At 42.1% G+C, this 211252-nt stretch overlaps 5 protein-coding genes, 1 long non-coding RNA gene and 1 other non-coding gene across 20 annotated transcripts; 3 read left to right on the plus strand and 4 right to left on the minus strand.

The window, feature by feature from the left end:
- Positions 1–6122: 6122 nt before the first annotated feature.
- trnah-gug (transfer RNA histidin (anticodon GUG)) lies at positions 6123–6194 on the minus strand. Its single transcript has one exon. It is a non-coding gene; the product is annotated as a tRNA-His (tRNA).
- Positions 6195–24073: 17879 nt separating this feature from the next.
- Positions 24074–137506, plus strand: gabbr1b (gamma-aminobutyric acid (GABA) B receptor, 1b). 3 transcript variants are annotated; one of them, XM_026155859.1, is made up of 19 exons: positions 24074–24164; positions 25391–25551; positions 44042–44176; positions 75278–75448; positions 76934–77035; positions 79601–79666; positions 85054–85245; positions 86962–87207; positions 87331–87394; positions 88963–89040; positions 98705–98855; positions 99459–99591; positions 102546–102662; positions 104877–104987; positions 105407–105500; positions 105729–105856; positions 135515–135643; positions 136205–136348; positions 136571–137506. In XM_026155859.1, exons 2-19 carry the CDS (start codon positions 25426–25428, stop codon positions 136856–136858), a joined length of 2475 nt encoding a protein of 824 aa, XP_026011644.1. In that variant the 5' UTR covers positions 24074–24164; positions 25391–25425; the 3' UTR covers positions 136859–137506. The 3 variants fall into 3 exon arrangements, with proteins under 3 accessions (XP_026011644.1, XP_026011642.1, XP_026011643.1); XM_026155857.1 differs by lacking the exon at positions 24074–24164 and having other exon boundaries at positions 24174–25551; XM_026155858.1 differs by lacking the exon at positions 24074–24164 and having other exon boundaries at positions 24174–25551; positions 104880–104987.
- Positions 67483–72732, minus strand: LOC113014379 (uncharacterized). 2 transcript variants are annotated; one of them, XM_026155861.1, is made up of 3 exons: positions 72005–72732; positions 71000–71917; positions 67483–69087 (listed from the first exon to the last, which is right to left on the minus strand). In XM_026155861.1, the coding sequence occupies exon 3, from the start codon at positions 68687–68689 to the stop codon at positions 67886–67888; it is 804 nt and encodes a 267-aa protein (XP_026011646.1). In that variant the 5' UTR covers positions 68690–69087; positions 71000–71917; positions 72005–72732; the 3' UTR covers positions 67483–67885. The 2 variants fall into 2 exon arrangements, with proteins under 2 accessions (XP_026011646.1, XP_026011645.1); XM_026155860.1 differs by having other exon boundaries at positions 71000–72732.
- Positions 137507–149368: 11862 nt separating the features above from the next.
- Positions 149369–151233, minus strand: LOC113014729 (tumor necrosis factor-like). The gene is made up of 4 exons (XM_026156443.1): positions 150936–151233; positions 150785–150812; positions 150586–150642; positions 149369–150153 (listed from the first exon to the last, which is right to left on the minus strand). The coding sequence occupies exons 1-4, from the start codon at positions 151104–151106 to the stop codon at positions 149696–149698; spliced, it is 714 nt and encodes a 237-aa protein (XP_026012228.1). The 5' UTR covers positions 151107–151233; the 3' UTR covers positions 149369–149695.
- Positions 151234–161725: 10492 nt separating this feature from the next.
- Positions 161726–183081, plus strand: atat1 (alpha tubulin acetyltransferase 1). 9 transcript variants are annotated; one of them, XM_026155725.1, is made up of 13 exons: positions 161726–162092; positions 163010–163070; positions 167963–168054; positions 168306–168363; positions 168482–168595; positions 168782–168883; positions 170347–170392; positions 173241–173286; positions 177016–177090; positions 177831–178044; positions 179811–179896; positions 181070–181151; positions 181808–181977. In XM_026155725.1, the coding sequence occupies exons 1-13, from the start codon at positions 162001–162003 to the stop codon at positions 181910–181912; spliced, it is 1173 nt and encodes a 390-aa protein (XP_026011510.1). In that variant the 5' UTR covers positions 161726–162000; the 3' UTR covers positions 181913–181977. The 9 variants fall into 9 exon arrangements, with proteins under 9 accessions (XP_026011510.1, XP_026011508.1, XP_026011505.1 ...); XM_026155723.1 differs by lacking the exon at positions 181070–181151 and having other exon boundaries at positions 181808–183081; XM_026155720.1 differs by lacking the exon at positions 173241–173286 and having other exon boundaries at positions 179808–179896; positions 181808–183081.
- Positions 183082–186260: 3179 nt separating this feature from the next.
- LOC113014298 (regulator of G-protein signaling 8) lies at positions 186261–199156 on the minus strand. Of its 3 annotated transcripts, XM_026155732.1 has the most exons (7): positions 198421–199156; positions 198153–198346; positions 196565–197120; positions 195205–195254; positions 194824–194957; positions 189852–190018; positions 186261–186696 (listed from the first exon to the last, which is right to left on the minus strand). In XM_026155732.1, the coding sequence occupies exons 3-7, from the start codon at positions 197048–197050 to the stop codon at positions 186526–186528; spliced, it is 1008 nt and encodes a 335-aa protein (XP_026011517.1). In that variant the 5' UTR covers positions 197051–197120; positions 198153–198346; positions 198421–199156; the 3' UTR covers positions 186261–186525. The 3 variants fall into 3 exon arrangements, with proteins under 3 accessions (XP_026011517.1, XP_026011516.1, XP_026011515.1); XM_026155731.1 differs by having other exon boundaries at positions 196565–197091; positions 198153–199156; XM_026155730.1 differs by having other exon boundaries at positions 198153–199156.
- Positions 199157–204951: 5795 nt separating this feature from the next.
- LOC113014078 (uncharacterized) lies at positions 204952–206759 on the plus strand. Its single transcript, XR_003270924.1, has 2 exons — positions 204952–206280; positions 206692–206759. It is a non-coding gene; the product is annotated as an uncharacterized LOC113014078 (long non-coding RNA).
- The last annotated feature ends 4493 nt before the right edge of the window (positions 206760–211252 follow it).

The following is a 211252-nucleotide window of genomic DNA, read 5'->3' on the forward strand; positions in this document are numbered from 1 at the left end:
AGTTTGAGAGAGGAAATCATAATACATTATTGCTTGGTGACAGTGGGTATCCTGTAAGGATTTTTTTGTTTACACCATACTTCCACCTAATTACACCTGTGTGCACTTTGGGTCTGGTGGAGCGCATGTTTGCGGCAGAGATAAAACTGGACGCACCTGCAAGTGCCAGCAGCCGGTGCGGAAACCTGTGGCGAGGAGAAGTCGCAGGCTGACTGACGATGTGGACGCTTCTTACTATGAAGACAGAAATAACAGAGGGTGCACTAAACTAAACGGTCATGTTTTACTAGTTTTACATGGGTTTGCTTTCATATTAGAGCCAGTTTTTATTCAATCTTTTCTGCACAGTATTTTAAAAATATGCATGTATATATCATAAGTAAGTCAATATAAAATATATTTTAAAACATTTTAGTAAAATCTAAATTTAATAAATCTGAATCTTTTTTACATTTTTTGTTTGCCACCTGTACACATGATTTCTGTTGTGCATATTGTGAAATGTCAAATGAACAACAAGACCCAAAGTGTAGCTTCTGTTTTCTTGTTCAATCTCGCATGCGACCACGCTGAGTGTTTACAAAAGTAAAGAAAAAAACTCTAGCTCTGGATTTTCATAGAAGAGATGTATCCAACAGTTTTTACACGAGCAGCCAACACGAATTTGAAATAAAGGCATAATTAAATAAAACCCTTGCTCACTACTGTTTAACAAACAAGTAAAAGTTGCTGGTTACCACAGCCGAAGAATCATAGCTTTTGCTGCTTTGACCGATATAACGATATATTTCGCACAGTTATGCTCGAGAATGTGACGCAGAAGCTTTTTAACTGGATGCCATGAGCTTATTTTACATTTATTTTGGTTTGACAGAAAGGAATCCAAAAGGGGGAAACAATATGAAGATATTGGACAAAATTACCAATTGTTTTTTTAAACATACCATAAAGAATCACAACCAAAGTCCCGCGTGTGCACTGCTCAGAAAAGACAACTTTAGTTCAGGTAAGTCCTGCTCTGTTTCATCAACATCATCAACAACACGGCTCAGCTCTCACCATGTGTCTCCCACTTTTCTTACAAATGTTAACATTTGTAAAAGTTAAAAATATGTGTTTGACCTCAATTGATATTCGCCACAAAGTTATAGAGGACACGAGCATCATTATTGTTGTTACAAATAGGTAATAGAAATCTGAAAGCAAAAATTTTGTGATCAAAATAATTATTTACTCAAGTTTATTAAATAAATAAAAGACAATAGTTACCACAACAGTAGAACTGTGGGCTTGGCAGTCATCTTGGAAAAGGATACCTAAGCCTGCTGTGCAGCTTTTATTCACTGCAGCCACTCCCAGTTAGACAACCTTCGTCAGTGTTTGTATATACAGAGCCAGTATAATAAATAAATATTTAGCACAATCAGTATAAAATCCTGAAAGCTACAAAACATGGGATGGTTCATTTACAAACACAAGTTTCACTCTTTTTTGTTGAAAAAATCAAATTGTTACACACTTAAATTTACAAAAAACCCCCAAAAATGTTAGAAATCTGTACTGTCATGAACAAAAATGTAAACCTGATTGAGGTCCAAAATATAATTGACTGTTTTGGACTACTTTTGATTTTACATTTGTATTTCACCTTCAAATAGTTTTATTTTAATATTTTCAGCTTGCCTTGCTTGGTATCATTCTTTTCAGCTCAACCTCATTACATAAAAACATAAAATCCTAGTAGTAGGGAAACTTTGTTACTGTAAAAACCACAGACATGTTTAGTAAATTATGCTCAACATGTAAATTGTAAATTCTGAAAACTTATGCACAAATTTTGTAAACAGACTTATATACAACTATTTATCTAAAAATGCAGCCAATGTATCTGGCTTTGTTTGTTTGTTTGTTTGTTTGTTTGTTTGTTTGTTTGTTTGTTTGTACACCCATTTAAAAATACTATGATAACTAAAATGAGAGAACAATCTATTGTCAAAAGGGAGAAAGGTTGGGTGAGCCCAGGCCTCAGGAGGGTAGCCAAGCTAGTGTAACACACCCAAAGAAAGATTCTAGGTCTACCATGTTACACTAGTGTTCAAGAAAGTGAGAAGGACAACCCAACCATTGGAGTGATCTGGAGGTGAGTGACGGGCAGGAGGGCAGGTAGATGTGGGCTCCGTGAATGTTTCCAGAGAAGATAGCCATCGAAGCCTTTTCAGGTGAGCAGTCTGGAAAAACCATTGTTGAAGTGACGGCAGGTGAAATGAGTAATGGTCCTGAATTTCGTAGTGGAGAGCACTAGAGTAAAATTCAAGTGTGCACCAAGTTCGGACTGGGCCTCAAATTACTGATTTAATGTATGTATAAAAGAAAATACAGAATGTCTCATTGTTAATGTTGGATTCTGTTGGATTCTGGATTGTTAAGACCAGTGTAAGCTAGTCACCCAACTTAAACATGGAACGTCTACTTAAATAAATGTTGGCCTATTCTTTGATTTTAAAAAAAGGCAGAAAGAACAGACTGCTGGGTGAGTTAAACTTGCTCACATCAGCAGAGAGAGAACAGCCTTGCACTGTAAAAACATCTTGATAAAAAAATAAAACCGCTCTAAATGTTTAAGAGTTTTGCGTAGCCTTGTTTTGGCCATCACAACCTTCAGGGAGCTTTGAAGGAATGTCCTTTCATGGTTCCCTGAAGGTTACAGATTGTTGGGTTATGTGAATAAAACAGAGAACTTAGATGTATTAGGAGCAGCTGGTTGTTAGGGAGCCTCTGCTCATGTTAGGCAGACAGAGTGCTGAAGTGTTGCTGCCCTCTGCTGGACTGTGTGTTGTATTCAAAAGTCTAAAATTAAGATACCCATGTAATCCCTACGTACTATTAAAGTGCGTCAAGATTGAAAAATGCTACTCATGATGCTGAAACAGTTTCCTCCTGTGAAAAGAACAACTCAGTCTCCAGATGAGAATACGTTTGACTCTCTCTGATCATGCCCACTCTCACTTTCCATCAGGGTCTTTATTAAATCAGTCACCTCGATCACTAATCCACAACCACCAAGTATCCACCTGGTTATAAAAAAACTATTTTGATTGTGGAGGGAAAGTTTATTATTCGTGGCTTTCATGGATGAAAGGTTTTCTGTTTCCCTTGTTTCCCACATATTTTTTGCACAATTCCTCAGTGGTTATGACCGATGTATATTCTGTTCTTTCCTCAAGAGCGACTCTTTTTGCCAACTGATCTTCATCTGCACTGCCATGAACAAATACATGCAAACATTGGAAGCCAAACAAAAACCACCTTATGAATAAACTGACCAAAACTATTTATCAAAATGAGGTCGGACATGAATGTAACTTCCTTTATTGTTGTCATTACTGTTGCTGAGTCACTGCATGTGTCCGAGTAGTCATGCTTATTGTTCTCCACCTAACACATCTCTGCTGTAAATACTGATATATTGTCAGAAATTCAGCATATGCCTTTTTAATTCATAAATAATTACCCCAAATTCCACGTTTCCATAAATCTATCAGTACTTCTCATTGTGATTGATTTCCATCTGTTATGTGTATCGCTACTGGCTTCTGGATCTGAGGGTAGCTGTTCAACAGACAGGAAGAGATTACAGTGCATTACAGTGAATAACAGTCATTTCATTTAGTTCGTTTAGTTTGGTTGTTGTGGTTCTCAAGGGTTTCCAGCACTGATCTTGCATAAAGTTAGCTCGAAATATTTTACTTTGACCTTTTTATTTCATGCACCATTTCAAACCAAGCTTATAACATTAAAGAATCAAAAACAGATTAACAAAGTAAAACTAAGCCCCTCTACTCTTGAACAATATCATTTTTTCCCCTCCCAAGTAGTGAGTGAGTTGCTGATCTGTATAAAGCCATACATCCACTGTCGGTAATATTTTAGGTCTTTGCTTGTTATATCATCATGATTCACTCTGTTTACCCTGAATGCAACATCTGCCTCACATCAAACAACACTTTTCCTTCTAGTTTGCACTTCTTGATGTTCTTTTTTCTAAACATATTCTGACATTTTCAAGATTTCTGTAAGGGAACATATGAAACGGTTAAAAACTATGCTGGTCTTTCAACTACAAGGTTTCTTACAACAACATCAGCCAAGACAGGAGTGTTGCAAGGATCTTAAAACATTGAGGGTTTAGCCCAGCCCCGAATTCTTTTGGATTTTCACTTTATTATTTTTACAGAGAAAATAATCTAAAATGTCATACATTATGCCTTACCTCAAGGTTGAAGTCAGAAAAGGATACTAAAAGAAACAATCAGTGCAATTTGATTAGCTCTTGTTGGTTCCTATTTTTTATTTTAAACAGAAGGAGTCAAATGAAGACTTCCCTTTGTGCAAGTGAGCTTTGACATTTGTAACTTTGAATCTAAACACTATATAGTACTGATAGATTACTACTCAAAATTTATTTACATGGATGAACTGAAACACCACCGTAGTCGTAGTGTCATTGAACGACTGAAAGCCCAGTTTAGTAGACATGGCATCCCGTGGACAGATGATCCAAAGTACACTGCAGAAGAGTTCAAAAGCTTTTGTGAGAAATATGGTATCTCACATCAAACTTCATCACCTCACACGATTCACGCTAATGGAGATGCTCAGACGGTGAAGAAACTGTGGAACAAAACAGTAGACAATCATTTAGCGTTGCTGGATTACCGTACCACCCCCCCTCAAATCAGTTGCTTTGTCACCTGCTCATCCACTGATGTGCCTGCAGCTAAAAAGCTTCTTGTTCCAAAAGCATACTGACAAGGTCAACCAGCTGCTACTACTAAAAGTTAGCATACTGTGGGTGCATGAATCAAAGCTCTGTTTCTGCTAGGGCTACACCTCCCTTTATTTAGCTACATTTGCACCAATCCAGAGTCCAGTGGCTGACACCACAACAGATACATGTATACTTTGGAAGCGTCTCTGTGCGATCACAGCATATTTAATAGCCCAACAGCCCAACGACTGTAACTGGCAGTGAAAAGCACAACATGTTTGTAGTTCCAATGTTGATAAAACCTCAACGTGTCAAACTTAAAATGTGCAATCCTGCTTAGTGGGTTTAAAATGGACTTGTATGGTTTGGAGGTAATTTACTACAGGGATGTTCAGCCTGCAGCTGACCAGCCCTGATCGTATAAATACAGCAGACAAAGTGGAACAAGTATCCATGAGGGTGAAATGGTGGTTTTCCTGTCTGAAATCTAAAAAAGTATGACCATAAAGTTTTCAAAAGGAAGGTACTATCATCAGAATAATGATGAGAGTTCGAATCATTATTTAAGGAGTTGGAGCAGGTGGACAATCAGTCAATCAGTGCCACCTAAAGGCATGAACTGACAAGTAATTCACCACAGTATTTACATGATCATATCTTACCACAAGAGGTCAGTAAAGGGATTAAAAAAAACCAACAACAGTCAAATTAGTTCCCAGAGCTTAAAAATGTTTTGGAAACTTGTTGCCTCAAAAAACAAACAAACAAACAAACAAAAAAACAGTACTGAGTACTCACTCTACATCCTGACTCAGGAGAGTGAGAATAGAACAAAAGATTAAAAAAGGAAAACAACACACAAACAAACAACTAGTCACCACTTAAGTTGTTAAGCTCCCCTATTTGAAACCACAACCTTTGGCTGTGTTATGTCTTTGTTGGAAATCTTCTGTTTAATCAAAAACATTTTTAATTCAGTGTCTTTTACTGTTGCATGTCATCCATACTCTGACGGATTTTGCCCCCTTTCAACAACTTTGTGAATAAAAATGTACAGGCACAAAGTCTGGTCAAAGTGTTCGTGCTTAACACGGTGCTGATCCTAACTCAGTAAGCTGTTGTGGAAATAACAAAAAAAAGTAAATAGTGCACAGCGTGCGGTGCCTTTTTGTTACCCACTGATCACCGGTTACAAGTTGACTTCTTAAATTAACCTGTTTTTATTAATATTTCAAACATCTTGTATCTGCTTTTGTCTCATCTCTCATGCAGATTTCAGACAGGAGAATCACCATTTTACCCTCATTCTTGCTCCACTTCATTTGCTGTATTTGCTTTAAAAGCTTCGCCTCAGTGCCGTGACCCGGATTCGAACCGGGGTTGCTGTGGCCACAACGCAGAGTACAAACCACTATACGATCACGGCCGGTCAGCTACAGGCTGAACGTTCATGTAGTTGATCACCAATCCACAGGAGTCAATTTTAAACCCACGAAGCAGGACTGTACATGTTAAGATTCACACGTTTAGGTCGTATCAACAATGGAACTACAAACATGTTGTGCTTTTCACTGCCAGTTACAGTCTGGATGTTGCGTTTTTTCTTATTCCACCATAAAAGCCTGGAATCTGCATGTAACAGCTGACCTGTACGATGTGCAGAAGAACACCAAAATGTATTTACAGTCAGACCACGAGACGTCCTAGTGTTAATGCAGATACTGTTACTGTGCCATGTGAGTAAATGAGTGCATCATTGACACAGATTTGAGGATCTATATGAAGAAGAAAAAGCACAATACAGACTGTAAGTGCAACAAAAAGTCCAGGTCCCTGTGTTCTGCAGGGCAGTTTCTGCTCTCTGTTCAGCAGCTTCTTCTTTGTGCAGATACTCCGGTCTGGAAAGTTGAGGAGATCTTTTGGAGAGAATCCTGCTGACAGAAGGGATTAGTGTACTCACCAGTGTCACCTGATCTCTGACATCACCACAAGGAGACCCCTGCATTGAGCATTTACACTGGTGTATGATAAATAAAGATGTGGACTTTTACACCAGAGATGTGTCTTTCAGTCCACCTGCTCCCACTGCTTATGAAACATATGTGTAATTTAAAAATGATTGAAACTGTAATCATTATTCTGATAGTACAAAGACAACAGACAGGGCTGGACTGGCCATCAGGCATACCGGGCATTTGCTCAGTGGGCCGCTCGTGATTTTTCGTTTTTATGGGCCGATGGGGGTTTGTTTCTTTTCTTTTTTTAACGGTGTAAATGAATGGTGGTGGATTGGCCAGTTGGTCATGAATGACTCTGGGCTGGACCAATTACAGCCGAGGAGGTTGGACTTTAAAGTTGAGGTGAAAAGGAACGTGATTTGTCCAGTACTACTTCACGTGCTAGAAAGTTGCTAATTCAATCATGAAACTGATCAATGATCAGCTGATCGGCTTTTCTCTCTGTGCCAGAAAGAGGAAACCGGCGGAGGTCGCGCTAAACAACAGCAGCACGTTTAAGGTGGATCAGCTGTTGTTAGGATTTATTTAATATTACTTTCAGGGGCGGATCTAGCAAAGTTTTGCCAGGGGGGGCCATGTAGGGCATTACCAGGGAAGGGGGGGGCACAAAGAAATACTTTTATTTCTTATTCTCATTTAAAAATGTCTAGCTTTTAATAAATAATTATCTGAATCTTACAACCAAAGTTTTCATCTAATGTAAAATGTATAGAAATCCATTATTGTATTCAGTAAATATTAAGTCTAGTATATACCCTAGTAAGTTATATTATTCTTTCCTTTGGGAAGGTACCATCTGTGCAGTCTGCAATTCTGTTGAAGAAAGATGTTGAATCTATTTAATTACTTGAGAATAATAATCGATTTCTATGCATTTGTTTTATATGTGCATTAAATTAAAATCGGTTTTGTCAATTAAGCATCTTGAGGCAGAGGGTACGGGAGTGGTTCCCTATTTTTCTTCTTTTCTTTTTGTGCTAGGAGTTGGCAACCCTATTAGTTAGGTATATGTAATTATAAATTAGGTTGTTTTATATTTTTGCTGAGAACTGTTTAGAATACCAGAATAGGGAGGATGGTGTAGGTTTAAGTTTATTATAAAGGCTTTATGGCTTTTCCTTTAATACCATGGTGGGCCAGTCACTAGTCAAAATGCCCGGGCTGATTTTTTGTCCCACTCCAGCCCTGGTTGGTAGTTATATACAGTCTGTATAAGTGTGGTTAATATAATATAATAAACATTTGTAAGGAGATGACAGTTACTGTGAATTTACAGCAGTCACACAGTGATTAGTAATAAACAGAGCCAGTGAGAGTGAGTGCATTTAAGAAAGTGAGTGATTCAGGTGTGTCAGTTGGTTTGTCATCTGTTTTTGAGTGTGGGGGAGAGTTAGAATTTCTTGGTTTTAAAGCTAAGTTAGAAATATTTATAATGTAATTTCCAAAACTTGCATATGATCTGTAATTTGTTGCAGATCTACTGACTGTCACGTAGCATCTGGAGCAGTCTCAAATGGAGGTCAGTCCACTACTGCCACCTGTGGCCAAGTGCCATAGCCTACTACTAGATTAACTCTTGACACATCTGCAGTAGAGGCTGAGTGGCTGCACTTACATCTGGATCATTCAAATCGACCCACAAACATGTTGAAAGATACGATGCCAGCAATGTGGATTGTCAGGACTAAAACCAGTCATTAAGCAAAGACAACAGGGATCATTTGTTTCTGTTTATTTAGCATGCACAACATTTGTAGTCGCCTTCCGTACAGGGGATGTCCACGCACAGTGTGTGGTACCACCTTCCGCAGAAGGTGCATTCAATCTGTAAGAAAAATTAGATTGTCACAGTCATGCATCTAAAGTCAGGCTGTTGAGTGAAGCAACTAAACATGTTTAAATGTGCAGATACTGCAGATTTCTGTCCAAAAGTCTATGGATCACTCAATGTTTCCATGCATCCCTTAGTTGCTTCAGTGTCTTTAAAGTGCAGAGGCACACAGGTTACCTCAACTATAATTTTTCTGTTGGTGCATCAAACTGACATGTCACCCAGCAATATTGAAGTAACCCATTCAGAGTGCTTCAGGCTCTGGTATTGATTTGGTTATTTTACACACTCATCGGTTTCTGCACCTGAACTTCTCTCACCACAGGCATGGCATAGCTGGGAAAGGTCTTTGAAAACATATGCCAGAATGAGGATATACATATAAATGCGGACTATACTGACAGAATGTGTTGTGAGAACACTGATCAAATATTAATGTATCATATATTTGTGAAATAGGTATTTATTTTGTTTTTGCTGTGAAATGATATACACAAAAGGAGTGGGGATTTGTAAAACTTCAAGTTTTAAGGTGAAAATACACAATTGCATGTCATGTAGTTGAAGGTTTTTTTTTTGTTTTTGAAAGAACGGAAAACACTTAAAGTTCCAGATGTATTGTGCATGAAATGAATTCAAACGTGGCAATAGAGCCAGGTGCAGATGTGTGTCAAAGTTAATCTGGCTGTAGGCTAGGCTATTTGCTGTTTTGTCGGTAGCGGCTCCTGAAAAGCAAGTCTACCACACATCTGTTTGACCAACGCCAGTTGATCTGCAATGCCAGTTAATCTGGAACACCGTTATCGTCACTCCCAAAACTCCGAACTTTCAACACGGGCTGAAAGACTCAGCGTGGCTGCAGCTTGTTGTTATGTCAGCTTAAATCAGTCATGTGATTTGGAGGTGCAGCGTGTCCGTGGACCCCAGAGGGTTAGTAACATATTAATTAACATATTAATTGCTTGGAAAATAAACTCATCCTGAAGATCAAGAATTCCCATCATGGAGAAGAAGAAAGCTGGATGCCAGAATCGCGGGTGCCTTGAAGGATGTTAGTCGTCTAACAGAGGCACAGAAGGGCATCATGAGATACGGGTCCTGGATGATGTAACAAAACAAAAACAAAAAAAGTCAACAGCAGAGGTTGAACGATTTAATGATTTAATTGATTGATTGATTGATTGATTGATTGATTGATTGATTGATTGATTGATTGATTGATTGATTGATTGATTGATTGATAATACTTTATTCATCCCGAGGGAAATTGGGTTAAGGCTGCCAGCCGTGCCAGCGCCATCTTACCCTCCGACCCGTGTTGTCCGACCATACATACATTACACAAAACATCACATGGGGAAGACAGGTCAGAGAGGTATAACAATGGAAAATGCACCACATGAGGAAAGATAAGGAGAAAAAAATAACTCCCCCCAGACTGAGCTCCAACAGGGAGATCAGTTTGAGAACAGAAAAAAAAACACCTCCATTTGGTCTCCAAAGTCCCATTCAGGGTTTATTCTTAGCTGCATGCAAGAGTGGAAGAACAAATTTTTCCCCCAGTGGCCCTAATCCTCTTCCATAGGACCGCCCTTCTTCATTCCACCAACCTTATTTAAACCCAGCAAAAACTGCAGTTAGACTCATATCTCCACGTAGTCCTTTGCTCCGTGTAAATCAGGTAGTCCTCTGGATTTGTCCTCGGTTTTGTGTGTGTATAGTTTTACTTTCCTTTGTCTTTGCGTCTTGCTTTGACTTTCTCGCACACAGCAAGTAAAGCGTTTTATGTGTGTATCACTTTTGAATAATGTGTTCTTGTGAATAAAGTAGGTTGTACTCTCATATAAGCGAGCAGAGAGTCGCTGTTGACAAGTTTCTGAAACGGGCTGCACCGTGTCCAGTGTCTTAGCTTCAGTGGGTGGGGCAGCTCCGGCTGTTGTTTCTGTATGTATGCACTCTCCTAAAAAAGTCACTTTTTCTTGATGCTTTAATCTAAAGTCTTTTGTTGTGTTTCCTGTATGTAACGCTGTAGCAGTTTAACGGTTGTTTGCATGTTACAGGAAAACACGATCAGCTATGTCCGCCGTCAGCAGCTCAAACACAGCCTTTGCCTTGGAGCGGTTCCACACTCTGAGCCAGACAAACCCTGCTGGGAACGTCTTGGTCTCTCCTCTGAGCATCAGCTCAACCCTGGCCATGGTCTACCTGGGAGCTAAAGGAGACACTGCAGCTCAGATGGCTCAGGGCAGCTCACTGTTACTTGTTACCTGCACCACCATCAGTTGATCAGCCAGCATGATCCCTGTGCAACTTCAAGCCCTCGTTGCGTTTTAAAAGCAGTTATGGAAGCGTTGAGCTGCCACCCAGGCAAAAGAAAAATCGAGCCATATCACATTATAATGTCAAAACTTCATTGTTCTAACAATATACCATCATGTAAGTACAATATACTTATTCTGAAGAATATGTGAGATTTGTTGGAGTTAATGCTACTCCAAAAGCACTCACAACAAGAGAGGTTGAAGAAGCCTCTGCTACAGACTCAGAATTAACAGAAGTGCGAAGAGCTATTGAAAACGGACACTTTGAAAAATGCAAAACATGTGCACCCATTGCAAATGAACTGTGTGTCATCGGCTACATAGTTTTGCGGGGAACTCGCATTGTATTGCCAGAAAACCTCAGAGCTCAAGCACTTTCACTAGCTCATGAAGGACATTTAGGAATTGTTGGAACCAAACAGCATCTCAGAAGAAAAGTTTGGTGGCCAGGGATGGACAAAGCTGCAGAAAAATTTTGTAAAGCTTGTCACGGGTGTCAAATAGTAGCCAGACCAGATCCACCTGAACCACTGAGAAACACACTTTTACCGGATGGACCATGGCGAGATGTGGCGGTAGACTTACTGGGACCGCTACCTTCAAACCACTCAATACTTGTACTGATAGATTACTACAGTCGGTACTATGAGTATGATGTAATGTCATCTACAACTGCTGAAAAAGTCATTGACTCCGTGTCTGCTAAATAGCAGACACGGGCTACCAGTTACCATCAAATCTGATAACGGCCCACAGTTCAAATCTGAGTTGTTCAGAGAATATTGTGAAACTAATGGAATCAAACATATAAGAACTACACCAAAATGGGCTCAAGCAAATGGAGAAGTGGAACGTCAAAATGCATCATTGATGAAAAGAATCAGGATTGCACCAGCCGAAGGACTTGTAACAGTGTATCGCAGCATTGAACATCCAACCACAGGCAAAAGTCCAGCAGAACTCCTGTTCAACTGCAAAATGAGAGGAAAGTTACAGAACATCAGTGAGGCAAAAACAACGGAATTGGACGTGCGTGACAGAGACGCTGAACAGAAAGGAAAATCTTTCTGCTGATGAACGAAGGGGAGCTGAGTATTCAAAGGTTGACACGAGAGACACAGTGCTGGTTCAACAAAACAAAGTGGACAAGTTTCCAACACCATTCAATGCAACACCACACAAAGTTGTAAGCAGAACTGGAAACCAAGTCATTATTGAATCACCAACAGGAGCTCGCTATCACTGGAATACGACATATGTGAAGAAATACGAGACAAATGAGACCAGAGAAAGACACTACGAACAAAACACAATACCTGAAAGGGAGGAAGATGAAACACCCACAAAGACTGACACCTTCACTCCAACACCACAAGAGGGCTCCCAGGGGCCAGAGAGACCAAGTAAATCACAGAGGGCTAAAAAGATGCCTGAGAGGTTTTGTGATTTTGTGGTGAAATGAACTATAATATGTTAAGGTGAAGAGGCAACTTAAAATTGGCAAGTTCCAAGTTCATATGTGTATGTCGACATGTATATATTGGAAAAAAAAAAAGGTACATGTGTGGTGAGACAGTTAGAAAATATAACTGTTAGAAAGTAAGACAAGAAAGAATGTTCAATGTTGGAACAAAAAAGACATCAAAGTTATTACGACTAAAGTTTGAGTCTAAGGAAAAGGGGGATGTCGTGTATTGATATATGGCTATGTCTTATTGTGGTGACTTTTGAACCGGATGTTGTTGTCAGAAGGAGGCCTCGTTAAGTGGCTAGTTGTCAGATCGACAGTATTCAATAAAGCAAGATAAAGACTGATAGGTTTGTAGCTTGAACCTATTCGCTGGAACGTTGAGGACAATATAATTACACAGCAAGCAAGACCCGAAGTAGGCAAAGTTCTTCATGTTACTCATGCATGAGGGAGACCTGCCTGGAGCCAAGTGTCGTTCCACCACTTGACCTCCGTCAGACTCTCAGCCAGGTTCCCCATAGCACTCCTTTTATTGTGGTTACATGAATATGCATAGGGTCATTAACATATAGCATCTTACATAGGTATACATGTGAACAAAGAATACTGTGTGTGTGTGTGTGTGTGTGTGTGTGTGTGTGTGTGTGTGTGTGGTACTGCTGATCAAAGGGTCATATAACATGAAAGCACAAAAGCAAACATCCTTGGTCAGGAAGAGGGTAGTCTCCCCCTCACCCTAGATGGTTCACCCTAGATAACATGGTGAGGAAGTCCAGCAGTTAAAGCACTTAGACTAAAACAGACGTAGCTACGTTAATCCTACCATAAAACAATAAGACAAGGTACGACCTCTCTCGTGCTCCCAAAGTGCTCTCTAATGCACACAAAGTTTGCAGACTATCACTACACAATTGATTATACACCTCTAAGCATATATGGTTAAATATCTCTAAGCATAAATGACAATCAACAATACAAAACCTAACAAAGACCGTGCTTTATGTCCTGATTTAATTCAGAGTGCTCTGCCTAATTCAGTAATAAGGTGGGCACACAACAAGTAGGAATCAAGCTCTTAGAATTTTGCGAGGCGTCTGACGACAAGGGGTGTTCGCATGAAAATGATAACAGCAGGTATTGGTGAAGGGGGACTTTTAGGGGCGTGAAAGAGGAGTGGTCCCGCTCCTGAAATTCAATACACTTATTTAGATTATTGCAATGATGTTGTGTGTATTGTGTTGCTCTCTTTTTGCTAGTTTTCTCTCTTTTTTTCTCGAAACAGGTGATTGTGGTGATTGTTTTCTTTTTTTAAGTCCCTTCTCTCACTGTCACTCTTCACCTCAAATAGACCAATACGGCTGTGATGATCCACTTGGTAAAGTAAATCCATTGGTCATCGTTCTTGGCCCTCAGACAACAATTCTGATGGCTAAAGAACCAAACAGGACCGGCAAAAAAAGAAAAGAAAAAAAGAATTGGGTATTGATATGGTTACATCCTGGAATTAATACTATATGTTATGTTAATTCTGACATAAATGAAATCCAATTAGAAACTTCTGAAATGCTGCATTTTCAAATTGTGAGCTAAGTAAAGGATGGCTACAACAGAAGATGAACAGTGAATGAGGCCTATAAGAAGGCGTAGAGTAGCTGAGACAGACGGTTAGACCAGCAGGTGTTTTGGAAAGCAGTGGCCATTCATATTTCACAGTTCATACACTCCAGTCCAGCATAACAGCTTGGGTGATGGGTAATGCAGTAGAGGGCTTAAAGCTATAGTTTTATTACTTCCTGTTTCAAAAGTGTGTTATAAGACCTCAAATACAGTTCTTATTGGTCTCACACTTTGTGTAAAATCTGCAGTAATGTTCTCGTCTCTGTCTGGGCAGGAGTCAGCCAAATCATGACATCATGGTCTGCCACTGTCCATCATGTCTGTTTGTTTGTTTGTTTTCCCCTCCACTGTAGCGCATTCTGTTAAATGCAATCTGATCTTGTAAGCTGGAAACCGGTGCTGATGTCATATGTATTTGAACAAATGCAATTTGGTGTCAAATTGTGCAAATGTGCCTGAAAACTAGAATCCATAGTGGAATGATAAAACAAATTACAGGACTGATAAAATGAGAAGCCTTTGTTATGCTAAGAAATTATGCCAAGGTAGTATTGGAGGTATAGGTTTCCTAGTCTCCTTATTATTTTATAAATAAACATGTTACTTCCTTAAGAGCATTGTAGGAAATGGATATTTGGAAAGTTAAATATTATAAAACAAGAATTGGAAATTATTTTGAAAAGTGACATTAAACAGTGTCTCTCCTGTTTTTTCCAAAGCAGATATTGGCAGTAGGGAATGTTCATGGGAAGAGTCTTCTATTGAGATCTTTAACCTTTTTTGTTTCCCATTGCAGTGAAAGAGTCATGATATGATAGTTTCATCCAACACATCAATTCTGAGGATCCAAAGCAACACCAAGGGTGGGAACCTACATGGTTGCTGTGCTCTAAAGAGGGCCTACACGAGTAATATTTACAGGAACATGTAGAAAGTTGCTGCATAATGAGGTTTGATACTCTCATGCTGAAGAGACACTACAGCCTCTGCTCACAGTGATGTACGATGTGATCCCTGCACAGCTCATATGCTGAACAAAAAACTGCTAGGACAGGTAATCAGTCCCCTGCTGGGGCAGATTGGGGAGTAAGCAGTTCATTCAGCTTCTTAAAATAAGGACGTCATGTTCTCTTCAATGATTTTGTGTGTTTCTCCGTTAGTACACAATTGGTCCAGTACAGATTCCAATTGTTCAGGCATTGTTCCTGGGTCTGAAATGCACTGAGATGTCGAGCTTGGAAAAAACTCTCCTGAGTTTCTCTGATACACCGGCTACATAGGGGACGATGTTCCCTCTAAGCTGCACGTGTGCACAATTGTGCACTGCTGGCACAGTCTCTACGCACAGAAAATCTGCGTTGCGTACAAAAAAAAAATCGAACTTGATTTGAAATTAAAACTAATACTTTAACATTTCTGTTTTGCAGTGTTAGTCAGTAAGTGACTGGCTGCTCCCGTATGGGATTACAACGATGCCACTTTATCCCATAGTCCAGCCAATGATGCGATTCGCATTCGTATATACATCGTTGACAGGATATGACAGCGTCCTTATGTACCGACACTGATGTTTTAGCTAGCAAAGTGGCATGGCTGATGTGGAGTGAAGCCACGTTAATGACAACGTGTACAACCATTGGAGATGTGAGCAGGACAGACGGAACAACTGACGGAAAAAGTGTGGACTTGATAGGCCATGTAAAACCAGAGCTATGATAAAAATATCTGCAATGTTTGGTTTTCTTCCTGAATACTGTCGTTGTTTATATTTACTGCAGGAAGAAACAGTAAAACCGGCGTTTTATAAGGAAAACGCTTCAAAGCTCCGCCTGTGAGCAAAAACAAAACCAAATATACCCCCACCCTTTCCTATTGGTCGAAAAATGTATCATGTCGACCAATCAAAAAATGATATGGCAACATGGCATTTAGTTGTTTAGGAAGGGGGAAGGTTTAGGAGTGACGGCGGTGTTTTGAGATGTGAGAGATTTTCAACATTTAGTGCAAATCTTGTGTAGTTAGTGTCATGGTCCTGGGCCATGTGGGCCCAGTATTCTTAGTTTTCATGTATTTTTGTATTTTGTTCTTTATTTAGGCCATGCTTCCTGGGTTGATCTGTTACGTTGTTCCTTATGTGTTTTCCCTTCGTGACTCTTACCCCCTGTGTGCCCCTCTGTGTATTTATGAGCCCTCGTCTCTCTTTGTGCTTGATTCTATGTTTTCCCCAGCCCGTTATGTCTGCGTTCTCCCCGTGCTCTCTCTCCTCCTGTTTGAACCTCTGTGTACTTCCTGCTTTACTTTGCCCATCTCCCATCAGTGTTACGTCCACTCCTGCCGTGTCTTGTTATGATTATCAGTGTCACCTGTGTTCCCCGTGTGCATCCACTTCCCCTGATCTTCCCTCATGTGTATTTAGTCTCTGTGTTTCGTACAGTCTGTGTCGCGTCGTCTGTGTTCCCACCCTCCATGTTTCCATGCCCGGTCTGTTGTATTCATAGTCTTACCTCAGTTCATTCCCAGTTTAGGTTTCTGTTTAGTTATTGCTTTTGAGCTGCCCTCATTCTTGTTTGTTTCTCTTGCGTTACCAGCCACAATAAAAGGCTCGCTTTTGTTTAAAGTTTACTCCCGTGTCACTCGTGTCTGCACCTGAGTCCTCCACGCACTCTCCACACGGTCTGTCACAGCGGACCGTGACAGTTAGTGTGTAGTTAGTGTGTAGTTAGTGTGTAATGTAGTCAATAGTTTTGTTGTGTGTGTCAGAACAATGAGGCGACTGCTGAGTGTTACAGGTGTTACAGCAGTGATACATCTCCTGTTGTCAGGCCTGCAGGTATCAGGCTGTTGTTCTCCTTCATCTCATAGTTGACAGAAATTATTTTTTGGAGTGGCACAAATAATTTGTGTGGCATCAGATTTGATGCAATTTGAACAGCTGATTGTTCTCTAAATAATTTAAAATGTTTATTTAAAAAAACGCCTTGGCTGCATTTTTAGGTAAACAGCTGCAAAAAACTTTGTTGTTTGCATAACTCAGTTACTTTTTTGAAGAAGTAACTATATAATTAATTACCCAACATTGGTCATTATTTACTGTATTTTGCAGACAGAGTTACAGGACTCTCTCCCAGACCACAGACTCAGACTCATAATGCAAGTCAGAGCTTTATAAAAAAAGAAAAAGAAAAAGAAATTCTTGTTTTCAAAATTGGAGTTCAAGTTATTTTTTACTTCCAATAGTGTTAACATACTACACAGGTCAGGAACAAGATTTTTTTTAAATTTTCATTGTAAGTGGGCTAAAGCAGTTAATTAAAAGTAGTCTAACATAAATGTAAATGCTGTAATTTGATTATTTTAATAAACCATGTAACTTGGATGGATTCAATGCTGGCGTGACCACAGTGCACACGTCTGCTGTTGCTCACAGTGGTAGTGATCATAAATTCGATTCTTTTTACTGAATCGGGTTTTAATGAGTCACTCACCAAAGTGAATCGCGTTTCTTGAGTCATTTGAGTCACTGAGTCAGTTGACCAGAGAGTGCAAAAATGTATATTTTTGCACTCTCTGGTCAACATTGATAGGGGACGACAATGTTGTTGCGTCCGTCTTTCTTATCCTCCCTAGCTGCTGTCTGATTGTCACCATTTGACCTTAGAACTGAAGAAGCTTCTCGGATGAGAGGTGAAATGTCTTCAAGCAACTTAAAGAAGTCCAGACGCTTTTCTTTCCAAGCTCCTTAAACTACAATGACCTGGATGACTGAGAACCTTCACAGACATACGAGATAAGGTAAACCAAAATGTGAATCAAAATGGCAGGAGACACTTTATTTTATCATTAAAATATAGGTATACAGGTCATTTCTTCACACAGAAGGAACTAGATTCCTGATTAAGGTTTTAAGGATAATTTATATCTTTTGATATTTATTTTGTGGGTTTTTGTGGATTTGTTGAATGAAAAAGAGATCTGTACCCACTTCTCAGACTTGTGATAATTATTAGCACTCTCCACTGGCACATCCTGTAGTGATCTTGGCAGCCTGTTGAGCCAATTGTGTAACCCTACAGTGATGCACACACTTATGTAGCCAAATGTGTTGCATTTTGTGACCTTGCACCATGTGCAGCCAATCACAGATGCCTGAATAATTGTCTGAGACTTTGCAGCCTGTGGTGAAATCCAGCCTGCTGAGATACCCACAGTTCCATTCAGAAGCAGAATCCTACTAGAAAGGAGGTCTCAAGACCAGATTTGGCCATTTCTGTCCTCATATGATGCACATGGTGTAAAATGTTGATGAGGCTTGCTGCATATGTTTGGCTTCGAATGGAAACATGCGCATGTCATGGTCCCTGTGTCTACCCAGCCTGCCCCGCAAGGCTACTTGTGTTTTGTGTTCTCTCTCTCTCTCGCTCTCTCTCCTTCACTGCTCTGCCTGGGCGGAGCTCACTGCGGGCTCCCGCCCTTGGCCCACACACCTGTTCGCGATTAGTTGTCCTGTTGTTGTTGTCCAGTTGTCCTGACCTGTCCACTACTTAAGGCCAGGGGTCCGTTCTTCGTACCTCGCTAAGTAAGTTAGCTGGATTTGATTGTTGACGATTTCGCGTGATCCTGGATCGTTCGGTTCCCCGAAGCTCATCCGGGACTTGCTGTCATAGCAACAGAGCCGTAAGCGTAAACCTGCTCGGGAGCAGGTTTACTTTATGTAAACAGGATTAGATCGCGGCCACACAGGTATGTCCACGTCATTTATACGAAAGCAACAGCGATATTCCACCACTGTTTCACCATAAATAAATATTATCAATGTAACTAAAGATAATGCAGCACTTGATCCTTTTATTGATGTCACACAGATACATACAGGTCATTTCCTAAAAAAGGGAAATGTACTATTAACATTCTATTTCATGTATGTGATTATTACAGATGTAATTCATATTTCAGAGTAGTAATTGTAAATTACTTCGTGTAATCAAGATGAGAGACCACTGCTATAAAAGCGAAAGTGGATTTGGGAAGCCTGTCGCAGCCATGTCCTGTCCGTTTACGCGAGCAGCCCATTGCGGAAGGTGCAAGATTGATAAGGAGAGTTTTCAGAATCCAGCGTATATTGCGGGATAGACAGGATCCTTTAGCTCAGCGCGACAGTGTGCTCATTGAGAGATATCGATTTTCCCGTGAGGGTATTATTTACTTAACCAACTTGTTGACGAGGGGGTGCAGGACCACCACCTGTCTTTTTTTGCTCTGCCCTTTTCTTGGTTGCTGTTATGAACAAACAAACAGATTGTTTCAGGGTCTCTTTCCAAGAGACGAAAAGCAATATAAGTGATAAATATTACCATTCTGTAGAATATTCTTATATTTCACTTTTACTTGTTCCCATGTTCTAGTGGGTCCTGTTGTGGCTCTAATGTGAAAGGGGATATAATATAACATAATATAATATAATGTAATATAATATTTGATAATATAGTGTGATATGAAATTACTTACAAGTTTAATTTGTCAGTAACTTTCTGCCAGCCCTCGCTCCTTGCTTTTGCAGCCTTTGCAGTGTTCCCTTGCGTTCTGATTAAACTCTGAAACTCCTGAAATCCCTCACTCAGGAGTTCTTGCTCTGCTGCCGAAAATTACCGAACGCGCTCCTTCGACATTTTCGCCGACCAATCAAAGGGTTGCCGATCAATGTTTCTACTATCGATGCGTAGCCCCTTTTACGACACCCAGTGATCTCACATTACTTCATCCAGCTGTACTAATCGTCAACAGCAGGTGTGTTCGGAGAACCGGATTAGCGAGCTCACGGTTAGCGCGATGATTCGGTCTTGGATGTGTCATTTGATCTTGGATGTAGTAAGCGACGTACGAAGAACGGGCCCCAGGACGCAGACCTTCTCATCTCTGGATGATTGTGCTAGACACGTTAGTGATCCTCTCAGCTCCCGTGAATCTATGCTTGTGTATTTTGTGACATTGAGTAATTCCCTTCTCCTATGTGATAGTTTTCCTCCCCGGACCTGCATCCGGACATTTCCAGACAGACGATGCTGCATAAAGTACTTAACATTATAAAAATGCCATTAAAAAGAAACAATGTAAAACAATAATAACAATATAATACGATGATAGGACAATAAAATAATTAAAACAATAACTAAGACTATTAAATAAGACCAAAATGCTTGGCTCATAGTGTGATAAAAGCCAGGGCATAAAAATGTGTTTTTAGTAGTGATTTGAATTGATCGAGTGTTTGTGCAGATCTAATATTTAGGGGAAGACTATTCCAAGGTCTGGGACCTGCCACAGAGAAGGCTCTTTCACCACAAAATTTGAGATTAGTCCATGTGAATAGCATTAATTTTGAGCTAGACCTCATGGTTTTTCCTGGAGCATAAACTGAAAGGAGCCCAGACAGGTAAGAAGGGGCGTTAAGTGACTTAAAAACAAAAAGTAAAAGTTTAAATTGGATCCTGTAGGAGACAGTGTAGAGAAGATAAAACTGGGGTTACATGCTGTCTCCGCTTGGTACCAGTTAGCAGGCGAGCAGCTGCATTTTGGACCATCTGAAGACGATGAATGGAGGCCTGGTCGAGACCAAAATACAATGAATTGCAGTAGTCCAGTCTGCAAGTAAGGAAAAGGTGAATGACGTGTTCGAAGTTTTCTGTCTTCATTTATGCTGGAAGTGATAACAGAGCTGTACGTTTTAATTTGTTTCCAAAACCCCGCAGTCAGGACATGCTATATTGTATTTAGATAGAAGCTAGCAAGCTAACTTCCTGCTAACTTCTAACTCCATTAAATGTCATAAATTCCGTTTTCATGGATGCCTGGATGTTAAACTCAATTGTTACACCTGGTAGAGCAGAACGCTGATCATTTTATTAAAGATGAAAGACTTTAGACAGTTTTTCAACTCTCAATAATGCCATCGTGATCGTTTGATATATGGACCTGCAGCAGAGTTTAGGTCCAGACACGGCTAGTGACGTCAGACTGAACAACTGGATTGGGAGCCATGGGTTTTTTTTCTTTCTCTCACCCTCTCTCTCACACTTTTTTCCCGCTTCACTCCGCACGCGAGCCTTGTGCTATGCGCTGAGCAGAGGGGGGAGGGGCGGTAGTTAGATGCAGTACAGGAACAGAGTGGGAGGGAGAGAGAGAGAGCCAGGGACAACAACGTCACATTAGAAAGGTATAGTAATCATCCACAACTATTTTCAGTTGCGGATGATAAAGGATACAGAAAGTTTATTCATGCAGGCCCATATGACAGAGAAGGTGCATCTGCTTTTTGTTTTCATATTTTAATTTATATTTAATTGTGTTGTGGTTTGCAGTGTTTTGTGTTGTTTCACTTTAAATGTGTTTCAAAGGAAAAAGCTGAAAATTTAAATAGTTAAAAGTTGAAATGTAAATAGTTGGTTTTTGTATTATATGATTTATTTATTACATTTTATGTGGAGTGAATAAATAAAAGTATATTTATGGTGGCCCCTAGAGACAAAGCACATACTAACTCCAAAACACGTACAAAACACAACAGAAGTGCTCCAGGATGCTAGGGCGCAGTGTTGAGCTTTTGTTACCTAGTGGCTACACAAGCCAGGAAGTACCAACGACTGGATTTGGTGTGTGGTAGTAACAGGTAAATGAACTTTTTTTTTAAAATTTGAATTATTATGAGTGCTTGTGTATAAACACACAAACAATACACATATGCTTTCAATTGTGTAATTTAAGCGATCTAGGTAGCTCTGTTTTGGAAGTTCAGTTCATGCTAGAAATGTGTTTTGGAGTTTGTACGTGCTTTGTTTCTAGGGGCCACTGTATATATTTATATATAAACATATATAAATAAAACCACATTTAAAAAAAAAAAATAGTAATTCCTTTTGTGCATAATTTTATATTGTTGTTAATAACAAATTAATTAAAGCAAGAAAACAACCTGAAGAGCCGGTTGGGAGCCGAAAGAGTCTGTTCTTTTTAGGAGCCGAGCCGAAAGAGCCGGTTCTCTAAAAAGAGCTGGAAATCCCATCACTAATCACCTCAAGGTGCTTTACATTGTAAAGAGCCAACAATAAGAGAGAGAGAGAAAACCCCATCAGATGACAGTGGGGGAAAAAAAATTCCCTTTAACAGGAAGCATTATCTAGCAGAGCCATCCTCAGGGACCGGCGGCTATCTGCCACGACCAGTTGGGGGTAAGAGGAAAAAGACAGGACAAGGACACACAAGTTCATCTTAGTTTCTTTCCAAAATGTTGTTTTCCAAAATCGTGCAAGCTTTTTTTTGGGTAAAATCTAGGCAAAGTGTAAAAAACCAAATATAAACTGTGTTGTTGTCCAAATACTTAGATACCAAATTGTATATTTAAAGAACCTCATTCACTACATTCAAAAGACATGCTGTGGAAGAGAGCCAGAGATGAATAATCATCAGAGATGATGATGATTAAATACAGAGTGGTGTATAAACACAGTGAGAAAAAGCTGAGTGAAGTAGAACTCACGTGTGTTTACTATGTGCATTGAAGGACATATGCTGGTCAAAAATGACCACGGTGTTATTGGAGGCAATGCTATCCAGAGTTGTCTCGTTAGATGCCATCTGGTCATGTTTCTGGGAGGAAACACTCAACGTTTTTGCAGGAAATAAAGCTTGAAATTATGAGAAAACCAGAATAAAGAAATCCGGAACCCATAGAAATAAAAACATCAAACATTGGAATAACAATAAAACCACAAACCCAAAATCACATTCACAAAGAATTCACGAACCCAAGACAACAAAAACCCTGTGGGTGCAGGACATACTGGGTCAAATCAAGTATCATCACAGTTGATGCTAAAGTATGTTTCAAAGCTACTTTGGGCTACTAACTTATTCAGATATGGTTGTCAACACCGGTAGTTATACGTTTGGTTTTTTTGTTTTGTTTTGTTTACACTGGATGCCCTAAATGATGTAACCCCAAAGGGATTTGTAGAATGAAACCGGGTTTGCTTTTCATGAAAATGTGTAAAACACTTCACTAAGGAACCACTATACTACAGTATGTATAAATATTGTATCTTCCTCAGTCAAACTGGTCACATTTTATGGAGAAAAATGGAATAACACTCATGTATCATCCCAACAACAGACTGTTCTCTCTGCTGAGGTCAGGAAAGCGATTCCGCTCCCTGAAGACCAACACAGAGAGACTGAGGAGGAGCTTCTTCCCGCAGGCGATACGGTCTCTCAATCACACCACCACACAGTACTGACCCACACATATGGTTCTTACACACACACTGGACTTTCTGGACTTTGGTTTTGCACAACACTGGTCACTATATTCTTCATTTCCGGTTAATACTTGTACAGCTGCTGTTATTGTGTATATATTTATTTATATTTAGATTTCTTCATACATTCTTATATAGTTCTATATTGTGTATTTTGTTGTACAGTTATTTTATTTTCAACTTTAATTTATATATTTTATCTTATTCTTCCCAGTTAAATTTACCCTTCATTCTAATTTGTGTTGTACAGTTATTTCATTTTTAACCTTAATTTATATTTTATTCCTTCCTAGTTAAATTTACCCTTTTTAATTTTTCATATTTATTTCCTATCTTATTCATAGCCTTTTCCTTTTTTGTTTTCTTTAGGTCACGAGCAGTTGTCCAAGCATTTCACTACATATCGTACTGTGTATGACTGTGTACGTGACAAATAAAAATTTGAATTTGAATTTGAAATGTATGTACGTGCATGGTACCTGAGATCAAGGTTATGTATTTGTTACCTCTTGTCATATTTAGCTTAAATACGAGAGAGTCATAAGACCAGTAGGGTCGGAGGTTTCCCTCAGCAGGGTGGGGGGCTAAAATGTACATGTACTGTGTAAATCCGGTCCTGCCCTTTTCATGACTGAACTGACATGACTGAATGAATTTCAGAGGACAGTTTTAGCCATTATAATCTTAATGATGTTTTTCCATGTTGGCGAGAATACAGTTGGTATTGTAATTGTGATCGGCAAACGCACGAGAGAGTAATAAGAGATTCTTTCGGGAAGGTGGAGTGTCGCTAAAAACCTACGGTCCACGCGGTGGCGTTCCTGTGACGGGTAATTAACGTTTATTCAGCAAGTCTGAGGTGTGGCAGGGAGTGTAAAGACTGGGGGGAGAGGTTCTTATCGGAGGAAAGATAAATGCTCGGGGCTGTGTAAAGGGATTGTAAAGTGGTTTGTGAAACGGAGGGACGAAGCATCCTCCTCCTCTCTCTCTCCGCTCTCGCACGCTGCTGCAGTCAGCCACAGCGGGCTCAGCAGCTCCCGTCATTTTTCTCGGCTCTCTCCCGAGCGGCCGACTGCATTCCAGCAACACCGAGGCCACTTTTTCATCTGAAGATCGACCTTGCTGTCTAGTCGACCGTTCTCCTATTGGATTACTGAAAGCCAGGCTTTTTCATTTGTATGGTGTGGTCTGTGTACAACATGTTTAAAACGTTCTAATAAGGCTTTGGACTGGAGATCCGTGAGTAGGCTATGGATGTAGGCGGATAAGATGGAGAAGGGCAGATAAATGACGGAGAGGACAAATTAAATCTCCGCGTGTCTTCGTGGGCTCGGTGTGGATGGTTCTCAATTTTTCATAAGCAGAAAAAGGAAAGCATCGTTACAGCAATCGGTTATCTCCTGGAAACAGAGAGAAGCTGAAATCCAGGCAGCCTCCGACACTTTCGGTACCTTAGACGGTGGAAAGAGCCTGAAGCCTGATTCAGTCACCAATCTCAACCTTCTATTCAACTCCAGCAACTTTAAAGCTGCTTTCTGCCAATGAATTGTCCCCGCGGTTTACCAGCTGCATTTAATAAGTTTGATGGAGATCGTTGTACCTGTGGACAGAGTACTTTATAAAAGCGTTGAAGCTGCGTGTTTACAAGTTCTGTTCCAAACACAAGCGATGATAGGTTTCCTAGTTTTAATGTAACGGGAGAAGAGCTTGATGACAGTCATCTGCGTTGATTTGAATTGTTTGTCGGTTGCAAAAAGCTTACGATCACATTAAAATTATGTAAATAACACAGAATTGCAAATGGGCTCTCTTCTCTCAGGAACACCAGCGTGTGCTCATTCATAGAATTTCATTCTTCACGAGCCACACGCAATACCACCTTGCTCCCTCCAAGCCGAAAAGTGTATAGAAGGAATACACTGACTCCAAGCTTCGCTCAACCTTCAGCATCCCCCAGCTATGAAAAGGCTTTGCCAAAACCTCCCCCGTAGGCCGGTCTCCCGCTACTCTCTGACCTTTATCCTTACTGTTCTATCCTGCTCCTGCCCGGCTCTAGGCAAGAAGAAGCTCTACATTGGAGCCCTGTTTCCCATGAGTGGAGGCTGGCCTGGTGGACAAGCCTGCCTCCCCGCTGCTCAGATGGCCCTGGACTTGGTGAATAATAGGACAGACATCCTGCCTGACTATGAGCTGGAGCTGATACATTATGACAGTATGGTAAGTACAGACGAAGGCTTACCCTAATTTCTTTCCAGCTTTAACTGCATGTGTGCAAATGTTGATCAGATCTAGTAGGACTTCTCATATAAGTCAGCACCTGCTGCAACACAACAAAGGCTACAAGGGCACAACACAAAAAAACGAAACAAAAAAACTAACACTAGAATTTCTGTTTCTTTTGAATGGTGTTAAGGAGCGTAGCCTGATATGGCTATATTAATATTTTTAAGGCAACTTTAATGAGACGTGTAGGTGTAAACTAATAGCTTTACTAAACATTGCTGAATTTGCATTCAATAATGTTTTACAAAGCAGTTATTAAAAATAATATTTGACTTTCTAGGTTAAAATACTCCCTTCACTGGTAAAAATGGCTGAACACATCTGGACAAAAATTAATTAATTGACACAGACCCGCAGAGCTGATGATTAAAATTCTTTAACAATGAGCCACAATCATTTATAACTAGAGGTGGAAGGCTAATCATATAGCATGGGACCCAAATTATTTATTATTGGCGAACCAACATTTCTAACGGCACTCTTTTTTCAACAACAAAAGTTTGTGTCAAAAGTTTTTACTTTTATCACTCTATTACTGTCTCTGTCGATCCAGAAAGAATAAATAATAAATCTATTAATCGACATTTAACAGTGGCAGTAGTCATGGGATGAAAGTGTGCAGAAAATGCTAAACTTATGACTTTTGTGGAAGGACCATTAATCACCAAATTAAAGGCATAGATTGTCTCCCCTCCACATATCAGATATCTCTGCACCCCTCAGACACATTTCCAGGATCATGTTATGCCATCAGAAGAATAAGTGGCAGTCTTTTCTGTATGTTTTTAAAATGCAGCATTCAGGCCATAAAATGGGTCGCAGCCCAAGAGATATGCTCTACCTACTGTATAGTGATGTGAAAACTGCATCTGTGTTTGTCTGCAAAAGAACAGCAGCTATACAGCCTGCACATGTTCAAACAGCACCACACTCTGTGCTAATGGCTCTGTGTGTGCTCACTGTGGAAACTCATCTATTTCTGTCTGCATTCAATCTGCAACTTGAATGTTACAAAAGCAACATGGTATCATGAATTCAAATGTTTTCCATGCAGTAAAATAGCAATAACATTTTTATACAAATTGGAGATGGTTCTGGAGATGGCTGACTTGAGACTGAACCCATATATATGGTCACATTTTTCATCAAAGTGAACAACAATATGAAAACATCTCAGGAGGCTCATAATCTAGAATTTTGTACTTGAATAAACCTGGAAAAGGTTACAGAGTCTCAGATTAGATGGTGACAGTCACATTTTCCACAACTGACAATACAAGTTTCTGTTCGCCATAGATGTGGCCGACAGCTAAGAGGATTCCAAAACCACAACACCGAATGCTCAGTGAGGCATAAGACAAGCCTAGAATAACTTCTAAGGGCTTAAAGAAATCACTGTCAGTGAAAGCTTGTGTTTGCCCTTGATCTTTTTAGGTGTTTGATTTCTTTTTATAGACAAATGGATAATAACAGCTTTGTGTTTCAGTTAAAGATTTGGTATACAGGCATTGACTCTAGCAATTTTTTTGTCAGCACCAGCTAAAACAGGCTGAAGTCTATGAGAACTGCTCTATGGATGATGACTTCCTTATATTACATGAATGGAATAACTGAAGACACAAGATCACCCATTAAAATAAAAGTTCATCTTGTTTTGGCAGTTGTCCTGCACAATGTGCTGCAGGCAAAACCAATAAGAAGCATTCATTTTGCGTCAAATGCACTGCATGAACAGTCTGCATACACCATGTGTTCAGTGCAGCTGGACTTTAGAGTTAGCGAAAGTGACTGTCACAAGACTATAAACATGGTTAACTGCAGACGGGCAGCTTTTTCCGACAGGAAAACAGGCAGTGCGTCTGCTTCTTCCGGCACATTTTTTCTGGCACAACTGATCGAGACTTGCAATTTAGCGTTATTATAATTTTGTATTTTATAGTTAATTTATATTTTAATTTTATTTGTTAGTTTCAGTTAGTTTCCAGAATGTAAACACACACACACACACACACACACACACACACACACACACACACACACACACACACACACACACACACACACACACACACACACATATAAACAGTTAAATTTAATGTGACAAGTGTATTCTTTTTTCCCCAAGAAGCATCACTGTGATTGGTTCAAGCTGCTCTGCATTGGATCTCTACTTCAAAATCCAGGAGTGGTGGTAGTGGGGGTGTAGGTTGGCGTGACAACAGTAACCACGACAACTGCAGTTCAAACAAACACAGATTTGGCTACAAGAATAAGGCAAGATCATGCACCTTGTATGATGACACAACAGGAGCAGATGGACGGATGCATGATGTAAACCTGTTGTGGTGAGAAAACCATATTTAGCACACTTAGCCAAATGTAACAAGCACTAGCTTGGTCACTCATCAATCACAGATGACTAAACCTATTCCACTGCTGTGCCAGGCCAACTGCACATTACACTAAGCATGCTCTGATGGATCTCCCACAGATCATAGTCCGGAACCACACAAAGAGATCTCTGAGAGATCAGAAAAAATGGCTGAATCATCTGTTGCAGTGGGTCTCTCATTTTACTGACCTCTTAAAGCACTTTGAAGCCACATTTAACCATCCATTCTATAAAATTAGGTCCATGAGAGAGAGGGATGGGGGCTGTTTCCAATTTTGCCTCTGTTTACCTGCACAGTGAATTTAATCTCAAATGAAAAGATGCAAATGAAGGGTAGATTTTGAGTTTCAACTGAACATTTGGCTGAATCTGAGCAGAAAGTATAGCTTTGTATAGTTTACAATTCATTCTACTGCTTTTATCAGCAATCACATCATCGATAAACACTACTGACCTTGTTCCAGTGGCTGCCACACACATACGATAACACTATGTTTCACAGATGATGCAGTATCCTTTGAGTCATGAACTATTCATTTCCTTTTCAATACTTTTGTCCCCTCATAATTCTTCTACAAGTTCATCTTAGTTTCTTTCCAAAATGTTGTTTTCCAAAATCGTGCAAGCTTTTTTTTGGGTAAAATCTAGGCAAAGTGTAAAAAACCAAATATAAACTGTGTTGTTGTCCAAATACTTAGATACCAAATTGTATATTTAAAGAACCTCATTCACTACATTCAAAAGACATGCTGTGGAAGAGAGCCAGAGATGAATAATCATCAGAGATGATGATGATTAAATACAGAGTGGTGTATAAACACAGTGAGAAAAAGCTGAGTGAAGTAGAACTCACGTGTGTTTACTATGTGCATTGAAGGACATATGCTGGTCAAAAATGACCACGGTGTTATTGGAGGCAATGCTATCCAGAGTTGTCTCGTTAGATGCCATCTGGTCATGTTTCTGGGAGGAAACACTCAACGTTTTTGCAGGAAATAAAGCTTGAAATTATGAGAAAACCAGAATAAAGAAATCCGGAACCCATAGAAATAAAAACATCAAACATTGGAATAACAATAAAACCACAAACCCAAAATCACATTCACAAAGAATTCACGAACCCAAGACAACAAAAACCCTGTGGGTGCAGGACATACTGGGTCAAATCAAGTATCATCACAGTTGATGCTAAAGTATGTTTCAAAGCTACTTTGGGCTACTAACTTATTCAGATATGGTTGTCAACACCGGTAGTTATACATGTTTGGTTTTTTTGTTTTGTTTTGTTTTGTTTACACTGGATGCCCTAAATGATGTAACCCCAAAGGGATTTGTAGAATGAAACCGGGTTTGCTTTTCATGAAAATGTGTAAAACACTTCACTAAGGAACCACTATACTACAGTATGTATAAATATTGTATCTTCCTCAGTCAAACTGGTCACATTTTATGGAGAAAAATGGAATAACACTCATGTATGTACTTGCATGGTACCTGAGATCAAGGTTATGTATTTGTTACCTCTTGCCATATTTAGCTTAAATACGAGAGAGTAATAAGAGATTCTTTTGGGAAGGTGAAGTGTCGCTAAAAACCTACGGTCCACGCGGTGGCGTTCTTGTGACGGGTAATTAACGTTTATTCAGCAAGTCTGAGGTGTGGCAGGGAGTGTAAAGACTGGGGGGAGAGGTTCTTATCGGAGGAAAGACAAATGCTCGGGGCTGTGTAAAGGGATCATTAGTTAGTAATAACTAATGATTAAATGCAGAGAAGTATATAGACGCATAGTGAGGGGAAAAGGTGAGTGAAGAAGAAATACTCAGCAGCCTACAACTACTGCAGCTTACGTAAGGGAGGATTCAGGGTCACCTGGTCCAGCCCTAACTATATGCTTTAGCAAAAAGGAAAGTTTTAAGCCTAATCTTAAAAGTAGAGATAGTGTCTGTCTCCTGAATCCAAACTGGAAGCTGGTTCCACAGAAGAGGGGCCTGAAAACTGAAGGCTCTGCCCTCCATTCTACCTTTAAATACTCTAAGAAACCACAAGTAAGCCTGCAGTGTGAGAGCGAAGTGCTCTAATGGGGTGATATGAGACTGATTATTCAAGACCTTGTACGTGAGGAGCAGAATTTTAAATTCAATTCTAGATTTAACAGGAAGCCAGTGAGCAGAAGCCAGTATAGGAGAACTCTGCTCTACAAATGTAGTGTGTTCGTGGACTTTTAAAAAATGCATTTAATGTCTTTTTCTTTTCCTTGACGTTCTCTGTCTTCCTGACTTTCAGATTTTACAAATTAAGCCCTGTTTTCAACAATACAACAAAACACACACTTTCATAGTGTGGACAAGCACTGTTCTTCCTCCGTGTAGGAGTAGAACTTGCAGTTTCCCAGGGAGATGGGAACAGGTTGTGGAAACAGTGGAGGGGTGAGATGGGGACTAATTAGTGTATTAATAGTTGTATATAATTTTTTCCCCATAAGTGACACTCAGTCTATGCTACTGAATACAAAGTAATTCTATAGTGAAACCTCAAAGGCCTTAGTTTAACTGACTTAACTTCTTTGAATAATAATGTCTTAAAGCATGCTCAATTGTCCAAGTAAGGAAATCCAAAAAAGTTGATTATGGTCATCGTAAACCCTACATCTGTGTGTAGGGTTTACGATGACTTCTTCACTCAGCTGACTGCAAGTTTTTCCAACCTTATAATCAGAACATTGCATAATGAATGAAACTAGAACCACTGATGAACAATCGACTGTGAAGTCAGTTCCTTGATCATTAATATGCAAATTGTCATGACAATCCATGGTCATGTTCGTGAGTTGTGCTAGTGTCAGTCATTATGCAAATGTACTGTTTATGTGGTTGGTGAAACGTGCATTCAGCTGAGACTGAAGAAGTAATGAATGAGTAATGAATTGTTTCTCACACTGAAAATGTTACTTCCAGATGAACAGAATCAACTTTTGGGGATTTTGAATTGAAGTTTTTTCCTCCTAAACTCATTTACTTACCCAAAGGAGTGATGAGCTCATGCCATGGTGACTCCTCTTAGAATATTAGACTGAATTTAATCAAAATTACACACACTGATCACCTAATGGATTTTTCGCCAAATTTTCCTCAAGGTCAAGGTCATATTTGTTGTTATTAGATTCTCATTAGTTTGTGCAATACAACCACATCACTTTCTTCACTACATGACACATTACAATAAACTGTGAATAATGATGGATTGTGAACTGGATGAGCTACTGATTAAGCTTAGTTCAAGGCTGTTAACTAACTATTTTTTTTGTGAGATTATATTTTCCCTTTGCTGTTTCTGAAATTATGACTGAAACTCTGCTTTCATTTTGCAGTTTAAGAAGCCTACCTAACTCGGTCTTAGGTAGTAACTCGTATAACTCGTTTGTCTTCATTATTTAAGACATTTAAACAAATTTCAAAAAATGGAAAAAAAATTTGAGGTAAGCAATCAAGTGGTTACAATGGGATCAGCAGCAAACCATCAGTCCTGTCTAACCGAAAGTAATAGAATGTCTATTTATGTCTTTTCAGTAAATAGACTTCATTGATGAAAACAAGAGTTTCACACTAACATGGATTAGTGTGCTACTTTAACTTTGGTGTTTTAACAAGTCTGGTTTAGTCTACTTCTAAACCAGTGAGCTAAAATCAGTCTTATTAAATTTGATAATTACCACACTGTGATACTACAACCCTTAGACAGCAATAGATTACATGTATGAATACCCCCTTTTTAAAACATCAAGATTAGGTTGACCCAAACAGTTAGTCAGGTCAAACAGTTTCAGTTACATACACATTAACTAATGATGGGTGATAACAAATCTGGTAATTATTATTAAATTTGATGAAAGCTTTTTATAACAGATACATTTAAATGTGGACCAATATGAAATACTGTAAATCTCCTCACAAGTTTTGCTAGCTTCCCTTGTCAGTGCCCTGCTTCAAACACAGCTCTCTGTTCATAAAGTGAGGAAATAATGTTTTTGATCCCTGATGAATCTGCGTGGAACTACTGTGGAGGTAAGCATGGACGACACAGAGCTCTCAGTTCTCACTCCTTCTTTATTCCTCTCCAACATCAACTGAACACATCGTGCCACAAAACACAGCAGCACACTTCCTCAACACTGGGTGTGAGTGGAGCCCTCTAGTGGTCCACCACACAAGGCCCCCCCCCCCCCCCCCCCCAAACACCCAGCAGAACTAGTCCAGGACCCGGGGTTTTAAGCAAATGGCCGGAACGGCTGAACGGTGACAAAGGGAAACCCAGCCCGGGAGCGAAGCTGGCACTGGCAGTCAGAAAAAGCTGCAGACAGCTCAGGCTCCGTTGGTTGTGGGGCGCTCCTGGGGGAAAAAAACAGAATCCATCAGCCCGGTGGCAGGTGGGTGGCCACGGCGAGGGGCCTGGGCCGGGACCACCTGATCATCTTGCAGAACATGTGCAGGCTTAAGTCTGTCAACAGAGACAACCTCCTGCCGAAAGTCCAAAATGAAATGTTTTTTTAAGAACCCTGTATGGCCCGTCATATGGTGGACGCAGCGGAGTCCTATGGGCATCATGCCTGACGAAAATGAAACGAGCAGAGTCCAATGACCTCGGAACAAAAGTGTCAGGCAGGCAGTGGTGCACAGGGCCAAGAACAGGAAATGAGTCCCTTGGGGGGCGAAAAGGCAGCACAGAGGTATCGAAACACGGGGGGCTCTCGGGTAAGAATTCCCCGGGACCCGGAGGAGCTGGCTGAGGACCAGTTCAGCCGGGGAAACCCCGAGGTCTTCTTTAACCGCGCTACGCAATCCCTTTTTTTTTTTTTTTTTGCCTGTCCCGTTTGGCTCTTTTGCCATCAGAATTGTTGTCTAAAGGCAAAGAAAGATGCCCAACGGATATACTTTACCAAATTGACCATCCCAGCCTTGCCGTAATGGTCCATTTGATTCACCTTTTATTGTTTATTTTATTTTCACTTACTGAATACAGGACAGACTTGACTGGAGGAAAGAAGGGGAGAAAGAAAGAGGGAAAGAGAAACAGCTGAGAAGAGGGACGGGGGAGAAGGGCAAAAAACAAAAACCAACAGAACGGGCAGCAAAAAAAAAGAAAGAAAGAAAAGAAAATGCATCTATCGATCACCTGGATCACCTGCTGAGAAAGAAAAAAGAAAACAAGCAGAAGAGAACAAGAGTAATAGAATAAACAACATCACAATGATATATGGGAATATGACAGTAAATACTAAATATTAAACATTATTGTGCAGCACATAAGATCAACAGAACACAGTGTGCTTTGAGGTAGAAGCCAAAAAGGGTGTAGTTTGTGGGTGTGATCACCCGTGTGTACACCTGTGAGCATGGACGCGCTTGTTTTTTTGAAAGGTTCCTTCATGTAATGATCTGCTAGAGGGTGTGGGGGGGCCACAGCCCCGTCCTCCAGGGCATGAAGCAGGTATGGAGGAGATCAAAACTCCAGACATCCAGAGGCCCCCAGAACACAAGAGACCAAGGAAGACCAACAGAGGGGCAGCCGCGCCACTGTCCCAGAAAGAGCTGAGGAGAGTCCCAGATGAGGGCTCACTCAGCAGCCGCGGAGCAGAAGCCAGGAGGAATTGCAGTGGCGCACCCGTGAGCTCCGCCGGCAGCCAGCCGTGCCTGAGTGACCGAGCCCCAGGCCGAGAGGCCAGGGGCACCCCACCTCCGAAGTGGACCGAGCAAGCCCCAGGCTCCAGGCCCCGATGAGCGGCCGCCAAGGAGTGAGCCGGTGTGTACCTGGACGCCCATCCCCGGACACAAAGAACCACCAACGCACCGATGTCTGAGGGAGTCCGCCACTGGCAGGGGAAGTGGTGGTAGGGGGAGATAGGCCTCCAAACCTTGGAGGGCCTGAGATGTCCCCAGAGAGGTGGCGCCTGACACCCAACCTGACATATAGACACAGACATACAGGCACACACATATACAAACATCCATTCCCACCCTCATGCTCTCATATGCACTTACTCCACACTTAACCAACGTGGAGACAGACATAAAGAGACGCTGTACACACGATCACACTCCCCAAGCGTACTCTACAAACCGGGTCTAGGTACCCTTGCCCCTGGAGGGGGAACTGCACCCAGACCCAGGTGGTGTTACCCTTTTCCCTGCGGTGGGGGGAGGCAGCAGCAGCAGGGAGGCCCCACACTCCAGAACGCAGTCGGACGGCCAACTCCTCCTCCTAGCCCCCCCGCTCCAGCAGGTCGCAGAGAACGGGGGTGAGAGAAGACTCCAAACCTCCCTCCACCCGCTCATTGTAGTGTTGATGCATGTGTGTTCTAAGGTGCATTTAAAACCCAGGAGGGCATGGAGCTACCTGCCAGAGAGCAGCAGGTAAGCACATGGTCCCTCCTGCTAGCCCTCAATGTCTACGTGTATTTAACCTTGAGAGGTGGGCAACGACGCCAGGGGTGGGGTGTACACCCTGATGGTACTTTGGATTCCGTGTATCGTGCCTACCCCCAAGATCCTATATGTATGTGTAATGAGAGTGTGAGTAATGTGAATGTCTAAGTTGTGGGATAAAATTGAGGCAGAGGCAGCCAGAAGGGGACAGGGGGGTCTCCTCTGCACCCTGGTGACATACCCCTACTCCAAGGTCCTGCATGTGTGGGTGGTTGTGGTGGAGCGGGAAGAGGGAGGCAGCTGGAGATGGGGAGGGAAGGAAGGGAGGGGCAGGTGACCCCTCCCTGGGGCCAGCTCCCCCGCTGACCCCAGTAGGCACCCCCATACTCCGCGACCCGCCAGGGAAAGGGGGCCCAGGCCCATCCAGACCGGGGCCCAGTGCAGCAGCGCCGCCCGGCCCCACAGAGCCCGGGACAGTCCACCCAACCCCACCACAGAGAAAACTGCACCCACCCCACCATCCACTCATCTTCCAGACTACATAAGACAATAAACACCCAGGCTGAGATCTTCCTCCACCTCTCCTGTATCTCCCCCTCCTGCAAAGAAGTCCCGAGGAGAGGAAAGCTCCTGCAAGATGTGACAATCTCCCCCACCAGTTGAAGAGCCCCCCAGGTGGCTCGATGCACCGGTGGCACCCTGCTCCAGGGGTGGGCCCCCATGCACCCACCCGCCCACAACCCCGGCAACACACCAACCAGGACCCAAGCCCCCGAGGCCCGGCCCGGGCCCCAGCCCAGAGACGGAGCGCCCCCAGAACCTCACGCCCATCCCGGACCCACCCAGGGGCAGCCAGGCTACCAGGTCAGTAACCCACGTCCGTCAGCACAGACCCTCCCCTAGCCCCGCTGCACGCAGCCGCGAGGAAACAGTCACCTGAGAGCCAACAGAGCCCCTAACCGGACATGACCGCTACCCCGGGTTGAGCCCCCCAAGGAAGATGCCTCCGGGAAACCCCCTGACGCCCTAAGCCTGTCCCTACCCCCACACCAATCACAACAGTGAAGGTGGGACCAAACTATGACCCCCCCACCCCCACTAGGTGATGGAGCTGATCAAAGGAGCCCAGAGCAATTGATCTGATGTGGTGGCAGAGGCTGTATCAAGACTAATGTAATCTAATAGATAATTTCTATATTGGTTAGAATTAAGATTATTTTTATTTTTCCAGTTCATGAGGACTGTTTTCTTGGCTATGCATAGGGCAGTGAAAACCATATGGGCGATATTCTTTTCTGAAGTGACATTATCTAAGCTGCCCAACAAACACACTAAGGGGGAAGTTGGAATGTTACATTTCAGACACTTCGATAAGTCTTCACATATCTCGCGCCAAAACTTCTGAACTGGTGGACAGAACCAAAGAGCGTGGATATAATTGTCCGGTGAATTGGTTTGGCAGTGTGAGCAGTTGTTGGTAGACGTAAAGCCCATCTTGAACATCCGATGACCTGTATAGTGCACTCTATGTAATATTTTGTATTGAATTAATTGAAGACTGGGATTTCTAATTAGATGAAAGGTTTTTAAGCAAATCTGAGACCAGAAGTTTAGGTCTAAGTTAACTGATAAATCCGCTTCCCATTTTGCAATAGGAAGTGATATTGATTCATCTGTTTTAGAAAGCATTCTGTATATTTTGGATAGTAATTTGGGGGTTTTAAGAGTAAGAAATTGAACCACACTTGGTGGTGTTTGTAGTTCAACTTGACCCGGTTTAAATTTCTTTTTTACTATGGATTTAATTTGTTGATATTCTAAAAATATTTTCTTGTTGATTCCATATTGTGTAACTAGTCCATCAAATGAGATAAATTCTGTTCCTTCTAGTATATGTTCTAAATATTTGATTCCTTTACCACTCCAATCTGAAAAGTTTATCATATTATTGTTTTGTAATATGTCAGGGTTGTTCCAGATAGGTGTACGTTTGCATGGGATTAATGAAGACGCCGTCAATTTTAGAAACTCTCACCATGCTGTCAGAGAAGAGCTGATGTTGATGCTTTTAAAGCATTCATGTCGTTGGATGTTTGAGCTGATAAATGGTAGGTCTGAGATCTCTAGATTATTGCAAAGTGCTTGTTCTACATCTAGCCAAGGTTCATCTAAGAGGGTATGTTTTAGCCATCCTGAGATAAACTGAAGCCTGTTGGCTAAGAAGTAGTGCTGAAAGTTAGGCAGTTCTAGTCCTCCTTTATCCTTGGTCTTTTGTAGTGTTTTTAAGCTTATACGTGGGGGTTTATTTTTCCAAAGGAATTTGGACATACATGAATCTAGAGATCTGAACCAATCTTGTGGCGGTTTAGTTGGGATCATTGAGAATAAATAATTTATTTTTGGTAAGACCATCATTTTTATAGCGGCAACCCTTCCCATGAGTGATATGGGTAGACAATTCCATCTAGCCAGATCATCTTCTACCTTCTTTAAAAGTGGGATATGGTTTAATTTAGTTAGATCTGCAAGCTTGGGAGAAACATTAATACCTAAATATTTTATATTTCCTGATTGCAGTGGTGTAGAAGAGGAATTATGGAGGGAGCAATTAATCGGTAGAACTGTAGATTTTGACCAGTTAATTGAGTAATCTGATATTCTTGCAAAAGAGTTTATCAATTCAATCACCCCAGAGATATTGGTTTGTGAATTTTGGAGAAAGAGTAACACATCATCCGCATAAAGGCTGATTTTATGTTCCACGTTCTTGCATTTTATGCCCTTAATTACTGAATTCTGTCTAATTGCTGCTGCTAGTGGTTCGATAAAAATTGCAAACAGTGAAGGGGAGAGTGGGCATCCCTGCCTGGTGCCCCTCAGCAGACAGAAGGTGGAGGATGTTTGGTCATTTGTTTTGACACAAGCTGTTGGGGAATTATATAATATTTTTAACCAGTTTATGAAAGAGGATCCAAAACCAAATTTGTGTAAAGTTGCAAATAGAAATTTCCAGTTAACTCTGTCAAATGCTTTTTCTGCATCTAAAGAGAATATTGTAGTTTCTAGGTTTTTACTGTATGAGTAGTCTATCAAATTAAGTAGTCTACGTGTATTTGTTGATGAGTGCCTACCTTTTATGAAACCAGTTTGGTCAGGATGAATTAAGAGGGGGGTTATTTTCTCCAGTCTCTTTGAGAGAGCTTTGCAGATTATTTTAAGGTCTACATTTATAAGGGATATTGGACGATAGCTTGAGGGATATACAGGGTCTTTGCCTGGTTTTAGCAGGAGATTAATGTTTGCAGAATTCATATTTGATGGAAGTCTGCCCTTTTCTTTGATTTCCAACAACGTTCTGTAGAAAACTGGTGCTAGAATCGACCAGAATTCTTTGTAGAATTCTGCAGGAAAGCCGTCTGGACCTGGAGCCTTATTATTGGGCATACTTATCAGGGCTTCCTGGAGTTCACCTGGTGTCAGTGGTGAATCCAGTGCCATTGCTTGAGTGTCCAATAATTTTGGAAGAGTTATGTTGTCCAAAAACTGATCAATTTCTTTTTTAGATGGGTTTATTTGTGGTGAATACAACGTTTTATAGAAATCCCTGAAAATGTTGTTTATTTGTATCGGATCATATATTGTGTTCCCAGATGAATCTTGAACAGCACCTGTAGTTGTTTTTTCTTTATTTATTTTTAGCTGGTTTGCTAGAAATTGACCGGATTTATTACCATGTTCATAATTTTGTAGGCGTAGTCTTTGTACTAAGAATTTTGTTTTCTTATCAATTATCTCATTTAATTCTAGTTTTGTTTAGCGTATTTTGTTCAATGTTTCCTGATCTTGGTGGGACGCGTAGGCTTCTTCTAGTGATTTGATGTTTTTTTCTAATTCCTGAATATTTTTGTTTTCTTTTTTCTTTTTATGTGATGAGAAAGAAATTATTTTACCTCTCATCACAGCTTTCCCTGCTTCCCATAGAACAGAAGCTGATGTTTCGGGAGTGTCATTATAGTCCAAATATGAAGTCCACTCTTTTTTAAAATATTTAATAAAGTCTTCATCTTTAAGTAGTGATATATTAAATCTCCAGTTTTTTCTTGGCGTAGTATTATTCTTGTGCATTAGTGTTAAAGATACAGGACCATGATCGCTGACAGCTATAGGGTGAATCTCAGTGTCTGAAATGTCGTTCAGCAGTGAGCTGCTGACCAAAAAATAATCCAGACGAGAGTAGGAGTGATGGACATGTGAGAAAAAAGTATATTCCTTACTGGTGGGGTGAAGGGAGCGCCATGCATCGCAAAGACCAAAGTCGCTCATATACTGTTTGATTATATTTGTGGACTGCCAATTACGCTGAGTTCCCGCTGTATTGAGCCTATCCATGTCTTCATTTAGTCCAAGGTTGAGGTCGCCTCCAAGAACAAGTGTGCCATCTAAGTGTTCAGAGAGTGCACTGAAAAAACCGTGAAAGAATGAGGGATCATCAACATTTGGACCATATACACTTGCAATACATAGCTTTTTATCAAGTATAGATAGTTTAATGATTAAGAATCTGCCCTCTGGATCTATAACTGTATCGAGTACTGTGAAATTAATATTTTTATGTATTAAAATTGCTACTCCCCTTTGTCTAGAATTATAACAAGCTGAGAACACATTAGGAAACTCAGGTGTTTTAAGTTCATTCGAACCTCTAAGAGGTCTGTGGGTCTCTTGTAAAAGGACAAGATCTGCCTGTAGTTTTTTGAGTTGGTTAAATATTTTTAACCTCTTTACTCTGGAGCCAGCTCCATTTATATTCCATGTAATGAACCTCACGTGTACCCATGGATGTTTGTGTATAACTAGGGATGTATGCTGTGTGCGTCGCTTAGACAGGTGGAGAGAATACGTCACTTGTTCATAAATAAAGAGAAGGAGAGAGAGAAAAAATGTGTGGCGAGATGCTCCCTGAGTCTGACTTTGTGTATGCATAGTTACTAATATGAGTAGGCTTGGCTTAAGTGTGTGTATCCTAAACGACTGTGTGCGCTGTCGGACTGAAGTAAATGTGCTGCCGTTGAGCGCATGGTGCGAATGTGTCGAAATAAAGGATGTTTGCGGATGAGTGTCGAAGCAGGTGATCGAGGCAGTGAAAGGAATAAAGAAAGAAACCAAGGACAGGGGTGAGCAGCATAAATCCAAGAGGGGGAAAAGAGAGGAGGAAAAAAAAAAAAAAAAAAACGAGAAGAAAAAAACAAAAAACAAACAAAACGTAAACATTCCAATTAAATCACTGACGGAGAGTGACGGTGTTAATTCTGCTATGAAATCACACTTTAAGATGCGATTTGATACTGGTAAGTTAAACAGATGTTAATGCAAGTTAGTGTGAGTGGATAGGGAAAGGGTGTAGCTGATTCTTATCTGGTGTGAGGTTAATACAGCCACGGAGTGATGTTGGGGTCGCGGTGGAGCTGTCCGTCCACGTACAGCCGGTCCACAGCGATGACAGCGCGGGAGCCCTTCTGGATGAAGCCGCGTCGGATTGGGAAGAGGACCCTGCGTCGTTCCAAGATCTCTTTGGGGAACTGGTCGTTCACGCTGAAGTCCGTTCCTTTTAATTCCCTGCCGCGGCTTTTCACATGTTGCTTTTGTTTGAAGTGGCCGAATTTGGCCACGATAGGACGTGGTCTCCCGGCCGTAGCCCGAATGGGGCCGAGGCGATGTACCCAATCGAAGACGATGTTCTTCACAGTGTCCTCCGGCAGCTTCAGGTGGGTTTTGATGAAGCTTTTTACCGTGGTCTCCGCGTCCTCTCCAGCGGCTTCTGGAATACCAGAAAATACCAGATTATCACGCATGCTACGAGCTTGTAGATCGATAACTGTTTCTTTTATTTTTTTATTTTCTCTATTGAGCTGGGTAACATTATCTGTGAGACATTTCACCGACTCCCTTAGCGTGGCATTTTCAGCAGCAAGCGTTTCCACCTGCTGCTGGCTCCAGGGATTCTCGCAAGCATTTAAATTCTCGGTGAAGAATCTCCACCAAGGACAGCCTTGCGTCGAAACTGGACAATGTCGATTGACTCCAGTATGTCAGCAATATCTTTGCCGGCTGGCGATGTTGAGCCGGGGGAATCTGCCGGGCGTTGTCTTTTCGACGACGGCGTCTCAGGTTTGGCCGGGGAAGATGCACACTGGGTCTTCTTCATCACGAGATCCTGAAAGCACTGATCAATATAATCTTGGAGAGTCTCTAAACTCTCCTCGTTGTTCTCCAGGGTGTTGGAGATTATTTAGACAAATAGTGTTAGTTATAAGACAATTGATAAGTGTATTTGGTAATACTGAAGCTTAAATGAATTTGTTCAAATCTAAACTACCATTTGTTTTAATTTTCCGCCAAAATCTCCGGCGTCTGACGTCAGTTACAACATGAGTCGCTTACCTTGTCCGTCACTTCCGAGAGATACATGATTTTCATGCAGGACAATGCTCCATCACACGCGTCCAAGTACTCCACAGCGTGGCTGGCAAGAAAGGGTATAAAAGAAGAAAAACTAATGACATGGCCACCTTGTTCACCTGATCTGAACCCCATTGAGAACCTGTGGTCCATCATCAAATGTGAGATTTACAAGGAGGGAAAACAGTACACCTCTCTGAACAGTGTCTGGGAGGCTGTGGTTGCTGCTGCACGCAATGTTGATGGTGAACAGATCAAAACACTGACAGAATCCATGGATGGCAGGCTTTTGAGTGGCCTTGCAAAGAAAGGTGGCTATATTGGTCGCTGATTTGTTTTTGTTTTGTTTTTGAATGTCAGAAATGTATATTTGTGAATGTGGAGATGTTATATTGGTGTCACTGGTAAAAATAAATAATTGAAATGGGTATATATTTGTTTTTTGTTAAGTTGCGTAATAATTATGCACAGTAATAGTCACCTGCACACACAGATATCCCCCTAAAATAGCTAAAACTAAAAACAAACTAAAAACTACTTCCAAAAACATTCAGCTTTGATATTAATGAGTTTTTTGGGTTCATTGAGAACATGGTTGTTGTTCAATAATAAAATTATTCCTCAAAAATACAACTTGCCTAATAATTCTGCACTCCCTGTATGAAGAGCAGCCTTTCTGTATTGCCAGCGGTCATGGCTGCTACAGCTCGCTGGCGGGTCCGTTTCCCTGGGCCGTAAAAGCGCAAGGCAGCAGGCAGCGACGCACTCTGGCGCCAAAACGCTGATGGTAGAAACTCTTTCTTCCATCCTTCTTTATTCCTCTCCAACATCAACTGAACACATCGCGCCAGCGTTGCCAAATCCTCAGTAAGGAAAATCGCTAGAAGTCGCTAAATGACGTCATCGTCTAATTTGCATACTTGGTCATGCTAATGTAATTGTAACCTGCGTTGTTGGAGAGAGAAATAACATCGTGGAAGAGACATACAGTGAGTAAAAAATGTCTTAAATGCATTTAGAATTTATTTAGAACTACAAATTAAATTTCTTTAAGCAATCATTATTTTTTTAATGTCACAATTCCAACCTTTGATATACAGTTCATGTTTAAGCTGGTATTGGTACATCACTTATGGTTATATCAGTATGCTTTCTTTTAAAAGATATGTCACTGAATCAACCTAAAAGTTTTGGGCACCAGGTCTTATTGATCAGTGTGTAAGAAAATGTCAGTTAGGCATGGCTATGCAAACCCCTTTTTATGGCTCAAACCTGTGTGATGATACACAGATTTGTATAAACATTAATTTCATTGTTTGTGAACGCTCTGTTAAATGTTTAATGATTACCACACTCATCATTATCATATAAATGGTTTATTGATTTCATTGACTATAGGCTATAAAGAGAAAGTCAGGCATCATTTGTAATATGACAGTCAAGATGATGGGATCTGACTGGTGGGTATATGCATTCTCCAGAAACACATAGGTAGATGCTCTGTCTGCTTCACCAGATGAGCCCGCCATGGCTCTGGTTGAGGTGACCTTGGAACGTGCCTCACATCGCCCCTTTGCAACCCTTTTTTTATTGGCTCTCTGTACATATACAGAAGAAAACACATTTTAAATTGGTTAATATATTTTAGTTCTACATTCAGCAAACCGTGTATCATATTTTTGATATATCCTATGCTTAGTGTCCTTCCACATTAATTTGTTCTGAGTTTTTTTCTGTTTTTTTTTTGTTTTGTTTTGTTTTGTTTTTTGTTTAGTGCTTGACTGCAATTATCCACCATCCTCCAACAACCCAGAAAGACAAAAAAGTTAACCTTACTTTTAAGCTGGGTGGATTAAAAATTTCTTTATGTCACTATCCCTCCGTGTTATGGTACAGGCATGTATGTCTGCTATTGGAACTGGGTCGCTTGTGTTTACTGATGATGTGACTGCTGATAGAAGTAGTGGGGATGAATTCTGAAGGCTATGCTACGACTCAGCCAAATGTTTTAAAGTAATCAGACAGCATCTCTCTCAGTGCAATTGAATAATGACCCAAAACAGTGAAAAGCAATTCAAGGGGGAAAAAAAGAGAGAGATTTTTGAGCGGACAAGACAATCATCTAATGTCTACCCCCTGCAGGCTTTTCAGTTACAGAAAACATAACTGAAGGCACAGAAACCCACAAACAAGCAGGAGCGTAAGACAGCTGCGGTAAAGACCTGCTAGAACATCTTAAGGGGGACGTACAGCATTTGGTGATATCCATGAGTTCTAGACGTGGTCAAAAAATTTTTCATCCTGTTAGGGTACCTGGGTTGTTGACCCAGTGTTTTGAGTTTTGCATTATTATTGCACTTTGATTTTGTCATTATTTAAAATTTCTAGTCTTTTGGTTTCTATGTTAGAGTTCTTAGTCTCCTGGTTTCTGTCTCTGTTTCATGGTTGCCCTGTCTCTCCTGTCAGCTGTGTCCCCTTCTCGTGTCTCTGTGTTATATTTCCTGTTTTACTTTGAAGGGCTTTGTCTCATGTCAGTGTTTCTAGTTTTGTTTTCCTTGTGTTGTTAGGTCTGATTTGTCCTACCTGTGTCCCCCTCTTGTCTCCCATTACCTGATGGCTCCCTGTATTTAAGCCGTGTGTTTTCCTTGGTCTGTGTAATGATCTTTATCATCTTGTACTATGTGTTCCGTCTGTCAGCCTGCCTACCTAGTTTATTTGTATTTTCAGTTTAGTTATTTTTTTTGGCATTCAGCAATAAAGCTGCATTGAGTTCACCTTTTTGCCTCTGTGAGTCTGCACTTTGGGTCCACCATTCTTGCCTGCCACGCGCAGTCATGACGCATCCAGATTTAATTCCTTACATTTAAAATTCTGTTTTTTTATGCCATTATTTTTTAGCCTTATTTTAATTCCCGAATAGTTACCTAAATACGTTTGTTAAACCCTTAACTAAAAAAATGTAAGTGCATCTTGATGTTTGATTTAAAGTTCAGTGGTGGTGAACAGAGGCAACATCACAAAAAAATTTCTTTGACCAAATACTTATGGACTTAATTGTACCTATGAACAGTTATTTATTTAGTGTTATCATATGTAAAGTTGTTTGGAACAATGTATGCTGACAAACATGTCTTGTGTGTTTGTGTCCCTATAGTGTGATCCTGGTGAGGCCACCAAGCTGCTGTATGACCTTCTGTACACAGAGCCTATCAAAATCGTGTTGATGCCAGGCTGCAGCTCTGTGTCCACACTGGTGGCCGAAGCTGCTCGCATGTGGAACCTCATAGTGGTAAAAGCCTTTACATTTTTAGAGCTTCAATATACAACTTCTAAACAGTAATTCAGTGATGTAATTACATTGTTTTAAGAAAAAAAAACAATGGCAGTAGTATTACTGAATAGTGCAAGTCACAATGAAACTGGAAAGAAGAACTGTGCATACAAAAATACTGATGCAAAAGAAAAGGAAACACAAAGGCTGCCCACAGCGTTTAGGTGATAAGTAATCTCTGGGTGCTGTTGTGTGAAAATACCACCAAGAACACTTAGCACTATAGGTGACAACAAAACACAAAAATATCACAGGAAGCAACTCTTTACACCAAGAATACAGAGCCAAAATATATACTTGAAGACAGTGAGCTAAAGAGATGTCACAGTGAGACAGTCAGATTAGGGCGTCAGCTGCAGAATACTCGGTTAAGGTTGTGATACGGATTCATCCAACCATTTATCTTTTCATGCGTAAAGATAAATAAAAATACTTAAGAAAAAATCCTGATTGAAGTTAAAGTAATTTATGCATCAAAGGGTGAAACAAATGATAAATAGTAAATGGACTTATAGGGCAATTTTCTGCTCTACCTGAGAACTGAAAGCACTTTATACAACATGCCACATTCATACCCATTCATACAAGCTCCTTTTTCTATGCTTTTTCTACATGAATGCTTTCTACCTAACATCCACACACATTCACGCATCGGAGAGCAAGTTGGAGGATATTTGCATGAAGACTGGAGCAGCCAGGGATCAAACAACGAAGCTACTCATTAGTAGATGACCTGTTGATGTTTTTGCATAGTTTTTTCATTTTTCTTTTGTTCTGTTCTTTGACTGTCCTGTCCAACACTATAGAAACAGGAATTATTGTCTGAAGGCCAAGAAAAACGTAAAACAGGTGGATAGTTATTCAGTCAACTATCAAGTGGATATCTCTCTCTCTATATATATATATATTATATATATACATGGCCAAGTTTGAAACCTGGATCCCCCGCAGCCGGTTACCGAGATTACGTGAAGTACCCTCAGAAGGTCTGCTAGATGATGTTAATGCAGCACTACGGACAATACCTACAACCACGATTACCGACACTAACAAGCTGATCTACAATACGGCAGCAGTGATCAGTGAGATGCTTGGGTACAAGTTGAACAGCCACAAGGGGCAGTACCCTCCATGGAGAAGGAGGCTAGAGGGCAAGATCAAAGTAACACGGAGGGAGGTTAGCCAACTAACGGAGTTGCAGAAAGGTGCGACAAAGAAGGTGCATAAGAAATACAACAAGCTGTCCATACCTGAGGCCTTGGAAACTGCCAAGCAAAGACTCACAGCCTTGGCCAGCCGCTTGAGGAGGTACACCAGAGAGATAGAAGGCAGGAGAATAAACCAGCTGTTCTCCACAGAACCAGCAAAGGTGTACTCTCAGTGGCAAGGGAACAATAAGAGAACAGCACCACCAAGGCTGGAGACCGAGCAATACTGGAAGAGCATATGGGAGAAGGACGCAACCCATAACGGCAATACTCAGTGGCTAGTGGATCTGAGGGCAGACCACAGCGACCTCCCTGAACAGGGTCCAGTAACCATCACAGTGGCAGATATCCAAGAAAGGGTCTCCAGTATGAAGAGTTGGACAGCACCAGGGCCCGACATGGTTCACGCCTACTGGCTAAAGAAGCTGACTGCACTCCACGAGCGTCTGGCAGCACAAATGAACCAGCTGCTAGTTAACGAGAGACACCCGGAATGGCTAACCGAAGGTCGGACGGTCCTGATCCCCAAGGACCCCAAGAAGGGACCGGTCCCCTCCAACTACCGACCAATAACCTGCCTCAGTACTACATGGAAGCTCCTGCCAGGCATCATATCGGCTAAGATGAACAGGCACATGGGTCAATACATGAGCGGGACACAGAAAGGAATTGGCAAGAATACCAGAGGCGCAAAACACCAGCTACTGGTAGACAGAACAGTCAGCCGAGACTGCAAGACCAGACTGACCAACCTGTGCACTGCCTGGATTGATTACAAGAAGGCCTATGACTCAATGCCCCACAGCTGGATACTGGAATGCCTAGAATTGTACAAGATCAATGGGACCCTAAGAGCCTTCATCAGGAACTCAATGGGGATGTGGCGCACAACAGAGGCCAACTCCAAGCCCATAGCACAAGTCACCATCAAGTGCGGGATCTACCAAGGAGATGCTCTGTCCCCACTGCTGTTCTGCATAGGCCTGAACCCCCTCAGTGAGAGCATTAACAAGACTGCTACGGATACCGACTACGGAACAGAGCAGTTGTCAGCCACCTCCTGTACATGGATGACATCAAGCTGTATGCCAAGAGTGAACGAGACATCGATTCACTGATCCACACTACCAGGCTATACAGCAATGACATTGGAATGTCGTTCGGACTGGAGAGGTGTAGTCGGATGGTAACAAAGAGAGGGAAGGTAGTCAGAACTGAGGGGATTAAACTACCAGAAGGCAACATTGCAGGCATAGAGGACAGTTACAAGTACCTGGGGATCCCGCAGGCGAATGGGAACCATGAAGAGGTCGCTAGAAAAGCTGCAACCACCAAGTACCTGCAGAGGGTCAGGCAAGTCCTGAGGAGTCAGCAGAATGGTAAGAACAAGATCCGGGCCATACACACGTACGCCCTGCCCATGATCAGGTACCCTGCTGGTAAGAACAAGATCCGGGCCATCAACACGTACGCCCTGCCCGTGATCAGGTACCCTGCTGGGGTAATAGGCTGGCCAAATGAGGAGATAGAAGCCACTGATATAAAGACAAGAAAGCTCCTTACCATGCATGGAGGGTTTCACCCCAAATCCAGCACCCTGAGGCTGTACGCTAAGCGGAAGGAAGGGGGCCGGGGACTGGTGAGTGTCAGCACCACAGTCCAGGATGAGACAACGAACATCCAAGAATACATTGGGAAGATGGCCCCAACTGACCGAGTGCTCAGTGAATACCTCAGGCAGCAGAAACCCAAGAAAGAGGAGGGAGACGAGGAACCATCATGGAAGGACAGGCCCCTGCACGGTATGTACCACCGGCAGATAGAGGAGGTGGCTGATATCCAGAAATCCTACCAGTGGCTGGACAAAGCTGGACTGAAAGACAGCACAGAGGCACTAATCATGGCAGCACAAGAACAAGCTCTGAGCACAAGATCCATAGAGGCTGGGGTCTATCACACCAGGCAAGACCCCAGGTGCAGGCTGTGTAAAGATGCCCCAGAGACAATCCAGCACATAACAGCAGGGTGCAAGATGCTAGCAGGCAAGGCATACATGGAACGCCATAACCAAGTGGCCGGCATAGTGTACAGGAACATCTGTGCCGAGTATAACCTGGAAGTCCCGAGGTCAAAATGGGAGATGCCCCCAAGGGTGGTGGAGAATGACCGAGCTAAGATCCTGTGGGACTTCCAGATACAGACGGACAAAATGGTCGTGGCTAACCAACCGGACATAGTGGTGGTAGACAAACAGAAGAAGATGGCCGTAGTGATCGATGTAGCGGTTCCGAATGACAGCAATATCAGGAAGAAGGAACACGAGAAGCTGGAGAAATACCAAGGGCTCAGAGAAGAGCTCGAGAGGATGTGGAGGGTGAAGGTAACGGTGGTCCCCGTGGTAATCGGAGCACTAGGTGCGGTGACTCCCAAGCTAGGCGAGTGGCTCCAGCAGATCCCAGGAACAACATCGGAGATCTCTGTCCAGAAGAGCGCAGTCCTGGGAACAGCTAAGATACTGCGCAGGACCCTCAAACTCCCAGGCCTCTGGTAGAGGACCCGAGCTTGAAGGATAAACCGCCCGCAGGGGCGTGCTGGGTGTTTTTTTTTTTATATATATATATATATATATATATATATATATAGATAGATAGATAGATAGATAGATAGATAGATAGATAGATAGATAGATAGATAGATAGATAGATAGATAGATAGATAGATAGATAGATAGATAGATAGATAGATAGATAGATAGATAGATAGATAGATAGATAGATAGATAGATAGATAGATAGATAGATAGATAGATAGATAGATAGATAGATAGATAGATAGATAGATAGATAGATCGATCGATCGATCGATCGATCGATAGATATTGAGTAGTGGCTAGTTATTCAGTCAACTATCTATCGATCGATCGATATACCGACACGACCAGGGAACGGGAAAGTGTAATCGAAGATGTCACTTTAAGAGAGACGGACTTGACCTCCTGACTATGAATGATGAAGATGATAAGGTGCTGACACTATGAATCCACAATTTCAGCAGGGTTGTCTGATAAGAACAGATGGCTTATCCACAAATCCACTTCCACTCGGGTATCTGTCGTTCACTCATTTATTGAACAAGAATCCAAGTTACACATCCATAATGTCAGTGAGGGGATTTAACGTGCCGTAGAATTCTATATGCCCTGTGTTGAAGTAATGGTGTGGTTTCTGTTGGAAGAGAACATAAAAGTCTTATATAATTATGTGAACAGAGTAAATTAAATGTGTAATACAACAATACAAACAATACTGGGTAGTACAACATTCAACCAAAATAAGGGAATATCAACAAGTGCTAATTTTACTATTTACATAAGTCCCAACTAGACACTTTACACAAGATCCAACATGAGCAATTACACTCATTGGCTAATCGTCATCTGTATGCTTATACAGGGAGTGCAGAATTATTAGGCAAATGAGTATTTTGTCCACATCATCCTCTTCATGCATGTTGTCTTACTCCAAGCTGTATAGGCTCGAAAGCCTACTACCAATTAAGCATATTAGGTGATGTGCATCTCTGTAATAAGAAGGGGTGTGGTCTAATGACATCAACACCCTATATCAGGTGTGCATAATTATTAGGCAACTTCCTTTCCTTTGGCAAAATGGGTCAAAAGAAGGACTTGACAGGCTCAGAAAAGTCAAAAATAGTGAGATATCTTGCAGAGGGATGCAGCAGTCTCAAAATTGCAAAGCTTCTGAAGCGTGATCATCGAACAATCAAGCGTTTCATTCAAAATAGTCAACAGGAAGCGTGTGGAAAAACCAAGGCGCAAAATAACTGCCCATGAACTGAGAAAAGTCAAGCGTGCAGCTGCCAAGATGCCACTTGCCACCAGTTTGGCCATATTTCAGAGCTGCAACATCACTGGAGTGCCCAAAAGCACAAGGTGTGCAATACTCAGAGACATGGCCAAGGTAAGAAAGGCTGAAAGACGACCACCACTGAACAAGACACACAAGCTGAAACGTCAAGACTTGGCCAAGAAATATCTCAAGACTGATTTTTCTAAGGTTTTATGGACTGATGAAATGAGAGTGAGTCTTGATGGGCCAGATGGATGGGCCCGTGGCTGGATTGGTAAAGGGCAGAGAGCTCCAGTCCGACTCAGACGCCAGCAAGGTGGAGGTGGAGTACTGGTTTGGGCTGGTATCATCAATAGGGATGGGTATTGATAAGATTTTAACGATTCCGATTCCATTTTCGATTCTGTTTAACGATTCGATTCCTTATCGATTCTCTTATCGATTCTTTTTAAAAAAGGAGAACACTAAAGTCGATTAGCTTAGAACTGTGTTTTATATCTTCTCTTTGAACAAGATAGAAATTTAGGAGTAACATGGCCTTACAAACCCAACAGTGAGATCTTAAGAGATCCAGCCTACGGCTCTTCAATGGGGTGTCACAGGGTCCCCAGGAAAAAAATGTATATGTAAAATAATAAAATAAATATTCTCCTGTAGCAATAACAAAGTTTAACATAAATTATTCTGTAGCAATTACACAAGAATATCCAGTAATGTCCCTGCCTACAATTAAACACATTCACTTACCAAAGTGAAATCGGGGGCATCTGCTGTGGCAAATGGGTGCAAGCCTTTGACCACAAACTTAGACACTGCTGGGTGACATTCGTCTATCCTGGACTGAAAGGAGACGCTACCGGTAGACTGCAGCGAGAACTGCCAGCATCTGAGCCAGCCAGACTCTGTCTCTCTCATCATGGTTATCTAAATGCAACGCACAGTAATAGCAGGTTTTGTAATAAGGTAAATCGCGCTAACATAATATGCAATGCTAATTGATTAGTTACCTGCAGTATTAACGGGAGAGGACGTGGAAACGCTACCGCTGCTGCTGGGTTGAGCTTCGCTAGTCCGGAGCGGATCAAAAACACGACATTCGTTGAAAGCAATCGCGTGTTTTTTGAGCAAATGCTTTTGCATATTCGTAGTGTTTCCTCCCTTTGATGAAATCTCTACTTTGCAAGTATTGCACGTTGCCCTGTTGTCATCCTTTCTCATAAAGTGTAACCAAACTTTTGAGCGTTTGTGCCGCTCAGGCGCCGTGTTTCCTACTGGGTAAAAGACGCTACTCAACGTGATGACGTCATTCGGGGCGACTGGAATCGATAAGGGAATCGTTTTTAAAAGTGGCAAACGATTCCAAGGAATTGAAACAGTGGGAACCAGTTCTCAACAAGAACTGGTTTTCGATACCCATCCCTAATCATCAAAGATGAGCTTGTGGGGCCTTTTCGGGTTGAGGATGGAGTCAAGCTCAACTCCCAGTCCTACTGCCAGTTTCTGGAAGACACCTTCAAGCAGTGGTACAGGAAGAAGTCTGCATCCTTCAAGAAAAACATGATTTTCTTTTTATTTTCTTTTTTTTTTGTTTATTTTCTTTTCACTTACTGAATACGGGACAGACTTGACTGGGGGAAAGAAGGGGAGAAAGAAAGAGGGAAAGAGAAACAGCTGAGAAGAGGGACGACGGAGAAGGGCAAAAGACAAAAACCAACAGAATGAGCAGAAAAAAAAGAAAAAAAAAAGCATATATCAATCACCTGGATCACCTGCTGAGAAAGAAAAAAGAAAACAAGCAGAAGAGAACAAGAGTAACAGAATAAACAACATCATTATGATATATGGAAATATGACAGTAAATACTAAATATTAAACATTATTGTGCAGCACATAAGATCAACAGAACACAGTCTGCTTTGAGGTAGGAGCCAAAAAGGGTGTAGTTTGTGGGTGTGATCACCCGTGTGTACACCTGTGAGCATGGACGCGCTTGTTTTTTGTTTGTTTTTAAAAGGTTCCTTCATGTAATAATCTGCTAGAGGGTGTGGGGGGGCCACAGCCCCGTCCTCCAGGGCATGAAGCAGGTATGGAGGAGATCAAAACTCCAGACATCTAGTCTAGTGGTGGTAGGGGGAGATAGGCCTCCAAACCTTGGAGGGCCTAAGATGTCCCCAGAGAGGTGGTGCCTGACACCCAACCTGACATATAGACACAGAAATACAGGCACACACATATACAAACATCCATTCCCACCCTCATGCTCTCATATGCACTTACTCCACACTCAACCAACGTGGAGACAGACATAAAGAGACGCTGTACACACGATCACACTCCCCAAGCGTACTCTACAAACCGGGTCTAGGTACCCTTGCCCCTGGAAGAGGGAACTGCACCCAGACCCAGGTGGTGTTACCCTTTTCCCTGCGGTGGGGGGAGGCAGACCGCCCCGACTCCGCAGCAGCAGGGAGGCCCCACACTCCAGACCGCAATCGGACGGCCAACTCCTCCTCCTAGCCAGGGAAAGGGGGCCCAGAGACGGAGTGCCCCCAGAACCTCACGCCCATCCCGGACCCACCCAGGGGCAGCCAGGCTACCAGGTCAGTAACCCACGTCCGTCAGCACAGACCCTCCCCTAGCCCCGCTGCACGCAGCCGCGAGGAAACAGTCACCTGAGAGCCAACAGAGCCCCTAACCGGACATGACCGCTACCCCGGGTTGAGCCCCCCAAGGAAGATGCCTCCGGGGAACCCCCCGACGCCCTAAGCCTGTCCCTACCCCCACACCAATCACAACAGTGAAGGCGGGACCAAACTATGACCCCCCACCCCCACTAGGTGATGGAGCTGATCAAAGGAGCCCAGAGCAATTGATCTGATGTGGTGGCAGAGGCTGTATCAAGACTAATGTAATCTAATAGATAATTTCTATATTGGTTAGAATTAAGATTATTTTTATTTTTCCAGTTCATGAGGACTGTTTTCTTGGCTATGCATAGGGCAGTGAAAACCATATGGGCGATATTCTTTTCTGAAGTGACATTATCTAAGCTGCCCAACAAACACACTAAGGGGGAAGTTGGAATGTTACATTTCAGACACTTCGATAAGTCTTCACATATCTCGCGCCAAAACTTCTGAACTGGTGGACAGAACCAAAGAGCGTGGATATAATTGTCCGGTGAATTGGTTTGGCAGTGTGAGCAGTTGTTGGTAGACGTAAAGCCCATCTTGAACATCCGATGACCTGTATAGTGCACTCTATGTAATATTTTGTATTGAATTAATTGAAGACTGGGATTTCTAATTAGATGAAAGGTTTTTAAGCAAATCTGAGACCAGAAGTTTAGGTCTAAGTTAACTGATAAATCCGCTTCCCATTTTGCAATAGGAAGTGATATTGATTCATCTGTTTTAGAAAGCATTCTGTATATTTTGGATAGTAATTTGGGGGTTTTAAGAGTAAGAAATTGAACCACACTTGGTGGTGTTTGTAGTTCAACTTGACCCGGTTTAAATTTCTTTTTTACTATGGATTTAATTTGTTGATATTCTAAAAATCTTTTCTTGTTGATCCCATATTGTGTAACTAGTCCGTCAAATGAAATAAATTCTGTTCCTTCTAGTATATGTTCTAAATATTTGATTCCTTTACCACTCCAATCTGAAAAGTTTATCATATTATTGTTTTGTAATATGTCAGGGTTGCTCCAGATAGGTGTACGTTTGCATGGGATTAATGAAAACTCCGTCAATTTTAGAAACTCTCACCATGCTGTCAGAGAAGAGCTGATGTTGACGCTTTTAAAGCATTCATGTCGTTGGATGTTTGAGCTGATAAATGGTAGGTCTCAGATCTCTAGATTATTGCAGAGTGCTTGTTCTACATCTAGCCAAGGTTCATCTAAGAGGGTATGTTTTAGCCATCCTGAGATAAACTGAAGCCTGTTGGCTAAGAAGTAGTGCTGAAAGTTAGGCAGTTCTAGTCCTCCTTTATCCTTGGTCTTTTGTAGTGTTTTTAAGCTTATACGTGGGGGTTTATTTTTCCAAAGGAATTTGGACATACATGAATCTAGAGATCTGAACCAATCTTGTGGCGGTTTAGTTGGGATCATTGAGAATAAATAATTTATTTTTGGTAAGACCATCATTTTTATAGCGGCAACCCTTCCCATGAGTGATATGGGTAGACAATTCCATCTAGCCAGATCATCTTCTACCTTCTTTAAAAGTGGGATATGGTTTAATTTAGTTAGATCTGCAAGCTTGGGAGAAACATTAATACCTAAATATTTTATATTTCCTGATTGCAGTGGTGTAGAAGAGGAATTATGGAGGGAGCAATTAATCGGTAGAACTGTAGATTTTGACCAGTTAATTGAGTAATCTGATATTCTTGCAAAAGAGTTTATCAATTCAATCACCCCAGAGATATTGGTTTGTGAATTTTGGAGAAAGAGTAACACATCATCCGCATAAAGGCTGATTTTATGTTCCACGTTCTTGCATTTTATGCCCTTAATTACTGAATTCTGTCTAATTGCTGCTGCTAGTGGTTCGATAAAAATTGCAAACAGTGAAGGGGAGAGTGGGCATCCCTGCCTGGTGCCCCTCAGCAGACAGAAGGTGGAGGATGTTTGGTCATTTGTTTTGACACAAGCTGTTGGGGAATTATATAATATTTTTAACCAGTTTATGAAAGAGGATCCAAAACCAAATTTGTGTAAAGTTGCAAATAGAAATTTCCAGTTAACTCTGTCAAATGCTTTTTCTGCATCTAAAGAGAATATTGTAGTTTCTAGGTTTTTACTGTATGAGTAGTCTATCAAATTAAGTAGTCTACGTGTATTTGTTGATGAGTGCCTACCTTTTATGAAACCAGTTTGGTCAGGATGAATTAAGAGGGGGGTTATTTTCTCCAGTCTCTTTGAGAGAGCTTTGCAGATTATTTTAAGGTCTACATTTATAAGGGATATTGGACGATAGCTTGAGGGATATACAGGGTCTTTGCCTGGTTTTAGCAGGAGATTAATGTTTGCAGAATTCATATTTGATGGAAGTCTGCCCTTTTCTTTAATTTCCAACAACGTTCTGTAGAAAACTGGTGCTAGAATCGACCAGAATTCTTTGTAGAATTCTGCAGGAAAGCCGTCTGGACCTGGAGCCTTATTATTGGGCATACTTATCAGGGCTTCCTGGAGTTCACCTGGTGTCAGTGGTGAATCCACTGCCATTGCTTGAGTGTCCAATAATTTTGGAAGAGTTATGTTGTCCAAAAACTGATCAATTTCTTTTTTAGATGGGTTTATTTGTGGTGAATACAACGTTTTATAGAAATCCCTGAAAATGTTGTTTATTTGTATTGGATCATATATTGTGTTCCCAGATGAATCTTGAACAGCACCTGTAGTTGTTTTTTCTTTATTTATTTTTAGCTGGTTTGCTAGAAATTGACCGGATTTATTACCATGTTCATAATTTTGTAGGCGTAGTCTTTGTACTAAGAATTTTGTTTTCTTATCAATTATCTCATTTAATTCTAGTTTTGTTTTGCGTATTTTGTTCAATGTTTCCTGATCTTGGTGGGACGCGTAGGCTTCTTCTAGTGATTTGATGTTTTTTTCTAATTCCTGAATATTTTTGTTTTCTTTTTTCTTTTTATGTGATGAGAAAGAAATTATTTTACCTCTCATCACAGCTTTCCCTGCTTCCCATAGAACAGAAGCTGATGTTTCGGGAGTGTCATTATAGTCCAAATATGATGTCCACTCTTTTTTAAAATATTTAATAAAGTCTTCATCTTTAAGTAGTGATATATTAAATCTCCAGTTTTTTCTTGGCGTAGTATTATTCTTGTGCATTAGTGTTAAAGATACAGGACCATGATCGCTGACAGCTATAGGGTGAATCTCAGTGTCTGAAATGTCGTTCAGCAGTGAGCTGCTGACCAAAAAATAATCCAGACGAGAGTAGGAGTGATGGACATGTGAGAAAAAAGTATATTCCTTACTGGTGGGGTGAAGGGAGCGCCATGCATCGCAAAGACCAAAGTCGCTCATATACTGTTTGATTATATTTGTGGACTGCCAATTACGCTGAGTTCCCGCTGTATTGAGCCTATCCATGTCTTCATTTAGTCCAAGGTTGAGGTCGCCTCCAAGAACAAGTGTGCCATCTAAGTGTTCAGAGAGTGCACTGAAAAAACCGTGAAAGAATGAGGGATCATCAACATTTGGACCATATACACTTGCAATACATAGCTTTTTATCAAGTATAGATAGTTTAATGATTAAGAATCTGCCCTCTGGATCTATAACTGTATCGAGTACTGTGAAATTAATATTTTTATGTATTAAAATTGCTACTCCCCTTTGTCTAGAATTATAACAAGCTGAGAACACATTAGGAAACTCAGGTGTTTTAAGTTCATTCGAACCTCTAAGAGGTCTGTGGGTCTCTTGTAAAAGGACAAGATCTGCCTGTAGTTTTTTGAGTTGGTTAAATATTTTTAACCTCTTTACTCTGGAGCCAGCTCCATTTATATTCCATGTAATGAACCTCACGTGTACCCATGGATTTTTGTGTATAACTAGGGATGTATGCTGTGTGCGTCGCTTAGACAGGTGGAGAGAATACGTCACTTGTTCATAAATAAAGAGAAGGAGAGAGAGAAAAAATGTGTGGCGAGATGCTCCCTGAGTCTGACTTTGTGTATGCATAGTTACTAATATGAGTAGGCTTGGCTTAAGTGTGTGTATCCTAAACGACTGTGTGCGCTGTCGGACTGAAGTAAACGTGCTGCCGTTGAGCGCATGGTGCGAATGTGTCGAAATAAAGGATGTTTGCGGATGAGTGTCGAAGCAGGTGATCGAGGCAGTGAAAGGAATAAAGAAAGAAACCAAGGACAGGGGTGAGCAGCATAAATCCAAGAGGGGGAAAAGAGAGGAGGAAAAAAAAAAAAAAAAAACGAGAAGAAAAAAACAAAAAACAAACAAAACGTAAACATTCCAATTAAATCACTGACGGAGAGTGACGGTGTTAATTCTGCTATGAAATCACACTTTAAGATGCGATTTGATACTGGTAAGTTAAACAGATGTTAATGCAAGTTAGTGTGAGTGGATAGGGAAATGGTGTAGCTGATTCTTATCTGGTGTGAGGTTAATACAGCCACGGAGTGATGTTGGGGTCGCAGTGGAGCTGTCCGTCCACGTACAGCCGGTCCACAGCGATGACAGCGCGGGAGCCCTTCTGGATAAAGCCGCGTCGGATTGGGAAGAGGACCCTGCGTCGTTCCAAGATCTCTTTGGGGAACTGGTCGTTCACGCTGAAGTCCGTTCCTTTTAATTCCCTGCCGCGGCTTTTCACATGTTGCTTTTGTTTGAAGTGGCCGAATTTGGCCACGATAGGACGTGGTCTCCCGGCCGTAGCCCGAATGGGGCCGAGGCGATGTACCCAATCGAAGACGATGTTCTTCACAGTGTCCTCCGGCAGCTTCAGGTGGGTTTTGATGAAGCTTTTTACCGTGGTCTCCGCGTCCTCTCCAGCGGCTTCTGGAATACCAGAAAATACCAGATTATCACGCATGCTACGAGCTTGTAGATCGATAACTGTTTCTTTTATTTTTTTATTTTCTCTATTGAGCTGGGTAACATTATCTGTGAGACATTTCACCGACTCCCTTAGCGTGGCATTTTCAGCCGCAAGCGTTTCCACCTGCTGCTGGCTCCAGGGATTCTCGCAAGCATTTAAATTCTCTAAACTCTCCTCGTTGTTCTCCAGGGTGTTGGAGATTATTTAGACAAATAGTGTTAGTTATAAGACAATTGATAAGTGTATTTGGTAATACTGAAGCTTAAATGAATTTGTTCAAATCTAAACTACCATTTGCTTTAATTTTCCGCCAAAATCTCCGGCGTCTGACGTCAGTTACAACATGAGTCGCTTACCTTGTCCGTCACTTCCGAGAGATACATGATTTTCATGCAGGACAATGCTCCATCACACGCGTCCAAGTACTCCACAGCGTGGCTGGCAAGAAAGGGTATAAAAGAAGAAAAACTAATGACATGGCCACCTTGTTCACCTGATCTGAACCCCATTGAGAACCTGTGGACCATCATCAAATGTGAGATTTACAAGGAGGGAAAACAGTACACCTCTGTGAACAGTGTCTGGGAGGCTGTGGTTGCTGCTGCACGCAATGTTGAAGGTGAACAGATCAAAACACTGACAGAATCCATGGATGGCAGGCTTTTGAGTGTCCTTGCAAAGAAAGGTGGCTATATTGGTCGCTGATTTGTTTTTGTTTTGTTTTTGAATGTCAGAAATATATATTTGTGAATGTGGAGATGTTATATTGGTGTCACTGGTAAAAATAAATAATTGAAATGGGTATATATTTGTTTTTTGTTAAGTTGCCTAATAATTATGCACAGTAATAGTCACCTGCGCACACTGATATCCCCCTAAAATAGCTAAAACTAAAAACAAACTAAAAACTACTTCCAAAAACATTTTTTTGGAAGTAGTTTTTTGGGTTCATTGAGAACATGGTTGTTGTTCAATAATAAAATTATTCCTCAAAAATACAACTTGCCTAATAATTCTGCACTCCCTGTATATTTACTCAGCAGAGTGGCTCTGTTTGTCAGCACAGCTGACTGACTGGCCTTTTGTACAGCCGCCCCCAACTTTGCGGAGCAAAGGTGCACTTCACTTAGGAAGGTCAGCCAGTAGACTCTGGTGGAAGAGCTGGAAGTCTGATGAGTTGAGCCACTGATCGTATATATGCCTTGTTTCCCACCTGTATCTGAGCAGTCCAAACCCTGCCATCTGCTCCAGGGATGACTTGGATGACCTTCCCAACGAGCCACAGGGCACGAGGGAGCTGCTGGTCCACAATGAGAACGATAGTGCCAACAGTCAACTGATCTCTTTCGTGTTGCCAGTTGTGCCACGTCTGGAGTGAAGGTAGATAATTCCAAATGTAGTGGATCCAGAATTGATCTGCCAAGGCTTGGCACTGCCTCCACCTACGACGGCTCAAGATTTCTGTTTCTGGGTAGACAACCTGTGGCATGGAGATATGAAGGGTGAGTTCCCTCTTGAGAACAGCAGCAAGCTGGGCTCCCACATGAGCAGCACAGAGCTCCAACCTAGGAATGGACTGTTGACGGACGGGAGCAACTCGATATCGGACGGCTAGGAAGGCTACCTGGATTCCCCCTATTTGATCTTCTGTCTGAGGGGATACCACAGCTCCATATGCCTTCTCAGATGCATCGGAAAAGATGTGGATGCTTTGCTTGCAAAGGGATAGGTCTGTCTCCGGCTGCACGTGACAATGTGACAGGGAGACATCAGGGAGCTGAATCAATTCACTTTCCCATGCATGCCACAGCTGCAACAGGTCAACTGGCAGATTCGGATCATCCCAGTCTCTCCTTTTTCTCCAGAGGTGCTGGACCGGGATTTTGGCCCGAGTGGTGTAAGGAATGATGGGCCAAGCGGATCATACTGCTTGGCCAGAACCCAATAGATGATTGTGGGCTCCACCAACTGCTCGGTGTGCCGTATCTGATATCTTAGCTTGTCAGACTGGCAATGCCATTTCAGGCCCAGAGTCTGCTCTGGTACATCAGTTCCATTGGGGGAAAACCACAGTTCACTGTTTTCCGAGACTGATCCAGGTGGCATATGACTGATGAGTTCTGGGTAGTTGGAAGCCCACTGTCGTAATTCAAAGCCACCAGTGAGTAGCAACTGCTGGATTTTGTTGACCAGTTGCTGGGCTTCGGGAAATGATGCAAAGCTCTGGAGGAGATTGTCAGAGCTAGTGGATCGCGATGCATTAACCTCATGGGTCTGGCACCCTTCCCACGATCCACACGTGGCTCTCAAGGTTGCTGAGGATGATGGAAATACACATCATGATCTTGAATGATTGTGTGGCAGTTTGGACAGCAGTCTGGTGACGTGTGACCCACATTTCAGTTCTGCTCTCCCCTCTTTCCCAAGATTTCCAACATTCCCACGAGAGCCCTTACTTTCAGGGCAAAAAGACGGAGTGCTCGGCTGTCACCACTCCGTACAGGAGACTCAGACAACACGTCAGTGATCTGCTGCAGGGCAAGTTTGAGGTTGACCATACAGCTCTATCAGAGACGACATGGTCTGTCTGTATGTGTAGCAGCTATTGCTGTAGGAATCTGCAATCAGGAGGACGTCTTCCAACTTGAGGTGATCGACTAGGATCTGGTACTTTAAACGTTCAGTCGCATCATGACGCAGGATATAGTCAAGGGCCATTCGCAAACAAGCGAACTGGCTGGGGTCATCAGACGTGAAGTATGAAATGTGTGGTGTTGATCCCCGGAACACGGTCTCTGTACTCAGTAGAGGTTCGTGCTGACCATATTTCCTCCAGTCTTTGGAATCAATTGGCGGCCAATGAGGTGGGTCCCCAGTCATCTCCTGGAAGCTTTCTGGTTGTTGGCGCTGAAAGGTGTATGGCTCTGCATATTCAGGGGTGACCTGTCTCTTCAAGCATGCTCCAGGGCCATACTCGTCCTTCACGTTAATTTTCCTGACCTGTTCAGTCACAGGAAGTTGGCTGTACTGATAAGGTGACGTACATCTGAAAGGAACTGAGGCTGCTGCACTAGCAGGAATCTCTGACATGGAGGTGGTAGGAGGGGGAATGGCTCATCACTCTGAGGATCAAGTGGAAGTGGTGCCTCTGGCCAAGGTAAATTCTGTATGTCATCCTCTGGTATGTGAAAGGAACGTACAGTGTGTAGGTAGGGCCTGGAGGCATGGTCAGGATGAGGAGACTGGTCCTGGGTACTTGAGCCTAGTGCTGAAGGTTGGGGAGCTGAAGACGACTGAGTGGCTGAGGACTGGAGAGAGAGAGAGATCACCAAGCAAAGTCTGAACCTCTCGTCTGAGCTGATTATTATCTTCCTGCTGACAATACCACATCTGAGGTGGGCCTTCTGATACTGCCCTTGTGTGGGCGTGGTGTTTTTCTCCGCTTCCTCCTCTCTTGCTCCACCCCTCTGTCTCTCTCTTATTCTTCTCTCTCCCCAGGACGCAGTACCTGCTCATTGGCCTCATTTACAACCTGGGCCCAGTCAGCAATCACCTCTCTGAGGTTATACAGTGGGGCAAAAAAGTATTTAGTCAGCCACCGATTGTGCAAGTTCCCCCACCTAAAATGATGACAGAGGTCAGTAATTTGCACCAGAGGTACACTTCAACTGTGAGAGACAGAATGTGAAAAAAAAATCCATGAATCCACATGGTAGGATTTGTAAAGGATGTATTTGTAAATCAGGGTGGAAAATAAGTATTTGGTCAATAACAAAAATACAACTCAATACTTTGTAACATAACCTTTGTTGGCAATAACAGAGGTCAAACGTTTACTATAGGTCTTTACCAGGTTTGCACACACAGTAGCTGGTATTTTGGCCCATTCCTCCATGCAGATCTTCTCGAGAGCAGTGATGTTTTGGGGCTGTCGCCGAGCAACACGGACTTTCAACTCCCGCCACAGATTTTCTATGGGGTTGAGGTCTGGAGACTGGCTAGGCCACTCCAGGACTTTCAAATGCTTCTTACGGAGCCACTCCTTTGTTGCCCGTGCGGTGTGTTTTGGATCATTGTCATGTTGGAAGACCCAGCCTCGTTTCATCTTCAAAGTTCTCACTGATGGAAGGAGGTTTTGGCTCAAAATCTCACGATACATGGCCCCATTCATTCTGTCCTTAACACGGATCAGTCGTCCTGTCCCCTTGGCAGAAAAACAGCCCCATAGCATGATGTTTCCACCCCCATGCTTCACAGTAGGTATGGTGTTCTTGGGATGCAACTCAGTATTCTTCTTCCTCCAAACACGACGAGTGGAGTTTATACCAAAAAGTTCTACTTTGGTTTCATCTGACCACATGACATTCTCCCAATCCTCTGCTGTATCATCCATGTGCTCTCTGGCAAACTTCAGACGGGCCTGGACATGCACTGGCTTCAGCAGCGGAACACGTCTGGCACTGCGGGATTTGATTCCCTGCCGTTGTAGTGTGTTACTGATGGTGACCTTTGTTACTTTGGTCCCAGCTCTCTGCAGGTCATTCACCAGGTCCCCCCGTGTGGTTCTGGGATCTTTGCTCACCGTTCTCATGATCATTTTGACCCCACGGGATGAGATCTTGCGTGGAGCCCCAGATCGAGGGAGATTATCAGTGGTCTTGTATGTCTTCCATTTTCTGATGATTGCTCCCACAGTTGATTTTTTCACACCAAGCTGCTTGCCTATTGTAGATTCAATCTTCCCAGTCTGGTGTAGGTCTACAATACTTTTCCTGGTGTCCTTCGAAAGCTCTTTGGTCTTGGCCATGGCGGAGTTTGGAGTCTGACTGTTTGAGGCTGTGGACAGGTGTCTTTTATACAGATGATGAGTTCAAACAGGTGCCATTCATACAGGTAACGAGTGGGGGACAGAAAAGCTTCTTACAGAAGACGTTACAGGTCTGTGAGAGCCAGAGATTTTCCATGTTTGAGGTGACCAAATACTTATTTTCCATCCTGATTTACGAATAAATTCTTTACAAATCCTACCATGTGGATTCATGGATTTTTTTTTCACATTCTGCCTCTCACAGTTGAAGTGTACCTCTGGTGCAAATTACTGACCTCTGTCATCATTTTAGGTGGGGGAACTTGCACAATCGGTGGCTGACTAAATACTTTTTTGCCCCACTGTATAAGCTGGGGATGGGCTGGATGTGGGAGGGTGGTTTTCTCTGGTGTCTCCGCTTTGAGTGCTAGGTGTGAGTTCTGGTGGTTTTCCTCTGTGCTGGTCAGTGTGTGATACTGGTCTAGGTGTGGAAAAGGCCTGCTGTGTGTGACCAGCCCCACTGTGCATGGCTCTTTGTGAGTAGCTCTTAACTGAGCAGTGGTTTTCCTTAAGTGACGGCGGCCTCCATTATTTGGTTTGGCCTGCCTGGTTACTTCTAGTAGCAGCGTTGCTGTCTTTTTCTGTTGAAGCCTTATAGTTGTTTTCTTTCTTGAAGTGGTCACCATCTCTTTGGGTTGACCTTGCTGTCTCTTTCTGTTGTTACTGTCTATATGATTATTGGGTTAATTATAATAAAGATTTATTTTGTGTTAAACACCTCTGCCTAGCGTCCTTTTCATTTCAACCTGGATCCAACTGTTACTGTCCCCCACCCTCTTCACCTAGCTTTCATGTGGGGACGTAACAAAGTGGGGGCTCGTCCGGGATAGGAATGAAAGGAATTGAGTTGAGTACGAGTTTGAACAGGTGTTTGTGTGTTGTGTGAGTGTCATTTGACTAGCTGCTGCTCTCCCCGGCTAGCACAGGGGAGTGTCTAGCTGAGCGTTTGCTCTTCCTTCGGACACTCGTTTTTTGTTTTGCCTTTGTTATTTTCGGAGCAAACCCGGGTGGGGATTAATTCTCTGTTGGGGTAGGCTTTTCGGTGCATTTGGCACTTGATGATTTGCCTTTAAAGTGGACTCGAGCCTGGCACACTCCAGAAGCTAGGTCAGGCTAAATTCTGAGTAGGTAGGACTGGGGGGAGTGTGGGTAGAATTTTAGTTAATGGTTAACTTGACACAACACATTTTATTTCATCTGTTTTTGGTTGTGTAGTGAAGGTGTTGTGTGGCCCTTTAGTGGTTCGTCTGTGTTTTGCGTTTCATGGACACGTTTGATATTGCTGGGTTTAAGGCAAAGCCGTCGCTTGCCCTGCTGGATGTTTGTAGGAAGAGAGATCTGCATGAGGTGGCAACATGTTACGGGATCAGTGTCTCCGCTGGTCTACGCAAAGCGAAGCTGAAGGCCGCTCTGGTGTCTGGGTTGTTGGAGAAGAGGGTGGTTGTAATGCAAGAACCCCCGAGCACACCCGGTCCGACTGGACCAAGTGCAGCACCTCATGTTCCAAGCCAGGTCGTAGAACCGTCAGTGTCTACACCTGTGGGCCAGGGGCTACCCGAGGGCGGGCCAATGACGCTGCCCCGTTTTGAGCCGCTCTCCACCCAGTCAACAGAGGGTTCTAAGCAGGATGCTAGGCTCAAAGTCTGTCTGGCTCGTCTCCAGCTGGAAAAGGAGGAGCGTGAGAGAGAGTTCCAGCTGAAAAGGGAGTTAGAGCTTAGGCGTTTGGACACGGAACTGGCTAGGGCTAGGGAGGTTGAGCTGAAGAAGGTGGAGGTGGAAACTAAGGTCAAGCTGCGACAGCTGGAACTCCAGCAGGCCTCCTCCCCTCCTGTGGCGGCTTTGCTGTCACAGACAGAGGTACAGTTTGATGTGGGAAGGAATAGTCGTCTGGTCCCTGTATTTTGTGACACTGAGGTGGAGACTTCTTTTGAATCATTTGAGCGGATAGCGACAGCCTTGCGTTGGCCGCGGGATGCATGGGCCATCCTGCTGCAGTGCAAGTTGGTGGGCAAGGCACAGGAAGTTTGTTCCTCGTTGTCCGCTGAGTGCAGTTTGGATTACGACAAACTGAAAAGTGCTATCCTGTTAGCCTACGAACTAGTCCCTGAGGCTTATAGGCAGCGATTTTGGGGGTTGAAAAGGGTGCAGGGTCAATCCTTCCTGGATTTTGCAAGGGAAAAGAGTGTCCTCTTTGACCGGTGGTGTATGTCCAGCAAAGCTACTGACCTGGCATCGATGCGTGAATTAATGCTGGTGGAGGAATTTAAGAACTGCATCTCCGAGAGGATTGCAGTATACCTCAGTGAACAGAAGGTTTCCTCATTACAGCAGACTGTAACACTGGCTGATGAGTTTGCCCTCATCCATAAAACCAGTGTCATTAAGCATGGCCGACGCGATGCCTCAGTGAAGGTTAGTGATATGCCAGCTGCACAATACCCAAAGAGTGAGGTACTTGTGTCCCATCCCAAGGCAAAACGAAAGTGTTTTTTCTGTTTCAAGTCTAGCCATTTAGTAGTAAATTGTAAGACCTACAAACAGAAACAGTCAGTCTTGAGGGCTAGGAGTGTGCCGCTAACAATGCTAATGCAGGCATGGTTTCAAGATCCAGAATAAAGCTCTGTTTCTTTTGCCACAAACCTGGCCACCTGATTGCTCACTGTTCAAAAGCCAACTCAAAGCAAAATCGATCTGCTTTCAAAAGAGTGAACTGTGGTTCACAAACGGACAAAGTTGCCAATCCTAGGCGACAACTGGAGCATAATTGCTCGGTGGTGTCATTTGGTCACTGTCAGAGATCGACTAATTGTAATCCGCCACCTGTTGACCGTCTTTCGGGTCCAGATGACCTACAGTGTGACACATTGTGTACGACACAAACATTCAAACCTGCACCTCTGGCTAACCAGCATACCTGTCACCATGACCTAGCGAAGAAGCGTCTGAAAAGTGTTTCGGAAAGGCCTTCTAGCTATTCGCTGGGTTCTCCATATGTGATGGCTCAAAAAACACCTGGCTGTCACTTTGGACACTATTTTGAGGGACTTGAGCCAACCCCATTCAGTGTTTTCGACCCATCAAAAAGGTCTTGGCAGTTTTGGCAGGCTATGCCTAACCAACTAGGCCCAGTCAGCAATCGCCTCTCTGAGGTTATATAAGCTGGGGATGGGCTGGATGTGGGAGGGTGGCTTTCTCTGGTGTCTCCGCTTTGAGTGCTAGGTGTGAGTTCTGGTGGTTTTCCTCTGTGCTGGTCAGTGTGTGATACTGGTCTAGGTGTGGAAAAGGCCTGCTGTGTGTGACCAGCCCCACTGTGCATGGCTCTTTGTGAGTAGCTCTTAACTGAGCAGTGGTTTTCCTTAAGTGACGGCGGCCTCCATTATTTGGTTTGGCCTGCCTGGTTACTTCTAGTAGCAGCGTTGCTGTCTTTTTCTGTTGAACCTTATAGTTGTTTTCTTTCTTGAAGTGGTCACCATCTCTTTGGCTGATTTATCATTAAAGCAGTGTTGCTGTCTCTTTCTGTTGTTATTGTTTATATGATTATTGGGTTAATTGATTATAATAAAGATTTATTTTGTGTTAAACACCTCTGCCTAGCGTCCTTTTCATTTCAACCCGGATCAAACTGTTACTGTCCCCCACCCTCTTCACCTAGCTTTCATGTGGGGACGTAACAGTCATCCTCTGGTATGTGAAAGGAACGTACAGTGTGTAGGTAGGGCCTGGAGGCATGGTCAGGATGAGGAGACTGGTCCTGGGTACTTGAGCCTAGTGCTGAAGGTTGGGGAGCTGAAGACGACTGAGGGGCTGAGGACTGGAGAGAGAGAGAGATCACCAAGCAAAGTCTGAACCTCTCGTCTGAGCTGATTATTATCTTCCTGCTGATAATACCACGTGCCATGCTGGGGAGTCTGGTCAGCTGGAGGGGCTGAGGTGTCAGGATGTGCCCATGGTCAACTGGGGAATAGTTGTGCGACACATGTGTCTGTGGTAGTGATCTCCTCGGCAACTGCACCAAGAAGTCATGAGGCTGCTCTGGAGCAGTAAGTTAATCATACTGATATTCCTCAGTAAAAAGTGACCCACCTTCATAGTAGCAAGTCATTTTAATTCTTAAGTTACCGGGATAAGATTAAATTCTTCTTCTAAGTACAAGCCCCAGAAAGGGTAACAAGAGACAATTGAACCAAATCTAGACAAGTTATGGGGCCCAGAAGTAAAATTACTGGACAATATAGGTAATTGTCCACCAAAATAAAATACAACTAAAACTGAACTTGACAGAGGGGACTGGCACTTAAGGATGAGATAAAGGGAAACATTGTGGGGACTAAGTGAATGTCATAAACACAGACTAGAACTAAAGTACAACAGGAACTAAAGACTCAAAATGTGAAGGACTGAATGATCAAAACCTAACAAAACTGAGGGCAAATAAACCATTAAGCAAATAAACAATAACACTAAACTCCAAAGTACAAGAAAAACACAAAAAATAAAAACTCCATAACATCTAAACTAGGAAATACTCATGGAAACTAACAGGAATCAAAATGTAGCCTAACAACAACAGAGAGATAAATTGGAATTCTAACCCTAAACTGAATACATTTTTTTAAATGTAATTTAATTTAATTTAATTATGAAATCCAAACAAAACCTGCAGGCCATAACACAAGGTGTGAATTATGGTGTCAAGTATGGCAGGTGGTGACTAAACACACTGGCACACACAGACTCAGGGTTTTTCAGTGAAGCCTTAAGACATTAAAGTAGGATTCCATGTGTGTACACTTATGTAGGTCTGCAAGTTTTTAGACATTTTTTTTAACTTTGCCTCTCTTAGCTTTGATTCTAGAAGTTTAACATTAAGTATTCATGTAACAGGTTAGAATCTCTGAAAATGGGGGACTATGTCTGTCATAGTCCCCCATTTTCAGAGATTCAAAGGTAACTGCAAAAACTAGCATGATTCTAAGTATAAGGACTTTTGTTTTTATAAATAGAAGAGCATTTTATTTGAGTCATTGCCAATGTGAAGTCCAGAACACAGGGATATCACCCTATGCTGGCTCTGCCAGTGTCATGGTTTGCTGTGTGGCAGGCAGGAGAAGGACCTAAGATGCAGACTCACAGACACGGGGATAAACTCAAAAAACACAGCTTTATTGCTGGCCACGAGAAGTAATACAAAATAACCTAAAACTGGGAAAACTAAAGCATGAGCTGTACAAGGAACCGAACCACGGGGAGAATTACACACAACATGAGGGAGAACGCGACGCCGAACAGAGGGAGACTCAGACAGAAATACACAGAGGGTAAACGAGGAAAGTGGGCACACACGGGGAACACAGGTGACACTGATAATCATAACGAGACAGGGCGGGGTGAACTGAACATGACATGTACAGGCACAGAGGTTCAGACAGGAGGAGAGAGAGCACGGGGAAAACACAGACATAACGGGCTGGGGAAACATGAAACAACCACAAAGGGAGACGAGGGCTCATAAATACATAGAGGGCACACAGGGGGGAGAGAGAGCACGGGGAGAACTTAGACATAATGGGCAGGGGAAACATGGAATAAAACATAAGGAGAGACGAGGGCTCACAGATACACAGAGGGGCACACAGGGGGTAAAAGCCATGAAGGGAAAACACTTAGGGAACAACACAACAGGGCAACTCAGAAAACATGGCCTAAATAAGGAACGAAATACAAAAATACAAGGAACTAAGAATACTGGGCCCACATGGCCCAGGACCATGACAGCCAGGCCTTTACAGCACCAGCATTCAGTCGCTGTCTTCAGTTTTTTTGGAGTTGCAGAAAAACATGTCCTCTTAGGTTGAGAGACAGTCACTAACAGTCATAACCATTTATGAAAACAAAGAGGCAACTATTTCTTTAATAGAATATTAGCAAGAATGTTACTTTTCAAAGTAAATCTAATTAAATTCAACAAATGATTTCAACACTCAAAGCCAAAATGCTTGTTTAAAGTTTGTAATTTTAGATGTGTTATACTAAAAATGCCAGGAAACAATCTAATATAGAAATGGTCAACATTTCCACTGCAAGGAAAAGTCATGTACAATAACCATTCCCCAAACTAAACAAAAACAACCTCAATCAGTCCAAAAGTTCAACCAGTCCGTAGGTCCAATTGCAATCCCTGCGATGGCCACATAACAGCCAACCACAGTCCAGGCGGTGGCGACAAAGCTATTCTGGTGACCGAACCAATGGACGGCAACAGTGGCAGAACAGTTCAGGCAGCCAACCACGGGTCTGGTGGAGGCAACATGGCAGCTCTGGTGGGCGGCCAGGGGTCTGATGACAGCCTCGAAGTAGCTCTGATGGCTGACCACGGATCCAGTGGCATCGAAACTGTTCAGGTAGGCAGCCGTGGACCTGGCGGAGGTGACGTTGCAATTCCGGCGGCCGACCACATAACAGCTCCAATGAGTAATGCCAAAGCACAGTAGGTGGTTTATGACGTGCAAGCTGTGCTGGACGTGGACGTGCAGGCCGTGCTGGACGTGCAGGCCAGTCAGGGCGCTGACCTCCAACTCCGATTGAGCGGGTCCCTCCGGCGCGCTGACCTCCTGCTCGGGCAGAGCGGGTCCCTCCGGCAGCGCCGCAGCTACAGATGGTCGAGCCGATGGTGATGATGTTGATACGGCAGCTGCAGGCAGTGGAGATGATGTTAGTGTAGCAGCCACTGGTGGTAGATTGGGCGGTGATACAGCAGCAATAGGCAGGTGAAGTGATGGTGGTGTGGTTACTGCAAACTGCTTAGCTACAGGCCGGGCGGCTGACTGAGCTACAGTAGGCTGTGCTAACAGCTGAACTGATGACGGAACAGAAGACTGCACTAGAGACTGAGCTCGTGGCAACACAGGAAACTGAGGTTCTGACTGTAGTGACATTTGTGGATGAAGTTGAGCAGGTGGTTGAGTGGCTGACTGAGCTACGGGCCGGGCGGCTGACTAAGCTGCGGGCCGGGCGGCTGACTGAGCTAATTGCTGAGTTTCATGCTGAGCTGGCGGCTCTGAGTGTTCTGGCCACAACTCAGAGTTCCCTAAATAAGAGTGCCCTAATTCAGCATGTGCAATTTCAAAGTCCACTAAAAAAGCTACACTGTCCACAGTCCGCTGAATCAGCTTACTTGATCTACCTGCCAAGGACGAAGGTGGAAGTGTGGGAAGTTCTGGTTGCAAACTCTCCAGAGGTCCAGGGGCAGTTCCAGAACCATGTTCAGCCTCAGAATCAACCCCGGCTGAGTTACTAACTTTAAAGCAGTCTGGTTAACAGCCACACGAACAGTCTGAAAATCCACAGCATTGTTATTAATGGGCTCTAGTTTAAACAGTCCAGGCTCAGAATGAGCACAAGAAAAATAGTTTCCACCACTCCCTGAACAACACTCCTCCCCAGAATGAATAGTCACTGTTTCAACAGGTAATGACAAAATGTCTTGGTTACTCACAACAGCTTCACAATTAGTAACTACAGGGCCAATTCGTTTGGCTCTCGGCGAAGGCAGTCGCACTTTTCTCCTCTCCTCCTCCTCCTTCCCCTTATCTTCCCTGCTTAGCCTCTTGTGTCCTTGTCTTGTCTCGTGTGTATTACTTTTCCCTGGAAAACTCTCTCACAGTCTGTTCTCTAAACCTAAAAGAATTATGGATTTGATCAACTGGTCTCTGAATGCTATTGACACCCTTTTCTCAACGAGAAGTCTGGGCTCGGGAGAGCTCGAGTGCCCTGGAGGGACTTTCCCTGACAGATACACGATGGATGGGTGGCATAAATGGAGGATCGTGTGCCTGGCGGGACTGTCCATCAAGGACGCTGAAGATATCTACCTATTCAGAAGCATGATAACAGGGTTCTTGCTGATCGGAGCTGGCTTGGCCCTGGTTTATCGGAGAATTAAGAAAGCGGAACCGGCTGTTCAAACCCCCCCAAGGCTGTCCGCTGGGATTGAAACGATGGGACGAGGCGCGACTTCTAAGAACGGGCTCATTGAAAGCAGCATAGTTAAGACCTTGGAGACGCTTACAACTGCCGTGAAGACTCAGAATAACACCTCCAAGCGTATACTGGGTTACATCAAGGAGAGGCCTGCTCAAAATGACACCTTTGAGCGAAAGTTGGATTACATCGCAGAACAGCTCACTGCAGTTGTGAGTTCTCAGAATCGGCTCTCTGAGCAAAAGAATGACAACACCACGGAACGGAAGTTTGATACCATCATGGGGAAGCTCGCGGTTCTCCAACGGGAGTTTGAGAGACCAGTGTCGGAGTGTTAAAGAACAGCTTTGAAATTCTCCTGAGCTGCTCGCATAAAAGAAAAATCAACAACATCAACATCATAATGCGGATACTTCCTCGGCGCCAGCTGTGGGCTGAAGGCTGGAGCCGAACAAAAACTCCCTGATAACGACTGTGTGTTGACTGTTCTTCCCACTCTGTGCAAGGCCACCTGGGTTGGCTGGTAGACTGTTTACTTAACCTGATAGAGCGAAGGACACTGTCTCAGCTGAACTATGGACACGCACATACATACACTTACACTGATAAGCACTCACACATCCCCCCTCCCCTTCCAATGCCTTCGATGCTTGTTACCTCCTGGCAACCGTCTGGGCCCGCGCTGGAGAGTCGGCGCAGTGGAAGGATGGCTGCTGTGTTGCCTGGGATTACTCCTCACCCCCTACCAAACCCTGTTGCTGGTCACGTGCTCTATAATGTTGTACTGTGGACATTTATGTGCTTTCTGTGCAGAGGAGTTTTTTTGTTTTTTGTTCTCATGCTGTCCTCCTATAGCCCAGCATGAGTAGAGATCTCTTTTTTTCCTCTTGTACTTTCCCATTGTAGTGTACATTTTAGTGTTTTTTTCTGTAATGCAACCGTTCTCTGACTTGTATCCCCATGTGATGTCTGTGTAGTGTGTGTAAGGTCGGGGGCGGGTTCATTCCACTGCAGGGCAACCTGCCACTGCATGTGGCGAATAAAATTTGAACTTGAAATTGAACTGACAGTGAGCTGACAGTCACTGAACTAATAGTCTCCAGGCCCACTGACCCAGAGAAACCCATGATGGACAGGTTAGCCAAAATCTCTCTCTCACCACTTTGAGCAGGCTTAGCATTGCTAGTGAGCGGGGAAGAAACATCCTTCATTTTCTTGTTCATAGCAAATGGAGTTACAACTATGGTGGAGTCTGAGTTACTCACTGCGGCGCCTTGCACTGCTGGTCCAGAATCAGCTGATTCTTCTGAAGCCACAGGAGTGAGGTGAGATTTGGTTTGATGATGGCATGGGCACCGTCTCCTCCGAGAAGGTGGGGCCGCGTGTATGGAAACTGTCCCCTCCTGATTATCTGTATTTTTATCCTCTGTGACAGAGTCCAGTCTACTCACTGTGGTGACTAGCACTGCCGGTCATTTGTTTGCTGACTCAACAAACGTTCAAGGAGGGAGAGGAGATGGGGTAGGTTGGCAATGGCAAGGGAGCCTTCTTCCCTTCAGTGGAGGGTCCAACAAGTGAGCAGCAAGCAATGGTAGGGAAACTGTCCGCCTATGAAGAAAAAAAACAGGCAGCAAGGGCTCCCAGGGAGGCAGCTGCATCCTCCTTGCCCGTACTGCCCAAACCAAACAGCTCAAAGCTGGAGCTTGCCTTCAGCATGGTTACAATTTGAATTAGTTTGTTAATGTCCAAAAAGCTCACAGAAAAGGTAGTGGATGACAGAAAAGTATCAAAAAAACACTACCAGTATGTGACTCTGATGCTGATTTGCAGCCTGGGTTACGCTCTAGCAGTAACTCCAGAGCTGGGCGAGCAACTTCTCCTCTGAGGCGACATTTGAGTCCGCTGGGCCCATTATAGCGGAATTATTATGTCATGGTCAGCGATGGCAGACCGTGGAGTTGAGGAAAGTTGGACCCAAACGCTCTTATAGTGAAGGACAGTGGATTTATTTATAGTGAGTGGAAAAAACAACTATGTACAAATAAAGCACTGTGGCTCCCGTGGCGATTCCTCTGTGAATCCTACACAGTGCACGTGTCCATAAACAGTGAGAATGTGACAACTCCAAAACCCGATTCCGCTCCGTGATTTCCCCTCATGACGACGCTTCTTGCTCCCGACTCCTGGTGACACAAAACACATACAGCTTAGCAGGAAACCCACAGTAGCGATGTCGTTCACATAAAAACTCATCAACTGAGGTACTTTACAGGTTTGCCATAGTATAATTCCACACTGACTGGAGCTCTGCCACCTTCTGAAATAGGACTCTCTTGATGAGGCCATCAGCTGCAGCTGGTGAAGGCTAACAAGCGGCAGGTGTGGCAGCCTCCAGTGTGAGAACACTTCTGGGTTGCAGTCCTCTCAGCGACCCAAAATATCCCGGAGCTCGTATGACCACACACAGGAAGAAAGAGGAAAAAAGCAGCGAAAACCACCAAAAACACAACATACGGAAAAATAAACATATACAAAAGATACATGAGCCCTGGGTCCTTAGACCCAGGCCATGACAGGTTTATTATTTTTATTGTTTTTGGAAAATGATGATTGTTATTATGACAGTGAGTCATCTTACACTTGTCTTACGCCATCCAATAGACAAATCACCTACACAGCTATGTGGCTGTCTGAGCTGAGAGCAAAGCACATGCTTTTGGAGATTTGGTTGTAAAGTGTACTGATTAAAAAAAAACATCTTTAAAAATTCCAGACGGTTTCCTTAATTTTTTATACACGTTGCTATTTTCATCTCGAGAGCTTTTGCTCCACTTCCTACACCAAAACTGGAAGAAGTGTTCACTTTGTGATATACTGCCTGAAAATATGTGTATTCAAAGGAAAATCTTAGATATCACATTTTGTGAACTAGAGGTTCATAAATTCTTTAGCTTATCTCTGCAGCAGAGGCGGAGGCAGACATTTGATACACCCAGGGCTTAGCCCTAAAGGGTAGTATGCATGTGGGATGGGGGCGGGGGGTTATAGGCTCTGTTTTGAGTTTTGTTCAAAAAAGCAGGACTTCATATAGGTTTTAAATTAAGCAGCAAGAACAAAGTCGGGGCTAAACCCCAATTCAACCAGACCCAGAACTGATTCGGAATTAAAACAGGACTACAACAGTTCAAAATCAGGACTACTGAGGACTTAACCAAGACAGAACCAGAATCAGAACTAGATGATAGTAGCACTAAAACCTGCACTACACTTATTTTTTAATTCTACCGAAGTCCACTATTTAGATTCAGAAAGGTTCATATAATTATTTAGCCTTGCTGTGAAAACAAGCCTGCATAACTTAATAAATGTAGAATTTGAAAAATAACAAACCTAAAAAGAAACATTAGGTACGAGATACATGAGGACCTATGATACGGTGATACTTTTGGTAAACAACCATTTGACTAACATGTGTGTCTCACCTGCTCTTGTTCCACCTCTGTTCTGTCCTCATTCTCCTCTCTCTCTCTCTGCTCCTCTCTCTCCCTCTTTGTGCTGACAATCAAGCCAAACACCAACATCATCAAATATACAGTTGAAACCAGATATTTACAGACTCTTCAGATAAAAACACTTTTTTAATTGTAACATCAAATCAGACTAAATGTTTATTTTTTTAGATTGATAAATATAAAAACATATTTGTTAACTTTAAGAGTAAAGAGAGAAACTTTCTGTATTTCTTAATTGCAAATGGCACCAAATTGTATTCAAACTGAGCCACACTTATGGAGCTCCACAATTCTTTTCCAGGTGTTTTGGTTGATATCTCTGGATTTTCCCATGTCAAAGAAACAGGCTCTGTGTTTTGCCTTATATCCACATCCACAGCTGTGCCACCAATTTACTCACATGGACTCTACTAACCTATCAGAAGCTTCTTCAGCTCAGAATGGAATCGTCTGGAGTTTTCTTATTAATTAACAATAAACTTAGTGTATATGTACTCCTAAATTTGATGAAAGAGATAAAAAAATAGAAAGCTCTGTCTCTCTTTATTCTGACATTTAACTAATTCAAAAGATATTTCAATATTTATTTATCCAAAACAAAACAAGTTTACTCTAAACTGATGTTGTGCAGTAAAAAGATGTTCTTGTGTTTTCCATAAAGTGTATGTAAATATCTGGTTTCAACTGTCAATATACTGCTGTGTGTTGAAATTTTTGTTTTGCATAGGAATATACTGAACAACATACAAAGTACAATATATAAAATAACATCTACCTGAGTTTTTTCTTTGAAAGAAGCTCCTTATGTCCATTCTTGTATATCAGTGCATTACTGAAACCGATTTATTTAGCCGTGGAGGGTAACAACTGAAAATATGAAATAAACACACATGTAAGCTAAGACTCTCTAAAAAAACAGCAGTGTTGTTGTTCAGCTTTTCATGTCGCCATTTGTTGATTCACTTGAAGAGCAAGTAACTTAACATGGGTCAAATGATCAGTTTGATATCAATCTTTTGTGATACACCGTCATATTTACATTATTGGTACAGTACGAATGATTTGCTTTGGTACCTGCTCAAACTTCAGCTCTCCTCTGTCTGCCTGGCTGCGCTTCTCCAACAGCGCACTTGCAGGCAGCAGCTGCCCCGCCCCCTCACTCAGTTGATTAGTGTCTGAGCTCGGATCATACCAATATTAGGGGAGATTTACGCACAGTCGTTAATTCCCACAGTGTGCACTATGTGCTTCGAATATTGTGTGTAGTTTTTGTTTTATACAGTTGTCAGCCAGGCATCTAACTATGAAAAAATTACACTCCAAAAGACCCCGGGCTTCTGAAAAAACAACCCGGGCTTAAGCCCAGTAAGCCACCCCCCCCGCTCCGCCACTGCTCTGCAGCCTCTCTTTGCTCTTTATTTTCTAGGATGTCAGTAGGCTCACAGTCCTAAATGCACTCATTTAAATTCTTGTCTCCAACATGATTTAAATAGAAATGGTGAACTGACTTTAAACCCCCCTTTAGAAATGCACTCCTTTCTTTTATTGCGATGACTTCTGACCATGTTCATGTCTTTACTGTGAAAACTATGACAGCAGCACGTAGTAATGTATCTCTTTTCAAGCTTAATTCGGATTGTATATGGTGACATTTCTGTCATCATTATGATAAGTGAGTTCACTAAAAGACACAATTGTTTTGAAAAATTAACTGCCATGTTTCAAGCATTTGACACATCTACATTCATTGTTATGCTGTCATGTATCCAAATTAATCTCACAAAGAGTAATCAGGAGGCCTAAAAGTGGTTCCTTTATTACAAAGAAGGTATACAGTAGGGGAAATAATTCCCCTGGTGAATTTGTAATTTTGCCCAATTGAAAAGAAATTAATAGTCTCTAGTTTTTACAGTAGTTTCCTTTTAATATATAGAGAGAACATTAAAAAAAATTATATAAGCATCATAAACTGATCTTTGGGGGTTTCATAATCAAACTAAATGCATTTCTTTGTGTCTTTACATCTCTTAGCTGTCATATGGCTCCAGCTCTCCTGCTCTGTCCAACCGACAGCGCTTCCCCACTTTCTTCCGTACTCATCCATCTGCTACACTGCACAACCCCACTCGGGTACAGCTCTTCCAGAAGTGGAAATGGACCAAGATTGCCACTATCCAGCAAACAACAGAAGTATTTACCTCAGTGAGTCATATATTACAATAATTCTATGAACTCATGTACAATGAGGGGTGTGGTGAAGACACTACACTGGCCCCACCTTTAAATAGGAGCTCGCTAGTCAAAGTTTAGCTAAATGTATATTTAAGGATTTTGTTAGCACACAAGCAAAATTGTGAACTAGATGCATAGTCTTATAATATGCTCCACTCAAACTGTGTACTAACACATCCAATTACTGCAAGGGCAGAAAACTTAACATGAAAAGCTTTCTCTCATTTTATAAAATAAATTACTCTGAATTCACTGAAGGATAAGACTATAATAATGTGAAATATTTTGCCATTTAAAACAAGAATAATGATCTTAAGCTTTTATTTTACTTTAAAAATACAACATGTTTTTTTGCGACAGCTCACTTTGACACTAAAATATTTCACTCGAAACTAAATTTTATGGTTGCACCATGTATTTTTCAATACTGTCCTGTGAAGTGGAAAGGACTTGTCCCCCAGGCTGCTTTCTAACATGTGTGTCACGGTACTGGGTCCGTGACCCAGTGTTTTATGTTTATTGATTAATCTGTATTTTTGGATTTAGTGTTATTCATGTTTTTGGTTCTCCTTATTGTTCTCCATGTGTGTATCCTTAAATTCTAGTCTTTAGGTTTCTGCTACTATGTGTTACACGTTTCATGTCTAGTCACACCTGTCTCTATGTTTGTGCATCTCCCAGTCAGTCATGTCTCCATGTCTCATGTGTCTCATTCCCTCATTTCCTGTCTCACGCCACACATCTGCCAGCGAAGACGTGACAATGTGATTGTGAAAGAGTTCTTTTTAACTCAAACCATGATCTGATCTACACAAGTAGTTTTGGGCCACAACATTTAGCAAATTGTGAGTGAAAACAAAGTACAGAGACCTTCCATGGTGTTTATTAAAACCTGAGGAAAATTCTGCTGCTCATGTCATCACCCTGCTGGCTAATGATGACTTTGTGGTTTTTATAAGCACTACAGTTTATGACTATTTATGCTCATAAAAACAAATTTAAAATAAAAATCAATAGATAAAATGTTATTTGAGACAAGACAAATATGGACAAGAGAAGATGAGTGTACTTGTTGATTTCTCCAACATTATATGTATCACTTCGTGATATGTATAAGATTTTGTTCTCATTTCCATCACCATTTGCCATCTTTTATCCTCAACATATGGTTTTATGTCTCTCCTGATTCATTTTTCTCCAGGCTTCTATCTGTGCTGTTTTATCTGATTGTTAGTAACATCACCTCCACCACTCACCATCATTTTTCAGAATGACCAGTTCATCTTCCCCCTCACTACTTTGCACTTATTTCAGTTGCTGTTAACTGTTCTTTGCATTTCTTCCTGCTGCCTACTATTCCATTATCGTTCTCTTTCCTTTTTTAGTTGCTGTTTCTGTTGCTCAGTCCTCTTCTGTGTGCTTATTATTGTGCTTGTCTCTTCTTGTGTGTCACAGACTCTGGATGATCTGGAGGAGAGGGTGAAGGAGGCAGGGATTGAAATCAGTGTTCGTCAGAGCTTCCTAACCGACCCAGCTGTGGCTGTCAAAAACCTCAAGGTGCGAGTTCCCCAATCATTCTTACACATACCAGCCAGCTGGACACTGATCAGTCAGGCCTTGTCTGGCCAGTTAACTGCCAGAGTGTTTGGATACTTGGCAAAAATAGGACAGAAATTTCAGAGGTAGCCTGCTGCTCAGAATGTCGAGTTAGTAACAGATGGAAGTTCTTCCCAATGGACGAAACTCTGGTGTAAAAAGTGTGATCATAATTGTATTGTAGTGTCCTTGGGATGTTTTCACACCTATTGTTTGTTTTTTCTGGTTGAAATCACTGGATGAGTTTGTAAGTGTGTAGATTTGGCCTGTACATAATGAGTAGATACAGTAAGAAGGTGCTATGTTCTGGACTACAGGAGAAGCCAAAGAATTTACATTTATTTCATGGTAAATGGACTGATTCTTATATAGCACTTTTCTACCTCTCCCGGAGGACTCAGAGAGCAACTTTGGGTTAGTATCTTGCCCAAGGATATTTGGCATGCAGATTGGGGGAAGCCAGGGATCGAACCTTCCAATCAGCAGATGACCTGCTCTACCTCCTGAGCTACAGCCACCCATTGGGGTGGCCTGTACAAACCTTTGCACGTCTATAGTATGTTCCTACATTGACAATACAGAGCACACGTGGCTACGGGACATTTTTTAGCCCAAACTTGTAACATACACATGGTTCAGATCAGGGTCAGATCTCATTCACACCATAAATAAAGTGCCCTGGAGTTTGTTTGGAACTCTACTGAGACCACCTCCTCCAAAGGGTCTCAATACAGTTGTTTTGATCCACACACCAATGAACTTCACTGAGGGAGCCTGACCAGAGTTTGATTTAACACAGCATTTGTGAAAATACCCTTACGATGTAATTAATGATGGTCAAAATTTGTCCAGCTCCTTGGAAAGCAATACAGTGACAATGTTTCAGTGTTGACAATGTTGATGAGTAACTGCAAATTTTGTAGTCAAAAACTCAAAATACTACTGTAACAAATGGCACATGGCATTGCAAGGTAAGTGAATGTTTATTTGCATTGATTTAGTTTGTGCAGCTTTCCAGCTGCCTTCTTCGGCTTAACACAGCACACAGCTCTGCCGTCATCTGTTCATGACCTCAAGCTGAAGCGCACTTGGGTCCTGCAGCAGGATAATGATCCAAAAAACATCAGCAAGTCTACCTCTGAATGGCTTAAGAAAAAACAAAGTAATGACTTTGTAGTGGCCTACCCAATGTCCTGACCACTGTCCGACCGAGATGCTGTGGCATGACCTTAAAAAGGCAGTGCATGCTTGAAAAACCCTCCAATGTGGCCGAATTACAACAATTCTGCAAAATGAATCGGCCAAAATTCCTCCATAGCGCTATAAAAGATTGCCAGTTACTGCAAATTTTCACACCATTGTGTTCTCGCATCCAAATGACTTCAGTAAGATAATGCTAACCTGCATACTACAGCTATTAAAACAGCACAGCTTCATAGTAGAAGAATCGTAGTTCTGAACTTACCTACCTACAGTTCAGGCTCCAAAACATTTGGAGCATAATATAACGATAGAACAAAGAAGCAAGCAGAGCAGCTAGAATGCTCTATCACAAGAATGTTCTCTGTCAAAAGTTCAGCAGTTGCTCTGTTCAGCTCCCACACACATATGGACTGTTATCAAAAGATGAAGGGTTACTACAAAGTTTTATTTATGACCGTGTACCATAAAAAGGTACATTTTTGTCACTATGAATATTTGATATGTTTAGTTTTATATTGTGAATTGTGTATTTACATTTTACCCCAGAATTGGGTTTGTACAACTACAGTCAAACCAGACCTTTGGTGCACTGTATTAAGTGGTGATTGTCTGGTGACCACTGGAAATAATGTTTATTCAGATAATTTTTTTAAATTACTTCCAAATGAAGTGACCAGGGTTGTTTCAAGATGGATGCCAAGTGTTAAGCCTCATTTCTAGGAGGAAATGAAACTCGTGTGAAACATAAAAAATGTCGAATTCTCTTCTTTTTTTAAAAATAAAATCCTGTTCTTTGATAGTTGACCGAGCTGTTTAGAATGTCAGAAGAAAATCTACAGTGATAAACATAAACACTCTCTTTTTGGACATTTCTTACTCGGAGCAACAGAGCTGAGGAATTACTCTCTCTGAGCAGCAGATTCTATGTCTTATCTGGTTAAGTTATCAGATATGTATTGTCAGACCAAAGATGGTCATTTTTGTCTCTGCACAGTCATCAGGATCCCAGACCTGGAGAGCTTTGCTGGCAACAAAGCTTGAGAAAGCTGCAAAAAAAAAAAAAGTTCTGACATGTGTTGGCTGACTTGCTTTCTTCCTGCCACACACATACCTTACAATGACCCAGCCCAGCATGCCACCCTAGTTGTAGTAACACAAACATGGTAACGGGATAAATGTCTTGCAGTGGAGAGAACGTCTATTATTGTCTGATGCAGGATGAGGGTTGGCTTCTTTGTACCCAGCCCGGCATGGCTTTTAAAGTGTGTGTTCTGTCTCTTCTCTCTGTGACTGTGCTGTCTTCATTTTATTTTCACTTTCAAGCGTCAAGATGCCAGAATTATTGTCGGCCTGTTCTATGAGACAGAGGCAAGGAAGGTCTTCTGTGAGGTAATGTTCTAACCAGATTCATGTGTATACTTTAAAATATTACATAACAGAAACATTTTAGGGAGGACTTTTTGGCCCAGCTTAAAATAATATGATAATAGTGGGATAATAAGGTGGAAATAAGCTGGTAATGTTATAGAGATAGCAAGTTATCACTTGTCAGTGATCAGCCAAATGATATTCAAGTAATTATCTTGGATCAAATTTCTGTAACTGGGTAATAATAAACTAACACTTGATGTGGGAACAAACATGCCTTTCAGACAAAACCAATTAGTATTAGTATAACCTGGTAATATAGGTGCTGGACTCTGTCTCAGTCTGGAGTTGCCCCTGGTGAGAGGCGGCGGGCTGGGGGTGGGTATTGTAATATCCCCTCGGCTTGCTGCCGGTACGTTGGGGTTTTTCCCAGTGGACGAGAGAGTTTGTTCCTTGCGCCTTACGGGCCCTGACTGTTATCTGCGCTTATACGCCGAGTGGCAGTTCGGAGTACACAGCCCTCTTACAGTCCATGGGGTTGCTGGAAGGTGCTCCACCTGGAGACTCTGTTGTCCTGCTGGGAGACTTCAATGCTCACGTGGGTAACGACAGCGAGACCTGGAGGGGTGTGATTGGGAGGATCGGCCTCCCTGATCTGAACTCGAGCGGTGCTTTGTTATTGGACTTCTGTGCAAATCACAGTTTGGCCATAACGAACACCTTGTTCGAACATAAGAGTGTCCATAAGTGCACGTGGCACCAGGACGCTCTAGGCTGTAGGTCGATGATCGATTTTTTAATCGTATCAGACCTGATACGATTGCAGACCTGCGATCATATGTTCTGGACACTCGGGTAAAGAGAGGGGCTGAGCTGTCAACTGATCACCACCTAGTGGTGAGTTGGATCATGTGGCGGGGGAGGACGCTGGACAGACCTGGTGCACCTAAACGCATAGTGAGGGTGTGCTGGGAACATCTAGCAAAGGCCCCAGTCTGCGAGATCTTAAACAGCATTCCGAGGGAGACTGGGGACATTGAGTCCGAATGGACCATGTTCAGCATCTCCATTGCCGAAGCTGCTGCATTGAGCTGCAGCCACAAGGTGGTTGGTGCCTGCCGTGGTGGTAATCCCCGAACCAAATGGTGGACACCAGAGGTGAAGGGAGCCACCAGGCTGAAGAAGGAGTCCTATCGGGCTTGGTTAGCCTGTGGGACTCCGGAGCCAGCCGACAGGTATCGACAGGCCAAGCGGAATGCGGCTCAGGCAGTGGCTGAAGCAAAAACTCGGGTGTGGGAGGAGTTCGGCGAGGCCATGGAAAAAGACTTTCGGACTGCCTCGAAGAGATTCTGGCAAACCGTCAGGCGTCTCAGGAGGGGGAAGCGGTGCTCTACCTGCACTGTGTATAGTGCTGGTGGAGCGCTGCTGACGTCGACTGAGAAAATTGTCAGGCGGTGGAAGGAATACTTCGAGGACCTCTTTAATCCCACTGACACGTCTTCCGAGGAGGAAGCAGAGTCTGGGGATGAGGGGAATGAGCCGCCAATTTCCGGGGGCGAGGTCACTGAGGCAGTTAAACAACTCCTTGGTGGCAGAGCCTCTGATGTTGATGAGGTCCACCCCGAGTTCCTGAAGGCTCTGGATGATGTAGGGCTGTCCTGGTTGACACGCCTCTGCAATGTTGCGTGGAGATCAGGGGCAGTACCCGTGGACTGGCAGACCGGGGTGGTGGTCCCCATCTTTAAGAAGGGGGACCGGAGGGTGTGTTCCAACTACAGATCAAACTCCTCAGCCTCCCTGGGAAAGTCTATGCCAGGGTGCTGGAAGGTAGAGTTCGTCCGCTAGTCGAACCTCGGATACAGGAGGAACAATGCGGTTTTCGTCCTGGTTGCGGAACACTGGACCAGCTCTTTATCCTCTCGAGGATACTTGAGGGTGCATGGGAGTTTGCCCAACCAGTCTACATGTGTTTTGTGGACTTGGAGAAGGCATTCGACCGTGTCCCTCGGGGTGTCCTGTGGGAGGCGTTGCGGGAGTATGGGGTGTCTGGCCCATTGCTACGGGCCATTCGATCCCTATACAACCGTTGCAAGAGCTTGGTTCGCATTTCCGGCAATAAGTCGAACTCGTTCCCGGTGGGTGATGGGCTCCGCCAGGGCTGCCCTTTGTCTCTGGTTCTGTTCATAATTTTTATGGACAGGATTTCTAGGCGCAGCCAAGTGGCGGAGGGCTTTCACTTTGGTGGCCTCAGAATCTCATCTCTGATTTTTGCGGATGATGTGGTTCTGTTGGCTTCATGTGAGGGCCTCCAGTTCGCACTGGAACGGTTCGCAGCCGAGTGTGAAGCAGCGGGAATGAGGATCAGCACCTCCAAATCTGAGGCCATGGTTCTCAGCCGGAAAAGGGTGGAGTGCCTACTCCGGGTTGGGGATGAGTTCCTGCCCCAAGTGGAGGAGTTCAAGTATCTCGGGGTCTTGTTCGTGAGTGATGGGAGAAGGGAGCCGGAGATCAACAGACGGATTGGGGCTGCAGCTGCAGTAATGCGGACGCTGCACCGGTACGTCGTGGTGAAGAGGGAGCTGAGTGTAAAAGCGAAGCTCTCAATTTACCGGTCGATCTACATCCCTACCCTCACCTATGGCCACGAACTGTGGGTAGTGACCAAAAGAACGAGATCGCGGACACAAGCTGCAGAAATGAGCTTCCTCCGAAGGGTGGCTGGCCTCTCCCTTAGAGATAGGATAGGGTGAGAAGTTCGGCCATCCGGGAGGGGCTCAGAGTAGAGCCGCTGCTGCTCCACATCAAAAGGAGCCAGCTGAGGTGGTTTGGGCATCTGACAAGGATGCCCCCTGGGCGCCTCTTGGGTGAGGTGTTCCAGGCATGTCCCACCGGGAGGAGGCCCAGGGGCAGACCCAGGACACGCTGGAGAGATTATATCTCTCGGCTGGCCTGGGAACGCCTTGGTGTGCCCCCGGATAAGCTGGAGGAGGTGGCTGGGGAGAGGGAGGTCTGGGCCTCTTTGCTTAGGCTGTTGCCCCCATGACCCGGCCTCGGATAAAGCGGATGAAGATGGATGGATGGATGGTAATATAGTATTTTTGAAATAATGTATGTAATGTAAGTAATGTATTGGTAATATGTTTGCATTGAACATTTTAACATAATGACTTGATAGTAACCTCATAATAATATTTAATAAAAATTGAAATTTTACCATCTTATAATGCTGGAATGAATCCTACCTATTCCTACCTACATTAATCCTTCTGTGTAATAACATTGAAGGCTGTAAAATGCAAAAAAAAAACCAACCCCAAAAACACAACAATAAATAAATAATAAATATAATTCTCCAAATTATCAAATTATCATACATGATGGAACATTGATTCTACATAGCAATGAGAGCTAGAATTATCATACACATTCAATAAATATGCAATTCTGCTATTTTACTCTCTAAGTTACCACCACCAAGTGCTAGCAGTTTATTACAAAATGTACATATCATACATATCATATCCTGGATTTTACTATTCCATGTTCCAAATAGATTTTGTTACAATTTTTAACAGGCCTCGGAAGATATTGCAATAAGTTCTGTATATAAAGAGGCCTGAGAGGAAAAAAAAGTAGACTTCATACTACTTAGAGCTTCTTTGTTTATATTCACAAGAACAATTTAATATTTTTGAACACTACAAGGCCACTTAAATGTCAGTTTACGTTAATGTCTCAAACCTAACCAGTGTCAGACAGAGCCTTCACAGGCTGTAACAGCAACACACTTTATGTCTCAAATGTACTGTTTCACAAGACTTGATGGGTATAAAATGTTTTGTTTTTTTAATATATTGAATATCACTATTGTTGTTGATCTTAAACCCTCAAAAGTAACACTCACAGGTGAAAAGTTATAGTACAGGGTGGGCCATTTATATGGATACACCGTAATAACATGGGAATGGTTGGTGATATTAAAGTCCTGTTTGTGGCACATTAGTATATGTGAGGGGGCAAACTCCTGAAGACGGGTGGTGACCATGGTGGCCATTTAGAAGTCGGCCATCTTGGATACAACTTTTGTTTTTTCAATAGGAAGAGGGTCATGTGACACACCAAACCTATTGGTAATGTCACAAGAAAAACAATGGTGTGCTTGATTTCAACGTAACTTTATTCTTTCATGAGTTATTTACAAGTTTCTCTTTGTTCACAGCCATTGACATGTCGAAGAGGTTAACACGTGAGGAGCAGATCGAAATTGCATTGATATCTGGTGAACGCAGTAACCGGGTCATTGCAGAAGATTTCAATGCAAGACACCCTACGAGACCACCCATCTCCCATGCTACAGTTAGCAAACTGCTTGCTAAGTTTCGTGAAACTGGTTCATTGTTGGATTTGCCACAATGTGGGTGCAAGAAAACTGTCACTAATAAAGAAACATCAGTGGCTGTCCTAGATTCATTCAGCAAGAGCCCACAGCGTAGCACTCGGAGCTGGCATGTTCCCTGAGTTTTTCCAGCAAGATGGTGCACCACCACATTATGGGTTCATTTAGGAAGTCCGAGCATTCCTAGATGAACAGTTTCCTGGAAAGTGGATTGGTCGTCGTGGGCCAGTTGAATGGCCCCCAAGGTCTCCCGATCTGTCCCCCTTACACTTTTATCTTTGGGGTCATCTGAAGGCAATTGTCTATGGTGTGAAGATACGAGATGTGCAGCACCTGAAACTACGGATACTGGATGCCTGTGCTGGCATTTCTCCTGCGGTGTTGCTATCAGTGTGTGAAGAGTGGGAGAAGAGGGTTGCATTGACAATCCAACACAATGGGGAGCACATTAAACACATTTTATAAGTGGTCAGAAACTTGTAAATAACTCATGAAAGAGTTACGTTGAAACCAAGCACACCATTGTTTTTCTTGTGACATTACCAATAGGTTTGATGTGTCACATGGCCCTCTTCCTATTGAAAAAACAAAAGTTGTATCCAAGATGGCCGACTTCTAAATGGCCACCATGGTCACCACCCATCTTGAGGAGTTTGCCCCTCACATATACTAATGTGCCACAAACAGGACTTTATATCACCAACCATTCCCATGTTATTACGGTGTATCCATATAAATGGCCCACCCTAGATCAAGACAATTTTTTTATGCCACAGATCCACACCTAAGGAGCAGATCATTGTTGATGTATTATTTATATGGTTGTATTAGGTTCAGAAGAAGAATGCCATAATGTTGAATGTGTAACAAGGGAACATAAACTGTAGGATGCTAAAGTTAAGCAGGTTGGGTCAGGAGCTCTGCAAGATCCTTCTCACTTCTCTTTTCCTTAAATAAAATTGGTGTTGAATTGAATTTCAACTTCACACATTCTTCCATCATCTTTTTGCAGGTTTACAAGGAGAAGTTATATGGGAAAAAGTATGTTTGGTTCCTCATTGGCTGGTATGCAGACAACTGGTTTAAGATCAAAGACCCATCCATCAACTGTACTGTGGAGCAGATGACAGAGGCTGTGGAGGGTCATGTAACTACTGAAATTGTCATGCTTAACCCAGAAACAGTACGAGGAGCTTCTAACCTGGTAAGACATGCATTATCTTATGACACAACTTTATCAGTGATGCTCAAAAAAATTGTTGCAAAAAAAATCGAACCTTTTAAAAAGCTAAAAAGAAAACCCTAAATGAAAGCATTTCAAAGCACACCCCACTTTTCAGTTATTTGTTTGTAAAAAATGTTTAGAATCATGTCTGATTTTCGTTCCACTTCTCACGTGTATACCACTTTGTGTTGGTCTTTCACGTGGAATTCCAATAAAATTGATTCATGTTTGTGGCTGTAATGTGACAAAATGTGGGAAAGTTCAAGGGGGCCGAATACTTTTGCAAGCCACTGTAAAAATGATAAACATCAAATAAACTTTGAAAATCAATATAGCAAAAGCCGTAATGGTTCACTTGGGAAAATAAGTCTTTTCTGCAGTTTTTCTTGGCCTTCACTGCAAGACAAGACAGGTAAAAAAAAGAAAAAAGAAAGCATGCAGTAAAGCAAAGGCAAGGCAGAAGGATGTTAGATGCATAAAAGTGTAGAGGATGGACGTTTCGCAATCCGGTCAGTCATTTGTGTGATCCCTGAATCCATGGCTATATCATCACAAGCAATAATGACAAGAAGACTGAAATAATTTCAACAGTTAGTGTTTGTTGAATTCCCTGAGCACTTTAAAACACATAAGTAGGCCACACCTTGTGACTACTTAGAAATAATGTCACTTATGGAAAACAGACATTTTTCTATGCCTAAACTTGTTTTTGTATTAAACTTTAAGTGATTAAACAGTCACAGATTATTCTGAATCTTTTTACATGTACCATTAAAACTGTAAAGTAGACACTAACTGTCACTGTGGGTTCCCTGTTGTAAAGTCAGAGTGTTGTTTGAAACAAAAATTGTACAGCATCAAACGATTGTCTGCCAAGCCTTTTTCAAGCAGATTTAATGAAGACTCGTGGAGGTTCACTACTGAAATGACAATAACTTGCAGTGTGAACAACTTTTGTTACATATCAGTGGAAGAGCAGAACTGCAATTTTAGTACATATGCTCAGTGAAAACGTCTGAGCATGTGACCATATTGTTAAGTATTTTATACTCCCTTTCTGTTACAAGAAACATAACATTGTTTTGTTGGAATTTAACCCTATAATCCCCAATACCTTCACACAGTGCACATATTTTTAGAAACGTCATTAATTAATTAATAAGTTATTATTACTGATTATTGTTAACAAATTATTAATTATTTTTTGCCTAATAACTAAAATTCTTATAACTTAACATAGTTAAAGCTTTCATCATATACGGTGTAGCAATGATTTTTAAAATCTACAGGAAGAGGGTTTTTTTAGCCATTTTGCGTAGCCCTAGTTACTTGCAATTAGGGCTAGGCAGACATGGAAAAAAAGACAAACAGAATTAAGGTGAGGTTTGTGCACATCATGAACAATGAGCATTGTACACAAAGGAAAATGTTTTCTGTGGTATATCTGGATATAAGAATCTAACAACTTAAAATATGCCTCAAGTAAAATGCTTCAAGGTCACAATATGCTTTCTCTCTCTTTCCCTTTCTCTCTCACTGACACACACACACAAACACACATGCACACAAAAGACCATGCAAAGCAAGTGAAATGATGTAGTCACTGGGCTTCTCTTTCATATTTGTTGGGGTTTTACCTTATGATCAGTGTGTCCTGTGTCTAACTATTGCTCTGTCATGGTCTCCCGTATCCAGACCTCTCAAGAGTTTCTTGCTCAGCTCATGTCCAAACTTGGGGGTAAAAATCCAGAAGAAACAGGTGGTTTCCAAGAGGCTCCGCTGGCGTATGACGCTGTGTGGGCTCTAGCGCTGGCCCTCAACAAAACCGTTGGGCCCCTTAGGGCCAAGGGTCATCGTCTTGAAGATTTCAACTATAACAACCGAGATATCACTGCTGAGATCTACCGAGCAATGAACACCAGCTCTTTTGAAGGAGTGTCTGTAAGTGCAACACTTACTGGTGCTGGAGTGAGAGAAAAAAAGTTGCAAAGAGAAAGACACATGGGTACTGTGTGAAGGGTGTGTGTAGATATAGCATCATCAACATTTTTATGCTTCTTTCAGGGTCATGTTGTATTTGATGCTCAAGGATCTCGAATGGCCTGGACTTTAATTGAACAGCTTCAAGGTATGCTACAGCAAACATGTCTACTTTCAAATAGAACTGATTGTTTGGTCTGTCCATGTCCCAATTGCCAGTCTTGGTAGCCAGGGATTGGTCCACCAGGACCTCCACATTGTACCCGACCCCTACGGTGCCTCCTGCAGGTGGTGGGCCTGCAGGAAGATGGGTCCATGTCCCTTTTTCAGGCTGTGACCAGCCGGGCCCCATGGACTAAGGCCCGGCCACCAGACGCTCGCCCTCGGGCACCCTCCCTGGGCCTGGCTCCAGGGCAGGGATCCAGTAACCCTATCCCAGGCAGGGTGAACTGTTCCCTCGATGGTCTTGTCGTAGGGGTCTATTTCATCTAATTCAAAAAAAGACATCAGTGTCACATCTTTGTATTAAGTACACAGTGGCATTCAGGATGTGGATAATATAGTCTGACACCATCTATACCAACAGATTGAAGCAGATTTATTTAAACGAACACAAAATGTCCCCATGAAGCTTGTAACTTATTTGCTTACCTAGATTTTCAGTAGCTCATAGAGTCTTCTTGTCACAGTCAAAATGCTAGATTTGATGCCATGTAGAAAATTGTGATTTTATTTCCAAAAAGCAGACTTGATTTAACAAAGGTGAGCCTGTTTATTCAGGCTGCTGACAAATTCAATCAAACAAAAAGTCCAAAAAGCAAGGCACACCTAAATCCACAGGAACATACTGGGACAGATCACAGACATTGTCCCACCAACTTCTTACCATTCAGCTGACTCCTCAGGATTTGCCTGACTCTCTGCAGGTGCTTACTGGTTGCAGCTCTCCTAGTGGGCTCTTCATGGTTCAAATTTGTCTGTGGGATTCTTGTAGCTGTCCTCTAAGTCTGCAATGTTGCCTTCTGGTAGTGTGATCCCCTCGGTTGTAACTACCTATATTCATATATATAAACACCCTGAGGACCAGTCAGTGAAATACATCACAGTGGGGGGAAAGAAGGTACAGGTAAATACATTATGAGATAGTCAAGTGACTGAAAATGAAACCTGACTAGAGAACCAAACACAGACACTGAGAGAAACAAAAACGAAACTTTAATACAAACTGGAATTAAGAACTTAAGACTGGAAAGTCTGAAATGCATAAGGCTGGAAATGTAAATAAACAGCAAACAGAAAAACAAACAGAAGATATTTAATAATAAGCAGTACCTGAAAGTCCAAAAGCATGACAAATTGGGTCAACAACACTGGACCATCCTCTTTTCAGGATCCAGCACTGTGAAGTTCCCAATTAAACCAGAAGGTCCACTTAAAGTCACGAGATGCAATGTTTCTCCTGTTGTATGTTAAGCTGCCTACATCCTTCAAAAGGAAAGTGAGGCAGCCCACTTCACAAAATGCCAAGCATTTAATTTGAGTTCAGTTCTGGTATAATTTTGCTGTTGTACTGAAATATTTAGAGGACAAATGTCCCTATACATATTTGGCTTGTTAGTAAGGTGGAAGACACTTCTGGATCTTCATTAATTATGTTAAGAGGCATTAGAGTGTGAGCCTCCATTCTCATTCTCTCTCTTTGTCTGTATTTCACAGGAGGAAGCTATAAAAAGATCGGATACTACGACAGCACTAAAGGCAATCTGTCCTGGTATGGGAATGACAAGTGGATAGGTGAGGAACATTCATCTTCCTATGCCCCTTTGTTTCTCTGTCTTGTACTCCACCCTGCACCCTTGTTCCCCCAAATTCCTTTTTCCTCCCTCTGTTGTTACCCTCTCCTCTTTACCATCTCACTCTCTGTGGTCAAAGATTGGTGGTCAATTTGCATACATTTTTTTAGGTTTTGTTTAGCATAGAATAGAATAGCCTTTATTGTCATTGTACAGAGTACAACGAAATTGGAGTGCCACTCCCTTGGTGCAAGATAAATAATAAATATAAATGTAAAATATAAAAAGTACAATAAAATAATCGCAAGTACTCAAACAATAGTAAGTACGATATATACAAGCATGTGGGAACAGCAACAATTTGCTAAATTTTAAAAGCTCACCAGATATCCAGTTAAGTCACACCTAGATAACAACAGTTAAGCAATGTGCCACTGCACAGCAGTGCTGTGCAGTGGCAGTTAGATTCTATTTATTAATTAAGCATGAAAACAAGTTTAATGCCATGACAGCGATACATTAAACAGAAGGTGGCTGCTAGAAGTCAAGTAATCTGGGTGGATCTGTGTTCTCTAATAAGCACACGGAAGATCTGAGACTGCATCCATTTCCGTTCTGCCTGCACGAACAACAAAACGCAGATCTCACAGTGGTTAATGCACTGAAAAACTGTGGAGAATGTTGCATATCTATATATATATATATATATATATATATATATATATATATATATATATATATATATATATATATATATATATATATATATATATAATTCTTATATATACAAAATAAATAATAAATGAATAGAGTTAACCTCCTAGGACCCTGCATCCACATATGTGGACATCACATTTTGGGTTATTTAGACCAAAATATTGACTTTTGCTCTGTAATTATTGTTGGGGATTTTAACATCCATGTGGACAACCCTCAGGACAAAGGGACTAAAGACCTGAGTAACACTCTGGGCAACTTTGAGCTGACTCAGCATGTAACAGAGGCCACACATAATAGAGGACACACTCTTGACCTACTGATCTCCAAGAGCCTGAGCATTTCAAAGGTTACTGTGTCTGATGTGGGCTTATCTGATCATTACTGTGTTTTCTTTGAAAGTAAAATCTCAGCCCACATAAATATATCAACAGCAGTGATCACAAAACGGTGTATAACTGAAGACAGTAGTGAGATCTTTAACCAGGTCTTCCCATTAACACCTGACCTGTCCAAAGGTTCAGTCAATGAGCTCGTCAATAGCTTTAATGCAAAAAATGTTAAATGTAATGGACACTATTGCTCCCATTAAGGTGAAGGTTATCTCTGGAAGGAAAAAGTCTCCATGGAGAAACTCCACACTAGTGAAAAACGAAAAAAGAGAGTGTAGGAAAGCTGAGCGCAGATGGAGAAAAACAAACCTCCAGGTTCATTATGACATTTATAAAGAGAAACTTCACAATTATAATTTACAACTGAGGAATGCAAGGAGGTCCTACTTCTCTGACATCATCACTAAAAACAGCCATAATGCTCGGGTCTTATTTTCTATAGTTGACAGGCTAACAAACCCTCCTGTGCCAGTGGCAGCTGAACTTCATTCAACCATGGCCTGCAATGACTTTGCCAAATTCTTCACAGACAAAATCCAAAAGATTAGACAAGCAGTTGGTACATCAACAGCAGATCCAGGATATGTACTGTGTCCACTGAAAAACTGTTTAAACACCATCAAAGAGTTTCACCCGATTAACAGCAAAGACCTGGAGGACATCTTAGGTCAACTGAACTCCTCCTCCTGCTGTTTAGATGTCCTGCCAACAAGTTTTTTCAAAAAGGTCTCAAAGACTTTAGAGTCAGACCTGTTACAGATCGTCAACTTTTCTTTATTATCAGGTGTGTTTCCAGAACCACTAAAAACTGCTGTAATCAAACCTATACTGAAAAAGGACAATCTTGACAAGACACAAATGAAAAACTACAGGCCGATCTCAAATCTCCCAGTTTTAAGTAAGATCATTGAAAAAGCAGTTTCTCAACAGCTCAGTTACTTCTTAAAACAGAATAACTGCTATGATGCCTTCCAGTCAGGTTTTAGACAGAACCACAGCACTGAAACCGCTCTGACCAAAGTGTTTAATGTTTAATGTTTTACTGGATCTCAGTGCAGCATTTGATACAGTTGACCACAACATATTACTCAAACGACTGGAGAACTGGGCAGGTCTTTCAGGAACTGTACTAAACTGGTTCAAAACATACTTAGAAAACAGGAAATACTTTGTATCAATAGGTAACTTCACATCCGAGCAGACAAGTATCACATGTGGAGTTCCCCAAGGTTCCATCTTGGGACCCCCTCTGTTTAACATTTACATGCTCCCACTGGCACAGATTATAAAGAACAACAAAATAAACTACCACAGCTATGCAGATGACACACAAATATATATCACAATGTCACCAGGAGACCGAGGCCCTGTACAGGCTCTTGGTAAATGCATTGAGGAAATCAATGACTGGCTGTGCCACAATTTTCTCCAACTAAACAAAAACAAAACTGAGGTAATAGTCTTTGGCGCCAAAGAAAAACGATTACAGGTCACTAGAGAACTTCAATCCATACATCTAAAAACCACAAACCAGGCGAGAAATTTGGGTGTAGTGATGGATGCAGACCTAAACTTAGAAAAACACATTAAGACAATAACAAAATCAGCTTACTATCACCTCAAGAATATTTCAAGGATAAAAGATCTGATGTCTCAACAGGACCTGGAAAAACTAGTCCATGCATTCATTTTTAGTAGGCTTGATTACTGTAACAGCATCTTTACAGGTCTACCTAAAAAATCAGTCAGACAACTACAGCTCATTCAGAACTCTGCTGCTCGAGTCCTCACTAAGACCAAAAAAGTGGACCACATCAGTCCAGCTCTGAGGTCTTTACACTGGCTGCCTGTCCGTCAGAGGATAGACTTTAAAGTTCTGATGCTGGCCTATAAAGCTCTGAATGGTTTAGGACCAAAATACATCAGTGACCTCCTGACGCAGTATGAACCTTCCAGATCCCTCAGGTCATCTGGATCCGGTCTTTTATCAGTTCCCGGAGTCAGAACCAGACACGGAGAAGCTGCATTCAGCTTTTATGCTCCTTATATCTGGAACAAACTCCCAGAAAGCCTCAGATCAGCTGAAACACTCAGTTTATTTAAATCCAGGTTGAAGACTCACCTATTCTCAGCTGCATTTGAATAAAGCACCAAATCCACACTTTTAAGCTTAAATTTCAAAACTTACACTAACTACTGATCTTATCTATTTCTGATTTTATCTGTTTTGATTTTATATACTGTTTTGTTTGTTTGTTAATTAGTTAAGCTTAAATTTCAAAACTTACATTAACTACTGATTTTATCTACTGTTCTGATTTTATCTGTTTTGATTTTATATACTGTTTTGTTTGTTTGTTTGTTTGTTTGTTAAGTGGGATTAGAGCTCTGGGTAGCTCCCCAGCTGGGTCTAGACTGGGTCTAGAGAGTATTTTAAATTCAGGGAATTTAAAATAGAAAGTAACTCGTCCACAGAAGGACTGGTAGCTCCCCTTACGATAAGGGTTCAGATCGCGCGAACAGGTGTGGGATTAGAGCTCTGGGTAGCTCCCCAACTGGGTCTAGACTGGGTCTAGAGAGTACTTTAATGACATGGGCGACCGTGGCTCAGGGGGTTGGGAATCGCATCTGTAACCGGAAGGTCGCCGGTTCAATCCCTGGGCTCTCTGTCCTGGTCGTTGTGTCCTTGGGCAAGACACTTTACCCTTCCGCCTACTGGTGTTGGCCAGAGGGGCCGATGGCGCGATATGGCAGCCTCGCTTCTGTCAGTCTGCCCCAGGGCAGCTGTGGCTACAACTGTAGCTGCCTCCACCAGTGTATGAATGTTAGAGTGAATGAATAGTGGTATTGTAAAGCGCTTTGGGTGCCTTGAAAAGCGCTATATAAAATCCAATCCATTATTATTATTAAATTCAGGGAATTTAAAATAGAAAGTAGCTCGTCCACAGAAGGACTGGTAGCTCCCCTTACGATAAGGGTTCAGATCGCACGAACAGGTGTGAAATGTGTGTGTTTAGTTAGTTTGTTTGTTTGCTTGTTTTAATCAATTTTAAATCATACTTTTTATTTGTTTTTGTTTCTAATGTCTCTGTAAAGCACTTTGAATCACCTTGTTGTTGAATTGTGCTATACAAATAAATTTGCCTTGCCTTGCCTTGCCTTGCCTACAAGGGCCTGATATCCACTTATGAGGATGTTATACTGCCACTGTTCTATCAAAATTCTAACAAATATCCTCATTTGTGGCTCTCATTTTTCTTAGAAACAAAAATCAGGTAAAAAAAAAAAACATTTGATAATTCTTTGTTTTTACATTCATCGGGCCCCAATATGCCCAAATATTAAATATTAAATTAATATTAAATTAAAAATGCATGCTCTGGAAGAGTTCAGGTGTTAGGAGGTTAAACATTATTTAAAAATTGAGGTTTATGTATCATATTTACTATATTTACCACCCTAATTCCCCACAATGCTTGCTTTTGGTGCAGTGCCACCAGAGGTCCTGATGATAATGAGCCTCCAATACTGATTTTCAGCCTTGTCCCTTTCACAAAGAGGATTCTCCAGATTGGTGAATTTTAATATTATTTACTGTGGATGATGACATATTGATAGTCTTTAGAGTATTACATTGTGGAGCATTATTCTGAAACTGTTCCACAATTTGTAGACACGTTTTTTGCAGTCTAGCTAACCTTTGTTTCTTCTGAAACACTGCCTTTGTAAGATGCTCTTTTATTACCCAATCATCTTACTGACCTGAACCCAATTAACCAAATTAGCTGCAGAATGTGCCTGATACTAAATTTATTTAGTAACACATAAAACCAAACATTTATCTGGAACTTGTTACAGTTTTGTTTTTATAAGTGGTGAATATCTTTTCATATTGGAAAATAACAATAACAACAAAAAAGATTACCTACAGCACTGCGTACCACTACAACTGACAGCTGAAATGGAGGTGACAGCACATGCCCAGTTATGTGCACTAACACCAAAGGGGGATGCAGTTTGCTATTGCCATACAAAATGGAAGAGCATGCACATTGCATTCATGAGGGAGATGGAAGTTACACCTCTAATGTTGTTTTGAACACAGATATGTTTCACCTACCTACTTTCTTTGTCATCTCTTGAGATCGTTTTCTTCCAAACAAGGTGAATTATAATGGGGGCTAATTTGCTATCAGTCATGAATAGGGATGGGTACCGGTATCCGGTGCCATTATGGGACCGGTTCTGACATAAACAGTAGTAACCAGACCGAAAAGCAGAGCACATTTCGGTGCTTTATTTCGGTGCTTTTTTTCCTGAGAGTCATACACTTTGGATTCTAGCCAATCATTTTACCTTTCTGAGGATAGTAGGCGGGCCCAGGTACATACGTTCTTTTAGAGCAGAGCTACAGATTAAAAAGTCTGGCTGTACTTCACAGCAAAAGATGCAAACTCAGCAGCCTGCAACAAGTGCTTTAAGGTGATGCTGTGCAAAGGAGGTAACACCTCGAATCTGATTAAACACCTGGTGACGCATAGCGTTTTTTTAAAAGCCGAGAAATGCACAGTATTCCATAGCTTGCTGCGAGACCTCACAACGTGCACATCTACTGCGGGTGTGTTGCCTGTTATCGGACCCGGAGTTAGCAACATCCCCCAAGAACCTGAAGAGTAGAGTCCTGGCCCCTAGCCCTGCCAGTGTAGCAGAAATGATGAGGATGATGATGGCAGCAGCAGCCGTTTTTCTCTGCGTGAGTAGCTTAATGTTGTTCGTGTGTAATTTACGTTGAGTAGGCTAACCACGTTATTACATTAATGCACGTAAGGTGAACTAGCAAACACCATCGTAGTTACATGCGGCTGTCTTCTTGTTTGATGGCAGATACTCCCTTCACCCTGGCCAAAAAGGCTAAAATGACCAAAGAAAAAGTGGAAAACAGCTAAACATGAGAGGTTTTTAGACAAAATTGGTGTTTTTTCCATTGATTAAGCACTGCTTCCAGCCAAGAGTGATACCATATATGTTCTATAGCTGCAGAAAAGGCAAACATTGTTATCTTTTTACAAAAAAACAGCTAAACATGAGAGGTTTTTGGACAAAGTGTGTGTTCTCCACTCTTTAAGCACCGGTTCGAGCACCGGTTCGAGCACCGTTTAAGCACCGGCACCATTTCAAAAGTACCGGTTTGGTACTGGTATCGGATAAAACCTAAATGATACCCATCCCTAGTCATGAATAATAAATGTGCTCAGTGTCATTCGTAGCTCCTTAGGGTGTAAAGTGTAACTTTTAGACAACAAGGTCATCCAAGTGGCCTCTCTCTGGTATGACAAACCTTCAAGGGAGGGCTTGTTGTATATGTTGTATTTTTGCAGTCATGCATATTCAAGTGAGGGACATCTGTAAGTTGCCAGATGCTTTCAGCAAGTGGACTTGTTACGTAATGCAGTCATGATGGGCAGTCACCCTAAGGGACATGTCTAGTTGCTCTCCTTCCCTTGCTGTCCATCCTGTCCTTATAATTGGTTGGTGCCAAAGGTAGCTGTGGTGGTGACATGACAGAATTAGGCCTCCTTACTGTGAGTTTGTTGTAGATTGGTTCTTACGTGTCTTTGTGTTCCAGCAATGGGTATTGTACGAGACATACAGGTTTTCCCCTTGTTCCTCATGTTTGTCTCTTTCTTCTGCAAATTCTTTCTTCATAATCCATCCTGATTCATTAGTTTCTTATCTATATAAATCTGTCTAACCTGTCATTTTTCTCTCTTCTCTCTCTCACTTTTATTTTCAAGTGTTTGTTCATCTCCATACTTCCTCTTCATTCTTTCAGTCTCTTTGACAATCACTGGCTTTCTCACATAATGTAATTGTAACCGTTATGGAGCCAATTGTCATGGTAACATACTATCCTGATTCTACCATCAAGGGGCAGGGAGAGGTCTTAATGTAGGAGAACACATTTCCCAAAGGACACACACACACACACACACACACACACACACACACACACACACACACACACACACACACACACAGGTAGATTATCTCCCTTCAGCAAACACACCCACTCACTTGCACAGTGCATAGTCTTTATGAGTTATGATCCTGGCTCCCTACAGTTTAGTCTTTTTACTGCAGAATGTGTATTTACAAGGCATTGCACAGAGGGTGAAAAATGCTTCCTAAAACTTTAACACGAAAACAGAGCTAAAATGAAGCAGTGCTTACAATGTAAAATGCTAATGTGGCAGACAGTTTCTTAAAGTGTATATACACACACACACACACACAAACACAGTAGCTATATTTGAATACAGTGTCAGCGAGCGACATCTCTGTTTTGACTAATTGCATTTTACTTATGTGACAAGAGATCGCCCCATGCAAATATCACCAAAGGTGGAAGAGAAAAGATATTATAGGCGCTGATGTGAAATGTCTGTTTTAACCAAAAAAATATGAAAACAAAAAACGCAAAGAAAAGACACAACACCAGCAGCACCTTAATAAAATGTCATCCTCATCCTCCTCACCGCAAGCCTCATCTCGTGAACTCAAGTCAAAACTCGAACACACAGAAACACATAAACATACCTATTTATTCCTGATGATGTTGCAGTTATTTATTGTCACCAGAATAGACATGCTATGAGAGCTAGCATTACACCAGCTAATGTTAGGATTTTGTGTCCTAAAAATCACACTTTGTTAACAGTTTGATTGCATTCTTACATCATATCAGGGTGTAGTCACTAAGTCTTAAGAAGCAAGTAAGTTATTACCACTCAATTACCAAAGTAAAAACCCCTTAATATGCAAGTAATATCATGGTAGCAACAGTGGTTACAGTTGAATAATATTACACTTTTTCACACATTTGTTTATTGCCCAGCTTGAAGGCATATGTGGAAAGACCAGACCCCACACACACAGTGTGCACGGAATGTCTCTTTATTCCTTTTTGCCACACAGCAGTGTATTTCCACAGGTTTGACAAACATGCATGTCCCACTACTGCTCCTCCCCAGCACACGTCTGAAGCCTCCTTCCTCTCCACTCCAGCGTCACTAAAACAGTAGAGAGCTTGTCAGCGCATCACCACAACCTGTCCACTCACCTGCCTGGCACCGCCTCTTGAGCTCACTCTTCCACCTCTCCCCTGCAGCTGAACCAGGGACCACATCCTGGCCACAGTCCATAGTTCATATTCCTTGTCTGTACTGGCAGAGAAGAACTAGCCAACTTAGGGACAGAAAAAATGGTTCTTTAGTTAACCAGCTCAGAAACAAAGCTGACGCAGGCTCAGGCAGAAAAACTGTCTCTTGCTGAGGAAAGGATTGCTGACAATGAGAACCCCGTTTCCACCTCGAAGAAGGAACATCTTTGGAGCCGGTGCAGCAGGTGCTTCCAATGAGCAGTGTGGAATCATTGATCCAGAGTAGAGAGTAGAGAGCGAGGGACACAAAACGAGCATGAGGGACACAAGGAGAGAGAACGGGACAGACACAAAAACACAGACACACGGACACAGAAAGAGAGTGGGACAAACAGAACATGAAACGGAACAAAACTCAAAGAACTAAGAACTAGCACCAGGGCTCTCAAAACTGAACATAATAATCCCCTAATTCCCTAAAACATGAACAAGACCAAACAATGCAAAACACGTAATACAAAATGCCCAAACAAACTCAAAACAATAGGTCAAAACTCAGGACTGTGACAATAACTACAATTAAAAATGTATATTTATATGTATCTCTGGAGGTCTCTACCGGGTTGGTTAACTTTTCAGTTGCTGATAAGTCTACCTACGTCTGACAATTTCAATAAATCTGTTTCCAGTAGCGATTCCCTGGCTACAGCTGATAGCAGGGGTACTCTGAACCTTTGAAAGTCCTGAAAGCCAAAAAAACCCCTTCATGCTAAATATTAGGTCCGAGTCAAACAAAACTTTCCAACAATGCTTTATCATTGCCAGTTGTCATTTAAAACCAGCCTATTCTTGTGACTTGTAGCCATAAGGTGCAAACAGTCCTTATTTGCTGTTGTTATATTTTTCTAATAACATTCTACTATACTAACTAGTAACATGTGAAAAAACTATTCTGTTTTCGAGGGGTTGTCTTGTTATTACCTTTCCAGTGCATCTTTTGTTACTGTGATTTGGACCAAATCAGGTGAATTGGATTCATAATGTTACTTTGCAAATCTGGGAAAGGACTCATGAACAACGTGGAAATCAGTTAATAAAAAAATAATCCAGACATTTAGTCCAGAGCTGCATTTCTGTACCTATTAGTGCTGGTTGCAATGTGAATGGTAAATTAACCTTGCCAATGGGGCCACATATTATGTGGCTGTGTGTGACTCACTACTAACATTAATGGCTCTTGGAGGATGGGCTTTGCTAGACACTAAACTGACAGGAGACCAAACACTGGCATGCATTTAGCATTTCTGCTCTGCTAATTAGTTTCCCCTTGATCCCACTTGCTCATGTCCTTTGTTGCCTAAAGTGTTCTTAACCTTCATGTTTTGTGTGTCTGTTAGGCTCTGGACCTCCTGCAGACCAGACAGTGGTCATTGAAGAGTTTCGCTACCTGTCTCAGAAGCTCTTTGTGTCTGTGTCTGTCTTTGCTGGGTTGGGAATCCTTCTGGGAATTGTCTGCCTCACTTTCAATATTTACAACAGCAACGTCAGGTACAAAAACTCAACTCTACTTTCACTTTGTACTAATTATATAAACAATAGAGCAAATACATTTTTTGTTATGCAAGAGGCGAGATACTACCCACGCAAGAGCTATGCAGAAATGGTGATGCTGAGGAAGAACCAAAACATTTAGAAAGCTTTTTGAGTCATTTGAAACAAGTAAACAAGGACTGACTGAGAGTTACTTTGTTTTGAGCTGCAGTAAAAATAAATCAGCTAAATCTTTTGTTAATATTCTATGATATGACACAAATTAAATGTCATATCATAGAATATTCTATAAGTACTCTACAAGTAGTCATAGAAAGGGTAACATCATTGGAGACAGTGTGCATTGTGTTGCAAAGAATCATTTTCGCTGTCTGTGTCAGCATTTAGTTCAAACCTTTATGAGGTTTCGTTACTGCTCAAAGCACCAGAGGGTTCACTTTTTATTGACTATGAGTATTCTAGTGGAATACATCACAAATTCCACTGAAGGCCATGCATTCTTTGGTTTGTGGTGAAATGCATTTTAAAAGTAATCATCCCAATACATACACTATGTTTCTACTTGCTTCTTTAAAATAACTGTTGGTGCTGTTGCTCCAGGTACATTCAGAACTCTCAGCCCTACCTTAACAACATGACAGCAGTAGGCTGCATGATGTCTCTGGCTGCTGTCTTTCCTCTGGGTATTGATGGCCTTCATGTCCACAGGAAGCAGTTTCCTATCATCTGCCAGGTACACTTTTAAAGTTGCATCTAACACAATGATTTAGCTAAAGACTTTTAACACTGATGATTAATTTCCTAGTGCTAATTAGAATTATCGTTCTTTACTGAACGGCAACTACAAAATTCAGAAAATGAGTGGCAGGTGGATAACACAGGACAGCAGGAGTGGAGCAGAGCAGGTTAGCATGGTAAGGCATAGGCTGACAATCAGAAGTAGGGCTGGGCGATATGGCCTAAAATCCATATCACGGGATAATTTGAAGCATGTGCGGTAACGATATATATCGCGATATATTATTTTCTTCTGTATAACGTATTTTCCACACTTAAAATCCTTTAATTTTCTCAAAAATCGAGAGTGTGCCTTATGTATGAATTTTGGTTGTGCTTACTGACCTCGAACCAATCTGTTAAAATCTGTTAAAAAATGTTCTAATACAACTTTGGTAAGCCGCACTGCTTGATGGATTGTCAGAGCATTACGGCTGCCGTAGTGAGGAGCTTCGCGGAGTAATCTGGGTCCAAAACTCCTTCCGCTTCAAGTCCCAAAGTCAAACGAACACTGAGACTTAAAAATGGAGTTAGAAGTTAACAGGAAGTTAGCTCGCTAGTTTCCACCGAAACATGACATACCATGTTCTGACTGAGAGATTTCTGAAACTAATTAAAACGTACAGCTCTGCTACCACTTCCAATATAAATGAAGACAGAAAACTAAACAGCAGTGGCGTTTGCAGGGTTACTGAAGTTCGACTACCTGGTATATAATGTTGTGCTACGTGATTGCTAGCGACACAGCTATGTTAGCATAACATTAGCACAGTGAAGCTGGAGGATGAACGCCAATTTTTTTTCCACTCGATAAAAGTTAACGTGAGGGATTCTGGTGGTCAGGGACAAATGCAATCGCATAGCAGGATGCTATACACGGGCCAAACTTCAGTCAGGAGAACAACTGAGATCATTCATCCACAATACAAGGTTAGTTATTAATATACTGCAACAACATGGGAATAGAGCAGCTGCAAGAGAATTCAACATTAATGAATCAATGTTACGGAAGTGGAGGAAGCGCAGTTTTTGGCTTTCCCATATTTCTAAAGTGCTTCATCTCTTTGCTATGACTGTCGACTGGCATAATTTGCAGATGATAATGGTTGTAACCGCTGCGATGCTTTCGACCAAACAGGCGCAGCTTGATGACATCATCAACATGCGCTATCGCGATGGAGCGATATAGTCAAAATCTCTATCGTTGGCCAAATTTATATCGTTTCTATCGTATATCGTTTATATCGCCCACCCCTAATCAGAAGGCAGACAGAGTAACAGTAAGTTTGTCAATGGGAAACTGAAGCAGAAGTAGCTAGGAGAGACACAACTATGACGGCTAAGACAATATGGTGGTGCCCTCCTGTACCATCCAGGGCTTGATGAGGTTATTCAGAGCAGGTGGGAGGACAACTCAAGCAGAAGGATTCGGCCAATAGGTTGACCCTAGGAACCCAGAACTCCACCTAAAAAGTGAAAGATTCTCATAAGAAGTGAGAGAGGAACAGAAAAAAAATAGCATACCCAGATCATGACACCAGTTAGACTTGGAAGTAGAGCAGGGCGATATGACCAAAAATATTTATCACGATATACATTTGAAAATTTGCGATAATGATATAACTGACGATATAATTGGCACTAGAAAAATTACTTTACAACTCCACAACTTTATTAGTGCAAAAAAACCCATCAATGTATTTTCACTTAAACAAGCAGCTGTTTTTTATGTGCATTAAAGTTATATAAAATGTAACAGTGCAAATGCAAATTCCTTGCTGACAGTTTAACCAAAAGGCATTTCCAGTGGAAACTGGCCGACATATCCTCAGCATAACCATGTAAAATATCCACAAAACTTAAAAAGAGGTTATACACACACAATACGGTAACATTATGTTGAAGCACAGTACGTATCACTCCGCGAGGCTCCGCCTACGATAGCCGTGATGCTCCGACAATCCATCAAGCGGTGCGGCTTCGTAGCTCAGCAAAGTCGTACTAAAACATTTGACAGATTTTCAAGCGCCGTGTACATAAAATAGTTTCCAGGTCAGTAAACACAACCAGAATTCATACATAAGGCACATGGGATTATAAGGGGCACTGTCGAGTTTCAGAAAAATCAAAGGATCGATTTTAAGTATGCCGTATTTTCCAAACAACACAGTAATAACGACGGCCCGCTAGCATGCTCTACCAAAAATAGTGCTTTGTTGTGTATCTGACGGACAAAGGCTAAACCAGTTCCACACCACTGAAGTTGCAGCATTTTTACAAACCAGTTCTGCTTCATCCGTTTCATTTAACGATCCACTTTCGCTCTCCTGATTCTGCGTCGCCGCCATGTGCGTATGTAAACAAAGGCACTGCTCTTGTGTGTTTTACCCATATTCTATCGCGATATTTCATTTTCCTATCGTTGCCCAAAATTACACCGGTATTACCGTGAACGGTATGATATAGCCCAGCCCTACTTGGCTGGTTGTTGTATAAATGAATTGGCCTTGACAAATTCTGTATCAACGGGACAAAAAGATAAAGCAACTAATTGTTCTGTATTTTGAAGTCTTCAAACTATTTCAGATTTCTTTAAGTGGAATGAAAAACAGATATTATCCTATAGTAAAACATTGTTACTCCTTCCTCCCTGATGAGACTTTGACTTAAACTTTTACTCTTCCTTGTGATGTCAGTTGTCTGACTTATTCTGCCCATAGCAGGCAGGTCACCACTGCTCTATCACAGAGGGTTGTGTACAGGATTGACAGCCTCACAGAGGGTTTTTGTCATTTCAAACTCAAACAGGGCTTAATGATGAAGAATGACTGAAGAGCTTAGTTGATTCATCTACTTGATATATTAATCAATGTAATCTTAAAACCTTTCATGTCTCTTCTTCTCCACTAGTTTCGCCTGTGGCTGCTTGGCCTGGGTTTCAGTCTTGCATATGGCAGCATGTTCACCAAGATCTGGTGGGTTCACACTGTCTTCACAAAGAAGGATGAAAAGAAGGATAAGAAGAAGGTAAATGAGACAGGGAGTTGAAACTTTACATTTGACAGCTCTTTGAATTTGAATTATGGGACTTTATGCAGTTTGTTGAAAAACTAAATACACTTGTACAATACTAAGAGCATTCCAGTGTTCTACTGTAAAGTCAAATGGGAAGCTGCCTGTTGACCACAAATCTTGGCTGTAACCGCACAATTTGCACAAGATTTACTCATTTGCGCATGGAAACATTCAGGGTAAAACTGTCAGACTCATAACACCACCTAAATTTGTTCTTAACCACCATATGTCTTTTTAGTTAATCAGATTCATTGCAAGTCCACAAGCACATGTTCCCTTCCTGCAATCGTTATATTGTCTGCATACCGTCACACCACTTCTCTAAATCTCTATATCTCTGGAAACATATTTGTCTCCAGTTTAAGCTGAGAAAGTGGAAAAGTCTGCATTGCCAAGGCAAAGAAAGCAAAAGCGATTCTGACTGCAGGAATTGAAATAATAGTGTGGAAGAAGTAAGCTAGCAATGTTTCCATGGGACTAATTACCATTAACATTACCATTACCCCCCCCAAATAAAGGCTGAAATAACAAGTGTGTTTAATATTATATTGCTGCTCAGTTATTAAAGAGAAAATATTGTGTGTTATTTAAAAGTCACACTTTTAAATAACACACATACTGTGACTATAGTAGAAACAGAGATTAGGGAAAGGATTCTGGGCTTGTTTTTTTTCCCATTAATAGTGTACAGACCCCTGAAATCCCAGTATGGATGTAGTTGCAGACAAAGTAAAGTTTAACTAGTTAATCTTAGAAATAGGAAGAAGAAACCCTAAACATAACTTACACATAGTAGACATAAAGAACAAGATTTATTCTTCAGTTAATTTAAAATATATATATTAATACCATCCTTTTCTTGACCTTTTCATAAAATGAAACTTTATTTTCTAATGAAAATGTCACAATGGACCGAACAGACTCAGGCGCAGACACAGCTCTGAAAACAAGAGTTCACGAGTTTATTTACAATTTTCACCAAGGTTCAGAATATATACAAGGTGTGGGATGGGATGGAGGGTCCAAGGCTCCGAGGGATGAGGGAAAGGGAATCCACACATCTCCTTCAGCAATCTCATGTCCACACTTCCTCCGCTCACACACACTCCTCTTCTGCCACTCACACTTTCGCCTCTTACGCTCCAGCTCACACTGCCGCACTCAGGGATCTAGGAACAAGGTTCACAAACTGGTCCTGGTCCGTTTTCTATATACAGAAACGAGTATTAATACAAGCCACAAATACACAGCGACCAAAAATTAGATTAAGATGGGGCTGCACAAACTCAGGTTGTTCAACAGCTCTGCTATGAGACGCTCACGGCCTCAAATAGTGGCCAAGGAGACAGGACTAATAAGCAGCAGGAAGTGGCAATCAGAGCAGGTGTGTGGGCCAAAGGCGGGAGCCCAATAATGAGCTCCGCCCAGGCAGGCAGGAGACAGCGAGGAGAAGAGAAACCAATAAGCATGACCTGCCAAATGCATCCATGATTCTGTTTGTTTGTTTTTGTTTTGTTTTTTGTTGTTTTTAAAATGGTCTGTCTCATAGCATCACATTTATATGAGAGAAAATCGCATCCAAGACTAAGGTTAGGTTGAGCAATCTTGGTTTATTCAAAAAACAGTTAATTTGGTTATAGGACACGAATTCTGGGACAGACACTTACTACCACAATCCGTTTCCATTGAACGGATTTAGGGATGGTTTAATGGAGTGGTGCATTCAATTTCCTGGAGAGTTAATCTGAGAAGTTAGCTGCACTATGCTCTACACTGGAAGGCCACTGGCAATTGCCGTCTAATAAACAAACATGCTTGTATTAGATTCTGTAGAAATACATGGAAATGTGAGAGTCTATTTTAAGTTAATAGAAAGTGTAAATAATATTTCAAGTAGTGGCAGCTCAACAGCTCTAAATGTAAAACAAAGAAAAAGAGTATCATCAGTATGGTCCCTTTGTCTCTTCCCCTGCCATGACTAAGTGCTTAGAGGGTAGATTGAATTGGCCTCAGTTAATGATGGATTATTGTTTTCACATCCAGTTTGGTCTAGTCTACTTATGGCTTCATAAATCCCTCTCTCACAAAATCAAAAAGAGAGGATTTATGTGTTTTTCTGATCCCTCATCATCCTGCTTTAGTGATCACCACTACTCTCTTTCCCAGCAGCACCTGGAACCATGGAAACTCTATGCGACTGTTGGCGTTCTGCTTGGCATCGACATCCTGTCCCTCATGATCTGGCAGATTGTTGATCCTTTGCACATCACAGTGGAGGTATGAGCATTTTCATTTTTGGTTTAGTTGTAACAGTTTTTTGTGAGTACCCATGTAGATAACTTTGCTTTAGTTGTAAACATTTGTTTTCTTTGTTTTCATAAGACTCGTACGTCTTTTCTTTCCTTGCAAATTTGTTTTATACAACATAGTGCTACCTTGATTGAGACCAATGGTAATGTTTCAAATTGTCATGCACTAAAAAGGGAGCACTTTAATGAGTAAATCTTCATGAGCCATGTAAATCTTGCGAGACAAACATTCATTAACTAAAACAAACATTCATTTCCAGTCAAACATTTAGGCTTTTAGAACATTACACAATCCTAGGCTGTTGAATTTGTAGCTGGTGAGGTTCTTGACCTGTGTGTTTATTGTGTTTACCTGTTTTTCTTTTTCTTGTGTTTTTATTGGAGCAGAAATTTACCAGAGAAGCTCCCAAGGGGGATCTTGATGTTTTGATCCAGCCCTTACTGGAGCACTGCAACTCAGAAAAGATGAACACCTGGCTTGGTGAGCAGAACACTAGCTCAACGTGCCTTCACTATTTCTCTCAAATTTTCTTTTTATCAAAATTGTTGCTTGCACTTGCAGTGCATTTCAACCAAGTTAAAAGACAGTCAGAACTGCAGTCCTTATAAAACTGACCCATATACTGGATCTGTTTCATATATTACCTATTCCAAAACAGCAAATACAAGCTGAATTGCTCCTCACTGCTATTATCGAATTAATCTGCAGGTGTGGTATATGGTTATAAAGGCTTACTACTGCTGCTTGGCATCTTCCTCGCCTATGAGACCAAGTCCATCTCTACAGAGAAAATCAATGATCATCGTGCTGTGGGCATGGCCATCTATAATGTTGCCGTAAGTTTAAGTTTAAAGTGGTGTGTGTGTGTGTGTGTGTGTGTGTGTGTGTGTGTGTGTGTGTGTGTGTGTGTGTGTGTGTGTGTGTGTGTGTGTGTGGCAACTCCCTGGAGGTGGTTTTTGCTGGCAATATCTTTTCAGAGGGCAAAAATAGTTACTACACAGCACTTAGCTACACTAACTGCTTGCTAGCATTCAAAACCCCTCACGGTGTGGTTTATTTTTTATTTTTACAGGCCCCATGTCCTATGGCTCATTAATCTGATTAGTTGAAGTTAGCCTACAATCAAAGACAGATGTTTAAGCAATCACCTGCAAGCACAAAATAAAACTAATCTTCCCAAAGTCCCACGCAGCTTAGCTAAAGTTGGCCTTTAGTGAAGAAAGGCCAAAGTAAGAGCTATCTAAAGAAATATGAGGAAGACAACCTGATAAAAGGAAAAGGTCAAAATATAGCAAGTTACCTCCCTATCAATCTTCTCTTGTAGTCATATTGTTTTGTCACTACGACTTAATTGACAATACAAATCACTAATTTCTGGAGCCATCTTTAGAACTTCATATAGACTGAAAAATAGGGATGGGTATTGAAAGACCCTTATGAAAAGAACATCGAGGGAACAGTTTACCCTGCCCGGGATAGGGTTACCGGGGCCCCGCCCTGGAGCCAGGCCCGGGGAGGGTGCCCGAGGGCGAGCGTCTGGTGGCCGGGCCTTAGTCCATGGGGCCCGGCCGGGAACAGCCCGAAGAGGAGACATGGGCCCATCCTCCCGCAGGCCCACCACCCGCAGGAGGCGCCATAGGGGTTGGGTGCATTGCGTGCCAGGTGGCGGCCAGGAGCGGAGGCCCTGGCGGACGACCCCCAGCTGCCAAGACTGGCAATAGGGACATGGAATGTCACCTCTCTGGTGGGGAAGGAGCCTGAGTTAGTGCGTGAGGTTGAGAGGTACCGGCTAGATATAGCCGGGCTCACCTCTACGCATGGCTTGGGCTCTGGAATCAGTCTCCTGGAGAGGGGCTGGACTCTGTCTCAGTCTGGAGTTGCTCCTGGTGAGAGGCGGCGGGCTGGGGTGGGTATTCTAATATCTCCTTGGCTTGCTACCGGTACGTTGGGGTTTTTCCCGGTGGACGAGAGGGTTTGTTCCCTGCACCTTAGGGTCGGGGAACGGGTCCTGACTGTCATCTGCGCTTATGCGCCAAGTGGCAGTTCGGAGTACCCAGCCTTCTTAGAGTCCCTGGGGGGGGGGTGCTGGAAGGTGCCCCACCTGGAGACTCTGTTGTCCTGCTGGGAGACTTCAATGGTCACGTGGGTAACAACCGCGAGACCTGGAGGGGCGTGACTGGGAGGAACGGCCTCCCTGATCTGAACTCAAGCGGTGCTTTGTTATTGGACTTCTGTGCTAATCACAGTTTGGCCATAACGAACACCTTGTTCAAACATAAGAGTGTCCATAAGTGCACGTGGCACCAGGACGCTCTAGGCCGTAGGTCGATGATCGATTTTTTAATCGTATCAGACCTGATACGATTGCAGACCTGCGATCATATGTTCTGGACACTCGGGTAAAGAGAGGGGCTGAGCTGTCAACTGATCACCACCTGGTGGTGAGTTGGATCAGGTGGCGGGGGAGGACGCTGGACAGACCTGGTGCACCTAAACGCGTAGTGAGGGTGTGCTGGGAACGTCTAACAGAGGCCCCAGTCCGCGAGATCTTCAACGCATACCTCCGGCAGAGCTTCAGCAGCATTCCGAGGGAGACTGGGGACATTGAGTCCGAATGGACCATGTTCAGCATCTCCATTGCCGAAGCTGCTGCATTGAGCTGCGGCCGCAAGGTGGTTGGTGCCTGCCGTGGTGGTAATCCCCGAACCAAATGGTGGACACCAGAGGTGAAGGGAGCCACCAGGCTGAAGAAGGAGTCCTATCGGGCTTGGTTAGCCTGTGGGACTCCGGAGCCAGCCGACAGGTATCGACAGGCAGCTCGGGCAGTGGCTGAAGCAAAAACTCGGGTGTGGGAGGAGTTCGGAGAGGCCATGGAAAAAGACTTTCGCACTGCCTCGAAGAGATTCTGGCAAACCGTCAGGCGTCTCAGGGAGGGGAAAGCGGTGCTCTACCTGCACTGTGTATAGTGCTGGCGGAGCGCTGCTGACGTCGACTGAGAAAATTGTCAGGCAGTGGAAGGAATACTTCGAGGACCTCCTTAATCCCACTGACACGTCTTCCGAGGAGGAAGCAGAGTCTGGGGATGAGGGGAATGACCCGCCAATTTCTGGGGGCGAGGTCACTGAGGCAGTTAAACAACTCCTTGGTGGCAGAGCCCCTGGTGTTGATGAGGTCCGCCCCGAGTTCCTGAAGGCTCTGGACGTTGTAGGGCTGTCCTGGTTGACACGCCTCTGCAATGTTGCGTGGAGATCAGGGGCAGTACCTGTGGACTGGCAGACCGGGGTGGTGGTCCCCATCTTTAAGAAGGGGGACCGGAGGGTGTGTTCCAACTACAGGGGGATCATACTCCTCAGCCTCCCTGGGAAAGTCTATGCCAGGGTGCTGGAAAGGAGAGTTCGTCCGCTAGTCGAACCTCGGATACAGGAGGAACAATGCGGTTTTCGTCCTGGTCGCGGAACACTGGACCAGCTCTTTATCCTCTCGAGGATACTTGAGGGTGCATGGGAGTTTGCCCAACCAGTCTACATGTGTTTTGTGGACTTGGAGACGGCATTCGACCGTGTCCCTCGGGGTGTCCTGTGGGAGGTGTTGTGGGAGTATGGGGTGTCTGGCCCATTGCTACGGGCCATTCGATCCCTATACAACCGTTTCAAGAGCTTGGTTCGCATTGCCGGCAATAAGTCGGATTCGTTCCCGGTGGGTGATGGGCTCCGCCAGGGCTGCCCTTTGTCATTGATTCTGTTCATAATTTTTATGGACAGGATTTCTAGGTGCAGCCAAGTGGCGGAGGGCTTTCGCTTTGGTGGCCTCAGAATCTCATCTCTGATTTTTGCGGATGATGTGGTTCTGTTGGCTTCATCGGATGAGGGCCTCCAGCTCACACTGGAACGGTTCGCAGCCGAGTGTGAAGCAGCGGGAATGAGGATCAGCACCTCCAAATCTGAGGCCATGGTTCTCATCCGGAAAAGGGTGGAGTGCCCACTCCGGGTCGGGGATGAGTTCCTGCCCCAAGTGGAGGGGTTCAAGTATCTCGGGGTCTTGTTCGCGAGTGATGGGAGAAGGGAGCCGGAGATCGACAGACGGATTAGGGCTGCAGATGCAGTAATGGAGACGCTGCACCGGTCCGTCGTGGTGAAGAGGGAGCTGAGTGTAAAAGCGAAGCTCTCAATTTACCGGTCGATCTACGTCCCTACCCTCACCTATGGCCACGAGCTGTGGGTAGTGACCGAAAGAACGAGATCGCGGATACAAGCGGCAGAAATGAGCTTCCTCCGAAGGGTGGCTGGCCTCTCCCTTAGAGATAGGGTGAGAAGTTCAGCCATCCGGGAGGGGCTCAGAGTAGAGCAGCTGCTGCTCCACATCGAAAGGAGCCAGCTGAGGTGGTTCGGGCATCTGACAAGGATGCCCCCTGGGCGCCTCCTGGGTGAGGTGTTCCAGGCATGTCCCACCAGGAGGAGGCCCCGGGGCAGACCCAGGACACGCTGGAGAGATTATATCTCTCGGCTGGCCTGGGAACGCCTTGGTGTTCCCCCGGATAAGCTGGAGGAGGTGGCTGGGGAGAGGGAGGTCTGGGCCTCTTTGCTTAGGCTGCTGCCCCCGCGACCCGGCCTCGGATAAAGCGGATGAAGATGGATGGATGGATGGATGGATGGGTATCGAAAACCAGTTCTTGTTGAAAACCGGTTCCCACTGTTTCAATTCCTTGGAATTTTTTGCCATTTTTGCAAACGATTCCCTTATCGATTCCAGTCGCCCCGAATGACGTCACCACGTTGCGGAGCGTCATTTACCTGGCAGGAAACACGGCGGCTCAAACGCTCAAAAGTTTGATTATACTTTACGAGAACGGATGACAACGGGGAAACTTGCAATACTTGCAAAGTAGATATTTCATTTAAGGGAGGAAACACTACGAATATGCAAAAGCATTTGGTCACAAAACACGCGATAACCTCAAATGAATGTTGTGTTTTTAATTCCGCTCCGGACTCGTGGATCTCAACCCAGCAGCAGCGGTAACGTTTGCACGTCCTCTCCCGTTAATGCAGCAGGTAAATAATCAACTAACAGTGCATATTATGTTAGCGTGATCTGCCTTATTACAAACCTGCCATTACTGTGCATTTAGGCGACCATGATGAGAGAGACAGAGTCTGGCTCAGATGCTGGCAGTTCTCGCTGCAGTCTACCGGTAGCGTCTCCTTTCAGGCCAGGATAGACGAATGTCACCAAGCAGTGACTAAGTTTGTGGTAAAAGGCTTGAACCCATTTGCCACAGCAGATGCCCCTGAGTTTAGATAAGTGAATGTGTTTAATTGTAGGCAGGGACATTACTGGATATTCTTGTGTAATTGCTACTGAATAATTTATGTTATACTTTGTTGTTGCTACAGAAGAATATTTATTTTATTATTTTACATCTACAATTTTTTTCCTGGGGACCCTCATTGAAGAGCCATAGGCTGGATCTCACTGTTAGGTTTGTAAGGCCATGTTACTCTTAAATTTCTATCTTGTTCAAAGAGAAGATATAAAACAAAGTTCTAAGCTAATCGACCTTAGTGATCTCCTTTTATAAAAAGAATCGATAAAGAATCGAATTGTTAAACAGAATAGAAAATGGAATCGGAATCGTGAAAATCTTATCAATACCCATCCCTACTGAAAAAGGCTGCTGATCCTTAATTATGTCAATAATCTGAACATTTATGAAACAAAAAAAAAGAAAAGTTTCACATTTATTTGTATTTTCTGCTCTTGGCAGTAGAATCGCAGATCCTGTGTACTTTGTACTTTGTATGCTGAATCAGCATTCCAGCTCACATATGCTGTACAATATTCATTCATTACTACTGAGTCATTTTTTTAATTTTAATGTTACAGCTGGAAGTATTTTTAATGAGTTTATATATACACTACTGAGTTAATCAATAACATTGTAGCATAACTTTGCATATCTACTGTTAATTGAAATCCTCAAAGACCGCTAAGGCTGGAAGTGCGAGGCTTGTGAAATGGGACGGTCTAGCCTCCGTCGCGTTGCCCAGGTTACCTAGCAACCATGACACCAACCGCTGGAAATGTTTCATACAGCATTGTTTGACAGAAATGAAAGAGAAAATCTTTTGTTTGTTTTCACATGAGCTTTGTGTGATTTGATAAGTATCGGAGGCTGAGACCACGGGACTGTAAAACATGATTGTTGGGCTTCATTTCCTTACTGAACAGTCATTTTAAGATTAGTTAGTAAATAAAAATTAGCTAATGTTGTTCATGACACGTCGTGGTGAAGAGGGAGCTGAGTGTAAAAGCGAAGCTCTCAATTTACCGGTCGATCTACGTCCCTACCCTCACCTATGGCCACGAGCTGTGGGTAGTGACCAAAAGAACGAGATCGCGGATACAAGCGGCAGAAATGAGCTTCCTCCGAAGGGTGGCTGGCCTCTCCCTTAGAGATAGGGTGAGAAGTTCGGCCATCCGGGAGGGGCTCAGAGTAGAGCAGCTGCTGCTCCACATCGAAAGGAGCCAGCTGAGGTGGTTCGGGCATCTGACAAGGATGCCCCCTGGGCGCCTCCTGGGTGAGGTGTTCCAGGCATGTCCCACCGGGAGGAGGCCCCGGGGCAGACCCAGGACACGCTGGAGAGATTATATCTCTCGGCTGGCCTGGGAACGCCTTGGTGTTCCCCCGGATAAGCTGGAGGAGGTGGCTGGGGAGAGGGAGGTCTGGGCCTCTTTGCTTAGGCTGCTGCCCCCGCGACCCGGCCTCGGATAAAGCGGATGAAGATGGATGGATGGATGGATGGATGTTCATGACACTAAAGTCATGGTAAAAGGCCTGTATTTGTTTGGAGCTTTACTTAGTCCCTAAGGACCCTGAAGTGCTTTACACTACATTCAGTCATCCACCCATTCACACACACATTCACACACTGGTGATGGCAAGCTACATTGTAATGTAAATGTAAATATAAAATGGCCAATATTAAAGTTAGTATCATATTAATCATGGTCAGTTATTACAGCAGTGAACTTGAACTCTGTATCAAATACTGAGCTTCAGTAAACATTCAAGTTGCAGTTATTTATATGTCCTATCACTTTATATCTTCACTCAAAGACAAGTATCTTTGACAGTGTACAAATAGATATATTATATATAAGAGACAAATATTGTTAATTTATTATGTTGGCATTACTAAATTTTGCTCAGTGCTTTTGTAAAAAGGAAATGTACGAGCTGTGATAACACTGAGTACACTGATATATTAAATATTCTTTTATTGGGTGAGAAAATCAGACCATGTCATAACTGCTTTAAGTCATACAGAATAGATATCAGAGCCTTAAACAGGCTGACTTCTGCTAAACAGTGTTGGTCAAGTTACTTGAAAAAAGTAATCAGTAACTAATTACTGATTACTTCCCCAAAAGAGTAATCCCGTTACTTTACTGATTACTTATTTTCAAAAGTAATTAATTACTTAGTTACTTAGTTACTTTTTAAAAACACGATTTAAAACCCGAATAGGTGATAAAGCGATAGATCTGTCAGCCCAATTCTACTTTTTCTGCATAATCCATCATACAAAATGTAATCAAATGGAAAAGTCTCTTTTTAAAACTTGTTTTATACTTTTAATATTTTCACTTTATGCATCAAGCAAAAATTAAATTATATGCAACATTCTCTGACTGGAAGAAATTTGTTTAAACCTATTTTCTGCACATTCCAGCACATAAAATAAAATAATTTTTTTTGTGTTTATACTCACTCTTTCAAATAGATGCAAGTAAAACACAGCAGAAAATAAATAAAATCAAACACTAGCGGTCCTTTTGCTCTATTTTCACCTGTAAAGCAGGAGTTGGGTAGGCGGAGGTTTACCATGGTACAGGTGTGCCGCAGCGGTCAGTTGAAGAATCCGCGAGTTTCTCTGTGAATTTCCCATTACGTCGTAGCGCACTCGGTGTTTGCTTGGAAGTTTAGGGGTTTTTTTCGCTGTAAAAAGAAGTTTTCTTCCCACGAACAGCGGACGCTAATGTTTTTGTCACTTTTTATGGAATCAAACTTAAATTAAGGTCAGTGCTTCCACGCTTTAAACGCTGCACGCTCATACTCTCTCACGCACTCGATATATGATCCATTGTTGATCTGCACACAGCTGTTGTCATGAACATCGCACTTGCTTACGTCACTGTCATGAGACACTCTCGCAAAAAAATCACGGTTTTAGTAACGCAGTAACGCAGCGTTCCTATGGGAAAGTAACGGTAATCTAATTACCATTTTTGCAATAGTGATCCCTTACTTTACTCGTTACTTGAAAAAAGTAATCGGATTACAGTAACACGTTACTGCCCTTCTCTGCTGCTAAATGGGTCAAACTGGGCAGAAAGTATACAAACACATAACATCCTTATAGAACATGATGTAACACTATAGATGAACTTACCTCAGAATATATAAAGCAAATAAACAATTGCAGCAATATGTTGCAACAAACACAGCAGTACTACTAATCCAAAATACTCAAAGCTTCATAGAACTGAAACAAACATTTATTTTTAGGTCCATTCTGCTGCTGATACATACTTTAGGTTTCTGAATATTAAACTTGTTTCTGCCTTTCATAGTGTGTAACTTGAAGGCCCTGAGTACTTTCTTCCACACTGAAAACACTGGAATGATAAAATTATTTGAACATTGCCTAATAAGACTGATTCAGCACAGACAATTAGTTATTTTAAACTTTTCTAGCAGTCCTTCTCAAACAGGGAACAGTCTGTCTATTCTCTCCATCTTTCCAGCTGCTGCTGGCTCTTCCTCCTCCTCTGCCTCACACACTGCTGAGTTTGTCCTGGTGGATCATCAGGGGTGCAAAGCCTCACAGATGATGTGCAGCAGTGGGTCCCTCAGTCTGTCCTCACTCTGGACACTTGCAGTTGTCACACATGGAAATCAAATGTGTGATAAGCTGCAGGATTCAAACACAAGTGTAACTTATAAATACATGTTCATACTTTTATTCCACAATCAGAGAGAAAGAAAAAGAGAGAGAGTGAAGGACAGACAGACAGGTGACAGTCTCAGGTGTACACACTGCTACACAACAGCACAAGAGAAGGCATTTGAGGGCTCCATTTCGGCAGCCTTTGAATTGGGACAGCCTTCGTCGCATCGCTGTGATGTAATCGGCCTTAAAAGGCAGCCTTTAAGGCTGCAGACCCTGAATTGGGATACAGCCATTATCTCTCCAGCGTGTCCTGGGTCTGCCCCGGGGCCTCCTCCCGGTGGGACATGCCCGGAAAACCTCACCCAGGAGGCATCCTTGTCAGATGCCCGAACCACCTCAGCTGGCTCCTTTCGATGTGGAGGAGCAGCGGTTCTACTCTGAGCCCCTCCCGGATGGCTGAACTTCTCACCCTATCTCTAAGGGAGAGGCCAGCCACCCTTCGGAGGAAGCTCATTTCCACCACCGTGATCTCGTTCTTTCGGTCACTACCCACAGCTCGTGGCCATAGGTGAGGGTAGGGACGTAGATCGACCGGTAAATTGAGAGCTTCGCTTTTACGCACAGCTCTCTCTTGACCACGACGGACCGGTGCAGCATCCACATCACCGCAGCCGCAGCACCAATCCATCTGTCGATCTCTGGCTCCCTTCTCCCATCACTCGCAAACAAGAACCTGAGATGCTTGAACTCCTCCACTTAGGGCAGGAACTCATCCCCGACCCGGAGTGGGCACTCCACCCTTTTCCGGCTGAGAACCATGGCCTCAGATTTGGAGGTGCTGATTCCTGCTGCTTCACACTCGGCTGCGAACCGTTCCAGTGCGAGCTGGAGGCCCTCACCCAATGAAGCCAACAGAACAACATAATCTGCGAAAAGCAGAGATGAAATTCTGAGGCAACCTAAGTGAAAGCCCTCCACCACTTGGCTGCACCTAGAAATATTGTCCATAAAAATTATGAACAGAATCAATGACAAAGGGCAGCCCTGGCGGAGCCCATCACCCACCGGGAACGAGTTTGACTTATTGCCGGCAATGCGAACCAAGCTCTTGAAACGGTTGTATAGGGATCGAATGGCCCACAGCAATGGGCCAGACATCCCATTCTCCCGTAGCACCTCCCACAGGACACCCCGAGGGACACGGTCGAATGCCTTCTCCAAGTCCACAAAACACATGTAGACTGGTTGGGCAAACTCCCATGCACCCTCAAGTATCCTCGAGAGGATAAAGAGCTGGTCCAGTGTTCCGCGACCAGGACGAAAACCGCATTGTTCCTCCTGTATCTGAGGTTCGACTAGCGGACAAACTCTCCTTTCCAGCACCCTGGCATAGACTTTCCGAGGGAGGCTGAGGAGTGTGATCCCCCTGTAGTTGGAACACACCCTCCTTTTTAAGGAGGGTGTGTTCCCTGTGGTCCCTGGTGGTCCCCTTCTTAAAAATGGGGACCACCACCCCGGTCTGCCATTCCAGGGTTACTGCCCCTGATCTCCACGCAACATTGTAGAGGCGTGTCAGCCAGGACAGCCCTACAACGTCCAGAGCCTTCAGGAACTCGGGGCGGACCTCATCCACACCAGGGGCTCTGCCACCAAGGAGTTGTTTAACTGCCTCAGTGACTTCGCTCCTGGAAATTGGTGGGTCATTCCCCTCATCCCCAGACTCTGCTTCCTCCTCGGAAGACATGTCAGTGGGATTAAGGAGGTCCTCGAAGTATTCCTTCCACCGCCCGACAATTTTCTCAGTTGAAGTCAGCAGCGCTCCACCAGCACTATACACAGTGCAGCAGAATACCGCTTTTCCCTCCTGCGACGCCTGACGGTTTGCCAGAATCTCTTCGAGGCAGTCCGAAAGTCTTTTTCCATGGCCTCTCCGAACTCCCCCCACACCCGAGTTTTTGCTTCAGCCACTGCCTGAAGGTGCACCAGGTCTGTCCAGCGTCCTCCCCCGCCACCTGATCCAACTCACCACCAGGTGGTGATCAGTTGACAGCTCATCCCCTCTCTTTACCCGAGTGTCCAGAACATATGGTCGCAGGTCTGGTGATACGATTACAAAATCGATCATCAAAGTGTGGCCTAGAGCATCCTCGTGCCACGTGCACTTATGGACACTCTTATGTTCGAACAAGGTGTTTGTTATGGCCAAACTGTGATTTGCACAGAAGTCCAATAACAAAACACTGCTCGGGTTTCAGATCAGGGAGTCCGTTCCTCCCAATCACGCCCCTCCAGGTCTCGCAGTGTAGTTTTTCACTGTCGTCAATCGTCGTTTGCAATATAGTTTTTTCTCTTTTGTGTTCTGACTTTGCTTCTGCTGCTTCAATTTATGATCGGGTTACACTGTTAAACATCAAAGATTCAATGGAGAGCTACTGTGGCAGCTGGAAGAGCTACAGGAAAACTTTTTTCTCCTCCTTTGGTGTGTTCCCCACCTGAGTGCATGCTACTCTCCGTTTTGCTCATGACAGAGTCGCAACCCTGCCCAGAAGGTCCACAGGTGTGCACAGGTGTTTAATTCAAGTGCCGCTGCATTCAGCTGTTGATTTCGCAGATAAACCATCATCTGTTCGGTTCGCCCTGCTTAATGTTCGCTCCACAATGAACAAAATATTTATTCTAAATGATCTCTTTATTAAATTTTATTAGATTTTATGTGTCTGAGTGAGATGTGGCAGAACCGTAAGGATTATGTTTACTTGAATGAAATCTGCCCGGCTGGCTGCTCTGTCATTGGAACTCCGCGTCTTTTGGGACATGGTGGAGGACTTGCTGCTGTTTACCAGGACAGACTCACATACAGACTGATGACCTCGGACTCTTTTTCTTCATTTGAATCACAGATGATGAAGGTCGGTTCTCTGAAAACCTTTCATTGTATTTTAATCTATCAACCTCCTGGACCTGCCAGGGTCTTTCTAACTGAATTTAACGACCTTCCATCATTAAATTGGAGAAAGTTATAATACTGGGAGATTTAAACTTTCATATTGATGATGCATCCTGTAACACTGCTGCAGAGCTCATCGCTATCACTGAGTCTTTTAACTTTAAGCAGCAGTGTGAGTGTTTCTGCCCCCACTCAAACAAAGGGCCACAGAGTGGATCTTGTTTTCTCCCTGGGTTTAACTATACATGACGTATGTGTGGAGGATGTCCATGTGAGTGACCATAGCTGCATATTTTTTTAATTTGTCATTTTACTTTGATCCTTAACCTCCTAAGATGATGATCCAAAGGCAGATTATAAACCAGGACGCTGCTAGGTTCTCTGTCATGTTTGACCCTCGCATGGCTCATAATGATGTTGATTCACTTATTTTCTCATTTGTTAAAAGAGAAAACAAAGTATTGTCCATTCTTCAAATTTCTGTCCCTGGATAAATGAAAATATTCACAATTTTAGAAAATATTGTCGCAAATTAGAATGTTTATAGAAGGCTCGAGGTTCTTAGGGTACATCTCAAGGAATCAATTTTCTCACTTAAAGAAATGATAAAAATGCCAGAACTGAATATTTTGCTAATCTAATAGCTTCAAAAAAGAAAAATCCCAAAGTGTTGTTTAATACTAGGGATGGGTACCGGTATCCGGTGCGGTTCTGACATAAACGGTAGTAAGCAGACCGAAAAGCAGCGCACATTTCGGTGCTTTATTTCGGTGCTTTTTTTTCTTGAGATGTCATACACTTTGGATTCTAGCCAATCATTTTACCTTTCCAAGGAGAGTAGGCAGGCCCAGGTACGTACGTTCTTTTAGAGCAGAGCTACAGATTAAAAACGCCCAAGGCGAAGTGGTCAAAAGTCTGGCTGTACTTCACAGCAAAAGATGCAAACTCAGCAGCCTGCAACAAGTGTTTTAAGGTGATACTGTGCAAAGGAGGTAACACCTCGAATCTGATGAAACACCTGGCGACGCATAGCGTTTTTTTAAAAGCCGAGAAATGCACCGTATTTGATAGCTTGCTGCAAGACCTCACACCGAGCGCATCTACTGCAGGTGGGTTGCCTGTTATCGGAACCGGAGTTAGCAACATCCCACCAAGAACCTGAAGAGGAGAGTCCTGGCCCCTAGCCCTGCCAGTGTAGCAGAAATGGTGATGGATGATGATGGCAGCAGCAGCCGTTCTTCTCTGCGTGAGCAGCTTAATGTTGTTCGTGTGTAATTTACGTTGAGTAGGCTAACCACGTTATTACATTAATGCATGTAAGGTGAACTAGCAAACATCTTCATAGCTACATGCGGCTGTCTTCTTGTTTGATGGCAGATACTCCCTTCACCCTGGCTAAAAAGGCTAAAATGACCAAAGAAAAAAGAGGGAAACAGCTAAACATGAGGTTTTTGGATAAAGTTTGTTTTTTCCATTGTTTAAGCACTGCTTCCAGCCAAGAGTGATACCATATATGCCCCATAGCTGCAGAAAAGGCTAACATTGTTATCTTTTTACAAAAAAACAGCTGAACATGAGAGGTTTTTGGACAAATTTTGTGTTCTCCATTCTTTAAGCACCGGTTCGAGCACCGGCACCGTTTCAAAAGTACCGATTTGGCACCGGTATCGGATAAAACCTAAACAATACCCATCCCTACTAACCACGTTATTACATTAATGCATGTAAGGTGAACTTGCAAACACCGTCGTAGTTACATGCAGGTGTCTTCTTGCTTGATAGACTGATACCTTATATGCCCTATAGCTGCAGAAAAGGCTAACATTGTTATCTTTTTACAAAAAAAAACAGCTAAATATAAGAGGTTTTTGGATAAAGTTTGTGTTCTCCATTCTTTAAGCACCAGTTTGAGCACTGTTTAAGGACCGGCACCATTTCAAAAGTACCGGTTTGGCACCGGTATCAGATAAAACGTAAACGATACCCATCCCTATTTAATACAATTAACCACTTAAGCCCCAACGCACCCTGATACGGGGGCAAAAGGCAGGAGATCAGTTAGGGTCTGAGGTTAAGAATATGGTCTCTCCTGAAATTCCTCCTGTACCAATCTATAATAAATCTGATTGTAATGAATTTTTCGAACTATTTGTTAATAAGGTCGCTGCCATCAGGTCTGATATTTCTACATCATCCTCTCAGCATCACACTGACACTTTGCTTGCTTCTGATACCTGGTCCTCTTTTCCAACTGCTACCTTACCGGACATCAGTGCTCTGCTTGGTCATGTGAAACTGACCTCAAGACACCTTGATGTACTTCCTCCATCCTTTTATGATTAGTGTTTTTGACTCTATTGGCCCCTGTATTCTGGAAATAATTAATACTACTCTTTATACTTGCTCAGTTCCAAGCTATTGTTGAACCTATATTAAAGAAACCTAATTTGGACCATCTCTTCCAAGCAGTTACAGGCCAATATCAAAATTACCATTGGTGTCAAAGATCTTGAAAAAACGGTCGCAGAGCAGCTTAACAATTTTTTGGAGAAAAACAATGTTCTGGACATTTTCCAGTCTGTTTTCTGCAAATTGCACTCCACTGAAACCGCATCATTTAAAGTGTCTAGTGACATTCTGATGGCAGCAGACTCTGGAGAGTACACCGTTCTGGTTATATTGGATCTCACCTCTGCTTTTGATTAGAGATGGACCGATCCGATATTACGTATCGGTATCGGTCCGATACTGACCTAAATTACTGGATCGGATATCGGAGAAAAATAAAAAATGTAATCCGATCCATTAAATATCACGAAAGCACCTCACAAAACTTGCAACACGCTGTAACTCACCTCAGAACATTAGCACGTCGGAGCAGTATGCATCACGTGATAGAGCGGCTGTGGCATGCGGGACCTGTCGGTGGTCTGGATAGCATGTGGAGCTTCGCTTAGCAACCCCGCATTTCATCTCCGACAAAGTTATCCCCGAGAGAAGTAAAGCAAGTGTGTAAGTCCATCTCTGAATGTTTGTAAAGCATTCCTGCGTTAAGCTTAACGAGCGACTGCCTCTCGCTCTCCGGCTGCTACTTCAATCATAAAACTGCTTAATGATCAGCTGATCGGCTTTTCTGTTGCGAGTCCGTGTCTCTTGTTTGCTTTTGGTCCACTTTGCACCAGACAGAGGAAACCAGCGGCTGAACAACAGCAGCACGTTTAAGCTTGATAAGCTGTTGTTAGAATTTATTTAATATTACTTTCTACTCGAGGATCTTTTTCTACGTAGCTGACGGCTGGTAACTGTGCAGGGGCGGATCTAGCAAAGGTTAGCCAGGGGGGCCGTAGGGCATTAACAGGGAAAAGAGGGCACAAAGACATACTTTTCTTTCTTATTCTCATTTAAAATGTCTAGCTTTTAATTATTTAATATCTATCTGAATCTTACACCCAAAGTTTTAATCTGATGTAAAATGTATAGAAGTCCATTATTGTATATAGTAACTGTTAAGTCTAATATACCCTAGTAAGCTATAGTACTTTTTCCTTTGGGAAGGTACCATCTGTGCAGTCTGCAATTTTGTTGAAGAAAGATGTTGAATCTATTTAATATTTCTTGAAAAATAATTGATTTCTGTGTATTTTTTTTCACACTGCATCAAATTAAGGTTGATTACGTCGATTAAGCATCATGAGGTGGAACATGAGGGGTGGTTCCCTATTTTTTATTTATTTATTTTTGTTGTTGCTGGGAGTTGGAACCCTATTAGTTAGGTTGCTTAATATTTACGCTAGGTACTCTTTAAAATACCAGAATAGGGAGGATGGTGTAGGTTTAAGTTTATTAGATTGATCAGTATTGCTGAACTATGAAATATTTTTTTTTGCATACAGGTATAACAGAATAGCTTTAGTGTAGTTGTTGTTTTAAACTTGAGTATGAACTTATACAAAATGCAGCAAGATATTTAAAAAACAGTTTTGTTGATTAAAAACACTATATCGGATTCATATCGGTATCGGCAGATATCCAAATTTATGATATCGGTATTGGACATAAAAAAGTGGTATCGTGCCATCTCTACTTTTGATACTGTTAATCACAGCATCATGATAAGTAGGCTGAAGGACTTGTTCAGGATTACTGGTGTTGTTTTAAAATGGTTCATGCCGTATCTATCTAGGAGAGATCTTTTACTGTCTGTATGAATCAAGTGTTTTCTGAAACATCAGTTCTCCACTGACTCCTTTAAAAAGCAGCTGAAGACATTTTTATACAAACAAGCTTTTAATTAGGCTACGTCCATGCGTTTGCACCTTTCGTCCACACGTAAACGGCGTTTTTGGTCACTGAAAACGGAGATTTTTAAAAACTCCGGCCAGGGTGGATATTTTTGAAAACTCAGTTTTTGCCCATATGGAAAAGAAATAGTAAAAACTTATATGTGATTACTCATGAAAGTGGCCACTTTCATGAGTAAATCATATAAGGATTACATGATTTACTCATGAAAGTGGCCACTTTCTCATTACTTTCATATATTGTTTTAGTAAGTATCCAAAACATACAAGTTTCATTATATAATTTTTCAAGGGATCTTATCTGTTTTCACTCTTATATGCTTTTCATACAAGTTTCACACAAGACAGATACAAACTTTATAAGATTTATATATCTTTTCCATATGGGTGCATTTACGTGTGGATGAGAAAAACGCAGAAAACGCAGAAAACACAGCGTCAAAGGTGTGCACATTTTTTGACGTCACACTGTGCGCCACGTTATTGTTTCGGTGAAATGAATTTCTACAATACTGTTAATTCTACTCTCTGCAGTGTTTAAATGCTTACATATACACACAGTTACTGTCCGTCCACACATACGACTCGGTTCTGCTTCTATGCCCCAGCTTTGTTTACTTTTTCCCACCGAGGATTCTAGACTTCTGATTGGCCAACATTTCTGCACGGTTAGGAATATATATCGCCACCTGTTGCTTTGGCATGTTCCTAGCAGCATTTTCCTTCATTTCTGCCTTTACGTGTGGACGGGATTATTTTTTTAAACGAAAACGGAAAATCTCAGTTTTCAAAAATACCCGTGTACGTGTGGACGTAGCCTTAATCTTTCACTGTTTTATATTATTTTATTTATATTTCTGGTTTTATCGTAAAGCACTTCGTGATTTTTATGTGTGAAATGTGCTATATAAATAAATGTTACTTACTTACTATGTATAGCACACAGTAAAAATTGCCAAATTTTACCTGACAGATTATGAAGTATTCCTCTCTGCATAAAAGTTTAAAAGACAAGTAAGGTTTCCGCTTTTGGTTTGAAACTACTCATGCACCTATGCGGGTGGGGCGATGGGGGATTCTCCGGCTGGCTGAAGCGGCATCTAGTAACCAACTCGCAAAATAAAACAAAATAAAAACAAACATGAAAACACCAGACATTATGATACAGACTTATAATTTGCACCGATGTTTTTCGAAATTCTATACGCGAAAAGTGAGCGCAAGAGCCCTCGGTGCACCCGCTTGCTGCTGTGCTGAAGTCAAAGTAAACTTTATTGTCATCTCCACTATTTACAGTACAGTACTCAAAATAAATATGTTGCCCTATCTTACCGTAATCATCTTAACTAAACTTTACTTAATTTTTTTTGAGGCAACGAGTTTGCGTACTTACACATGACTGACTAAGTATTTTAGGCTTTAGTTTACTTCAGCCATATTCCATAGATATAAGGTATCATACAAAAGTAAAAATAGCTTCAAATACAGTCATGTCAATAAAAGAACATGACTTTAAGGACTTAACAACATTAGTTCAGTTATAGTACACCAACATCTCTTATACATTAGCACTAAGGCAACACTGAATGGTTTTTGTCCATAAAACTACTCATCTAAGATTACCACAAAGTAAAAGATCTCTCAGTAAAATTATGCAACATTTTAGGCACTATTGCCCCGATCAGATCAGTGAGCTGAGATTTTCTATTCTAAACATGAACTACTGTTACAGCAACAGATATGGACTACTGGTGCCCCACACAACAACTCAGTGTCCACTATGTGAAGGAGCCAAACACATGCCTGCTCCTCTCGTTAATCTAGAGCACCAAAACATCAGTCAGTCACCTGTGACCTCGCCGCTTCACCTCTGTCTGAGCTACAACATGGCAGAGCTGCCTCTGTCACCTGATAAATAACAGTGAGACATTCCACATACATGCAGTCACACATGCTTCAAATACAGTCATGAACCAACAAGTCATCATCCAATTCCACCTGTGATCTTGTGTCACCATTACTCTCTGAGCTTTGTGTTGGTTCTTCTGTCACCTGACAAATAGGACATACATGACAATAAGAATAAAATGTGTAGCTGCTTCAGTGTTTCTGTCAATTTGTGCAGATCTTGACTCATCAGTAATGTTTGTAGGGTGAGTGCATTTTTAAAACAATTTGTGCAAACTGCACTACAAGGTGGAATATTTGCAAAATCATGACTACCTCATGATATTTTGTCTCAAAAATTAACCCTATGAATATGTCAGTGCCATTAGGATGAAATTATTGTGTCACCAACATTATAATGTTAGTCATATAATTTTAACAGCCTCTGTAAACTAATATCCTGGAGAGACTGCCGTTTTCTCTGACAGTTTCAATCAAAATTAGAAATGCTGCTCTGAGACTGAGATAACTAATAGTGCTGCCTGTTGTGCAGTTAGTTTCCAAAACACGTTATTCATTTCATCGGGTTTGTTTTTCATTACTCGAAGAGATCAAATTATTGGTGGGGACCTTCCGTCCATGCCAAATCTACGCCCTTGGCTCCACCCCCACAACATTACTGGCCTTGTGGATCAGTTTATTTAGTCTGTTGGCATCTGTGGCCCTCAATCTGCTGCCCCAGCATGCAACAGCATACAGGATAACACTGACCACAACAGAGATACTACAAGAAAACATTAATTAGTAGGGATAGTGTAAACGTCTGTTTACGTTTGTTAGCCACTTGGCTATGATAGTAAACAGTAGACACTGATGTAGCTGACTGAATCTTTTGGACTGTGTTCAGCACAAAATTAATTAGTCAATGTCTATTGTTGATTTGTCCTATTCTCATTGTATGACAAATTATGATGTCTGTTTGTTAGCCGTTTGCATACTATGCATACTCTCTCTCTCTTCATATATGTGTGTGTGTGTTTAACCATGCTTTAACCTTCTCTGGTTCACTGGTTAAATTCAGTATGGTTCTGACAACAGTTTTTACTATAAAATATGTTAATGTACAATCCTTAATATGTTTAATGTGTGGGTGGGGGCGCCAAACAGGCTAGGTCCACCACTGTTCAGCATCATGGATTCTTTAAATTTTACCCAATATGTGTCTGCCCCCACACATACCAAAAGACGTACACTTCAGGGTTTTTTTGTACTGTGGGTTTAAATATTAAGCGTATTTGTTCTGTGGACATCTGATCATGATGATGCACAGATGAAAGAAGTGCGCTCTTGAACACCCACAGTACGATTTCACTACATATCGTACTGTGTATGACTGTGTACGTGACAAATAAAAATTTGAATTTGAAAACAAGTAGCTATGGAAGGACCAAACTTTTTACCGAAAGGTATTGCAATACTAGGACCACAAATTTAGAGAGTAAAAGTGTCATAAAAGTTATAGTTTATGGTCAGAAAAAAAATTCTACAATGTCAACATGTTAGATATTAAATTGACAAAAGAAGAAAATATGACAAAAAGAAGATCAAGAGTATTCACATGGTCATCAGTGAGGCCGTTGAATACATGTCGAATAAAATCAAAAGATTCCCACAGCTGTTTTTTTCAGTGCCCATGAATATTAAAATCCCACAATATGCAGTCATGCATTACTGTTACTGAGGACAAAAGATCTGAATTCTACAATAGAGCTTTTATTTTTGGTGGACTGTAGATGAGAATGAAAAGCAGCGGGGTCATTAATTCAGTACTAAAAATAAGTGATTCAAAACTTATGGAGTTCAGAAGCAACAGATGAGCAGATGCTTTGAACTTGGCCGCCCACCTCAGAATAAAATGCCCTAGGTTTAAATTCTGTCTAACAGGGCTGTCAGGACAGAATGTAAAAGAGCCGAGCACAGATGAGGTGCCATTAGAGTTTTTAAAATCTCGCCAGATTAGATTCTAGTACTAAGACAGCTGAAAAAGTGGAAATGGATGGATGGATGGATGGATGGATGCCTGATTTGATTTCAAGAGGGGGCTGGATCTGCAAAGACAACATATTTTCACTTCTATCTTTGTTTATTAAGGAAACTTTTTATATAATGGGTGATTAAGTTCTCAGAATTGTAAATGTGAGCCTAGCTGCTGGTATAGCAAGATACTAACCCCATGTTTGCCTACTGGTGATGGTCAGAGGGCCCGGTGGCGCCAGTGTCCGGCAGCCTCGCCTCTGTCAGTGTGTCCCAGGGCAGCTGTGGCTACAATGTAGCTACAATGTAGCTTGCCATCACCAATGTGTGAGTGTGTGTGTGCATAGCTGGACTGGCCATCGGGCATACCGGGCATTTGCCCGGTGGGTCGATGGTGATTTTTCGTTTTTATGGGCCGGTGATTTTTTTTAATTTATTTATTTTTATAACAGTATAAACAATGAAAGGTGGTGGATTGGCCAGATGCTGGCAGATGTGTAAAAATAACTCAGTTGTTTGGTGGTGGCTATGGCGGAGCTGCCACAAGAGGCCAGGTGGATGAGGGAAAGGTGAGGCAGGAGGAGGAGAGACCCGAGGCAGCCGCCGGGCCGAGTGTCAGGTGAACTGAACTTCAGGTAAGAAGTTATAACCTTCAGTCTGTCTGGGTCAGAAATAAACCAAGTTTAGGTGGAGTTTATTTTCGTTGTGCTGACTTTTTACCGTCAGTTACAATAACTCGTACTGCGTGCTAACTAGCATGACGGAGTTTCTACAGCTGGGTGGGTGCTATGTTACTGATAGTGAACTTTATTTTATTCATAAGGTTAGTTAGTAGAGTTTCCAACGGTGCCCTAAAAAACGGAATTGTCCCGCATTCAGAGAAAATATTACGCGTTTCGTATTGAGGTGAAAAGGAACACAGTTTGTCCCGTACTTCAGCCAGGATGGAAAAAGACACAAAGCTGGAGTTTTTCTCTGTCTTTACGCTGTCAGCTGTCTCTTCTTGTAATCGGAAGGTTGCCGGTTTGAGCCCCGGCTCCGACAGTCTCGGTCGTTGTGTCCTTGGGCAAGACACTTCACCCGTTGCCTACTGGTGGCGGTCAGAGGGCCCGGTGGCGCCAGTGTCCGGCAGCCTCGCCTCGGTCAGTGCGCCCCAGGGCGGCTGTGGCTACATTGTAGCTTGCTATCACCAGTGTGTGAATGTGTGCGTGAATGGGTGGATGATTGTGTATAGTGTAAAGCGCTTTGGGGTCCTTAGGACCAAGTAAAGCGCTATACAAATACAGACCATTTACCATTCTTCTCTCATTCAATCATGAAACTGATCAATGATCAGCTGATCGTCTCTCTTGTTTGTTTATCGCCCACTTTGCGCCAGAAAGAGGAAACCAGCGGATGTCGCGCTAAACAACAGCAGCACGTTTAAGCTTGATCAGCTGTTGTTAGAATTTATTTAATATTAACTTCTAGTATCAGCTGATGTTTGCTGGAGCCACAGCTGTAAAGCTGCTGGTCATGATGTCTGTTTGGATATCTGGTGAGAGGGAAACATGAAGATGAAACCAGGAGATGTCCTTACTGAATCATCAGAGCTGAACAGGTGATGGAGAAGCAGGTTTACCTTTTAGGTGACATGAATGAGTTGAAGGGAAGTTATGAACTGTTTCTGAGAGACAAATAACACCAGGATCCTTTTCTAAGTAGCTGACAGCTGGTAACTGTGCAGGGGCGGGTCTAGCAAAGTTTTGCCTGGGGGGCAGGTGGGGCATTAACAGGGGGGGGGGGGGGGGGGGCACAAAGAAATACTTCCTTATTCTCATTTAAAATATCTCGCTTTCATTAAATAATTCTCTGAATCTTACAACCAAAGTTTTTATCTGATGTACAACGTATAGAAATCATACATATACCAACAAGACTGTACATCACTGTCACAACAGCGTTTGTTTTCATTCAAAGGCTTTATGTTTTTTCCTATAATACCTGGTGGGCCGGTCTCTAGTCGATTTTTTGTCCCAGTCCAGCCCTGTGTGTGTGAATGGGTGAATGACTGAATGTAGTGTAAAGCGCTTTGGGGTCCTTAGGGACTAAGTAAAGCACTAAACAAATACAGGTGTGACATGCTATATCACACAGGAGCTACAGTAAATGTTACCATTTACTGTAGCTCCTGTGTGATATAGCATGCAGTAGTTGACCCATTCTTTAAAACCCCAAATTTCAAGTGCATGTTCTGATTATTTAGATTAGATTAGATTAGATAGAACTTTATTAATCCCTCGGGTGGGTTCCTCTGGGAAATTCGATTTCCAAAAAGCACAGCACCGACAGAAGTTCCAGAGTTACAGAATATTATATATATATATATATATATATATATATATATATACACACACACACACACACACACACACATATATAAACACAGAGACAATATAAATAAAATATACGAAGGGGATAAATAGAATAAATAGGAATAAAAATAAAAATACAAGTGAATTGCACATTTCAAGTATTGAGTCTATTGCACTGTTGACTATTTACAAAGAGTATTGCACAAGGTATTGTACAGTGGGGTGAAGAGGCACTACAGCTTAGTTGTTCCCCCCTCCTTTGTCCTCCTGTTTCCCCTCCCTCTCCCCTCCAGAGAGGAGTTAAACAGTCTGATGGCGTGTGGGACAAAGGAGTTTTTAAGTCTGTTAGTTCTTGTCTTGGGGAGAAGCAACCTGTCACTGAACAGACTCTTCTGGTTGTTAATGGCCGTGTGCAGAGGATGCCCAGCATTGTCCATAATGTCCAGCAGTTTCTTTAGTGTCCTTTTCTCTGCCACTGTCACCAGAGTGTCCAGCTTCATGCCGACCACAGAGCTAGCCCTCCTGATCAGTTTCTCCAGCCTGGATGAGTCCTTCTTTGCTGTGCTGCTCCCCCAGCACACCACAGCATAGAAAAGTACTCCAGCAACCACCGACTGGTAAAACATCCTCAGGAGCTTCCTGCAGATGTTAAAAGACCTCAGCCTCCTGAGGAAGTACAGTCGGCTTTGGGCTTTTTTATACAGGTGCTCTGTGTTGCATGACCAGTCCAGTTTATTGTCCACCCACAGCCCGAGGTACTTGTACTTGTTGACCACCTCCACCTCCTCCCCCTCTATCTGAACTGGCAGTGGACCTGCTCTAGACCTCCCGAAGTCCACAACCAGTTCCTTAGTCTTTGAGGTGTTGAGTTGCAGGTGGTTTGTGTGACTCCATGCGACAAAGTTCCTCACCAGACTTCTGTACTCCTCTTCCTGATCATCCCAGATACACCCCATGATGGCTGTGTCGTCTGCATTTGTCAGCCTATATCAAAACTGACATTTTTTTAGGGTCTTTCAGAGTACAGAGTCTGTACTTTTAAAAGTAACAAACAATATTCTACTTGATGCTGATTCTAGTGGCTGTTCTGTCTTAGCTCTTAGCTGTCTAGGATTTGTGTGCTGTCTGACACTGTCAGCCATGACTTACTCATTGGGTGCTTGGAACACTGTGCAGGAGTCAAGGGTATGGTTCCTAACTGGTTTCAATCTTATATTAAACAATGGGCTTTCTCATTGGAAAATACTCTTCCACATCAGCTGTTGAGACATCAGGAATTTCACTGGGGTCTGTCTTGGATCCTGTTCTTTTCTTTTCTTTTTTATTTGTACATGATATTATATGCCAACATAACATCCCTTTTACTATTACCATGCCATGTGTGGGATGTGTTGTTACAAATGATAAACAAAAGTGGTGTGTAATGTGTAAAAAATGCTGAAACACAAGCAAATGTTGTGCTCTGGAAATATAAAGATAAATGCTTAATATATGCTTTCATTTGGAAAATGTCCTTTCTAATTGCTTTATTAATTATTACTGATGAGTCAATGTGGTTTCAGGCTTGGCTTGTACTCCTGTATCTGCTTGAGGCAGAATTAATATGTACTATTTTAAATACTTTTAGCAAAGTGATACATAATAAGTGATATTTTAACAATTAATCATATCATTTATCTGCAACATGTTCATATATAAAAAGAATCCTAAAGTTGCTCAAACTGCAGAACTGATCTTTTTTTTTTTTTTGTCAGATCTGTTTAGCTCATGCTTGTAACATTTTTGTGACCATTTTCTGACACTTGATTAGTTCATTTCTCCATTCAGCTGTGGGAGAATTGCTCCTGGGCCATTTCAATCACTTGACTTAATTCTGTTTCATTTGGCAGCAAATCACAATATAAAAATCTCTGCACACTTTTCATAGTAACATTCCAACGTCATAGACAGAAATCCAGTGCTTGAATTTAAGCAAGTTCTGGGCAACAATTGAGATTAAGGCACCTGAAACAAGGCTAGAAATGCAGTTATACAGTAATAAAGCACACTTTAAAATTTTAAAAGTGCCTCTGTAAAGATGGAAGGCCACTGGAAACAGTCTGTCTCCAGATGGGATTAGCTCTTCCCAATTCCCAGTGCGCAGAAATGCTATTTCTTCCACTAAGATCGATGCATTAATGAATTAATAAATAATTATTAATAATAATTTAAGGGCTGGATTGTGTTTGTTCGAGGCTGCATGTAAGTACTGACATAGTAGAGAAAACATGGCTGCTAGCTTGCTGCTTGCATTTGTCAATTTGGAAGAAAATTTTTAGCCTTTGCCCAAAATGACTGACTACTGATTAATATCGATTGATTTACCTCCAATTTCTCCTGCTTTATTTGATACTATGCACTCTTTTCTTCACTGTCACATTTTTAGACACCGCCAAATTCATCTGCCCTCCGTTTGTTAGCATGATAAAAATGAAAGAATACTGCTGGCAAGTTATTAAGAAATTCTCATCAATCACAATGGAAAACCATGTAAAGACTGGCAAAGATCATAGGAAAAAACAATAAAAAGTGTGTGAGGTAAGCTTCACTTATCTTTAGTGGAGGATTCTGCTAGAGAGATAAGCACCAAATTTGATTCCTCCAAAAATAATTTCTTCATTTGTGGGTTTGATGGTGGTGGTGGTGGGTGCGTTGTCCTACTCATTTAGCCTACTTCTCTTCTGACAAAGTGAAGTAGGCTAAATGATCTCAGAAAGCATCACATCATGTTGTGATCTAAAGAAACTCCAGAACAATTGAGAAACAATGTAATTGATATCTATCAATCTTTAAAGGGTTACAGAGCCATTTCTAAGGCTTTTAGACTCCAGTGAACCACAATGAGAGCCATTATCCACAAATGGAGAAAACTTGGAACAGTGCCAAAAGTACTTGAGAGAAACCATCGATGACTCATCCACGAGATCACAAAAGGAGTGTTTATGATTCAACAATAAGAAAATGATTTGTGCCCCTGCATCAGTTTGTGCCCTTAATCTCAAACAAAACAAAACTACATCAGCACGTAAACCAAAACTCTGAATGGCTCAGAAAACAAAATGAAGGTTTTGGGGTGGTCTACATGAACTCTCAGTTTAAATCCACGACCTTAAACAGGCCATTCACACTTGAAAATCCTCCAATGCATTAAAGCATTAAAACAATCCTCCAACGAAGAATGTGCCAAAATTCCACTGTGATGTGAAAGACTCATTTCCAGTTACCGCAGATGCGTGATTGCAGTTCTTGCTCCAAGGCAGGGCACAACCTTAATTAGGTTCAGGGGGCAATTGCTTTTCACACAAGGCCATGTACTATAGACATGGAGAGCTTTTTTCAGTTAATAAATGCATCATTATTTAAAAACTGCATTTTGTATTTAATCAGGTTATCTTTGTCTAATGGTAAAATTCTTTTTATCTGACCATAGCTTGTAACAACCCTTTTGGGTTATAGCACCACTAGGGGGGTTGCCCTACTATTGTAATAGCTGTAAGAGTCTCCTAGTGGGTGTGTATTGTTCGTGGCAGCCATTCCATGCTGCTCGTGTTCCATTCTAAAAGAAACACCGTACTGTTGTAACAAGCTGGCACCGGCGATACCAATCTCAGCGCATGTATGACGGGCAAGTACAGCCGTGGAGACCTGGCTCATAATGTAATGTTGCTGACAGCGAATAAAGGTCTGTTATTGGATTTAACCGACTGGCTTCGGGTTATTTGGCTAACCACCACACGTGCGCTGGTCCTGCTAGCTGCTCCTTCCTCGCCAGACTGCTGTTACAAGCTGTGAAGGGTTTAGGTTTCTCCACATCTCTACACGGGAGTCTTGCATATAAAACCAACTTCCCTGTTTGCTGTCAGTAGCTGATATGAAGAGGTGGTTCTCTTTCTTAGGTTGTTGATAACAGTCGAGTCCAAATGCCATCTGACAATATAACAAAGAGCTTCTTTTCATGTCAGGAATGTTTAGCTTCCTCAGTCTACAAATGGCCGTACATATTCAATGACTGAGATCAGATGACTATGTAGGCAGGTCAACAGTCCTTGGGTTTCTTTAGTCTTCAGGTATTACTTCAGAGTTTTGTCCTGCTGCTATGAGAATCTTTTTCCACAAAGATGAAACCAGAAGATAATTATAATTATATAATTCTACAGACAATTGGTCTGCTTCTCTTTCTGTGCAGCTCAAAAGTAGTGGCATGAACTCTTGCCAGGTCCTTTTTGCATGGGTTTGTATGGTAAATCCTGCTACTGTGGCTTCATCACACATTAAAGCAAACACGTTTGTTAAGTTAAATTTTAATTCTCAATTGGCCACTCGTTTGACGTATATTAAATGATTAATGTGTATAGAATGAAATGCTCTATTAAAATATGATTATGCGTTATCAGTGATAAAGTTGGAAAGTGAGTAAGTTCAATATATTAGTCTTCTGATGGTGTGGTTTTGGTCTACCTGATCTTGCTCTGAATACAGTTGACCTCAGCTGTGAAATTGTTGATGCCCCTTTAAAGTGAAGTCAAGTCAAGTGGCTTTATTATCACTCCAACTTTGTGCAGAGGTACAGTACTCAGTGAAATGAGATAACGTTCTTCCAAGACCATTGTGCTACATATAAGGTATAACGTACAGAATATACAGAATAATATACAGACAATCAACACAGGACTACATAAAGTCCAAGTGTACAAAAATTGCCAAAAAAAACCCAAAAGACACACAGACACAACAGTGTAAAGGTAGACTGCAACAATAACAGTGGGTTGTGCAAAAGACTGAGCATTGTTGCAAAAAGTCACTTGATGTATGAAGTGTGTGTGTGTGTGTGTGTGTGTGTGTGTGTGTGTGTGTGTGTGTGTGTGTGTGTGTGTGTGTGTGTGTGTGTGTGTGTGTGTGTGTGTGTGTGTCAGTCCAGTCACTGAGCCACCCTCGAGTCTGATGGCTTGGGGAAGAAACTGTTCCCCCAAGCCATCAGTCTGGCTGTGAGAGCTCCAGTACCTCTTGCCAGAAGGCAGCATGGTAAAGAGCGTGTGCGAGGGGTGCATTGGGTCCTCCACAATGCTGGTGGCTTTGCAGAAGCAGCAGGTGTGATAGGTGTCTGTGATGGAGGGAAGAGAGTTTCCAATGATCTTCTCAGCTGTTCCCACTATCCGCTGTAGGGTATTGCAATCCGATACAGTGCAGTTACCATACAAGACAGTGATGCCGCTACGCAGGACACTCTCGATAGTCTCTCTGTAGAAGGTGGTGAGAATGGGTGGGAGATGGGCTTTTCTCAGCTTTCGCAGGACATAGAGATGCTGTCGGGCCTTCTTAGTTATGGAGCTGGTGTTGAGAGACCAAGAGAGGTTCTCTGCCAGGTGAACACCAAGGAATTTGGTGCTCTTCAACCACCACAGAGGATCCATCGAAGTTAACTGGACAGTGCTCTCCTGAAGTCAACAATCTGTTTTGTTTTGTCCACCTTCAGAGACAGGTTGTTGACTCTACACCAGTCTGTTAGCTGTTGCACCTTCTCTCTGTATGTTGACTCGTCGATCTTGCTGATGAGACTCACCACAGTCGTGTCATCAGCGAACTTGATGATGTGGTTCAAATTGTGCATTGCTGCTGAGTCAGTAAAGTGAACAGCAGTGGGCTGAGCACACAGCCCTGAGAGGCTCCAGTGCTCAGTGTGGTGATGTTGGTGATGCTGTTACCGATCTGGACTGCCTGAGGTCTCTCTATCAGAAAGTCCAGGATCCGGTTGCAGAGGGAGGTGTTCAGACCCAGCAGGCTCAGATTTCCAATCAGGTGCTGAGGAATGATTGTGTTGAATGCTGAACTGAAGTCTATGAACAGCATTCGTACATATGGGTCTTTATTGTATTTTCCTAGGGTCTACCTTACAATATAAAGTGCCTTGAGGCAGAGCTACTGTTGTTGTCATTAGCCGCTGTATGAATAAAATTGAACTGAATTGAACTGAAATTGAATTTATTGTCCAGGTGGACGAGGGCAAGATGTAGGGTGGTGGCACTGGCGTAATCTGTTCACCAGCTGGGGGGACAGGCAAACTGCAGTGGGTCCAGTGTGGGTGGCAGCCGGGTCTTCCTTACGAACACGTCATTCTGAGCGTCAAAACGTGCATAGATGTTGGAGAGGTAGGGAGACGTCACCATCACAGGCAGGTGCCATCTTCCTGTAGTTTGTGATGCCCTGCCACATGTGCTGTATGTGACGAGGTGATGGATTGTAAGTGTGAAAACTATCAACTTCATTAAAAATAATGGTGTGAATTCCAGATGTTTTGCTAAGCTTTGTGAGGACATGGAAGCAGATCGTGTCTAGCTGCTCTACCACAGTGAGGTGAGCTGGCTTTCAAGAGGACTGGACCTCAAATGTTTGTTGGAACTGGGGAATGAGATCGTTTCTTTTCTCACAGAGAAAAAAACATCTCCTCTTGCACATGAACATCTCACTTCAAGGGAGAAACAGCAACATGTTTTTTTGTTGCAGACAAAGTTGAAGCTTTCAAGAGGAAATTGCTTTGTGGACTGAGAGGGCCCAGGAAAAGAGGATGGACACTTTTGTCTTACATCTTGGAAAACTCTCCTCAGGGGAAGATCAGTGATCAGTCTGTCAGCACCTTTCACAACTGACAGAGAAATTTGCTAAATATTTCCCTGAGGAATCCAGAGAAGGACACATGTGGATTTTGGACCCATTTTCTGTGGAAGTCTATATGATAATTGTGTTTTTCTAACTATGGTAACTGAGGATCAGAGGTGTGTCAGGATAATGAAAGGTGAAAAATGAGAGGGTCTCCCAGTGGTTTCCAGACAAGATCAGATTAACTGATTCGGTTTGATGAGTTATAGAGCAAAAACCTGGTTATTGAGTGCAATGGCAGGTATGGGAGGTTCTAGCATGAATGGAAGGGCTAACATTTAAGGCTTGCAAAAATAAACCCTGAAGCCAATGATCGGGCCAACTGGCTTCCAGTTGTACAAATCAGTGACAAACTTTGCTACACTACGTTTTGCCCTGCCATAAATTTAATAATTGGCCACGCTGCCCTCAGAGACTGGGTGAGTGAAAAATAAGCTTCAGCCCATGCCAGCGTCTTTCTCCTCAGCAGACCTACTAAGTGGGAGAGTTTAGCAGCATTGTCAAAGAAAGAGGCGATTGGCCGAACACAAGTGAGCACTGTAAGAGAAAGCCCTGTACCGGCCCAACTCACCGGAAAAAGGTTTGAGTGTTGAGGTCACTGCATCATGGAACACAGGCATGGTTTGCAGAGACCAGGGCAGAGAAAAGTGGAGCGTCTTTCTCAGGAGCAGCAAACGGGGACTGTGCTGAGTGTACTGGTGGCTGATTGGGGGTGGGAGTGATGTCTGAACAGAGCTTTGGAAATGTGGATAGGATTTCCTACTGTCTGTCACTGATTGATTTGCACCTGATTTTGCCTGAAACTGCAGGATTTGCTCGTGATCACCAATTATTGCTCCCTGTTTGGAGATCACTGTCCAAATTACGTCTGCTGGATCTATTTTTTCTGCCAGTTTGTACTGTCAAAGGCGGTCAATGGTGTGAAGGCAACTGAGGGAGAGGGTGGTTAATTCCAGAGCTGAGTTAAGGTTGACAGAAGGTGAGTTTTCAGGAATGAAGACGGGAAAAGAGAGGCTTCGGTGAGGGTGACTGAGTGAGAGTCTGGCTATTTAGTGTTAGCCGTTAGTAATGCCGTTACTTTTAACGCTGTTAATCCCATCACTGGTCTTCAAAATCGCCATTAAATTGAAACCAGAGGTTTTGTATTAATGTTCTGTAGAAAACAGTTGGACTGAATCCTGGTCCTTTTTTACTAGTGTGATAGGTAACTCTGTTGAAATTGTTACACTTTTTTTTAAAAATTTATGCTAAGACTAAAATTTTCTTGTTATTTTTTTGTAATAAACAAGCTAAGCTTATCTACTCTATTTATTCTTCTCTTCAGGTACTGTGTATGATCACAGCTCCAGTCACCATGATTCTGTCCTCCCAGCAGGATGCCTCTTTCGCCTTCGCCTCTTTAGCCATTGTCTTCTCAGTCTACATCACCCTGGTGGTTCTGTTTGTCCCCAAGGTAAATCCATCTCACACCTCTCTTCATCCCATACCTGCAGCTTAAACTAGCACATTTAGTGTAAGACCGGATGAAAATCCATTAGCATGGACGGCATCTGAGATTGCATGATATATCACCTGAGGGTCTGCTAATTGGGTGAGTGTTGCCGTGTCAGCATCACCAATTCAGATCTTTAACAGTCTACTCTGGCCAATCAGCATGGTGCTGTGTCTCTGTTCATATTCCTGGAGTGCTGTTAGTTTAGGGAGGATGATATTAACTAAGTACACAAATATCACGTCCATACTTGCCAAGTAAATCAAAAAGCATATTTTAATTAGTAAGAATGAGGTCCCATTCCTCTCTGATAAAGGATTCTAGATGCTCTGTAGTCCTGGGTGATCTTTGTTAAATCCTTTGTTTCATAATGTGCAAAATGTTTTGAGTTGGTAAAAGTTCTGCAAAAGAAGTACCTATCAGCAGATGGACTCTTCTACAGTACTACAAAGCCCTGCTGTTGTAATAGATGCACTATGGAGTTTTCATGTATCACATTAAAAACATTTGCACAATTTGTAGATGCGGCGCCTGATAACACGTGGTGAGTGGCAGTCAGATGCCCAGGAGACCATGAAGACAGGTTCATCCACCAATAACAATGACGAGGAGAAGTCCAGACAACTAGAGAGAGAGAACAAGGAACTGCAGAAGATCATCCAGGAGGTCAGGCAGGCCCTTTTCTTATCCAAGTGTTTGTTTCATTTAAGCTCTTCCTCTGTATTTAACAGGTTAATGACTCAAATACTTTTTCTCCCAAGAAGTACCTAAACAAGAAAGCAGGTTCTCCTGTTAACTAAGTCAGTTAAAACAGATGCTTATCATGTAAAAGTCTTTTTGGATCTGTAATAACTTAATTTTTGAGTGTTTACTTTACTTTTCCCTTAGAAAGAAGAACGTGTGTCAGAGCTGAGAAACCAGCTGTCTGAGAGACAGGCCCTGCGATCAAGGAGAAGAGCGTCCACCATCACTAATCAGAACCACAGCCCCCCTCCCTTTTCCATCACCCAGAGTGACCCCAGGTCATTGGCCCCTCCTCCAGGATACCCAGCGCCTGCCTCTGACCCTCATCCTGTTCCACAGTCCTTCGCCAACTCGTCCAGTCTCTACCAGTCAGACAGCAAGATCAGTCGAAATAAGTGTCACACTAGCCGGCTTCAGCTACTCTACAAGTAAGATGGTGGTTAACAGTGGCAGGATGAGGATAGTAATACAAGTTTGAAAAATAAATAAATATCTAAGGTTTAAAATGAAGATTAAAAAAAAGGTAAAGGATTTTCCCTCAGACAGAAATGAGTGCAGCAAAATATGTTCCAGTCAAGCAACAGCTCAATAAAAACACTGAGAAGGCACATACACAGATATACACCCTGTGATAGCACATGTACTTTTGATTAATTTGATTGAGGCATGAGCAGCGTCTTTAAATGTCCCCTGGCTTTGAGGTCAGTTTACCACTACTACTACAACTTGAAAACAGTAGAGCGGCTGTAGCTCAAGATGTAGACTGGGTCATCCACCCGTTGGAAGATTGGTACTTCTGTGCTTGGCTCCTCCAGACATCAAAGAATCCTTGACCAAGATCCTGAGTTGCCCCAAAGGCATCCATCACAGTATGAGGTAAACAGCACTTAGTCATAGAAAAAAGTGCTTACGGTAAATGAATGTGTGCAAATGGGTGAATAAGGGTTGTAGTAAGGAAGCACTTTGAGTGTTTAAATACAGTAGAAAAATGCTATATGTGTACCAGTCCAGTATTTTCTAAGCTGATCTCTGCTGGATTTGTTTTTGATTTATTGTTCTGGATAAATTTCCTCCCAAATTTGTAACTGGTCTGTTCTCTATTAGATTTAAATGGTAGCCTACAAAACTAGCGAGGTTAGTTTAGACAGGGCGCCTTAGGATTGAATCAAATAAATGATAGTTTTAAACCTGTCCTGGTGCTCACTGTTTGGTGAAAGAGGAGCAGAGGTCTGTCCAAGAAATCTGTCTTCCAGTTTTGATGAGTGAAATTTTATTATTTCATTAGTATGTTGTTTAGTACTAATTAGCAGGTATCCACAGTATCTGCCCAGTGCACCAATATAGTTAGTGGTTGCAGTTTGCTAACCAGGCAAGAGATGGCTAATAAGCCCCACTTTTAATAACATGCTGGTGAGTGGCTGCATCCATCATTGTTATTACACTTTCAAACTGGTTGGGTTTATATAGAGAGTGGTAGAGTTGTAGAACAACAAAATTCCCAGAAGACTAGGCTATTTGTGTTATAAGCAAGATAGACATAATTATAGCCTACATACATACTTACATTCTACATTTGTTCCCCAGTGATAACATCTTTGAGCAAACCAAAAGACTGTGTTTACAGACTTTTATGGTTGTGGTGTGCATTGCTACAATGTGTAACTAAATTTCTGTGTACTAGATTTAATGCAGAAGTACAAATCAAGTTGAACATTGCATACAACGGTATTTTCAGCACTGACAGGCTTACTATCAAAATTCAAAGTAATCATTTATGAAACAAGAAGAAGAGCATTCTGTCTGCGATGACCATAAGAACAACAGCTGCCACTGACACTGAACACTGAAGTTAGACCAATGAGAGTTTCTTTAGCTGAATCATTTAAAAAACTAGAAACATATAAAAGGCGCTTTGATATGCACACAGTTATCAGCATGCCTATTATGATGATGTTCACAGATTCATGATAAAGCTGCTGACCTAGGCATGATAGTCAGCATCCCCCACTGGTGTATGTAATAGACATAGTGTCAGGTGGACCCAGGTGGCAGATCACTCAGACAGACACGGTTGCAGTTAAACAGGTTTATTTACAGTGAGGACGAATATCAAACATAACACTTACATGAGATTGAATGGAAAACTCAAACTATCCAGAGGGGGAAGAGGAGAAAAGGAAGTTAGTGACCGATAGCAACAGAGCTGAGGAGATACGGAAATGTTCACAAGGAATTCGAGAGCTTAGTCGCCACACGGTTAGTACGGACTTGGGGAGGTACATAAAACAGGAGGTTGAGGCGGGGACCAGCAACAGTGTAGGCGAGTGGAGTGACGGGGTCCAGAAGAGATGAACTGAGGTAGCACGGTGAAGTGGACAGGTGGTTGGCTGGGCAGAGAGTGTCGTCATTTGACAGGAAGCAGAGGAGAAGGAAATCTGTGAATACCTTGGTTATCAAAGTAGTACATAAAAGACGGGTGATCCGTTACTGCTTGAGGCTAAGACAATAATCTGACACCTGAGAGCTGCTTCTTAAATAGTCCGGCTGATGACGCCTGATGCTCAAAGGGTGCATCAGGGAAACCGTGATGATCACAGCCCAGCAGCCTATTCCAAAAAAGGAAACGACACAAAACACAATAGAACACACCCGTCCCAGCTCCTAACACATAAAACGTGCACAAAACTTACAGTACATCATTATTATTATTCATAAAATTACTATTTTATTTAAATATTTTAAGGAAAATGCAGGCTAGAGGGTCTCAGTTCATACAGGGCACATTTAAGACACTTTTAAATCACAGTTTAAAAAATAATCAAATGCCGCAACAACAGCCTAGCAATCATTTAGAACTCATAATATGGTCTTCTAATGTGGTTAAATAGTGATTTAAGAGACTGACTAAAAAATATGATTTTCTTTTTAAATAAATGTTGCAAATTTTGTTAGTGGTTATGTTCATTATTTAATTCGCTTTGTCACTGTAGCTCTTCTGGTTAAATGTTTGGTGGTGGTTTAAACAGTGTTCCTGGTCGCTGTTTAGAGAGAATCCATAGTTGGGTGTGTTCATGCTAAACCCCTCACTGTCACTTGAAGACGTTTAACATGTCTTCAAGAGTTTAAAATTAGAGTCAAACAAAATAAGACCTTAAAATGTTTTATTTAAACTAAATTTGCTGTAGGAATTACATTTGCAGATCTTATGTTTAAGGCTGTAAAATACAACATGACCAATTTTTTAATCAGTTTTTAGACCTTTTTTCTAGTTGCTTAATATTGTTGCTGCTTATTTATGTCACGAGCATATATTTCTTTTAGGATGTAATTACACTGTCCTATACACTTGGGGGTGCTAATGTCATGATTTGTTGTGTTTTACTGTTCCACTGGCAAGTTTACAGCAGCATGTAGTACACGGACACCCATCTTAGGACAGGATGGGTGTCAGCTAAACATATGAATTGAAAAAACATCATAACATTTATCTGGTTCTGTTGTGAACATTTTCTACCAGTTTTGCCTTTTTCTGTTTGGAGAAATGACAATTGGTGTTGAATTCAAACTGCAAGCTTGAAGGTAATATGTCAACTACAGAATGGTTAATTATAATAAACGCAGTAGCTACATGTAATACCAGACTAGCTTTCAATTAAAAATGGTAAGCCTGTTGACTATATGGCCAGCAGTGTATTTCAGACAACTCCAATGAACAGTTCCTGTCACCTTGTTTTTAAAGCTCAAAGCAGAGTTCACTGCAGGCCATTCAATTCAGTTCAATTCAATTTTATTTATACAGCGCCAAATCACAACAACAGTCACCTCAAGGCGCTTTATATTGTAAGGTAGACCCTACAATAATACATAGAGAGAAAAAACCCAGCAAGCACTTTGGCGACAGTGGGAAGGAAAAACTCCCTTTTAACAGGAACAAACCTTCAGCAGAACCAGGCTCAGGGAGGGGCGGCCTGCTGCGACCGGTTGGGGTGAGAGAAGGAAGACCAGATAAAGACATGCTGTGGAAGAGAGCCAGAGATAAATAACAAGTGTGATTCAATGCAGAAAGGTGATTAAAAAGGAAATACTCAGTGCATCATGGGAATCCCCCCATGGCTAGCATCCATATGTCTCTCAGAGTGCAAAATCCCCACATAAACACCAGGAATCATTATGTCAAGATTAGGCTTTGCTCAGAATCAGAATATATTTATCCTCGTCACCCTCTCTGATACATCCCACTACTGCAGAATCATCATAAAACTAATGGAGGTGGCAGGTTTCTGAAGTCTATACACAGTGAAGAGAAAGGAGACAGGACGGTCCCCTGCAGGGCATCTGTGTTGCTGACCATACTGTCCACCACACAAAACTGCAGGCACACATAGTGTGGTCTGACAGTCAGATAGTTGGCAATCCAGATGACTAAGGACGCATAACTACCTACATCGCTGTCAGTTTAAAAAACAGTAGGGCTTGTCTGAAGGTACTGAAGGAGAAGCATCTGGCTCTCATTTATCTCACCGTGCTCACTAACCAGGTAAAATGGAGAGGACTATCAGTGGGCTAATCGTGGGCCATAGATAGTGAAAAATGATGTGTGATGTTCACAATGAGCACCATGGGTCTCGTTGTGACATGGGCTATGACCTCTGGAGTCTCATCAGCTGGTTCCTGATTTGTTTAGTAGTGAAGCTGACTGGAGTGGAAGGAGTGGAGGTGCCCTGATGTAGAATGTGAAGAGTGTACAGACCCTGGGAGCCTCCTCACAGGAGGGTTTATACATTAACACAAGATTTTATTTTATTTATTTTTTAATTACTTGGATACAGACTTCTGAGTTGTTAAAAATTAATCATTTAGAATGCCAAAACTTAAATTCCTAATGGTATGTAGGTATAAATTTAAATTTAAATAATAGCAGTTTTGCTTCTCCGGTCAACAAACCAGGAGAAATCATTCATTTTATATAACTTGTATTAGTCACTGACATTATTTTTAAGGTAATGATATACAATAAACAGTTTGTTCCATTTAAATAGGACTTTATTTACAAAGGCACACCAGTCAGAAAGAGATCTAGATGTGGGTATCATCAACATTAATATGAAACAGGGTTTGTTTCTGAGCTAAAAGATGCATGATGGTATTTTACTTTAGTCTCTACTGAATCCCCCTCAAAAGAGGTTGATCATATCATTTCCTCTTAGAACTCAAGTTTCACCAACAGTTCACACACACTTCCTCCACAGCTATAAACAAACTTATTCAGAACAAGAAAACCACCAGGGTGTCAGATTTCCCCTGTATGGGCTGCTGCTGTATTTCCGTTTTTTGTTGTGTTCTCTCTTCTGCTTCTATTTTGTGGAGGGGGGGGGTTTCATAGGAGAAACTGAAATCATGCTTCATTTCTGTACGCCTAACAGAGATAAGTTCGCTGGGTTCAGAGCTTTATGTCTACATAAATGGTTTAACTGGGTCTTACCGACTTTAGTGAAACGAGACCATCTATGTCTTCAGCACTGGTCAAAGGGCACTCTTGTAATATAAAGCAGGTCAGGCATTATTAATTCAGTCAGGAAGGTTTCCATACCCACAAACAATACAAAAACTGACCACAACTTTGACAACATTCTCCTCCTGTTTCTCAAAAGAAAAATAACATGAAAACAATTAAAATAAATTAAATGTGAATTCATGTTTCACGCTAAACTGAAATCTTGATGCTGAGAAAGGTGTTCAATGCAAATAAATGGAAATAAATAATGCTAACCAGTTTCCTTTTTCTCATTCGGTTTGGCATTGGGATAATGCCATCAGGCTACTGTCCTGATTCTTATCATATCAAACCATATTTTGACATATCTTTGGTCTTTGTGGTATGGTCTGCTCACAGTAAAGATCAGATGTAGTTAATCCAGCAGTTTTCATGAGGTCATTTCTCCCGTACACGTGGAAGCGCACCTCAAACTTAAGATACAGTCCTGGACATGTCACGGTTAACGCTGCCCAACCGTGGGGATGTGGGGAAAGGAGGACCCAAATGCTGGACTCTTTGATGCAACAGTGCGTTTATTTACAGTGCAGGGAAAACAACAAATCCGCAGTGCGTTCCCGACTCCCGTGACATGTCCCAGTGATAGTGTTCTTTGTCTCCGCCCCTCAGTGTCTGAGCACCCCGTGCTCGCTGCCCTCTCGTCTCCACATTCTCTTAGGGAATAACAAAGAGGCAGCCGTCAGAAACACCACAATGCAGCAGACTAACCTTACTAACTTGACAAGAGCCTAACGTGAAGTCACACAATGATCCAGCGTTGGAGAGAGCTCCATCACACTCTTAAGTAGTTTCTCCGACGAGGCTTAATCAGCTGCAGGTGTGTGATGGTCTTCAGGTGTGGCCAACCACCTGGCAGGGCCACACCCACCAGGCCTGAAGGTGCCTGTCACAGCCGCACCCACACAAACACGCACACCTGGACAACAAAAACAGCAGTGCAGAGCAGCAAAAACACATATAATATAATACAAGTCCATAACTGCTCAAGGACCCTGGGTCGCTCACATCCAGGACCCTGACAGGGCCACCACTTTTTTACAGTTCAAGCAGCTGCCACAGGCTGCAGGGGCATTGGAGGAAAAAATGTTAACAAACATAGAAACAGTATGGCTGTTTACATGGCTGCACACTGCTTGGGCCACACGTAGTGTCCTCTGAAACTCTTACAAAGAACAGAGTAAGCTTCAATCATATTAGAGGCTCAAATTACCCACTCATGACTCTTTGATAGCCTCACACTGTTTTTATTTCTGAGCACAGACCCATAATTTATATCACAGATTTAGTGTCTTTATAATGGTAAGGTTGCCATGGAGTTTTTTGATTAATTTTTTGAAGAAATAATTAAAATAATCCTAACGCTAATGCTAAGTCCTAACCTGAACACCATCTACATGGCTTGATGTGAGAGGTTAGCTAACTGCAGCGTTTCATCCTCTCTTTGTGTTATTTTGTTTGATTTCCAAAAATCGTGACATTTGACCAAAAACGAAAGGAAAGACAAAAGGAAATTCTCCCCTCTCACAAGCTGTTCTTAGCGCTTTCAACCACAACTGATTGTCTTCCTCTCAGCAAAGAGTTTCACTTCTGCCTCTTCTTGTGACAGCTTTTTATTTCACTGAGGATCCAGCGTTCCATTGTGTTGTCATGTCGGTTTCTTTGAATCCAATATATGGGAATATTCTACACGTGACAAATATTCAGTGTGATCTCAAGACTCATTTTTCTTTCTGTGGTAGCACAGCTTGTTTCGTTAGCACGGGTAATCTAAATTGTCTCAAGCACCTTGCCCCAAGTAGACTAACAAGTTAATTAGGAGGTACTGATGTGTGAACCACGCAAACATTGTTCAGTGCTTCGGCTAAATTTGTTTCCGGTGATCCTGTGTAAATATCTAATGTAATGTATGTTTGTGTGTGTTGATGTGAATTAACTGTAGAGTCTGTAAAGCAGTGGAGATGTGCTGTTCATACATATGAAAATATGCACACAGAGTGTAAATATTGGTTATGTAAATAATTACAATTGATTATTTGGCATATTTAACATGTCTTTCATGTGGTACAGTATTCAAACTATATTTCTATATGCTGTTACATTTAATATGGCAGATTATTTCATTTGCAAGAATGAAAATAAAACAAACTGTTTTTCTCAAAATGTTTTGTTCATTGTACTTATCCTTTTCAGGGTCGCGGGGAGGGGGGGGGGGGAAGAGGTGGGGTACACCCTGGACAGGTCATCAGTCTGTCGCAGTGCTAGCACACAGAGATAGACAACCTACATTCACACCTATGGGCAATTTAGAATGATCAATTAACCTATCTTTGAGGAGTACAAATACCTGGGAACCATCTTTGACAACCTCCTGAAATTCTCTGCCAACACAGAGGAGATTCTCAGGAGGTGCCACCAACGGCTATACCTCCTTAGGAAACTAGTGGTGTGCGGATCGATACTGAAATATTGATTCTTCCGATACCAGCAATTTATGTTCTAGAATCGATTCTCATATTATAATATCGATATTTTAGTACTCTGGGGTAAATTTGTAGCTTTTCCATTAAAATGAATGCAGTGGAAAGAAACTATACAATTTGGATCGTCTAATTTGGAAGGAACTACTTCCTCTTACGCCTTTCATAGTCATATGCGGAATACAGCTGTATAAATGTGTCGCAGCCCCTGGCGTGCACACTCACAACAATGGCTGAGCGCAAACAGAGTCCTGTGTGGACACGTTGTTGTGGCAACACCACTGACCTCGTCAAACACCTCGGAGGAAATCACATCACAGAATATGATAAGCTTATGTTGAGGCGAACTGAAGAGGAGGACAGGGACAGGTGCTGCTAGGGCGAGACAGATGTCTCTCGCACAGTCCTTTAGTGCTGCAGGCAGGAAACATGCTCAAATAGCGCACAACGTCAGGTTTTTTTTATTTCTATATGATTATTCTGCATTATTAAGCAATAAAAACAAGTTGTCTGATGTCCTCTAATCATTATGAAGCAATATGGTTATGTTATTATTACAATTACATAATACAATTATATATTGTATTATGAAATGCAATGAAACATTAAGTTTTTGTACAGAGTATCGGTATCGGATCAGTATCGCCGATACCACCCTGAATTTTACTTGGTATCGGATCGGAAAGGAAATCAGTGGTATCGCACATCACTATAGGAAACTCAACTGCTTTGGAGTCAGCACACCCATCATGATGGCTTTTTACCATGCCTTCCTGGAAAGCATCATGACCTTCTCCATCACTTGCTGGTTCCACTCCCTCAGCCTTCAGAACAGGAACAGCCTGCAACACATGGCATCAGTGTGCTCTAAAATCATTGGCCTGCCTGTCAGAACTCTGGCACAGGTTTTCAGCCCACAGGCCCTTAGACAGGCAGCCAAAATCATCAACGACCCCTCTCACATTCTTCACCCCACATTTCAATGGCTCCCCTCTGGGCGACGCCTCCGCTGCATTTCCTGCAGGACTGAGAGAGGAGAGCCACCTTTGTCCCCAAAGCCACTCTGCTTTCCCACACCAGAAACATCAACTACTCTACATTCTTTTTATACTACCGACACTTTATTCACTTTTAGTCACTTACAGTTATTTATTCACCTTTTAGTCACTTTAATTTTAAAACTGTGTAATTTTAAAGCTGTGTATATTCTGTGTATTTATTATCTGACTCTTATTGCCTGTTCTTATTGTCCTTATCTTCAACGTTATGCTGCTCTGTCGTATGTTAATTGGCCCTTGGAGATAAATAAAGTCTTTCTGATTCTATCCCCACTAACTGCATGTCTTTTAGTGATGGGATTTCCAGCTCTTTTTAGAGAGCCGGCTCTTTCGGCTCCCAACCGGCTCTTCAGGTTGTTTTCTTGCTTTAATTAATTTGTTATTAACAACAATATAAAATTATGCACAAAAGGAATTACTAATGTAAAAAAATGTGGTTTTATTTATATATGTTTATATATAAATACATACGGTGGCCCCTAGAAACAAAGCACGTACAAACTCCAAAACACATTTCTAGCATGAACTGAACTTCCAAAACAGATCTACCTAGATCACTTAAATTGCACAATTGAAAGCATGTGTGTATTGTTTGTGTATTTATACACAAGCACTCATAATAATTCAAATAATTTTTAAAAAAATGTTCATTTACCTGTTACTACCTCACACCAAATCCGGTCGTTGGTACTTCCTGGCTTGTGTAGCCACTAGGTAACAAAAGCTCAACACTGCCCCCTAGCATCCTGGAGCACTTCTGTTGTGTTTCGTACGTGTTTTGTTTGTAGGGGCCACCATAAATATACTTTTATTTATTCTCTCCACATAAAATGTAATAAATAAATCATATAATACAAAAACCAACTATTTACATTTCAACTTTTAACTATTTAAATTTTCAGGTTTTTCCTTTGAAACACATTTAAAGTGAAACAACACAAAACACTGCAAACCACAACACAATTAAATATAAATTAAAATATGAAAACAAAAAGCAGATGCACCTTCTCTGTCATATGGGCCTGCATGAATAAACTTTCTGTATCCTTTATCATCCGCAACTGAAAATAGTTGTGGATGATTACTATACCTTTCTAATGTGACGTTGTTGTCCCTGGCTCTCTTTCTCTCTCTCTCTCTCTCCCGCTCTGTTCCTGTGCTACTGCGAGTGTAACTACCGCCCCTCCCCCCTCTGCCCAGCACAAAGCACAAGGCTCGCGTACCGGAGTGAAGCAGGAAAAAAGTGCGAGAGAGAAGAAGAGAGAAGGAAAAAGAAAAAAACCCACGGTTCCTAATAAGGAGCCGGCTCTCGTCGTTCACTTCAAAGAGTCGGCTCTAAGAGTCGTTCCATTCGCGACCAACACATCACTAATGTCTTTGGACTGTGGGAGAAAGCCAGAGTACCCAGGTGGGACCCACGCAAACTCCACACAGAAAGGATGATGGTGGAATTGAACTCAGAACCTCTTGCTGTGCGGCAACAGTGCTAACCACCGTGCCACCGATTTTTGTTTTTTCACACAATAACTCATAATGAAAAAATGAACCAAATTTACATAAAATTCTTGCAAATCTATTTAACATAAAAAAAATAAAAATAAAAAATTTACAAAGATATACAGTCTGACTTAAAAATGCATCTCTTCTGCCATTATCCGTGTAGGGTTTTTAGGGACCTCTTGAAGTGTGGTCAATAAACAAAAAAGACAGTATAAAAAAAGCTATTTACTGTGAGATAAATACTTTCCACTGGTGATATTTGGTACAGCTCTGTAGGCAGCTGGAGGAGGAAGCAGGGGAATTACCACATAAGCAGGGAGTTCCCCTTCTCTCTTCCATTCTGTTAAAGTGTTGAGGAATTATTACTCTACTGGAAACTTTCACAGTGCCAAATACAAAAACTTGCACTGTTAATGAATATGAACACAGAGCTAAGTCATAGTATCTTACGTAATAACCAGGCTAATATTACCCACTGTCAACAGTGATGAGCTCATACGAACACAGTCAAAAGTCACATAAGTCACATCAGTCATGTAACCATGCAGCCCTGTACTTAAATACATGTTACCATGTATTTTTAATTAAAGTAATCTAACTCAGAAGGGGTTTAACATATTGTCTAATTAAAATGCATTGACTAAATTTTTCAAAAGTGTTGGCATTAAAATGCTATTTAATTCTAGAATGGCTTTTTTTGATTGTTTGTTTTGATTGAGTTGAATCAAAAAAACAAACCATATCAAGTTTTTCTGAGAGGTTACATTACCATAAGTAACATGTAAGCTTTCTAATATCAGCTTTTAGACATTAACAGCAATGTCTGAAACATTAGCAGAAACCCCATCCTGGAATCAGGCTTTAAACCAGGTTCTGTACACGAGGGATTTGAAACTGCATTTATTGTGTCAGCAACGCAGTTCTGTAACGTTACGTGGTCTGCCACTTTGTAATGGTATCAAATCCTGCAGACAGTGACAATTTAGAGTGAAACGTGGGTCTCCTTTTTAAAAGCACAAATGAAATTAAATTCACTTTAAATATCCATCCATCCATCCATCCATTCGCTTCCGCTTATCCTCTTCAGGGTCGTGGGGGGCGCTGGAGCCTATCCCAGCTGTCATAGGGTGAGAGGCAGGGTACACCCTGGACAAGTCGCCAGTCTGTCGCAGGGCCAACACACAGGGACAGACAACCATTTGCACTCACATTCATTTGAACATTCAGACCTAGTGACAATTTGGATTATCCAATTAACCTATCCCCACAAGCTGCATGTCTTTGGACGGTGGGAGGAAGCCGGAGTACCCGGAGGGAACCCACGCAAACACGGGGAGAACATGCAAACTCCACACAGAAAGACCCCGGCCTGGTGTTGGAATTGAACTCAGGACCTTCTTGCTGTGCGGCAACAGTGCTAACCACCGTGCCACCGTGCTGCCACCACTTTAAATATATAGGATGTTATTTGCTAGAGGTTTCTCGATCACTGTGTGCAACCTTTTTGTTCAGCCCACTAAGCTAAAGCTGTATGAACTTCAACCGCATCTGAGTTGTTGTTCTTTCATTTAAAATTGATTGTAGTAATGTACAGAACCAAAATGAGGGGGAAAAGGTGTCTCTGTGAAATATTTATGGACCTAACTGTATTTCCCCCATTTCCATTTCACTGACTGGAGGCAGGACACTGGGAGGGTGATTACATGAAAATAAGTTGCACATTTAATTTTACTTCATTTGCAAGTATTATAAAGTATTCTTTTAGTGTGCATGCAGTTGAAAGGTAACATAAACATTTCAATAATGGTGTCATAGAGACAAATATCTCAGTATTTAGCAAGCATGATAAATTTGGGTTCATCTCGATGAAGTAACAGTTAAACTCCTCCACTTCCATGATTGTTTCGCTGCACACAAAAAGAGGACACACTGTGCTCTGTGGTTACTACCGTGTGTTAATTAATTGTCCCATCGCACACACTAGCAATAATTTGAGCTTTCTTTAGCCGTTGTGGCTCATTTGTTTGCTCTGTTTAGTTTGACCCTGTAGCATGTTTGATATTTTTTCTTTTTTTCACTGGTTTGTAAAATGATAAACACAGCTCTTGCAAACATGATTTCTTTATAAGCTGAGTTTTATTCAAATATTTCAGAGTACCACAGGCACTATAAATTCTCAGACATTTGTTTGTACTTGCCATAAAACGAAACAAATAGTTTCATACATAAAAATCAGCACAAATACAGTAGGACATTCATTATAAAACACACAATAAAATTAATAAATATATAAGTATTTCAATATTTCAATAAATAAATAAATAAATACAACAAATAAAATAAATACGACAAAGATATGTTAAATAAATAAATTCCCCAAAAAGTAAACCCTTTGTTTTTCTATTCTGTCAGCCTGTAGTGACATGGTAGCACTCTTTGGTTGACTGCTGTAGTTACAATAGTTTGATTTACTTACAAAAATGAAATGACTTGCTGATACAAATATTTCAAGTATGGCTGATGGTTAAAGTACATTTTCCATCACCTCTTTAGTGCAATGTGAACCATCTGTGGTTTCCTCACATTCAATAGTTAAAAGCCTTCCAGAAGGACAGCAGGTCATGGTGGAGAAATGGAGTCTGAGGTCACCTTTTCACCTACATTCATCAGACACCTCTCCTCACAAGGCAAAAACACCAAAGAAGTTCTTCCCTGGCTCATCCTCCAATTTCTCCAGCATTGCCTCCTCTGTCTGTGTTCTCAGTCTGTCATGAGCATACAAGTTGAACACAGCCCCCATGTAAACTGCAGTGTACCAGTTCCCATCCTCATCTGAATCCCCACTGGTTGTCTTTTGGCAGACTGTACGGATAGAGTGGAGAATGGTCACATATTTAGGTGCATATGAGCGAGACCAGCGTTTGACAGTGTGGCTCAGGTGGACCATGGGGTGTGAGGAGGTATCGTCGGCATCGCTGCTGCAGTCAACCCGGAAAGATGCTTGGCTGTAAACAAAGTAGAGGCCATCTCGAGGAATCACAATTTCATTTTTATCGAGCTCTAGTCCTCCCTGAGAGTGGGACTGGTCCACATCCTTCTGCCATTCCACTGAGGTCTTTCTACTATAGTTGTGTACTCCTGTTGAATAGTACAGACAAATGGCAGACACCATGGTGAATTTCTGATTAACAGTGAAATAAAACTGCACTTGAGTCAGGGGTTCCTGAAGAGAAATTTCAAATGAATTCTGTTGCAGTGACATGAGCCTATTTCTCATTTATCCTCTACATTCTTCAGTCTAACTAGAACTCATTTAAATCTCCAAAATATCCAAAGGAAACAGGCATAATGTGCCCTTAAAAATCAAGGAGAAGTTCTAAAACTTTCTGGAAAAACTGGTAAGCTTCCTGAATCAAGAACTTCCTCCAATTATGATCCACTAAATGTCCCATGAATCTCACAGAGACGTGTGATTTCATGATTACAATACTGGGAAAGGTGTAGTATGGTTCTCCACAATCAGTCTAAAATATGCCTTGCACTTTTTTTTACTTGGGTTTCATCCCTTACCTTGCAAATGAATGGCTGCTCTCACATTTGATATTTGCCTCAAAGTGTGATGGAGATCTGGGAACAAGAAAAGACAGAGAATATGAATTATACAGTGTTTTCGCCTACTAGTCACTAACATTACTAAGCTAAAAAAACAAACAAAAAACAAACAAACATCAATAAGTCCACTACTTTTGTAAGAGTTGAGGGTACTCACCAAAATTGTCCTCATTTTGTCCAGGAGCCTGTTTGAAATAGAGCATGACACAGAACGCTGTTACAGACTGGTTGGTTTTAGGTGAAACAGTTCATTCACTGTGAGAGTCAATGGCGCTCTTGAGTAGTTTAGAGAGAATTTTAAAACCCACCTCAGCACGCCTGTTAACAACGAGGGCAGCAGCAGCAGTAGCAGCGAGGCAAAGTGTGAATGCCAGGAGGGCCATGGTTAGCTTTGACCTGGGCTTGATTTCCTGTGTTGCCTGTTTCTCTGTGTCTTTGTCGATCATTGTATCCAGCGCGACCATGCATTCACCTTCCATTGTTTTTAGTGGGTGCCTTCTATCAGGTACAGTTCACTTCTTAGCAGCCTTTCCTCCTCTTCTTCCACCTCTTCTTCTTGTTTGATGCCGCTATCTGTGAGAGGCTGTTTTAAAAGGCTCTCACCGATAGAGGGGGAAACTCCAATGATGTCACACATGTGGAGACTCAATGAGAAATAGAGACCCAGTGCCTGGGAGGATCTTACGCACCACACCTCCTCTGCACATGGCATGTGTATGATGGAGTTATACCAACATCAAATAAAAAACCAGACACCTGTGTGGAATCCCCTTTTGCACCTCAGTGCACACCCACACAACTCAATAGATCATTTCAAACAGGCACATACACTCACCTGCTGTATACCTGCGTACACAGGCAAGACCACAGATCACTCTATTCTACTATTCTAAATTTTTAAAAAGCACATGTTAGCTATTGATGTGAAGTGTTCACATATGTTGTTGTGTTGTCTTCGTTTCTATGTGGGGCAGACACACTGAAAGCCAGTTCAAATGTGGGGCAATAAGTCACAGAAAAGTCTGCAACCTTCAGCTATTCGTCAGTCAGTTTGACCACTATTGCCAAATGTTTTTTACGTTATTGTGTTTGATATTCCACCAACAATTAACTGCCAGTGATGTCATTGTCAACCTACATTTATAGTACATGTGTCACTTCCCTAATAATTTTATAAAGGTTTTTTGAAACGTTTCGTCACTCACGAAACACTGAGTGACGAAACGTTTCTCCCACTGAAAACGCTACAACAGAATCAACCTTTTGGGATGCATGTTTTAAATGTGATATACAAATAAGATGTTGTTCTAATTACTAAAAGGCACTCTATGAAGTATGTTCTGAGTGCAAACACTTGTCTGTCTGTATCTCTGTGTGCCCTGAGATGGCATGACAAGCCCTTCAGGGTGGACACCACCTTCTTGCTCTCTAACAGCTTGGATAGATCAATGATTAATGGAAATGATGGACTGATTAATGATAAGAGGTTATATAAAAGGTAGAATATATGTAATACATGATTACAAACCATCTGAAACTGTATCATTAATAATCCTTTCCATGGCTTGTTTGTATGAAAAGATCATATGGTAACTGTAATGAGTAAGGATGAGTGTAGGTGTTTCATGTCTATTAGCAGAGTAAGTGTTGAAGATTTAGTCAGCACTCTAGTCAGATAACCAGAGTTCATTACTATTCTGAATTGAATGTCATAAATTGATCTTGAAAAACTGAAAAATGGGAACACGCTGCATCTGAATGTCTTTTCATCGTCACTGACAAACCATGCCCTGGAAAGAGGAACACCGTTCTACATTTGCTGCAACAGCGTGGGAGGCTGTGGTAGCGGGTTGTCTACCACTGGGAAGGTTGCGTGATCAATCCCTAATCTACATAGGCAAGATCTTGAATCCCCATGTTGTCCTCATTGCCCCCACTAGAGTGTGACTGATTGTGTAAATGTCAGAAACAGCCAGAAAAAAAAGCTGTATGATGGTATATGGGACTGTGTGGAAAATACTTTGAGTGCTCAACATAAGTTTAAAGGTGGTATATTTCAGCCAATTGTAAAAGCAATAACAAGTGATTTATTTACATTAGATGCTGACTAACATATAATGATATTTCAACTTCACAATCACTTTAAACCATCTTCAGAAGAGAAAAAGAAAATAGCACTTTATTTTGAAGTAGTCTTTGGTTTCATAGAGGTAACCGACGATAGCTGGTGGTGGAAATCCCAGATCTCGAACACCACAAAGGTTAAGGTGTAGCTCCTGGGCCTCAGGCTTATCTCTGGCCCATAGTTTAAAAACAGCTACCCAGAGGGTGTCACAACACCAAAACAAACAAACCTTAAAACCTTCTCTACAGAGATAATGTAGAAGAACATATGATATCCCTTTCACATGAGCTTACAAAATAACAGTTGTGTAAAACAGCCATGCCTATTGGGGAGGCTTTGTGACTGTATCACAGTCATCATGGAGAATGTCTGTCTTTATTCTTTAAGCTGCAAGTTTTTAACAGTCATCTTCACGCGAAAGTGAGCCTTTCATGCTCAAACTATATTTTGGGTGGAGTAGCATCTTAAGGTGTTAAATGATGTCACCAGTGGTGGTCAAGATAAGATGAGCTCTATTTTTCTATAGCTATCATATATGTATATATTTGTATTAGCTATGAAACAACAGTGGGAAACAGGAAAGAAGTGTGACCAGTAAGATAGACAGAGAGGTTGCAAACAGTGGAGTTGTATCAGCTAAAACCAATATATTTGCATAAATAAAAACTGAGTGTGCTCGCAATGCCCACAGGAAGACTCATAGCGACAGCACGGCACATCAAATTCAGAAAGTTTACTTCTTACACTGATGGCCACAACCTTAGCATATGAAACAAATTTGCTCTCTTTAGAAAGGACTTGTTCAACATATATTAGACAGTGGACAGAGTAATAGATTCTGAAGGACACTGACATGATTAAATTGGTGACACTTCATGTCTGTGGTGGACTACATTTATATAGACCTTTTCTAATTTGGTCACTCACTTAAAGCATATTGCAAACCACCTTCAACTATTCATACAGCACTTATTCTGGCACACAGTCACACACAGAAGTTTTACTATCAGCATTTGGTGCTACTGTGTAGTCACATCCTGCTCACACTGTATTATGCTAGATAATTTGGCTTGGCATGTTTCCAAAATGGCGAATGTTAACTGATGAGATGCTAGCTGTTGTTAATTATTATTACAGACAATAAAAAAAACTTTTAGTGTAAGAAATATCTGAAAGGCAGACACATGAAACAGTTATGGAAGAAACACAGTAACACACTGTCAGCTATTGTTCACTATGTGGACTACAATTATGTTAAAGCATCAAAGGTTAAAATAAATACATACATCAAATCCAGAATACTCAAAACATTTCATCTGTTTTAATGTAGTTTTATTGTCTTATAGCAGCAATGATATCCAACTTTATTACAAGAACTGTCTCCAAATGTCTCCAAATCTGCCTTAACCGGAAGGCAAAGTACAACCTTTTACTGTAACTCCACAAAACTCTTTCAGTGCTATTTTAGTTTACAAAACTGGCCATGGAATAAAAGACCACGCCCAACCACAAACTGTTTGGAGACTGTTGTCTATCGTCACAGACACATACCAAGATAAAATCTAACACAATCAACTAAAACACTGAAAAGGAGAAGAGGAATCAAAGATGTCAAGATGCATTCAAATAAGCAAAGATACTTTATAACACATTTTTATGTTTCCATGTATCATTTTATATGTCATTCAGTGAAAATGACTAAACATGGTTTTCCATAGAGGGTGAACTTCAGCAGCAGGGGAGTATACGCAACAACAAGACAGAAATTATATTTAAATTTTTTTTCTTTCCTCAGAAACTGCCCCTCATGTGGTCTCCAGCCCACTTACACACAGAGTTTGGTATTTTGTTTAGCAAAAGGATGTGAAAAAAAAAACTCCCCTCATGTCAGCTTGTCATGCTTTTTTCTCTTTCTAAAACTGCCACGAGAACCAAACTCCCTTTATCTAAAAAAAGACTTGATACATTCCCTGAGAAAGGAGGAATACACAGTGCTTTTTGTAGAATGGCCCACTACTCAGCTTCCTCTTTACAAGACAGGATTCGAAAAGCTCTAGTAGATAAATAGCTCACCAAAAATATGATGTGGAAATCTCTCTAGAAAGATTTTGATGAAAAATGTGTTTAAAAATTGCCATGTTATACTGTGACTATTACTCACAAATTGCAATTTATCTACAGAGGTTATTATTGTTGTTGTTGCAACATTTTGTTATTATTGTCACATTTTATCTGACCCTCTCATGAGGGTCAGATAAAATGTGTTCATGGAGCCAGGCTTGGATGGAAAATTTTTCAATTCCTGGTGACCTGCACCTATAGGGACTAAGTAAATGTTGGTTGGGTGGGCATCATGCTAGCATCATGACTCAAACAAGGACAGAGACCTTGGCTTGCTGACCTCTGGCTGCAGAAACTTGAATCTGTATATGGAAAAGACCCTCTGTGGGGTTGAAAGAGCCAGATCTGATGCATAATGCAAAACTATAACTACTTCTCACATTCTTGGGTCTTGGATTACAGAGTCTTGAGCACTTGTGTGAAGACAGGAAGCAAAGCAGAGATTAGCTGAAATAGAAATCGAAGTTACTACACTTATTCAAATCACTTCGCTTAATTCAAGAATTTTAACCAAACTAAACTGTAAATGGTTTGTACAATCATTTCCAAACTCTGCGGGGTACCAGCAGATGGTGAAACTCTCAATTTTTGTTAATCCGTGTGGCCTTTATTCTACAGAATAAATGCCCCATTCAATTTTAGGGGAAACAACCATGAATCACTCGTATAACAACTGTAACCACTTGAAAAGAGAGAAAGGAAGGTTTCAGGCTGATGATGATGATGATAGGTTATCTAAGGACAGAAGAGGGGAAACCCCAGAGCTTTACCTTCTTGGTTTGATTCACTTTTAAACAGGGAAAATTCCAAAATAAATAAACTCGTATTTATCAGTGTAGTTTTGTGCACCAAGATAAATTTTTAATTTAGTGGAGCCAGAAAATGGATACAAATGGATTTATCAAAATGCATTGTAATAGATTCACACAAACACAATTTTCTACAGTAGTGATGCACAGTGCATGAAAGTCCATCCATCCCTCCAACCAATTTCATATAACTTCTTATCTAATTCATGGTTGCAGGGTTGCGGGAACCTACTCCAGCTGTCACAGGGCGGGGTATATGGAAGCATGTGAATGAATATTACACACTGATGTGACACCTCGTACATTAATGTGATGCTCTAACAGTCATCATGCTTTTAAGCTTCCCACTAGATGATTAACATCTGGTTAATGGCCCCTTTTTCTTTGAAATCATTTGATTTTTACTTCAGAAAGTATATGTATATGCCAACGTACCTACCTTTCTCTGAGAGAAAAAAGATAGATAGCTAGATCGATATGCTGGATACCAGATTTTAGCACATATGTTAAAAACAGTCATTGGGTTTGGTTATAGGGAGTATTTGCTTTTATTTTTCTTTTCTGTTCTTTCGCTTTTATGTAGAAGCCAAATGAATTGAAGAGAATCAGTGAACCAGGTGACCTCTTTCCAAATAGGAAATGAAAACAAAACTCTTTTCTAAAAACTATAAATACTGTCAAGTCACATGGGTGACAAGTAACCACATGCATTTGAGATAATGTGATGACTTTGGGAAAAAGGAAAAACCAGAGTTATGCAACTGGGGCTGAGGCAATAGTTACTGCATCATCTCATTGTCCATTATTTCAACTTACCTGTCTGGGCAAGGCCAGTGCTCAGAAAGGAATCAAGGAGTGGAAGGGAGGAGGAAGTCCTGTGGAGTTTTGTAGCTGTGGATGAAACCAGGTAGAAAGAAAGTGTTTGCGATACTGGTGTTTCCTGTCTCCTTTTCGCAACTAAACCACGAGCTGTTACGTGCATGTTTGTTCCTGTTGTGAGGTGCGTTTTGACATAATGGCGGAGGAGGAGTAGGTCACAGTGGTTTGACATATTTAGAATATCACTGCTGGTAGAGCAGGGCGATATGACCAAAAATATTTATCATGATATACATTTGAAAATTTGCGATAACAATATAACTGACGATATAATTGACACTAGACAAAATACTTTACAATTCCTCAACTTTATTAGTGCAAAAAAAAAAAAACCATCAATGTATTTTCATTTAAACAAGCAGCTTTTTTATGTGCATTAAAGTTATATAAAAATGTAACAGTGCAAATGCAAATTCCTCGCTGACAGTTTAACCAAAAGGCATTTCCAGTGGAAACTGGCCGACATATCCTCAGCATAACCATGTATAATATCCACAAAACTTAAAAAGAGGTTATACACACACAATACGGTAACATTATGTTGAAGCACAGTAGTATCACTCCGCCAGGCTCCTGCCTACGATAGCCGTAATGCTCCGACAATCCATCAAGCGGTGCGGGTTCATAGCTTAGCAAAGTCGTACTGAAACATTTGACAGATTTTCGAGCGCCGTGTACATAAAATCATTTCCAGGTCAGTAACACAACCAGAATTCATACATAAGGCACACGGGATTATAAGGGGCTCTGTCGATTTTCAGAAAAATCAAAGGATTGATTTTAAGTGCGCCGTATTTTCCAAAAAACACGGTAATAACGACGGCCCGCTAGCATGCTCTACCAAAAATAGTGCTTTGTTGTGTATCTGACGGATGAAAGCCAAACCAGTCCCACACCACTGAAGCTGCAGCATTTTTACAAACCAATTCTGGTTCATCCGTTTCATTCAACGATCCGCTTTCGCTCTTCTCATTCTGCATCGTCGCCATGTGCGTATGTAAACAAAGGCACTGCGCATGCGCGTTTTACCCATATTCTATGGCGATATTTCATTTTCCTATCGTTGCCCAACATTATACCGGTATTACCGTGAACGGTATGATATAGCCCAGCCCTAACTGCTGGTATTGATTAATGTTAAAATATATTGTGTATTTGTAGCTTTCTAGATCTATAAGCCTTTTAAAATTCTGTAAAAAGCATGTCATGTTCTAAGTCCTGATGATTGATGAATTTTGGGTTTCTGATTTGTTGCTCATTCTTTTATCTTAATTCTTTGTTTTTCTGGTTTTCCCAGCGTTTCACACACACACTCCACAGGTCTGTTGATGACTCTCCGAAGATTTGGATGAGCTCTTTTCTGACAGACAATCTGGACTGTGCAGGAACTTATGCCAGGCTACTTTTTGTGGACTTTAGTTCCACTTTTATTACCATCAACCCAGCTCTACTTCAGGATTCCTCCTGCAGTGATCTACACACACAGCAGATTAGAGTAGACATGCAAGCATCTTTTTTCATTTGTGATTCTTGAGTTTAGACATTTAAAATACATAATTCCACTCTTCTGCTAATTTAAAGAATATGAGCTTTCATTCAGGTGTTTTCTGACTCTACATTTTCTTTTGTCATTAGTCAGCTTTTTCTAATGTACATGTCAAACCTGTTCAGCTGCTTTCCAACTTTGAAAGTTTGAAACAGCAGTTTTGAACATTAACCTTCAAGTGAATGATTCTGTGTATTTCAGCTCATTCAACATTTTTAACTTAACATTCCAGCAGTTATTACATTTCAGCTCAAAAGATTCAACTATCAGCATTCACACCGCAGTTTCTTCAGGAAATGCTTTTCTAGTTTTGGTTTCATTTCTTGCTGTTTTTGTCTCCTGGTTGTAATTCTGTATTATAAATGCATAATAAGTGTTGTGACATTACTTTGCCCTGGAATGACTTATTAATGCTCTATATTGTACATATGCTATACAATTTACTATACAAAGTAACTGCACTGAATCCTGAATTTAAAATTGAGCTGATGAACTAATACCACATGGTCTGTAGCAACCACATTATTCCTCCAAAACTGAGAACCTGCTGGGCCAGAAATCAAGTGCATCAGTTAGTGTGACGTACTGATGACTTTGCAAATATCTTTAATATCTGGGTCAAAGTAAGAGGTGTATAAATTAATGTAAAATCTAATAAAAACATCATTTATGTCTGCAGAATTAAGGCGTGTATTCTTGATCAAGTGGAAAGTGTCCAACAATAGTCCAACAATAATAAAGGCATAATTTTTCATGTATTCTGTTGTGTTATTTTATTAGCAGAAAGGTCAGATCTCTCCATTATTGGATTCAACACAGCATTAAAGTCACCAGCTATTGTAAGTTGGCAGGTTGCTTAGTGAAGAGAAACTTTATGAAGCACCATCTTGTTAGGACCATTGCAATGTAGATACTATAAACTGGCCTTCTGGATCAAAAACTCTATGACTGGATTGTGATTAGGTTTCATATTTTATGGTATATTGCGTAGTTGCATTTATACAGCCAAAGAGTTTTCACCATTTTACCATTTTCAAGCATAAAAGCTGTCTATGAATATAGAGTTTGTCTACACAAATTACTGCTTTCATTTACCCCAGAAAATTAATTGTGTGCATCTGGACGTAGCGTTTCCTCACTCAACCAAGTTCTTCAGTCTCAGCTGACTGTAGGTTTCCCCAGCCTTGTAAACAGCAGATTTGCATAATGACTGAAACTAGCACCACTGAATACACAATGGACCGTGACATCAATTTCATGATAATTAATATACAAATTGTCATGACCATTAATCAAGGACCGAGAGAGATCAAGGACCATTCACAGAAAGTTGGAAAATAACAAAGTTGAAAAAAGTATTTGTACTTCATTCAGCTGCTTCTGGGTTGTTGAGTTGGTGAATGAGTCCAGTGGTCGTTTTGATGATGGAGTCGGGTTACGAGCGGCTCCGTTAGTTTTCGTTCTTTATCATTGTGAATAATTGTTCGGAGTAGGAATCGATATAATAGTCCAGCTCCTCGGGGTTGAAACCTTTATAATGTAGAGAGAGATGTAGTTGGCTCAGTACTTTGTTTACGTTCCACAAACAGGTCGTAGCCATGTTGGATCACGCAGAGTCTCGTGAGAACTGAGGTTTACGTCGTCGTTGCGCTTCTGCTCCTTTGGATTGGGCAGACTAGGCGACTCAGTGGCACAATGCTGCCATCTACTGTTATTATTATCCAAGACGGGCATTTCTTTCTGCTGTATTGTGAAGTGATCATGTGAAGTAAGACTTGCTCGTTTTTCCATAAGCTTTGCCATCGTTCATTTATAAACATATTTGTAGTTTCTGTTTCTGATTAATAAAATGCTGTTCTGTTCTCCATCAATCATTCTCTCATTTAGCCACATTTCAAGAAATTCAAACTACTTGGCTTACTCAAGGTTCTTTTCACATATTTTAGATGTTTGTCTGGCAAACATCAGGTCAGGTCTTTTCCTTTCTTTTCCTTTTTTAATCAGTGGATATTTTAAAACCCAATCATTAGCCCACATTCTGCAAAGCCTTTTGAATTTAGTAGAACATATACACAAGATTTCTTCCTTATTTCCAGATGACAAGAACTCTTTTCCCACTCTGAACATTTACAAGGTACTTCCTTGACAAGTACCATTTACAATCTTTAGCTCCTCAGAAAATGTTATACTAACCCTGTTGTTGATTATTGGAGCATAGATGACTTTGTCTTTTGACAGTACATCTCATCTACTAATGCCAGTTCTGTCAATGCAAATGTAATGTCAGTAGAGGACGACATTGCTGCGCCTGCACTAAATCATGCTGCTCATCCATCATTTGAGAATTCCATTCCTAATATTCTGCTAAGAGAAACATAAATTAGTGGCTCAAAAAATAGCAGTCCCAATTAAGACGCTATTAATGTAATAACCACTATAATACTGTTGAAGTGCAGGTTTTATGTGTTCTTCTCTGAAACCATGTAGCATTTCCTTCTTATATACTTCTATTTATATCCTGTCCCTCCTGGACACTCCCAATGGAAATCTTAACACCGCCACCTTGTCCATCTCTAGCTATGCCTCCTATGGGCCTTGTTCTTGACCTCATGATGCTTTCCATCAAGGTAAAAGAGTGGCTGGTTAATTATTTATTTGTTGCACTATTTAAATACATGTCTAGGTTTTGACAACTAGATCTTAACAGACTAACAAAGAGTTTTACCTAAGTCAGTTTCAAAGCAACTTCAACAGATCCAGGGTATAATCTGATTTCACTTATTCCAGTCAAAATAACCACTGTGGTCATCAGCTTATTAAGTCAGTAAGGATTTCATAATGTAGGTACAAACCCATTCGTATGAAATGGGCACCTTTAGCAAGAGCTGACCAAGCATTAATAAGAATAAATCTACAGGCAACAAAGGAGCTAGTTTTACAAAGGAAGACAAAAAATATAATATTAATCTAATAGTTAACATATAATACAGTCTGAAAGCAACACAGCTGCCACAGATAAGGCAGCAAAAACGAGGGTATGCAAACACTACCATGAGTATGTGTATATCTGAACCTGTGTGTAATTTTGATTGATTATAGAAAATCCATAATAAATACATATGTGGGGTTTTTTAAAGTCATTAAAATATTACATTACAATATGTTGTTATATTACAGTTTTGTCTCCCTCTGTAGAATCAGTTGCCATTACATATTTGAGACTGATAATATGCTGCAAACGCAAAAGTTAGATTGATAAACCAATTAATAGGAATTGTAAATATATTATTTTTCATTATAAAGTGATTCTGTATATTATTTTTCATCAGTCGTACAGATTTTTTGCAGGTACTATCTGTAAAATAAATCAGGCTATCAAATGACTTTAACCTCTTTCTGCCTCGTCAATTTACCGTAAACCTGAGAGAAACTACTCCCCCACAATTTTAATAACGATAAAAAGCTTACATGTAATGTGATTATCACGCAATTTGACTTCACCCTTTCTTTCACCTTTTCTTGGGAATCTTCAAACACGTTTTTTCGGCTTAAATGAGCTCAGTGTGTGTACATCAGATTGACAACAACGTCTTTTACAGATATTACGGTTCATGTTGCCAGGGAGTGACTGAGCCGTAGTCATACAGACACAATAGAGCTGCAGTCACCATGTATATAGCAAGTGTTTGTATTTGAAACTATTAGAGCAATATGTAGTATCTCTCAAATTCTGTGAGTGCAATTTCGAAGCGTTGTTCTGGGGCTATTATCAGTGAGCTCTGATGCCTTTGCACTAACAAGCTATCTTCGTTAGACAGTAGGAGAGTGGCCGTGCACCGTTAGCTAGCTTTAGCCAGTTTGATAACATCATAGCTGCCTTGCCAGTTTTTACTATGGAGTTTCCTTTTGACATAAACCAATTATTCTCCGAGAGGATCTCTGTCTTGGACCAGACCTTGGTTGCAGGCCGCAAATCTGCAGGAAGGCAAGTTTCAAAGGTTTTCGAATCCTTTTGATAGTATTTTACAGTCAGACACTCGGTTCAGTTCAGGTTTTCAATTCAGGCTTACATAGCACAATACCAAAAATATACATACAGGCTCAAATATGTACTTAAACTTACTTAAATATTCTAATGTGGTGCTACAATATCTTTTTAAGTTTACACGGCCAAGGCTTATTGACTTTTCATTGGTGATCATAATTGAGTCCCACTTTTCCTCCATAAGAAAGATTTGATTGACAGCACTCATTGGACCCCAGGGATCTCAGTAAAGAAGAAAGAATTGTAGATTTACACAAGTTGGGAAGATCTGTTGGAGCCATGTCTAAACAACTGCAGATTCTGAGATCACCAAGTCAAACAATTGCACATAAGTACAAGTATTTGGGAAACTATCACCGTCAGATGACAGGAAATTGCTTAGTTGTTCAGCAGTGTGCCCCACACAAGGTGCACTAAGGCTTAAGCTTGCCAGGATGTGACTGGTCTTAATGACTGCTCTTTTTGACAAGTCAGATGTCTTCAGACTACAAGTCACATTCTACATCATGACATGCCTATAATGGATGTATGTAAACATCTGACCTCAACTGTAAGCAGAACCATGTATAATGCAAATAGAACATAAATGACAAATCTGTGACCTCTTGGGCTGATCTATCTGGCCCTATGTGAAAAAGCAAGGAGTCAGGGACACTGCCCCCTTTTTTTTAGAAAAAGTAAACATGAATGAACAGAAGTGGCCTGTTTAGGCAGGGAAACAGACTTTTATCATGCCTGTGGGCCATCTGGTATCCTGCATTTAGATGTACTGTGAGAAAGAGGTAGAGTGTCTGGAATATAAAAAGTGAAAATGAGCCTCTTATCTAATAATATTCTGCTCTGCGATTTCTTTGCAGGCCAGATCTTCAAGCTCACATAGCCACAGTTATTGATGAACTTGGGAGGGCCTCAGCAAAGGTGAGTCTGTGTAGTCCGCTTACTTTTCTGTGTAAAGACACATGTCAAAAGGGAATATTCTGCTATTTTTATTATCTGCCATATGTATGTTACTATTTTCCTTTTAGTCAAAAGCTCAGGATTCAGACTGCTCTGAACAGCTGCTTTCCTTTTTTTATTTTTAGAACAAGCTAATGTCAGCTCTTTATGAATTTCTTTACACTATCATCTTCTAAACAAGTCAACCCACAAGTCAAACTTTTATGTTTGTGTGTACACTGTCTACTGAAGTAACATCGCAGTGTATCGCCTGACATGTCCAGTCAAAATCACAATGCATAGTTGATTGGTGACATCGAAATATTGCTATTTATGTTACCTTCAGTATTTCTTGAGCTGTGTTTTCCAGTTCAGTTGGGACATGAAATAATCTTATGTGACTGTTAACTGAAACACTAAATTCACTTATGTCACTCAATAGCAGATAATGAGTGTATTAATACAGAAAAAGCATTCTGCTGTAATGTTTGTTTCAGCCAGTCTGTGTGTTATTGACTCTATATTTCAGATCAGATTCAGGTAAGTGCAAGCAGATGGATTAGAGAAGCTCCCATTTCCAATCAAGAACAATAACCCAGTTCACGCCCTCATATATTTAATGGAATTGTAATTATGCAGTTTTGGTCACAATATCATCATTTTACTTACCGGTAAGTGTTTTAAAGCAAGTCCAGTATGAATTTTGCTGGATGACTGAAAGTATTATTTTGTTGAAAGCACCCATCATTCGCATACACTGTAAGGCCTGATCATTCTTCCATCTGTTATAGCTGTGCATTGTCCATTGTACATATTTTGTTTACTAAGGATGAGTAGCAGCAGGAATTGGAATCCGAATGCCTCATTTGCATACTTAGTTGACACCCAACTCACATTGTGTCTGCTGTCAGTGGTCTTTTTTTATGCACTCTCTCTTGTCTTATGTGACTCTTAAAAGGGAATAAATATGGTAATGTCTAACTAGATAGTTTCATTCTTTTACCCACTAAAGTAGTTTCGCTTTGCTGCTTTGATTCACTTTTCACAATAATCTCCATTATGGCCACTCAGTTCATAGTTCATCCTTTGTTTAGCTCCTGTACTTTGTTTTTTGTTAAGGCCAACAGTCCCTTTAGGACAGCTTCCATCTGACTGGCTGCCCAAACAGAAGGTTTGTAGAGCAAATGGGGGTAAGAGGCAGTGTCTGTGTCAGATATGAGCATCTTTAGAAGCAGATCTGCTCATTTTGACATGATACAATAGGGGGGAAAGCATACAAAGAAGTGTGAAGCTTCAGTATTTGGCTTAGAGGGTTGGCTTGCTGGTATGCTGACATGTAATTTAAATCTAAGCATCCACCACTGGAATGGTATGACAGAAATTTTCTCTTTAAATTAGTTGAAATTGTTCTCTAATGCAAAATTTGGGGAGTTATAAAAATGTGAATGTTATTCCAAGACTTTATGTATTATTACATAATAGGTATGTTCCTGAAATTGATTTTGTGATTTTCACAGATCTTCAAAGATGATTTTATGTTTTTGGGGGTTTTTTTGTTTTTGCGCAATTTTCTGTTTCCTTCTTTTTGTTTTGATGTTGTCTGTGGACATTTAGTTTAAATGAATCAACACTGAGTCATACTAACTATCAGCATTCTTGAAGCAGAGGCCACAGCAAACTTCCACACCATTAATCAACCAAAGACCAAGATTTAATTGATTTGAAAGCCGGATGCTTAGCCTTGTCCACCCTAGCTGGACAACTCAAAAAACAGTCTTATTTGTTATAAACCATTGTCCTCCTGGGCCTTACACGGAGTTTCTGTCTGATTTCGCAGACTTTTTATCCGATTTAGTACTCCTCTCGGATAAAATGATTATTGCAGGTGATTTTAACATCCAAAGGAAAGCCTTGACATTTAATCTGTTATTGGACTCAACTGGCTTCTTTCAAAATGTGAAAGAACCCACCCAACACTTTAATCACACTCTAGATCTTGTTTTAACACATGGCATAGAAACTGAACATTTAACAGTGTTTCCCAAAAAGCCTCTCTTGTCTGATGTTTTCCTAATAACAATTACTGATGATGATGATGATGATGATGATGATGATGATAATAATAATAATAATAATAATAATAATAATTGACAATAATGATTACACAGTAGTGGGGAGTAAATTTCATCACTGTAGATGAGATGAGATGATGATGAGATAGCCTTTATTTGTCAGTTGCAGTTGCCCACAACCGAGATGACAGACCTTGCCAACCGTACATACAATACAAACATCACATTGGGGAGACAGGTCAGGCTAGGTGTAAAACAAAAGGATAATACAGGAATGCACAGATATCAACACACCATAGCACAATAAAACACAGACAAGCAACATGGGAGAGTATTCCAGTGTGTACAGCTGATCTGGGACCGCTGCAATCTTCGATTACGCCTCCAGCTGATCCGGTGTCCACATCGGCTGGGAGGATGCGTTGGATCCGGGGTAGGGAGGGTGATAGTGAGGGCGTATCAGTGTACATGTTTCGTGCGTGTCACCACGCCCGGTTAAGCATCAGTCAACAGTCTCCAGTGGACCCAGGTGGCCTTGAAGGAGGGGCAAAGAGTTCTGACAACAATCCTGTTATCATGGGAAGAATTTGTTGTTCCAGTCAGCTTCAACCTTGGCAGGCCTTCAGCTGGCGCCAGGGGAGCCGCATGAGTGAAGATCGTGAATGTTTGGGTTTAGTGCGAACAACTGCATCCAATTTTTACAGTTGGTCTAATGTCCATCACTGGTCACCAGTTCTCTCAATTCCCGTTGTTCTTCTCCAAGACCTTATCCATATTGCGTTCAAAACACAGTCTGAGTACTCGCAGCCAATCAGCTATCATGTCGGCCAGCCTTATGGGATCTTGAACAGCTGTAGCCGCTTCCTGTTCTTCGATAAACCAGGTCCAAGCCAGCTCCAATCAGCCCGAACTCTGTTATCATGGTTTCAAATTGGTAGATGTTGTTCATTGTCCTCCATCGAGAGTGTCGCCAGACACACGACGCAACTGACCATCGAGTATCCGGCAGCAAACGTCTCCGCAGGACAATCGGGCTCTCCCAAGCCTAGCAGAGTGTCAATTCCATTACAGGACCAGTTGATGAAATCCATAATTCTTTAGGTTTTAGAGAACAAGACTGGGAAACTCTTTGAGGGTTAGAGTTAGACGAGACTAGACAAACACATAGAAGAAAATAAGAACAACCCCAGGTTTCTTTACTGCACTGTAGCCAGGCTGACAAAAAGTCAGAGCACCGTTGAGCCAACCATCCCTTTAATGTTAACTATTAATGACTTGATGAATTTCTTCACAAATACAGTTTTAACCACTAGAGAAAAAAATGCTCATAATCATCTCACAGCTGTAGCATTATCTACAGCTACTTTCAGTACCACTGATATTTATTTAGACTCTTTTTCTCCAATCGATCTTTATGAGCTAACTTCAGTAAATGCCTCTGCTGAACCATCAACGTGTCTTTTAGACCCCATTCCTACAAGACTGCTCAAAGAAGTCCTGCCATTAATTAATGCTTTAATCTTAAATATGATCAACCTATCTCTAATAATCGGCTATGTACCACAGCACAGAAACAGCTTTAGTGAAGGTTACAAATGATCTTCTTATGGCCTCTGACAGTGGACTCATCTCTGTGCTTGTCCTGCTAGACCTCAGTGCAGCGTTCGATACTGTTGACCATAATATCCTATTAGAGCGATTAGAACATGCTGTAGGTATTACAGGTACTGCACTGCAGTGGTTTGTATCATATCTATCTAATAGACTCCAATTTGTGCATGTAAATGGAGAGTCCTCTTCACACACTGAGGTTAATTATGGAGTTCCACAGGGTTCAGTGCTAGGACCAATTCTGTTTACATTATACATGCTTCCCTTAGGCAGCATCATTAGAAGACATAGCATACATTTACACTGCTATGCAGATGACACCCAGCTCTATCTGTCCATGAAGCCAGATAACCCACACCAATTAGTTAAACTGCAGGAATGTCTTAAAGACATAAAGACCTGGATGACCTCTAACTTTTTGCTTCTATATTCAGATAAATCTGAAGTTATTGTATTTGGCCCTAAAATTCCTAGAAATATGGTATCTAACCAGATACTTATTCTCGATGGCATTACTTTGGCCTCCAGTAACACTGTGAGTCATTTTTGACCTGGATATGTCCTTCAATCCACATATTAAACAAATGTGTAGGACTGCTTTCTTCGATTTGTGCAATATCTCTGAAATCAGAAATGTCCTATCTTGGAGTGACGCTGAAAAAGTTCCAATAAATACATAAATTAATTGAATTCAAAATCCTCCTCCTCCTCCTCACATACAAGATAATCAGACCCCATCTTATCTTAATGACTTTATAGTACCATATAACCCAATTAGAGCACTTCGCTGTCTGACTACAGGATTACCTGTGGTTCTAATAGTATTTAAAAGTAGACTGTTAGGCAGAACCTTCAGTTTTCAGGCCCCTCCTCTGTGGAACCAGCTTTCACTTTGGGTTTTGGGAGACAGACACTATTTCTACTTTTAAGATTAGGCTTAAAACTTTTTCCTAAAGTTCAGGTGGATGGATCAGGTGACCCTGAATCCTACCGGTCAAGGCAGATGCCCCCCCCCCCCTCCGAGCCTGGTTAAATGAATAGGTGTGTCAAAATGTTTGACTGGTAGTGTGTATGTATAGCTTTCAACTTGAACTTTGACATTGATGTCTGCAAAGAATGGTGTCAGCTCAACTGACAAAATCCAACGACATCTGTTTCTATTTTTAAGATTCCCATTCTTTTTTCCCTCAGGCCCAACAGCTCACAGCACCTATAACAAGTGCTTCCAAGCTGCAGACCCAGAAGCATCAGCTCTATCTTCTTAAGAATGGAGAGAGCAGCGGGTACATCTCATATCCCTTCCTCAGCTTTCACTTATTATTCAGCTTCTCTGTTTCTCTCTGGATTGACTGAGTTGGTGTTTTCCAGCGGGACCTGGTCAGATGAGTCATGTTGAAATAACAAATCATGTACTGTAGCATTGAGACATAAAAGACACTGTTTTTAATGTATATCACAGGAGCTCACCTCAGTAGATATTTGTATTACTCATTGCCAAGTCAAACTAACCCCTATTCCTGTCTCCTAACTGCAGGGGACGTGGTGTGGTTGTGGGATTTCTGAAGGTTGGCTACAAGAAGTTATTTTTGCTGGTGAGTCACTTATATTTTTTTTAATTTCCTTTTAACTTCTTTCCTTTCGGCCTTGCTGTGATCTGTATTTGACTTTCTGAAAGGCTTTTCAGGTATGCTTGCTATATTTCCTCCACAGGACCGGCAGGGTGTGCACGTAGAGGCAGAACCACTCTGTGTTTTGGATTTTTACATAGCAGAGAACCTGCAGCGAAATGGCTATGGGCTTGAGCTATTTAACTTCATGCTACAGGTAGAGAATACTTTAGGAATCCCTGAAATCATCTGAAACAGACCTTTCACAAAAAGAGCTAAAAACTGGAATGATGTGATAGTGGTACCTAAAATGATGACATTAGTATTGCAGGTCATTGCTGTGTGTGTTTATTGGTAATTGCATGTTTTTGTTTCTCTGTCTTTCTCCATCTCCCACCTGTAGCACAAGAATTTAGAGCCAGTGCTGATGGCTTATGACAGGCCTTCACCTAAATTCCTGTCTTTCCTGGCAAAGCATTACTGCCTCACGCAGAGTGTTCCTCAGGTACGGGCTGCACTTCACACAGTCATTACACTTTTTAAAGCAAATCTTTATTACCTCTGGAGAGCAAAAGAAAACCCTGTAGTTTTTCATTTGACTTTTAGTGGGGCTTCGCTTGTTATCATGGCTATAATTAGGCTAATCTTGCTCCCTCCTCTTTCTCTTCAATTTTGGCTATTTTTAATACTGCTACTTCTCTATTGTAAAATAAATGGTTGTTTACAAGTTTATCTGTAGTGGAATTTCTGGGAAGACAGGGTACCCCCTGTTTATATAATATAATCAGTTAATAGCTTTACATCTTAGGACAAGGTAAATTTAGATAAGAAACTGACTGAGAAGAGAAGGGTCCAAAATAAGAAAAACAGTGCCAGCACAAGACAAAAACATCCAATGTACAATTCAAATTAGTCAAAATTATATCACCTTACAGTATTTGCATTACTTGAATTTAAACAGTAGGGTTCCAGTAAAAATATACATGTAACTCATCTGACAAAGGGGGAGTTATCAGCCTGCTTTTCATGTGTTTTTAATGAAATTTAGTTTTGCCGTTTCATGCCAAAGATCAAACAAGAGTTTCTATACTGGATTCCATTCATAGAAATTGACATTATCAACTAATTACTACTCTCAATCTTCCTAAACATTAAAAAAAAATCAGGAAATCCCTGATTTGAAAAGTGGTGACACCTGTGCATGCACTGACATCAGAAGGAACACAGTGAGATGGACCTAAAAGATGTATACAGAATATAAGCTAGACAACACTAGTTACACACTTGGATCCCAAAAGACTACGTATGAGATGAGTTGTAAGTTCAAATGAGGAAATTACAAAGGCCTGATTTAGACCTTTTAGAGACTATAACGTAACTGTAAGTGGCGGACATTGCTGCCCGCATTTTTGCTGGTATAGTATCATTGGGTCATCTCCCAAAGTTTCATATGCAGCCAACAGACAGAAAAGAAATTCCTTCCTAGCTTCTTGCTTGTTGATGTGATCAGTTTTTTGGGGGCAAACCTATTTGTCCCTCTAGTTTTTCCACTTTTTTGTGCATTCCCTCATTCAGGTAGTTTCATCTCTCACCAGGAATTTTCTGACATTTGTGAGTCCTTATATTGATGCTATCATTATTATTCCTTACACTGAGACTGTGATTGTTATTCTCTTACTGATAAATTATAAAACTGCGTTGAAAAAGTAGCTGGAAATGCACAGGAGGAATTGACAGTGCTGACCAACCCATTCAAAATTGTTGCCAATTGTGTCAACCTGACCTGCAATTACTTTTCTCAGGAGTTGCATATCAGGTTACATCATAGGTTACAGTGTAGGGATGTTATTGGTGGACACACCACTAAGACTGGAAATGCAGGGGCTGTCAGGACACAGATGGTTATCTACTTACCTAGTTAACTTCATAAGAAATTTTAGTGATCTGTTTTCTTATTATTCTGTCCAGGTCAATAACTTTGTGGTTTTTGAAGGCTTCTTCCTCAACAGAGCAGGTAACTTTTTTGCCACTTTGATCCCATTGCTGTGGTTCTGCAAGCGATTATTAAATTATATCTGCTTTGTGTTAACATAAGTTATAAGGTGTCTTCCAACAAGCAGCTCCAAAAATGAAATTCTTACTGGTGAAGCCTGTGTTTTCTTAGCATTCTTGATATTTCTGGATATGTTAATCAACACTGGTGGTTCAGTATAAGAACAGTATGAGTTCAGTTATATAATACTTAACACACTACATCTAGTAGTTTTAAAGTAAACAGGTGCTTAGACACAAAGTAAACACACAAAGTTTTGTCACATGTGTCTTTGTGGAAGAAAAAAAGCCACCTGCAGTAGATTCAGTGGGTAGAGCAGGTCATCTACTAATTGGAAGGTTGGTGGTTCAATCCCTGACTGCCCCACTCTGTGTGCCAAATATTCTTAGACAAGATACTAACCCCAACTTGTTTTGTGATTCATCGATTGATGTATGAATATGTGCTTGTGTGACCAGATGAACAAGAGAAGCTGCATAGAGTGCTTTGGGTGCTCAGGTAGAATAGAAACGCACTATATAAGCGTTTCCAGTGGGGGAATCATTTCGTCGCTCATCCAAGTGTCTTCATCAATCTCACCTGACTGCAGGTTTCTCCAACCTTAAACAGCATTTGCATAATGACTGAAACTAGCACCACTGACTGCAGGTTTCCCCAATCAGCTGCGGTTGAAGAAGTCACTTGGATGAGTAATGAAACATTTCTCCTATGGAAATGCTACATACAGATGAACATAATCAGCTTCTGGGGATTTCCTTACCTGGATGATTGAGCATGCATCAATGATTCAGTAAAAAGGACTAGATGTTACAGTCCCTGATAATGCATTGCTTTAGATGGAGAGACTCTTGAGTGATGGCTGTTATGAGGAAAGGCGGCCCAGAAACTTTGCCAGCAGCACGCATCGTTGTGTGCCTCAACTTTCGGTCTTTTACCCAGGCTAATCTGCCATTTTCTTTCCTTGGTTAGGTTTAGGGATTAGAGATCTGATCTAGTTTATCATTTTAAAATTTGGTACACATCGTCAGTAGTGGACCTTTGATTCATCGGGTGTTTCGGCCATTATCACTAGACACCCTCATCCAAGGAGGCCCTGCCAGGGTTGATCAGGCTCTGGAGTGTGTCACTGGTTTATGTTAACTTGTTATTTCTCTTCTTCTTTCTTCTGTTTAGTTTCCTACAGTTTATTTTTTATCTATTCACTGCAACTGAGAAATAATACTTACCTCTTCAGCATTTATGGAGCCTAACATCTTCAAAGGGATAGAAAAGGTGATAGAGACAAAAGGGACAAGATAGGAGAGAGGAGAGCCAGAAGGGGGCGCCTGATCTGGCTTCCCACACCTCCCCGCCGGATCGGGCTGTACGCTCTACCTCCCCACTGTCTCCCAGAAAAGGGAAGAAGAGTAGAGGGGAGAAGAGCGGAATATTTCTTTTCTCTCGCGGTTAGCTGACTGCCTTAGCGACCCAAGTGATGTCAGCCCTTTTTAGCCATAGCCAGTGACTGGTCCTCTCAGCAGTGTTAGCTAGTTCTCTTATAGCCTGCCGTTGCGCCTGTCCTCTGATCCTAATCTCTCTAAGCAGCTTTGCTGTTGTGCTGGCAACAAAGACCCTGCACCCCACTTCCACCGGGCGCACCTTGATCTTCCAGCCTCTGTCCTCTGCCTCAGCTGCCAAGTTGGCATACCGCAGCTTCTTACGCTCAAACACTTCCTCAATTGCTTCCTCCCATGGTACCGTCAGCTCAGTGACGTACGCAAGTTTTGGGGGGTTAGACTAAAGGACGAGGTCTGGTGGCAAAGTTGTTGTTACGATCTCTGTGGGAAAAATTAGCCTCTGATCCAAGTCCACTTGCATCTGCCAATCCCTAGCAACCTTCAGCGGGCCCAGGTCTGGGGTTGAGGGGCTTGTCCTCAGCTTGTCTCCTTCCCGGACAAATGTTGATGAAAACTGACGCTCCTCTTGGTTCGTGAAAGGTTGAGCTTTGATGGATTTTCTTTTGCACACAACTTTCTCTGCTAGACACCTGAGGACCTGGTTGTGTCTCCATATTTATCAGCCCTGATTAAGGCTAGACCAACCAAGATGTGCTTGAGTGTTGCTGGGACTGTACAAAGGGGGCAGGATGCGTCCTTTCCAAACCACAGCTGCAGATTTATTGGGGAAGGTAGCACATCATATGTCGCTCGGATGATGAAACTTAGTCTATTAGACTCCATGCCCCAGATTTCACTCCATAAGAGTTTCCTCTTTTCCACACTCTCCCAATTCACCCAGTGAGATCTCAAGCCTCCTCAACCAGGCTAGGGATAGGCAATGACAGTATCCCGTCGCTGTAGAGTCCAATGCTGCTGAGGCATTTGGGAAGTCCAAGCCACTTCTTAACGTAGGAGCTCACTAGCCTCTCTAGTCGATTGGCATGATTGAGTGAGACCTCGTACATTGTCAGCGGCCACAGTATTCTGGGTAATAACCCAAACTGGAAGCACCAGAGCTTCATTTTCCCTGGGAGTGCAGTGTTGTTAATCCGCTTGAGGTCATCAGCCAAGTTCTGCCTTAGTTGTTCTAGTTGCCACGTATCATTGAGGTCTGCATTATACCACCGTCCCAGGCTCTTTATGGGCTTCTCTAAGACTGTTGGAATTGGTTCTCCACTGATATAGAATTGCTTGGCTGTCAGCTTTCCTTTTACAATGAGTATATAAGAACCTTTAGATATGCAAGTTTAAACGTGGCACTCAACCCAAAAAGAGTGCTGCAGTGCTTTCATTCCAGTTCCAAAATATTTTGTTTCATCAAACTCTCCCAGGGTCAACCTCTTCTCCTCTGAGGGATCAGAGGGTGTACAGCTTTTTGTAAGGACTGTTCTTTCTTTTTTTTCCCCCTCATACATCTTGGTCCCATTCCTCTGTCCCATAATTAGTATAACTTCACACGTCAGTGCTTACGTTTCAGGTTAGCTTTCCCATCAGTGTAAATACAGTGAGGAAAATAATCATTTAATCCCCTAATGAACTTTTAGGTTTGCTCATTTACAAAGAAATGAACAGTCTTAATGGTAGATTCACTTTGACGGAGAGACTGAAGATCAACCAAAAATACAGAAAAATTACACAAGAGAAAATTAATTTTTAGGCCATTGAGTGAAAAAAGTATTGGATTCCCAAGCTAAACTTGATTTATTACTTGGTGGAGAATCCCTTGTTTGCGAGCACAGCGGTAAGGCATTTCTTGTAGTTGGTCACCAGGTTTGCACACATTTTGGCCCACTCCTCTTTACAGAAAGTTTTTTGCTGCCACTTGACAGCTCCTTCCACAGATTTTCTATAAAACCGAAGTCTGGAGTCTAGGCATTATCTGAATGTGCTCTACTTCTTCTTGGAACAGGGGAACTTATGTTTTGTTTCATTAGCATGCTGAGACAATGACTTGACAGTGACAATGACAGAAGCAACAATGACAGAATTAGTGTTCTGTCTGGGAGAAGGTCTTTTTGTCCTAGATTTTACAGTATGTGGTAAAATTGTTCCATTGCAGAAAAACATAATATTTTCTCTTCCATGCTTGACTGTGGGGATGGTGTTCTTTAAGTCATATTCAGCATTTCTCTTTCTTCAAGCATGGCGGGTCGAGTTAATGCCGGAGAAATCAGCTTTGGCTCCTGATGATAGTACTTTATCTCAAGCCTTCTCTGAGTCATTTAGATGTTCACTGGCAAACTTAAGACAGACCTGTATGTGCGCCTTCTTGTGGCAGGCGCTCTTGCGGGTGCAGCAAGAGTTCAGTCCATTAGGGCGTAGTGTTTTACTAATTGTGTTTTTGGTGACTGTGCTCCAAACTGCTTTCAGATCATTAACAAGCGCCTGCTGTGGAGTTTTGGACTTTATTAGCTTACAGTCATCCTGCATGGAGTTCCAAAATGGGAGCAGACTGAGATTGATGTTGGTATGACTGAGCTCATACCAACAGCTGTCACCTTCTCACCAAACCTCTTGATTATGATCTACCATTCCAACCTTGTGCAGGTCTACGGTCTTGTCCCTGACATCCTTTGACAGCTCTTTGGTGTTGCTGGTGGTGGAGAAGTTTGAATGGAAGAAACTGATTCTGTGGGCAGCTGTGCTTTTTTGCTTGATATCATTCCTTTCTACATTAAAGTGAAATTTCTATAATATTTAGAGACTGTTCATTTTTTTGTAAGTGAGCAAACTTACAAATTCAACAGGGGATTAAATCATTATTTCCCCTACTTTATCTCCTTGCTACATTGGTACAGTATATGGCATGTGTGATGTATCATGTCATATATTGAACCTACATTCCTGGGTTTCAGAGAACTGCAGAGAGAAATCCACACCCTGTATACCACTCCTAAACTCCACAGACCACTTGATACCTGCTTGTTTCCTGAACCTCCAATGTGTCACTTTGTTAAAAACAGCTAAAGTGTGTTGTATGACTACATTATTGTAATGACTGCGAGCAGTAAGATCATGGTTAGGAAGATTGGTAGCCTCTTTATACTGCATTTTGTTTACCTCTGACATCATTAGGATGGCTTTATAGTGTAGAACAGGACGAGATGCCAAGCAAAAATCATTTTAAGAAACACTTTTGACCTTTTTGAGCTTCATGGTAGTAACATAGTTTTGTATTGTGCCCCCTGTTGATAGTTGACGCTCATCTGCCTCAAATTACCAAATTTAATTAATAGTCTTTGACATAGAAGTTGATAGCACAGAACCACTAATACATTACCTTCCTTAAGCTGCATTTGTATGCCCAGCATAGGACACTCAAAGGAATTAATAAACTGACACAAACGTGAATATAGGTTTCAGGATTAGCTGAATCCAAGGAAACCATGTTTTTCCACCGCGTGCCGCTCCGTTTAGACGAGCATTGGAAAATTATACAAAAGCTAACATGTTGTGATTTACATAAAAATTGGGCACAAAGTGATTATAAAGAAGTGAATGTATAAAATGTCTTGTTGTTATTATGACGAGTCTTATACAGAGGCTACCAATCCTTTCAACCAGAGATGTGCTCTTTTTGTGCCAAAGGTACCTGAAAGAATTGTCTTTATAGTTAAAACAGCATGAGTAGGCTAAAAACAGACTTGCAAATAAAAAACAAAATTTAAATATTGGATTCTGGCTAACTCAGACTGCTCAGGTAACAGAACAAAAACAAGACTTTGCCTGGCTGAATCAAATACAGTGGAACCCCGGCTTACGAAGACCCCATTTAACGAAAAATTCAAATTACGAAGGCACTTAACGGCAATATTTTTGCCTGCAGTACGACAAAATGCCCGTGTAACAAAATCCGTTTGCAAAATACGTTTCGCTGTTCCACGTGAAAGACGTATTGTTGTTGCAGTGCGCTATTTCATGTGCTTTTCTTTTGCAAGTAGCCTATCGTTGATTCATAATGGGGCCGGCATAAGGCATAAATATGAGCGAGTTTAAAAAAATGTTAAATAATTATCATTGCACAGTGTACGTACATGCATTAATTAACGTAAATGTAAGTTTTAGTTTTAAAGTTTAGAATTAAATTCCATAATGTTATGTACATGTACACGTACATATGTATGCATGCCTACGTATGCTTTCTTCAGCCTCCACCTAGAACTTCGTCTTCAGCCAGCATCGCCTCACTCAAAAGGCGATGGAAAAAGGTGCTTCGACGAAAATTTTGACTTACGAAAGACCCTCTGGAACGAATTAATTTCGTAAGTCGGGGTTCCACTGTATATAAATTTTATATATTTATTGACGTCCAAAACAATCATGTCAGGAACAGTCTGCATTGATTTTTGGAGAGAATATTTCACTCGTCTGAGCTGCTGGTTTTGTCAGCATCAATATATGAATTCTGTTTGACAGTGGATCCTCCCTTTCACAGACACAACACTATCTTGTAAGATAAAGTAGAAATAGTTCTTTCAGAGGAAACATTGTTTAAATGTATGGAGGAGCACAACTGTCTGACTAAATGAATAAATCAAAATGCCATTAAATTATTATGTAATATTAATTTAAAAAAAAGTTACATAAATTAAAAGGTAGTTTTCCTACCTTTTAATCATAAGTCATAAGAATCAGCTAGTTTACAGCATCAGATTTGTCTGATGTATCATGCATATGCACTGCAGTCTAAAGTTCACCTGTTTAGAAATGTAACTGCAAACCGCTTGGCACAAGTGTTATGTATGCCATGGATACATGTAATATATGTCAGCATATTACAGAAGAGGGACCTGTAAGGCTGTGGTTCCCAAAGTGGGGGTCGCGCCCAGCTGTTTGGAGGGGGGGTGCAGTATGAATAAAGAAAGAATGGTTGGACACATAATGGACAGGTTTTTGATGAAGCATGTCTTCACTTCTCATAATGACTAACTACTAGTGAAACTTGGCACTCATGAAATGAATGTGTTATTTATAATATAGACAGTTTTGGTCTTTCATACAGAGCTTATGAAGGACAGTATGTGGGGCTGTGCTGTAAGGAGACGGGTGGGGTGATCGACTCGTGTTCCTCTTCTGCCTCTGCTCTGAGTTTGTTCTCCTCTGCAGCGGCCCAGTTGAGAAAGGTTCCCCCAAAAAAGCCAGACGGAGAGATCAAGCCTTACTCTTTAATGGAGAGAGAAGGTAAACAGTCACATAGTGCCACTTTGCCATAACCAAGTGTTGACATTAAACATTAAGACTCTATTCCAAGTACACGGTCATAAGAAAGCACTTGTTTCCCTTGTCGGTAACACTGATATAAACTGTGGAAATAAACAAAAATGTGCTGGAAAAAAGCTTCCACAAATCCTTTTATGGTAAGTCTGAACATTGAAGAATGGACTGGAGCTGATCTTCCTCTATAGACCAGAACACGTAATACCAATAAAAATCTTATACACTAACTCAGCAAATGCAGAGTAAATTGTAGGTTATAGCATGTTAGCGGTGACACTCAAAAAAGTAATGTATTACACATTACTTGTCTAAAAGTAATGCATTTTGTTACTTAACTTCCTTGTAACTTTGTGTTACTCCTTACCATGGCTTGAACTGCATTGTGATATGATTATCAGTTGAAAATATAAATGTTAGTCTCCAGTCTTACACATAATGATGGCTATGGGTAGAAGATGAACCAGCTAAAAGTGCAAATTCAAGAACCTTGAATCTCTGTAAGCTGATATTTGTAGCCAAGGAGCAAGGCTTCTTTTATGGCTTTCCAAAGTTTGAAAAATGTTATAAAATTGTTGTTGTTTTTGTTTTGTTTTGTTTTTTTGGGGGGGGGGGGTTTAAAGGTGAGCTTTTACCAAGCACAGAGCCTATAAAATATGATGCTCTCAATTAGTGCTATTAGTATGTACATATTTTTTTCTGTCTAGCTGTTCGCCAGGAGCAGAAGAGTCTTCCTTGGCCGTTTGCTCCTCCCCACTCCCCCCAGCGCTCGGTGGCCTCCCAGTGGTCCAAATCCCTCAGCGTGGGATGCTCCCCCAGCAGGGCACCCCCTCGAGTCACTCCAACTTCTTCCCCTGGTTGCAACAGGAACCAGAGCCCACAGTCACCTCTCAGCGACCGCTGCAGAGCAAGACGCACCAGGTAAGAAGTAACGCACTTCTTTCTGTAAAATTCACCTGCAACTGCATTATGGAAATCTATATTTTACACATCTTAACATCATGTCAAGGTCAGTTACTGCAAATGAAATTTGCCCACAGTTTCAGCCTCAGTAACAAAGAAAAGCTGGATCTGTGAGAAGAAACACTTAGCAGACAATCTGCAAATGTTGTTCCACCTGTGTAGAGGGTGCCCGGTTTAGACGAAGCAGGATTACACCGTTGTCATTCCCACAGTCAGTTGTTTACATGGACCGCCTTTATGTCATCCTAACACTAGCATCTTTTTCTGTCACACGAACCCTGTGCACGCCATCCTTGACTAAATTCATAGACTTCCTCTAAAGTCTTCCTATTTTCCTCCTGCCTAGCGGCTCTATTTTCAACATCCTTTGTCCAGTATGTCCACTGTCCGTCCTCTGAACATGCCCAAATCGTCTCAACCTCTCTAACCTTTTCTCCAATCCGCTCTGATATACTAATATTTAATCCTGTTCATTCTGGTCTCTGCCAATGAAAATCTTAACATCTTCACCTCTGCCACCTCCAGCTTGGCCAGCTGTTTTTAGGTTAGTCGCGGCTGAGACCATTTCTGATGAGGTTTACATAGATGGTGCAATTAAAAGGCCAAATTCCTCTTTCAGGTTCCAACTTTCAGATGCTGTTCATCTGCTGTAGGTAGTTTTTTAGGCTAGTTTAATAAATGGCCTCAAAAATGCTAATAAATGCTGTTTTATCTGTGAATCTGTTGTTCTGTTGTTTTATTCACATTTGTCTGTTTTTGTCGGTTCTGTGTAGATACAACACTGTTATAGGTGCTTTATACATAAATGGGTCATATATATAATATGAATATAATAAATAAGTGTAAGTGGTATGTTAATAGCACTAATAGTTGTGTAAAGTTATATAAATTGTATGTGTACTCTTGAATGCATGGTTAAAGTGGCCACTAAGACCAGCAGCAAAACTAGTCAGATACTGTTGTTCTGAGTAGAACAAGGTCCAGATCTCTCACTGTAGTGATTAGTGGCTCCAGTTTTCCTGTAATTTGTAATTATTTTGCTGACCGACTCCTTTCATTCTCTCCTTCTTTCTCTTCTCTTTCCCCTTTTTTCGTCACCCATTGTGCTCCATTTATTTTGTCCCTCTGATTGATTCTGGCTCGTCTTTCTGTCATCAATAGTTCCCTTAATAGATCTCAGCTAGGCTTTCATTGACCAGCCTGTTCCTTCCCTTCAAAGGAATGGCTGATGTGTCTTAGCTCAATAAATAGCCTGTTTTTGTCTTATGAATGGGGAGTCTGTTGTTGCTAGAATAGTTATTCAACTCAAATGAGGAGAGAACAAACTCCTTTTGGCCTTCTTGTTATCAGCACGACAGACTGGAACTTGATGGCCGTGTCTTATCTGCTTGACTTTTTTAGAACTCATTAAACAACCTGCCACAAAACTGCTCTTGTGAAATTGCATTTTGTCACACACAGAAATGATACTTAAACAGGATATTGTAAATTAAGGCTGCGAGTCTTATTTCCATTCTTCTTTTTTGTGTGTTTTATTTCAACAGTATACCATGCATTTTTTCTGTTTGTTATATTTTGAGTTGTGTAATTATGTCATTTCTTTTTTCTTTTTTCTTTCTTCCATCCAAACATGTGCCTGTCTTCTCTCCTTTCTCTGCCTTGCTCTCCATCTTATTTGATTTTCTTCTCATCATCCTTGCTGGCTTTTGCTACTTCTCCAGTAGCCAACAGGGTCTAGTTGCGAGATGCAACTTGTACAGTCGACACATGGACACCAGAGCTGTTGGACTGCTGCACAGATGCTCTCCAGGTGAGGTTTTGTAGAGGTGTTGATGGCAGTTAAAAACCACATCATGCTTGGATGTAAATTCATGTAAATTACATTAATTTAATCTACATTCTATACAATGTTTATATGAAAACAGTATAAACGCAATAACAACAATAACACTTTCACGCATCCCAAATGTTTTGATGTTGTTAAACGAATGCATAATCTAGCTTAGTGTTAAATCTGTACCTGGCCCAGTGTTTTTGTTGCAGGTATTACATTTTACATTTAAAATTTTGTCAACATTTTTTTTTATCCAATTTTTTATTATTTTATTTATTTTTTTATTTATTTTTTTATTTCAATAAATAGAAAATGTAAATATTTAGCAAATCACTGGTTTCTGTTCTTATTTAGCCAACCTCTCTGGAAATGTGGTTGTGTGACAGGATAATCGTAACTCATCAGCCACTGACTGATAGCCACAAACTCTAATCCAATGCACTCTGATCACGATGTCCAGTATGATACGCTGGGCTGAACTTTTTTTTAGCATTGCAAAATATTGATTGAAGACTATGGCAGATAAAAGACTGCTTCAAAGTTTGGACGTACACCTTGATTACTAAATGACTTTTATTTATTCCTTTCTATTGTTTGGGCAAAATGAAACTGAAATGTATTTCATATATAGTAGATTCATCAGAGAAGTCAGTTTCCTTTGATCACAGGTTTGTACACTGTTGTTACTATGTTCATGTAGTCAACACTTAGAATGTATCCACTTGAGAGGTAATCCTTGTAAGAAAGTTACTGGGTTCTTTAAGTAAAGCAAATTGGCTCTTACGAGAACCACCCCACACTGCAGAGGAGCATGTTCGTCACAGTTACTGTGTCCATGAATATCACTTGGGTTTAAATTGATCTTAAGCTCTGATTAAAACACTGACCCAGTTGTGGTTGTCAGACATAACACACAACTGGGTTTTGAAGTGTTAGACAGTCTACATGTAAAATGTTTCTTTCATTATTATGAATGTTTGCTCTCAGAGCACTGAGCATTGAGCCACTGTTGTTAAGTCAGCGCAGTCATGTTGTTGCTAAAGCAAAAATGCAGATTATAAGAAATATTCTTTTTATGGAAAACTGTGTTTCATCAATTTCTCATTTTTATTTTTTATTATTCATCTGTTCCCTTTCCTCACATGTTAGCACCATGTGCCACCTCAGGTCTGAGAGCAGTAGGGGATCAGTCATACACATTGGGATACAGTATTCACTCACAACAAAACAGGTATTCACACATTGATCCACCAATTGTTTTAGAGGTTAGCAGGCATTAAAAAAGAAAATGAGGAGGTTTAGTGTGCAGATGTGGGGTTGAAACACCTCAAAATGTTGTCACAATTACAAAAATGCCTCAATTGGAATTACATCCCAGCAGACGGATGACTATGATGGACCGTTTCTCTAAAATGCTCAGAACATGTTTTATGCACCAGATATGCAACCACATCTCCAGACTTTCCTATTAGCTTATTGATGTAATATTAAATTCATGGTGACACATGGATTAAATGCTACATCTGATTATTGTTGGCAACACAATAATCAGTATGATGAGGGAAAAAGATCTGAAAACTTTCTGAGCCTCTTCAATTCCTTAATGGACTATAAGAATCTACGCGCAGGCGACCAGAGCTTTTAGCAGCTTTGAGCAAAGTTGTACAGATATTTCACATTGTGGGTGCAGTGTTAAAGTTGTCTTCCTCAAATAACACAATAACAAGAGTAGCTGATGAGACAGTGTGACATATAATCATCATGTGGGTAGCAGAGTGACAGCAGCCCTCACACACAACCATAGATATGAAGAAATCGGATAAGAGCAATGTTCAGTTTCATATCTGCCCTTACTTTTACCTTTTTACCAACTCCCCGTTCACACAGGAACTGGCCTGTCTTGCTTCCACCTCTCTCTACATCCAAGAAGGACTGCATAAGCAGCACTACCTCTTTAGACAGGAGAGAAACACACCTGGGCGCAGATCCTGAATCCCGTCGTTCTGAAGAGGAGATGAAGGTTCTGGACAGTTCACAGCTTCCAGCAGGCAACCAGAGACCTCTGTTGTGGGAGAGTGACAGAGTTGAAGACAGGTCATGGGCTGTGGGGGTGCACTGCTACACTGCCCAGTGGGTGAAGCAGAAGCAGGAATACAGGAGCACCCGGCCCTGGTGAATGTGTGACGATTACAGACTTTAAACATTATCAAAATGTTGATGCCTAAAAGGCTTTCAGACATGTTTGAGCCGACTTTTGAGTGTTTGAGAGCCCACGATGCAACAATTTCTTTGCGAAGTGTAAGTGCCAAAGTTCAGTTCAGAAAAAATACACTTCCAGTCTTTCTGGTTTTAGAAAGGCTATTATAGTGGCTGCCTTAGTTGGTTTCCCAAACGAGTTCTTCAGCTGTCAACTAGCTCATCTTTTCTAGTCAACTGCAACTGGATAAGATGAACTAAATGTGGAGCAGTTTTCCGTTGAAGTCAGACTGGCTGCATCCTTGCTAATTGAATAATTGGCCCATTAAGTCAGTGGTGTTACTGGCAAGACAGGTCCAGCTAACTCAGGTAGGTTTTTCATCTTAGTAGCCTTCGCACTGAGCGTTGTTAGGTTCACTTATTTTGTTGTATAAATTCAGGGAAACATTGCATAAGACAAAGGTTACTAACGTGATCTTGGTTGATGGGATAATAGCATGATACACTTTCAGTTTATCACATTTGGGTTGTTGCATTTTTTAGCAAATATTTAAAAAGAGTGATACAGTAGCCTACTCTTAATTTTCCATTTCTGTTTTGCACATGTGTAACAGCTACATGCAGCCACAGACTGTAACATAACGACATGATGTACAGACAGGTTACTTGCTTCAATGTACCCTGGCATTGATTTTCCAAGTCTCTGGAAAGATGGATCTGTATCAGTCTTCCAAAAGATTTGATGGTTATGGAGTTGAGTGTGTAACACATCAATCCAAATTCTCCCCTGTTTGACCGGGTTCAGATGTGGTGACAGGGTAGATAGTACATCAGACCATGTGTACTTATGAGATTCCCTCAGGGTAATGTGTGTCAGGCAGTATTTAAAATGATAACTCATAACCCATGTTGGTGTTTTTCAGATCTTGCAAGTAAGAAAATAAATCCTTAAACATGCAAACACAGTCTGTAGACTGCTCTGGGTGCTAATGGTACAGGTCATCCACAAGTGCAAAGCACAGAAATAGACAATTAGTCATTTTTAATATTTGTTCAAAAATCAAACAATTAAAAAAGAACAGAAACGGTGTATTTGTGGAGAAATCAAGCAAAACATTTTGATTTATTTTGGACTTAAAGAAGTCTCCCATGGACAGAGCTTCCTGCAACTTTCCACTAACCGGAGTTTCATTAAATAATGGAAATGTTTGTGAGACAAAACATATATTTTTAGGTTTTTCAGACAGAACTGAAAACAAATTGGGTAGAAAGTTTACACATTTTTGCTGTAATGTAAACTTTAGTTAGAATGGTCCATAAAGCCAAAATACACCACGATATATCCTTATTTTGTCATTTTTACACTTCCATGAACTTTAGTATTCCAACAGTCAGAATGGGCTTAAACCCTAATGCCAAAACCTGTTACCTGGGTTTAACTGAACTTATAACTTCTCTGTTTGATTGTTTTTTGTTGTTTTGTTTTAATTGAGTCAGTCTGCTTTGGAGGTCCTACGTAAAAGAAGCAGAATCTGGGATTTATATGTCACTTAGTCTTTTCTGAATAAATTAAGCCAAATGAGAAAAAGCTAGAATTCATATTATACATTGTGTTTGAACAATGCTTCCAAACCCGGGGTGGAGGCGCAGTATGATCATTCATACAGTATCAGCAGATGGAAGACACAGAATTACTGGAATGTACACAGTGGAAACTGCCAGAGGAAGACAAGGCGGGAATGTTAACAGGACTGTTTTCTTTTTAAACACAATTCCCCACTGGTCCCATGAATTCCTGGATTTGTTTGAGGTACTTTTTTAGATGAACCATCCTCAAAATCCAGAGGGAGAGGGCCATTTTTTACCTTGTTACTTAAGGAAGATCATTAAAGCTAAGAGGCCCCTGGCATTGATTCACATTAGTGCTGCTATTTCACTGGCACTGACGACTTCATGTCACAGAATTCACAGAAACATCCTTTCTATGCTGTACAATATTAAAAAAAAACTTATTAATTGGCACCTGTAAACACTAAAAGTAAACTGAATGTAGTTATTCTGCTCGATGGATCAGCGTCTCTCTGGTCAGCAATTTGTTTAACAGCGACGTCCACTGCAGCTGCAAGGAATAAACCCAGGTAACTACAATCGGATATATGACTTTTGGGACACAATAATCCCAAGAGATTTCACCTGCATCTCATAGTCATTACGATCACCATAATTACCCTCCATTGGATACCTTGGATCACCCAGAAGAAGCTGGACTGGGTGTTTTCACACCAACAGTGTTTATTCTGTTTAAATCGAACCCTGCTTCATGTCCTCCTTTGTGCAGTTCGTTTATGCAGATGTGAGCACGGTGATCGCAAAACAACTGAACTCCAGAGCGTTTCATTTACAGGTGTAAGTTTGAGCTAAAAGCCTTCTGCTGGCTGCGCATGCTTTGCAGAGTACACCACCAGGAGTACAGCCTAGCTGTAAAATTAATGTATATTATCCATGTTGTCCACTTGGTCAAAACCCACAACCTAATGTTACTTTTGTTGCTCCTCTCCCAGACACATCTGACCAATAAGCGGACTAAACATTCTCACATAGTTTATGGTGACACAATGCAGCTCGTTCTCACCAACTAATTCAGGGCAGAATAAACGAACTAACACATGAAAAGGGCCTTAAATTAAATCAACAAAATTTGAAAAACATGGCAACCCGATCAACTCAACGTAAAGGATTAGAAAATGATTTTAACCCAGAAGGCGTCACGGCTAGAAGATGATCTTGGTATAAAAATGCAGTCAGCAAACAGTTTTTGCAGACTGTGTGCAGCATCACAGCACCTATATCCCATGATACTGATGAGTAGTGTTGGTTATAAAGACTGTTCTGATAAACAAAAATCAGATTCCCTTTGGAGCGGGTGTAACGCTGAGTTGTTTGCAGAGCTTAAATAGTTTTTCAGACTTTTTTGTATATCTCGTGTATTCGCTACGAGGACTAAAAATGTGATTTAAAAAAAAACACAATATTTCGACCCTCTTGCACTGCACACTAAGGCACAGGCTTATGAACTACTGGCTTTGTTTGTGTCTTATAGACAATGTGTGGGGACACTTTGCTTGAATGGCTGCAGCCACTGCAGTAACATAAAACTGACTGGAACTGTTAAATACCAATTACTTCATAACTGGGTTGATGCTGTTCTCCTCACCTCTTTAATGTGCTTGGTGTGCAGAGGATAGTAGAAAATATATTTGTTCTGTCCAGCTAAATACAAGTTAAAGAAATGTTCCAGCACACCAGAACAAACTGTGAGAGGAAGGTGGAGGAAACCTAAAACATGCAAACTCAATACAGAAACCTCAACTGGGATTCAAACTAAGAACCTCTTTGCTACAAGGCAGGAATAGGAGGAATACAAAGAACATTAAAGACTAAAGCAACTCAAATTTCCTAAAGGCATGAAGCTATTTAAGTCACCAGTCAGTTTATTCAGGTTTCTCACTTCTGAATATCTCACACTCTGACCTTTCAAGCAAAGAGCTCATTGTTGCTGAACTTGTTTTTCCCCTTTCATGCAGCAGAGGAAACTCTGAGAGTGAGATCTGCTCTCAGCGAAATGTTTGCCTTATGTGTGGAGGTTTTCTGTTAGAGCCAAATGTAGCTGCTTCTTAAAAACTAGTAACAAGTGGTAAAGTTACAATCTTGGACTCAAAAATTGTGTTGGTACAGTATATTAGTATATACACTTACTGGCCACTTTGTATAGCTTGCTGGTATCAGGATGATTGTTCTGAAGGATGAAGCCTTCAGAACTGTCTTACTTCTCCATGGTACAGGGGGCTGAATAATAATAAGATCGTTAACTGTCTTGATAAGTTTATCAAGATTCTTTCCATTTGGAATAATATGAAACTAAAGTAAAATGCTGTTTTCAGATTTTAGAGAGGTCTCCTCTTAAATTTTGTGATTTTTTTTAACAAGTTAAAATGTCTCACTTGTTGGCGATGCCATCGGTTCAAGTTTAGCACTTCATTATTTTGTATGACGGACAGAAGCTCGCTGGCCGTTTCCAACTGTTTTCAGTCTTAATCCTAAAGTAAGCCAAACCAAATCCCAGCATTGTAACATCACAAACATCTCAGTGAAAACACAGTTCCCCAAGTTTTAATTGCAGTAACCAATATTTCTATTTACAGTGTCCAACTATTATTAACATTTGAGCTACGACGTCAGGGAGTGTGTGTGTCGGGGGGGGGGGGGGGGGGGGGGGTTAAACTTTGTACACAGCAGCTCGATCTTTTGACAGCATAGTTAGCTTTTATAATTTACAGTTTGAAGGAAGTTGAGCCGTTCCAGAAACCACCAAGCCACCATTCCTTCTCCTGAGTCCAAGTGTGGGGAATCTATTCAGCCTCGTGGAGTAAGGCGAGGTAGACGTCAGACTGGAGGAAGCGTGGGTAACAGTCTGTGTCCAGAAGTGAGTAGATGCGTTTCTGTGCGTGGGACAGAGAGCTACGAGAGGGAGCCTGCAGCAGCTGGATCGTCAGGTCTCTGGTCGTACTGTCCAGATTTACCTGCAATAGGACACAGTGATGGTGCAATAGCCACATAAAGTCAATTCAAATACTATATGGAAAGACAAGCCAAAAAATAAATAGATAAAAATCGGCATCAAAATCGAGTTTGACTTAAGACTATTTGTTTTCTCCTCAGCCTCGATTACCAGGTAGCACAATAATGAGTGCTGTATCATCAACATTGTTCCAGTAGAGACGGTTTGGAATAACTTGAGGTTACTGAAGGAAAACCAGCCAACAAATGCTCAAAGTCTCCAGGTGAAGAGTTCATGAAGATGGTGGAAAGAATGAGGAGCATGCAAAGCTGATAATGAACAAAGTTCCCTTAAACAGATAATTATTAGCATGCGTCTGTGACAAAGAAATGTATAGAACTTATGCAAGCTTTACAGATAACCTCACATCCTCAGAATTCCTTCTGCAGCTTTACATCTGCCAAGATCAGTGAGTGTCACAGTACAACAGTGCATGATTTCGGTGTGTGAATACTCCCAGAACAGAGGAGCACTTTCCGAATTATGTTGACATGGCACTGTGATCGTGTTTGTTTTATTCATTTTTCCACCTCAGAATTGAGCTTCAGGGCCCTGTTTCAGGAAGCCGGTTTAGTGCAAACTCTGAGTATACCCTGAGTTAACGAAAACTCTGGGTTTTCGGTTTCACAAAGCGAGTTCAGATGAAGCCTCAGTGAGTCACTATGACGACACACTCCGTGAAGCTAACCTGCCCCCTAGCAGGTTTACTACAACTAACCCTGACTGTCTCCGCCCCTTTGTCGGAAACCTGACAGTAGGAAGTGTCAGACATGGCGTGCCCCTTCCTTGAAGAGCCAGTAGATCGTGAAGCCCAAATTCTCCGCAGAGCTCTCCGCCGGGAGAGAGTGATCAGAGCGCGTTCGGACATTTTATCATTTCCTGATGATTTCCTGTGTGAACGTTACCGTTTTTCAGCACAATCTATAATTTATTTGGATAACATCCTCAGGCCTAATATTGCTCATGTGACACATCGCGGACATCCTCTCAGTTCTGTACATATTATTTGTATTGCACTTCGGTTTTTTGCAAACCGGAGCTTTCTGTATAATATTGGTGACGCTGAGCACGTTTCCAAGGCTACCGTCTGTCGGGCAGTCAGGAATGTTACAGTTGCACTGAAACGTCTCCTGTACTCGTTTGTGGTGTTCCCCGGTCATAGACCCACAAGATTCATCAAAGAGGGATTCCACAAAATTGCAGGTAGCAGGATGAACAAAACTTAATTCATGATGTGGTGATACTTGAACTACTACTTAAATTTTACATTTATTCTCACGGTTCCCAGGCGTGATTGGCTGTATAGATGGCACTCACATTCCAATCATTGCTCCTTCAGTAAATGAAGGAGACTATGTGAACAGGAAGTCTTTCCACAGCATTAATGTACAGGTACATAGTTCCCTGTAGCATTTCAAACTAACAAATTATTTCATTATAGTAATGGATGCTAATTTGTGTTCTCTGCACTGTGAAGATCATATGTGATGCTGCCAACATTATCACAAATGTGGAAGCCAAGTGGCCAGGCTCTGTGAGTGGTGGTGGTGGAGGACCCCCACCTGTTTTTCGGGCCTCCGCTTTTTTTCCTGTTGGCTATAACGGGTCACATTTGAGCATACAGAGTAAGCAAATATGTACTTGTAATGTGCTCAGATAATTTCAATAAGTGCTTACAGAGGGGAAATTAATGTAGCCTCTAACTGCAATTGATTTACATCGGACAAACAGACCAAGCACTATGGCTCATAATACAATTACACCTTACCTGTTTGGACTATATTTTTATATTTCATTTTTACTTGCTGCCAGGAATGTTTGGGGCCTGTTGGGTTGCACCTGCGCTCAAATCACATCACAAAATAAAATGTATGAAATACAAAATAAAATATGATAAAATAACGTGTTAAATGGGTGGAAATCCCTAGATCAATGTTTAAATTAACACTCACGCATTGACTCTGTCGGCTATGTTTTGCCATGCATGCTCTCTTTCTTTTGCAGCTGAGGCTGTGTTACTTTTTTTCTGCAAAATTTGCATGTTATCAGCATATGCTGCCATCAGAATTTCGGCCTCAAGCGCTGTAAAATACATTGACCGCGCCTTCTTTCCCTCCTTCTCCATGGTGACTCGCTTAATCTGTGCTCCACTAATCAGGGCTTTATGTATCCTCGTGCGCGCGCTTAACTTGGGGTTAAAGCAAATAGGGCCCAGTACAGACTTGATGCGTTTGGGTTTTCCAAATCTGCTGCTAGCACATGTTAACTTACAAGATTTCATTCATAGTTATGAACACAAAAGGAAGCTGCTTTGTAGCTTATGCTCCTTTTACTTTGTTAACACTGTTTCTTTGTTCTTCAGTGTAGAAATGTCCAAATTTTTGACGATATGGTGGGCTACAACTTCTTGGGCTTTGCAGATAACCTTTATCTTGTAGTGGTTCGGTGTTAAGTCATGTCATTTAGGTCTTCCTACTTTTTCAGTGAGTATTCTTGGAGCTCGCCAACATAAAGCACAGTTTGATTCCTGGACGGTCGTCTTTCCGTTAATAAACTTTAATAAGTGCAGTTCTCTTCTTCCTGGCATAAAAACCTTCAACTAGACAGAAAAGATCGCTTTGTTAAAGTTCCAGTGCTAATGCTAAATTAATGGCATCCCCTGAATCACATCAAAAGTCATACTGTTCACACTCATACTGACATTTTACTTTTGGACTTGCTATAGCTGCAGTATAAGACAGTGGAGCTGGACTCCTGGGAAACAAGGGACCTACTGGAGAAGCAAATGAATATTTTTTTTCTCCACAGTATTTGGTACTTTAAGTTCAGCTACTGTCACACATATAATCTCATGCTGTGGGGAAATGTCTCTATTAGTGGAAGAAAGAAAAAAAACAAAAACAACAGCTCCACATGAAAGCAGCTATTGATGGAACGCTATAACGTCAAATCTGAACCACCCACACAAGCTTCTTGATAACACAGAGAGACTCTGAGCAGTAAAACAGTTGGCAATGCAGAAAGAGGAAAAAATAAACAGGACTTGAATTACAATTCCTGTTCCAAGAAGACAGGCTGCCCAGTGCAACCAGTAAGACTGAGTATGAACATGTGTACCTCCCGGGGGGCTCCTGGCTGGATATAGGTTGCGCAGATGTCTTTGGCTCTCCTTTGCAGGCTGAAGTTGGTGGACGAATGTTTGTACCGCTCACAGGCTTGATAGAACTGCAGGTTCTCCTCGCTGAACTCAGAGCGCAGGAATGCTCCAAATACTGAAACACCAGCTGCCAGGAAGAGGACGACAAGTGAGCCTTAGCACAACATCAATTTATGTATCTTATAGCACAGAACACAGAAACACTTTATCATGCCTGAAAGGAAGACTAGAGAAAGCAACCTAGCTCTACTCTTTTTCCATGTGAACGTCCTACTGAAGGTTAGAAATGTCATGAACATACCACATGATCTCTTTGATTTCTGGCATGGTCAAATGTGATGTCTTGTTATTCCTCCCTACCATCGAGAGGATCGTACCACTTATACAAACTCATTAACTGCTAGATGGGGTTTATAATGGCTTCTAAACAGCTGTTCACTTTTCCCCCCTTTTGTCATTTAAAGACAACAGATAAACACTAGTTAAATGCGGGATCTGGGTCTGCTGCTAAGAGCCACTGGATTTCTTTCACTCGCAGCTCCAGCTAGAACAACGGCTTTATACTTATTAACATTTTTCCATTACAACCTAAAAATGGTAATAATACCTTTACATTTATAATAAATGGTGAACATGACCACTGACTGAGTCCCTTGTGGTCATTTGCTATGACGTGCACTAAGACTAGAGTTCTGTTATTGTCAGGAGTCAACTTTTTATTTTATTCTTTTCAACATTTAATTGTTAATTATGGTAAAATATTAATTATAAACAATGACTGTGGTGAGTCAATTTGAAGTAATAGTGTTCAACTTTGAACAAGCTGGGGGACACGGAGGAGACGTTTTAAAAGCAAGATGATAATCTGACATTTAGACATTTTTGTGACGCAACCTGACATCATCTCTTTTCTTTTAATCACAGCAGGACTCAGACTGCATGGATCAGTTATGTTAGCTTTGCAGATTTTATTTTTAATTTAAGAAATTCTGCATTGCAGTGTTTTGTTTGTTTGTGTGTTTGTGTGTGTGTGTGTGTGGGGGGGGGGGGGCTTTGTCAACAAAGCTTGATTTTTCTGATAGCATGCTCACTTTTGATCTGCCTGAATAGGCTTTGCATAGAACTTATCCAGTTACCACAAAAGTTCTCCTTTAGAAGTAGTATGCTGATCACATTACTGGCACAACCTTCCTTTGTATAATGTACACAAAGACATCGCCCAAGGCTGAAACCCTGAATAATTTAGTCACGTCTATAGTTTTGTCAGACTGGGTAGTGCACATGATGACGAGGAAACTGACGTGACAAGAGAAAACAATGAATGGAAACATTCTGTGGCATTCAGAATATGCTGCAAATGCATCGGTGTTATCAAAGGGCTTCATCGGGACATGCCCTGCTTTTCTTGAATGGGTGAAAACGATAGACGACACCAGCACAAAGCATACTACCAAGAAACAGGATTCAGGAGCTTGTACGCGCTTCCCCTTCACGCACCGTTAAACCCAGAACCCTTGTTAATATCAAGGAAGTCAAACATTCTCAAGCCTTTACACAGCTGTGATTTATAACCGTCTTGGTGTTTACTATCTATTCTATTCATAGAAGCAGCAGGGGTAGGGTAAGTGCTGCACTTTTAGCAGCACAGAGGGGTCACTGACGTCAGACCAGATGTCGACATCGATTCAGCTTAAAAACTTGAGAAACGTGATTTTTTTTGTTGCGCAAACATGTCTTCAAGGCAGAAGTTGTGAGACACTGAAATGTCACAGGATAGGATTCAGGTCAGAATCTCACAAACAGTAAGGACATTAAAGTAAATGACCTTTTACACTCAAGTGCAAAAGCTAAAGTATCTTTCTCAGTGTCAGGTTATCCTGCTGCAATTTGAAGTATATAAAGAAAATACTTTCTTATTGTATTTCTTTGAATCTGAACACAATTCTTTTATTTTTCCAGAGTTTACATTATTAGTACCTGTTAAACAAGAATGCAATAAATGGCAACTCCCACAGCTGCACTGTCATCCTGAAAATGATTACTGCAAGGGTTCAATTGTGAATGACGGAAAACAAATCACCTTTGTGATCCAGGGAAGCAGTGTATTATTTAATTTAAGCAAAGTGTAATCTCTGATATGTAAATGAAGTAACAGGAGTATTGCTGGTGTCCTCAAACCAAGCAGCCCCCATAAAAGAGAAAAGAATGGATATAACAATCAAAACTTATTTCTCCAAAATACAGGCACTCAAAGTAGGTTTGGAGGAATAATAAAGCGGCTTTATTTTAATTCACTCGTACGCGTCTTTCTATGCTGTTAACCATGAAATGAAAATGACACAGTGGTTTCATGAGGTGTTGTAGATGATTAAATTAAAGGGTCATTTTAGCACCTTGTTAGGTGGTTGCTAGGCTACATGACAACATTATAATTATGTTTAATTCAGCCTTTGTGGATATAAATGAAAAGTTATTGTCATGACATTAGGATGCTTTTGCGAGGCGTCGCAGGTCATAAAAGCCAATTGCTAGATGGTTGCTAAGTAACATGGTGACATATCTGACACAGATAAAAATCTCCAGCAGACTAAAATGTACCTGTGTGTAAAGTTTGGTTGCTCATTTGCCAACGAGCAGGTGGCCTTTTATTACTTTTCCCAATCCTACCTGGAATCTCTGATCCATTTTGCTTTAACCGTATTATTTGCTGTGTGTTCTTCCCTTCCCAAATCCTCTGTATTCTCCCAAATCCAATCATTACCTTATATAGAGTCTAAAAACATAGCAAAGAAAAAAAACTAAATTAACACCATAATGTTAAGTTACACAGCTCTTAATGAAAGAAATGCAAGTTGAAAATCTGTTTTCGTCATGTCGTGTGCGTAATTCAAGGTCACAGGAAATTAAAATAGCCAGGCCTTTAAGGGCTGGATTCAAAGTCACACCAAAAATTAAATATTCTTCAAGTGTTCCCTTAACTTTAACTATAACTTTGGGGGGGGGGGGGGGGGGGGGGTGTCTAGGGCAGCGGTCCCCAACCCCCAGGCTGTGAGTTGTTTGGTACCGGGCAGCGAGAGTTGAGGCTCGGGTGAGAAATTTATGGTTTTCAGGTTTTTTTATCCTTAACTCAGTTTCCTGGGTCTTTTCCCGTGTTGTAGTTGTGTTTCTTGTTTCTTATTTTGAAAGAAATATTTACGCGTTACCATAGCAACCAGAGAGCATTAAGGGGCAGGGATGTTACTCTCAATGTTGTTGGCGCATTTCAGGACGACGCTGCTAATAAAGTTGCACAATTACACTTCGCGTTTATTATTATTATATTTAGAAAACACCACAGTTTGTGTCTTGGTCGTATCAATTTATTTTGTTGTATTTTTCCACTACGGTCCATGAAAACATTGTCTGACATTAAACTGGTCCGTGGGCGTCCACTCTAACTTGTAGTGGAACTAAAAATGTCACGTCCGTCCTCAAGTAAGACGTGCAGCACAAGTTATGGAGAAAGCAAACATGCACGACGACTGTCAGTGTCCTATCAGGGCGATGTGGTCATCTGACTTGAATGTCTCCCCAGTGCAGGAGTGATGTGTAAGTCTGACAGCAGGGCCAAAAGAAAGATCTGCAGGTCACCAAGAATTTGGGGATTCAACCTCTGGAGTATAAATGAAACTCTGGTGACCATTCAGATGGCGAGATTTCCCCCAACACTTCTTTTCCCACTGGGAATTCTTTTTCATTGGCTACTCCAGCATTTCCTCTTTCCCGCACTGCCAAAATTATTTTCATTAATTTCTGACATCAGATATCCTTCTAACGACTTTCCTCAGTGTCCTTCAGTCCCGCTTCAGTCTGTCTGTCACACCTGATCAACAACTTGTCCCTAATGATTTTTCCATGTATTAACTTTAAGAGTTCATCTTCTCTCTGCTGGCTCTACTCCAACAGTGTATAGACTCCAGAGGATTTTACCCAACTCCAGTCTTCATTTTAAATGCATAACATCCTGGTTTGCTTTCAGAACTCTGAAACAAGGAACTTCTGAGTACAAGGAAAACCACTGAGGCAGCATCTTGGCTGACCCTAAGTTAAGGAAATAAAATAGGCAGCGTAATTGGATAAAACCAACTGAACTCTGAAATAAAATACTTAATGAGCTGTGTTTCATCTGAAAAACTATATAAATGGTAAATGGACGAGATCGGGCGTGCTCAGGGCTTGTTAGATTGTCCACCCACTTTTACTTCTTCTTTAAAAAAAATTAAATAATAATAAAAAAATAAAATTTAATTCCCTGTACTTATGACCTGTAAGTAAGAATTTGTGCTGTTCTTTTTTTTTTTTTTTTTTTTTTTTTTTTTTTTAAATATAGCTGGTTTTCTATTCTACTTGGGCACCCGGAGCATTTTATACAGCATGGCTCATTAACCTATTCACACACACACACAATTTATTTTCTGCACCTAAGTGCTTTCTATCCAACTTTCACACACTCTAGCATCTATTATATATTGTACATATATTTATTAGTTTCAGATGTAGCCATTATTGTATTTTGCACAACTCTGTTGCTTGTGAAGCTCGCACACAAGAATTTCACTCACATGTGCTGTACCAATGTACCTGCACATGTGATGTGACAATAAAAGTGATTTGATTTGATTTATAGTGGGTGGAGGAGACTGATGAACACAGAGTGGGATGCATGCACTATGGTGTGGATGTCAAGGATACTTTGGCATGCAGATCAAATCACCAACCCTCTGATTAGTAGAAGACACACACTTCCTTCTGTGCTTCAGCCATCCCCCTAAAGACATTTCTTTCTATTCCTCTAAATTAAAAGGAATACAAGTTCAGCAATTTACAGTCAGAATGTTTTCTGCTTAAAATGTCAAGTATCAGACCCAAAACTCAGAAAAAAGCAGGACTTACTTGGACTTCCCAGCAGGACATTTAAGGACTCGGCCCATTTTTCCAGCTCATCTCGGTTATAATTCCTCTTCCTACTGTGACCCACTTGACTCCACTGATGCATGAATACAAGGCGAGACCTTCTCTCTTTACCACTATGATACAGGACAAGATGGTAACAGAGAGAGTCAAGGTGTGTCAGAGGAGATGGTAGCAAAGATAACGCTGTCATTGAAATAAACATCAAACCTTCACATTCTTATAACATTAAGATAAGTACCGACTCACTTTCAGAATCAGAGAGACCCTGAAAGTGAGTCAAAGATAAAAAGTAAATTTGAAAAGGGGTGGGGGGGTTATTTCTACATTTACCAGAACTAACAAAATAAACCATCTTCTCACCTGTCTTTTTGTTCTGTGTTGGCCAGGTTGGAGTTTGACGAATGAGGACTCTGAAACAGGAACCACACAGTAAACTGAAGTTAACCTTTTTCATCATTTGTTGAAAGTTGTTCCAGACCTCAGCAGCTTTAAACAGCTCGACTGAACAACAGTGACTGTTTACTTAAGGCAGACCCAATTAAAGGTATCATTTCAGTTTTATTTATGCAGCACCAAATCACCAAACAGTCGCCTCAAGGTGCTTAATATATTGTTTATTTGCAGTAACTCATAGAAAAACCCAGCAATCAAATGACACCCTTTGAGCACAGCCGTGTACTTCTACTATAATCTCCACTTGTCTGTTAACATATAGCATCTAGTGTCAGGAAAGTTCCAGCACTGCAGTAACAAATTATGCATTTTAATTAAAAGAAAATTAGTGATGCCTGACAAATTGAGTGTTTCTGTATTTGTTTCATTGAGTTTACAGTTCAGTTATTCAAATTCAGTTTTATCTACCTTCATGTACAAACAGAAAACCCCATGAGTGAAAAACTGGACCCATGTGGGTTGTTTTTAAATGCAAATTCATAAAGAATGAAGAGCAGCATTGAGCACGAGGGAGTAAGTAAACTAAATAGACAATAGATATCCAGAAGATGTTCCATTTGAACAGTTGAGCCATGATCATAATGATGCCAAACAGAATGGAGAGACTACGTGCATGTGACCACAGCCATCTACTGCACCAGCTTACACAGATCCTACAGCAGATTGGGAATTTGGGACACTCATTAGAGACAGTCTCGATTATTTTCCAAGACTTTTATTTCCTCGTACTTTTCTATCATACTGAATTTATGGGAAAAAGGGAATTTCAGACAACAGCTGTACTATTCAGCTGCTATTGCTATGTTTCTGCTGACCATGTAAACAACTTGCTGTTTGCTAACATTTCAGTGTGTACATTGTGATATTTCTGAACACCACAGCTGCTTATTTGAAATGTATAACTCTCTAAAGTGACAGTTTGACTTAAGCCATCCTGTCACTTATAAGCCTCTCCAAGTGAAAAACAGGCTCAAAGTTACTAAAGTGTTTAAACCTTGTAAGGCATTGTGCACGTCCCCTCGTGGCACCAGGACACGTGAAAAGGATCATTTGTGTTCTGTAGGCTGGAAAACGCTGCAATTAGCCAGTTAGACTGGGATATGAGGAGTTTAGAGGATGGGTAAATGTACAGTTTGGGGGTTTTGAAGGTGGCCGTGCTTTTCTTCCTCTAAAAATCTACAACAACATTTAGAGGGTGTAATCTGTTAAACTACCAGCTGCACGAAAACACAGCATAGAAACAAAATAGAAATGTCATTTACTGCACCTGTGCGAAAAGACTCTTGAGGTGCAGCTTAGCAGCTGTCAGTCTGTCTCTCTGTTGGTGTCTGTGCTCCATCTTAAAGGAGCTGGAAGAGGACGAAGGCGACGATGGAGGCAGATCGGCTTTCTCCATGCTCTCAGTGCTGCCCTGCACAGCTGGGGCCAGCTGACTGTCACTATAAGCCCTGCTGCCTTGACTGATGAGACAGCCTCTGAGCTGGCTCTTTTCCAGTTTACTCAGCTCGCACAGGTTCTCTGCACTCACGCTGTGCTCCCGAGTCAGCTCATTCTTCGTCATCTCACCCGGACTCTCCGTGGGCTCCTGGATGATGGGAGTCAGGCGACCTGATTTCCCAGCCAGCTCATCATCCTGCAAGTGAAGTGTGCAGGTGCCAGACTCGTGGTCTTGTCCAGAATTCTTCAGTGCCACTTTTTTCCATGTCGGAAAATCAAGATCAAGGAGGGAACCCTCAGAGCTGAATCTACGCATCGCAGCTGTATTAGAAGTGATGAAGAATGGAAAAGGAGGTACTGCAAAAAAGAAAGTAAAGCAGTAAAAGCTAGAAATAAGTAAAAAGGGGCACAAAGGGATCAGACCAGAAATGAAGCACAGAAATATGCGGGGGAAGAGTAGGGTTGGGGGAAAGGTGATAAAATTGGACAATTAGAAAAAAAAAAAGGCTCACACAGGCAACTCTCCTTATTTCTACTATGAATGGCTGTCTGACACCAGGACACTGGGAGAGGAACCTTCTGGCTCTACTGGTTAAATGTAGGGTCCTCTGGGCACTGGCCATGTTTCAGGCCACTGCATAATTAGCCAATTAGATTGGGAATCTGAGGAGTTTGGAAGACAAGCAAATGTGCCTCAAAACAGTCCTAAACTGTTTCTCTGGGAAACATAGTGGAGGTCCATTTAGCAGAGACAGACTTCCCTCATCAAAATGTATAAATGCTCTTCATAAAATATTCACATCCAGTGAATATTAATTCAAAAGGTTTAGGGATTTAGAGGCATAAATAATGCCTATAGGCTGGAGAACAAGAAAACCCAAAGAGTAACTTCATTTTTATTTCCTTCTCACAAATCTGGAACTATTATAAAAGCTGCAATGTAGTCTCAGGAGTCTCGCTTCAATTTAAAGGAAGTCTCTTTTTCTTATCCTAATACTTTTAGTGTTTAACTACTCTTTGGTCTATTCTGCACAACCGCAAATAAAGCAAGTCAAGTGTTTCTGACCATTAAAAGTATAACCAGGCGGTATAGAAGTCATATAAAAACAGTCTTATACACATGTACAGCAGACAAACTCACATTTGTCAATAATTAATTTCCACATTTCTGACTTGGCAACATTTCCTAGAACTGGGGTTTGGTCTTTTTCCAGTTCAAATTGTCCATGAATATTAACTTAACGAACTTTATCGCTGGTTTTTATCTTCCACTGCAATGCTGCTATTGTACTGTTTCATACTGAGACGTAATGCCATGCAGCTTCCCAGACCTTTGCTCAGCACAGCTCTGGGAAAAACGACAGCTGATTGATATTTGAAATCGTTAAGGAGTGCCGGGGCTCTGTCAGTGTACTTACCTCTTCCTCGAGAATCTTAAGCTCTCTCCATGGCCAAAAGCAAAAATCCTCCAGATCTCAAGGGGAAAATGTCCATGAACTGACGAGTCCGGCTTTAAGCTTTGCAGATTTCAGGTGTCCGGGAGAACGCGAAATCAACTTCCGACGTTCCTGCTGCGACAGCCCTCCCAGATCTGTTCTTGACTCAGATCCTTCTGCAACACAGTCAAGTGCTCACCGACAGAAAAGTCTTGGGGAGAGCACAACAAGTTCCATAAAGTTTTCTTACACGACACAGTGCGTGCTCCTCCTCACGGCTGCGGCTGCCACACCTTCAGTCCTGCCTCAACTTGTCCGTCACACTTTATCAGAGGAGGGAGCTGCCGAGGTGCAGCTGAGACAAGTCAGCCAAATGTCATCTCAAACAACTTTGCTAAGGAAGAGCGTTTGAAAAGGTTAAGACGCTGAAAATGATCCGTAGAAGCCTCCGGGATTCTGTATTTTACGCCACGCGGCGTAAACCTCTGTTTCAAATAAACAAACCGCATTTTAAAAAACAAACAAACAAAAAAACGGGCGATTCAAACGCATCTGTGTCAAGTAACAACGAAAGGATCTGGCTCAGTGAAAGGACCAAGTAAGAAGAAACCCTGTTGTTAATAAATTATATGATTTCTTTCGCACTTTAATTAAGCTCCAGTCACGCAGTCAGAAGAAGAAAGGCGGACCATACGTCCATCATTGGATTTGCATTGCTATAAAATGATTTGGCCCGAATGACGCAAATATCTAAACAATCACGATGACCTGCTCAAGCTCAAACCGAGCATCTGACTCTGGCATGGCTGTTGGTACAGTGTTACAGAGACTGCTGATGTGTTAGGACTTTCTAAGCAATGGTTTACAGGGAATGGTCTGAAACATAAACTATCCAGTGCGCAGCAGGTCTCTGGGGGAATAGCCGGTGATACTGGAGGCTGAGGTCAGAGGAGAATAGCCGCTTCCAGCTGCGAGAATGTTTTCTTCCTCCAAGACAGACAAAATCAGCACGAATCAATCTGTGAGGCGCTACATAGCTTTTACTTTGAAAGGACTACGGAAATTCCTAGAAAGTTTTACCTCGTGTTGCGTTTAGCGGGTGATTGACGCAGGAGTTTTGTGAAATGATAATTGGTTGGTTCAGGTATGTGAGAAGTCGTATCTCTTGTAGTTTTTAGCTTCAAGTGAAGGAATAATTCTGTATTTTGCTATCTTGTTTTAAACACACAAAGACAACACTCATCTGCCTTTTATTTCTATATGCACAGTTGTTCCAGCGAAAGAGGAAAGCGGTACAAAATAAAGGCATTTATTTCTGATTTTTGATTGTTGGAATTTCTTTACAAAAGTAACCTTTTTTTTTAATTGGCCATTTTATTGTAACCTACGTTACAATCAACAGTGGTAATATTTGCTGCTAATTCTGCTGCCCTCTTGGCCATAAATAAAGGATATACACTCAACAAAAATATAAACGCAACACCTTTGTTACTGCTCCCATTCCCCATGGGATGGACGTAGAGACCTAAAATTCATTCCAAATACACAATATAACCATCCCTCCCAAACAGTGGTCACAAATCAGTCCAAATGTGTGGTAGTGGGCACATCTGCTATATTGAGATAATCCATCCCACCTCACAGGTGTGCCACATCAGGATGCTGATCTGACATCATGAGTAGTGCACAGGTGTACCTCAGACTGCCCACAACAAAAGGCCACCCTGGAATGTGCAGTTTTTTGCGCTATTGGGGGTCTGGGGACCCAGAACCGGTCAGTATCTGGTGTGACCACCATTTGCCTCATGCAGTGCAACACATCGTCGCATGGAGTCTATCAGATTGTCAATTGTGGCCTGTGGAATGTTGGTCCACTCCACTTCAATGGCTGTGCGAGGTTGTTGGATATTCGTGGGAACTGGTACACGCTGTCGTATACGCCGGTCAAGCACATCCCGAACATGCTCAATGGGTGACATGTCCGGTGAGTATGCTGGCCATGCAAGAACTGGGACATTCTCAGCTGCCATCTGCCCTGAACAATGTGAACCATGATTCATCCGTGAAGCGCACACCTCTCCAACGTGCCAGACGCCATCGAATGTGAGCATTTGCCCACACAAGTCTGTTACGGCGACGAGCTGGAGTCAGGTCAAGACCCCGATGAGGACGACGGGCATGCAGTTGAGCGTCCCTGAGACGGTTTCTGACAGTTTGTGCAGAAATTGTTTGGTTGTGCAAACCAATTGTTCCAGCAGCTGTCTGGGTGGCTGGTCTCAGACGATCTTGGAGGTGAACCTGCTGGATGTGGAGGTCCTGGGCTGGTGTGGTTACACGAGGTCTGCGGTTGTGAGGCCGGTTGGATGTGCTGCCATATTCTCTGAAACGCCTGTGGTGACGGCTTGTGGTTGAGAAATGAACATTCAATGCACGGGCGACAGATCTGGTTGACATTCCTGCTGTCAGCATGCCAATTGCATGCTCCCTCATTGCTTGTGGCATCTGTGGCATTTTGCTGTGAGACAAAACTGCACATTCCAGGGTGGCCTTTTGTTGTGGGCAGTCTGAGGTACACCTGTGCACTACTCATGATGTCAGATCAGCATCCTGATGTGGCACACCTGTGAGGTGGGATGGATTATCTCAATATAGCAGATGTGCCCACTACCACACATTTGGACTGATTTGTGACCACTGTTTGGGAGGGATGGTTATATTGTGTATCTGGAATGAATTTTAGGTCTCTACGTCCATCCCATGGGGAATGGGAGGAGTAACAAAGGTGTTGCGTTTATATTTTTGTTGAGTGTATAAAAGTCACTTTGCCAAAAACTGATTGTGGCTTCTAGTGACAGGAGTGTTCTCTCTGTAATGACTTCATATCATTCATGAGATGTGTTTGACATGTCTCACACATTATTGGCCAACAGTTTAAATACGGACAATCATTTTTTTCTCCCTAAAGAAGGAATTAAGATATTCAGTATTAATATATCCAGTTCAGCTGGCTGAAATAAAGTTGTGCTCTAATTTAACATTGGGGGGCATTTTACAGGCACTCCTTAAATTATAGTAACTCTGTTACAGTTTGTGCTAGAGGCAAAATCCACACAGTTCTGAAAAGAAGAGAAGACAAGCTTTGTGGGGCTATTTGGTTTGTCATGGTAGTTGTGCTATCATGTCCTGTATTGTTAGGACAATACACGTTGTGTGTATCCAAATCCAAACGACTATCAGCCATTTGTTCCTCGGTCAAATAGGCCTATGACCCCGAGGCACTAGAGGAGCACCCCGACATGTGGCACGAGACAACTCAACCTGATATTGTGACATGATGTATAAATGACAGGCCACTTTTTAAAACTTCATTTTGCATGTAATGCTTTTCCTGTGGCATCTAATGCCATTTAGTCCCTGTAAGGGGGATAGATGTGGTGGAGGAAGGAATTATCTTCACCCAACGTGCAATTTATTTACAAAAAAATACTGACAGCCAGGCAGGTGGTATGAACAGCCAAAAAGAAATGTGTACAAACAAACTTCAAACCGTTGACTAAACAAAATTCTAAAGAATCGGCCCATGACTATTGGACTACTAGCCAGCCTAACAGCACTAACCTGAACTCCACCCTCAGAAGCATTAACTCAGGCTAATAAAGGTGCCTGCCCCTGCCCCAGAACAAACCATGAGCCAGTGGGCTCATGTATTCATACTATAAAGTAATTACTTTAGAGGCAGGAATGTTGGTTACATTATACTATAATAAATATGGTTTATAAATACAGTGGAAATGTCCATAAGTGTTATCTTGCCTGCTGTTATCTCCTTAGCCAGTATAAAGCTTGATTAATAACAATGGTGGAATTTGAGCGGAGAATAAACAGCTGGATCCACAAAGTATGCACAAGGGAACTAAAACAGACACTCTGGCCAAGAATGAGGGGAGAAACCACAGAGAGAACCCCCTGAGGGTGTCCATATTGTTGCTGGGGACTTTAATAAGACATGTTTGAAATCTGTACTCCCCAAATTCCACTAACATGTTAAGTGTCCTACCAAGGGGGAACTGGACACTGGAACATGTATATACAGTAACATCAAGCAGAAAACAACACCCCTCCCCCACCAACGATAATCCGACCACCAGACTGTTTTGACTGTTCTATCTTTGAACAGCAAGATCTGGAGACTCAGTATGTTCTTTTCTACATTAAGTGTTGTCCAGAGAATGTGACAGTGACCAAAGCCATTCCAGGTTTCTCCTAAGCAGAAACCTTGGATGACGAGTGAAGTAGAGGCTCTGATCAGAACTGATAACTCAGCTTTCAGGCTGAGGGACAATTTTAGGTACAGCACTGCCAGAGCTAACTTGAGGAGGGGCATCAAATAAGCCAAAGACACTTACAGGAGATGGGTAGAGGGCTTCATCACTAACACCAACCCTCATCGGGTGTTCAAGCCCTCATCAGCTAGAAAGGCCAGAACCCCCAAACCCATGACAAGTTTCTGGGCACCTACATCTCCGCCGAAGGCCCAGCAGTGGCTGCCCTTCCTCCATGTCCTAAGGAAGAATAAGTTGGACCAGAAGCAGCTGCTGCCTTCTACCGCTCCTCAGTGGAGGGCATGCTCTCCTACTCCCTGGGTGTTTTCTACACAGGGGCCACAACTGACAACAGGAAGTGTCATGATCCTGGGTCTTTTGACCCAGCGTTTTAAGTTTGAGTTAATTTTGTTCATAAGGTTATCTAAGTTCATTTGGTTATTAGACTCCTGGTGTTTTCTTCCCCTGTATTTAAGTTTCCCCTCAACCTTCGTGTTTCATGCTGCGTGTCTTATGTTATCAAGTTTGTATTATCATGTCTGTCTCATGTTTCCTGTTTTATTTTGAAAGAGGTCCTGTGTTCCTGCATTTTGTTTTACTCTTCCCCTGTGGCGTTGTTATGTTCATGTTGATCTACTGTGCCTTTCTGTTCCATGTTTCAGGTCCCTATGTTCTGTCTCCCCCAGTCTGTTAAGTTCACATGTCTTGAGTTCCGTCAGTGTGTTTCCTGTTTTACTTTCACAGTCTGCTCTATGTTAATGTTTCTAGTTTTGCTTCCCTTGCCTCGTCCTGCTTAATTACTCTCAGCTGTGCTCTCCTCCTGTGGCTCATTCCCCCTCGTTATCCCTCAGTGTATTTAAGCCCCATGTTTCTCTTTGTCAGTGTTGCGTCCTCCCTCATAGCTGTGTGATTTTTCCCTGTGGCTCCTTGTGCTTTAGTTTTCCCAGTTTAGTTTAGTTTATTTTGTATTGTTTTTCGTGTCCCACTCCACGCCAGCAATAAAGCTGTGTTTTTTGAGTTTACCTTTTGACTCTGTGAGTTTGCGTTTGGGTCCTACTCTTGCCTGCACACAGCCGTATTGTGACAGAAGGACGCAACCAGACAATGGACCCAGCAACTCATAATCCCTCCGCTGAGCTCCGGGAGGACATGATCTATGCGGTGGAGTTTCTATGCCAGGAATGGTTTGCGCTGCCCTTTGAAGAGTACCAGGAGGAGTTAGCCATCGGTCTGCAGAGGATGGTTTCTGGACTTCCCTGGCTATTTGGCACGCTAAACCCTCTCATCCAGGACTTCCTCGTTTCCACCGTACACATCCGCCCGGATCGGCCTCTCCACTATGAAGACTCGGAGGAGGTTCAGCCCGGTCCGCTGGAGGATTCGCGGGCTGGCACATCTCCTCCCCCTCCTTCCCGGAGAAAATGGCGTTCACGCCGTCAGCGATCCCGAGCAGCGGAGCAGTTTTCTTCCATTGCTGGAGGGCCCGAGGAGCCTGTCCAGCCACCACCTGCGGCTGCCTCGCTGTCGCCTGGTCCAGCTTCTGCTTCGGCTCCTGCTTCACCTGGTCCAGCTTCAGCCTCAGCTCCTGTTTCGCCGTCGCCTCATGCCACGTCAGCTGGAGGGCCCGAGGAGCCCGTCCAGCCTCATGCCACGTCAGCTGGAGGGCCCGAGGAGCCCGTCCAGCCTCATGCCACGCCAGCTGGAGGGCCCGAGGAGCCCGTCCAGCCTCATGCCACGCCAGCTGGAGGGCCCGAGGAGCCTGTCCAGCCTCACGCCACGTCAGCTGGGGGTTCAGGAGAACCGCACCAGCTTCACGCCACGTCAGCTGGAGGGCCCGAGGAGCCCGTTCGGCCTCCTGTCTCCGCTGGAGGGCCCAAGGGGGCCGTTCAGCCTCCTGTCTCCGCTGGAGGGCCCAAGGGGGCCGTTCAGCCTCCTGTCTCCGCTGGGGGGCCCGAGGGGCCCGTTCAGCCTCCTGTCTCCGCTGGGGGGCCCGAGGGGCCCGTTCAGCCTCCTGTCTCCGCTGGAGGGTCCGAGGGGCCCGTTCAGCCTCCTGTCTCCGCTGGAGGGTCCGAGGGGCCCGTTCAGCCACCAGCTGCTCCACCAGCAGCCTCATGCACGTTTGCAGCAGCCGTGTCTTCATCCATGCCAGCTGCGGCCTCCGTGCCTCCGCCGTCGCCTGGTCCAGCTTCATCCGAGTCGTCATCCTCGTCTGGTCCAGCCCATGCCACTGCTTCTGACACACCTGGTCCAGCCTCGGCTTCTGGCCCTGCCACGCCTCAGCCAGAGGACGACTCTGCACCTGCTGGCCCTGCCACGCCTCAGCCAGAGGACGACTCTGCACCTGCTGGCCCTGCCACGCCTCAGCCAGAGGACGACTCTGCACCTGCTGGCCCTGCCACGACCCAGCCGCAGGACGACGCCTCGCCTGGTCTCGACGCGACCCAGCCGGAGGACGACGCCTCGCCTGTGCCTGCCACACCTCAGCCTGGTCTCCTTCCACCTGCCAAGCCACGTCCAGGTCCAGCACGGCTGTTTCCGGAGCCTGTCAGGACAGCCTGTCGACGGAAACCAACCAAACCATCCAAGGATTATCGTCCACGCCGTCGACCACCAGCCAATTCTTGTTCACGCCGTCGACCACCTGCCAAGCCGCCCGACGGTGTTCGTACCCGCCCACGTCGCCGCCGGACACCCGCCAAGCCGCCCGACACCCGCCAAGCCGCCCGACAGGTCTCGTCCACGTCACCGCCGGCCACGAGCCAAGCCACCCGACAGGTCTCGTCCATGTTGCCGCCGGCCACGAGCCAAGCCACCCGAGTGTGGCCAGCCATGCTTGCTTCGCCACTGCCACCTTCCACATGGCCGGCCCCCTGAACCCTTGAACTATGGACTACTGTGCCATTGGCCTCCAGGTCGGCCACCTGAACTACTCCGCCATGAACTCCTTTTCTACTGAGATCATGGTCGCCCTCCTGAAACAGGGTCTCGGACTCTTAAGCCCTTGTGTTTGGACTGAGTGCTTCGGTTTCTTTGTTTTTTTTCTACTGAACCTCTACTGAACCATAAAGTTCAACCATACAGCATTTGGTTGTGGCATACACCATCTGCTTCCAGTAACACACAGTTGAGATTCTTTGGATTCTGTGATCGGTGAAACCTCCCTCTATTCGGTGTCCAAATGGAAATGTGTACACAGACAAATCAATTTGCGAGACCAAAAATTAAACTTTAATAGAACACCAGTAAAGCAGATGCATGATCCAGAAGAGCAAATTTTGATTTTTTGAGCTCACTATTGCTGTTGATAATTACTGATTAGTAATCATTCATACACATACTATAAACCTGTTTTTCTATCCTATAATTATGATCACAATTATAAAACTAGATGTGAGGACTTTTTGTAGTTGTCAGGCTGTAATGCACAGTGATAAAGGTCTTAGCAACAGACAACAGTTTTTCAAATTGGGAGATTAATCTTTCAAAGTCCCCATACTGGCCACACAGAGAAGCGTAAAATACATCAAACCTCAGAGAGCTGCACAGCTGAAGCAGTGTTGTTTACAGAATTTAATTGACAGTGTATAAAAGGCTCTGGGATTTTATGTCTATGTTCTGCAATATTGTGTGGGGTGGAGTCGTAGGAAATGACGTAGGCAGAAGTCGGGGGTATCGCGATGCTACTCGAGAAGAGGAGATTTTTCTGTGTTAGTTCTGTTACCTCGTAAGCTGTGTTCCTGGTTGCCATCCTTCACGTGATGCTCCGAGTGTTAAGTTCATGACTGGAAGTAAGTTTCCTTAAATATGGTTATTTTCCGATTCTGATGTTGGCCGCGGCTTTAGTTACATTCTACCGCATTGTAGCACCGCATTTTTTCATCTCGTGACTCGAAGCATGTGCCGCCGGCCGCCGCCATTATGTAGTAATTTTATTCGGCCACACGATGGCGCCAAAGTCCTTTGTTTACAGTTCGAGTGGATGTTTCGGCTATGTATGACATTCTCACTGTGTTTAATTGTGTCCTTTCTGTGTTTGGAGCAAGAGATGTAAGATTGGCATAGTTCAAATTATATATGTCCTGTTATGTGTATATTCAGATGGATGTGTTGGTTTATTTCATGTAATCCTTTATATTTATCTTAGTGAAGCTGTTGCTGTATATATTTATATACTCATGGCAACTTGTTTGTTACTACAGACTGCTGGCAACACTGAGCATCTAGGTGGCAATAAAACAGCTGGCGGTGACAATCCAGCAAAGTGGAAGCCTGTTGTCCTCCTTCCTGTATCCTGACCGATACACCATCTTGTTAGCTGCTGAACCTAAAAGAACTAGCCCTCACCAAGTACTCCTCAACATTGGTCCTTCGAGCCGGATGAGTTATCAAGATGGAGCCAGATGGAGCGACATGTCCTGATGCAAGGCCTAAACGCCATACACGTCGACCAAGCCGGTTTGAGGACTTTGATGTTAACTATACAGGCCACCTCTTTAGGGAAATGCTGCAGTGGGATACCCCACACCCTCACACAAGAAGCGACAGAGTTCAGCCTCAGTATAGTCATACGCCACCCCTCTACAGCGACAGGGATGGGGCCTATTACAATACACCCCCTCCACTGGGAAGAAGTGAACAAGATGTGGACCTTAATAGGAGCCTCTCACCTGAATTTGCACCTTCTAATTTGCTAGGGTCTTCAATACACACATTTCATACAGAATTCAGAGCCTTGCAGGCCAAAAGAGAGCAGCTACTCCAATCACAGCAAGTTTTACAGGAGGGCCTCAAAGAACTGAAGGAAGCAAAGAGTGACCTCGGAGAGCTGATTGAAGTGGCTCACCTGCTGAGGAAGGATATGGCTCACCTGCTGAGGAAGGATATGGCTCACCTGACTGCCTCACAGCCTAGCACCAATCATCCCCCCAAGCGCGGTTCAGGAGAGGTATACACCACCCCTGAGACAATGCCACAGGAGGAGGATGAGGAGGTGTGGCCCGACCCACCGCCATGGCCTGAACCGATGGAAGAGTTGCACACGGGATTCTCCCAAATGAAGGTTGACGAACAATACTCCGATGATGGTGTACAGTACCACCCTCTACCCCGCACACCATATTTCGCTGGTGAGCCTTCGCTGCCAAGTCATCGCTGCACCCTATATCAGGACCCTGTGGTTAAGGATGGAAACACGTTTCATGCCCCTCCACAACACTCTGTGCCACCCCCCTGCTGGGCACCAAGTAAGACAGGTTTGCTCCCAACCAAGCCTGTTCCAGCCAGTTCCCCCTCTCTTGTCACTGGAGTAACCAGTGGGCACGGCAGCAACCCATCTGCTCCTCTTTCGGCTGAGCTAGTGTACAGGGGGCCCAAACCAACCATTCCAAGGTTCATTCATTCTGATCCCTCTGAGTTTGCTAGGCTCCGCATGGCTTTAGAGAACCTACTCCCTCCTAATGCTACTGAGCTCTTCAAGTATCAGATACTTGTGGACCACCTCAAACTAGATGAAGCTCGACTTATTGCCGATGCTTACCTGAACTCACCCAAGCCTTATACTGACACCATGGCAGCCCTCCACGACAAATTTGGACAACCTCATCAGCTCGCCTTGAGAAAGATAGCAAGTGTCCTGGATGGTCCTGAAATAAGGCGAGGTGACACAGTAGCCTTCCAAAGGTTCTCCCTTCAGGTGCAGTCACTAGTTGGGCTGTTACAAACATTAGGACTGGAAGGAGAAGCGGAGTTGAACTGTGGGTCCCACGTTGCCCGACTAATAAGTAAGCTTCCTGCCGAACAGAGAGCTGATTTTCGTCGACACCAGTTTAAACAGCCCGGGAGCACCTACACTCTGTACGACCTATCTGCATGGCTTCGTCAGGAGTCCTGGTGTCAAGGATTTGACGGCCAAGCAGGTGTAAGAAGCAGTAGAGAAAGGACAAGTGTAAAGGCTGAGGCCCGTCCAGGCCGACAAACCGTGACATAACCTAAAGGGGCCATCAGAACACACTTTTCCACCAGTGAAGGAGAGTCGAGCTAGAGGGAAGGTGTCATGGTCCTGGGTCGGTGACCCAGCGCTTTTAGTTTGTTATCATTTTCTAGATGATGATTGTTTAAGTTCTGTGTTATTTTCGATCTGCCTCTGAGTCTGCGTCTGTATCTCTCTGTCTATGGTGTCTCCCCATCTGTTTGTGAATCTGTCTGTTTAGTTCAATGTCTTGTCTGGTTCCATGTGTCTGAGTTTCCTGTTTTATTGTGAAGGTCCGTGTCGTATGTGAGTGTGATCAGTTTACGTTTCCCCTGTCCCGTCAGCCCAGATTCCTCCCAGCTGTGTTGCCCTCCTGTCTCTCATCCCCTGATTACTGGTGTGTGTATTTAAGCCCTGTGTGTTCTCCTGCCTGTTGCCGGTTCGTCTGTGTTACTCTGTGTCAGTCTGTGTTCCTCGGTGTCCTGCTCGTCTCTCTGCCTCTCTTCCCTTTTTGTTTCATCTCAGGTTTGTCATTTAGCTTTCCCAGTTCAGGTCTTTAGTTTTGTCTTCCCTCTTGCCTGTTTTGCCTTCTCACCACTGTGTAAATAAACTCACCGGCATCTCATCCACTGCCTGCATCTTGGGTCCTTCTTCTAACTCCACACGGCTCGCCTCGGCAGCCGCGACAGTACGAACCGGCCAAATATGGACCCAGCGGCATTCGCACCTTCCAAGGAGCTTCGGGAGGAATTAACCGATTCAGTTTCCAGGTGGACTAATCTGTGGCTAGAGCATGAGGGGGAGGAATTTCGTCATGCTCTGGAGGCCCGAATACAGCGGCTAGTTTCCAATCACCCCTGGCTGCTGGATTCACTTCACCCACTCCTACAGGACTTCATCCTCAACACGCTTCATCTTCACCCTCCAACTGCGACAGCTGACCTGCCTGGCTTACCGGAAGATTCTCTCCCCAGTCCACCAGAGGACTCTCAGCTGGACACAATGCCGCCCGATCAGTCGGCTTCCCCCTCCTTCCGGGCAAAACGGCGGTCCTTCGCTTGCCAAACCAGCTCTCGGGGTCAGTGAGAGTGACAGTTTCATGTACATGCAGCCCCCCCAGTGGCCAGCTCACACCAGCCCAGGCTTTTTACAAAGCACTGGGAATCATCCTCATTCCACCCAGCCCATCCACCTCACAGCAGGAGCAGCCACTTCAGAGCTGCCTCATATCACCGTCCGCTTCCCCGGCCGCTCTCGCCCCTTCTCCCAGGCGGAAGCGACGTCCGCACGGCCGTTAGTTACCGGCGGATTCCGTGAGTCAGGAGCGCAGTGTTTTTTCTGCTCCATCTGAGCGTGCATTCATGAACACTCTGTCAGTTATTCCTGAATCTAGTAATTCAATACCAGTCAACTCAGGGTTATTCAAATTTGAAAAGAGTAATCCGGAAACGGTTAATTCTTTGTCTGATACTCCAAGGTCCGTTAACACTCGCTCTGAGGATCTAGAGGACTGCTTTCATTCTGCCTCTTCCGAGTCCTGTGTTATGCCAACCCGGACTTTCAAACCGAAATCTGGAAATAAGAAAGACTATCTACCAGAAGCTCAGTTAGCCGCCCGGCCAGAAGCTCAGTTAGCCGCCCGGCCAGAAGCTCAGTTAGCCGCCCGGCCAGAAGCTCAGTTAGCCGCCCGGCCAGAAGCTCAGTCGCCACCTCCACCACCGTTGTCATCACAACCATTATGTCAGTCACCCTTAGTCCAGCCTCCTGTTCAGCAGCCGCTAGCCCGGCATCCTGTATCAATTGCTCCACCTGTAAAACAATACAAGTCAATTCAACCCGAAAAACACCATTCCTCGCCCGTCCATTCCAAGCAGAGGGACACACCTAATAATAATGTCAACACTCCTCAAAGGCTGGCCAGTTCTGAAACTGAGGTGCACTCCAGGGCCTCCCCAGAGGCTGGGTTTCAGCCCCCAGCAGACTCCGGACCCCTGGAGGTTAAGAAGCCAGCTGAGGGCCGCACCCAGCTGTCGCTGCCTGAGCAGCGTCGACGCTCTATGCAGCTGCAGCCTGCTATGTGTTTGCAGCCTGCTATGTGTTTGCAGCCTGCTATGTGTTTGCAGCCTGCTATGTGTCCTGCAGCCTGCTATGTGTCCTGTCCCTGCCAGAGGCCCGTGTGCCTGCTGGTCCTGTCCTGTGCCTGCCAGAGGCCCGTGTGCCTGCTGGTCCTGTTCTGTGCCTGCCAGAGGCCCGTGTGCCTGCTGGTTCTGTCCTGTGTGTTCCAGGGGCCCCTGTGCCCACTGGTCCTGAGACTGTTCTCACTGGAGGGCCCGAGTAGCCCGTCCAGCCTTTTGCATCATCAGCTGGGGGGCCCGAGGAGCCCGTCCAGCCTCCTTCCTCGTCAGCTGGGGGGCCCGAGGAGCCCGTCCAGCCTCCTTTCTCGTCAGCTGGGGGGCCCGAGGAGCCCATCCAGCCACCAGCTGCTCCACCAGCAGCCTCATCCACGCTTGCAGCAGCAGTTTCATCCATGCCGCCACCTGCTGCAGCGCCTCCGTCTGCATCCTCCACGCCGTCGCCTGGTCCGGATTCAGCATCCTCAGCGTCGCCTGGTCCAGCGCCTGCTTCGGCTTCATCCGCTTCACCTGGTCCAGCCACTGCTTCATCCTCGCCTGGTCCAGCCTCCGTGTCTTCATCCTCGTCTGGTCCAGCTCCCGCATCACCTGCAGTGGCCTCCTCCTCAGCTTCAGCTGCTTCGCCTGGTCCAGCTTCAGCATCCTCATCAGCTGCTTCGC

Source organism: Astatotilapia calliptera, chromosome 22 (assembly GCF_900246225.1).
Source record: "Astatotilapia calliptera chromosome 22, fAstCal1.2, whole genome shotgun sequence".
Taxonomy (NCBI): Eukaryota; Metazoa; Chordata; class Actinopteri; order Cichliformes; family Cichlidae; genus Astatotilapia; species Astatotilapia calliptera.

Excerpts from the sequence above, each read along its gene's own strand:
- gabbr1b (XM_026155857.1), top strand. The coding sequence starts at position 25,294 with ATGAAAAGGCTTTGCCAAAACCTCCCCCGTAGGCCGGTCTCCCGCTAC. Across the intron at positions 25,552-44,041 it reads TGATACATTATGACAGTATG|TGTGATCCTGGTGAGGCCAC; the intron begins GTAAGTACAGAC and ends GTGTCCCTATAG. Across the intron at positions 136,349-136,570 it reads TGCAGAAGATCATCCAGGAG|AAAGAAGAACGTGTGTCAGA; the intron begins GTCAGGCAGGCC and ends CTTTTCCCTTAG.
- LOC113014379 (XM_026155861.1), bottom strand. The coding sequence starts at position 68,689 with ATGTCACTACAGTCAGAACCTCAGTTTCCTGTGTTGCCACGAGCTCAG.
- LOC113014729 (XM_026156443.1), bottom strand. The coding sequence starts at position 151,106 with ATGGAAGGTGAATGCATGGTCGCGCTGGATACAATGATCGACAAAGAC. Across the intron at positions 150,813-150,935 it reads TTGTTAACAGGCGTGCTGAG|GCTCCTGGACAAAATGAGGA; the intron begins GTGGGTTTTAAA and ends TATTTCAAACAG. Across the intron at positions 150,154-150,585 it reads AGCAGCCATTCATTTGCAAG|GAGTACACAACTATAGTAGA; the intron begins GTAAGGGATGAA and ends ACTATTCAACAG.
- atat1 (XM_026155720.1), top strand. The coding sequence starts at position 162,001 with ATGGAGTTTCCTTTTGACATAAACCAATTATTCTCCGAGAGGATCTCT. Across the intron at positions 177,091-177,830 it reads CTCTTTAATGGAGAGAGAAG|CTGTTCGCCAGGAGCAGAAG; the intron begins GTAAACAGTCAC and ends TTTTCTGTCTAG. Across the intron at positions 181,152-181,807 it reads ATTCACTCACAACAAAACAG|GAACTGGCCTGTCTTGCTTC; the intron begins GTATTCACACAT and ends CCGTTCACACAG.
- LOC113014298 (XM_026155732.1), bottom strand. The coding sequence starts at position 197,050 with ATGCGTAGATTCAGCTCTGAGGGTTCCCTCCTTGATCTTGATTTTCCG. Across the intron at positions 195,255-196,564 it reads TCAAGAGTCTTTTCGCACAG|AGTCCTCATTCGTCAAACTC; the intron begins GTGCAGTAAATG and ends TTCCTGTTTCAG. Across the intron at positions 194,958-195,204 it reads AACACAGAACAAAAAGACAG|TGGTAAAGAGAGAAGGTCTC; the intron begins GTGAGAAGATGG and ends CCTGTATCATAG.